General features: G+C 44.7%; 6 protein-coding genes and 2 long non-coding RNA genes across 20 annotated transcripts; 3 read left to right on the top strand and 5 right to left on the bottom strand.

Annotated features, from left to right (window-relative positions):
- Positions 1-52,061: 52,061 nt before the first annotated feature.
- On the top strand, positions 52,062-96,259 carry FAM20A (FAM20A golgi associated secretory pathway pseudokinase). Of its 2 annotated transcripts, none has more exons than XM_081029384.1 (11): positions 52,062-52,986; positions 80,876-81,060; positions 81,786-81,836; positions 83,679-83,757; positions 87,316-87,408; positions 88,166-88,281; positions 88,829-89,009; positions 90,031-90,140; positions 90,870-90,951; positions 91,438-91,497; positions 92,736-96,259. In XM_081029384.1, the coding sequence occupies exons 1-11, from the start codon at positions 52,604-52,606 to the stop codon at positions 92,998-93,000; spliced, it is 1,605 nt and encodes a 534-aa protein (XP_080885510.1). In that variant the 5' UTR covers positions 52,062-52,603; the 3' UTR covers positions 93,001-96,259. The 2 variants fall into 2 exon arrangements, with proteins under 2 accessions (XP_080885510.1, XP_080885511.1); XM_081029385.1 differs by lacking the exon at positions 52,062-52,986 and adding an exon at positions 74,239-75,360.
- Positions 96,260-96,388: 129 nt separating this feature from the next.
- PRKAR1A (protein kinase cAMP-dependent type I regulatory subunit alpha) lies at positions 96,389-115,703 on the bottom strand. Of its 2 annotated transcripts, none has more exons than XM_081029388.1 (11): positions 115,309-115,703; positions 111,977-112,159; positions 106,579-106,749; positions 105,699-105,790; positions 105,434-105,495; positions 104,329-104,375; positions 103,496-103,654; positions 102,191-102,251; positions 100,965-101,086; positions 99,924-100,005; positions 96,389-99,573 (listed from the first exon to the last, which is right to left on the bottom strand). In XM_081029388.1, exons 2-11 carry the CDS (start codon positions 112,151-112,153, stop codon positions 99,401-99,403), a joined length of 1,146 nt encoding a protein of 381 aa, XP_080885514.1. In that variant the 5' UTR covers positions 112,154-112,159; positions 115,309-115,703; the 3' UTR covers positions 96,389-99,400. The 2 variants fall into 2 exon arrangements, with proteins under 2 accessions (XP_080885514.1, XP_080885513.1); XM_081029387.1 differs by having other exon boundaries at positions 114,900-115,648.
- Positions 115,704-136,441: 20,738 nt separating this feature from the next.
- Positions 136,442-148,023, bottom strand: LOC308488961. 2 transcript variants are annotated; one of them, XR_013992029.1, is made up of 4 exons: positions 147,742-148,001; positions 141,260-141,350; positions 139,967-140,040; positions 137,923-139,565 (listed from the first exon to the last, which is right to left on the bottom strand). It is a non-coding gene; the product is annotated as an uncharacterized lncRNA (long non-coding RNA). The 2 variants fall into 2 exon arrangements; XR_013992028.1 differs by lacking the exon at positions 141,260-141,350 and having other exon boundaries at positions 136,442-139,565; positions 147,742-148,023.
- A 264-nt stretch (positions 148,024-148,287) lies between these two features.
- On the top strand, positions 148,288-181,162 carry WIPI1 (WD repeat domain, phosphoinositide interacting 1). The gene is made up of 13 exons (XM_081027524.1): positions 148,288-148,472; positions 152,336-152,418; positions 153,766-153,935; positions 158,657-158,753; positions 169,106-169,203; positions 169,903-169,995; positions 170,670-170,740; positions 171,345-171,452; positions 175,567-175,731; positions 176,463-176,570; positions 177,208-177,323; positions 177,735-177,835; positions 180,629-181,162. Exons 1-13 carry the CDS (start codon positions 148,393-148,395, stop codon positions 180,674-180,676), a joined length of 1,338 nt encoding a protein of 445 aa, XP_080883650.1. The 5' UTR covers positions 148,288-148,392; the 3' UTR covers positions 180,677-181,162.
- Positions 152,614-174,194, bottom strand: LOC308488153. The gene is made up of 4 exons (XR_013991869.1): positions 174,015-174,194; positions 172,049-172,165; positions 156,299-156,432; positions 152,614-153,982 (listed from the first exon to the last, which is right to left on the bottom strand). It is a non-coding gene; the product is annotated as an uncharacterized lncRNA (long non-coding RNA).
- On the bottom strand, positions 181,074-276,967 carry ARSG (arylsulfatase G). 4 transcript variants are annotated; one of them, XM_081027515.1, is made up of 14 exons: positions 276,734-276,967; positions 242,060-242,263; positions 241,715-241,949; positions 241,533-241,620; positions 226,257-226,444; positions 224,462-224,509; positions 223,224-223,335; positions 220,599-220,736; positions 215,835-216,031; positions 214,782-214,862; positions 204,837-204,945; positions 198,400-198,520; positions 194,183-194,273; positions 181,074-182,158 (listed from the first exon to the last, which is right to left on the bottom strand). In XM_081027515.1, the coding sequence occupies exons 4-14, from the start codon at positions 241,613-241,615 to the stop codon at positions 181,848-181,850; spliced, it is 1,479 nt and encodes a 492-aa protein (XP_080883641.1). In that variant the 5' UTR covers positions 241,616-241,620; positions 241,715-241,949; positions 242,060-242,263; positions 276,734-276,967; the 3' UTR covers positions 181,074-181,847. The 4 variants fall into 4 exon arrangements, with proteins under 4 accessions (XP_080883641.1, XP_080883639.1, XP_080883640.1 ...); XM_081027513.1 differs by having other exon boundaries at positions 241,533-242,263; positions 276,734-276,956; XM_081027514.1 differs by lacking the exon at positions 276,734-276,967 and adding an exon at positions 256,511-256,574 and having other exon boundaries at positions 241,533-242,263.
- On the top strand, positions 256,861-270,821 carry SLC16A6 (solute carrier family 16 member 6). Of its 2 annotated transcripts, none has more exons than XM_081027517.1 (6): positions 256,861-256,994; positions 263,822-264,060; positions 265,355-265,498; positions 266,368-266,496; positions 268,528-269,346; positions 270,457-270,821. In XM_081027517.1, exons 2-6 carry the CDS (start codon positions 263,829-263,831, stop codon positions 270,705-270,707), a joined length of 1,575 nt encoding a protein of 524 aa, XP_080883643.1. In that variant the 5' UTR covers positions 256,861-256,994; positions 263,822-263,828; the 3' UTR covers positions 270,708-270,821. The 2 variants fall into 2 exon arrangements, with proteins under 2 accessions (XP_080883643.1, XP_080883644.1); XM_081027518.1 differs by lacking the exon at positions 256,861-256,994 and adding an exon at positions 263,085-263,211.
- A 1,381-nt stretch (positions 276,968-278,348) lies between the features above and the next one.
- Positions 278,349-288,228, bottom strand: AMZ2 (archaelysin family metallopeptidase 2). 6 transcript variants are annotated; one of them, XM_081027510.1, is made up of 9 exons: positions 288,198-288,228; positions 286,692-286,796; positions 286,406-286,575; positions 285,650-285,932; positions 285,137-285,310; positions 284,924-285,052; positions 282,547-282,710; positions 281,070-281,246; positions 278,349-280,127 (listed from the first exon to the last, which is right to left on the bottom strand). In XM_081027510.1, the coding sequence occupies exons 4-9, from the start codon at positions 285,930-285,932 to the stop codon at positions 279,972-279,974; spliced, it is 1,083 nt and encodes a 360-aa protein (XP_080883636.1). In that variant the 5' UTR covers positions 286,406-286,575; positions 286,692-286,796; positions 288,198-288,228; the 3' UTR covers positions 278,349-279,971. The 6 variants fall into 6 exon arrangements, with proteins under 6 accessions (XP_080883636.1, XP_080883633.1, XP_080883638.1 ...); XM_081027507.1 differs by lacking the exon at positions 288,198-288,228 and adding an exon at positions 287,182-287,324; XM_081027512.1 differs by lacking the exon at positions 288,198-288,228 and adding an exon at positions 287,182-287,311 and having other exon boundaries at positions 286,486-286,575.
- Between the last annotated feature and the right edge of the window lie 130 nt (positions 288,229-288,358).

Raw genomic sequence — 288,358 nt, 5'->3', positions numbered from 1 at the left:
AACACTTTGGTTTATGAACGCTGTAAACCCGGAAGTACCTGCTTCGGTTTTTGGACACGACTCAGAAGTCGAACATGTCACACGGCTTCCACTGAGTGCAAGATCCTGAGGCCTAGCTGTAGGCTGTTTTCGAATGTTTCAGGACTCGTGAATTATATTCAAAAACCGAGGTACCACTGTGTTTGTGTTTCCAGCCCCGGCATCTTCATTTCCAAGTGTGTTTGTCTGAGGCCGCAGGTAGATGGAGTTCTGCTGAGGCTTCTTATGGGGCGGGGGATGACGAGGAAACTTGAAGACATTTTTCCCTATCCTGACTCAGTCAGTACCCAGTACTTTTCCACTCCCAACCTTTCCTCTTCGCCCTCCCCTCCAACTTCAGGGTCCATCACCAGTGAGATGCTCCATATCTGCACTTCCCCACCTGACCCTCTTGGTTCCATAGGCGAAAATGGACGGGGGCGAGTCCACATTTTCTCCAGTTCTTGCTTATACTATCACAGTAAGAGATGAAAGGCTTAACTCTTTCATTTAGGGCTTATTACTTGAATCGGATGCTCGGAACACCTGACAGCCCAGCTCTCTTTCTCCAGCTTGCTGAGCTCCTGACAGCTGTGCCCATCACACTTTCTCGTGTGAGAAAGGAGATCATGGCAAGCCTCTCTCACACCAAAGTCACGTGTAGAAAGTGTCTGGCACGTAATGAGTGCTAAATGGCAGCTGTCATTGCTTTTCTCCTACCTTTTCCCAACACTTGTACAGTGCTTTCAAGACACTCAAAGGGGGTCCACGTGGCTGAAGTGTGAGACAGTGAGGAGGGGAAAGTGGACCAGGTGAGGGTAAAAGGGCACCAGCCCCTGGTGCTAGGGGTGGAGGTGTCACAGAAGCCATGACAAAGACTTCCGACCTCACCCTAAGGGCAGCAGAAACCCAGTGAAGGATTTCAAGCCTGGGAGAGTCATGCCATTTTGTCTGTTAAAAGGATGACTCTAGTTGCCATGTGGAGAGAGCAACAGAGTTTCAGACAAGGGACTGATGCCATCATTCAGGCAAGAGACACAATGGCCTAGCCCAAGGTGGAGGCAGAAGAGATGGACAGACAGCGACAGGTGAGAGGTACAGTTTGGGATACACTGGCAACACTTGATGTTTGAGGGAATGTCACAGATGTGGGAGCAAAAGTTTTCCAAAATAGCTTCTAGATTTCTGGCTTGAGCAACTGGGTGAATGATGGTGTCATTTGTTAGAATAGGAGTATATGCCCAAGCTGGCCTAGAGACCCATCTACCACCATCTCTGTGCAAAACTGAACTCCAAGTTCCAAGGCACAGATCTGGCAACAAACTACTGGAACAGGGCTCATATAAAAACTGCAAATATCTTGTACTTTTATCATTCTAGCAATATCAGGTATTTTCAAACAAGGCTTGGTCTTTATAAACGTACCTGGGTCTGAGATTATTCATGTCCTTAAGAAGCAAAACAAATACATACACACACAGAGAAATAATAAACTTAGCTTTATTTTGTTTTGTTCCTATGTCTTGCTGACTAGAACTAAATGTTGCCATATGCTCCTAAAATGTCCAACGTTTGCATGTTTGTCTGTTTTTTTTTAATTTAGTTTTATCTGGTCTAGTCAGAGCCTTCAGCTAAGTAACCCTATAATCTGTACTTCATGAATAACCATGTAATTGAGCAATTGCCGTAATCGTTGAGGGCTGCTGTGTGGACAGTAGGCTTTTGGGGTTTTTTTCCCAAATTTTTTCTGGAATGCCAGGAAAGAGAACACTTGAGTCTCAGGACCCAGTGGCCTTTGGAATCAGCAGCCTTCCTCCAGAATTAATGAAGGTGAAGAAATAGGGCCTTGGTAAACAAAGTCAATCCTACACCAGGCTTGGAAGTGTTTTCCAGAATGATCTTCTGGGTTTTGTTTTTTTTTAATCGAAAACCTGGGGATTAACTAAATCTGCACAGAGCCTACCTGAGCACATAGAATGGGCTTTTAAAAACTCTGAACCATGCTATGTTTAGAGTGTCTCCCATGTCTCTGTGAACTGATATATCAACACTACATTGATACCACTAGCCTCCATTTCTTCCTCTTCTTCCACCGCCCCCACCTCCTGCGGTTCAAGCTGTTGTTTCTCAGTCTAGTTGTGTAGGGCACAGCTCCCTGGCCCACGCAGTATTGTGAGCCTTGCGCTCCCCCTGGCTGAGGCAGTCGGTCGCCGGTCAGTCAGCAGCTCACAGCAGCTCATGGCAGCTCTCACCGGCTGCCGGCTGCTGATGATGGCTGCCGGCCACTCACGGCCACACGCCACACACAGCCACACATGGTAGCCCACCGGCAGCTGAGCTCCAGGGAGAGCTGTTGTTCACAATCTTAGCTGTAGAGGGCGCAGTTCACTGGCCCAAGTAGGAATTGAACTGCAGGAATCAACCTCAGCATTAGGATCACAGCGCTCCAACCACCTGAGCCACCAGGCCAGCCCCTACTGGTCTCTATTTTTCAGATGTGTGAGCAGGCTGGTGGCTACTGAGTAATCTATAAAAGCGCGAGCTGCTCGTAAATTACAGTGACAGAACTTGAACCCACACCTGTCTAATGCTCAAGAAGATAAAGCTCCCCATTTTACCCTGAAGTTGTTGATCTGTGAATAAAATGCACAGAGGTTCGATAGCCCTGAAACAACACCATTTGTGTCTATATCCCTCCGCCCCTGCGTTTTAGACTTGCCTGGGTATCTCTACATTCAATATATCCCAAACCCATAACATCACATTCCCTCCAAAGTGTTTATTCCCTCCCACATCCCCCATCTCATTTAATAAAGCTGCCAAACTGTTGGAACTGGAAATCTTGGGCTCAGTTTTAATGTCTCTCTCTCCTTTCTTCTGTATGTGTTCGTGTGTGTGTGTGGTATCACCCACCCATTGCTCCTACCTTCTAATCATCTTTCATATCAGTTACGTCCCTCATCTCCATCTCCACTCCACTATCTTAGCTTTAATCCTCATCATCTCGTCTCTACACTTACAATAACCCCATAATAACCATTCTCCTTGTCAGAAAGAGTTTTCTGAAACGCAAACGTCATTATGTCTCCCCACTCCTTGAATGGCTCCCACTGCATCTATACAATAAGAGTCAAAATCCTTAGCTTGTCACACAAGGCCCGCTTCATCTGTTCCAGTCTCATCTCCTGCTTCTCCCCACCTACTTTCTTCAAATTCCACAACCACCACCCCCCCACACACACATCCGGGCTCCTCCACTCACACGAAACTTCTCTTCATCTTTGGATAGCCTGGATGCTTGCACTCTTCTGTAGCTTTGCACATAACATTCCCTCTGCCATAAGTGTCCTTCCTCTCCTTGTCTCCTGGGGAACCCCTCAGGAATCAGCTGGAAAGTCACCTTCTCTCACAAGCAGAATTAGCGCCCTCTATTTTGCTCCACTGTCATAATGTGTATCACAATGAATTGTGGTTACCTGGTGTCTGTCTTAAGGCTCTGCATTTCTGAAGAGCAGTCATTATATATTCTTCACCACTGCATTCCCCCACACCCAGTCCAGTGCCTGGTACTCAATGGCTACTCATTAAATGTCTGGCAAAGAATGGGGAAAAAAATGGCAGCCAGGCTTTGAGGGATCAAGCGTGGTTTTGCACTAATGAGACAACTGTGACCAGGAACTAAAGAAGATGCTAAAGAGAACACAAGGTGACTCAAAGGTGAGGGCAAGTGAGATGTTTGAAAGCTCCAAGAACTAAAAATGAATGTCAGCAGACTCCCCTGCAATTGGCAGATATTTTCCTTAAGCAGCACTGTGTGTTCTGTGTAATTGAGCCAGTTCTGCCCGTCTTCTAAATCACAGTCTCAAAATGGCCACATTGCAGCAGCTTGCGGGGGGACGGGAGGGCTTTGCTGGGAGATCTTCCCCTGCCAGGCTGGGCAAGCCATTTCCCAGATCTCATTTTATTTTAACAGGAGTATATTATTCCCCTATTGGGTACCTGCCCTTTTGCTCTATACGCTCACGACATTTTTTGAAGTATTTAAGTATTAGTTCTCTCTCCACTCGGGAAATTGCAGTCTCACTGGAAACACTAATATATGCACATGGAATTATGACAAGTCACAGGACCATACGAGATCAATATCAGAGTGCATAAAATGCAATTTGGGAGTAAAGAAACGCCTAGAGGATAGATGGCTGGATGGAAGGAAGGATGGGATGAACCAACAGACAACTAAAAATTCTCTGGACTTATAATTGCTTCAAGCTAATCATAAGATACGTAAGAAAATTATAGTACATTAAGGTGCCAATCTTTCAATATTCCAAGTGGTATAATGATTTAGCCCAATTTAAAATACTCAGTATTCCTTTAAGGAATGATACTGATGAATGAGTCGTGAAAAGCGAGAATTTTTGGAAGGTTTCAGGTACTGATATTTTTTTTGGTTCCCAAACAGCACCTTCTTTGCCTGCATAAAATGCTAGTCCTGGCAGGAAGTACCAGCAACTCCTTACCACTTAGGAATGAAAATAAGAGGCAAACAGGAAACCATGTTTATTTTTTACCACAGGTCAGCCAAACTCCCACACCTATGCTGTGCATTTCCTGTGTTGGGTGTTATAAAATGCAATGAGAAAATGATGCTCCCTTCCTCCCTTTCTCCCAAGAAGCTATCTTACTGTTGCCTTGCTGGGTATACAGCCTGTGAAAAATTGCTGTGGAGCACAGCTAGGGACAAGTACAGGGGAAAAAACACTCCATCCTCCACCTAGGATTCCTCAAGAGAGTTGTTTTGAATCTCTCCCTCATAGGAAGCCATGTAGCTATTTAGCAATGGCCATACTGGTAGGGACAAGGGAGCTTTTGATGAAAAGCTCTAACAGAACATGACTGAGTCACAGGGTAGCCCAAACTGCTGCTGAAAATTGTTCCGTAATGGAACTACTTGGAAGAAAACAATAGAACCATGAGACATACTCGATGTTTCTCAAGTTCACTCGCCAGGGCTGGTAACATTCACCCTCAAAAGATTATTTGGCCCATGACTCTGTCAGTGAATTTTCTTTATCCTGTAGACACTCCTCAAGAGACGTTGGAACGTGTGTACCTGTTCTAATTTAGACTGCTCTTTTAACTTCATTTAAATTACTATTATCATGCACAGTCTTCCATAATGATGCACCTTGGTAGGCCAAAATGTCTCTGAGGTGCAGGCCCTTAATAATGATCTTAGTCCAAGAGATATAATTTGACCAGTCTGCCATGAGGCATTCACCAGCTCAGCTGGGCATGTCCCCTCTTGCACTGAACTTCCCTCACCCCCTTAGGAAGCACTCTGCTTGGTTCTTTCCCATTTTCTTATGAAACAGGCAACTCACTGTGTCTTTCTTCTTGGATCTGCCTGTCCATTCTTTACATAACAATGACATCATAGTCGAACACTAACAGGCAGCTTGAAGAAATCTCCTTATTCGTATTCACGTGGGTAAAAATACCATCTTAAGCTTGTCCAGTTGAGAACAAAGTTGCTTTACAATGTGGTTGCTCTCCACTTTACATCCCTTGGGATGGCTAATATTTAAAAACAGAAAACAAAAGACAAAAAAAAAAAACAGAAAATACCAAACGTTGGCAAGGATGTAGAGAAAGTTCAACCTTTGTAAATTTCTAGTGGTAATGTAAAATGGTGCAGCCACTGTGGAAAACTGTATGGCAGGTCCTCAAAAAATAAAAATAAAATTACTATATGATCCAGTAATTCCACCGCTGGGTATGTATCCAAAAGGATTGCAAGCAGGGTTTTAAAGAGCTATTTGTACACTCATGTTCAATGCAGCATTATTCACTGTAGGTAAAATGTAGAAGCAACCCAAGTGTCCTTTGGTAAATTAATTGATGAGAAAATGTAGTATGTAAATACAATGGAATATTATTCAGCCATAAAAAGGAAGGAAATTCTGACACATGCTACAACATGGATGAACCTTAAGAATATTATGCTAAGCGAAATAAGCCAGTCACAAAATAACAAATACTTTATGATTTCACTTATATGCGGTACCTAAAGTAGTAAGAATCAGAGAGACAAAAAGTAGATGGTGGTTGCCAGGGGCTCTGGGGAGGGAGAAATGAGGAGTTACTGTTTAATGGAGACAGAGTTTCGGGTTTACAAGATGAAGAGAGTTCTGGAGATGGATGGTGGCGATGGCTGCACAACAGTTTAAATATATTTAATACTACTAAACTGGACACTTGAAATGGTTAACATGATAAATTTTATGTTATATGTATTTTACCACAATAAAGAAATGTTTAATGTAGTTGCCCTGAGGTTTTGCATATATTGAAGACTGGATCATTCTGACCTTTTTATGCATACGATATAGAACTGGAAACTCTTCTAGAAGTTTCAGAAAAGCAAACTGCCATTGTTCTCAATGTAGGAAGAATCTTGACTTGAAATTATGCTGTGTTTCCTTGAGGATACAGGCATGAGTAGGTATCATGAGGGGCCTGATGGGCATATTGAATCATCTAAGGTTGATCAAATAAAAAAGTCTCAATCACTGGGAGACCAGAGGCCATTTTTGGCATTGCACGGTATCTGCCCCTCAGACCAACCCCTCACGGACTTAGGTCCGAGTCCCAGGAAGAAAGGAGCTCTCAGTAATATAATGGAAATAGTATGAGACTGTGGGAATCAAGACCGCACTGGCCTGCAACCAGTGCTGGTAACACAACACAGACACACAGGGGATTTCCCGTTTGGTAGAAAACGTGAGCGACTTTAGTATCTCAAAGCACCACGAATTAGCTGTGCCCAAGTCTGCAGCACTGACAGTCTTAACCCCTGGGACACAGCTGTATTGGGAGCAGGAAGAGGCACTAGCAGCTCTGGGCCAGTCGAAGACAGTGCCTTTCATGGAGATGCCAGCATGTTTGACCAGCAGCCCTTCCTGCAGGCAGTGCCAGGCCAAGGCCCCCTCTATAGCTCAGAAGGTAGAAAATAGCATCAAAATAGTCTAGAGCAGAAGGCAAAATAGACGGCTTAGGCTAGGTGAAGAACAGAGATTTACTTATGAGCACATACAAGGACACTCAGGAGTAAGGGATCGGGATATAGAAGGGAGCTCTCCATCCTTCATCAGTGAGTGGAGCACATCCAAAGCCAAGATCATTTATTACTTTTATTAATGTGAACCCATTCTGACCCCCAGGTAGGTTGGCCTGGAGAGACCATAAGTTGTATTAAGATTCTTAAATATATTTGTCACATGAGTAATTCTCACCAAGCTATGTGTATGGATGGGACATATGGGCTATTAACTACCTGTCCTAGGATGGGTTCCCTGTGAAACAGACTCTGAGATGGGGATTTGTGTGTGGAAGGTTCACTGGTGAGGGCTCTTAGCAGCAACACTTGTAAAGGAGTGAGGAAAGTGGGACAGGGCAGGTGGGGCCTGAGCTGTGACGCAGTTGCCGTGGGGCCTCAGGGCATCCCACGAGCGCTCTGAGTGTAGATGGCCCTTCAAGAAGGCCTTGTGTGTACTTCTGCATCAGCCAGTCACTGGATGTGGGCTGCCCAGGAAGGCACGTGTTCGTGAGTAGGGGACTTGTCTTCAGCGGAGGGGAGGGGCTCCACTGTAAGACACAGACAACACTGGGGAGGGATATCTGTAGGAAGGAGCACCTGGACCTGCAGTGGGGGGGTCTTAGTGGCACATGCCAGCATCCACTACACCCCCTTTCACCTATCTTCTCTTTACTGCGCTGCACACCTAATCCAGGGTTATCCTGGGAAGTAGAACAAAAAGTCTCAGTTGTCAATGGTTGCCCTTTCCACCCAAACTCACTTTAACCAGAAGGGGAAAAAAATTGGGGAGAAGAGGGGATGTTAAGCAGAGACCCCAAGGAGGGAAGGAGACAGCATCAATAAACTTTAAATAACATCATCGCATACGTCATCAGTGCCATCTGACCTTCCCTTCATCCTGCCCCTTTTCTTCCTCTTGGTCAAGAGGAGTGAAATGACGCATTTCTTCATTTATCCTTATCGATTGAAGTCCTAGTCTTTCCCAGGCCTTGTGCTAGAGACACACGGGTGTACAGACAGAGAGGACCCCTGTTTTCATGGAATTTCCTGCCTAGTTGGGAGCACAGGTAAATGCTTACAGTACAGTAATGAGATGCTACAATTCTTGCAGTACAGAGGATACAAGGAAGGGGACTCTAACACCAACACCACGCAAGACTGGAGGGCATGACTTCTAGGGGGACCTGTGAGCACTGAGAAGGGGGTCGGCAGAAAATGGGGTGTAAGTGGGAAGAAGGAGAGAGTGGGAGGGCTGCTCATAAGTAGAGGGAACAGAGGTGCAAAGATGTCAGCTCGTATCATTGATTAGCCCTCTACATGAAAATAAGTTGGCTGTTGTGGGCTGTGATATGATAAAACACTATGATAAGCATGTATTATGGTTGTCCTTGTTTCTCTTGTTGTTTATTACAGTATTGCACTACCCATATTCCCCACCCCCCTACCCAACACACACCCAGGCCTGCCTTCAAACTTCAAAGTTTCTTTCTTCTCAACCAAAACTTCCAGGTGTGCTGCTGCTTGTGAGTAGGCATGGAGTTGGCTGCCAGGTCAGAGCAGTTAATACTAAGATGTAATAAGAGATAAATCGATCGTCCCTGTTAGCATTTTGAACTAGAAGACTCTAAATCCTAATGGCCTTCTACTCTGCAGAATTGAGAGGGAGAGATTTTTGTACCTATGTCTCTTGGCTCTCCCTCTTTTTGGAGCACCTCCCTACCCCCACCCTGTAGCTAGTCTGCAAAGGATAATCAGCAATCGATATTTCCTGAGGATCCACAGCCCCTCCTCACCTTTACAAGAAAGCTCCTCAAGTAGAAAATGTGCACAAAAACATTCCAGGTGTTCTCTGAAAACAGAGGGCCTCCATCCAGCATGTGACCCCAGACCCAGAAAACCAGGGAGGCTGTGCCAGGTTTGGGAAGAAGAAAAGAGAATCCTGAGTTTCAGCCCCAGCTGTGCGACCAATAGTTGTGTCATCTTAGACCAGTCACTTTCCCTCTTTGTTTTTTCTTATGCAAAATGAGAAGGCTGCTTACAACGAATCTCCTTTGGGGTCCTCTCTAGGTCTGGAACTCATTCTTTTAAAAGGTAGTCTGGGATCTCCAGATTCTGGAAATACCTGCCTGGCCTGGAGTGACTGCACAGAGTGGTGCTCAGGGCTTCCAGAGCCAGCAGGCCAGATATCAACCTGCCAGAAGCTGGAAGAGAGAAGCGTCAATAAGCGCATCATTGCATATACCATCACCCAGCTGGTTTGCCTCCAACCTGGATCCATTCTCATGTCTGAATTCTCTTGGCTTCCTTTTAAGGTGGATAATTTAGCATCTGGAAAGTTGAACAGCCACAGCCTTCAAGAAGGTTTGCCAGCTGTTTTTTTTTGTTTTGTTTTGTTTTTTGTGGAATTTTTTTTCATCTTGTAGATTTTTTTTCTATACACTTTTTTTATTTATTATTAGTTTCAGGTTTTTTTAATCGAAACCATACCCCCCTTATCTCCTTCCCTTCTGGCCTGGCTAGTCTCTTTATTTCTTACCTTCCTCCCACCCCGCCCCAAAGTTGCAAACACCATATACTCAGATGCTAAGTAACAGACCAGTATGTTGTGTTGGCTGAATAAGAAATAGAGCAGTTTGCCTGGGAGTGAAAGGAGGTCAGTGCGACATTGGTTTGGTCACATTTAAAAACAAAAGTAGGGAAGGATGAGTGGAGGGAATAGTCTTCCTTCATTTATCCACCTCCCATGCTTACCACTATCCTGTCCAGAGGTTAAAATACACAGTTAAATATTTGGTTCGTCCAGACAATCCAAACAAAATCTCCACTTGTGAGTCGTTGGCTGCTGCCATTTGGTCCCCAAGATGCTGACCTCGCATCTAAAACCAAAGGAAGTACTGGAGGGAAGACAATGACAAGGCAGGACTTGAACATTAACTACTGTTTCCTTAGGCCGGATGGGTCCGTCCTTAATCCTGCTAATTGGTAGGTCACTGCTCTTATGGACGCCCTGGCATTTGGGCCTGGTCTGGTCTTGATTTAAGAGAAGAAAATAAGTCACAGATCCTTATGGGTAAAGATAATTGCAATGGGACATGTTTTTCCCAGACAAAGTCTTTTCCTCATTGCCACTGGATTCAAGAGGACTCCATTTCACCAGTCTCTGCCACAGTTGTCTCCCCAGAGTGGGTGTCTGGGTCCTTGCCCCCTTGGCAATTAATATTGCTGTTGACTAATGTTTGAATTTCTCTTCTTTCACTTTCCACTAGGTATTTCCTGAGGCTTCAAAGAAAAGTTTCCTTTACAGAAATAAATTTAAATTGTCCAGATAAAGGATTTTGTCCTTGTCCACCTGAAGTCTAATTTTTCAATTCATAAGTCAATGAATGAAGTGGTCTCTCATTTGTACATGTACTTGTTTTGTGAATTGGCCCGAGGGTCATGCACAACTCCTGAGTTCTTTTGGGAGATAATGATAGTTGCTAAAAAAGTTTAGAGGGAGAAAGGTTTAGCTATCCTCTCATAACTTTCCTGCCACGTTATAAGGAAAGAAAATCTCAGAGGAAATTCTTCCTATCACATGGACATTTATTCAACAAACATTTATTGGCAAGTAGACACAAAACAGTTTATGCAATCAGTTCTGAAGACTCAAATGAAGTCCCAGTTCTCTATCGTTTGGAAATTATGAATACCACCTTTATTAGAAAGGTTTTAGGGCTGGCCCAGTGGCTCAGGTGGTTGGAGCACCATGCTCCTGACGCCGAAGGACATCGGTTCGATTCCCACATGAGCCAGTGAGCTGTGCCCTCTACAGTTAGGATTGTGAACAACAGCTCTCCCTGGAGCTGGGCTGCCGTGTGTTGCCGTGGGCTTTTGTGTGTCGCCACGAGTGGCCGGCGGCCAGCAGTGAGCTGCTGTGTGCTGCTGTGAGCAGACGACTGTCAACTAGCAACCAACTGCCTCAGCTGGAGGAGCGCAAGGCTCATAACACCAGCATGGGCCAGGGAGCTGTGTCCTACAACTAGACTGAGAACCAACAGCTTGAACTGGAGTGGGGGGTGGGGAGAGAAAGAAAAGCGGGGGTGGAGGGGGGAAGAAAGGTTTTAGTCAAGACAGACACAATGTTCCAGAAGGAGGATTCAGTTACTCTCCGATTCAGACAACCATTCCAAAGTCAGAGGCTGAACACAAGATTATTCACTGACCCAGCCTCAGATGCCCACTCTAAGAATACGGGCTACACTCTGCAAGATTTTCATACCCTGGTCATGAAAGTTAAGGGGTGTCTCCAAAACATTTGAGCCAACACACAAAACCTGAATACTTTCTTCAGTGAGAGCTCTTTTCTTAATACTCCTTGTGCTAGATAAAAGATGTTATTTTCACCAATGAAAGTAATTCTAATAGCACCATATTATCTAGAAATTTCTGCTGTTTTCAACCACCCAGCCTGTAGGCATTTGTTACAGAAGACAGGAAACTAATACGACACTGAAGAGGAGACATTCAGATGTTGGTTGGCTCCATGGATCTGGAGCTCGGAAGACTAGTATACGAACTACAAGTCAACAACAAATGGATGGTAGCTAAAGGAAAAGGATGAGGTCGCCTGGGAAAAGGTATGTAGAGTGAGAAAGACAGTATTGGACAGAGTTAGAAGGAAGACCAATATTCCTGGTCAGAGAAAGAGTGGCCTGCAAAAGACAGGAGTTTGGAAAAGCAAAGAGAGATGAATGAATGTCCTGAAACTTGTCATAGTAGTTCCAGGAAGAGACCTATTTCCAGAAGCTTGCAAGGTGGAAGTGAGAAATTTGTTGCGGATTGGGACGGCTAGATGGTTAGAGCGCAAGCTTTTAATAACCGGGTTGCCAGTTCCATTCCTACATGGGCCAGTGAGCTGCGCCCTCCACAACTAGATTGAAGACAACGAGCTGCCGCTGAGCGGCTGGAGGGGCGGCCGGATGGCTCAGTTGATTAGAGCAAGAGCTCTCAACAACAAGGTTGCTGGTTCAATTCCTCCCTGGGATGGTGGACTGTGCCTCTTGCAATTAGTAAGATTGAAGAATGAAACTGGACTTGGAGCGGAGCTGCGCCCTCCACAATTATATTGAAGGACAATGACTTGGAGCTGATGGGCCCTGGAGAAACACACTGTTCTCCAATATTCCCCAATTTAAAAAAAAAATTTTTAAAAAGAAATTTGATGAGGATGAATGTAAGGAACGTGATGAAATTAAGGTTGGTACGAGATAGAGAAGCTCAAGGGACCGAATGAAGCTCAAGAGACCGAATGAACAGAGTAAGATCAGGAGGGCCTGGGTGCAATGGGAGGAGAGCAACAGAACTGAGGGTTCAGGATGCAGAGATGTGCGTTGGTAAGTATGGCAGGAGTGACACAGTGAGAAGTAGGAGACAGGGCTGACAATGAAACATCATCGTAGCACTCTCTTGGGATGTATGGAATCCTACCACGCCCTGCATTCACAATACAGTCACGAAGAGCAAATCAAAGCAAGTCTGGGGCATCCATATTAGTCTTTTTCTTTCTTTCTTTTTTTCCAATGCAGGCCTTAAACTCAAGGGAGGTGAATGATGCCCTAGAATTATAACTATTTATGGACTTGCCTGGAGGGGCCCCTAACACTGATATCCCTTCACTTCCTTTGAAAATGGAATTCCTTTGAGTTGGCAGGATTTAATTCACTGGAGTCATTTGTATTAAGAAGCCCAAACAGACCTGGGAGTATAGCTTTATTCTATTACAGCCTATAAAATGCTAATAAATGCAGATCTTACAGTCTCCTAGCTACTTTAGAAAAAAATAGAAAAGAAAAATTCCACTACAAACAATCCTCATTGAATTTTGATGATGATCCTAAAGCTTTCCCTCTGGTACCCAAAGGTAATTACACTCCATTGGGGCAAAGAAATCTTGTTTTCTAATTACAGAACAGATGTTTTATAGAAGCAATTACCCCTATGCCACCAGTAAAAAAAAAAAATCATCTAAAAAACTGAAAATCATTTACAAAAACATAAAAAAATCATTTACAAAACAGCTGTGTGATTCTGCCAGCTACAAACACTTATTAGGAAAAAAATAAATGAGTCCTCATTTATAGAGACCAAATGCATTTCAGAGCAGCTTTTCCTGATTTCCCAGAATTCTGAGATTCCAGGAATTGAGAGCAAGTGCCTGTCGCTGCTGGTTCTGTGGAAGCAGATATGGGCAGAGGGCAGGGGTGGGGAGGGAAGGGACAACACACTTGATCTTGGCAGACAGGGAATTTCATGAATACACCTCCCATAATGTCTGGGTACACCTCCCATAATGTCTGCCCTGTAAAGGTACTGATAACTTTCAACAGGATGGTTCTAATCAGTCACTCACTTAATTTTCCACCTCGCTGAGCACTGACAATCTCAGGCATAGTATCACGGACTGCCCTGCTCAAAAAACTTTCAGTCATTTCCCTGTTGCCGAATAAACTAAGCGTCACTACTTCGCCCCAGAATTGGAGACCTTTCATTGGTGCTCCTAAAACCCTCTTGCAGCCTCAGTTCCCTCTCTTCTGTGCTCCCACCAAGTTAGACCACGTCACCATTTCACCAACATTCTCAGCTTTCCTGCCTCTCCTCCTTCCCACCTCCGGAGGACCTTCGCAGCTAGAGGGAGTCCCATTTTACAAAAGGAATGTGTTTCTTCGACTCCTGTATCTTGGGACCAATTATCCTGTAACAACATATAGAAAGTCTGGAGGGTGTGTTCTCTGAACACATAAAGCTAGAAGCAATTTTGTTCTTACAGATGTGTAACCACCGGGTTTTCCATTTTCCCCATGATTGGATCCAATGACAGAATTTGTGTGAACCTAAGTTGTTCCCACTGTAAAGTGCTCTCTGTTTTGTTATTTCTCAGCATTAGCACTCATGTTTTGCAGACAGCAATCTTCTAAATTACCATCACGGCATATCGTACCACGGCTTAGTCTCCTTCAGAGCATTTTACCATATCTAACTTCATTCCGAAGTTATTGATTATTTTCAGGCACATTTTTCTATATCAGGCTTAGCACCAGCAAATAATAACAGTTTAGATAATATCATTGCATAACATATAAATATTTTAAATTTTTAATAATTGTAAAAGTTAAAATAATAGTTTAATAATGGCCTCAATGGTTCATAGAATTTCCAATCAACAGAATGGTTTTTGGAATAATAATAATAACGACATGGAATCATGAGTATTTTGTTTTACCAGTAAAGAGGCATCAATATTTGTTAATAATTTAAACACAGTCTACTATTGTCTCAGCCCACTGGAAATTAATTTTATAACGAATCGGGTTTGTGGTTGGGGGAATAAGAATAATTCCAAATGTTGTGCAGTCAGTGAGATTTTAACATCTCTAGACATCATATCTTCAAATTTTAGATAGGACTTGGGGCTTTCCAGGAAATAAATGAAGGGGTGTGATAAAAAGCAATGCATAAGTGGGAGGGGGTTATATCAGTCACTGTCACCTAGAGAAGCACGACGAGTAGCAGAGATATATTAGGAGATTTATGGCAAGGAATTGGCTTACAGGATTGTGGGGATTGGCAAAGCAAGTACAAAATTCATAGGGCAACCAGTCAGGGAGGGCAGACTGGCGCTCTGGGCTGGGACTTGAAGCTGCTGCTCACAGCTGGGATTTCTTTATTTTTCTTTTCTCTTTTTTTTTTTTTTACTCTTTTAAAATAATTTTTTAGTTTCCAATTACAGTTAACATACAATACATACAATATCATATTATGTCAGGTGTACAACATAGTAGTTAGACATTTATATAACTTACGAGGTCATCACTGATAAGTCTAGTACCCATCTGACACCATACACAGTTGTCACAATATTGTTGACTATATTCCCTATGCTGTACTTTACATCCCCGTGACTATTTTGTAACTACCAATTTGTACTTCTGAATCCCTTCCTCTTTCCCACCTATCCCTCCACCCCCTCCCATCTGGCAAGCATCAAAATGTTCTCTGTCTCTATGTGCTTGTTTCTGTTTTGTTTGTTCATTTATTTTGTTCTTTAGAATCCACATATAAGTGAAATCATGTGGCATTTGTCTGTCTGCCTGACATACTCCACCCAGCACAATGCCCTCTAGGTCCATCCATGTTGTTGCAGATGGCAAGATTTCATTCATTTTTATGTGTCTAGGTACCCCCTAATCTTTAGCCGATCATCCATTGAGAGACACTCAGGTTGCCTCCAGGTTTTGACTATTGTAAGCAACACTGCAGTGAACATATAGAGGCACACCTCCCTTCAGAGTAGTGTTTTGAGTTTCTTTGGATAAATACTCGACAGGTAGGATTCCTTTTCATGAAAGGCTCTCTCAGCTCTGCTTTTAAGCCGTTTCAACTGATTGAATCAGGCACACCCAGATTATTTAGCGTAATCTCCCTGCCTTTAATTCAACTGATTATGAGCTTTAATCACATTTACAAAATACTTTCACAGCAACAGCCCAGCTTAGGGACTGCTTGCAGTAGAGACTAGTCTAGCTAAACTAATACATCAAAAAGACCATCAGAGTGTTCTGGATGAGAAGGCCCCAAAAGAGCGACATTTGAGTGAAAACTTGAAGAGAGAGAGAAGCCAGGCAGAAGGAGAAACAAGTACACACCCCCTAATATTGGAACCATCTCAGCCTGCTTAAATTACTACAGGGAGGCCAATAGGCCTGGTAGGAGGAAGAAAGAGCAAAATTAAATGGGGGTTATCAAACTGCGTGGGCCTCTGAGGTCGTAGAAAAATGTGTGGATTTTATTCTAATTAAAATAGGCAATCACTAAGAGGTTTAAGCAGCAGAGAAACAAATCTACATAATTTTTAAAAAGATAGCCGGTTGCTATGAAGCAAGACCAGTTAGAAGGGGAGCCGGGTGAGAGTGGGTTGTGGAATTAAGGGATGCTGGTGGTGGAAATGGAGAAACAGGTTTGGGAATATTTTGTAGGTATACCAAGGCAGACTTTGCTGCTTAACTACAGGCGTACCTTGGAGACATGGCGGTTCCATTCCAGACCACCGCAATAAAGCGAGTCACACATCTTTTTGGTTTCCCAATGCCCCTGAAAGTTATGTTTACTTTATACAGTAGTCTATTAAGTGAGCAACTGCATTGTGTCTAAAAAAAAACAATATACATACATACCTTAATTAAAAAACACTTTATTGCTAAAAAAAAAAATGCAATAGTTGCGAAGCACAATAAAGTGGAGTGCAATAAAATGAGGCATGCTTGTATCCGTATTCATTCACCCCGGTCACTGATCAACAGAGTCTTCGTTTTGTTGGAGGTAGAAATAAGAGGTCTGACAATCAAGTTCAAGAACTTGTTGCAACAACATTGCTAACCTTTTTTGATATCAGAGGGATTACTCATGAATTTGTACCAACTAGACAAACAGTTAACCAAGTTTACTACTTGGAAGTGCTGAAAAGGCTGCATGAAAGTTAGACGACCTGAACTTTCCTCCAACAATTCATGGCTCTTGCATCACGACAATGCACCAGCTCACATAGCACTGTCTGTGAGGGAGTTTTTAGCCAGTAAACAAATAACTGTATTGGAACACCCTCCCTACTCACCTGATCTGGCCCCTAGTGACTTCTTTCTTTACACAAAGATAAAGGAAATATTGAAAGGAAGACATGTTGATGACATTCAGGACGTCAAGGGTAACACGACAACAGCTCTCGTGGCCATTCCAGAAAAATTGCTTTGAAGGGTGGACTAGGCACTGGCGTCAATGCATAGTTTCCCAAGGGGGAATATTTTGAAGGTGACCATAAATGATATTCAGCAATGAGGTATGTAGCACTTTTTCTAGGATGAGTTCGCGAACTGAATTGTCAGACCAGTATGCCCAATTGTAATGTTTATTATCCCCAGCCGTCCTGCTTCTGGAGTTGACCACTGATGTGTGAGACAAAGTTGCTGGGCAGGATTCCAGGAGAGCTCTTTTTAAGAACAAGCTGGACTGGCTTTATTTTTATCCTTATGCCCTTCACCTTCTTCCTGCCTTGCCTAAGTATGCAGTTTCAGGTACAGCAGCCATCTCTCAACCAGGAAGACAGAAGCTACACACTTATGTGTGAGCATTTGTGTGTCCATCTGTCCTAGGACAGGGTACTCAGATGTATGACACTAGCATTGAGAAATGGAATCCATTATAAATGAACTAATTTGTTGAGTCTGGACTTGAGTTACCAGGAGAAAAAGTTCTAGAAATGTCTTAACAGAGCACACATTTGTCTTTTTTTTTTTTTTTTTTTTTTTTTTTAGCAGGACCCAATTAGGCCTTCATGTAGAGATGGCAGGTTCAACTATTCTGATTCCATCCATCCTGTTCATAATTCCTTTTGTGCATTTGCATCTCTAAGGAACCAGATCAGAATAAACAAACTCCTGGCATCTTCTCAAATTTTGGTGTCTGGCATCTCTCTCTTAATAATTTCCAGAAGAGATGGTGGAAAAAGAAGCAAGCGTTCCTTCTGGGTCAGCTTCCACGGCAACTGACTGATGTTAGCTTTGAAATCTTTCTTCGGATAACATCTTTAGAAGAAAGAGAGAAGTGTGGGTGTGATGCATAATCCCCGTTTATTCTGGAAACATGCAAAAGCCTCAACAGACGTGTTTACAATCTTGTGCTTTGGGATCTTCCTTCCTTCCTTTTTTTGGCTTGGCTGGTTAGTTTTGTTAGGAAGATACCTCCAGCTTGTTTCATTGAAGGTAATGTCACAGTGGCCTTTGGACTAATAGGACTTAAGAGTTTATTTGTAGCATCTCCTGTTATAAAACTAGAAATAGCAACCCTGGAGAAGCATGTGCTGCACCGATGTTCTGGTCTCTCGGTTCTGGTTGCCCTGATTTTCATCTTTCTTACACATGAGAGACTAGCCTGCCAGAAGAGCAAAGGCCTACTTTTTACAAAGTGCAGATTCTAGGGCTAACCTTCAAACCAACAAAGCAGAAACTTTCAGGGTGGGACCTAGGAACTCACATGTGATTCTGAGTACCTAGGATTCCTTCCCACCATTCAGAGTCCAGGCTTTTGTGATGTCTTCTGGAAGCAAACAGGAACAAGGCATAAAGAGTTATCCAAAGGCCATGTCTGTTGAAATCAGCCAAGTTCAGAGCTCCCTACAAAACCTAATGGTGTTGGGAAATATGCAAGAGAAGAGCTACCAGACTTGCAGCCATTTGTTGGGAAAATCCAGTCTATTCACATGGTGAAATGTCTCAGGAGTCACACAGAGCAACATGCAGCAGAAGCAAGAAAATCAGCTATAAATGCTGACAGGATGAGTGGTAAAAGAATAATCAGTGGTTTTTGCAAGAAAAGCAGTTTGATTTCTATATTGGGAAACTGCGTATCTGCATCAGTAATGTTGATTTGGTGACAATTACAGATTAGAATTAATTATTTTCAGCTCAGAAACAGAAGAATGAATATGTAGGCATATCGTGTATGATTTAGTATGCTCAAAGTGGAGGGGGGGGGGGAGATTATTTAATAATTGTGTTGAGGCTTTCCATTTTCAAAGAGGAGTTAAATCCCTTCTCATGCTACATATAATACAAAAACGAATTCCAGGTGGAATAAATATCTAAAGATACAGCACAAAACTACAAAAGCTGTAGAAAACATAGAGAAAAATATAGTTTTAAGGCTAAGAAAGCCGTCCTACGCTGAGAAGGTATAAATGAAAAGATCTGACAGATTTGACAACACAAAAATGGAAGAGCTGCACTACAAAAGACACCATCAACAAAGTTCAAAACAAACCAATAACAGCCTGAAAAGAGAATATTTCCAGCAAGTATAATAGATTAAAAAAATAATGTACAGAATGTAGAGTTACTGCAAGTCAATAAGAAATGGGCAAACTACTCAACAGAAAACAAACAAACAAAACCAGGTAAAGGGTAAGAACAAACTCCGGCAAAAGAAACACAAATCATGAGCAAATACAAAAACATGCTAACCTTCATTGAAACTCAAAAGAGATAAAAATTATTCCAGCACATATTTAACAAACATTGATAATACCCACCGTTAGCAAGAAGGCAAGATCAAAGACCCTCTCAGACACTGATGATACCATTGTAAACCCATAAATATTAATCAATCAATCACCTACTTGCGCCCGTATACCTGGAATCAGAAATTCCATTTCTAAGAATCTATCTTCCAAAATACCAGTGCCAGTATTACAAAGATGTGTGTAGAAAAACAAGTTCACTTCAGAGTTGTTCGTAATGGCAAAAAAATTAGGAACACCTTAAAGGAGAATTCTTTGGTCAAAGGTAGGTAACTTTTTAAGTTCCCTTTCTCTCTGGCCTATTTCAAAACTCTCTGTACATTCTCTACAGAGAGCTTAGGATAAAAGGAATTAAACGACCCTAGAAGTATTCATTCAACAGTATTACAGCTCTATGGCTGCTCTGTAAGCTGCCCGAGACTGTGCCTGACAGTCATTGTGGAATGAACAAAGCTTTCCCAGCCTTGATCAAACACCAAGTTCTGCTGAAATAAATAGCTTCGGCTATTTAGGACAGTGTGAGATTCCAAAAGTGCCCTGCCTTGTTGAATGAACACGACATTAAGCTAGGAATTAGATGACTTCAGTTAAACTGCACCCATAACTCACGTCACCTTGAGTCATTTAACCTCACTGATCTCCAATTAACACATTTGCAAAATGAGGGGAATAACGTCTGCCCTTCTAAAGAACTACTCTGAGGATTAATGAAATAAACCTAGGCAGTCGAGCTTTAGCTCTGTGCAGGCCTGGAGTATTATCAAGAATGAGTAGTTCCTGCAATAAAATGAAAATGGAAAGATCCTCATGGCAGCTAATTGCTTCCTTCAGGAAACGGTCCCTTCAGATTCTTAGAGACACATCATTTTACCCTTTCCCTGGCATAGACATACCCACGGAACCAAGAGTAACCAAAATGAGTAACTCATGCTGAGCTGTCAGGAAACAGGCTTCTGCTTCAGGAAAGGAAACAAATGCTTGTTGTTTTCAGCCTCACACACGGTGCTGGGGTTTTCACATGAAGTTAATCTTCCCATCACCTCCTGAGGATGTTAGACTGCATCACATCCAAAGGCCAGTGCCAGTGCTACGAAGACGTGTGTGGAAAAAGAAGTTCACTTCAGAATTGTTCGTATTGGCAACAAAAATTAGGAACACCTAAAAGTAGAATTCTTCGGTCAAAGGTAGGAAACTTTTTAAGTTCCCTTTCTCTCTGGGCTATTTCAAAATTCTTGTACATTCTCTACATAGAGCTTAGGTTCAAAGGAATTAAACAACCTTATAAGTATTCATTCAACAGTATTACAGCTCTACGGCTGCTCTGTAAGCTGCCAAGGGCAGAGCCCATGGGTACTTTTCAGAGTGCAGGCCCAGCATCCCCTGGCCCTGTCATTGTGCCCCTCTGAAAGCCAATGTGTGTGCTGTGACCTCATCCCCTGGTCACAGATGATTGGTCTAAAAAGGGGCAGCTTGCCTAAGCTGCGCTAATCGGAGTGCCTCTTCTAGGAACTTGGAAAAGTCCAGCCTCTCTAGTGACTAAAGCTGTAAACTTGAACCCTGCATAGGTATAACAACCTTCCTCAGTATAGTCATTAAAGTAAACAACCTTCCTCTGTATAGTCATTAAAGTAAACAACCTTCCTCTGTGTAGTCATTAAAGTGGGATTTTTGCATTCCTGCAAACTTCTATTCTGTCCCAACAGGATAGAATTTATCAGTAGAGGTAAGACTAAAATCAAAACCTGTTACCTGTTTCTGGCTTAGGTCTCTCTCTCTCTCTCTGTCTCTCTCTCTTTCTCTTTCCTTCCATCCCTCCCTTCCTCTCTCTGGTCAATCTTTTGTAATCATGCACATAAACAAAGGGGTAGATAAAGTCACAAAACATTAGGATGTGTCGTGAACAATTTTCCCCCACTGCTGTGCAAATTTAAAAACAACACAAAGCAACAACAACAACAAAAAAACACCAATAGTCGGCTTTCTCATCCACAACCCCCGCGCTCTCCACCAGTTGTTGAAATGTTATAAGCCAACTCAACAGCCTGTGGCTGGACAAACCAGCGCACAGAAGCAGACAAATCACTTCTTCAGCCAGCAGCTCATTTGGACGCTGTGGAGAACGTGGTGTGGCTTGTTCTGTGCACTGGAGGCAGACGTTTCGTAGCCACTAACACACACAGCAGAAGCTACGCTGTGTGATCTTTGGCACTTCCGTTCGATCAATATGAGAACCAACTTTACAAAAGCCCTGTGTCACCAATATGGAAAGTCCCCAAACAAGTATCTGAAAATTATGACTTTCACAGCCAAGTTTACACAGATATCCTCCCTACCCCACCCCACCTACCCTCCCCCATAAGTAGCGGAAGCCAGCTTGGAGGGTGGGGTGGGAGAAGAATGAAGAAATTGGCAAGAGAAAAGCAGACAAGAAAGAAGAAATCATTGTTCCTGGGTTTCTGACAGCTTTCCTCCTCCTGGTCCCTTTCCTTCTAAAGTTACAGGAGGCACTCCAGCAGCCTTAAAATAAATTCTTCAGTGTTTTGCTGAAGTTGGCTTGAGGGAGGTTCTGATATTTGTAACAAAAGAAGTCTAAATAACACTGAGAGACCTTACTGTTCCCCTTTTTTTCAGTGAGGAGACCAGAGGGGCAGTGAAGCTCAGTAACTTGCCCAAGGTCAAGTGGTTCTCCTTCCAGGTTTATTTATCTCTGAGGCCCAAGTTCTTTGCATGGAGCTGATGAGGACAGGATGTGTCAGAGCCGATGGCAATGTGAATTATCAGAGTACACTGTCTTGTTGATTTCCTCCTCGGTTCTCAGTGAGAAGTTATCTAACGAGAGAATCTCATTCATTCAATGCTCTTAGACTCCCTTATGATTCAGTTGTCTTCCCATTTTTCTGGTGAGAACTAGAAACTTGTTCCTAGATACAGCCCTGAAATCTCTAGGTCATGGACGACAGGTCAATAAGAGAGGAATTTGGGAACAAGAGTTTTTGGTACATCTCCTCCTCTCAGACTCAAGGCCGGAAAGGGTGCCTGTTGTTCACCCCTGTATTATTTGATTGTGCACTTAAAGATTAAAAAGACGTGGTGAATATAACTTCTCCCAGCCTGCAAAAGATCAACACACTCAATCTTCCCTCCCACTTTGGCTCACACAGAAGCCATTTCTGAAATGGGGGAAGTGGGCCCTGCCATTTAACAGAATTGACATACTTGAATTTTCTTTATTTTTGTAAAAAAAAATAGAGGAATGAAAGTATATATCATCCCAAATCCTACCATCCTAGCACTGTCAGTTTTAGAAATCTGGTCCTTTTTTTCCATTCTTTTTGTTATGCATGTACCATATAGAGTTGCTTGGAAGGTATCTAACTTTGCTTTTTTTTTTTTTTACTTCACCTCATATCATAAGCATTTTCCCTGTTGCTGCACGTTCTTTACAATTCTAAATGTAAGAATAGGCAAATTTTAAGGGTGTAGCATAATTATAGCGGGCATTTGCAAGGGGTTTTTTGCTACCCTGCATTTAACCTTCTTCTCTCCAAAGGTCAACGGGCTTATTGTTAGGAGCTGAGCCAAATATTCCCTCTTCCCACTTCCCGGAAGCCAAGATATGGAAACAGTCTACGGCGTCAGCTATACAATGCGTTAAGCCTTGTGAGAGAAATGTAAAGAATTAGTGAGGATCTATCGTGTCACCGTTCTGACAGGGCTGTCTTCTCAGGGAGAGGCATACATAGCCTAAAGCCAGCAGAGGTAATACAGGCTTTCTATTCTGGACTAGCGTTTATACATAGTTCAACCATTTGGAACTTCATAAGCACCTTTCCTTAACTACTGACACCCGTCTAAACTTTGCTCAACTTTAACAACAGCAGTGATAATTGGGAAGCAAACTTATTTTCTGTGAAAATTTATTCTAGAATTCCACTAGAAAGCAAGTTCCACGTGAGCAGTGTGTTTTTTGTTTTGTTTTGTTTTGTTTTAACCATGATTCCTCCTGGTATATTTCCATAGCCTCTTTCTCCCGTGGTTTATATTTTCTTAATATTTTTGTTATTGAATTTTTTCTTTTTTAAGTCAGTTTTGTAGAGGCATAATTACATAAAACAAGAAAACAAGACACATTTTAATATACAGTTTCGTGAGTTTTGAAAAACATAAACACCTGTGCAACCACCACTACAATTAAGATATAGAACATTTTCTTCATTCCACCAAATTCTCCCCCTCTATCCCCAGGCCCAGGCAACCACTGAGTTGCTTTCTGGAACTATAGACTAGTTTCGTTTTCTCTGCTATAGAATGCCCTACAAATAGACTCATATGCTATTCACTTTGCCTTCTTTCACGTATCATAACATTTTTGAAATACAGCCATGTTGTTGCATGTATCAGTAGCTTTTTCTTTTTATTGCTGAAGAATGATTCCATTGAATGGATATGTCACAATTTGTCCTTTCACTGTTTGATGAACATGTGGGTTGTTTCCACGTTTTGTTTTGTTTTGTTGTTGTTGTTGTAAGTAAAACTGCACAGCAAAGGTGGAAGATGAGGGGGACACGTAAGAGGTGAAGGAGAGTCTGCAGATGGGAAGACAGGCTTCATGGGGATATCCCAAGAGGATTAGCTGTGTGACATAATAGCAACCAATCCAAGTAGGAACCGAGAGGTTGGTAGATGTTTGTCATTCTTAAGCTTAGGCTCCTGGGTAAAAAGGATCCCAGAAAATTGGAGCAGAGGCCCAGAAATCATGTGAAGGGCAGCAGACCAAGTTTCTTCTCATTTTTGAATGCCCCAATGGTAAAACTCAGTTTAAAGCACTGCACATTTTACCGCTCCCTGCTCATAGGCTTGTGAAAACCTGTCTAGAGCTTTGCAACTTGTGAATATCCAGCCTCAATTCATGTAAATGAGCTGTGCGTTCAGGCTGAAAACATCCTTCTCTTTGCCACCTCCAAACCACATGTCTGGCTTTTGGGCTATGAGTCCAGTTGTGATTGGGCAGGTATAGCCTAACTAATCCTCCCAAAACAAGCATTTGGGAATATTTCACAAGTAGCCGTGCCTCAAGTCTTGTCTGTTAAAACCAGGGTCTTAAGTTTGCTAAATCAACATGCTCAAAATAAAGTATGTTAGAGCCAAAATTTCTCTGGTGAAGGGAATGGCGGCAAACCTACATCAGAGATGTTACCTGCTTTCAGGCCTTAGGTGTAGTTAAATAAAGGTCTTTGTCCCTCTTGGTTTTTTTTCCATCTCCATAAACAAGAATCACACAAAGAACCTCCTTGAAGATAACTAAAAGGAGGAAATTTTCAGACAACCAACCCCGTTTGTGTGATTATTTTTATAAATTAACATTTACTCTGTGCTTGCCAGGGGCCAGGCAGTGCTTGTACCCAGGCTCAGCATGCATTGTAATATCTCATTCAAGCATTTACACAATCCTACCATACACTCCTATTATGTCCATTTGAAAAATTGGTAGGGTTGAGTAGCTTGCCCAAGGTCAACAACATCGGAAATGCCAGAGCCAGGAATCAAACATAGGCTTTCTCCCTCCAAAGCGGATGTTTTCACCACCACCCTCCAGGACACAGTGAAATGAACTTAACACCACTATGATCTCAATAATCAAATGACTTACCGTTAGTTTATCTCATCTCACTAAAAACTTACATAGGATGGGCCATCACTCCCAGCCACATTTTCAAAACCATGACGCAGTGAGGTCCTCAGGTGTGCTCTGTTCCCCTCCTTCCTTCTCCAGCTCCCCTCGTCCCCACCTCCCCTGACTCCACAGTTCTTTGGCAGAGAACAGGTGAACCTGAATAATGAACAACACATATGAGGTATAGCTTCTAGGAGAATAATAGTATCATTAAAATGTATACCGGGTGGGAAAGGGTCTAAGCACACATGGGTCTACACAAATTACATCTGGCAATTCGTCTGGGCATTAGATTTTTGTGGAAGGTGATCAAGTTCAATTATTAACCTATGTTCTCTCCTGTGTCGGCCCTTCCTTCATTTTTAACAGCAAAGCTATTTTATGCTTATTGGTTCAGGGAATGATGTAAAGAAGGGAGCAAAAGGGAAAAAAATAATATTTTCCTGGCTTTCATGTTTTAAAAGCCTGGGATGTTAGGAGCCTGGAAAGGATTCTCAGCTTAGACAAAATATTTCTTGGAAAACATCTTGAATTAGAGGAAGGCCAGGTAGGAACCATACAAACAGGAACAAGGAAGTCTCTATGGTAACATGCTTGGGCCAATGAGGGAGGATCAAACTGGGTGGCAGATGTCCCACCCAACGCCCTCATAACCAGATTACATTAAAGAGTAGATAAACCCATGGGACATCGAGTTCCCCCACAATTTACATATTATCCAAGAGCAGGAAGAAACTCCAAATTAACTGATTAAATGTTTACCACCCTGATGAAATGGGCCTTGAAATGCAAGGGAGACTGAATTTCAAAAATATAAGCAGTTTTTCTTATACACTCAAACTTCTGGGATAAGATTCACACCTGTGACAATTTATACAATTGAATGCAAACCCAGAGAGCATTGCTGGCAGACTCCTGTCTCAAAGAGAATCTTGAGAGCAGATTGAAAGGGTGAGGTTACAGGCCACCGGTTTGGGAGATTTCTGGATAGCAAAAGGGACAGGCCATGCTTTTCTGCCAAGTTCATATAAAAGGACAATGTGGCTTTTTATAGACATCCCAGAGCAGGGCCGTCAAACAATTTCGAAACACTTCTTTTTAGGGAAAGGGCCAAAATGTTACATAAAGTGAAAAAACAGTTTGCAGCCCAAAGCCCAAGATTAATACTGAACCCTCTCCAAACGTATTAGGAACCCTGTTGCCCCGAAAAGGGGGAGGGCTATGGCTTTGTGCTGTGGCCTTGATGCCATTTTCTCTTTGAGAGGAGCTGGGAATGCTCCCTTTTTAGCCAACAGATAAAGAAAGGAAGAAATCCGTAGACATACTGTGTGCTGAATCTGCTTCCATCCAACTGCCTAGCATGCACATGAAACAGATGGACGCCCTGGAGGCAGCCCAAGTGACAAAAGAGCAAGAGAGTTGCCTCCTACAATGAGAGAAGGATCTTGTCTTTCTATTCCAAGTGCCACCCAAGGAGCCACATCATCTGGGGGCTTGTTAGACATGCTGGACCTAGAGCTCCCCCTCACGTGGGGACCGGAAGATTTTTAGAGCAGTGAGAATACTCTGTATGATATTATACTGATGGGTATATGCCATGATACATGGGTCCAAACCCACAGAATGCACAACATCAAGAGTGAACCCTAAGGTGAACCACAGATTTGGGGTGATTGTGACACATCCACGTAGGTTCATCGGTTGTCACACAGGTACCATGCTGGTGAGTGAAGTTGCTAATAGGGGAGTCTAGGCCTGTGTGGAGGCAGTGGGTTATGGGGAATCTTCGTACCTTCTCCTCCATTTTGTTTTAAACCTAAAACTGCTCGAAGAAATAGAAAACCTTGTTTTAAAGAAATGAGGTTCTCCAACTGCTCCAGCAGGGAGGATTCCTTGGATGGGAGGTGTGTAAAATCAGACGATGAGCGTGGAGAGTACAGGCCCTGGAGTGAAAGTGCCTGAGTTCAAATCAGCCCTCTGTATTTCCTAGCTCTGGAACCTTAAGCAAAGTGCTCTCTGGGCCTCAGTTTCCTGATCCACAAAATGGGGACCGTGATGATAATAATGGAATTTAGTTCCCAAGGTGGTTGTATGGATTCGACGACAGGACACACAGAAAGCATTTGAAAGAGTGCCAGGCACAGTGAGCCCGCCATAAATGTTAGCGTTCAGTAATTTTAAGAGCAAGCGTTTTGTGTTTTGCATGCCTTACAAAGATGCTGAAACAACCTTGGAAATTCCTTCCGTGTCCTTTCCTTTCGGTTGCAGAAGACAGTGGATGATTTTAACTGACAGGTCCATGCTAAGAGGAGGGTAGCCAATTCTAAGAGGGAATGGTGTAAATCAGTTTCGCAAACTTTATTCATTCCAGAAACATCTTCACTTTTTTTTTAACCACTTTGATATCCAACTCATATGTTTTATTTTTACTCAAATCAATTTACAAGGAATTTGTTTTTTTAAAGTCACATCCTAAGCAATAAATAATATCTATGAAATCAGTAGTTTGATGAGCTCGTTGTGTGTGTGTGTTTGTTTGTTTGTTTGTTTTTCCTAATCCACATTAAAGTGAAACCCTAACTATGGAAAGAAAAACTCACACACACATAATATGCTACTTGGAAGTCCTGTAAGTCTCTTCATTCCTACATTAGCATTTTATTAGCTCTCAGCTGCAGTTCTAATGTTTTGACATTAAATCTCTTCACCCAATGATTCGAGCAAAACCTTTTTGGCTTTCAACTCATCCAGTTCAGCTGGGGACCAGAGTCATCAAGTGATTTGCCCAAGATAACACAGCCTGTGCAGGACAGAAAGTTTAGGTCACAGCTTTTCTTAAATACAGATGCAAGTCTGTCTCCCTGTTTGGTGACTTTTGTCTTGTTTCTGTCATTATTTAGAGCCCCCTTCCTTTCACATCAATATGATTACTGGGTTCGTACTACAGAGCTAGAAGTAATTATTTTGAAACGTTATGGCTTTCATTTTGCAGTTTACCAACCTCAGAGGGGCGCAATATCTTTCAGAGTTATCAAGGTTTTTCTCATATAACCAAGGCGGCAGCCAATTTTCCTCCCCTCCTACTTGTCACAAAGCGTATTTCAAAGGATGAGCCTCCTGGGTCACATTCCATTTTCCTTAAACATGTGAAGCGACTACAAAAGGAATGCATGAGCGAGCTCCCATGAGAGACAGCCTCCAGCCCAATTATTTCTTACCCATTTTTTTCCTCTGTGAATTATCTAGCAATATTTTAGCGATTCTTAACAACATTAATTAATGCATGAGGAAAGAGAACAAATTAGCTGCAGTGTCTGTCTGCTCTGCTTTATGGCCAGAATGATAATGTTCTTGGACATTGTGTTATCAACATTCAGGTCAATTCAGTAAATATTTTTTCAGGATTCCGGACAAGTCACAAGAGCTAAATGCCGCAAGAGTTACAAGACTTAGATCCGGCATCTTACAGCCCTCATACAAGACGGATGTGTCTCTTCCATCGGGTCAGCCAAAGGAAAAGTTTTTCATTTGTGTTTATCTAAGTCATGCATTCTCAATGGGGGCAATATTGCCCCTGAGGGGACAAAAAAATGGTTCTTGAAAGTGAAAATATCTTAGATACTACCACGCTCAATTCTACCCAACCAAATCTTATTCTAGAGGATTTAATTTTTCTCACCAGAGAGAAATGTATTAATTAATTTAAGTAATTTAATTAATTTAAGTAATTAATGTAATTTAATAATTTAGGTTAATTTTTTTCTTAGTGTGGGGGGGAACAAGGTTGAGCAACACTGATCTACATTAAACTATATTTCAAATGTGCTTCTCCTTTGACCTAGTATCTGTGCTTCTAGTATCTCTCCTAGAGAAACAGGCCCCAAAGGAGCTATGCATACAAAGTTGCTGAGTGTGTCATCTTTTAAAATAGCAGAGCAACCTCAAGGTCCATCAATTGGAAATGGTTAAATAAACTATGATACATCTGTAGTATGAGATACTATGTGTCAGTTAAAAGGAATGGGGTGAGTCTAGATGCAGAAAGAGAAACTGACATGGAGAAGCTTCCATATCTTATCACTGGATGGAGAAGGCAACCTGCAGAATACATATGCATGATCACATTTACATTCAAACAAACACCCACTTTACGTTTACAAAATAAATACCATGTTTTCGTATGTACATGTTATATGCGCAAATGCAAAAGAAAATGAAAGGAAGGATACACACCAAAGTGATAAATCCAGGTTACCTCTGGAGAGAGGAATGGAATGGTAGAGAGGTGGTTGAAGAGGTACATGGATGGCTTTTTATTTATCTCTTTCTATGTGCTTTGTTTTTGCACGTCTCACAAAAATGAGTTGTGAATAACTTGTCTAAGAACAATAAATAAACAAACATTTATAAAAAATAAACCCTGCCTCAACTACCTGACTACTGCCTTGAAGAAAAGATTAGTCCTTTCATTTCTAATAAAACTGGAAATCAAACAGCCTGTGTGCTCCACTTGTATTAAAGGTTTATCTTTTTAATCAAATTATAGAAAAGTGACATACAGGAATACCAAGTCTTTGGGAAAACATAACCTACTAACATTTGAAGTAATAGAAGACATGAAAAAGTAAAGAGAGATCAATTTTACTACGTAAAAATGAACCGTGGGCAATATTTCTAGAGGGTGATTTGGCAATATGTACTCAAATGTAAATGAGCATACCTTTTAATCAGCGGTCACAATTCTAGGAATTACACAAGAATATTTATTGCTGCATGCTTTACAATAGAGAAAAATTAGAAATCACTTAAATATTCATGAATAGAGGATTAGATAAGGAAAATATGGCAGATTCATACAAAGGAACACTTCACATGCATTCCCAATGATGGTCTATTTATTGCCATTGAAAGAGATCCACGGGATGCTATTGTATTAAAAAGCAGGTTATAGAAAAACACAAAGATCTTCTTTACATAAATATTTACAACCACTCTGGCTGTTGGCAAGAGGACTCAGTTTCTCAATCATACCCTCTGCTACCGTCTGCTTGAGTGGCCCCATGACACAGCAGTTGGTTTCCCCCAGAATGAGGGGTCTGAGAGAATAAGATCGATGCAGCAAAGTTGGACCTAGCCTCAGGTGCCAACCCTACCAATCCTGCAATATCCTAATGGCCGCATAAATCGGCCCTGTTTCGCGTGGAAGGAGATTGCATGTGGCATGAAAATCAGGAGGCAGCAATCACTAGGGAACCTCTCCAAGGCTGGCTACCAAGGGTATATATATTTTTAAGTTCTTGTAAATCTTACTGAGGCAAAAATGGGACATAAATAAAGTAACAATGGCGCTGTTACTTTAGAGTTCACATGTATTACTGTTTTTTTTAATCCAATCTAAAATACCAACAACTGAAGGGCATACTGTTGTTCTCTGTACCTCTTAAAAATAAATAAAATGCTGCCAATAAAATTGTGACATGATGCTTTCTTATCACTTTGAATTTTTGTTTACTTACTGAAAGAGCAGCTTTAGACTTACATTTAGTGATAGTTTATCATACATCGCTTGTGTGTCCTCATGAGAAAGAAAATAAAAGAGAAATAAAACGTTCAGAGTCTGAACGTCTTCAATCATTTTTCAAATCAGAGCCATGAATGTCCATATTTTTTCAATACAAAAGCATCCTTCAAGCTAAAGACATTCTGCTCTGACGTTTTTCTTTTAATACTAGCACCTATCCTGCAAGTTTTTAAAAATTTAGTTCTTTATTTTCAATTACAGTTGACATTCAATATTATTTCATATTAGTTTCAGAGGTACAGTGTAGTGGTTAGACACTTATATAATTTACGCAGTGATTCCCCTGAATAGTCTGGTACCCATCTGACCCCATACATAGTTATTACCATATTATTGACTAGATTCCCTAGGCTGTACTTTCTATCCCCCTGACTATTTTGTAACTACCAATTTGTACTTCTTAATCCCTGCTTTCTTGATCTGCTACAATGAATCACAACACCTTGTTGCTTTGAAATTTCTTTCATCTAGTCTGTGGAATTTCACCATTTTTACTGCCCTCAATTGCACTGCTTAGCATGGGATTAAAAAATAAAATCCTCTTACATGTATTGCAGGAAAAATAAACAAACAACACAGCTTTATCTCCTCATGAATATCTTCCTTAGGTTCCATGAAACAGTCATTGTTCTGTGAGGAAAAAAAACACCATGGAATTGTGGTCATTTCTCCAATGATGAATATTTACTTCACAGATACCAAATTTATATCCCATATATCTATATATCTATACGGCAGTAAGTGCAAGAAGTATCCCTGACTTCAGAGATGCTAAAATATAAAAAATATGCATCGTACCATTACCGCAATATAGTGTCCTATTTGAACTTCCCGACAGCCTTTGAAACACTGTTTTTTACAGCTGAGGATGCTGAAATTTAATTAGATATAATAGCTTGTCCAAAGTCACACCATCAGAAAGACAGAACAGATCTTCAACTCTAGGGTCCTCTGACTCTATCACCATGGCACACAACCTCTGCGCTGTACTACACATGTCCATATAGCCATCCCTGCCACCGGCAGCGTCACCGACACTGTCATCGTCATGGTCATTACCCTCACTCTTGTCGTCCTTATAATGATCATAGTCATGTTTCTCATCGTCATTATCACCACCACCACCATCATCACCATCATTATCAAGCTAATATCTACAGAGCTTGACTTACTATGGGCTAACTCTGTGCTAAGGCCTTATTCAGTTTGCTTCATAACTACCCTGTAGGTAGGTTTTATTATTACCTTATTCTACACACATTGGCAGGGAGGCTCAACAAAACTAAGTAACTTGTTCAAAGTTATTCAGTTGAGGCTTGAGTTCAAACCAGGCCATCTGCCCATAGAAACTACCCTGTGACCTACCACCAGAGTAAGGATGGTACTCAGTAAACTGGAAGCACTCAATACTTGTGCCTGTTCCCGTGACTGGGACTCAGAAAACAAACAGTTATTAATAACAACAATAATAACAGTTACTCGGTGCCAGGCATTAAGCTAAACACTTCATATTTATTTCTCTCATGTTAGCCTAACAAGGCAGGCACTATTTTTATCCTCATTTTACAGGTGAGGAAATTGAGAATTGGAGAAATTAAGAACATGCCCAAGGTTATACAACCAGTTAATGACTCAGCAATAATTCAAGTCGAAGAAGTTGGATTGAAAAGCCCATGTTCCTAAGTACGACACAATATTGCCTCCTACAAGGAGTATTATGAGTGAATTTGTTTGTTTTCAGTGACTCACCCCACAAATATTTCCTGAGCACATACTGTATACTGCATATTGTGCCAAGTGCAGTGGATGCAGGAAAGAATAAGACAAAGATGAACCTTGCTTTCATGGGAATTACAATCTGGATGAAACATCAGTAAAAATGAGAACTGTGAAGACCACTTAGACAGAAGGTGATGGAATGTTCACATTTACCTCCTACCCTTCCCAAAACTCTGCTAAGAACATAATAAAACTGTGATGAAAACTAACATTTACACAATGCTCTCATGTGTCAAACATTGATCTGAGCATTTTAGATTTATTATAACATTTAAATCTTATAACAACTGTTTTATAGATGGAAGGGAGGGAGGACAGGAGGAACGGGGAGGAGAAAGAGAAAAGGGGGAAGGAGGGGCAAAGAAAGGAGGAAGGGAAACAGAGAATGCAGGGTATTTTTAAATGTTAAATAACATCTTTGGAGAGATATAAGAAGATAATGTAACCACAAAACAAGAATTTATTAATTCGAGAGCAAAGAGGAGTTCTTAAATAATAAAGAGAGAGCACCAAAATAAAAATTTCCATGGATGAAATTGAAGATAAAGTTCATCCTAGTTTCTTTCCCGGAAAGAAAACAAATAGAGATAAGGAGATGGAAAATATTGGGTGGAGGGGAGAGAGACATGAGGGAAAGAGTCAGTCCAAATGGTCTAGCAGCCAAATAATAAGGACAAGAGGTCTACTTCCAAACAGAAGACAGAGGGCAGAAAAAAATATACGAGTATGTTCAAGAGTGAAAGGAGATTCCTGTTTGAAAGAGCATACAAGGAGCTCAGCACCAGAAGTAAAAAGACTTACTTCAAGTCACAGCATCACACAATTTTACAAATCAGGGGTTAAGAGCCACCAACAACACCTCCCCCAACGCACGAGGTAAATCACGTTTTGAGGTTGAGACACTGAACTTACAAATCCTCACACCTTCAAACCCCTTGATTTTCTGCCACAGCTATTTTGCCAGTTCCTGACTCTGAATAAAGTCAACCATCCATTTCCTCTGTTCCTGCTCCCAGACTGCCAAATTTCGCTGAAGGAAATTCTAAAACCATGCCAACTGGTTCTGCTGCATCCAGGATTCCCAGCCTCAGCTGGGCTCGCTCTGTGGCTCCTGCCCAGTGAACAACCTTTCTCACCCCCACAGGAAGTGAGAAGTAGGAAGATAATTGTATACATACGTATATTCATATATATACTGATACATTTATATAGGTATATATATAGTATATGTGGTTTATACATATATAGGTATCTGCATTATATATAAGCAGATAGTGATAAGTGCTCTAAAATGAAATAAGTTGTTCAAACTCACCACATTTCCTTCCTGAATAAGACTTTCCCACAACGTATTGCTCTGTTTCTAAGGTTGTTACAGGCACCCTGTTGCCTGGGCAATTCCTTCTCATTGTTAATGTCTTGATTCAAATCTCCTTTCATCCCAGAGGCCTTCCTTGACCCCCCAACACCGAAGTATTGAGGTGCCCAAGGGAACCATGGGGAACTCACAGGGGGCACCCTGGGCTCTTTTTCAGTTTCAAGGGAAATGCAAAGATAGTTGACATCTGTTGGACATGGTGAGAATTCCTAGTTCAACGCATTTTTTTTGCAGTTTCAACATTAGGTCACTATACTCCTTTTGATGACACCAAATATGAGCAAAGTTGGGTTTGGGGTATTGGATGTGATAACAAAGGCAATTGCCACCACATGAAAATCAGGGTGGAAAAGGCCGTGAGGTGACCATGTCCTATCTGGTTCCAAGGTTTGAAAAGTTGTACCGTGCTCAATAGGCACACGCATCTTAGCAAGGAATCTTTTATACGAACCAAATTACAATTCCTATTAATATGTATAAATAGAATTAGTAGGACATGAATACTAGGACATAATTGGTAGGACATGAATAGCTATTAAGTGTTTTGGACCTGGCCATGTCATGCGCAGAATGCTTAGGTATTTCTTTTGGCCTAGGTTACGGAGAATGAATTCCTAAGCCACCAAGGGCTCTGTGAACCCAGAAAGGTTGGGAGTCTCTGTCCTTGACTCTTACACCCACTATCATCTGCGTTTGTAGACCTTTTTACCTCCCTTCATACAGCATTCATTATACGTCATTGCAATTACTTGAGTAGGAAAGTATTTTGACCTGCCTGCTGCTAGGATAGAAAACACACACACACACACACCATTTGTCTCCTTTCAAATGCATGAGAGCTTTCTTCATGTGTAGTAGGCTTTTTAATGAGAAGATTTGGGGGGTGAAATAAACGAAGTGAGGAAGAAAGCAGGAAGGTAAACGAAACAATGCGTGTGCCCGGCTCACCTCCCTGGTCTCTTGGAGCTCCGTGTAGAGGGAAGACACTAGAGGCAGAAACCAGGAAAGCGGGTGCAAAACTCCAGATGGAAGAAGGGATCCTTTGTAAGTACAGGAGACAAAGTGGCACACAAATCATGGACAAAGACCCGTCCAGAAGTGTCCTCTTGCATGTAACATTGAGGTTTTCACGAGCACAGGTTTTCTTCAGGCACTGGGAATAGAACAGATAACTGGGAGCTGGAGTAGGAGAGTATAAGCAGAACAAACGCACTTGTGACAACTGCAGGACATCAGCTGGCTTCTGGGCCCATTCGTTTGGAGATTCCCCTAAAGCTCTGGGAAATAGTTTGGATGAGGGTTGAGGGCCTGCCATTCACAGGTGGGACGAGTTTGGGTCAACTGTAATCTGGATGATACAAGGACAAGATTTGGCATCTTTACTGCTGTGTGTCCAGTACCTAAGACAGGGATCACCACATAGTAAATGCTCATTTATTTGTTTTTGTCTATATGTGTTTCTTTGTTTATTTCTAACTCCTTGCTAGAAAACTAGACCTCTTTCCAACTTATCACACTCAACATATCCAGAACGAAACTCACTGTCTTATCTCCATTTATTCCTCCTTTGTCTTGGAAGGTTCTTGAACTACCCCATGTTCTTTCACACCCCATATCTAATCCTCCAGTTTCTTTCTCCGACATTTATCCTAAATACTGCCTCCTACATTGAGCCTCTCCTCCATTCCAGCCCATCCTACACATTGCTTCCTAAGATGCAATTGTTTGCTACTCTGCTCAGAAATTTCCATGGCTTCTTATTTCCTATTGAATACAGACCAAATTCCTTAATAAAGCTTGTGAAGGCCTCTACCTTCTGGCCCCTTTCCACTTTCATTTCTTCCATTTCCCTCCCCTACACTGCATACCAGCTGCCCTACCTTGCATCTCTGTATTTCTATCCATGTGTCAAGCTATTTCTTCTCTCTCATGCTAGATTTTAACTTCCTTGAACGCTGGGACCTGCCTTATTTATCTTTACATCTCCCTGTGCTTAATACAGTGTGCCTTTTTGGGGAGGAATCCTTAATACACAGCCCAGGGGAAGGACATTCATTGGCGTGATACTCAGGACATTCTCTTCATTGTCAATGACACTACCCCAGGGAAGGAGAAGATGACTTACCTGGTTCATGAGTTTGGCAAAAGGATCTGAGTTTGCTCAATTCCCCACCCTACATTTTCTTTTTGAGGAAACATCCACCTGTCGTTAACCTGTATTCTCATCGAACGCTCATTTCTCCTTGGCCACTCAGTAAGTTTATCGGGCAGGATCTTTCCAGCAAAGAAGGAAGGCCTCTGGTTTGAGGGAGGGCTACAAGTTTGATCCAGTAGCGTATAAATAAGCCATGCCCTTCGGTATAGTGCTTTATGAATAAGAAAGGTGATAATTTTTAACACCATTTGTCTGATTCTTCCATCTATTTTTTTCAACTCTTGTTAATTACGGTAGATAAGGGTGGGGGTGTATTGTATTTTAGGTCATCTCAAAACCTCGTGTCTAGTACAGATGATGTGTCCCCTATATGTGTCCTTGATTTAATTGACTCAAATTCCATCCTCGAGATTTATTTTCAGCTTTCTCATGCTGAGTAAGATTGAGCAAACAAAGCCTGACTTTATAAATAGTATAACAGTAATGTGGCATCTTTCAACTGAGGAAATTGAAACATTTGGGGTTTGAGAAACATCATTTGTTATTTCACAAACAGCAGGAGGTTGGGAAAGCCAAAAATGGATTTTCCATGTTAACTTTCTCTTTATCTGTAAACCCTTCCCTTCTCATGCAAATTTATAGGTTTCTGGCTTCTTTTCTTTTTGGTCATCAAATTTAATTTCCCAGGAGGATTCTTTTTAAGTTTGTAGTCTAAACTTGTAAAGTGTTCCCAATTCTTTTTCATATATATATAAATTTTATTGGGAATACTGGGGAACAGTGTTTCTCCAGGGCCCATCAGCTCCAAGTCATTGTCCTTCAATCTAGTTGTGGAGGGCACAGCTCAGTTCCACATCCAGTTGCTGTTTTTTATCTTTAGTTGCAGAGGGCGCAGCCCACAATCCCATGTGGAAAATGAACCAGCAACCTTGTTGCTCGCACTCTAACCAGCTGAGCCATCCAGCCACCCAAATGTTCCCAATTCTTGATGGCCCAGATCTTTTCCTTTCTCTTTAATCAATCACCTCTAGCCTATTCCTTGCCTCTATTTCTACTCTCTACTCTTTTCTTTTGAGATAATTAATTTCCCTTTATTTATTAAATTTAATACGTTTTCATGATAGTGGTGTACAGTTACTGCTCTCTACTTTTATTCCTCAGTCGATTCAGAGATAACCAGAACTCCTGCTTCTCTAAGATCCCTTTTGAGCTTTTGTATTTCTTTTGTTGTCATCTCAAAACATCCACCAACTTTTTTCATCCTTCCTTTCAGCCTCCGATTCTTTGCCTCTCTTCCTCTAAAAAGAGAACTTTTCACTTCTACACTCTATAGACCTGGGAGAACCACATTTCTCCACTTCTGTTACATCCTTACACTCACTCCTTCCCACCCACCTTTAAAATTCTCCAGATCTCCCTGTTTTGGGAAACCTCTCACTTTCCACTTCATTTGTTGACCATCTTCCCCTCTCACCTGCCTTCCAGTAACTATCAAACATCTGAAAACATCATGACACATGTTCTACGTGTACTTTCATATCATTGTCTTGCTCCACAGTTCCCTGACCTTCTGCTTCCAACCCAACCATCCAACTGAAAGAACTGCTCTCCAAGTTGACCAACAGTTTCTTCGTTGTCACATTTTTCACTCTTTTTTCAGTCCTCCTGCGTCTTGACTTTCTTCCTATAGTTGACATGGTGGACCACTTTCTTATCCCTCTTTTTATGTTAAGGGTACTATCTAACCAACACCACCTGCTTAAATATCTGTCTTTTTCCTGTATTAGCCTCAAGGTCTAGCTCTCAAAACTGTGATTCAGTCCTGGGTCTTGATGAACTCTGTGGCAAGCACTTACGGTTGCCATTTTCACTTTCTCTTACTAACAGAACAAGGTGCTCAACCATTATTTGACAGTGATTGGGGTAGAGATGGGCATGTGGCCCAGTTCTGATCAATGATCAGGGAACACCTCCAAGGGACCCAGGGAAATATTTTGCTTCCTATATAAGAGGCACATAAGGAAAAAAACATTTTGTCCTGCCTTTCCCTTCTGTCTTGGAATGTTATCACATAAAATCATGAAGCATTGAGCCATGTCATCTTGCCACCATGAGAAAAGGTCAAGAGAAGAGCATAGTAGCACATGCTGTCCTCTGACATCAATAAACTGCCACTATGATGCCAAATAAATAAGTTAATGATGTCACTATCCACATGTTTGAATAACAACAGGTCTAGATATAAGTAAGCAACTATTGGCTATATTTCTATTACATGCAGCCAAATACATTGAAGCATTCTTCCAAAACTCTACTAATCCATCCATTCTCAAGAGATATATTGTGATGTCAATGCTGATCTCATCAAAATCCCTATCTGCGAAGGTCTTTTTCACCCCAAAACTCCCCAAGCACTGGATATTTCCATTCAGAGTTCATATCATTGGATTAAGGCAACATGTTTAAATCCAAACGTATCATTCTCTCCTTAAAATCAGCTAGTCTTTAGTCATCTTCATAAAGATTAAGAACCCCTTCAAACTTTATTAGAATATAAGTTCCAACTTCATTAGAGCTCCCAGGTGGGGGTTAGGGGGGCCATTGTAGACAGGTAAGACAGAATTTAAGATTTACAACTTAACGTGGCTTATTCCTGTGTGGGTTATGCTAGATATTTCACAATGGCATGTAGGTATAACACAGCATGGATGAGACACAGCAGGAAATAGCCAAAGATAAAGCCAAAATAGGAGCAGTCACCAGACCATCAGAGTGGACTTTCTAAACAGTTTCACATTTATGGTGTGGCTAGTATAAGAGTTCAAGCTATGGAACAAAATGATTAGATTTACATTTTGCAAAAATAGCTTCAGCAGCAGCATGAAGAATGGGTTAGGAGGTGCAAGACTGAGATGAATAAAACAATACAAAAATGCTCTAGCCTGAAAATAATGTGGTCATAAACCAAGCTTCTGGCAGTAGCAATGGGGAAGTAAGGGAATATTTGAAAAATAATTAGGAGAGAATTCACAAGACCGTAAGACAGACTGAATATGGAAAGTGAGAGAAAAAGAAGAATATAAAATGAGAGGTTTTGGTTGCCCAAGTAGTTGGTGGAATAACTGTATAGAAGGAAACATAATAATTACTGTGGGTCAATATAATGGAGTTCATTCAGTTTAGTACATGTTCAAATTGAATTGCCTTTGGGACATCCAGGTGGGAATGTCTGGTAGACAAAGGAATACATGTTTCCAAATCTCAGAAGAAAAGCCTGATCTGGAAAGACAGATTTGGGAATATGAAAGGTACTATGGATATAGATGCTCAACATCCGTTCCAATCCTCTTATTGCATGCTTTCTTTCCTGCAGAAGCTAGAATGTTTACTTAAAAACCTGTATTTCCCAGCTTCCCTTGCAGCTAGGTGTGGCCATATGACTATGTTGTGATCAAAGATTTAAATAAGAATATATATGGGACTTCTAGAAAAACCAGTTAAACTTAGATGACTCAAATGGAAGTAAGTTCTTTCTTCTCTTCCACTCTTCCACTTTTCTTCAACCAAGATGCAAGATGTGATAGCTGGAGCTCCAATAACCATTTTGGCCTGATGTGACCTTGAATATAAAAGCCATACACTAGTATTTTAGAGTATAATGATAAAAGCATCCTGGATTTCTGGTGAACATGGAGCCACCATACCAGCTCTGGACTGAGAACATTCAGATTTACATTTAAACCATCGTTATTTTAGTTTTATGTTCTATGCTCCCAAATTCGATCTTAAATAGTACATCAACTTATTGCCAACTTATAGGTAATTCCTGGCATAGAAGATAATAAGAGGCCACATTAGAGCCATGAAAGTGGAACAAATCTTTCAGAAATAGTCTATAAAATTGGGGAGAGGAATAAGCAGAGATTTCTAGGGAACCTCAATGCAAAGGGTAGAGGAAAACAAGTCAGCTAATGAGACTTGAAAGGAAGACTCAGAAAATTGAAAGAATGTGTCACACCTAGAGATGTGCCACTCAGATCCCCCTTCAAGAAAGGACGTGCTGTCTAGCTGCAAGTAGTGTAGTTGGTTGAAATCCTCCAGCTGTTAGCTCCATCATGGTTCACCTCAGCTTTTAAGGTCATTAACTGAGGAAGGCAATGATAGCCAAGATCAACTTCTTCTTTGGACAGTCCTCTCAATGACTGAATAAAGCATGGTACAAAGTTTCTACCCAAACAGGATTCCTGTAACAGGCACTCTTTGCTCCAGGGCTCTCCATCGGGCTGATAGAGACGATCAGATCTGCATTGCAGTCAGATGGCCCCCTCGGCCCCGCAAATCTTTTGCACTGCTAACTCCATTTCAGCATCTGCTTCTCAGACAACCCACCAGGTGCGGAGGATAGTAAGAGGCTGCATGAGTTAACACATATTATTTGATTTGGTTACCTAAGGACTGAACAAGCATTAAAGTGAAGAGGTAGGAGGTTAGTGCTTACTCAACGAAAAGTACCAAATACAAACCCAAACTACCAAATACAGGTATTCTTATTTAAAGCAATTCACTTTCCAATTAATGGCCTCAGTTCTCTCTGGTTTTTTTCTCTGTTAATCCAGAACATAACCATATTTCATCAACAATCCCTGCAAAATATCATCCATTTATATTGTCTCACTTTCCTCTTAAATTTTACTTTGCAATCAAATATTATGTGGGAAAAATAAACAAGAATGAACTAATAAACCATGAGTAAAGGATTTCACTCAGGCCCCTTTGTGTATGTCATTACTGGTTATTTTCCAGATTCAGCTATATTATAGCATAAACCACAATCATTCAACACATAACTTCATATGGCAAATGCTCTGTATAATAAGATGAACTTGTAAGGCAAGTACTAAACTTGTTCCCAGAACATAATGGCCAGTGGAATTAATTGAAAAGATTCTTGTTTCTGAGAATCTAACCATTTATTTCACAAAGACAGAGATTCATTTTCTCTTACTTCCTTTTCCGCCAATGATTTAGTCCAAACTAATCTTCCAAGAAAAGCACATGTAACTACAAATATGTTGTCATTTCTTTCTTCCAAGAAATACAACAAAGCAGATAGAAATCTGATTTCCCTGATGCTAGAGAGCTAATATTATTGGTATACTATTCCAACTTTCTGATATTTTCTTTCAGGGGTCAGCAAACTACCATCCATGAACTTCATCTGGCCCACCACCTGATTTTGTACATAAAGTTTTATTGGAACACAGCCATGCTGCTAGTTTATCTATTGTTTGTGGCTGCTTTACTACTACAACGGCAGAGTTGAGTCATTGCAACAGAAACCATCTGACCTACAAAGTCTAAAATATTTACTCTCTGGCCCTTAGAAAAAAATTTGCCAACGCTTAGTTTAAAAAGTATGATAGGTTCTTACATTTCTATTTATTCATTCATTATTATTCATAACATTTTAACTGACATCTCAACATGTTAACATCACTGTTAATAAGTGTCAATCTGAAATCAGCAATGATTTTTAAAGAACATAATGAATGTTCTCCTTTTCCTTTAATTAATAGGTAGTATTTATTTCTTTAATAAACCTACTTTTTAAAACAATTATCTCCTACCCAGAAGACAGAATCTTGAGTATAGCACTTGGTATTCACCCATGTTTTAGGCTGGCTTTAAACATCAAGCTTTAAAACAAAACAAAAAAAAAGATTAGTCTTCAAAAGAGACTAGACATAAAACATCTACAGCTTTAAAAGAAATAAAAAGGTAATTATACCCTAACTCCCATGTTTTCCTTTCTTTCCTTTTGGAAAGATTGCCTCTCTAAATAAAAGATGACAGCCTTTTAAAAGGCCTTTCATCCTCAGATCTTGATGTCACAGATTTGCCTGTTTTAGTGGAACAACATCTTCCTAAGAATTCGTCAATGGATCATAGCAAGAGAACAAGAAGAAAAAGGAGGAGAAGAGGTCTGCACTAAAAGACAACAATGCGGGGAGATTCCACACTGGTTTGCGGCTCTAGGTGGTGAGGGCTAACCAGGCCACAGCCTTGCTCAACTCAGATGCCCAGAAGGCTGAGCATGGATTTCCAGTTACCAGCTTCCCTGTGTCCAACTTTTTCTGGGAACTCTTTAGGTTTGCTCTGGAGCATAAGTGAACGTAGGTCTCGTGCAATGAATTGGCCCCTCCGCCTGAGTTGTAGCTTCTCCTACTGTTTCCTTGTCTAAGTAAGTACAGTTATTTGAGATTTTGTGAACGATGGGTTTAACCATATCTTCAAGATGATTAAATCGGTACATCTCAATGTAGTCCCTCATTTCTCATACGCCAAGTATCTTTTGACTGTCTTTTAATTTCAGAAGTAATACAAAGATTTCTGCATAAAAGTCATAAACATACTGGTAGGCAGAACAAAAAGAAAATAAAGCAAGAAAAAAATATTCAGAGTATCTATAAATCCTACCATGCGAGGAAGCCACTGTAAAATGTTGCTATGTGTTTCTTCATACATGTAGTGGGCTGAATGGGGCTCACTCACCCCATCAAAACATATGTGATTACATTAAGGATCTCAAATGAGATCATCCTGGATTGTCTGGTAGGCCATAAATTCAATGACGAAAGTTCTTATAAAGAGAAGAAACCCCATAGAGGAGAAGGCCATGCAAAGACAGAGGCAGAGTTTGGAATGATGTTGCCACAAGCCAAGGAAAGCCTGGAAGCTGAAAAGGGCAAGGAAGGATTCTCCCCCAGACCCTTCAGAGGGAGCGTGGCCCTTGAGTTCAGACTTCTGGTGTTCAGAATTGTGAGAGAATAAATTTCTGTTGTTTTAAGCTACTGTATGGCAATTTGTTACAGCAGCACTAAGAGCTAATACAATACATTTGTTGATTAAATATTTATAAAACAACTATGAGCCAGATATTATACCAAAGAGTTGATGAATAAGACACCAAATCTTTCAAAGTTGTCTTCTATGCATACATAGAAATATACGTATAAATATATTTTAATGAGTCATAATATAAGTTATTAACATAAAATTTTCACCTAATAATATAAATGTCTTTTCATGATAATAAATTAATGTGCCTTCATCTTATAGATGACCATGATATTGCTCAAGCAGTTCTTAACTTTTTGAACATTGAGCTTGTTTCCATTTTTCTCTGTACTGCAAGAACCATTCTTTATCTACACCTTACGCATACCTTTAATTATCTCCTTAAACTTTTAAAAATGAAATTCTGGGAGAGCATCCAAGATGGTGGAGTAGATAAATGCTGTGCTTGCCTCCTCCCATGATCACATTAAAATTACAACTAAATCATAGCACAATCAACCTGGAGAAGCACCGGAAGTCTAGCTGAACAGAAGTTTTATAACTAAGGAAATAAAAAGACACGTGGAGACTGAAGGAAAAAAATGAAATAAAAATGGAATTCTGAATTCAAAGTCTATTCCAGTTATCAATTTATCGTCTCTCAGTTCCAAGTTGACCCTTCTTTCCCCTGCTTGGTGAAAAAGAAGCTGGACCCTGTGAACATTTCTCCTCTATTAGTTGGTACAATCGACTTTGCCAATAGAGGGCGCTGAAGGACCACCACCAAGCCGTAGTGACAGGAAGACACTTCCCTTCTGGACCCCCATTCTGGACCTCCATTTTTTTTCATGTAGCATGGGAGCCCAGCAGCCCTCATATACCAGCTCCAACCACACTTCTCCTTCACTCTGTAGCTATTTCCAGAGTAGCTCTGGCCATGGCCTCAGGCATCTGTCTCCCCTTCCCATGGACACAGCTACAGATTGACATGGCCTGCTATATGGAAAGTTTCTTCACCACCAATGGCTGGGTTTTCCAGTGGTGGACACATAGTCTTCAAAGACATCTAAATTTCAACCTTGGGTTGGGGATGAAGGTAACAGTCCTAGTCCTTGATTCCTTCATTGTCCACTTTTCCTGGTCCTAGATGTCATAGCTTCTTTTCTGCACATGCTACTTCTGGATCCTTTAGAGGTGTCTTACTACTTTTACTAGTTAACAATTGTTTCGATTGTTAACTCTTTAGGTTTGCTCTAGAGCACATAGGTCTCGTGTAATGAATTGGCTCCTCCTCCTGAGTTTTAATTTCTCGCACTGTTTCCTTGTCTAAGTAGGGACAGTTATTTAGGGTTTTGTGAACTATAGGTTCAATCACATCTGCAAGATGATTAAATCAGTACTTCTCAATGTAGTCCCTGATTTCTCATATGCCAAGTACTTTTTTACTTCAAAAGTAATACAAATATTTCTGCATAAAAGTCATAAACATATGGGTAAGCAAAAAAAAAAAAAAGCAAGAAAAAATATTCAGAGTATCTACAAATCCTCCCATGAAGGAAGCCACTGTAAAATGTTGCTGTGTGTTTATTCATACATGTAGTGGGTTGAATGGGGCTCACCCACCCTCTCAAAACATATGTCCAATGTGATTACATTAAGGATCTCAAATGAGATCATCCTGGATTGTCTGGTAAGCCCTAAATCCAATGATGAAAGCTCTTATAAGGAGAAGAAACCCCACAGACAGAGAAGAAGGCCATGTAAAGACAGAGGCAGAGTTTGGAGTGATGCTGTCACAAGCCAAGGAAAGCCTGGAAGCTGAAAGGGGCAAGGAAGGATTCTCCCCCAGAACCTTCAGAGAGAGCATGGCCCTTGAGTTCAGACTTCTGGTGTTCGGAATTGTAGAAGAATTTTGATTAATTTTTTCTTGTAATAACTGGTGCATTTTCAGTCTCCTGACTCATATAAAGTCAAATGTACTTACATTACCAAATGAACTTTCAGAATACTTGCTTTAATTTAAAATTCCTTTCCAAGCCCTAATCAATTTTGGATATTTTCATTCATTTGTGGCGATGACAATATGATAAGAAAGAAATTATCCCCTTGTCAATTGTTTTCATTGGTTTTTCTTTAACTACCAGTAAGAGGGAGAACTATTTCACTATGCACTGTAGTGAAAGGAGGCATATCAAACCAACAGTAATTACCTCCGGAACAGGAAATGAAATGGAGAGAAAGAAGGATGAGGACTTCCACTTATTACTCTAAAATCTTATATAGTATCCAAATATTATGCAAAAAAAAGATACTTGTGTGCTATTCATATAATTAAATATATATGCATCATGAAAATAAGGTGCTGCTGAGCCCTCTGTGACTACACACGATGGCTGCCAGTCAGAGTTGTTGCCTTCCTTAGCAGAGCTGAGCAATCAACTTGGGAAACTACTTATCTAGACCTATAACCACATACTCCAGTCCTGACCACTGACTCATCTTTCTGAGGCTGCATCTACAACACCAAAAGGAAATGAGGACTTGGCATCTGTGCCTGGTCATGGCAGCTGTAGTTCCTGTATTTTCAGGGATAGGAGAATCATGATTTTTTTTCATGCCCTTCCCCATTGCAAGAGCATGTGTAAAACTATGAGTTGGACCCTAAGTTCAGATTTTTAGTTCACAAACTATAGTCATCATACATTTGGGAAGAACTGAGGGAGTGTGTAGAGACCATAGGGTCCATTTGCCTTTTCCTATCAGGTAAATATAGTTGAAGCTTGTGAAATATGGGACTTAGTCTAAAATAGAGAGAAGAGGGCATGACTAGTTCAGCACAGAGATGGGTTATAGTCATGTTTCCAAAATGATCAATCATCTTTTACACCATCCATCCTTGCTTCCAAATTAAAAAATAAAAACAGCATGAAGAGAGTTAAGGCAATGTCATTGTATTTACCACAATTGACTTTATAATTCTTTGTCTGAAATGGCTTAAATATTATAGTACTGTATTACAAATACTTGAAATCCTCCTTTCAGGAAGGCAGGATTCTTTAATGACCTAGCCAGCTAGTGGACCTCTGTCAGGCTGAACTACGTAGGAAATGGAGAAGGCACTGGCAACCAGCAGGAGTGGGGCAGATTGCCTTATATATGGAAGGACTAGGGGTCATGGGATAAAGAGACGAGAAGAGCGTGGTGGGGTGGAGTTGTGGGGGTGGGAGACAGAGGGGAAGAAAGGGAGAAGGTGGAACATGAAGTATGGACTTTGTGAAGAGAGAGAACTGTATTAAGGTTGTTTAGAAAGGTATAGAGTCATCACATACCTCACTAATGCAATTCTCACTTCTCCAGCCCCTCAAAAGTCATGGAGTCAAGACCTATGTTAATTTTCAAAGCTTTCTGGAGTCATTTCTATTTATTTTAGCTGTATTGATATTCTGAGACTGAACTTTGAGCCAGTCCAAAATATTTATTTGTGTAACATTTGTTTAATGTTTGTCTCACCCATTAGCAGTGAATTCATATAATGGATTAGGAGTTGCTAGACAACAGTTAAAAGTTTTTAAGACATGACTTTCTAGAAGCCCCCAAAATCCCAACCTCTCACCTTCTTAAAATAGACATGTTGTCAAGGTAGTAAAAACTGAAACAGAGAAAACACGTCTGTGGTTAGTCTGGTACACAACATGCGCAATAGTCATACAACATGCGCAAAGATGCTTCTTAGAAGAACTACACAGTCTGAAAGCAGCTACACGCAAGGGCGTGGACTTCCTCCAATTCAAACTATAAATAGGGCTAATTTACATTGAGATTATTCTCACACATATCCTTTGCCCTCTATCATGTATCTCCTTTAAAAAGGTGCAAATTTTAAATGGTGCAAATTTCTTGACTGTTGACTTTCACTAACCTGCTTAAACTTAATATCAAAGCTCAACCCTTTAGTTCAACTGTCTCTTTAAGAAGACAAAATAATGCAGGATATGAGGCCACAAGGTAAATCAAGTCAAGTTTTTAATGAAATATAGTAAGTATACAGAAAAGCATGGAGAATAATAAGACCAACATCTATATACTTACCCACCCAACTTTGTCAAATCTTAGCATTTTATAATCTATCCTTCAGATCTTTTTTTCTAAGAAATAATTCATTACAGATACTAATGAAGTCCCATGTCTAATCTTCAGCAGTCCCATTTGTCTCGCTTGACTCTCATAGTCAACCACTATGCGGAATTCAGTGCTCATCATTCTGACACATATCTTTGTAATTTTACTACATATATATTTATCCGTAAATAGTATCAATAATTATTTTGCCAGTTCTGAGGTTTATCTAAAAAGTTTCATACTGCTACACCTACACACACACACACACACACACACACACACACACACACACACACACACCATATATAAATATTCCTACCCTTCATTGTTGGTAATGAATCTTTTAGTTTTCATTCATATTTCATCATTATTCCTGAAGAAAATTCATCCTGGAAGGGAACTGTACAATTGCCTAACTTAAGGTACTCATTTTACATATGAAGAAAATGAAGCCCAGAACTTTTAAATAATTTGCCCCCACGTCCCCGAGCTAGTTGATGACTCAGCCAGGACCACAGTCCACGCTTCCTGACTCCCAGTTCAGTGCTCTTAGGCTTCCTTCATTGCCAACTGCTGCACTCTTCTCAAAAAAAAGCTTGATTATTATGTGCTAGTACAATAAAAAATTATAAAATTATCATTTTTTTTCCGAACTGAAGGGTACCTTAAAGATCATTTATACCTGGGTTTCATGTTTTAGATGAGGAAACTGAGGCCCAGAGAAGGTAATTCAGTTTTCCAAAAGAAATTTACTAATAAGAAGAACCATGGGTTTTTACAGCAAAATCACACCATTTGTAAAGAATGGGTACTGGGGTGGTCTGTTGGTTGGGTTGTTGGTAGATTGCTTGCTTGGTTTTCCCCAGTAACAGTGATGGATTGTGCTGGGCCAAACACATTCTCTCCCTGGCGCCATTATGACCTTATGATACAAGTTAGACAGAACTGGACAGTGGATCCTAGCTAGACAATGTGTAGTCAAATCTACGGCTGTTCTCTTTAGCACTATACTCTCCACCAGTGATTCCCAAACTTCCGTGTATATCACAATTGGACTTGAGGGTGTGCAGAATCTCACAAGCTTATGAGAATCAGCTTACTGAAATTGCACATTCCTGGCCCCACTTCCAAAGATTCTGATTCACTAGATCTAGGATGTGACACTGGAATTTGCATTTTTATGAACATCTCTAGTAATTCAGATCCACCAGCAACACTGAGAAAACTCTGGCCATATTGAGGCATTATGTTTTGGTCATAAATAGGAAAATTCTGGACTTCCTGGCTCAGAATGAGAAAAGAGACTGGGTATAACACCAAATCTGTATCAGGTTTCTTAACCTCACTCTGTTTTGGATCTGTCGTCTAATTGCCCCCCTCCTCCCTCACTGATCGCTGAGACAGCTGGCAGCTAAAGGTAACGTTGCCCTCACACACACCCATACAGTGACAAAAGCCCTTTGAAAGCAAGAAAAGGAAGGAAAAAGCATGGTGATGTTGTACTCATGGAGTTACAGTCCAGTGTAGGAAACCCCACAAATGAAAAACAACTAGTCTTTTAAACAACATGTGAACATATATGTGAGATAAAAATAGAGTACAACCTTCATGGATTGAGGGATTCTTGTGTTTAAATGTGGACTCTGTTGTTTTCATGATTTAATTCCTGAAAGTAGAGAGCTTGATATTTAGCTAGACTGAAAGGAAACACAAGTGCCCTTTGCATTTCTCCTCTGAAAGTGTGCAGTGTGGCACATATTCCCTAATCTTCTCAGTGTCCTGCCTGGTACTTTTTCTGCATTGTCTTATTGGTACAGACAGATTTTGTTTCTCTAATAATCATAAAAGATGCCGGAAGGCAGGAGCCATGTTTCATATTTCTTCTCCTCCAGGGTCCCAAACTATGTTATTTTATGGTAACCAATAAAGCCCTCTGTACAAAGTGTACAAAGCCCTATGTCAGATGCTATGGTTGCTGAGATGCCTTAGACCCCTGTCCTCTATGGTTTCCCTTCATTTACGCAGCTAAAATTTTTTGAGCATTCCCCCAAGTGAGAGTCTCTGTCCTCAGAGCTCCACTTTCCCTCCATGCTGAAGAGGTCATGCGCCAGTGAGGAAGGTCGGCATGCGTACTGTATTAGATCACAAGGGCTGAGGTAACAAAGTACCTACCACAAACTGGATGGCTTAAACAACAGAAATGTACTGTCTCACAGTTCTCAAGGCCGGAATTCTAAGACCAAGGTGTCAGCAGGGTTGTCTCCCGAGGGCTCTGAGGGGCAATCTGTTGTGTGCCTCCTACCCATCTTCTGCTGATTTGCGGGCAATCTTTGGTGTTCCTTGGCTTGTAGAAGCACCAGCCTGGTTTCTGCCTTCATCCTCACACGGGGTTCTCCCTGTGTGCATTTGTCGGTGTCCAAATTCCCCCTTTTTATAAGGACACCAGTCACATTTGATCGAGGACCCACTCTATTCCAAGATGACTATTCTATTCTCATCTTAACTAATTCCATCTGCAATGGCCCTATTTCCAAATAAGGTCACCTTCTGAGGTACTGAGGGCTACGCCTTCAACATATAAATGAATTATGGGGAGACATAAATCAACTCATAATGCATACAAACAACTACACACAACATAGCCAATGTTTTAATAGGAGTACATGCAAACAGCCGTGAGAGCACGTGAGAGCACACAGCGCTGAGGTTAATGGGCATGAGGACAAACATCAGAGAAAATGGGACAAGTGGGGCCAAAGCTTGAGCAGACCATAAATATTCTCCAGGTGGGGAAACAGGACAGAGCTTTTGCTTAAAGGCCTGTCTGTGAGAACATGAAACACTTGGGGAAGAAACTACATAAAGTATTATGGGGTAAAAACTTTATATGCCAGCTGTCTCTCCATATAAAGAAGAGGTGGGAGATGAGGCTGGAAAAGGAGACAGAAGCCAAACCATGAAGAGTCACATCACAAGTCACCTAATCCTGAGGCAATGAGACCTTCTGGAGGCTTTTCAACCATGCGAACATCATGGTTGTATCTGCATGCCACAAAGCTAACTCTGGCAAGAGTTTTGATTAGATCAAAACACAAGGTGGGCCCTGACTTGGGGCCATACTGGAAACAGAGAGACCAGGAAGGAGCCTGTTTGTAAAAGTCTGAGAAAGAAATGATGAGGCCATGGGTACATTCAAGAACAGTAGAAATGGAAAGGGGGTATGGACTTGCAATGAGAGGCTTGAAACAGAACGAAGGGTCCCAGTACACAGCAGTTGGGGACAATTTGGGTGTGAATGGGGGGGATGTTTATGAGGCTGGTAGGAAAGCCAAGGGTTAAGAAATGAAGAGTCAGTGCAGGAGCAGAAAGGAAAGGCCCATTTCTGGGAGGGAAAATAAGAGATTTAGATAAACCTTAAGGATCGTTGCGTCTGACTGCCAATTCTGCCTCTAGGATTGCCACTCTCCCAACCCAACCTCATTCACACTTAATATCTGACTTCCACGTACAGTTTTTCCCTTGACCTTTACAGAGCAGGAAAATGTGTTTAGATCATCTCCAGTAGAGTTAGGAATTTTATTCCCTGAATTGAAGCCAGACAAGAATCCACTCAGGGGGCATGACCCCAGGGATGGCGGAGAATTGAAATTACAAGACTTGTGATGGCTTCACATCCATATCCTTTGCCAGCCCAGAAAAATGCAAACCAGTTTGCCACATAGTCATTGCATATGGAGCACCGTTCAGCGCCTGACTTCTTCACCCACTGCCCATAACATGTCAGAAGCTGCAAAGTTTCTCAGAAACTGGAGACCAGTTAAAATTTAATTCCAGATAAAAAGAAGGAGGTGGTTCAAGAAACCTTACAAATGCCCAACACCAAATGCAGATGAGTGAAGCAGCTGGCAATAGTACCATCTTAGGTTTACATGTGGACTGGTCATTCAGACCACCATGTGTTCCTAAAAACAGTCCCCTTCTGGTGTCTTCCTTTTCCATATTTTTCTATTTTTCTCCCACTCATGAACAGCCTCTAACCTACCCCGGCATACTGCAGGAACCAAGAAGTGATCCTATTTGTAGCAAACACATATTTCACACAGTGCTGGGGGCTGTTCCAAGCAAGTTATATACTTTAACTCATGGAAGCCACACAATAACCCTATGGAGTAGGTTCTATTGTCATCTTCATTTACAGATGAGGGGCTGGCAGAGGGCAGCAGAATCTCCCACTGAACCACAGGTGGGAAGAACTCTGGTCTGCACCCACAAGTCAGAGTGCGTCTGAGGTTCTTGAATCCAGCAAGGGAAGGAGGTGGTTAAAGAGTAAGATTAACATACATGGGAAGGTTTGCTTCCTCGGCAGGCAGCTCAGGCAATAAAAAAAATGCTTTTTCCTGAATGTTCAGGAGGGCAGGGTGCCTCCCCAGTCAGATTTGACCTTCACTGCCCTACCAGGTCATTAAATAGAGGAGCCAGGAGTTCAAGACTGGGCTCTCCCTCCCTCTTCTTCAAAAGGAAAATGGGGTGGGGAGTATAAATTACCTCACAGGGTATCAGGAGAAAGCCTAACATGTGTCCTCCAGGGATTCATTTGGGTGGACTACTTTCACACCACGCTAAATGCAAAAGTTCAGAGGGGGGTCATTAGGAAGCCCCTCCAACCTTGGGTGCAAGAAAAATTTCCTCTTCGTAAAGCACAGGCACAGTTGGAATCAAACGCCATCCAAACAGGAAATCTCCAAGATTCTAGGTAAAACTGGTGCCTTATTTTTAAAGGTCAAACGTTTTCATTCACTAAGTGTTTCCTGAGCCCCTATTACGAGCCAGGCACATGACACATAGTTGTTATGGATCTGGTATGTGCTCTGTGGGAAGAAACTGAAGAGAGAAACGACAACACACACACACACGCGCACACACACACACACACACACACACATCTGGCCAATCTACAGGAGAAAGGCTTTCAGGGAGCTTTTTTCTGAAAAGCAGAAATGAAATTAAACAGGATTATGAAATTAAACAGAAATGAAATTCTCATACACACACACACACACACACACACACACACACACACACACCCCGCTCGAGTCCCCCTAAGTCTGGACTGAACTCTGAGCAGGGAAAGTGGGAGGCCTGGGGACGAGGGGGGATGGGCGCGAGAATCGGCTGGGCGACAAGGTGGAAGGGCAGAGCCCGCAGAGGGATCGGAGTTGGCTGGCGAGCTGCGCCAGAGGCAGGTGCCAGCTGAGAGTGGGCGGAGGTGCGGGCGCCCGGCCAGGCGGGGGAGGCCGGCGCTACCTCTGCCTCTCGGAGTCGGGCGCTCAGACCAGCTCGCCGGAGGAGCCGGGGCACGGGCGTCCCCGCCGCCCGCCGGAGGAGCCGAGGGAACAGTCGCAGCCGCCGCCCAGCGACAGCATCCTCGGGAGAGACGCCCCAGGCCCGGCGGCCGCCTTGCTCCTCCCAGAGCCCAGCTCCGCCGCCCGCGCCTGGCGCTCCCGCCGGGAGTCGTCCCGCGCCCCGCCGCCCGGCCGCCCGCGGGGACAGCCACACCCGAGCCCCCGGCCCTTCACCTGCCGCGGTCTCCCGGGCGGGCGGGCGCGGGCAGCGAACGAGCCAGAAACAGGGGCCCGGGAGACAGCGTTGCCCGGTCTCCACCGCGCGCTGAGAAGGAACGCCCGCCAACACTGCGAGCCCCTGCGAGCCCTGCACCCAGTGCCCAAGTTCAAGGGTGACACCCATCGAGCGCGGAGCGCTCCGGCGCGGGGAGCCTTCCGGCCTCCCGACCCCACCGGCCGGCGGCGCTGCAGGCGGCCCTGTGCGCCCCGCGTCCGCCCGCGCGCGCGGCGGGGCCATGCTCGGGCTGCGCCGGGACCGCCTGCTCACCCTGCTGCTCCTGGGGGCGCTGCTCTCCGCCGACCTCTACTTCCACCTTTGGCCCCAGGTACAGCGGCAGCTGCGGCCCCGGGAGCGCCCGCGGGGCTGCCCGTGCGCCCGCCGCGCCTCCGCCCCGGCCCCGGACCCCCGCGCGGCCGCGCACAACTTTTCCCCCGCCGGGCGGGGCCCCGCGCAGGAGCACAGCGGCCGCCGCGGCCCCGGCTCCAAGCTGCAGGCCCTCTTCGCCCACCCGCTGTACAACGTCCCGGAGGAGCCGCCTCTCCTCGGGCCGGAGGACTCGCTCCTGGCCAGCCAGGAGGCGCTGCGGTATTACCGGAGGAAGGTGGCCCGCTGGAACAGGTGAGGACCCCGCCGGGCAGCGGGAGGCGCGGGCGCCGGCCCCGGGTTCCCGCCCCCCGCCCCCACCCCCACCCTGCCCCCCGCGGCTTCGCCCCGCGCTCCAGCCCCGGCCCCGAGGTCCCAGTGTGTTCCCCACCGAGCCCCCACCAGCTGGTGCGGACCGCGGAGTTCAGCCCCGGGTAGATCTCAGTGCGAGAAAAAGTTTCTTCTGTTCAGCAGCACAGGCAAGACGTGCTTCCAGCCCCTCCTCTCTTGAGCTTCTTGTAGTTCACTCCTTAGCCAGGCTTCTCTCCCCCGGGCCATTTCCGCCCTCCTTCTCCCTGTCCTGGTGTGGAAAGGCACTGCTGGACTTCGGTTTTCCAGAATCAGGTTTCCAAACAGAGCGATTCCAGGGCTGGTTCGCATTCCGCACTGACCCTCGGCTCGTAGGGCAGATCGGAGAGCCTTCCAGGAAGCAAGGCTTCTCCCTGAAAACGCAGCCCTTTCCCCTTCCTTCTTCCTCTGCCCTGTCAGCGATCAGGAGAGGTCAGCGGGGGCAGAAAGTACACCGTCCGCTCCGATAATAATCGCTCCGTTTTATTGAAAACGTGGCTTGTCCCTCTCTGGTGAGTGTGACAACCTGAAGTCAGCTTTACTATCCTGCTGATTTGGCTTGACTTAGATCTGTGGTTTGATGCTTTCGCAGAGGAGACAAATATCTACCTGAGAGTTTTTTAAACCCAAAGCAAAGTGTACCGGCGGAAAAAAAAAAATGCCAAACATATTTAGGATAAAAATAAGAAGGATGTTTTTGTAAAAGAGCAAGGGCGTGGGGGGGGTGGGGGTTGGCGAAGATGGAATCGTCAATACTGAGCTCCCCAGCTAATGGCAGAAATCCCCACCTAACTGTCATATGAGTTAGGACTCTGTCTTGGAGTACACACTGGTCCAAATATCACTCACATCCAGAGTTCACTTTTCTTAATACAAGAGGCTTCCAAATGAGATGTCATCGGGTGGTTTTATAGTCCCTCCAGAGGGTGGGGAGAGCAACAAATCTCTGTGGAAACTCAGTGCTAGCCTTAACTGTTTGCTCATTATTCTGGAGTGCTGAGACGGACTGCCGGGTGCGGGATGGGGGCGGGGAGGGGTGAAGCTTCAGAAAGTAAAAAGAGAGGCTGAGGGTTATGGGATCACTGGTGCATTTCAGTTGCTACTCTGATGATTTTACATTAGGAAAAAAAATGGTTCTCAATTCCATCGCTAATTGTGTGCAATAAAAAGGCAGTTTCTGGTGGCTTCTCAGACACTGTCATTTTCAGTATTTATTGCATCAATAGCAACGGGAGTCCGGATCCGTTAACTTAAGAAATTTTGCCCTTAGAAAATTACCTGCAGATTTAAGAATGAGGGGCTGTGGGCAAAGTCACTTGCTGTTGATCACCATTCACTGAGTCACTTTGCTGTGACCTTAAATTTCCCTATGATACTTCAGTTCTGAAGGAAGTTCCAGAGGAACAGAAAAGCAGAAAAGCAAAAATATTGCTCACCAATCTGTGCTACAATCGATTTGGAGGTTGGTTTGCTACACCGCTGTGTGTCACCCAGACACATTGACTGACCAGAAATGATCTCGGTCATTTAATAGGAGATCAATGCGGGCTGGTGACCTTGCTGTATTCAGAGGGAACTGAGCAGTTTTATGTGGTTAGCTGAATGTGACAGTTGTGATATTTGGTCATCACGTCCTTCTGATAATACATGGGATTGCAAGTGAGCTTTGTGGGCCGTAGCAAGGTGGTCAGCGGCAGGAGGGTCTAGTTGAAACTGGACCTCAGAGGCAGAGAACACCCTACCTGCACCCAAACTGCATTGCAAACGTCAGTGCGATATTAGTAAACACATGTATCACTATATATATCAGGGTTACAAATGGAACATGGAAAGCTCGTGAACCAGTGAGAAGTTGAGTCATGCTCAGAGCTCTATTGTGAGAGATAGCCACTCATTACCTGAGGGGAGAGAGTGCCCTGACAAATAGGAGGACATGTAAAAACACTGATGAAAGCCCATATGCCTGCTGCCACAAGCAGAGCCAGTGAAGGCTCCAGATCTCAGTGCAGACAAAGAATTAGAACAGACAGCAAAGAAAGAAATGAACAGCCTTGCTAATAGCTTATCGCTCGCACAGGTAAACCCTCGTTTGTAGCTACAACACAGGCAACATTTAAAAACCAGGGATTTATAGACAGACGTGGGTGCTAGCATGCCAATCATTGCCTAGCGTTAACTGCTACCCAAAACAATCGTTATCAGCAAACCATCTGGCAGACCAGGAGACGTACAGGTAATAAAAGAAGCCACGTCAGCATTATTCACCACTTGCCCAGAAGAGACCATTAGTCTGAGAGAGTGATTTATTTTTACCATTACACTAATAAGTAATGGTATGAAGCCGGAAATCATCTTTCTATGGCTCGGGCTCATTACCTATAGGAGATAGGTAATGGCCCGTCTTTTTCCTTCTGACATTCCTTTTTGATTTCACACCATGGAACATGGAGCTTATACACTGTTTTGAATGTTTCAGATTCTCAATCAATATTTGTTAACTGGATGTCAATATTTAGTGAAGTTGAAATGCAAAAAACGTGTCATGTGTAGGATGTCCTATCTGCGTGCTGACACACAAGCTTTCTGCAAACCTCCTCAACCTGCTGTTCTGCCCTCCCTTCCTCAGGTTTCCCCCCTCAAAATGTAACTAAATGTGGCACAGTCCAGGTTAAAAATTTAATCAGGGAAAGTGTTTCTGTCAGGTGGTGGGCCACAATCACAGCAAGTGAGCCAGCTCCAGGCTCCATCAGGCACAATGACACATTTGGCACCTGTCTTGAATCGTGAAGAGAAGAGAGCACAGGGAACAAGGGAAATGCAGTCTTCACTGTTTCAGACCATAAACCAATAAGCCATATGAAGTCTCTTCCTTTCAAAGTAATGATGGAAGGCATCACTCCAGGCAACAGTTAGTTACCTGGAGCACAGGTAACTAACTGTTCATGTTATTGCTATCCTTGCATCTTAGAGACTGAGTTTCGGATTTCTTCCCTGCCCACAAGCAGCCCAAGCCAGACAACATGTGTCCTTTGACATGTCAAAACCGGTCAGCTTGGGCTGGCCTTCTGCCACACATATCTTTGGTTGGTTCCTTTGGATCCCTGTGGTCTTGACAGGGAAGGTCAAATAGGGTCATGCCTCCCTCGTGTAGAAACTCCAGCAGCTACAACACAAATACGGGTTTTCTACTGTCTGCTTTTCTTTCTTGACATCTTCCTCAGGTATCCAGAAGGTTATATTTTCCAGCAACTGTAGATCCAGCATTTTTCAGAAGTGTGTGTGTGTCTGTGTGTGTGTGTGTGTGTGTGTGTGTGTGTGTGTGTCCCACCATTGGAAGCTCCTATCTTTCCCTCTACTCCTACCTTCTTGCTGGCATGGAAAGAAAGTCCAGCCCTGAGTCTCTCTTTGAAAATCACAGTGAAGAGACTGGGCAGCTTTTCAAAAATGACAGTTGCTCAAGGGGAATAAATTGGCCCGCGGTTTTCTGGGGGAAGCTTTGAGAAGACCCAGAAGCTGAGGCAGATGAGAGAAGGGCGAGAAAGAGCCAAGAGAAAGGAAAAAGAACTCAGTTGGAAGTGAGAATTGTCTAGTCTAGGAGTTTTTGAAAGAAAAGCTTCTTCCCACCATGGCATCTGTGGAATGAAAAATACAACCTCTTTATTCTCACTCCCACTTTTAAAAATCTCTTTCCTGCTTATCTCATGCTGGCCCAGACAGTTTGGAACATTGATTTATAGGTAGCACGCAGTTCAACCCACAGAGTGGATAAAAGTTCAAATTCTTACTCATGGGTGGTGGCCATCTGCCTTTCCCCAGAGTCACCAGGGCCTGGCCCATTTCTTCCGCCAATGATGCCAGGCTGAGAGAGGAAATGGCCTTCTTTGATTTAAGATAGACCTCAACCACGACCTGTGTGTGGTTAGTGGAGGGAGTGAGAATATCCTGACTTCTATTTCCCACTTCTCCCAATTAGAGCTTTCCTTGGCTGGTTTGGGAAAAGCTATTATTTTGGTGGTTTCTACATCCCTGGATTGTAGCTGGAGGAAGCCTCTTCACTTTTCTGAAAATCAGAAGCTCTGAGCAGATGGGTTCTGAGAGGGCTAATCCAGAGGCCATTTTCAGGCCCCTTCTCCCTCATTCCAAAGCCTCATCCTCACGGCCACTACCACAGCAAAATCAGGGAGGATATCAGTGTTGTTCATCCGAGGAGGGCAGGCTCTTCCTGTTTCTAAATATATAGAAATGAAACTCCTTAGTCAAGAAGTAGAGGATGTTGTTCTTCAGTTGGTCCATTGTTCCCAACCCCGAACACTCTCCTTTCACCCCAACCAAGTTCTCACCCATCCTGGGGACTCGACTGGCTCATTCTTTGCATGCAAATCTCTACCTGAATGAAACATGCTGAATATGTGCCAAGTACTTTACTCTCAAGACAGCCCCCTAGGTTCCTAGCCCTGGCCTACACACACCTTCTCCTGAGCAGTCCATCAAATGCTGCTCCAGGTACTGCCACAAAGGGTCGTCGACGGGTAGGGAGATTGTCCAGGTGTGCTTGACCGAGTCACACGAGCCCTTTAAAAGCAGAGCGTTTTCTCCAGCTGGTTGAAGAAAAGAAAGTCAAAGATTCAAAGTACCACACAGATTTCGAAGATGGAGGGGGCCGTGTGGCAGGCGAGGTGAGCAACCTTTAGGAGCTAAGATTGGCCCCCAGCTGACAGGCAGCGAGGAAACAAGGACCTCAGTCCTACAACCACAAGGAAATGAATTCTGTCAACAACAAGAAGCAGCTTGGGAGCAGATTTTTTTCCCCAAAGCCTCCTGCCAAGAGCTCAACCTCGCCGACAACTTCACTTCCACCGTCAGCCCTGTGCAGAGAAAGGCACACCAAACTTGACTTCTGACCTACAACGCTAGGAGCTCAGAAATGGGTGTTGTTTTAAGCCACTGGTTTGTGGCAAGGTTGTCACACAGCAGTAGAAAAGAAATACAGTACTGCTGCTTACTTCATTTTATAGAGGAAACCGGGGACACAGGGGTTATATAACCCACCTTCGAAAGTCAGGCAGCAAGCAAACCACAGGCCGGCTTTGTACCCAGAGGGTCTGGCTCCAGAATCCATGCGCTAACCAGCAGCTCCATTACCAGGCAGCCTTTGATGTCCACAGGTCCTCACTGTTCTCCTTCTGGGAAGGCTGTTCCAGCTACCTCCACCTACGGTGATCCTTCCCTGACAAGATGCACCCTCTCCATTTAATACCATATTACTTTTTATGACTGTGCACTGTCCAGCTTCGTGGCAGTTGTCTGGAGCCACATGTGAGAAGGAATAACCACTTGCTCCTGGCATGCCCATGGTCACACTAACACCTTTGTTTTGTGGTGTCCCATAGAGCCAGAGAAAATATCTGTGGAGCAAATAATTGGGAGCAGACAACATCAGGATTTAGGTGCTGCGAGTCAATAGCCTGTTATCTCCTATGAAGAAAGCCTTGAACAAAAACAATCCCAACTGTAAAATCAAGTCACCTCACCTCTAACTTGTCTGTTCCTCCCTATAAAAGTCTAAGGCAAAACCACCTTCCTCAAATGTGGATCGGGGGTACTCTCCCTATTGCAGTAGCCTAAACAAAATCAATTTCCAAAAAGGAAAAAAAAAATTCCCTGAAGGAACGTTGAGAAGGGGTCGTTTGCCAAAAAGAGGGAAATTCCTCAGCTACCTGTGCTTCCTGACAAAGAGCAGCCAAGACTTCTTGCATTGAAGAAAAGTGGGAACACAGAGACCCTGACTTAGCCAAAGCAATCTCTGCTCTGCCCGTGGGCAGGTGCTGACCTGTGTTTTTCTTGTGATTATTCATTAAGCTGGAGGCTGATGAGAGCCTGTGGATTCTGCTGAAGTAAGCTTGCAGATGGCTAAAAGCCGAGTGGAAATCCCATTCTAAAGAGCTGCAGTGTTCATGGAGGAGAAGTTACTAGACATTAGAGCATCTGTGTACCTGTTATTATAGGCAGGCACCCACGTATAAGCCACATGAAAACCATAGGATGGAAATTTTAAACAAAAGGGCTTAGTTCTTTTTGTGGCCTGTCACTTGGCAGGATGTCCTCTGGTTGAAATGTGAAATCAGGACAGAACTGAGTTGGAGCGCCTTGGAGAGCTGACATCCAGGACTTTCAGTCCCTGGAGCCTGACCTTGGAGGCCAAGCCCTGGCAACAGCCAACATAATTTGGCTTGAGCAAGAGGCAAAGTTTAAGGGCCTATTTTATTGGATTTACTAGTACCAAGCCAGATACATTTGGGAAGCCACAGGAAATCGAAAATGGTGGAGGATTACAGTTCCTAGGAAGCCAAGAACATGTAATAAAATTCAGCAAACTATGGAGAGTGAAAGAGAAAGTTAAGGAGTGTTGGCACAGGGGCACATGGACTGAAAAGCTGGAGCATAAAAAAAAAAAAAAACAAGGTGGCCTGGGAAGAGATGGGGTTTTAGAAAACTTGGGAGAGGTTGATGGGTTAGAAAAAAGCGGAGCTGGCAGAACAAACTGAAAGCTGTTCAGCCTGGGAAGTCAAGTGCAGCTTCCCCATAGCAAATTTGCCTTCAGTTCTCACACCCTGGGTCAAGCTCTGTAGGTCGTAAGTAAATATTGTTGACCAAAAGGGAGTCTAGATGGAGGGACAAATGGTCTCTCCTGATCAATTCATGTAACCCACAGGGTCTCAATTTCATCCGTTTTAAATGGGATTTTCGTGTTTCTCACTCTTTTTCTTCTGTGGCTGGAGGGAAGGTGTATGTAGCTGCACTCACAGCTCAGCTCATATTTTTTCAGTCTTAATTAAAAATTATGCTCAAGCAGTAGCAGCTTATTTATACATTCTATGCTCCCCTGATCATCCAGAAATACTAGAGAAAGTCAGATTGACCAACCACAATGCCATAATCAAAGCAATCCCTTTGTTGTCCATCCTTTCACTGCTGGGGTGGCTTCTTTTTTTTTTTTTTAGATTTTTATTGGGGAATGGAAACAGGACTTTATTGGGGAACAGTCCTTCCAGGACTTTTCTTCCAAGTCAAGTTGTTGTCCTTTCATTCGTAGTTGTGGAGGTGCCATTTAGCTTCAAGTTGTTGTCCTTTCAGTCTTAGTTGTGGAGGGCGCAGCTCAGCTCCAGGTCCAGTTGCCGTTACTAGTTGCAGGGGGTGCAGCCCACCATCCCTTGCGGGAGTCGAGGAGGAATTGAACGGGCAACCTTATGGTTGAGAGCCCACTGGCCCATGTGGGAATCGAACTGGCAGCCTTCGGAGTTAGGAGCACGGAGCTCTAACCGCCTGCGCTACCTTTAATTGGGGTCCTTAGACCCCATGATGAGGTCTATAGTTCCCTTAAAGTGTATGCAAACTTTGCATCCTATGCATGTGTTTATTTTCTTAGGAAATAGTTCATTATGTTTGCAAAGTATTGTCTACATTCACCAGGATCCTTTGGTTTCAAGCAACAGAAACCCAACTCAAACTAAAGCAAGCAGGAAAAGGAAATGCAGACTCAAGAACCATACCTCAGTAAGGACAGCTGTCTCTACTATCCCTCTCCTTGGTTCTCATACCTCTCTTAATCCCCTCCTGTGGTTTCAAATCCTAACAGCCCTGGGACCACAGCAGTTAGAGGGCTTCTCTGATTTCTAAAAAGAAAGATTCTGGGCAAAGACGCTGATTGGCCAGGTCTGGGAACAGGATGCCCATTTCTCAACCAATCATTGACATCAGGGAGGCGGAGTCATTGGAAACTCTCCATTCAGCTCTCCATTCAGGCCATGTGGCTCAGAGTGGGGAAGGGCAGTTCCCCCAAAACCTGGCTGAGTGCCCAGACTGCAAGGGTTCTAGAAAAAATGTTGTTACCAGAGTGATGCGGGGAAGTTTCTCAGCTTATGCCTGCTACAGTTTCTGACTCCTAAAGCCACTGATCTAGAGTTTTAATAAGATGTTTTAAAAACAAATTTATTCACTACAAATTCCTAACGTGCAGATTTTTTTATACCAACCATCGAAATCCTCCCAAGAAGATAGAAATCTTTATTTATTTGAGCTTTCCCTTAAATCACCCTTACTCTCTTAATGGGAGCCTAAAGAAGAAATTGATGTTGACCCAGCTCATTCATGGGCTCATGTCTCTTTCTCCTGAAAAGAGATTCCACTTGGAGCCAACATACCTGTATTTTAATCCTGAGGAAAGCACTTCTTCAGGACTGTTTCTCCTTTTGAAATTAAGAGGGTGAGCCTGTGGTCCCTGAAGCCTTCTGAAGCTGTTTTCCAAGCGTTGCACACCTTCAACCAGGATTTATTCTGCAAAGTCTGTCACAATGAAAATATGGGACATTTTCCAAGTGTGCTTCACGGGCTTCTAGGGTTCTAGGTGGCACTTCCTGGGTTCTGCAAATGATTGATTAAATTATCACCTTGGAAAAAAATGTACTTTAAGGTCATTTTGGTGTAATAGGAAAAAACTCGCCGTCAGTTGTGTTAATGCACATTGTAGCACGTTAAGCCTGGCATGGGGAACTTATGCAGGCAGATGGCTTCTCCTCCTGTCTGTTTAATTGAGGAGTATCCTGAGATTGCAAGGTGAGCTGTTAAAGTACGTCTCCCATCCCAACTACTTACCAGGATTTGTTAAACTCTGCTACCAAAAACACTATGCAGGAATTAATTGGGTACTGAAATAAGACTATTCCTGTCTTATCAGGAACCACAAGTGCGACCTCGTACTGAAAGCCTCAGAGCCCGGACCGCTCAGAGAACTCTCTGTTCAAATGGACAAAACTCCCTCAGTGCAACTCAAGGGCATCACAGGTCACAGGGAAAAGTTGGTGCTCCTTGTTTATTATAGTCATAATCATAACGTTATTATAATGGCGAGAAAATGAGACATTCGTGTAACTTACTATCGGAAAGTTAAACACACCATCAAGGATGGATTTTATACCACAAACTATTCTGTGTCAGTAGCCTGGACCCCTCACCAGAGAAGCCTTTATGCGCTGCACAGCATTGGCTGGGTGCCTGAGATGTCACACTTCCAGGAAGCTGGAAGTCAGGTGTTTAAGCCATCAGATCTCTTGGCATTTCCTGAGCAGGTTCTGAGAAGGAATTCCGTCACTGTGTTTTTTTCCTAAGGCTACCGTAACAAATTGCCACTGTGTAGGCCACTGTTGGTGGCTTCAAACAACATACATTTATTCTTTCTCAATTCTGGAGACTGAGAGCTGAAATCTAGGTGTCGGGAGGGCAGCACCCCTCCAGAGGCACTATGGGAAAATCCGTTCTTTGCCTCTTCCAACGCTCAGTGGCTGCTAGTGTTCCTTGATTTGTGGGGGCGTCAGTCCAATCTCTGGTCACATCACCTCCTCTTCTATCTGTGAGTGTCTGTGTCTTCTCCTCTTCTGTCTGTGTGTCTCCTATAAGGACACATGTCATTGGATTTAGGGATCACCTGGATAATCCAAGACGATCTCATCTCAAGATCCTTAACTTAGTTACATCTGCACAGACCTTTTTTCCAAATCTGGTCATATTCACAGCTTCCCAGGATGGGGTCATGGAGAGCCCCTTGCAGCCCACTACCGTCACATCCAGTTTGAATACAAAGGTCACGCAGTTACCATTTTCGTTATTTAAAAAAAATATCAATCTTTTACATAAAAGACTATCTGCTAGATAATCTTTTAGATACATCATAAAGATAATGATGATATCTTATTATAAATACATGTACAATGGTTGAGAAAATGGGTCAAAGGGAAAATAAGGACACACAAGGCCGATGGAGCCAAGTGGGAAGAACTTAAAACACTGGCCATGAAAACCTACTCACCTGAGGGTGAGGTCTGCTCAGGGGAACCACCAGCCATATCTGTAGGGTAAACAACCAGCCAGCGGCCCAGGAAGGGCACAGTAATTCCTGGCAATTCTATGCACGACTCCCTCCTCCCTCCTGCACCTCATAAGGCAGTGCGGTGTGAGGACCAGCGTCTCCCACCTTGGAAGAGTTCCCCGTTGATGGCTCTTAGTGCCGTCCTCAGCATAAGCGGGCACCATGTCCCAGAGCAAATCCATAATACCAGGTCCATACAGGCCCCCACACTGGCCAGTCCTGGCACTCAGGTCCACTCTCCTCTAAGGAGAGGATTTAAAGCATTAGGGCTCCAGAGGAATGCGCGGTGGGTACCTCCTGTGGATAGTTCTCCACCAGTCTTGCTTTCCTAGCAGAGCTTCTGATCGGCATTGAGAGGCAGTGCATTTAGGATGAAACTCCAGGCAGCACCTGGAGGGCAGCTTGTCAGGGGTATCATTCAGCACAGAGACACAGACGTGGCAATTAGCTGAACTTGGAGGTGGGAACAAAAGGCTCTTTGTGAAGGTGGTGGACGGGAGAGTGAAATCAAAGCCACCGACCTCTGTCCAGAGGGGAGCCCGAGGTCTGAGGGCGGGCTGGGTTCTCCTCAGACAATACTTTTGAATCTCCTGTGACAGGCGAGCCAATGGTTAATCAGTGATTAATCAATGGTAAGTCAAAGTCGTAAGCCATGGAATGTGGCTGCAAAATGTTGGCTGGAAAAATATTGAAATAGGTTATAACCAAATGCTCACCTTAGGTATGACAAAAACCATCAATAAAACAAGCATTGAATGCCTCATTTGGGCAGTGTAACTTACCAGTGGCCCTTCGGGGTTGAAGTCATTGCAAAATGTACATCCCAGGTAACCAAACGAGGTGGCATTCTGTTCTCTCATTAGCTGTGAATCCATTCAAAGGAAGGGGAGGTCAGCCGAAAACCGTGAGCATGGATGTTAGCAATTGATCGGCAGCCCTTCTTTTTGGCAGGAACAGAGCTAGTGGTCTGTTTAGGCTACTTGGACCTTGTGACATTAAAACCACTTTATCTGCATATATGAAAATGCTTCTTTTTCACTCTCCTGGCAGGGGGTGCTGTGCCCAATTCATCCAAACATATTATTTTCTGATTAAGGTATAAATTAACAAGCGAATAGGCAAGAATGGCTGTACCCCACGGAACATGGTCCGCTGGCTCCGACTCATCCTTCAAGTCTCCTTCCAGAGCTGCCCACTCAGAAAGGGCTCTCCTGTTCCCCCCAACCTAAAGGGATCCCAGACCCTTTTACCAACTCCCGCTTTATTTTAACACGATTTAACTCCTTGTTTATAGATATGCTTAGCGTACAAGCTCACTAGATTGTAAGCTTTATAAGGATTGTACTGAATTGAATGGATATAATCACATCTTAATCCCCAGAACCTATCACCATTGTCTTATTGCGGGAGGGAAGTCTTTGTAGATATAATTAAGTTAAATATTGAGAGAACGAGATCATCCTGGATTAGCTTGGCGGACCCTAAATCTGACAGGTATCCTAAGAAAAAAGCAGAGCGAGATAAGGCACAGACGTAAGAGGGGACAACAATGTGACCAGGAAGACAGAGAAGGGAGCACTGTGGCCACAAACCAGGGCACCCCTACAGCCACCAGAAGCTGGAAGACACAAAGAGTGGATTCTGCCCTGCAGCCCCCAGAAGGAGCGCGGCCCTGCTGACACCTTGATTTCAAACTCTTGGATTCCAGAACTATGAGAGAATATATTTCTGTAGAAAGCCACCCAGATTGTGGCGATTTGTCACAGCACCCACAGGAAACAAAAGGGGGGAGCTTTATTTGCTTCTTTGGCTGTGTAAGCCATGTCTGAAATGCTGCTTGTACATAGTAGGTGCTTAATACATGTGTAGTAAACAAAGAAGTAAAAGAGTACTCAAGAGGCTTTGTTGTTGGGCAGTCCAGGGTTTAAATCCTGGCTCTGTCACACAAGCCCCGGGAGACCTGAGGCTCATTTCCTCCAGCCTCAGGGTCCTGTTCCCCAAGGGGTGTCGGGCGGGCACAGTGAGGTCACGAGTGTGACGCAGAGTGTGGTGCCTGGTTCATGCAGCACTGAGTCACCAGTAGGTGAAGGAGCACCAGGTAGTCATGCTTTTATGTTCCTTATGGGTTATTTGATAGCCATCAACATCCCATATTGATGGCTATGATCCACAGATACTTGGTGCTCAGGCTGATGAGAAAGAAAGAGCTTTCCGGATCTCCCGTTGCCAGGGAAAAGTACCAGCGCTTCCGGCCTGGCCACTGCCCTGGCTTTCTTGGCCACATCTGGGGCTTCCAGAGAGAAAAAAAATACATTTATCGATCTCTCCACGGTCACTTGATGTCAAATACCTAATGCTTGCGGACTGGGAGGAAACACAAACGGAGTCGGTCTGCAGTTTAGTCTGCCTGTCTCAGAAATGACACACACACCCCCAACACACACATTTCTGAGTGAAAACTGGTCAGCTAACATTCCTTAATTACTTGACGTTGAAACGACAGAAATTTTGCAGATTCCAGGAATGACTCCTTTTCTTTTCTCTTTTCTCCTCTTCTCTTTTCACAAAGCATTTAAGTCAGTTAAATAGGCTGATCTCTGCTCACTGGAGACCTTCCCCTTCAAACCCCACTTCACAAATTCTCTCATTTAACCCTCACAGCAGCCCCATAAAAGAGGAACGGTGCTTAGTCCCATCTTCAGCTGAAGGGGAGGCTCAGACAGAACCTGGATTTCAAAGGCAGAAACAAATCTGAGATGAGATTTGAGTGCAGGAGGCTGAGAGGGCAGCGCTCCCAGAGCGCCACCCCTTGTCATCAAGGCCCAGAGGTAGGTGGCAGAATGGCTTCCAGGTCTCTGCTATGCAAGGAGAGATGGCCAGGGGCCTTGCTGGAGGGCAAGTTGCCAAGAAGCATTAAAAGCTTGAAAAGTAGCCCAACTCCATCCATCCTTCTACACCATAGACCTAATTTATTTTCACACTGAAAATATTTGCTTTTATAATCATTGTTGGTAGAAGCTCTTGTCCATGGTGATTTCAGACTTGGGTTTAGTCACAAGCCTGCCACTTCCTAGCAGTGTGATCTTGGGCAAGTCGTCTGCGCTGCCCTTCCCTGGTTCCTAGTATCTGTAAAATGGAGGGAGTGACGGTGACCTTATCAGGAGCTTCTGTGAGGATTCAATGAGTCAGAACTGGCAACTGTAAGATAGTGCCTGGCCCTGTGTTAGGGCTGTGTGTGGGAAAGCTACTTCCCTTGTTATTATTCAGACCTATAGACCCATTTGGGGTTACTGGTTCCTCTTGAATTGATGTTTGCTTGTGAGGACGTGGTTCTCATACATGGGACTGTGTCTGATAGGCCCCTTCTCATTCAGGCCCCCTCTCAGCTGGGTCCATGCCAGCTCAGAAACCCCATCAATTGTCTAAATAAATCTTTGGCAAAGCCTCTCTTTCTCTGCAGCCTCTGTGAAAGAGCAGAGACGGCTCAGATCAGAAAGCCTGGCTGTTGGTTCCTCCTTTCCATGTGCTATGTTGTCACTTCCACATTGTGGACCTTCATTTCTTCCTCTGGCTCAGAGGTATGGTCTGCTCACAGGGCTTGAGGGGACTAGAATAAGATAATACATGAGAAGACCCCAAAAATATAGTTGTCATAAGCTCTATGCAAGCGCAACTTACTAATAGCATGACATAAAAAGACACATTTGACATTAAATAAGTACCACAAGGCTGTGGCAGAGGCACCGAAGTCCGCGTGTCCCCCTGTGTGTCCCAGCCCCATTGCAGCTAGGTGGGGCCATGTGACTAGTTCTAGTTGACGTGAACTCCATCACTTCCTGGCCAAAGCATTTAAGAGCCAGTACTTTACCAGTTCCTTCCTTCACTTGTCCTGATGACTGTGAATGACACACTGGGATATTGGTGTGTCCATCAAGCTGCGTCCCGGAGTCACGCATCAGACTCCCTGCTGACGGTCATTAGACCGGTAGCATGAGTGAGAAAGTAGCCTTAGATGCGTTAAGCTACTGAGATTTCAGGATTAAATTGTTACTCTAGCAGGACGTGATTTCACTCCACAAACTCAAGGGTGAAAGACATGTAACATTGATTTCTTTTCTCAAACTAAATCAAACGGGACTTAGCCCCTTTTCTGTTAGGTTGGTTAGAAATGCAATGTAGGTCATCACTGGAGGGAGCCCCTTTCTCCAAACCCCCTAGTGTTAGGGGAATATCCTTAGGGTCTTAGGTAACAAAACATCTGAGGGGGACCCTCTAGTCCCTGCCCCATCACCTGGTCTCTGCAAGTGGGTGGCACTGTTGTTTCTGTGCCAAACTTGAGCTCAGGATTATTTGCTGAGGTAGGTGTCTGGTGCCCAAAATGCACGTTCCTAGGCACACCGCACAGCCATTTCCCAGCACCTGGGCTCCCCTCCAGGAAACAGGCCAGACATACGACTCCAAAACAACTTTCCTTTCCTAATTTTGGAGCACCTGTGTGCTTCCCCAAACGTCTATGCCCCCCGCCCCCATCTAGCATACTCCTTTACTGAGTTTAGGTTTTCCAGAAATAAAACAATAAAGCTAGAGAGGGAACGGGGTAACCTGTCTAAATATCTGCTTGGTCCTGGATCAGAAACACCCTCTGAGACAAGGAAACGCAAACGCCCAGCTCCCTTCTTAGAACAGGATGCATACAATTCCACAAGAATTTTAAAAACACATTAATATCTCACTAAATTACCCTGCCACCTGGGTGACTGCTCATGCTGTGGAGGAAAATGAGCCCAGCTCTGCAATCATTCAGTTTGTAAATCAGATGGGAAAATGATACCATGCAAATTAGCCCTAACTCACAGGCCATGGACTTGAAAGAATTTAACCTGTGGGTGAGCCACCAGGAAATTTGCCTACAAACCTGAAAATAGGTGCCCCCAGCCCAACCCCCTATTGCAACGCCCTACACTCTGATCCCTCTCTCCGTCAAAGGCCCATGACTGTGTGATAGGCAGTAAGGCAAAGTTCAAAATCTTTTTAAAATAAATGTGTTCTGGTAAACCCTGGATTATTAGAGGACCCAGGGTGTGGTTTTTCTTTTTTTAAAGCGCCTGCGTTTTCTTAGCCCACTCTGAATACTGCCTTTAGATCACATTTTTGTTTGCTGCACTTAGGAAAATGGTAGAGGAAAGAGAGGACATATATCCATCCAATGCCAGTGTCATTTGCAGTGTGTGTGTGTGTGTGTGTGCGCGCGTATGCGTGTAAATATAACAGATATTTGTTTATTTCAGGCCTGCACAGTTGGAGGATGAAAAGAACCAAAATTATGACATTTAAATGGATCAATATTGCATCTTTTGCAAGTAACACGTGTGTTTGTATTTTATCAATATGCTTGTTAGATTGGTCTGACAACTAAATGAGTATGACTCACATGTGATTTTTTAAACAATTAAATAACATTTACACTTTTTGCTGTGCTGGAGATACAGAAGGAGTGTAGGAGGCCCTGAGGAAGGCTTTTCTGTTATCTCTGGAAAATACCAGACTGCGGAGTCCAGAACCCACCTTAGCCATTTTCAGGTCAGCATTCGAGGAGTAAGTGCTTAATTTGCTGGGATTCTAAGGCTCCCACCCAGGGTTTCTCAATCTCAACACTAGTAACAGTTGGGACCAGGTAATCTGTTGTGATAGGCACTCCGGTGTGACAGCAGAATGTTTACCAGCATCTCTTAGCACGCGTGCGCGCGCACACACACACACACACACAAACGACTATGACATGAAAATGTCTCTAAATATTGTGACCCCTGAGGGGTGATGTTGTCCCATTGAGAACCTCTGGTCAACAGCAGGGAGGTGATCGTCCCATGGAGAAACAGTAGTCTGCAGCGCTGGGACCCCTGCTGGATGAATGATCACATCACAGTTAGGCTGAGGGGCTCCTTGGTCCAGGGTTACTATTTCGGGTTTCCCAACATATATTGTGTGTGACACAGAATCCCGTGAATGTCGACAGGTGCCATGTAAAGGAAGAGTTTATGAAATGCTCCCTGAGCAGGAGGCCTGACTGTAGGACTTCTCAGAGCCTTGACTGCCATTATATAACTGCAACTCTCCCAGAGGGGCGACAGTGTGCTGCATCTCTTTCCAAAGGTATTTGTGTGTGTTTGGTAGTCATTCTGGTGCTTAGCTCTGTGCCCAGGACGAGAATCGGAAGCCTGGCCCAGCTAGAGGGTATCTGCTACTTCCCTGCCTTGACTCTGGGGACCCCTTAGACCAGGGCTTATTCTGGCCTTCTTCTCCAGGGTGTCCAAACTACTCACATTGTCAGCGATTGATCTGGAAGTTGTTTTGGAGATAGATAAGGAGATTTCTCACTGAGGCCGTAGTCCCAGCTCCAGGAATGTCCCTTCTAGCTTTCCATAGGCATCTATCTCATGCTGTGAGAGTCTCCAAAATCAACAAAGTCTGCAAAATGGGCAAGTCTAGCCACTTTGATAAGAACATTAAAAAAAAATCACATTTTGGGTCATAAGGACCTAGATTTCCTCATTTCATCTCAGATTTCTCTGTCAAGTAAGCAAGTCACTTTATCCCCAAGTCCCCAACTACACGTAGCTAATGTCTTCTATGATACCTTCCACCAAATGTCTGAAAAATGGCTACGGTGATGCTCTCCCTGCCTGGATTGAGCCTCCTGGTTGCATTTATGGGCCTAGAGAGCCTTCTCCCTGGGCTGGGAGTAGCAGGGTGGAGCCTGGGAAGTCAGCGGGGAGCCTCAGCTGAGAGCTTCAGGGTGAGAGGAGCCAGAGGGTGGTAAATGGACCGTGATGGGAAAGGCATACAGAGTGGTGATGAAGAGCTTGACCTCAAAAGCCAATTAGCCAGATTCAAATCAGCTCTGTGGCTGCCACTCACCAGCCAGGTGACCTTGAGTTAGCTCAAGACAGTGTCCTACTTGTGTCAGTCTCCTCATCTCTAAAAGAGGGCTGACAGGTGCGATTACCTTCAGGGCCCACACAGATAATCCACAATCATCACCCCATCTCCAGATCCCTAACTTAATCACTTCTGCAAGTCCCTTTGGTCATATAAGGAAACCTTCATAGGTTCTAAAATTAGGAAATGCATATCATAGGCGATTACTCAGCCGGCCACAGGGGCCATGCTATAGAATGCAAATTAGAGTTCTTGCTTTTACCCTTATAAGCAGAACTCAGGTAACTGGGAAATTAAAGAGTAGTTGCAAACAACTGTTCACAGTCCTCCTTCCCTACCCACATGAGACATACAGACCACTATAAATATGGAATCCCAGATCATAGTGATAATAACTCACACAAACAACTATTCAATTCACTCAGTCCTCAGCAAAATCCTATCAGGTACATTTATTATCCTTACTTTTCAGATGGAGTGAGGCACAGAGAGGTCAGATAACTTGCCCTAGGTCACACAGCCATGAGTGGCAGCACCAGGATTCAGAATGCGTGGTCTGTGTCTCCCACCCTCCCCTCTCTCTGCATCTGCCAACTCATCACTAAGAGTGACTCTGATCTGTAGATACAGTCGCATTGCTACCTGTCACCTACCCCCAAAAACTGAGTGTTGGTCCATGAGCTAGCTGAAGTAGATATTCCTTTAGGACTGAAAGACAGCCTCCAGAGAGTGAATGCACTTCTATCTTGGGAAGTGAAATGAGGAAACATGAAGCAATTGGGGAGCTCCCTTAGGGGTCTGCCGGATGGCTGCAGCTCTTGCTCACTAATATGGCCTCACAGCTGCCATGGACTTCCCCTTCAACTCGAGGGCACAGAGATAAATGGATGAGGAGGCAGATCACCAGAAAGGGACCACATGGGGATCATGCTCTTTGAGCCCACGGGATGGAGCGGTGGGGAGACATCTGCCTGTTTATAATGAGCCTCGGGATTTTGATGGTGAGTCAATCACCCTGCTGAAGATGTATTTGGGGAAGAGGTGGCCATTCCACAAAATTCTGTCGTGAGCCCATGCAAACAGCAGGAACTCAGTGCTTGGTCTCAGAAATAAAGTCCATTCGAATGGTGAACAGAAAAACCATTTCCAAAAGCCCATGTCCTCCTTGGTCTCAATCACGAGCTCTCAGTGCTGTTGCTCGGATGTTCTCAGGTACTGGCCAGGAGAATTGAGAAGGTCCATTAGATAGGGCCCTGACTTCCCTAAAATAATGTGCCCGAAAGTGACATGCTAAATATTCAGTAGGTCTTTCTGGGTTGTGAATTGCACCGTTGCCTGTCAGAGGCAGGTTTGCCATAACGCTTCAGCCCCGTGGGTACAGAGAGCTGTAGGGTGGGCAGGGAAGTGAGCTGGTCGGGCAGCACCTTGCAATCAAGAGATATTTCTTGAAGTATGAAATCTCAGAAGAAAGAGATCTAAGTCTTCGAGGCACTTGTAATTTTTTGATATCTTTTCTCATTCTAAATTTTTAAAACATCACTCTCATGTCTACTTTTGTATTGATAATTTTGCATTGGCTCGCCAAACTGTGTAAGCACCAGACCTTGCTAAACCTGGGTCCTTCTTGGTCACAGGAGAAATAGGACAGTCCAAAGGAGGATTTTTCCAAGCTCATAACCACCGTAATAAAAACAACTCTGAGAAATGTTCTTTCTAAGACTCATGTCAAGAAAAAGAATATCAAAACAGACATATGGATCAAACAGATGCACAGATTCGATTCAAAAGCCAAGCCCCACAGAACTTCAGTACAAGGCTTTTTCAATTTTCTTTATGACAAAGTGCTTTGGGAAATTCTTAAAATGAGTAAGACCAACCTTATGCGTTCCATCCCAACAGAGAGAGAATTCTAGTGCAATTCCCTTGTGCAAGAAGAGATTTAGTGCCCCCAAGACTTGACACGAGTGTTTCAGAGTCCGGTGGAGCTTTTGGCAAGCAGCAGGAAGCTTCCACGGGCATCTCAGAATAGGTTATTTATAGAGCACTTAGTTACTGTGAGCACTTAGTTACTGTGTGCACAGAACTTCGCCAAACGCTAAGGAAGATGCCAAAGAAATCCAAGGCAGGTCCTTGCCCTCAAGAAACTTAGGGTACGCTTGAGAAGACAGCATGTGGCTCTGAAATCTTTCACTGTCACTCCGTCTCTCTTTCAATGCTATGGCACCGTGGTCACTAACGTGAGTTCCCAACAGAGAGAATTTTGACTGAGTGGGTCACAGACCCACTCCCACCTCCCTCCTGCTCTTCAGAATTCTGAGTACAGATGGCAAGGACTCCATGAACCTCCATAGGTCGTCCGTCCCTCCTAAGCCAGGTGATGGAGCAGGGAGCGCCCCATCATACCTCTCCACCTGGTACATACCACCTAGAATTGCTCAGGCATGAGCAGCTCCAAGAAACGCAATTAGCAAATAATTAATGGACTATCACCAAATTCCTCCCCAGGGGACCCTAGTATGAGCTTTTAAAGCAGATAGTGTCATTTCTCGTAATAGCTTCATAACCAGTGAATTTCACACACTATAAATTCTATGGCGCGCAGTTTAAACAGCTAGGCTTGAGGGGGGTTGGCCTCATTGCTTTTGGAAGGGAACTCGTGTCCAGATACCAACGGGAGACTAGGTATTTCACTGGAAAGGACACAAGTTATTTCTCAACATCAGTTCAGTCCATTCTGACTCAGGAGAACTGGGAAATTTAAAAAGCAACACAGTTCAAAAGAGGGAAGGATGGCAGGTAGGATTTCTGGAGATTTGAATATTACAGCAAACATATGATATGCAAAAAGCATGCACATCAGCTTCTCTTGAGTAAACCTGTGATTCCCATTAGCTGTCTTTCCAGAAGAATACAGAGGTTAGTTCTTATAGAGTTGTGCATCTCCAACGGGTGACAGAGAAGTACATTCATTCAGGAAATATTTAGTGACCACCTGTCACATGCCGAATGCTAAGGAACCATTGTCAAACAGAAACAGGAAAGGACTTTTCCCTTGTAGTGCTTGGGGTGGACTAACAAATGTGAAATTCAGGGTAACATGTATAAAGGAGGATACATGGTGCAATGGAACACAGAAATAGAGACATGGGACCTGTCACTTCCAAGGAGGTGAGGCTTGAGCTAGTGGACAGCTGAGAAGGACTTAGGTAGGCAATGAGGAGATGAAGGAGTGCCCCAGACAAAGTGTCCTGTTCCCAGCCCCTGCAGCAGGATGGATCCATCACGTCCGTGGCTGGAGTGCAGGGACGTGGGTGTAGACTGATGCTGTCCAAAAGAACTTTCTGCAATGACCACGCGGCCAGTGATGAAAGAGCAAAACCACGAGAGTTTCTGAAAAGTCCAAAGACCAGAAAAACATCTTCGCCACTGCTCATGCATTTCTATGTCTGAGGACACTGGAAGTTTTTATTTTCTTCTGGAGGATAGCATTTAAAACCATCTGTCAAAAGAAATGTGCTTGGTCCAGCACTTTCTAAAAGATTTTGCATTCAGTTATTTGGAAGTACGTTTGGCCCAATGCAAATAAAAACGTAAAGAGCTCTCCCTTACACCTATGCCCAGCCTTGGTTCTCAGTGACCTTCAAACTCAGAGAGAGATGTCCAGTCCTTGCCAACCCTTTTGCTATTTACCTCCCTGACTCGCGTGTGTCATTGCCTCATTCCTGTGAAATTCCCTAATGTAGAAATTTTCCTTTGTAGACAACTTGGAGTGAAATACTCAAAGACCAGATTTGTCTTGAATTATCAAGCATCAAATCCTTGAAATATTCTGTAGCCCCTCAGTACCAAAAAAATATACTCAAGCCATAGCATATGTTGGTGCTACTTGAGAGCTTGCAACTTCTTTCAGTAATAAATGTGAGTACCTTCTTTTCAAGGGGCTGGGTTAAGTTTCATCAGGGGTGCAAAGATGAACAAGACATCACCGCTGTTCTTGATTTGGGAGAAGGAATGAGAAATGTGACTAAATCTCCTATTCCTCAGCATATGGCAAGAGCCATAGGAGAAGTGGGAGTTGTATGAAAGTTGGCGGGAGTGGGAGAGAAAGATCACATCCGGGTGTGGGATTGGAAATGCTTCAAAGAGGAAGGAAGTTGCATGGGAGTTTGGCCCTGGAGGCTGGGAAGGGTTTCAGGAGATGAAAATGTGGAAGAAGGCATTCCACGGGAAGAAGCAACGTGAGGCGTGATGAAAGTCTGGGAGCACTGAACACTGAGCTTAGGTAGGAGGGCAATGGGTGGGGGTGGGGAGGTTAAAAGATGAGAAGAGGCCATACCGGGGAATGCTAGAGTTAGGAGTTTGGAAGATTTTGCCGAAGGGAGGCACTTGGAAACTGTGCTTTACAGTTAAATTGGCGTTGCCCAGGGCCCGGAGTGAAGAGAGAAAAACCACTGAATCGTGAATATTAGTTACGAGGATATTCCAGTCTCCAGGTATGAGGTGTCCCAGGTAGCAAAAAGAAAAGGAGAATTTTAGAGGTTGTGGAGGTGAAATTGTAGGATTTAGAAATGATTTGGAGGAGAAAGCAGTCCAAGATGTCTGCCCTTGGGAACGAATGGTTTGCTCCTCAGTTTTGAGGAGAGCAAATGGAGGCCTCGATTTCCCCTTGCAATAGTTTCTTGGCTTCTCCACTTTCGCAGCCAGTGGAGAATATCCTTGTGTGTATATTTGTGTGGTCCAGTGACACAATTGTTCCAAAAGGGCCTGACCCCAACCCACAAGAAACCTGTAAATAAAACAGAGGCATTCATCCTTGAAACCAAGTAGGGAGAGGGAGTCAATCGTATTCTTTCTGTTTCCTCCAGACAAGACAGTGTAGGCACCGAGGAGGTTTTTCAGACCTGAAACCATGTGGTCAGTGACGTGGAGCACAGGGGCCTGCCCAAGCCTCTGAGAACCTTCCAGATCCTTCCTGAGCCATCTGAGTCACAACTCTCCTCCCTCTTTGCTAGGTTTGCTCACAGCACCTGGCTAATTAACACTGCACCCCAGTGGCTCTGCCCTCAGGATCCCAGAAGGGACAGGGGCCCGGGCTGTCAGACTCCACATGCTCTCAGCTCCCCACATCCCAGGAAGAGGATCCACACCCCACTGAGCCCAGTGGGAGCAGCTGAGGTGCCCAGCTCCAGGCTTCCTACCCCTCTCCATGCCAGCAGACGCCCCTTCTAGGTCCCGAGGCCAGACAAGCCTGAACACTCAAAGGATGGAAAACAGCGTTTCTGTCTAAGAGAATTTGGATACTGCTGAGTGTGCACATGGAAAGACCACAGACAAGCTACAGCGGGATTCTGAGGTCCCGTGGATGATCCTGGACCTTGCAGACATGTCAAGCCACGCCAGTGGTTGTGTCTAATGCAACAGTAAGACATGGATGTCATTCCCTTACTTGTGGGAGGTTCCAAGGGGTTTTGCTCTGGCTTGCAAAGCTGGTTGTTTCTAGTTACCCGCTACAACTGTGTTTTTGGAAACATCATCCACCTAGTTTCTAGTCTTTATAATTACTAATAGTAATAATTAGAGATAGCAAGCATTCTTGGATGCCTCTTCTGTGGTTGGATATTACTACACTTAATTCTTATGACACAATGATGTAGGTGCCAGCGTCCCCATTGTCTGCAATAGGTAAAGTGAGGCTTAGAAGCATTAAGCTACTTTTTAAAGGCCATGCCCTGTCCTCAGTCTTCTCATCTGCAAACTGGGGATAAGAATATGTATCTCGTGGGATAGCTGTAGGCTCACAAGACCCCGTGTGCATGGCAATGGTGCCTAATGGTCCTTGTAGGTAAAGACTGCTATCAAAATGGACTAAAGACGTAGAAGCATCCTAAGAAAAACATTTATGGTCATCTAGAAAACAGAAAAAACTAATGATTCTAATTTCAACTGGAAATGAGGCAAAGGTTTAATTAGGTACTGAGTGATGATGAAGATTATTGGAAAAGGTACCTATCATGTTGATTCACATATAAGATGGGATGAGGGAAGTGGTTTGTTTGTTTATGAAAAAAAAGTCCCTAATAATTGAGGACATGGGGAACAAATTTCAAAGCCCTTATTGGAACCCAGGGGCAGGTGAAATGGCCGGGCTCCACCCCACTGTGTTGTGTGTGGGCTGTGTAGCGTGGGAGCTGACACCATCTCCCCAAACCAGGGCATGTGTGTGACACATCAGGAGTGAGAGGCAGGATGGGGTGGGAGGCGACCATGATACCCTCCTGTCCTCCTCCCCACCCGCTCCCCAGGTAGTGACACTGGCTCTGGCAAGGGCAGAATAGCAAACCAGAGCCACCTGTCCCCACCTAAGAGTTAGTGTGAACTCTTAAGAGCAATTTGTCCTCATCCAGAAGTGACACTCAATTTGCCACCTTTTTTTTTTTTTTAATTTAGATGCTGTATTCCAGACTGTCGTAGTAGCTGGAATCCATCAGTTAGCAGCTCCACTTAAAAAAACTCCGCCTCCTAACAACCCCTCTTCCCCAAACCCAAGTCGGTCAGACTAACAGTTTCTCTTTCTCCTAACTTATTTTCTGTGCTGTTTTAGTTCAGGGTGACGAACTTAGCTCAGGACTTTGCAATCTTTCCAGCCAGACTCCCAAGAGAGTTCAGCAGTCCCATCGCTTTAGTGTCTGAGTAGCCTTGGGAACTCGAGCCTGGCCCCACTATTTTTTCCAATAAAAAGAAATGTTAAAAAAAAGTTTCTTTAAAAAGCTGGTGGGTCTTTAACACCCTGGGTCTGAAGCAGTTTAACACATGTCGCTTTCAATCATCATATCAGTAGTTCAAATATTCCCCCATCCCAAGTGGGAAGGCTCGCAGAGGACTTTTGCTCTCTTGGGAGAAGAGTCCCAGCCATCTTTCTCTCTCTCTTGCTCTTGGAGACCAATCTAAAAATAAAAGTGTTCCCTTGTTTTGCCCTGTCTCCTCTGGACACGTGCTTCCCCAGAACTAGGTGGAAGGAAGGTATCTTAACATCACCCTACTCTGGCCCACGTGACATCTGCATTTGCTTTAAAAGCATAGGGCACAGGACACAAACTGGCTGCTGTGTTTGTTGTTGTTTTTTCCAGCTTAATTGAGGTGTAATTGAAAAAAATTATATGTACTTAAAGTATAAAACTTAATATTTTGATATATATGTGAAATCATCACCACAATCAAGCTAACTTATATATCCATTACCAGTTACCAGTTGTGTGTGTGTGTGTGTGTGTGTGTGTGTGTGGTGAGAACACTTACAATCCGCTACCCTTTTAGCAAATTTCAAGAATACAATACAGTATTGTTAACTCTAGTCACATTGCTATGCATAAAAGCTCTGGAAGTATTCGTCCTGAATAATGAAAGCCTGTACCCTTTGACCAACATCTCCCCACGGCTCCTCCCCACAGCTCCTCCCCACAGCTCCTGGCAACCACCATTCTACTCTCTGCTTCTCTGAGCTTGACAATTTTAGGTTCCACAAGCAAGTGAGATCATACTTCTCAGGTTCTTGAACAATTAGGAAAATTACTATCATAAATGGAAAAGATAATGATGGACTCCTGCTTTGTTTCCATGACTTTCCTTTCCAATTTGGGACTTACTTGTACAGGTAGAGAAAGTAGAGATAGGTGCCTCACAGATGACCCCTGGTTTCTTTGTCAACATTTCTTGGCTTTGTTTTCACCCTCCTGGCTAAAGAAGTACTCTGCCACGTCCTTAAAAACAAACAAACAGCAACAACAAAAACCCTAGAAACTCTTTCTTTTAACTGGACAAGAAGAGACGCGCACTGTATACCAAAGTACCTTTTTAGGTAGAAATATCCTCACCTATTTCTGAAATAAGAAAAATCAATTCTGTTTAAGTCATGTTTTGCATCTTAAGTAAGTGTTCGCTACATATGAAAGTAGTAGCGTGTCAGAGTGGAGAAATAAAATCCATATTGTTGGGAACTTAATGATTGTTCCCTCCACCAAATTCACAAGTTAAAGCCCTAACCTCCAATGTGATGGTATATTTGTAGGTGGGGTCTTTGGGAGGTAATAAGAGTTAGACAAGGTCGTGAAGGTGTGTTCCCCATGATGGGATTAGTATCTTTATAAGAAGAGGATGAGACACCAGAGTTTCCTCTCTTTTCATGTAAGGACATAGTAAGAAGGTGGTCATCTGTGAGCCATTAAGAATTGATCTTGGACTTCCAGCCTCCAGAACTGTGAGAAATAAATGTCTGTTGTTTAAGCCCCCAAGCCTGTAGTATTTTACATGGCAGCCAGAGCAGACTAATACACATATCCTGCTGGCAAATACTTATCTTAGCACCCACAGAAGCGGATCCAGGAAAAAGTGAAAGCATGTAGGCCTGTCTGGCTGAGACGAGTCTAACAAAATTGTGTAGATGGGTGGAAATGTGCCCAGAGAGGAAGTTCCAGCTATGTACAGTTTCCTTTCAATCCTACCACCTCCCTCTCCTAACTCCCTGACCTGTTAGAGGAATGTTCTGGGGTGGATCTTACTGGTAATTAGCAGCAGATTGTGGGTGAACAAGTGTTAAGGACTGAATTGTGTTCCCCCCCAAGGGTGATATATTGAAGCCTTAACCCCTAAGTTGACTGCATTTGGAGATAGAGCCTTTAAGGTGGTAATTAAGATTAAATGAGGTGACAGACAGGGTGGGGCCCTAAGCCAATAGGACTGGTGTCCTTACAAGAAGAGGAAGAGGCCCCAGGGACGCACTCACACAGAGAAAAGACCATGTACTGAAACAACTAGAAAGACAGGGGCCATCTACAAGCCAAGGAGAGAAGCCACAGGAGAAACCAAACCTGCCGGCACCTTGATCTTGGACTCCCAGCTTCCAGAACTATGAGAAAATAAATTTCTGTTGTTTAAGCCACTCAGTCCGTGATCTTTTTTTCAGGCAGCCTGAGCGTATTAAGACAGCCGGTCAGGGTCCTTATCCATTAAACTGTGGACACAGTCCCTAGAATATACAGAAGCTTTTAAAACACTCCAAGACTTGAACGAAGACAATGCATTGGCTCAAAAATGAGAATTCCAAAATCAAAAGGAACTAATATAGAATTAAATGTTTACAAAACAATGAGTCAAAGTCGATGCGGTTCTATTACTAGATGCTTTACGCATAACAGAATTCAAAATGATAAAAAATAAACTTTCAAAAATTAGCGCAAAAAAAAAATTGAAGGAAGGGTGGGTTTTAATATGTTTGATGTGAGGTGAAGGTCTCCCAAAGTAGGGGTGCCCTGGAATGGGTACCAAGAAGGCCAGGACCAAAAGCTGCCAGAGAACCGTTCCTGCACATCGGTTTATAAAACTGTGCTTCTTCCTCAAGACAAATGACTTTCACCCAGGACCGCAAACCTCAAAGGACAGCCATGTTATTTTACTTTATTCACACGAGGGTGAGGTGAGTGACAGCTCACTTCCACCTTGGGCCAGAACGCAGAGGCAAGTTGGTATCCAGCGCTTCCCAAACTCTTCCACTAGGGGGAAGTGCAGAATAAAAACAGCCTCTTGGAGGGATATAGTCTGAGGTGACCACGTGAAATTTTCTTTGACAAGTCGGGTTTTGTCTTAAAAAGCGATCATGTATTTTTTGCTTTCTTCCCCATAACGTGCCTGTACTTACTTTACTATAAAGGCAAATTGAAAACCTACCAATAAGAAAATTTGACCCTCAAAGCAGACTGGCCATGTTTGTTTTGTTATTCACTCCATCACAGACCTCAGAGGTGAGGTATCACAGTTTGGATGAAATAGGAATGCATAGAAACACCCAAATCCTGACCCCACAGTTCCACCCACTCCCCACAAGCAGCTTTACCTAGCCAGATGACCTCGTGCTTATTTCCCTTGCTTTCCGATCAGAAGGCCTCCATCTTTTTCTTCCACCGTCCATGGATTCAACCTTCCTCTCTAATCCTCAGATATACCTGTCCCTCACCTGCCTCTCACATACTCATATTGTCCCAAATCCAGGAGCGCCCTCCACATCTCTCCTTCAATCCAAACACCACCCTCTTGAATCCAGCCGAACTCCACTTTCTTCTACTGGGGTCTTCCTCTGATGGCCTCACCATCTAATCATCTCTCCCTTCTCCCAAATGTTAACGGGTTTTAGTCCAAACCACACGTCTGGCGGTTGATTTACAACTGCCTTCTCTTTCGCTCTGATAATTTCGTGGACACGCAACTTGTCTCCCAAACGAGACTCCACACCTCTGAATGACAGTGGCATTGCTTTTTACTTTCTTTCTTTTTATCCTGGCAGAAAAGAGTCCTGAGCAGAACAAACAGTAAATGGCTCATTAATTCTTCTTTTCCTATACAATGGGTTGATTAATCTAACTCAGCTTCCAGCTCTACTTACAGACCCGCACCCTCCATTCTTTTCATTCTCACCGATTACCTTCTCTGCCCTATCTCCTGACTCCTTAGGTCAGAAAATATTGAGAAACACAAGATATATAGACTTTTTAATGGGAAAGTGCCCACACAGGCTCAGGATCACTCCCTGGGATCCCAGATTATCTGAGGTCCCTGATTTTACTCTTAACTAGGTATTTGCCCTTTTCCTTCACAGGATGTGTCACAGTTTGTATTAGGTATTTGTGTCTTGTGTGTGCTATTGTGTTACCTGCCTGTTTCGCTCACTGGATTAAAGCTCTCTGAGGGCACGGGAGGGCCATGCGGCTGTTTTGCCCTCATGGTATGCTAGTACAACATAAAGCCTGGTACATATTAGGTGCTCAATGTCCTTGTAAAATGACGGAAAGACTGGAGGATAGAGAATCCAGACAAGGTGTTTCCGCAAATCTTGGCATTCTTGTTCCTCCGATTAAAAACCATAATGAAACCCTTCGGCTCTTTCAGACGACACAAGATATACAAAGAGCAACTGAACCTCACTTCCCTGGACGCCCCACTGCAGCTCCAACTGGAGGCCAGCTGGGTCCAGTTCCACCTGGGCATCAACCGTCATGGGCTGTACCCTCGGTCCAGTCCTGTCGTCAGCAAACTCCTCCACGACATGAGGCACTTTCCCACCATCAGTGCTGGTGAGCGCCATGCAGGATGGACTGACTGTCTCCCAGAGAGGCTGAGTAAACCATCTCTGGCGGGCTCCAGGATGCAAAATTAAAGGGTTGACTCAGACTCCTGATACAGAGAAAAACAAGAAGAAAAACAACCCGTAGATACTCACCTTTTCCCTGTAAAAGAGATCTGACAGCCACAATTTTATCACGACCCCCTGAGGGGGCTAAAGAGCTGTTCTGTCCATGTAAAGAAAGGTGGTCACGACTATTGAGCGAGTGCTTCTTTTCAACCTGGCAACTCTCTCCTATGCAATGATCTTAGGACGTGGGCATGGTCATTGCCATTTTACTGACGGGAACACTGAGACTTAGAGAGGTTCAGTCCCCTGGCCAAGGAACGAGGTGGGGCTGGGATTCAAACATGGGCTGCTATCTCCAGGTCTGTGCTGTCAAGCACTACGACAGTCTAAGTGACATAGCAGGTTCTTAGCAGAGACCAAACCAGCATCGGTTTCCCAGCCAGGTGCTGCTAGGGAGTCCATGGAAGGGCTAGAAAGATGGGGCCTGGGAGAGAGCAGGGTGGGAGACTACAGCCCACCCGGCTCTGGGACATCCCCTATTGAATGGCTAAGAGCCACAGGCTGCCTCAGTCTCCCCCTCCAGTGTCAGAACCCGAGTCACAGCCCCCAGGTCAATGGCTCTCCCAGAAGCACGGCTGACGTTCTCACTGCCCTTCTCCTTCACAGATTACAGCCAGGACGAGAAAGCCTTGCTTGGGGCATGTGACTGCACCCAGAGTAAGTGACCTGGTCCTGCCCCCGTCCAGCCCTCCACTGTCACACCTTTGTCAACCCCAGAACCTGGCAACAACATGAAGGGCCCCCTGGCCACTCCATGGGGGTCCTGGTTGGGAGTGGAAGGGGCATGACTCTCTGCCCAACTGACCTCTGAGAACTCAACACATCTCCCCAGCCACCCACACAACAGGAAAGGCCCTGAAGAGGAGCTCTCACCTCGTGCAGGACCCTGCTGGTCAGCGTGTGGTCCAAGGACCAGCATCATCGCAGCATCGAGGAGCTTGTTAGAAATGCAGAATCTCAGTCCCCCTCTGAGTTTCTGAACCAGAATCTGGATTTTACCACAATCCTCAAGGGATTGGAATACATTCTCAGATTTAAGAAGCAATTGCACAGGACAGTGGTTCTCTACCCAGCAACGTAGCAGAGTCACCTGGGGAGTTTTACAAAGTGCTAAGGCGTGGCCCCCGACCCCAGGAGGTTTAAATGCAGGTGCATAGGATGAGACCCGAGCATGAGCATTTAAAAAGTAATTCTAATGCAGCCCAGGTGGAGACCCACTAGGGTCAATGATTAATAGAACCAAAAACCACAGGCGTGAGATACAGCACAGTTCCCTCTCAAGGGGATCATGAATTGGATACAGTTGGGCCTGGACACTGCACAGCTCTCGAGGGGCCAAGTCAGACCTGGACCCCAAAGCCCCCAAGCCAGTCACCTCAGCCATGCGTAGTCTCGTCCATTTACCTCCCTATACCAAATACACATCAGAAATTTCTATGTGCGTCGTAACGTGTTAAAGGTTTGAAAAACAGAGGTTTGTAGGGCCCGGGGCTTCCCTTTTCTTTAACACCTGCCGTTTGCCATTTTGTAGAACATAAATGCAAGTGAGACATTGTCCCAACCCTCAGAGGGCTGGGCAGGGACAGGGTGTGGCAAGTGAAGTGCCCAGGACACAGCAGGTCAGGAGGCAGCACTCACTGTCAGGGTCGTTCGAATACCTCTTAGGTGCCTTGTTCCCCAGCCCTGCCCAGCCCAGGTGTACAGTCTTAAATAGGAAGAGATAGAGATAAACTAGTCTAATAACGCAAACTAACAGATGGCTTAATCGAAATCTCTAAGGGTGCCAATGAAGCACCACGAGGAAGAGGTCAGTTCTTAGGGGAACATTCTTTGGCATTTTCAGTGAGTGTCTACCTGGGAGAACCTGTATTGTTTGCTGTGGGGACAGAGCCCCAGAAAGCACTTTCCAGGCTCTCGGCCTCATGTGGAGAGGTGCTGGCTCAGATAGTGGATGGCCATCAGCTGTGGCTGGTTGGCCATCAGCTGTAGCCATTAAGCCATTGGCCACTGATATAACTGCCGCAGCTATGGAGGGGACCCGAGGAGAGTAAAGGAGACTGAAGGAGAGTAAGGAGAGTTGAGGAGAGTTGGTCGATTGGCAGCAAAGCGGACAGCAGGTCGCACGTCGTGTAAACCCAGCCTCCAGTGAGACCATAGTGGTATGACTTCCCTACCTATGGCTACGTGGGTGTTCCTTTTTGGCCTCACCATGTCCTGTGTTCTTATGTGGGGAGCGGGAGCAGAGACCCCGCAGGCCGCCCTGCCAGACGCTCCGCACATCATTTGCCCTCGTCCCCTAACAGCAGGAAAGATATTGTCTTGAGCTCCTAGATACACTCTCCATGGCCTGACACGATGGAATTTACCCTGCGAGCTTTGAAGAGCAAACCCTAGTCTGTAGGGTCTTGTTACGTAAGAGACAAGAGAAGAAATTGGCTGGGTTTATTGAGGGTCTTGTCCCTGAGTTTCATGGTTAAGTCACCTTTCTCCTCCTCGCAGTTGTGAAACCCAGTGGGGTCCACCTCAAGCTGGTTCTGAGGTTCTCGGACTTCGGCAAGGCCATGTTCAAACCCATGAGGTAAGTGACCACCTTCCTCACCTCCATGCCCAGCTGTGGCAGCCCTGGGGGAGTTTGGACCCCAAATTAGTAAAAGTGGTCTAAAATCTTCAAGCCAGTCATTTGTAGACTCTCTTTAAGGCAATCTGCCCCAGCCTGTAACTGTTTTTGGTGATAATAATTAAAAATAGTAAGAGCTAGTCCTTATCAAGTCTTTGATAATATCTATGCTACGTACTTTATAGGATTGTGTCTTTGGGTCATCAAAGAGGTGCTATTAAAATGGCCACTTTGCAGATGACAACACTGAGGCTTGGAGAAGCCAGTTTACCCCAACCCCTGAGCTGCAGGCAATGGAGCCAGGATTCAAACCCAGGCAGCTGGGTTGCTAAATTCACACTCTATAATTGGTTCTCACGTTTTTCCAGGACTAGGACCCTCAAAAAGTTTATAGAAATTGACCTAATCATAATACTTTTATGGTTGAAAAAGTAGACGATGAAAAGGGCTACTATGAAGGCAATTGTACTTTTAAATTAATTTCTATTTGTTTCATAACAACAGCAAATACCTGCCTTTCAAATTTTGTGGTACGTGGGTGAAATAATAGGTATTCAGTTCACAGACAGAGCCTGGTGTGCGTATGGATTCCTGGCCCCCAAAGTGTCCACAGCCCACGGGGTGGGGACTCCTAAAGTAGGAATGCTTCCCCTGGAGGTGACATGCACAAGAGAAAATGGCCCAAATTGGGGTTCCCATTACCCCCATCATGTCTCCCCCCTAGAATGCACTGCATTCCGATGCAACCCAATGAGATTGACTCAGGTCCAAAGCAGCAGTCATTTGAGAGGCCTATGGAATGGCTCAGTGGATGGTCCAAAGGCAAGGCCCAGGAATGAGCTGGATAAAGACTTCTAGTCCCTGCACAAGCACTCGCTAAGGGGGTGCTTTGCAGTAGATCAACGGCTTGTTGAAACCACTTAGCGAGCCTTGGAAAATCCTGCTACCCAGACCCCACCCTTGGGGAGTCCAATGGGCTCAGTCTGGAGGCGCCGCCTGTGGTCACAGACAACCTTGAGAACTGCTGCTCTATGAAGCCATCCCCCATTTTTCCTAGGTGAAAATCCAAAATTTAAATTTGGTAAAGTTTAGATATGTAACTTTTCAGAGATGTACATGAAACCACTGAATGTCTGATTATATTTAAGTTATTGATTTTTTAAAAAAATATCCTATCATATAAAACTATCGATGTAGAATTGTCGCCTCCCACCCCCCGTTTCACATTTCACTTGTCACGAGAGTCACGTTTCGGATCAATGTCAAATCAGTGTTGAATTCTTTCCCCATCACCACCACCAGTCTGTTCTAACCAGTTTTGTCAGGTCATAAAACCAGCACAGACTGAAGTCAACTCAGGTTAATGAATTTGTCCCAAACAAACTAAAAGAAAAACTGAGAGGGGGCCCCGACATTTGAGAGGCTATGCAGGACTTGAATATAGAAAGATTCCTTTTCTGTGGGACAGTTTTGGGAGGGGATCTGATCTTATATTCAGGAACATATAAATGTATTAAAACGAAAAACCGAAACACACTAACAAAAAAAACCCGTGTTCCTTTTAAAAGAGCGCTACAGCAGTGAGCCCACATGGCCGAGGTTCCACAAGCAGGCATGTGACATTTTGGGGTGCCACACAGCAGAACACAAGGGCCACCATCGAGCTCAGGTCACTATACTGTTTTAAGTTATTGTTATGGTTAGTCGTGCACATTTAATGTTTACTTATAAGAAAGCCCCAGTTAAGAGAGGAGGCATAAGAATGCTGGTATAGAAGCATGAGACGTTAAAGAGAAGCACAAAAATCACGATAAATCTACAAATTTACCACACATCATCAGATACATCAATTGCGTTCTCTGAGAAAAATTCTTATGTGGCACTTGATGACATCTCTAATTGTTACGAACTGGAAGCTAACATAGAGTTGATGAGTTCCACTTTCCCTTTTGGGAGGAAAAACTACTCAGCTTGCTGTGTTTTATTTGCAGGAAAGCACGTGAAGTACCAGCCTAAAACCTTGTCTCTGCCTTGTCAATGACAAACAAAATACAAAGTGTACAAATTAACCAGTTTCCTGATATAATGCAAAACTTTCCAGTATTGGGTCATAAAAGCCATTTTCGCTATTCTTGTGCTGTACACAAAATTTATTCTGTATTTCTATAAAATTTAGCTCAAAGAGAAACATAGCATCTTTTAAAAATGTATTTCTTGAAAAAGCATGCATTTTTTCCTATAAGGAACTTAAACATCACTTGTCCCTTGTTAAAAGGGAAAGTGAACATTTATCTTTGGATAATATAAATCATGACCACAATCAAAGGTTATATTTTGAAGGTAGTATATATAACATGTACCATGAGGGCATACTTTTGAGAAGCACTGACGTAAAGTTAAAATGATTTTCAAATTTAAAATCACTTCTGTCATATGCCATATAAAAATGAGGAAATGATGGTTTAGAAAATTCTAAAGGGCATCAGAGAGATTGTATGTTCTACGGATGGAATTCAGGACTTAAAACGAGATTAGGACGCATGGAGAAGCTGGTCAGGCCTGGCCTGTACTTTAAATGTGGCTGCACTTGTTAAAACGGAAGCCTTGCCTTGGGCAGCCCCTCATTTCGGTCTCCAGGTCTCATTAGTGTTTTTTGGCAAAGTGCACGTCACTGTTTCTATGGCTGGTGCTGTTTATTTATTTACAGCTTTCCACAACATTATGTTTATTTACATGTAAACTGCTTTTGCAGCCATCGTGCATTCCAAGATCGTCAATCCTCCCTGTTTATTAGCGTCGAGGCCAGAAGCCACGATGTCATTAATGACTAGAAGGGACCTTTCTGAACATACACAGCTAGCTGTCCACCACTCAGGCAGGCTGAAGCTTTTCAGGAAGCCATCAGAGATTTTTAAAGTACATAAATCAATATCCTCTACACCACCCTTCCTGAGCCTCTGGCTGGGCCCACTCTCATGACCCAGCAGAGGTGCACTTATTTCTCCCTATCACAACCAAGATCCAGAACTTTCTGTCCTTCAAACATCAGTCATGTACACGGCATCCCTAGGACACTCTTCCTTTTATAAAGGCCTGTCTCACACCCCACCTCTCTTAATCTTTGGTATCTGTGTCTTTGCTACTCTGGTTCTGCTAGCCAGTCCCCGCGCTTCTGTTTATGTCTGCCTTTCTTTCCTCTCAACTACTGGGTTTTTGTTTTGTTTTTCAAAGACTCAGCCAAGTCACCAAAGCTGCCTAAGTAGGAGACTTCGCACTGAGGGGTCCCCACAAGACAATGGCTTGCAAGAAGCTTGGCTCCCCTTACCGTGCAAGTCTTCTCCGAGCCAAGGAAGCCACGGACCATTCTTGATTTGTCATTCCATCAACTATCGTACATTAAAAGCCTAACGACGCGTTTTCCTTTCCCTCTGGTCATGCTTCTCAGCTGTCTTCTCAGCCGTCTTCTCAGGCTCCCAGCTGAAGTCTGAGTCCAGGGCCTGATTCCTTCCTTCTTTCCAGACAGCAGCGAGATGAAGAGACGCCCGTGGACTTTTTCTACTTCATTGACTTTCAGAGACACAACGCTGAGATTGCAGCTTTCCATCTGGACAGGTAGGATGTGGCCCCACAGATGTAGCATTGACTGCAAGGGCCAATCCCGAGAGGGGGTGCTGGGCAGAAGCTCAGGTGGGGGCTCCTTGGAATGTCTTTTCTGGCTCTTTATCTCCATGAACCTCAGCATCCCACCCACCCTCATGGATTGGAAAACACGCAGACTTTTAAGGTAATGAAAAGAGTACCGTAGAAAGGACACAACCCTGCCAGGCGGCTCACACTGCCATCTTGGGCATGACACTGCCCTTTGCTCTAGTGTCCAGATCTAGAAAATGGGGAGAATGCACGCACTCCCCCTGATGCAAGGAGTCTTAAGGTTATGACATTATAAGGTGAAAGCACATTCCTAAACTTTCTAGCTCCTCCTACTTGCCCAGTCATTGCCACTCAAGGTGTGCTCTATGGTCTGGCAGCCTGGACACCACCTGGGAGCTTTTCACAAATAAACTGAATCACAGCCTGCATTTGAATGAGATCCCAGGCAACTCACAGGCATCTAGAAGTATGAGAAGCTCTGACCTAGAACACAGCTTGGATGGTGGAAGTTTTGCCCAGGAGGCTTGAGGGAATAAGGATTCCTATTCCACCCCTCCTCCCGTCCCTTTCAATGTAGCTTTGCCCTGGGCACTGTCAGCTCAGCACTGCAGAGATCTCTGCAGATGGGTATGGTCAGAAACACCAGTCCATTTCTAGAGGGCGACCATCGAACTCCCTGACCATCCCTCAGATCTGAACAGAGCTCCCTCTCTTTCAGGATTCTGGACTTCCGACGGGTGCCACCAACAGTGGGGAGGCTAGTCAATGTCACCAAGGAGATCCTAGAGGTCACCAAGAACGAAATCCTGCAGAGCGTTTTCTTTGTCTCTCCAGGTAGAGTACAGGCCAAAGCAATATTCTGGGTCTAAGAACGTGGTAGGCCAACACGGCCACCTACGTTCAGCGGTGGTCTGTCCTCCTGCCGGTAGCACCTTTCATTCCTGGGATGGGTGTGTGCTGCCATCAGACACTCCCAGCTGGTTCACCTGAACATCACACAAGGTGAACGGGGGATGAAAAAGGGTCATACATGAGATGCTAACTAGCCTGGGTGGGCACGTAACTACCGCCAGCCTCCCTGGAAATCTTCAGTTATCCATTCAAAGAAAGGACACTCTCATCAAATGGATAGGATGCAGGGAGGCTGGGTCCCACACTTTCTCTGCTCTGAGACATTTGAAAATTGGTACCCGGGATGCTCAGTTCGGTAGCATCCACGAGCCCCTACATCTGGAAAAGGCAATGTTTTCTTCTGCTTCTGTCTTTCCCCAAGCTGTGAGTCCAGGGTTTCCCTTCCTTCCTAGTGGATTTCTTGGGGCAGGAAGATGGTCCACCTCTGAGCCCTTCTCTCACCCCCCCTTTTCTCTCCCCGTCCCTCCAGCCAGCAACGTGTGCTTTTTTGCCAAGTGCCCGTACATGTGCAAGACTGAGTACGCGGTCTGCGGCAACCCACACCTGCTGGAGGGCTCCTTGTCTGCATTCCTGCCGTCTCTCAACCTGGCCCCCAGGCTGTCCGTGCCCAACCCCTGGATCCGCTCCTACTCGCTGGCAGGAAAAGAGGAGTGAGTTGCCCCCCCCCCAGCCCCAAGGCCATGGCCACGGTCCCATGGTCCAGCCCAAGAGGGGCCACATGCCTATGCCCAGGACTTGTGGCTAGCCTGGCTTTTGGACCCCCACATCTGCCTCCGTCCTCCTTTGCCTCATCTCATGTTGATCCTGGGCCCAGCGGGCCTGTGCCTGTTCTCTCCCTTAGTTCATTTAGTCAGTTATAAAGAGCCTGCTGTGGGCCCAACACTAGGTACTAAGGGATACAGAAATGAGACACACGCTCCCCCCTCAAGAAGCTCCATGGTCTAGCTGCGTGGGTCAGAGAAGTAGCCAGATTATGGAAACGCAGTGCAACAGCTGCTGATACAGAGAAGCCCACGAGGAGCCCGCAGGAGGGACACCTGGTTCCCCTGAGTAAGCCAGTGATGGCAAGGCCCCCGCTGTTGTACCCCAGGGCTTAGCATGCTCCCTGGCGTTTAGTACTCAGTTCATGAATACACAGGTTCACAATCCAGCCACGCCAATTGTGGTGGGAAGAGAAATAAACCCGGGCAGAATTTCTGGAGGATGTGACAGATCCTAAGGGACTTATGAAGACTAAGAACCCACCAGATAAAAAGGGACACGTGGGCATTCTAGGCAGAGGAGTATGTGTGAGTGAGAAGTGACAGAATGGCTTGTCGGGGACTACGAATGGCTCAGGAGAACGGCAGGGCCTGAGAGACTCGGTGAGAGGAGCTGCAGAGAAGCAGGTGAGGGACACTAGCCAGCCTTTCCCGTTGCCTGGTCACCTCCTCGGGCAGGTGGTATCCCAGCTATCGGGACAGCGCCCAGCAGAGCAGATGCTCAGAAAAGGTGTGGAAGGACCCAGAACCTTCTCACCCTGTGCAACCTCCGGCCTCCCCAGGTCCTCCTGCATGCCGAGGAGCTGCGAGCAGCCCAGGGCAGGATTTGGGGGTGGGGGGAGGCGTGAGGGGGCCCCCAACACCTTGCCATGTTGGCTTTTCCGGCCCCAGGACGTCTTCCCCCCCTCAGGTGGGAGGTCAATCCACTTTACTGTGACACAGTGAGGCAGGTCTACCCGTACAACAGCAGCAACCGGCTGCTCAACATCATCGACATGGCCGTCTTCGATTTCCTCATTGGTAAGTCCCCATGCTCAGGGCTCCTGGCGGAAGGGGCTCTGCTGCTGGGATGGCACCCCCGTGACGTCGGGCACCAGGTGTAGGCTGGGCCAGGAGGACTGAATAACGCTGCCCTGCCCACAGCAGCGGTGGCGGGGGTCCCAGAGGACAGAAGTTAACATGCTCCCCCACTCCCGGGACGACATCACTCAGTAGGCAGGCATACGACCCTGCCGCCAGGCCTGAGCGGGCCTCAGTTTGCAAGCGATTGGTTCCCTTGACCGAATAAGTGGAAAGCAGGGAGGAAATGGGTAGCAGTGGGAAGGCCTCCAGAAGGGGCTGGTCCTCCGCCAAGTCCCTTGGGGACCCAGGAAGCCTCGGGCAATGGTTATGAAGATGGCCAACACACACATGCTCAGATCTAAGTCCTACAGCACCTGCCCTGCCCCAGCTCACTCTCAGGCCCTCTGGGAAGTTAAGCTGCGTCTGCTCACCGTAACGGGCCTCAGTTGAGGAGCACGGGTGGTGAAACCTTAGATTTGAACACAGTCCACAGTAGACTCTGCTTGTCTAGCTTCCTTCTCCCTTGGCAACTTCCCTAATATCCCTGGGGAGATGACTTGTGGCCCAGGGTTCAGACACGTGGCTGAAGGCTAACAGGTCTCCATGCCCTGGACAGAACACCGAGGTCAGGAGCACCTGCCCCTTTGGCCTCGGGCCCCAGATCCAATGTCTCCCCGTCCTTTACAGGAAATATGGACCGTCACCATTATGAGATGTTCACCAAATTTGGGGATGATGGGTTCCTGATTCATCTGGACAATGCCAGAGGGTAAGTGTGCCAACACACCCCTAGCCCAGCTGGACCCCCTTGTGCAGCTGCTCAGGGGAAAACAGAGCCCGAGAATGAGGGACTCTGCTGTCATGTTCCCAGTCTCCTCACCCTGCTTGATCTTTGCTAAGCCACCCCTTGATTCTCCTCTACCACACAGCACTAGTAAAATACACTGGAGTTTTCCACAACTGTTTTACTGGAGGGTTCACTCCTGGGGGCAGGACACACATGGCTCATCCTGTGTCTGGCCCCCTGCAGTTGAACAAATGAATGGATGAATGATTGCTTGGTTTTAACATCTTTGGACAGAGGCTTTTTGTGACCCAGTGCTGCAGGTGGAGGGGCTGGAGAGGCAGCTGCCATGATCCCTGGTATTTCACCCCAAGCTGTCTTTTGAAAAAGGGCTGAGGTACAGGAGAGAGAGGAACAACACTGGGGAGGCAACGCTGCTTGCCACCGGTGAAAGCATGCTTCTCCTCCTAGGTTTGGACGACACTCCCATGACGAAATGTCCATCCTCTCGCCACTCTCCCAGTGCTGCAGGTAAGCTTTCAGTTCAAGGGCAGGTCACAATTGTGACACGTCATCCTGCTTGCAACCAAGCTCTGACAGACTGAATCAGTTTTCATTGGTCTTAAGACATGGGTGGACAGAATGAGAGGAAGTACCAACAACAGAATTTTCCCCCAAAGACTTCTCAGATTCTTTCATCTTTCAGCATGGGATGAATTAGGATCTACTTTTTTTTTTTTTTAAACCTTTCAATCACCAACTTTAATCTTTAGCCCGCTCGGATAATAACCACCCCCTTTGGCAGAGCCTGTCTTTGATGTGCCTCATCAGACCTCTGCTTCGCCCAGAGCTCATATAAGCTTATAAATATTACTACGTGCTCACCATCTACGAGTTTTAAGTCAAATCCTGTTTAAAGTTCCATAAACCCATGTCAGATTGAAAGAAGTACTGAGACCTTTGCCTGGCTACCATTTCTCTAGAATTTCAAATCTACTTCCGTACCTCCTGGGTCTCAGCCAAGCTTGCGAAATTGCCCAGCTGCCCAGCGACAATATCCAGAGCTGGTTAGGAGTATATGTCACACCTAACCAAACCATCGCATTCGTTTTCAGCTGGAACACTCAGAACGGAGCCTGAATTTTCTTTACCCACCTCTTGCGTTCACACAAGCTTCCCTCGTTGCCACCCTTTCCTCTCCTCTTGGGTAGGGTAGGCAGTAGTTGTCTAACAAAAGTCAGAAAATGAAACTGCTTACATCTGAGTCCAATTTCTGCACCAAAAGTAATCAAAATCTTCAAAGTCAAGATGGGTCCCACCCCAATTTCTTCCCTCTGATTTGGGAATCTGACACACTTGGAGAATAGCAGTACCTAGGGCTTTTCGGATGGCAAACTTCATCGTTTCACCTACAAGAAACTTCTCTTGTAGCTTTAACTCTCCTTGAAAAGTTATTACTTCCGTTTTGATTCCCTAGGCCAAGTAAGATGCGTATGGTCCAGCATCACTGTGTGACATTACAATTATCAACACTATCGATGACTTGGGAGGCCTTTGACCCAAAGGCAACTGGGGAAGGACTGCTGAATACTGGGTCATCTTTTAATCATTCCTTTTTTACCTGGTTTTCATTCAAATGTGGTTGGGAAGACACTGGGGAAAGAGGCTCTCAGAACAACAGCTGTAACAGCTTCTCGTGGGGAAAGAAGTTCAGGCAAGTTATTTTCTTTACACTTACTTACTGGGTTCCTATGACTTTGTCCTTCCAGGATAAAAAAGAAAACACTTTTGCACCTGCAGCTGCTGGCCCACGCTGACTACAGACTCAGTGACATGATGAGGGAGTCGCTGCTAGAGGACCAGCTCACCCCCATCCTCACAGAGCCCCACCTCCTTGCCCTGGATCGGAGACTCCAAATCATCCTAAGGACAGTAGAGGGGTGCATAGAGGCCCACGGGGAGCAGAGTGTCGTAGCCAATGGCCCAGCAGGACAGTCAGCCCCCGACTCTGGCCAGGCTAACTGGACAAGTTAGGGGCAGGACGAGGCCAACTTCAGAAACTACACCTGGAGCCGGCAGTGTGGACACTTGAGTGCAGCCCACTGCTTCCGGACATGCCTGTCACTGCTGGTGGTCCTGGGTTGTGAGCTCAGGAAGCAGGGAGGGCATTGGGATAACACTGAAAGAGCCAAAGTGGGATTCACAAACTTTCTTCCTTGGTGCACTGCTTCTCCAGTGAGCTGCCATGGCTCCCTCTTGCCCAGAAAGTACTGCTTCACCAAGGGCACAGACCATCTCCTGAGCCCACTGGGAAATCGGGATACCGGTCAGGCTTGAAAGGTTTGGAAGCCTTGTTCCTGAGAATATTAACTGTTACAAATAAAAGGACATCAAGTGGACACGTACCTGACCTCCAGGTCCTTATTGTATCTACAAGGATAATTCCCAATCCAGATAAAACATCTGACGTATCACAAACAGACAAGAAAGTTGAAAACCGGTAATTCTCCAAGTTGGGCAAAGCAGACTTCACACTTTGTACTCATACTGCAGGCCCTGCGGCCCAACCTGAAGACAATAATCACTACAGACCAGTCCCCTAAAGTTACTTTCTACGAGACGTTATTAAGGGAGGTAAAAATAACTTAGGGATTTGCTCAGAATATCCAGAAAAGGGCTGTTCCAATCTGATCTAAATACCAACTGAAATAACATGAAATATGTCAAAATTAGCACCAGGAACAACACGGAGTTTTAATGAAGGGAAACAAGGGTGGGCTTGAAGGTGGGACAGGACAGGAATGGGCCTCGCAGGAATGGGCCTGGACTAAGGGAGGGGAAAAGCCAGGGCCTCGCACAGCTCACCAAGCACAATCCTTTCCCGTGGGTCCAGGCGCTGTCCCCCACCTGCCCCCCACGAGGAGCAGGGGGCCACCTGGAAGTCCAGCACGCTAGATGCCCCTCCCCCCAGCTGCTTGCTCAAAAAGAACCACATCAAGTTTCCTTTCCCTCACTAGTGAACGTATCGGGGACTCCCTGTCTCCCCGACCTTCTCCCTACTGACCTGCTGACACCGAAAACTCAGTAGGAGGCTGTTTCTTATTCCACAACTCATGACTAAAAACACAAATGACAGGAAAGGGTTCATTCTATAATCAGTCAACAAGTAAAAATTCCTGATTTTATTCGATCAACTTTTCTGATACAGGCCAGAGGCTCAAGTGTGAGGGGGTAGAAAAAAGCTGTCACTAGACGGTACAAGGTCGAGAACTACATCTGTCACCCGACTTCCGCTGTGTGTCCGAAGGCAGCCCCAACAAGACAAACGGGTGTTTCTGACCCATCCTGGCACCCCACATCACTGGTACACTGCCCATGAACCCTATGTCTCCATGACAACATCACTACCTTTCACTGAGCTCTCACCACATGTGAGAACCAACACACAGCTTTCCAACCCTCCCAGACACAGCCAGAATCCCCTACTCCGATGTACACAGAAGAGAAATAATGCTGATGAACGAAAAGCACCCAACTTAATGACTAAAACCTATTCCAAAGTGTTCTTTCCGCTGTAATACTGACACCCAACAGTACATTTGAAGTTATCTTTGTTTGCTTAAAAAAGAAGTGTGACCCTTTAATAGAGAAACCTTAATCGCAGAGACACCCAGTCCTGAGGTGACGCTACGGCAGCTCAGGATTCCCCGTCGTGAACTGTTTCTGCTACTTCCAGCCAGTATTTCCCTTTGCCGGAGGGACCGGGGAATTACACACAGAAGAGAGAAAAGCAGTCAGCCAAAGACATTCAAAGACTAGCACAGCGTCTGCGACTTCCAAGTCACAGAGCATCAGAAACGTAAGCGACAGCTCCATCTCAGACGGAGCCTTTTCAATGACAACAGACTGGCTTTCAAATGGCCTATAATCCAAGTTTTGGTGTACTTTACAAACTAAGAGAAATAGAATTGAGTCTGACCATAATATGTAGAGTACCTAGATACCTAATTATTCACTTACCTTAAGCATTCCATTATTTTTTTCACTAATAACAAAATTAAGACTATTGTCGAAAACAGCAGAAAACAAGGCTCTAAGAATTATCAAGTTCATTTTGAACCATTGTTCAACTTTCCTTGACATAAAGACTTTCCTGTCTCTATGTAAAAAATGTTCGTGTTACTACTGACAGCAAACTAAAAACTGGAAAGGAATTCTACAGCACGTGACCTGGTGGAGACAGGTGTTCGAAGGAATTCATCAGAGCCTTTCCGAAAGTCAGGAGTTTGAAGACTATAAAAAATAGTTGATTCTCTTTTCCATGGTAGTTTTATGGTCTATCAAATCACCACAGACACTCAATTAATGGACACTGAACTATTTGCTCCTAGAGGAAATACAGGGTTTAGGTCCCTGGGAGCCGCTGCTTACATTCTGTCAACCAACCAATATATAATCTTGTCTTATGTGTGTTAAGGTGTGTTGAAGGCACCTTGTTTAACATATGCTGCTGATTCATTGACACTGAACTCGTGGCCAACAGCACCATAAGTCTTGCCTGAAAGAAGCTTGTTTAATACACATATTTTCTCCAAAAGGCGCATCACAGGCTTCTTGCCCTTAGGAATGCTGGCCAGCACTTCAGCATTATACTAGGGGGCCGTTTCAAACAGCGAAACCACCAACAGAACGCACACACCTCTGAAACAGTGGCCCTAAATAGATGGTGAAAAGGACGTCTGATTACAGTGTAAGCTGAAACAAAAGGCAGAGCGCCGCCTTGTCTGACCTGAGCTGGCACATGCAGGTCCCGAGACCCAAATCCGTCACCATTCCTCTCACGTCCGGGAATGACTGTGAAAGGCCTGCGAGTATTGACGTTGGGGTTACAAATAAATTTTAGCAAGTGGGCAAATTCGCAAATACAGTATCCGTGAACAATGAGACTCAACTGTAATTCATTTTCAGATCAACAAAGATGAGAAAAAAGCTCTCCATCTAGTGGTGACTTTTAATATCACAAAGCTACTCAAGGTACATTGGCAGAACTTACACAAAATGAAAAGACTACACTCGTTAGTGGTTTTGGTTGACTCACAGCAGAATACAAGAGGAATCAGGATGAAGTCATAGCTCTGAACTTAGGTCAATAGACAAGTTCTAGCTTTTTGTATGTACACAAATACTGATTTCTATGTGAAAGTCCCCTAGGGTAAGAAGAGAGATTCAAGATTCCCCTTTTCAATTCCCCTATCTCCTATTGTGATAGCTATCTTGGGGGAACGTATCAAATGCTTCACAAGGTTGTTTTACCTATCTAGAAAGAAATACACTGCCAGGGCCTCATGAAAATAAAAAAGGGTTCAGTTATTAATTTGTAGTTGGAGATAACACAGGATTAAGAAAACTGACATCATGCTACTTCAATTTTGAACCGTCAATATTTACTTGTAAGTCATTAAAAAACAATTCTATATGAGCCAATGTATTAGAGGGAGGATTAAACTGTAACCAGTACAATCAACCTAGGAAAATTTTCTTTAGTTATATTCTGTTGTAACTCTAATGGTTCCCACTCCAGTGAGTTGAGGGAATGGATTACTAAATCATTAACAGGGTGCATGTGTTACAAAGCAGTACAAATTAAAGGATGTTCTAGAATATAACGTTATCTCCAGTTTCACTGGATGTCAAGAAATTAATACCAATATATTAATGAGTACAACTTAATCATCTCACTTCTCTGAAATCTGAGGAATAGATATCAGAAATAACATTTTATACATGCAAAATATATAGGCACACCTAAATATCTAAGTGAATATATTAAATTTAAACCAAAAAGTTTACTGATTCCGAAATGTTTCCCCATTAAGTCTGGGAAAGTTCCAAGGCCAGAGAACCAATCTGTCTTCAATAAAAAGGAAATCTTCAGCTTCTGATTTAACCTTTTCCTTTTATAACTCAGTAAACACATCTGTTGTATCTCCATTATCCTTTTAAGCAAGATGCATTCTTTGACAAACTGACTTGGAAACCATTGAAAACAAACATATGACTCTTTTCAAAACACCAATCCCATAACTGGCTTGATTTTCATTCTTGCCCACCAGATTAGGAGATTCTGGGGGAGGGGGAGAAGAGAAGGAGAAAGAGAAGAAAAACTGATTCATTTAAGAATTTAAATTATTTCATCTTTTTTATTACTTGACCTACTATTAAGACAACCTATAACAAAAAGAATAGAGTATATTAGCACACACGGTATAATCAGACTAGTAACCAGGACATAATACAAACAAAATGGTCCTTTGGCCATCTCTACTTTCTAGAGCAGTAGACCGCAGAGAATCACTTACCACACCCAGAAATCACGACTTCTAAAGCCCTGAATATTAACTAAGACAAATTACGCCAATCATGATTTCTCACATATATTCAGATTGCACAAAGATAAAGCTTTAGATGTGATAATTTTTAAATTTAGACTTTAAATTTCTTAGATTAAAAACTACAAAGGGGAGTAAACAGCAAGCCAAATTATTTAAGAGCAAAACTCATTTCAGAAGCATTATATGTATCTAAATATACATGAACATGATTATACTATACATATATGAAACTGTGCAAATTTATGGCATTCTAGATAATTCACTGAAGTACAGTTTTGGCATTTAAACAAAGATCAAATCAAGCTAATAACAGAAGTTTTATTTTTAATTTTTTAAATATAAAAAGGTAGCTAAACACAAAGTATAGATCAGAAAACCCTCATTTAATATAATTTGGGAAAATAAAAAATTTGTAATAGGGTAGCTTTCTATCCCACACTAAAATGTAAAACTCCAAACTTAGTAACAACCTAAAAATTGTTCAAATCTATGAAAAAAAAATCTACCATGATCAATTCAAATTACCTGGGAAAGGTTAGAAAAAGAGATTAATAATCAGAGTCAGTTGCATACAGATGGAAAAATGCTTGCAATCACTCCCAAACATAACCCTACATTATATATAAATCACAATGAAAACAAAAGTGCCTACGTTATGGAACTGTGAGACTTTGTTTTAAAAAACAATAAAAATGAACCGTTAGGTACCATTGGTGCACATGGAAAAATGTAACATAAAGTTGATAAGGCTGGAAAATACTGAAATACAGTTAAGACTCAAAACACAAGTTTTCTTAAAAAAAAAAATTTGTCAGAGAAATAAATGCTAAATAGGAAAGCAGAACTGTTCAGCAGGATGGCCTTTTAGACCAATTTGAAACAACACAGACACATCCACCCCACCCCAACCCCCCCCCATAAATTCTAGCGGATGTAAAAAGGAGGGAAAAGGTCAAACCAAAGTAAAAAACATCTCCCCAAATCTCTTGCCCCAGTGAAGTGAGTGGGGCAAAGTTCCCAACACTGAACCCTGTCCACCCTGCCTTTATTTATCCCTTTTGTAACATCACCTCCACAGGACATTTGTTCCATCTATTCTATCTATTCTCATCAAATCCAGTCTTCTGGAATCAGCATTTAACGAGCACAGAAGATTATCCTGGAGTCAACTGAAAGATGTGAATCAACCAAAAGCTCTAAGTTAAGAATCGAGAGTGGAGACCTCAAATTCTCACTCTCAATTCAGCATCTGATGATCATTTGGCACGAGCTGAGCTGGATAAAGGTCTAATCAGGATCTGTGAGCTGAGGCAGATGTAGTTAAATCATACCCAATATATGCAGCCTATGATTTAGTTTCAAACTCAAAAGGCAGGTGTAGATAGCCACACCTAAATGTATTTCAGAACTAGAGAAAAAAAACATCAAACGATACTAGGCAAATTAGCCTGACAAACAAAAATTCTGGTTAAAAAGAAAAAAAAAATGGAACAGATCATATCTATCTGATAATTAGCAAAAATGGGCATTTTCCCACCCTTAATCTAGTTTAAATACAGGCAGATATCTTTCTAAGACTCTTTTATATCCATTTTTCCTAATTCTTAGAACTTAATGAGAAATCACTTATTCTAAAGAAACACAGCATATGTGGCCAGTCTAAAATATGCTTATAACTAGAAAATTACATCACTTAAAAAACAATCTTGCACTGTTACATCGTTACTCTGGTAATTCATCTGGTGCAGGGGTCTGCCCTCCCCAGAAGGCGTGGCAGGACTGCCCACGCTGAGTACTAACTGCACAAAGAGAAGCATAACAGCAAAGTCTCCGTAAAACTCCTTCTATTTATTTCACTGTGTATGAGCATTCAGTTAATGCTCCAAATTAAAAACGGTGCAATAAAAGCAACTTTTAATATAAACAGACAAGAAGCGGCGATGCCAGTGGCCACGTGGCGCTGCCAATAGGGGAAATAAAGCATCTGCGAGAGTGAAGCATGGACTGGGGGGAGAAGAAAAGGGAGGCACAGGAGGCAGACTTCAGACAGACAGTGACACAAAACTGTTGTACTGCTGGATGTTTCGTTTGAGGATATCTGAGCATGGGCCGAGGACACGTTCAAATCTAGGTCGGTCCAGCTTAACGCACTTCAAAGGGCCACGAGCCACCACGGTGGCAGCACGAGGACGATTCATCAGCAGTGCTATTTCACCTGGAGGAGGAAAACAAGAAGGATAAGAGGCGGCTAACTTCTATGGGGAACATTTTCTTCAAGGCGCACTTCTGAGAAAGTGAGGAAACAACTATGTTTCTCCCAATAACTTAGTACAGGTCACACACCACATCTGCACTTACAAAGAAAACCTGATAGGTATGAGACAATCGATAACTTAATTATTAACTGAGTTAAGGTCAAAATCTCACACCACTTCTCTGAGAGGCAAAAAAGACCACAATTAAAAAATTACATTCAGGAGAAGAAAAGACAAATTATGAAAGACGGTATCACACTGAAAGGTGACTTAAAGAAACTATGTATGTATTGTGAGGAAATCTACATACCAAAATAATCAGAAGGCCCCAATCTTCCCACTTCAACAAACTCTTCGTTTTCTGACCTACGTTGCAGCACAGCAGCTGAGCCCTATAATAAAATCACCAAAAAGCAAAACAAATACTTTCAAATCCAGGGTGTCATTTTAAATATCCTACGCAATTTTAATAGCTTTGCCAAAAACAAAAAAGGATTCTGTGGTTATTTCAAATTCTGTGTTCATCTAAAAGCTGGCTTAAGAGTCACTGCATGAGCTTTGATTCCTATTTACCCAGCAGCCCCTGCGAGGGACCATCTCATCAGGCAAAGGTACTTGAAGAGTTCAGACTCAGGTTAGTAGTGACTGCAGCTGGGAGCACAGAGCCCAAGCTTGGCATCTGACACCTGCTTTTAAACGTAAATTTTACAGGCCCACCACTCCCAATCATTCACATAGTGTCTACAGCTGCTTCTGCACTATGACACAGAGGTGAGTCTTCACAACAGAAACCTCAGGCTCGCAAAGCCTAAAATACGTCCCATTGGGCCCTTTACAGACAGTCCCTCAACCTCAGGTTAAAATAAAACACATTACCACCTACTGAGCCACATTCATAGAAAATCGTTTTGGATTTACTTGGCAGTCAAAAGCATCTGCTGTATATTTCCATGGATTGTGAAAATATGAAACATAGTAACTTTTAGAATTTGAATACTTGCCTTTGATCCTCGGGTGCCAAATGGCCCAAACAAGATTTTAAGAAAGATGATGCAGAATTATCAGTTTGCTATGCTAAATGGTTTGCTTAGCTTACATGAGGATTAATTTTGAGTGGGTCAGAATCTGGCTATTACTTTATGAAAAACCAACCCATCCACAATTCTGATTCCAACTCATTTAAAATGTGGTGGTCTGAAGGGAAACCAAATAACAGCATTTCAAAGTGAAACGCAATTTTTAAATAAAACTGTCAGCCATTCTTTAAATCTAAGGTGTGAATCAGAGGTAACCCCTTTTTTCTCTCATAGAGCGTACAACTTCTTAACGTATTAAATGTAGAGTTCTTCACCTCTAAAATAATGAAGAACTCGTCCCCTGGCTCTCCTTGCACCACAATCTTCTGCCCATCCTCAAACTGGACCGGTTCCAAGGCATCAGCTACTGTCAGACGTTCCCACTTGTCCAGAGATTCTGAAAAGCAAGAATCAAAAGAATTCCTCTGCATTATTTGGTATTGCTAAAAATTTCCAAGCAAAAAGTAGAAAGAGACTCAACCAAATAGCTATGCCTATTCAATACTCTAGTCGTGTCTCAAGTTAAACATGGCACCTGTCTTCAATGACCTCTAGTCTCAGCAAGATCCCCCTATTCCTTACAGATAACCCTGAGATCTTTACTTCAGCATCCCCAGTGACCAGGTTAATTTACACTAACTGCACCCAATGGTAAAGAAATTTAAAAATGTAATCGTTAAGTATTCCTAAAGACTGCCATCAATGCAAATCAAACCTGTAATTACAGGAGCCAAAAGTAAAAGTGTCATCATCCATATTATTCCAGAGGTTCACAGAAAATATCTATTTAAATCCTCAGTTGAATTAATTTATGAAACCAACAAGAACTAGAAAATAACTTTAGTTCTCAAAGGCCAAACTAAACCCAATACACTAAGAAAATGTAACCATTTCAAAGAAAGGACAAAAAAAGGGGGGGCGGAGAATCAATTCACTGTAACAAAACAATGGCAGAAGACATTTTACCTTACAAAAATCACCTTCTCTCATCTCAATGAAGAACAGGTTGTAAAAATACATTTATCTCCAAAATCTCCACAAAACTTCTAGCAGTTTTTCAGAGAAAGCCAATATACGACACCTAGTCTTTCTACAGAGGAAATGCATTCTTGGAAATACTTTCCTTAGCCAATAAACTCACTGATGGAGCAACAGAGACAGAAGCCCCAGGAGGAATGAATAACTGTGGAAGTCCACTGTCCTAAGAGGAACACTTTTAGCCTTTTTGTCTCTCCAGGAGAAATGAGGAGCATGAAATTCCAGAAGGCTTTTCCCTGGTCCAATCATTTCTAATTAAGAGGTTAGTGACATACTAGCAAATTAAACACACTTCAAAATTACTTCTTAGTCCAACTTCAACTCTGTATTCCATGTGTTTGCATTACTATCAGCAAAAACAGAATTGATAACTAGAGCAGTTTTTATGAAATACAACAGGTTCTGCTTAAATATCGCTAACACTTCAATTTAATAATTTTCCATGCAATCTTCCAAAACTCACCTAAAATGGAAACTTTACTAAGGAACTCCTCATACATCTTCCGCTTTCTCAGAGTGCTTCCCTATAAATAAAAGTTTAACAAACGTCATGTGAAAATGTGTAATTATCATATAATGCTGTGAAATAATAAAGTTTCAAGTAAATTAAAAAAAGTCACAGTTTGCTGCTGCTGCTGCTGCTTAATACATGAGTATTTTTCTTCATGTTGAAGAGGGGAAGGCCCTCTGTTTAGCTCAATAGAAAGCTCTTAATCACTTGCTCCTAAAAGGAACGTCAGATGTATGACCAAAGATAGTTCTCAGTACCACCAATTAGTGAAATGCCAAAAAAACAAATGATAAGTTCTCCAAAAAAACAACCAAGTAATATACTTGTATGTCACTATAGCTAAATATATTTCCAGCCCAGGCTCCTTCCTCACAGCCCCAATCCTCCATGGAAGTACAGAAATAAAACTGTTACCACTTAGAGCCCACGCCCCACCCCCCAAAAAACTGCCACATCCCCAAACTTAACCAAGTTGTCTTATCTGCAAAGTTTGTTAAATATATCTGGGAGGAAAAGGGAGAAACACAGCCCTCTACAATAAACATTCTTTACACAGTAAATTGCCTTGGCAATTCATGTACTTATATACTTATAAGTATGTATATATGTACGTATGTATCTCCATTCATCCCCCAAATACAGAAAATTTTCAAAGTGCGTCCAACTGCATATTGTCAAATAGCCAAACAAGCAGTGTACAAATTTAGAAAACCATTCTTCAAGATGACAAATGCCATTAGCTGGGATTTAAACACCCAAAGCTGCTCTATAAATTTGTCACAGAGTTCTCAAAATGTCTGACTATCTCAGCAGAAAGTTCCAGTGGTTTTATTATTTTATTTATTTGTTTGGAGACAGGGGCTGTAACATTTGCATTACTGATAACGCACTTTCTGTTAGGGAAGCTGGTAACTCATGAATGGCCTTACGTAACTGTATGCACTTAGCAGCAGCATCTATCAGACTATCTGTGACGCGTAAAGATTCCGTAAGTGAAGACGCATCTACCGGCCAATGGACAGTCCCAAACGTGAGCTGACCATTCCGTACACACCACATTTGTTTCCCATGTTATTTCTGGCCCAACTTTTGTTCTAAAAGATCAATGTTTCAAATGGTACAATAAAGGATGCTAAATTGGGCTCAATGCAACGCATTCATTTTCATTTGGTGTTACTATTCAATTATTCACTGTAAACATTAGTTATAACCTTAGACGGCATTCTACATCACACCCCCGAAACCCTGGTGTCTTACCATAAGGATTCTTCTATAGCTGTCTCGGTCAATGCCCCACAACTTCACATTTGTCTTGGCTTTGACAGTGGCCGCTCTAGGTGTTCCATAAATCAAAGCAAGTTCTCCAAAACTCCCTCCTTCCCCAACACTGGTCGCCCATTCATTGTTGACATAGACCTAAAGTGCAAATGACAAAGAACTGTTTTGTCTACATATACAAACACCTCAGTATTAAAACCTCCTTCAGAAGTGAAAAACCTGAACTTTGTTTTAAAATAGAACATATTGTGCTTTCAGTACACAGCAGAGCAAAATAGTTGACTTCTGACAATGAGTTCAGTAAGTTCAGAGTGTCTGTGATTGCCCTGGTTTAATTACCTGGTAAGACAAAGGTACTGCGTGGGGACGATCACAGCAAGACGGTGAGCTAAGCACGGATGACAAACATACAGGTAAGAGTGCCGGGCTGAACACTCCTGCGCTAATAAGCAGTTTACTTGCATGAGGCACTGACCCGTCTAATAATCCGGGGAGCAACACTATCACTATCCCCATTTCATGTTAACCAAACCTATAGAATCAAGAAACTGGTACCAAGTCTCATAGCTGACGACTGGCTCCAGACTCCCCCTTACATCCATCTTACTCCACAGCACGCATGCCGAAGTCCTGAACTGCATGTCAAGCTAAAGAAATTACCTTTAAAGACTTTGTCATTAAAATATTTTTCACAGCGTACTGACAGAATTTGACATAAAAGGGCTGTAATAGCCCTTCAGAAACTCTTAGAAGTAAATATCAATACATGAACTTAAAATTGTCAACATATTTTTGCTCCTGTTAAAACTTACATCCATCTCTCCTTGATCAATCACATAGAAGTTATCCCCTTCGTCACCTAAAGGACAGTAAAAAAGTTAAAAGCATTTTACAAATTAAAGAAATACAAATAGAAACTATCAAGTTAATGTAAAATAACACTTATTTTATAGTGGCGCTGTAAGAGAAAAGTGTGTTATAAATTTACACAATCTTTCAGGGAAAAAAGTTCAGCAATATATTTCAAGTCATAAAATTGATCAAATTTTCGGTCATCTCACAAAGAGTATCTCTGAAAAATAACTAAAAAGGACTATATATGTGTACAAAAATATTAACTGCCTATGATTTATAACAACAAAATAAAACCCAAATAAGTAACAAAAATCTCACATTGTCACAAATAGGAAAATAAATATATGGATTATCAAGACCCATGAAAATATAAGATTAAGGAGTAAGGAAAAAAGGCAGGGAATACCAAAAAGATTAGATCCATGTTAGTACCATGTTTCCTCGAAAATGAAAGCTAACCGGAAAATAAGCCCTAGCTTGATTTTTCAGGATGACATCCCCTGAACATAAGCCCCAATACATCTTTTGGAAAACTGAATATAAGACCCGGTCTTACTTTCAGGGGAAACACAGTATATGTGGGCAAAAAGGTAAGAATCATTAGAAGGCATAAAACCTCACAAACGGATGAGCTACATGATGAAGAATGCAAGTGTTTTGCTTATTTCCTACTTTATTGTATGAGTAGGTAACAATCAATATAAAGGGTATATGAGATATATACAGTTCTGAAACGCCACACAACATTCAATATAAAAATGTAGGAATTTCCTTTAACAGTTACTATCAACAAAATTGTATCAGATACTAGGGAAATACTAGTCCCTTAGGGAAAGTGTGCATTTTAGCTCAGTGTTAATTTAAAAAACAAATAGTATAAAATCCAGTAGTATGAAAGAAGTATAAAAGTATAAAAGAAGCATAAAAGAAGTATAAAAGAAGTGGTATAAAAGAAAGAAAAGGGTAGACTAAAAAAGGAAAACAAACTTCAATTTTGAAAAATCCTAGTTTCATCACGTCTCCTAGAATAATACTGCAGGTCATGAAGGCAACAGCTCTTACCTTGCTGAATAACAGTTTCTCCAGCAATAAAGGAAACTGGAAACATGGCATCAAAAATATCACTGCAAGGAATAAAAGGCCTCGTGTTAAATTCCATGTGCCTCTTCTATGGATTTCAAACATTAACCTTAAAATTAAAGCTCCCAGATATTCAGCCCATATTGCCATCAAGTGAACAGTAAGCCTTGAAACCTGCAACACTGATGAGACTAGTTTGGGACCACAGCCAAACTGGGAAATGGTGTATCAAAGAACCTGTACCTACCTTCTCTCATTATCATCAAGATGTGAAAACAGCACATTCTTTTCAATGGCCTTGGCTAAAGCAGCCATTGTCTTATAATCTTTTGGTATAACCTAGAAAAGAATAGAAGGTCAAATGACAATTCCATAAACCAAAAACATTTCATGCTTGTAACCTGCATTTCACTTAAATGTCAAGCTACATTATGGCATTTAAACAAGACTGCTTTGAGTTAAATATTTTCAACATAACGCACTTGTACTACCTTTGATCCAGAAAGTACAAAACAAATATTGATTAATTAATCACCTTTCCTAGAGCCAGACTGGTAGGTATTTAAAGGCTGGTATTTGTTCCCAGATAAAAACCGAAAAAACAAACCAAAAACACCTTGACCAAGGTCATTATTCTGAGGCAAAAGTAAACATTTTATGGTAATTAGTCATTTTTTAAACTGTAATCATATACTAATTAGCTTCACAAGCCTGTTGCCAAGACAATTCTCTTCCCCCTTCAGGTTAACAGCACAACTGGAAATAACAAGCAGGTTCTAAGGATGAGCCGATTAAGATGAATGAAATTTCTAAGATAAAAGGGTTAAATAAGCCACAACATGAATTACAGGATGTCAAAAAATTGACACCATGATTCAAGAGAAAAAGGAGTACTGCCTGCTTCTACAGCAAAACAATGACACGGAAAAGAAAGTCCCTAAATACAATCAGTCACTGCTTTATAATCACTGTCCGTACTGTTCCCCAGTACCCAAGACCCGTGCAGGATGGCGCACGGTCCATCCTGTTTGTGTTTTACTATTCAGAACCTGGCGTGCATTCGTCCCAAGCACCGAGGACGTCCAGTGGGCCCCGAGAGCACTGGCCCGTGTGTACACATCAGTTACCTTTCGAACATAGGATGCAGCATCTTCCTCCGTGTAGACTTCGGCGCTGATGGCTCCGCGGCGCCTCCGGCCTTTCACCACCGGGTTGGGGGGAGGAGGAGAGATTTCATCCTCCCTCGAATCTCCACGAGTGCTTACTTTCTGCAGGTTCTGAATCTGTTTTGCCTCTTCCTGAAAATAATTATAAGTTTATAAAATGAGATCTTTCCGAATGTAAAGTTGGTATTCTCATATTCCAATGAGAGTCCATCCACCTCAATAATTTCAAATCTCTTCCTCTATTACCAATGTGAAAGTTAAGGGGAAAGGCCAATTTTAATTGGGAAAAAATGGACTCGAGTTTGATAAGAAACTGACATAGACTGTTATACTGTTTCTCAAATGATAAGAGATGCTATACTTATTAATGAACAAAAGGCTTTAATTATTACAAGGACATGTAACAATCAAGTAAAAAATTGGATACTCATTATAGTAATACATTGATAACAACGATTTGTAATACACACAAGAGCAATTAACGGCTAAACAAAATCTTGAGGAATGAGGGTTTTTGTGTGCTGCTGCGGATAACATGAAACCCCCTCCCCCAAAAAGGAATGGTATCTAAGCACAGCAGTGATCCAAGGACGTCTACATTACTGGGTTATTTCATTAATTCAATAACAATCCCTTGACATGCATGTCAAATCTACGTTAGGCAAGGAAAATATAAAAACCAGTAAGAGGATTCCTGAGCCCATGGAATTCATTTCTAGCTGGAGTCAGAAACAAACAATGACATGATGTGTTGGTAACCAAGAATTTTTAGTAAGATCAGATTTAACAAGAACCATTCTTTATTATCAGCATTTACACTTGATGTTGAGCCAAAAAAAAAGTTTACCTTCTTTTAAAAACTTCTTGTTAAACCAATTCATATAAAAACTGAGATGAACTATTTAACATTATTATTTTTCAAATCTAGAGCCTTTAAAAAGAAATTCTTCTCAGCTCTGCAGTAAAGAACGAGTTATGCCTGACGTAAAATAATAATAAAAAAACAAGAATGTGTTATTCACTACTTTCTTGACTCATTCTCCATTATTTTTCTAAAGCATCTTTGAAATTCAAAATTAACTTATCAGCATTTATTTCAGAAAATTTTTTGATAAAAATGAAACTAAGGACATGCCTTCTTTTTTTCTCTCTCGTATGGTACTCAACACTGCTTCTGGCATCAAGACAAATAAAAGAACTACATACATGCAGCAAAAAAGGTCCAGAACAATTACCATCATGGTAGTAATAGTGTTAATTTCTATTAGTAGAATCATGCTTGACTTTTATTTTATTTTATTTTATTTTATTGTGGAGGGAGGGGTTTGCTTTTTCTCACTTCTCTGGATTTTCTAATTTTCAATTAGAAAAATGGGAAAAACGTAATAAAAATAGCTTTAGAATATTTGTATGTTTGATTACAGATGCATTTACTTCTTAACCAAATAATCCAGTAATTCCACGTCTAGAAATTTATTCTAAGATATGCATATAAGATACATATACAAAGTTAGTCATTGTACCATAGAACACTGGAAACAACCAAATTGGTCATCAATGAAGTATTTAATTAATTATACTATACCCACACAATGGAATGCCAAACACGTGTTGGAAAAGACTAGAAAGCTATTTTATATATGAATTTGTCTGTAAATGCCCATATACTACTACCTATGGAATGCTGGATGCATTCAAGGAACACAACCAACCGAGTGGGACGGAGATGTTTTACTGTTACACTCATTTGTACCTGCAAAATTCTGAACGTATGTGAATATGCAACAAATTTTTTAGAAAACTCCATTTTCATTCTGGTAATCGCAATAACCAGTAAGGTTTTCCCAATTCCCTATTAACACAGAACTATAAAACTCAAGTCTCTAAACCAAAAACAAAAAAGAACAAGACAAACAAATGAGAAACAAGAACTCATAGACACAGACAATAGTTTAGTGGTTACCAGAAGGTAAGGGGGTGAGGGTGAGAGATGAGGGTAAGGGGGATCAAATATATGGTGATGGAAGGAGAACTGACTCTGGGTGGTGAACACACAATGGGATTTACAGATGATGTAATACAGAATTGTACACCTGAAATCTATGTAATTTCACTAACCATTGTCACCCCAATAAATTAAAAAAAAACAACTCCAGTCTCCTCCAAAGTTTCAAGTTTAAGAGTACACATGAAAACACAAATTCTACCCCCAAAATGTGTCATTGGAATTTCAAAAAAGGCATTAAAAATTTCACAAGTAACATCTCATTTGGAACTGTATTCTAACTGAATTTTTAAGATAATTTTGGAGTACCAAAAGCATTTTGATTTTAAGAATGTTTCATGGATTCTTTAACAGCAATCAGATTATCACTTCACCTTAATGACTCAGAGCCATTGAGATTGATTTCTAATATGTATTGATATATTTTTATATCCTTTTTCTTAGTCTTATCATTCTATCAGTCTCATCCCTCTTCACTTCTTTCATATATTAAAACAATCCCCCCCACAAAAAATAAACCTTCCCAAGCTACCTACTGGTGAGTAACATTATGTTCTAATTTGTGTTTTTTTTTTAACTGGGGTGACTTTGGTTAATAAAATTACATGGGTTTCAAGTGTACAATTCTCTAACACCTCATCTGTACATTTGTTGCATTATGTGTTCACCACCCAAATCCTATCTCCTTCCATCACTATCATGTATTTGAATGTTCTAATGTTTTCAGGTCCGATTCGGTCCCCACCACTAAATATACTTTAACAATGATCTGTTCCCTCCCAGCCCTTCCCATTCCATCCTTCCCTGTGGGTGAAGTACACTTCCCACCGACTGACGTGGGGCTTGGCCGTGGAATGTAAGTGAAGGTCCACACCACATGTGGTTTGTATGGTTTGGCGCTGCCCTCTGGGGCTTCTGTCCCCTCTCTGCCTTGACAACAGCATGCTCTCTATAGTGGCTGCTCCTTCTACTCAGCCCAGAACTCGACACTGTGCAGTGAAGAAAACAAGATGGGCTGAGCCCAGAAGAGCTGCATATGACTAGGAACTAAGGAAGGTCTTTTGTAGTAAGTCACTGAAGTGTGAGGGCTGTATGCTGCCGCAACAAAAGCTAACTATTACACTGCACGACCATGGACAGCCAAGTTACTTAATTTCTTAGTTGTAGCTGCTACCTCTGTAAAATAATCAGTGACCTCACATGTCTGAAATAACGAGTATGTATGTACGTAAAGTGCTTCACACAGTACCTGGCACAAAGGAGACACTCAATGGTTGTAGCTATTAAAATTCCTCTCCTCTATCCGACAGGCAAGGTTCTAATAAATATACACATAAAAGAGGACTCAAATTCCAGATGATGGCCTGAAGTAAAAGAGTTCAACAGACCAACTGCGAGAATTTCTGAAGCACTGAGAAGCTGAGGAGGCCAGAAACATGACCCCTGGTTAACACAAGGAAGGAAAAGACAAGAATGTGACTGTATTTTGAAACATATAAACCTACCCTAACCAACAGACTAAAGACCTGTCTAAAAGCTGAAAATCTAGCTACTTCAAAGTTCCCATATCTATATTCAACCCTGGCTAAAGGAATGCATGCAAGTGAACAAAGACCCTTGTACTATAGGAAAAGCTGTGACTTTTATTAAAAGAAGCCAACACATATTAAATCTGACAATTCCATCTGCAAAGAAACTAATGATTTCTTGCTTTCCCCCTTGGGGCGTGCTTAAACAATGCAATGGCAAGCACAGGCCTTGAAATTAGCACCACACATTCAACATTCCCTATAAAAAGACACTCTTAGGGGCGGCTGGACGGCTCAGTTGTTTAGAGCGCGAGCTCTGAACAACAGGGTTGCCAGTTCGATTCCCACGTAAGACAGTGAGCTGTGCCCGCCACAACTAAATTGAAGACAACGAGCTGCTGCTGAGCTTCCACAACAAGACTGAAAGACAACTACTTGGAGCTGATGAGCCCTAGAGAAACACATATTCCCCAATAAAATAAAAAAATTAAAAAAAAGACACACACTTAATGTCTCACCAACTTCATCTCCTCATTTAATGGTTTCTATTGCCGTCCAAACAGAAGAGGGATCACCTTACAATGACCCATTTCAGAACTAGATCTCCAGGAACATACTTTATCTCAAAACAAAAATGTCCCTAGCATCCTGGCTCTAACGTATTTCACTATTTGGAAATTGCTTAAAAAAGAGAAAACCAGACTTCCTACTACAATTCCGAGACAGCACGGCTACATTCATAGAGCTGGTTGTTGTTATTGTTAAGATGCCTGACCACCGAGCTACCCAAATATTTTAAAATCTTAGTATAAACAGATGATTTTACTAATAAGCTGTGCTGATTAAGAAACTGTCCAAACCAATGGGATATATTACAAATATTTCCTTTATGCAATTAGATAATGATCATATACCTAAGGAATGCTTAATTGGTTCATAATCATTATAAACCACATCAAAACTTCAATATGCATAAGAAAACCTCTGAATTTATTTCACTGATTTACAAAAGCAAATCAAACTACTCACAACATTTAGCAATCCAGACTTTCTCATTCATCATTTGTTGAGGGAATAGAATTAAAGCATTGTCCTTGATGCAAAATTATCCTTTGGCTTAGAAAAACGTATACCACATGTCACACTGACATACTCACAATAAGGATGAACAAAAGAATAAAAACTGAAAAAACAAAGACTAAAAACTGGATTAACTTTCTTCAAAAAGAAACAAATCCTGACCAAAACTGTAAATCCAATTTTGACAACCATCAACCTTGATCTCTGCTCTATAGTCAATTCATCTGAGATATTCTCTACAATAAAATGGACTTCACTCATTCGGTTTCTGATACATCAGTCACAAGCTAGACTAAAACGTTTCACTACCTTGGTTTCAAAAGGCTGGGGTAAGTTAAGTGTTAAGTTTAGTTGCTTTGCTGAAGAGAAAAGCATTACCTGCTTTCAAGTACTACAGAATTTTTCATTTTACACAAATGCTGTTACTACTACTGCTCAACTGTATCTGATCACTTGTAATCAGTTTATTTTAGCCAGTTTTATGTATCAATCAAAACAGTTACAGGTTTCAAAACCTTTTGTTGGTCAAGTAAACTTTGCACACAGGTTTATTTTCTGATAAACTGTGATTACAAAGTTAAAAATCACTACAAATGCCTTAACTGTATTTCTTTTTTCAAATTCTATTTTAGACTTATTTGGTCAGAATTCCTTTTCTTCCAAAAGCTACAAATTAGTGACATTTTACAGCATTACACTGAACAGTTGTCAGGGTCATCTCGTCATCTCCCACACTTATTTTTACCTTCTCCAGCCTCTCAAAGTATTCCCTGAGGAATGCCATGGGTCTCTCGGGCCGGGCGGTGCACAACTGCACAATAGAATCTTTCAGCAGGGCCTGAATGTTGTGCTTCTGCACGTACAGCTCACATTCCCGGAGGCTGCGCTCCTCCTCGCTGGCGGCAGTGCTGCCAGACGCCATGGTTCTCTACGAGGAAAAAACATATGCTAATGTAAACTATTTACAAAGAGCAAATGCCAATTCGGCCTTTGACTTAACAAATTCATTAGGACTGATTCACAAGGATTTTTTTTCCTAAGTAGATGTTTTTTTAAAGGGAGGTGGGGGCTAGGGACTAAGCCGTACAGAACTAGCATTCTTCCAAGGAAGTGTTTCATTCAGTTGCAGAGGCAGGATCTAGTCTCTGTAGGCAGCAACAATAAGAAGCCAACAACCTCAGCTCCAGGGAGGAAGTATGAGCTACTATCCCTGCCGAGCGAGGCTGCAGAGGGAGGCTGCCGAGGGGTCAGGCCCTTAGGGAATTTCATTCTGTTCTCCCTCTGTAAAAGAAACCATGATGACGTGGGAAGTGTGTAAATGGTAAACAGGACAGAGAATTACACCGGCACAGGAGTAGGCCCTAAGTGAAAGCAAGTAAGCACAAAGAAGAACCTCTAACATTCCCTACACGGAACTCCTGTCCCAGGGGCTGTCCTAATGTCACCCAGCAAACCAGTGGAGCAAGGGATCTGATTAGCCAACTACTAGCATAATTAAGCATTTTTAAAGCACAAAAGGAACCTCAGATGAATCTTAAAAGCAACCTTTTATTCCAGACTCTTTTAGCAGATTCCAGCCCTTAATTATAACACTTACTCATTGGTAAGAGGGAAAACCCTTAATAGAAGAAAAAAAAAAAGGTTACCAAGTAAACTATAAAAGAATTGGACAGGAAAATGTCAAAACATTTTTTTCATCTGGATAGGAAAGTATTAAAATATGTTAAGTTTTAAGCTTACATGAAGATTCAATAACAAATTACATTTAATGAATTTTAAAGGGTTCAAACTACCTTGATGTGAAGTAAAATAGAGAACAATGTGCAGCTAACCTTACACTGGAATAAAACCTTAGTAATTTAACAATAGTCATAAACTGTTTTCCTTCTAACTCCTAATTACTAAACAATTAAGATTAAAAGTAAAAAAGGAGGTCCCCTTCACTCTGCAACTGAAATTAATACTAATCAGGCTTTTCTAAATATAATGCACACAAACCACTGAAATGAAACTGTAAAAGAAACGCTACAATAAAGAGTTAAAGTGCTGCCCTGTTACTCGGTATGTCGTTTCGACAACTTTCCTAAGGGTCAATAAAGACTGGATTAACAGATCACGAGAAAGTGCGCAGCTACCTGACGACATACATTAGAGGACACGGGAAAAGAACCGTGCTGCTACTTCGGAAATACACACTAAAGAAAGTCATTCACTTGAGAACGGATTTATACCAGCCACTTTTCCATGTCGATCATAAGAACGAAGACTCTCCTTCAGTAAAACTTTCTACATTTCAGATGACACTGAAGACTGCCAAGAACAATGATAAACCACATCCTGCATGCTTCACAACACGCAGGTATATTTCAGGAACATCAACACACATATTCAATTGACCAGAGAAATCATTCCAAGGTCAGCCCCTGGTGGGTAGAAATGAGAGCACTGGGTCTGAGAGGTGAAACTGTTTCTTTTTGTTGGAAACAAAGTAACGTATTACACAAGACCCCCCAAGACGCCCCCAAGATTACGCAGTCACCATGCAGAAGCCCTGACTGTCCGGATTTCAGGGCCGTAAGATTCTCCAGTCGAATATATACCCCGATGGACTCTGTACTTAGTCTTAAGAGCCCAACACTTGGGCTGCTCCTCCTCAAAGTCATTTAACACTTGAACGTTTTCAAAGAACTGTCTCTACCCTGTAGAAATCACACAGATTCTTTCTTTTGGGAATTCGGGTGGCGATAAAATTCAGTGTCAAATGGCTGACACGCCAGGCAACACGGAAAACCCCGGAGAGTCTGGCGGACGCAGACTGCCCCCAGGAAGCCAGGACCCCCCCCCCCCGGGGGCACGTGGAGCGAGTGCGGGCTCCCTTGCCTCGGCCAAGCCCGAGCCTGGGGGCCGTCTCCGGGACATCCCACCGGCGCCGAGCCGAGCCGGCGGGGCTACCAGTCACCGTCTCCTTTCGCGAGGACGGACGCGCGGTGCCGTCCACGCGGGCCAGAGTGACGGCCCCGCCACGCGCGGGGAGGCAGACCCGCACCCCGCCGCAGCCGGAAGGCCACAGGGGCGGCGAGGCGGCCTCAGCGGAAAGAACTCGGGAACGGCCGGGCGGTGACCAGGGACAAAGGGAAACGGAGGAGTCAGGCTGAACTCCTCCGGGGTGGGGTCACGCCGGGAAGGAGGCAACGCGAGTGCGGGACCCGGCGAGGAGACGGAGCGCGGAAAACCGGGGCCGCCGGGTCTCGAGCCCGGCCGCAAACGCCGACGGCCACGGCGGCCGACTCCGGGCACAGCGAGCTGCTGCCCCGCGGAGGACGCGAGCGAGCGAGCCGGCCGCGGGGCGCGGGGGCCGGGGGCGGCGGGGCGCGGGGGCCGCGGGGGGAGCGCGCGGGCGTGGGGGGCGGGGCGGCCGGGGACCCCGCACTGGCGCGGACGCTCCCGCGGCCCGGGGGCCTCGGAGGTGCAGGAGAGGGGTCGGGGGCGCGGCCCGAGGCGCGAGGCCTGCGGAGAGGGGCCTGCGGGCGCCGGGGAGGGGTAGGGGGTGCGGCCGTCCCCCTGCAGGTCGCTCCCCGTGACGCCATCTTGGATCGGTCCAGCTCCCCCAAACGGGCGGCGAGGCGGCGAAGCTCGCCGCGCCGGGGCCCCTCGTCGACCCCACTTACCTGGGGACGGGCGGCCAAGGGCGCGGGACTGCGAGTGCGAGTCTGCGGCTTGCTGAGCTCCCTCAGCACTTCCCTCCCAGCCCTGCTCCACTCTGCGATAGCGGCTCCGCGGCGGCTCCACCGGAAACAACCCGGCCGCAGCCAATCAGCGCTCGGCTGCTGACGTCAATGTGCCTCGCTCTGGCCAGAGCCGTTGCCTAAGCAACCTTAAAGGCGCGGCGGCCCCGGGTTCTCCCTGGCCCCTCCTTGAAGGACCCCCAGTCCTCCTCACTCTCGAATCTTTCTCCTTCAGCTCTACGTTCATCTTACCTCCGTCCTCACCCGCAGGCCCTTCCTCGCTCCTGCCTCTTCTCCTTTCTTCGCTCTCTCTAGCTCAGCACTTGCCTTCTGTTTACCTGTCCCTTCTTACCTGTTCCTCTCTGGATGCCTTGGATCCACTTTATTCTTCCTTCGACTCTTCGCTCCCTCTGTGCGCAGCTTGCGAAAGCTGCCTTCTTGCCTCCTCCCCTTTCCTCCCTTCCTCTCTCCTCCCCACTCTCGCTCTGCCTCCCTCGCCGCCTCTGCCTTTTCTCTCCCCTTCCACCCCCGCCCCCCACCCCAGCTGGCCCACGTGGGGCGTCTCGGATGACAGGTGGGCGACTCCGCCCCGCGGCCCCTGCAGGGGGAGGACTTGAGGCCCGGACCGGGATTCCTGCCGTTTCCAGGCACCCGGGAGGCGGCGGCCCGGGCGGATCTGCGGCAGCTGCGCCGGGGGCCGAGCGCGGGCGGATGCCCGGGATGCGCGCGCCGGACCGCGCATCCTGTGCCCGCCAGAGCTGCGCGGGCCTCCGGGCGAGGGCCCGCCATCCGGTCCAGGAAATCTGAGCCCTGCCAAGTGTCTGCTTGGCCGTTCGAGCTACTCTCCTCTCCGGGGGTGCAGTCGTCCGTCCGTGGAGGCCACACCGTCGCCACGGGCACAAGACACTGGAAGGGACTTTGTCAGGGTCCGAAAGAGGCCTGAATCCTTCTGGAACCTGAAATGCCCCCCATCATCACGCCTGACCCCTCACGATGAGAAGCATAAATCTTGCAGATTGGCACAAACACCCCGTGACCATACAAGAAATCCCAACTGCCCGCAAAAACTGCACTAATCGAGGATGATTGGTGAGGGAGCGACTTGACTCCTTCAGCCATTTTTTTCCATCAGAGTATCTGCCTGTGGAGGAAGAAAGGGGGAGCAGGGGACAATTTTAGACATATGTGTCGCTAAATGAATACAGAAGGCCCTTGGACGACATGTCTCGTTGTGTCTGACTGGTGGTACCCGTCGTACTCACATGGTACAACAGGGTCGTATGTGTAAACCATAGATTTAAAACTTAATGCAAAAAATACATTACAATATCTCATTAATAATTTTTATATTCATTCCATGTTGCAATGGTAATATTTTGGATATATTAGGTTAAATATTGATAAGATTAATTTCACCTTTTAAAATTTTTTAAAATATATAATAGCCATTAGAAAAATTTGAATTATATTTATGGCTGGTGTTATATTTCTGTTGCATAGCACTGCCCTAGGAGGCCAACTGCTCCCCTAAATCCATCGGGCTATAATAAGTGTCCTGCCCATCAGAACATTTTATTTAGTTAGGGTTATCCCGTTTTCTGATAGAGGAAGGGTAGGAACTGTCAGAAAAACCATTATGCCTGGTGAGGGTGGAAATGTAGGAGGGAAATTTCTCCTCTCATGACCCCTCACCCCCATATGTTGACCATTGGTCTTTTGCCAGGGATGGATGGAATGGGGGATTAAAGTCAGAGGTTCAGTCATATAGGATTTCACCCTCGTCAGTACAAAGAAGAGCTAACAAACTAAACCCTAAGCTGGCAAGCAGGAGAGGGAATTCGATAGCATTGAGCAGGCCCGGTCCTGTACTGAGAAGAAAACAGTGCAGTCAAATAAATCTGAGTTTGGTGTCAGGCTCTGCCATCTCCGGTAATTGACTTAATCTCCGTGAGCCTCAGTTTCCTCAATCATAAAAGAATGAGCAGGGCTGTGTTAAAATTAACTAGTAAAGATGACAACAGCAAACATGTACATAGCACTTACTATGCCTGGTACTGTTCTAAGTGCTTTACACAATACTTAATTTAATCCTCATAATAACTCTGGCATAGGAATTATTATCACTGTTATTGTTACAGAAGAGAAATGAGGCATGGAGCAGTTAAGTGACATGCCCAAGGCCACAAAGGCAGTGGTCTTAATTGCTCTCCTTTGCAGTATGTATGTAAATACAACGCCCAGCACAGTGTGGGATACAGTAAATGTTAGTCTGCCTCCCACTTCTCCTCCCCCTTTCTAAAGAACTACCCAAACTATAAGGTTAAAAATGAGTTGTACTGTGTCCCACCATTAGTGTTACCTTTCTAAGACACTTAGAATATGGAAACAAGCAAGCTGCTGACATTGAACTGAGTGCTTTGAGTGACAACTGTTTCCTAGCTAAGGCCTGGGTGTATGTGTTCCTACCGCCCCCCCCCCTCCCCATTCAGTAGCATTCAGGCGCCAGTCCAGCAAAGGGCCATTTCCTGTGTCAGTTGTGCTCAAGCTTGTTCTAGCTGCCAAACCCTCATCTGCTGGGTTTAAAAGACAAAAAGGGAATTGGGCAGTAGATAGTTGAGCGTGGGGAGAGTTCACAGCCTGGACAGCTGTTCCGAAAAACAGTCCCAGTGGTTTCCAAATGGTGTGAATGCTCTTTAAGTGCCCCTGTGCTATTGCAAGAATAACACCTTGTAAATTACATTTCAGAAATGACAATGGTTCCACCAGTTACCATGGTTTCCTCTTCTCCAGAGGCCTCTGCCCTTGATTTGAAAGGCTGTGGGCCTTTCCTTTGGCCCATGTCATTGGGAAATTCAACAAAGTAAATTTCTAAGAGTAGTGGGGTTGTAAGTAAAATTTTCTCTTTATAACAGAATTCCTAATTGCCATTACAATGTTTGTGAAACAATAGCAAGCAACTTTAAAAACAAAATAAGTATCAGCAGTGCATTTAGTAAGCAGAACTAAGAACCAAAACATAAAAGGAAGGAATACTTTGGTGGCCCGTTGCTTAGTGTTTCCTGTGTTCAAAGCTTCTGTTGGCTAAGGATGGAGCCACATATTTCAGATTTCCAAGGAGAACTTTTCAGACTCCCACCACCAATTGGTGGGTGTGCAGTGGAGCTGAGCATTTTTGCTTCCTGTGTAACTCAAGTTGTGGTTTCAAACTCAAACTTAACCCAATTCCAGCGAGTATTCAAATGCCAGACGTCTTCCTACTTTTTTCACAGGCAAATGCTTATCTAAACTGAGAAGGGGTGTTTATCTTGAGCATTAATTGAAATTATCAACCACGAAACCAGAAGAGTGTCAAACTTGGGTCTAATACTAAAGAGAATTTCAAGTAAAAATATCTTCATCCAAAACATGTCTTCATCCAATATCGCATATTTAAATCCACAATGTTCAGCAAGAGAGACAGAGTACTATTAGTCAGGTTCTCCAGAGACACATAACCAATAGAATGTGGAGAGAGGGAGAGCAAGATTTTAAGGAATTGGTTTATGCGATTGGGATGCTGGCAAGGCTGAAATCCGAAGGGCATGCACGTAGACTAGAATCCCAGGGGAGAGTGGATGTTGCCACCTTGAGTCTGAATGCAGTTTGGAGGCTGAATACCTTCCTCTGGGAAACCTCAATCTTTTTTCTTAAGGCCTTCAGCTGATTGGGTGAGGCCCACACACATTATGGCAGGTAATCTGGTTTACTCAAAGTCTACCGATTGAAGGTGAGTCACATCTAAAAAATGCCTTATCAACAACATCGAGAGTAGTGTTTGACCAAAAACTGGGTACCATGGCACAGTCACGTTGACACATAAAATTATTTGTCATGACCATGAATCAAGATATTTGTATGAATCTCTTCTAAATATTCTTCCTCCGGATCGATTTCCTATGCCTGTACTACTTCTAACTAATACTAATCCTATATCAGTAGGGCATGGATTTGAGGCTTTAAAAAATAGTGATGGGTCTGTCCCCCACCCAGACCTTTCAGGTGTGTTGACTAGGCTCAGGAACCTTCTTTGATTCTGTCAAACTGACAAAGTCAACAAATCTTACTAAAGTATGCCTGTTAGCATTTTACTGACCATGTAGCTAGCTGTACCTCTTCCAGGAAATACATGTATGTTGTATGTATGTTATGGTCCCCTTTGAGAAGCTCATAAAAACAAGGAGCTTTCTCCCCAGAAAATATGCACAAACATACATATGACATTTGTCATGCTATTTGGGTGTGCTCACAGATTCTGAAGCCCATCCACACGTGATCACCAGGTTCAGAAGCCTTTAAAAACATTTCCTGAGTATCTATACAGCAGACACTGGGTGCCAGGGTTACAGAGACGAAGAGCCAAGGCCCCACCCTGAAAAGCTCACAGTCTTAATGGACCGGCAAGAACGTGGTGCTTTCCCTATAAAGGCCAAACTATGAAGGTGAGGGGTTGAGGAACACTGACAGGACACCTAACTTCGACTTAGGAGACCAGAGATGGCCCCCCAAAGGAGTAGCTCAGACACAGTGGAAACCAGTGAGTCCTGGTTGGTCTTTCCTGCACAGGAAACTGATGGCAGGAAACAGCATGGATTTTGAGAGAGAATAGCTCAGGATTGCGGAAGGATAAGATGTGAGATGGCAGGGTGAGGATGGATGAGGCAGAACGCAGGCAATGGGCCTAGTGCAGAAGGACTGGATATGCCTTAAACCAGGGGTCTGTATGTTCTTTTCTGCGAAGGGCCAGATAAATGTTTTTAGGCTTTTCTGGTCATCTGGTCACTGTGGCAACTTCTCAACTCCACCATTCCAGCGTAACAGCAGCCACAGATAATACGTGGTACATCCAGACAATGGTATATTATTCAACACTAAAAAGAAATGAGCTATTTCTTCTTAGAAAGGTGTGATGTGTTCCAATAAAACTGTAGGCACACTGACATTTGAAATTGTCATAATTTTTAAATTCATAGACTTTATTTTGGGGGGAGCCGTTTTAATTCCACAGAGCAACTGAGCAGAAAGTACAGAGTTTCCAGACACCACCCCACCCCCATCTTCCACACAGTTTCCCTATTATTAAAATCTTGCATAGTGTGGTACATTTGTTACAGTTGATGAGCAATATTGATGCATTATTATTAACTAATGTCCATAGTTTATATCAGACTTCACTCTTGGTGCTGTACATTCTATGGGTTTTAACAAATGTATTATATAACGACAGGTATTACTATTACTGTATCACATAGAATACTTTCATATAGAAGTTTCACTGCCTTAAAAATCCACCATCTTCTACCTATTTATGCCTCCCTTCCTTCCACCAGGCTGCTCGCACTGATCTTTTTACTGTCTCCGCAGTTTTGCCTTTTCCAGAATGTCATATAGTTGGAATCATACCCTCTGTAGCCCTTTCAGACTGGCTTCTTTCACTTGGTATTATGCATTTGAGGTTTCTTCCATATCTTTTTTGTGACTTAATAGCTCATTTCTTTTTAGTGTTGAATAATATACCATTGATTGGAGGTACCACGTTTTATTTACCCATTGACATATCAAGGGACATCTTGGTTACTTCAAAGTTGGGGCAATTATGAATAAAGCTGCCATATGTGAACCTAAGTTTTCAGCTCACTTGGGTAAATACCACAGAGCACAACGGCTGAATCATATGCTAAACCTGCCAAACTGTCTTCCAAAGTGGCTGCATCATTTTGCACTCCCACCGGCAATGAATGAGAGTTCTAGTTGCTCCATATCCTCAGTAGCACTTGGTGTGGTCCGTGTTTTGGATTTTAGATATTCCATTAGGTGTGTAGTGGTATCTCGTTGCTATTTTAATTTGCAATTCCTTAATAGCATATGATGTTGAGCATCTTTTTATAAGTTTATTTGCCATCTGTATGTCTGCTTTGGTGAGGTGTTTGTTCAGCTCTTTTGCCCAGTTTTTCCATTGGGTTGTTTTCTTGTTGTTGAGTTTTAAGAGTTCTTTGTATATTTTGGATAAAGCCCCTATAATTTTCACACTGCGTTCTTTTTATTTTGTTTTCAACAATTTAAAATAGTTAACAATTATTCTTGGCTTGTGGGCTGTACAAAAAGAGGTGGTGGGCCAAATTCAACCCACAGGCCATCGTTGCCCACCCCTGCCTTAGAAGTTGGGATTTTCTTTGAGAGCCATTGGGCTTTCATCGAGTGGTTGCATACAGGGAAGAGATGTGGCCACGTACACACTTTATCACTCTGCCTGTAATGAAGCAAGGACAGGAGTCGGGAGTATGAGGGAGCCTGGAGCAAGGATACTTGTTAGGAGTTTGTTGCAATGATCCAGGTGAGAGGTGGTGGCTTAAAAAAAAAAAAAAAAAAAAAGTTCTGATGCAGGTGAATAGAGCTGGGAAAATTCCAGAGATATTAAATAACAGGAGTGACAAAACCTAGAGATTGATACATTGATAAGGGGGACACAGAAGAGACGATACCTAGGGCTCACACAATGAATTAATAGTGCTCCAATTCACTTATTCAGAGAACACAGGAGGGGCAGAGAGGGTCGATAAGGTGATGTCAGGTTCAGTTTGGAATATTTGGAGTTTGGGACATCCATGAGGGGCTGTCAAGTTGCTTGCTGGTTGACAGTTCAGGAGAGAGCTAAGGGTTTTGAAATCATCCACTTATTAATCACAAAGCCATGGGAATAAATGAAATCCCTCCTGACAAAGGGTGTTGAGAGAGAAGAAAGGGGAAGAAGTAGGTGGCATGAGAAGGGCCAAGAATGAGAAGATAAAGGGAAGACGTGGAACCAGAAGGAACATTTAGAAAGCAGGCAGCAAACCAGGAGAAAATGGGGCTTGCAAAAGCCAAGGGAAGCGAGTGTTTCGAGAAGGAGACAGATGCTGCAAAGAGATGGAGTGAGAAAAGAAGAGTCAGGGCAATTCCAGGATCCCCACAAGTGGGATCCTGGAAACCAAGATGACACTTCTGATCTGCCATTAAGGGGCACATCTGCTCAGGGCTGTTTCTCCACAACTGCATGGACCCACCAGCAAAAGACTAGAGAATAAATAATCACGAAGCTGTCATTCTGCTTCATGTTCACTTGAAACTTGTATCAAAAGGCACAGGGAAAATACACGAAATGTCAAGTCCACATTGTTTTCACTAACTGCTTTTCTACTCCTATTGAATGGTGCAAATTCTAAACAGCGAGTGTCCTTACCCAACCACTTCAGCAATATGATTTTGAGTGTTGTCCCCAATTGCCACATTCCCCAAGCCTGGTTCTCACACCTTCCTAGAGGTTCTGTAAATTGCCCAATATACGGTCAATACATCCCTTTTCTACTTAGGTCATCTAGGGTTTGTTTCTTTGCTTACATATAAAGGACTGATGTTAGTCCCTTCAGTGGTCCTGGAAAATAACAGTTTAAAAGTTTCTAGGGTCTTGTTTAGATAATTAGGGACTGACCTATCCGTTAATGTGCAGTCTCCATGTCACCCAAGAAGGGAAGTCCATGAGAGGGCGACCATGATCAGGACGACCGTGAGAGCCCAGTCTGGCTCACCACACTTTGACCATCCCTGACCCATGCACACCTGAAGGGGGCAGCCCAGAGCAGCATGGTCTGATCACTGGCCGTCTCGTTTTGTGCAGTGGACCAACACACAAAAAATTCTCCTCTGTAACGTGAAGAAAAGTGTAGAAACATTTCCAACACCTACACTGAGAAACCCTGTATGCCTTTTCCACTTTGAAAGAAACAGTCTATAGGGAATGGTCTTATTGATGGTGATTGGTGAGCCTTCCTGAGCACCTCTTTTGGCTGGTCCTTCTGGACAGAAACCAGGCTTGCTGCCCCAGCTCAGTTTGCTCCTAGATTTGCATGCCAGGACGGAGTTCGGTGCCCCAGTTCTGAATGTTTTCTCACCCCTGGTCGCTGAATTGGTCTTATCTACTTATTTCCCCCTCCGTTCTCCCTCTCCTGCCTCCATGACACGCCTGCCCTCTGAACTGAGTTTGGCATTCTGGGTTTTCAGCTAGCCTTCTGCCTATGACCCCACGTTCTAACAGAAACTTCTTATCTTTGAATCCCCCATCCTTTTTTTTCAAATCCCCTGTCCCAGCATTCTTCTGCTTTTCCCCTTCTTCCTACCACCCATCAATTCTCCAGCCATAGTCAGGTATATAAGGTGTTAGCATTTTGTGCCAAGCGCAAATTTCAGAAGTACCCCCATAATTTAAGACTGATTCTGAGGAAGGCTGCTGGGTATTGTTGGTTCCCAGCTAAAGTGGCGCCACCAAGTGGCAACAGTATAAAGTTTAGTATTCACTGGCTTTGAAATGATGCGGCTGCAACTTTGTCATCTTATTTCAGATTCGCATCATTCTAACGCATATATTTTTTGTCTACAGTGTGCCTTGAGTTCACCAGGGCAGTCATCCATTCATTCACTAATAGTTTAATGTGCACCTAGTCTACCAGGAACTGCGACAGTTCCTACAAGGGTGAGCCACACATACTCCCTGGTCTCTAGGGGGAGGGAGACAGAAAAATATACATGGGGGAGGGAGGGTGGAGAGTAATCACGGATGGCTTCCCAGAAGAGGTGACATCTCTGCTGAAATAAGAATGAGGCAGCATTGGTGAAGAGGTGGTGGAGAGGAACACTTTCCAGACAGAGGAAACTTGGGCAAAACCCCCAGAGTTAAGAAGGAACAGGCTGGAGGGTATTTAGGAAACTGCAAGAAATTCAGGACACATGGAAGGAACCAGAAACTTTGTAAGGGGAACTGGCAAAACAGTAATCTGAAGAGTTCATAACAATCAGGCTAACAATCACATAACATAACACACACACATAACATAACAATCACCCGCGGGGTGCTTACTTTGTGCCGGGAACCGTTCTCATGTTTTACATATGTATGTTCACTCACCTGATCCTCACCAGAACCTTCTGCAGTAGGTACTATTTTACAGATGAGGAGCCGGAGGCGTAGAGAAGTTTAATAACTTGCCCAAGCTACATAGCTAGGAAGAGCTAGATCTGGGGTGTGAACCAGGACCTTGAGCCAAGCTAATGAACTTGGGCTTTTCTCTGAGAACAAGTGAAACTCTTCAAGGAGGGGTACGACGCTTTAGAAAGATTATAGGATGTCAGCGTGTTCTCTTATGCCAAGAACAAGATTGAAACCAAGGACATTCGGGAGTTAACATTCAGAGAAGACGCCGACAGCCATCAGAGCCAGTCCAAGAAGCAAGGGGCAGCAGCACGGGATGAAATTAGGGCCAACTGCTAAGTTTCCAAGAACTGAGTGGGGAGCGGCCAGGATTCCAGCCACGGCTGCAGGAGAAAGGCGTCTAGAGGCACATCTGCCTGGGTCAGGGCTATTTCCTCACGGCAGAAAGAGCCACCAGCCTGCTTAGTCTCCCTGCGCAGCGCCTGACACCGACTTATCTTTTCAGACTGACCTCTTTTCAGACTTATCTTCTGGAAATCACCCTAGATCCTCACCCAACTTGAACCTATTTTGTTATTTATACCCAGACACATTCACAAAAGAACTGAAGGAGCACAACAATAAATAAGCATATAATAAAACTATATTAAAATGTGAAGAATATTAAGATCAGAGAAAACATAAATAAGAGCAGAAGTCAAGCTTGGATGGTGGGGGTGGGGAGAGTGGAGAACACTGAAACACCAATGATCAGGCCGGAAGCTTCTCCTTCTGATGCTCTAGCCAAGCTCAGGTTTGACGCTGAGCTTCCAGGCAGAGCAGAAAGGAGAGACAAGGCCATTTACATAGTCGTTGTTCAGAGAAAAGAGGAAGTGCACGCCATCTGTCGAGAAAATGTTGTGGCCCTTGACTAGTGAGGTTCTCACACGGGTTTTCAAACCAGACCGCTCTCCAACGCCGTCACACGCCCTCCACTTTCCTGTCACTTTTGTCTGGGACACTACGTCCTCCACGCATATAAGCACATAGCGATCCATCAAAATCCTGCCCAATATCATAGCCCAGCTTAAGGTGTTTGGCACCCATGAACATGTCTCTTTTCTCCCTGGTCAGACGTTCTTCTCTCATTTATTTCCTGGCCCTGTTTTCCCTTCTTTCACAGCACTCGTCACATTCTTTTCTAAGTTATCATTCAATGTGTGTATATCTTATCTTACCGAGGCAGGAGAGCCCTGTGGTTGGGGTGACACCCGGGAGGCAGTCTACCTGGGTTCCACTTTTGCCACTTGCTGCGCTGCATGACCTTAGGCGAGTCACTTCATCACTCTAAGCTTCCATTTTCTCATCTGTAAAACAGGAATTATAAGAGCATCATCCTTGCTCTCTCAGCACACGGTTCCTGGCATTTGGTGAAATCATATCACTGTGAGCACCTTCAGAGTCATCATCTCTTCTCCAAGCACGGAGCTGGCCCATGCAGTCACCACTAGTCACATAATGAACGCAGGCCCGGCCCCCCCCCCCGAGGTTTGGCTCTTTAAATTGAAATCTATTATAATTACATAAAGTGGAAGTCAACCCTCAGTGGCACTAGCCTCACTTCAAGTGCCCCATGTGGTAGTGGCTGCCATGTCGGACAGCGTAGGTAGAGAGCATTTCTGTTATCAAGAAAGTTCTACTGGACATGGCAAGTCCAGAGCAAGGATCAGCAGTTCTTTTTTGTAAAGGGCTAAAGCATAATTACTGTAGACCTTGCAGCCATGTGGACTCCATTGCAACTATGCAACTACCAATGTAGCATGAGAGCAGCTCTAGACTCTGCCGAAATGAATGGGCATGGCTGTGTTCCAATAAAACTTTGCTTAGGACACTTAAAGCTGAATCTCCTGTGATTTTCACACGTCACAAAATATGATGCTTTTGAGTTTTTCCCAACCACTTAAAAACATAAAAATCATTCCTAGCTTGTGAGCGGTACAAAAACAGTTGGTGGCCCACGGTTTGCTGACCCCGGCTCTAGAGTAAAAGCCCCTTCTGGACAAATCTCCCATTTTATTCATAGCTCTACATCTTGGAATACCTATGATTAAGTGCCTACTACGTAACAGACTTCTGTTGTATGTTGGATGTTGTGCATAATTCACAGCCTCTGTGTTGTAAGAGCTCACAGACTATACTTAGCAGAATAATGACTCCCCAAATATCCCCATCCTACTCCCCAGAACCTGTGAGCTGTTATATTCCATGGCAGAGAGGAATTAAGTTTGCTGATCAGATGACCTTGGGATGAAGAGATGATCCTGGATTATTGGGGTGGTCCCAATGTAATCACAAGGGTCCTTAAATGTGAAAGAGGGAGGCAGAAGAGCCAGTGTCAGAGTGATGCCATGTGAGAAAGACTTGAGCAGCCACGGCTGGCTTTAAAGATGAAAGGGAGCCACAAGTCAAGGGACGTAGGAAGCTTCTACACAATGTAAAAAGCAAGACAGCAAAGGCTTCTGGAACTTCCAGAAAGGAATGCAGCCTTGCCAACACCTGGGTTTTAGCCTAGCAAGGCCCATTTCGGACCTCCAGAACTCCACACAATAAATTTGTGTTCTTTTCAGGCACTATGGCAATTTGTTACAGCAGCAAGAGGAAACAAATACACAGTTGTCTGTTGCCACCTAACACATTAACCCAACACTTAAAGCACCCGTCATTGTATCTCATGGTTTTGTGGATCAGGAGCTTCGGCAGAACTCACCCGGGTGATTCTTTTGCACCAGATGGCATTGACTGAGGTCCCTGCATGGTAGACAACTGACAGATGGGCTGGTCTGAAGGATTCCAATGGCTTCCCTCACATGTCTTCTGCTGTGGTGGGTAGGACTGAAAGACCCCAGACCTCTCTGGGGCTGTTGACCCAGAGCACTAAGACCCGGAGCACTAAGAGTTTGGAAGTCCCAAGATGCCCGACTACTTCCATGATGGCCCAGAGCTCCCAGCGAGAGTGTCCTCGGGGACCCAGAAAGCTGCATAGCTTTTCATGACCTAACCTGGAAGTCCCAGAACATCATTCCTGCCACATTCTCTTGGTCAAACAAACTACTTCGGCCAGCCCAGATCCAAAGGACAGGCCACTGAACCTGATCTCTCATTGGAAAGAGGGTCAAAGCTCCTTGGCCATCTTTAATCTGCTATGAGGATGAGGGAGGCAGTAAAGGGCTTTTTTTTTTTTTTTGACTGTGTAGGGTTGTTTACAACTTTTTAATATGGAAAAAGAAAATTAAAATCACCCACAATCCCACCACTCAGAAACTATCACATAACACTGCAAAATTTTCCTTTCAATACTTTTGATGTTCCCTCTTTTCAGACTCACTGTGTATTTTTGTCCCTTTCCACTGACGGGCTTTAAATAGGAAATAGACATTATTAAATTTGCATGTTGAAACATTGCTTTGGCATCAGTGTGGAGGCTTGTTTAGCAGGGAGACCAAATGGACAGCTATTGCTATAATGGAGGCAGGGGCCCCTCCAAGGTTTGGCTGAAAAAGAGCAGGGAGTCGGGAGGGGAGGGTTCAGCTATTGAACCCTCCCCTTGAGGGTTCAAGAGCTCCCCTCAATCTCACTTAGTTTTTTTGATATGGACGGTTTAACTTTTAAACATATTATACAAAGTGCTTTGCAAATACGACTTTAGACAAGCCCAATCCAGAAACAGGCTGGAAAAAGAGCCATTTGAACGTTTATTTCTCACTGACACATACTATGTACCCACCAGGTGACCTGAAATTTTGTTCTACATTGTCTTCACAGCAGACCTCCAGTTTAAAAGTGACATCTTTTTAGCACATTGTGGGAGAAGGAAAGAAATGTTGGAGAAACATGCTGTCTCTTCAACATGTCAGTTCCTCTCGCATTTCAGTGGTCAAAGCAGATCACAGGCCAAGAGGTTATATATGGGCAAAGCAGACCGGCAGTGGCCTACAAGCCCCTAAGATCTGGCTGCCGCCACCTCTGATCTCAGGGCTCTGCTCTCCGGCTCACACATTCCTCCAGCCACACAGCTCTCCTGCTGTTCAAGCAAGCCCCGGGCCACCTCCGCTCAGGGCTGCTGTTCCCCGCACGTGAAACCTCCCCAGACAGTCTCAGGGTCTGCTGGCTCCCCTCTGTCAGGTCTGAGCCTAGCTGCCACCTGTCTTATTTCAAATTGTAACCTTCTGCCCACCTCCACAGTACCTACCATGTTCCCACTTACGCCACATTTATCACCATCAGCATATATGTATTTTACTAGTTTATTCTTTCTCTCTCTCTCTCTCTCTCTCTCTCTCTCTCTCTCTCTCTCTCTCTCACACACACACACACACACACACACACACACACACGTAAACTTTATGAGTACAAGGTTTTCGTTTTGTTCACTGTTGTGCCTCTAATACCTACAATAGTGCCTGGTGTATAAAAAGTGTCAGCGATGAATGAGGGAATATTAGAAAGATTACTAGCCAGAAGGAAGTCATAAAATGTTGGCTTAGACTACAACTACACAGCATGGTGTCAGCCTAAATAAATATGGAATAACTAATTTAGTAAGCCTGAATTTGAAAACTCCAGAATGTACAAGCGTACCTGGAGGTACAGTTTATTTCCCAGCAGTTGAATTATAGGGAGTTCGAGTTGTCTATGTGTTTCTGATTTTTATTACTAAAACAGTATTTTGAGCTCTCACTATGTGCCTGGCACATACAGCGTGTGCAGAATGTCTTATGAAACCTACACAACATTAGCTCCGGGGGGTGACCACCATTACCACTCGGGGGTGACTGAGGTGTGTTAGATGAGTGATTTCTGCCAGGTAACCCAGCTCATCAGCAATGGAACCCAATTTCAAACTCGAGTTTGGTTCTAAAGCAAGAGTACAGCTCCCACGACCCTACTTTCTAGAATGTGCGTAGTTTATTTTTATAACATGAAGAGGAAGGGCGAAAGCTTATTTAAAAGAAGAAGAAAGAAAAGGAGAAGTGGAAGAAAAGGAGGAGAAGGTAGGGGAGAAGGAGAGAAGGAAAGAGGAAGAAAAATAGGAATCTTCTAATCAAGAGCTGGTGCCTCCTGACCCTCTAGCAGACTTCAGCCCAGTGAGTTTCACAGAACAATCCCCTGGAAAGCCACTTACGCTTTCAAGACTTCATAATCACACAGGCATTAAAAAATCTCCTGGTATTCTCCCTGCCTAGTCCAGACATCAGTCTGATTAACGTGAAATTGATTGCAAAGTTGGGTCGTTCCTGAGAGAATCCTTTCTTTCATTTTGATCAAACCTCACTGAAATACTACGTAAACCTGGTATGGACCCGAGGACTTCATCACAGAGTTTAAAGTATGTTTCTTTAGAACCAATGGAATGAACACATTTTTTTTTTTTTTTCTAAATGAAGAATACGTAGCTCTTCAGCCTTTGCAAGAATGTTTGGAATGTCTCTTCCCCTATTTACCACAACCCCTCCTCTCTAAAAGCTGTGGCTGCAAAAAAAAAAAAAAAAAAAAAAAAGTCTCTACCTCTGTGGTGCAGGCATTATCACCATTTTGCAAACACAGGGAGTTTAGAAGGTCCTATTTCCAGAGTAAAAGAACAAAGGGTCAAAATAACAAGTGGGCACTAAAAGAGAAATATTTTTAGAGGCTTAACTCACTAGAAGTAACAGATGCCTTCTCCTTTTTACTTTGCCCTCTCTCTTTTACAAAGCAAACCTACTGCTGTGTTATCACAATACAATCCAAGGATTTGGAGTAAATCTGAGGTCTAAGATAATATCCTTGTACAGCAACAGCTGGTTTTAGAGGTCACTCGACATTCAACCCTTTGTGGAAGTGAAGTCAATTTCAGTTTCCCAGGCTCCATCTCTGCTGAGCTTAATTCTAGACGAATAGGACTGTGCACAAACTAATGCTCTTTTCAGGATTTTTCCAAGATGTTTGGTGGGTAAAACCATCTAATTAGCAGAATGGCAGCCTACAGTCTGCCCTTGAATTCAGCAAATCTTAGAAGTTCAGGTTGTTCTTTGAGTCTTGGGTGAAACAGATACATCTGTGAGGTCTTTATATGTTCTTAGGTATTACACTAGACTGCTCATTTGTTAGTGCTTTACTATTATGGTAGAAAATAAATTTATTTTAAAGGGAAGGGAGCAAATAGACCTTGGCCTTGAACAAGGAAATTGAACAACGTGCAGTGAATTGTCGCATTGATTTCCATGGCGAACACAGGGGCATTGTCTCACTTTGGGGGGCCCCCAGGTCTGAAACTTCACCTAGGATCTGCTTGCTTTCTGCATCATGGCAGAGGACACTATTGTTGTATCAGTCCTTTCTGGCTAAGCTGGATGATCTTTCAAAACTGACCCAAAGAGCGCTTCCTCAATCTGATAAAGGGCATCTGTGAAAAACCTACAGCTGGCACATGGTAAGTGCTCAATAAATACCAACCATTATTATTTTTCTACAGAAGCTTTAAACTGTATATAATAAAAACAGTCCGCCTCTTTCTTTATGGCTGCTCCTGCTAACTGCCACTCATCTTTCACAATTAGGCCTAGACGCCTCCTCCATGAAGCCATCTCTATTCCCCCAGCAGCCTGTGCCTCACCCATTGCAGCAAACACAGGACTTGCTACTCTGCCATGAACCATTTCCTAGTCTCTGGCTCTCCCCATTCAATCATACACTGTTTGAAGGTAGAGGATTTTTTTTCCATTTTGTACCTCAGCACCCAGAGCATTGCCTAGCATGTGCTTAGCACCCAATACACCTCAATTTCCTTTCTTTTCATCTTCATGGCTCAGCTTAAGTTCCACCCCATCTAAGATGTTTCCTTGTGGACTCAACTTTCCACTGGTACCCCACCCCCACACTGGCTTTATTGAGATACGATTGACAAATAAAATACTGCATATATTTAAGGTGTACAATATGATATTCTGATATAAGTACATCTTATGTAATGGTTATCACAGTCAAGCTAATTAACATATCCATGCCTACACATAGTTACCATTTGTGTGCACGCAAGTGCTGCGTGTGTGTGCGCGTGTGTGTATGTGTGTGTGCGTGTGTATGTGTGTGTGTGCGTGTGTGTGCGTGCGCACACGTGTGTGTGTGTGTGTGGGGTGCCATTGGGTTTTATATATCCCAATTGCCTTTGTATCACCAGTACCTAGCGCATAGGAGGTGCCTAAGTAATAGCACATGAATAAATGAATGGATGGATAGATGAGTAACTATCAAGATGGGAGACTATGATAAAGAGGAAAATTTCTGGCTATCATCATCTAGAAAATTTGGGTTAAATATAATAATGTTTTTAATGCATAACTAAGCTTTCAAGGAGGAAAGGGAAACCTCAGGAGCCAAAAACATGGCACAGGCAGACCTCGCAGATAAAAAGCACAAACGAAAAGCGCGGGGAAAACCAGACTTGCAGGAGAGTGTAACCGGGTAGGAAGAGACATGTCTATTAGACATGGTAAATGACAGGCTTAGATTTTACTGCCTACACAGACATAGGACATGAAGCCTTGGAACCTACATGAGGCAGGGAGCTGAAACTAAGACCCTGCATAAAACCGAGTCTTTGACGCTCTACCACCACAAATGGGTGGAAAACATCCAACAGCTCAAAACAAAGAAGCTTTTCTTGTTCTTCTGAGTCCTGGGCAAAATAGAAACTCTCTCCAAAGAAACTGAAACCTTTAGCCTGTATTGCAATATGCAAATGGGTTTCGGCTTCAAATGTATAGTAACTGGGTTGTTGGGAAACTTTGAACTTTTAACATTAAAAAAAGTCTCAGGACAATGATATCTCTGGGATAAATTGGTGCAGCAACTGTGGAAAAGAGAATGGAGATTCCTCAAAAACTTGAAAATAGAACTATCATATGATCCAGCAATTCCACTTCTGGATATATATCTGAAGAAAATGAAATCACTAACTCAAAAGGATACCTGCATCTCTGTGTTCACTGCAACATTCTTTACAATAGGCAAGATATGGAAGCAACCTAAGTGTCCATCCATGGATAAATGGATAAAGAAAATGTGATAGATATATATATATATATATATATATATATATATATATATATATATATATATATATATATATGAAATTATTCTGCCAGAAAAAAGAGAAGGAAATCCTGCCATTTGTGACAACACATGTGAAACTTTAGGCTATTATGCTAAGTGAAATAAGTCAGACAGAGAAAGACAAAAACCACAAATACCACATGATCTCACTTATACGTGGAATCCTGAAAGAAAGGAAGGAAGGAAGGAAAGAAGGAAGGAAGGAAAGGAGGAAGGAGGAAGGAAGGAAGGAAGGAAGGAAGGAAGGAAGGAAGGAAGGAAGGAAAGAGAAAGAAAGAAAGAAAGAAAGAAAGGAAGGAAGGAAGGAAGGAAGGAAGGAAGGAAGGAAGGAAGGAAGGAAGGAAGGAAGGAAGGAAGAAAGAAAGAAAGAAAGATTAACTCATAAATACAGAGAACATATTGGTGGTTGCCAAGACAGAGGATGGGGGTTGGGCAAAATGAGTGAAGGGGGTCAAAAGTTATAAAATAATAAGTCCTAGGGATGCAATATATAGCACGGCAACTATAATTAATAATACTGCACTGCATATTTGAAAGTTGCTAAGAAAGGAGATCTTAAAAGTTCACATCACACAGACACACACACACACACACACACACAAATGTAACTACGTGTAGTGTTATATCTTAACTAAACTTATTGTGGTGATCATTTTGCAATATAAACAAATAACACATCATTATGTTGTATACCTGACACTAATATAACATTATATATCAATTATATCTCAGAAAAAAAAGAGGTATACCTAAAATAACATTGAAAAGTTGAAAGCGAAAAAATGGGGAAATAATATATTAGGAAAATAGTTGCCAAAAGAAAAGTATAGCTATATTAATATAGGAAATAAAATCAGTATTTAAGATAACATAGTATTAGGAATAAAGAGAGATATTACATAATGATAAAAGAGCAATCTCCTGGGAAGATGTAAAAATTCTGTACTTGTATATATCTACCCACATAGCCTGAAAATATTTGGAGAAGTGTAACAAAGATATGAATAAAAAAACATAACAAGAGGCATGGCAGACCCACAAGGGGAAAGTAGAAACACCACTGAAGGACCCAAAAGATGTGAATAAATGGAAAGACATATCATTTTGGGGGGATATCACAGCAGCACTGATCTCCCTTACATACATTTAATTAATACATTTAATTAATAAAAAATACAGAGTTTTATATTTTGTTTTATGCTTCATCTGATTTGTTTTGCAAAAGCAAACAAACTAATTCTAGGGCTCATGTGGAAAAATGTATAATTGAGAATAGTCTAGGAAATAACGAGGGGGGACTGCCCCTCCGGGTATTAACCTATTACAAAGCATGGCACATGAATACAAACACAAACCAGGGGTTCAGCGTAGAGAATGCTGACACAGACTCAAACACATGATAGAAGTTTTACTTATGATGCAGATGGCATTGCAAATCGATATGGGAAAATGAATTATTCAGTAAATGATACTGAGACAATTGGCTCGTCATCCAGAAAAAATAAGATGCTCCTACCTTTGACCTATCATAGAAATTTTTTCTTCAGATACACTCAAGAATAACATAGGTGTAAAAATATTCATTAGAAACACTACAAATACCCATTAACACGGAATGATTAAATAATATGTATAATATATAGTTATATAATAATATATGACATATAACGATATAGAATATATAAAGACATAGTCTATATATATATATTTTTTTCTCACAATGGAAAATTCAGCCATTCAAAAGATGAGCCAACCCTAAATGTTCTAATATGGTGAGATTTTTTTTCATTGAACATCTCCAAAGGATTAAAAACAAGGTAGGGAACTGAGAACAGTCTACATGGTTGTGGTAATATCTGTGTTAAAAAAGAAGAAAAGGAGAGAGGCAGACAGATAGACAGCCAATTTCTGGAAAGACTCACAAGATACTGGTAAGAGTGGCTGCCCCCCGGAGAGGGAGACTGGGTGGCCTGAGACCAGAGGAGGGGTAAAAATTTACTTTCCTATATGCCTTCCGGTACTTTTAAATTTTGAACTCGTACATAGACTATCTATTCCAAAAAATATATCTTATAATTAATAAAGTGAAAAATGGAGACTTCTGCTTCCCCCAACATGACAGACTAGATATCCTGAAATCCTTCTGGCTACAGATACCTGGTAATGCTAATAGAATGTGACAACAACAATTCACAACCATAGGGAGTGATTTTTAACCTACTATCCCCTAGTATTTGTTCAAGAAAACAACCCAAAACATTAGCAAGAAAATACAAGGTTTGAACAGTGTAATTTAGAAACTTGATGTAATAGCTGTATGAAGAGAACTCTGCCCCCAACAATTAGTGTACCCACATTATTTATAAACACTATAGGACACTTACCAGCACTGACCAGGCCACATACACACACACATGCTCTAGGCTACAAGGTTGGCATCAAAATCAAGCAACTCAAAAAATTCAATGTCACATCAGCACATTCTCTGCAAAATATGAAATCAACTTTAAAATTAGCAACAATAACACCACCAAACTTGACATGTTTATAAATTTTAAACATTCCTTTAGAAAAAAAATTATATATGTATTCATATATAGATATATAGAGATATATAGATACATATATATAGATATATAGAGATATAGGGATAGATATAGATATATAGATATAGATAGATTTTTGGGTCCAAGATGGCGGATTAGATTATAACATGAAAAAAATATATATCCATTTATCCATAAATCCATAATGGAAATTAGAAAATACTTAGACCTTAGTAGCAATGAAGACAATATGTATCCAACACTCTGGGCTGAAGCTAAAGAAGGACTTAGAGGAAATGTTTCATTCCATGCACATCCTTCTGTTGCCTGCCGTATTTACTCAATGTTATGTTTCTTGAGAGTTTATTAACAGACAAAGATTTCATTCATCTATTTAACTGCTACATAGAGACATAGCGCACACAGACCTGACTTGGAGGAAATTCTTGCCACGTTTCTACAATAAGCATGTTGTTTGGTAGAAGTTTTGGGTAGACACTTTCTATCAGGTTAACAAAGTTGTTTTCTGTGCCCAAATGGCTGAGGATTTTTATCGTGAATGAATTTGAAATTTGTCAACCCCCACTATGAGCTCTATTGAGAGGATTATGTTTTCCCCCTCTATAGTGTTAAAATTGCATAAAATATATTAATTTTTAAATGTTAAACCATCCTTTGATCATAGAAATAAATCCAACTTAGATTCTATCATTTTTAAAGATACTCGCAAATGTTTTATTTAAGCAAATAGGAAAACGCCTCTGTTTTGATTTTAACTGTGGGTGTTCTTTGGTTTTCCTTTGATAAGCTGATTGAGAAACCTCGCTGGGGAGCCGGGAGAGGCAGCACCTGACATTTTGCTCTGCTGACCATTCATCATGGGACCGGAGGCAGCCCTGCCTGCCTGCTGCCAGCCTTCTCACTATGTGTGATATCAGGCAGCTGGAGATCAGGCAGGCCTCTGGGGCACTGCTGTCCAAGTCACCCAGCCCTCAACTCCTGCACACAGCGAGTCCAACACAGGAAATAACCTTCTGTCAGCATCTGCTTCATTTGTTAGGAAGCACACCTCATCCCTTTAAAAACAACCACAAAAATGACAGCTGACTCCCTACCTTTCCAAAAACTGAGCCCAGTAAAAAAAAAAAAAAAAAGAGTTGATCTGACTTAATGCTCCAAATTTGGAAATTTTCCAGGCTTACCATGTTTCAGCTGAATTGAAGATGTTAAACTGTATATAACTATGTATAATATTAACATAAAAATATATTTCATGGTTTTAGAAAGATTAGCAACAATCAAAACATTACCATGGAGCAACTGAAAACTGAGATTGTAAGGCAACATGCATTTCTTTCCTGAAGAGTTCCTTTTCTTGTTAACAAGTTTTTAAATTGAACGACTTATACATGCTCATGCTCAAAAGGCCAGATAGTGGGCAAATTATACAAATAAAGAGGAAGCTCCCCCACACCCTATCCCCCCTAATCTCTACGCCTTTGGAAATGAGAAGAAACCTGGAAATCACGGCTTCCAATTTCTCTCCATCTTTCCAGAAATGAACAATGCATACCCAAGGGAGACAGGGCAATTGATTGGTAGATTAACAGCTCAGCAGCCAGATCAATAGTTCTACCTCTTCATACCAATCAGTTCTGTGTAAATCTGAATTTAAGTTTAAAGGCTAATTTGTACAGTGACATTTTTGTGTCCTCTGACGTCTCCTGTAACTTGTTTCATACAAGAAACTAAAACTTGTATCCTCAGAATAATCCTCAAAATTAAAAATTATTTACAATCTGACATTCACCAAGAGCAGCTGACACTTTTAATTACACATTAAAAACAAAGTTACTAAAAGTATAAAATTTAAGGATCTCATAAATGAATTTGCTGAAAAGTGAACCAGAAAAACCTAATGCTCAATCATCACATTCACAAATTATTGTGTTATATAAATTATGACCCCCAACCCACAAAATGTTTTTTGCAGTTTGTGAGTTTATGCTGATACCCATGTATCTCTCTTTTCCCATTGTGTTTTATAGGAATAAAGTATGCTTTAAAGAAGAAAGCTTTACGTTTCAGTGCCTTTAACAGCACTTTTTCCAGCTTTTTGAACAAGGGGCCCCGTGTTTCTATTTTTACCTGCAAATTATGTCGCTGGCCCTGGTTGGTAGCTTTGTTGTGCTGTAAAGACTCATAGGCTCAGCCCAGTGTGCCTGAGCAGAGAAAGCAGAAAAGTTCTTGGGTGTTCTGCCTGTGTCCCCAAAAATGTGGGAGGGAAAGATGTGAACATGGAGTCTACTGCCTGCTTCTTACCAACAGGGTGAGGGGAGAGGGTAGCAGAGGGGAAGTCTCTACTCAAGCCATGGCAAGGTGAGGTGAGCTCCCTGAGGTGTAATGGAGGTTGGACGAGTTATCAAGACTGGAGCCATCTTGAAAGCCCCACGGGCCACCTGCCAAAGCAACAGAAGAAAGAGGCACTGGCTGGGCACTGGGGGATGAAGCTGAAGACATGAGCCAAAGGAGGTCACCCAAATCAGGAACGAGGCTGTGCGGAAGGTCCCATGAGAGGCATCTGAAGAACCACAAATGGGACCCGGGAGAACAACAGCGTTTTGGAGACATTTGGAGAGCTGCCCTAATGGGAGGGAGTAACTTACAAAGTTAAGAGAGAGAGTAACTTACAAGCAAGAGAGAACTTGCAAGGGTGTCACTGAAGACTCTTCCCTCTCTCCTGCTAATCCCCTCTCCTGGCCCCAACTCAGGAGAAGGAGATAGACCGGGAAGGAGGAGATAGGGAAAGAGGGAAAAACGGAAAGAAAGAGGTGCTCGGTGGTTTGGAATTGGCTTTGAGAGGAATATATTCTACTCTCTGGAAGGACTAGAAAACTTAGGGGATTTATCCATACCATAATTTCTGTAATTATAATTACAGAAAAATAAGCACTCTCCTGTTTGTCCCTCCACTGAGTTCATGTAATAAAACAGTTAACACGTGTACATTCATACACGTTTTTACTAGAAATAAACCTTATTTTTTCATATAACAACATATCTCAGAGATGGTCCTATGTGAGTACCAATAGAGCTGTCTTATTCTTTTCATGCCTGTGGTACATCTACAAATGTACCACAATTAATGTAACCTGTCTTCTATTGATGGATATTTTGCTATCCTTCAATCTTTTGCTGTAGGTGTATTACTTTTCAAATCAGAAAAAAAAATGCATTGACTCTTTTTTTGGTACATATCACTGAAAGGAAAAAAATACTGCATTTCTTTTTTGATTCCCTGATTTATTTGTGCAAAGCAACAAGGTTACTTTGTACAGTGGGCTCTTCATTGTTTCTAGTTTCCTAGCCCCCCATCATGTTGTGAGTCTCTAGCATTTGATGGTAAAAGACACGTCTTGGGAGTAACAGAGACTTCAGCCAGGCAGTCACCACCCTATCACAGATTAACTTGGTGACCTTGGATATATTGTTTAAGTTTTCTGAGCTTCAATTTCTTTGTCTATCACATGAGGCTAATACTTCTTGCCCGAGAATGCTGTTAGAAAAAGTAGAGATAATCTTTGGAGAATGCATGGCATACAACATGTGCTCAGGAAAGGCGCGTGCTTTTATTGTTGATGTTTTTGTTTGTGTGGGGATGTGACTGAGTGCAACAAATTATACCCTTTTGGTTTGCTTTTCCGTCACTCAACACTCACTATGCACCTTGGCCACCACCTTTGGCAGTGATATTGTCTTGAGGAATAAAAAAGTAGTTTAATATTGAGTGAAGCAAAGGATGTTAAAGAAGAAGACAGTGTTTAAAGGTGATGCAGTTCAAAGGCAAAGGAAAGTATTTCTCTCCATGAATATCGATCGTCTGTCCTCCAAGTGTGCTTCAAGGAGGCCTGGGGCTACCCAAGAATCTCTTGGGGCATCTGTGAAGACAAAACTATTTTCAAAATAAAACTAAGATGTTATTTGCCTTTTTCACTCCTCTTCTCTCACAGGTGCACAGTGGGGTTTTCTAGAGGCTGCATGATGTAAGATGTCACCACAGGCTGAATGTGGAAGCAGCTATGAGAATCCAGCTGTCTTCTATTAAGCTAGACGTTAAAGAGATTTGAAAAAATGTAAAACAGTGCCTCTCCTTGAGACTCACTAATACCGTATAGTTAATTGACATTTGGTGATAATACCAATCAAATTTGGACATCACTTTTCAAGAGAGGCAAAAAAAAAAAAAATGACACTTGTGATTAATTAATGGAAAGCTAATTTTTGTATGATTTTTGAATGCCTGATTCTGTAAGTCAGATAGTTGGCAGACATTTCATGAGCCCCTATTATGTGGTCAAGCATTGCTTTAGATGCTAGGAGAAGCATTTAGACTCATGAGACCCTACCCTTATGGAGCTTACCTTCTAGATAGAGGAAACACATAAACAAATTAACAAATGAGGTAGTTTCAGGTTATGATAATTGCTTTGAAGGAAGTATATATTTGTCGGCTATTGTAGTAAAAATCCTTGGGGGTGGAAGAAATTGGGCTCTGTGGTCATGGGAAATTATACACCCAGGTCAAGAGGACCTAAGAATCTATACTATGTTCATGGATTGGAAGAAAAGAAGAATGGAAAATAACAGCCTGCCACGCAAACAACCAACACATAAAATAGTGCAAAATAAGTGATTCCTGTCCTTGGTGTGAGATAAATCTCTTCTTAAAAAACAACTCTCCCACAATTCCCCGGGAATTGCTGAAACAGAATTCTTTCAAGAGCTCAGGAGAAAGAAATCCCATCAGGAATGCGGGCTGAAGTGTTGATGTGTTCTGGGATGAAAGTCAGAGGCAGAGCATTCCAGAGAGTGAGGTCAGACATAGGTCATCTGTAGATAGAGGCTGACTTAAATGCCCACTTGTGGAACAGATCCCTGGGGAGAAAGCAGACAGAGAAGAACTGAGGGCCTAGGAAATAGCCACTTTTAATGTTTTAAGATAGGCTTTGTCCACTTGATATCTTTCCAAAAGTCTCTTACAGAGCCTCTGGAACCAAACGTCCATAAAAAATTAAAAACCTACCAAAGGACATTTCTGACCTCAGAGAAATAATGAAAAGTCTCCATCACGCCCACCCCAGCTATGCAGCAGTGAACACACTCGCGTGGTTTTTTTTTGAAAACATGCTGGCTTTTTATTCTTCACACATATTTGCAATCAATAAGAAAAGCAGGAGATCATGTAGATAATAGGAATCAAACTGGTACATTCAGGTTTAGCCAATGAGAGTGTTTGCCACTTCGCATTTCCATTTATAACAGAGATTCTCACTCACCAGCAATGTGTGACTGACTTAGAGCTGCGGCAGCAGGCTCAGCGCACAAGCCGGCCTCCATTCTGATAGTGGTCCTAAAATTAAAGGAATACTCAGAACATCAAACCCGGACATTTCATTCCAGTTCTTCACCAACTGACACATTTTCCATTACCTCTGACCTCCTCTCGTGGTGTCAACTATTACCTCCTCACCAAGGATTCTGGATCTTTCTCTCTCATCCCACATACCTACCCTAGGCCGGAACACGGGTATCAATGCCACATTAACGTAAGATTGGAGAAAACAAAAAACGATCATTTCAATAAGAGTTGAAAAAGTATTGGGAAAAGAAAGGAAGGAAGGAAGGAAGGAAGGAAAGAAGGAAGGAAGGAAGGAAGAAAGAACTTTGCTGTTGTCACAATGGACACTGCAGTCCTGGCAGTAACAAGGTACCATCTTCAAGGGCCTTTAGCGGCAGGAGCAAACGTGCATGTGGTGATACCCAATGAGGCGGGTCCCTGCACATGTGAGGCGTTTCCAGGGACTTCCAGTAATTACTGGGGAAGGCTTTGAAGGGAGCTGAATGTCCTAGAGAAGTTAGAGGCAAGAGCTAGTGCAATGTGGGTAGCCAAGGACACAACCTCATTTCCACTAGGAAGCCACTGAGACGTGAGGAAACCCAAGTTACATTGGCAGCCGCTCTCCACGCTGACCTGTCTCTCCTCACTTCCATGTCTAGTTGGTCAGTGAGTCCTATAGCTCCTACGTCCATCCCCCAGCGGCTCCCTAGGTCAGGTCTAATCATCTCTAACCTGGACTGAGGCACCTGCTGCCCCCCTGGTCTCATTCTCCCCTTCCCCACCCCTCCTCTACAGCCTCTATGTCTGGTACCACGTGAGCTTTCTGAGATGCAAGTCAGTATCTGTGGTTCACCACTGCGCACACACTCACACAACTCAGGTGTGCTGAGGAAGTGGACACTGTCGAGCCTAGAACCGATCTGGTCTTTCTCTGGACATCTGCGTGTTGCCTGAGAAAGCCCAGGGAGGCCGGGGGCAGGAGGGACGGGTATGTATGAAGCCCGCATCAAGCCAAGAGGGCCCACAGCACAAATGTTAACCAAAAAGGTTAATGTAAATGTTAGCCAAAAATGTTAACATCAGGAGGGCCCTGACAGAGAAGAGGCAGCTTATAAAAAGAACACATACTTCCAACTTTTAAAATATTTGATAATGCAGTCCTCCCCCCTTTCGTGCATCACACACTGTGTTCCAATTAGTACACATGTTCAGCAGGGGGGCCGTGGCTTACCTGTAAGCTCAGAGACTTTTACAGTAGGAGGTAATCATTTCGTCCAGCTTGTCTTCAACTTTGTTCTATGAAACGCTGCGGGCGGTAACACCTGCAGGTGAAGACCACCAGGTCACCTAGTCAGTGTTAGTTTTCACTCACTGCGGCAAGGGAGTGTGTGTATTTAATGAACGATGGTAAGAGGCTGTGGGCGGGCGCTTTTTGTAGGGTGTGGGTTTGTGTAAGTGATTCTAAGGTGGGAAAGGTAGGAGAAACAAGAATCAAGTCAGGGTTGGATCTGGTCATGCAGTGGTCAGTTTAACAATTGGGCAGCTCAGAAGTCTCAGTTTGGGAGGTAAGAGGAATGGATGGAGTCTGGGCAAGGCACTGATAAGAAAGAATTAGTCACGCAGTGTTAGTCATTTTGAAGCTGCAATGTGGCCTTGGGAACAACACTGTTTTCTGTGGGCCTTCCACTGGCCTTGTTTACAACTGACTGTCGGGAACATAACAGTTCTGCTGATCAGGCTGATTTTCCCTTTCTCACGCCCCATGAGAAGTTAGTGGGTGTTCCTGGAAGAAAGACATCTACATAAGCCTGGAAAGGACTTGCTAAACAGTGTTAAGTAAACGCAATGCTGGGCTTTCTGGAGCTTTTAACATGCTCAAGTGAACGGTGAATCTCCCAAGACACATTCAATTCATTTTCAACACAGCTGCCTGAGTGATTCTGTTCAAAGACAAGTGACAATGTCACTCCACCCCCAGGGTTACCACTGCGACCTCTTTTCCTGTTTATCTGGCCCCCTCTTCTCTCTACTCCAGCCAGCCTGGCTTCCTCCATGTTGCATGAGGTTTGTGTTCCTTCTGCCCAGAACGCTTTTCCCCCTTGTGACTGCATAACCTGTTCCCTTCTTTCCTTTAGGTCTTTGTTCAGATGAAACCTTCCAGCGAGGCCTTCTCTGCACACTCTATATAAAAATATAATCTACCCCCTCCACAATATTTCCGAACGCTTGTTTACCACTTTATTTTTCTTCTTAGCACTCCTTGCCCTCTAAGACACTTTACGTTTTATTTTTGATTATGGTCTCTCTGCCCATGTGGGCAGGAGTTTTTATTTGTTTTGTCCCATGGTGCATTCCTAGTACCTGGAAACATGGCTGGCACGTAACAGGCACCTGATAGAAAATTGTCAAATGAATAAATATGTAAATCCCTCCCCAACTTCTCCTCCAGCAGAGGAAGCAGTGAGGAGGGCTTCTAGGTTTTCCGTGTATAGGCAGTAAAAAGGTTTGGCGGGAAACACTTGCGGAGCCTCGGGGGCTCTTCGTCCAGGGTTTAAAATCAGCTCTACCTTCTCACTCAAGCTAGTCTTTCCTTCTGGGTCCATCCCCCAGCCTAGACCTATATACCGTGGGTCACTAGATGGCACTATTCACCAGGAATCCTGGGATTCTCCGCCCTCTCCTGGGCAGCCTAAGGCCTTTGCAATCACCTTCTTCCCAGAGGTGAAGGATTCTGAAGAACGGATACCACTCCCAACATCATTTCTCCAGACTAAGAAGAAACTGAGTTGTACAGCACCACTTACCCACTAGCCACCCCCGCCCATAAGCGTCGGTTAACCCTTTGCTTGGGAGCAAAAGATGTTTTCAAATACTTCAAGTAATACCTCTGACAGACGTAAGCAAAGCCTTAGTCCCCTTTGAAAAACTGCAGGACTCCATACCCTCCCCCTTGCACTTGGCCTGTGGCCCTCTTGGCACAATGCTGCCTCTTTCTCCCCACCCCTTGCCTCTCTGTTCCTGTATAGGATGAAATACAGGTTAAGAGGCCAATTCTATTTCTAGACACGAACCACAGAAGTCTGTGAGACAGCGAGGAATGATGACCTGGGAGCCTGGGGGAGGGGACTGAGTGCAAACTACATCTCTCCATAACAACTGCCCTACAACCTCCAGCAACTTACCTGATTTGGTTTACACAGCTGCGTGACGGGGATAAAAATCTGCCACACAGGACAGATGTAGGGAGCATTACATGAGCAGATGTATGAAGCTTCAAGCCAAGCTTTCCGTAAAACTTTGTTTTCAGGTATCACCTATAGTTTTACTCTAAAACTTGTCAGGCTGATGGGCTGACCCACTGAACCCGTCTGTAATCTCAGCTGGTCTGAAGATGTTCCAGAGAACAAAAACTCCATGATTGAACCTCTCTACATGGTCTTAAATAACAGACCCTTAGCTCAAGGTATGTCTGCAAATACACACATCAAAAGCTACTGCTTCACAGATATCAGCCTGACCAGCAAGTGTTTATGGAGAACTTGTGATTTGCCTTGGGGTTTTAGGAATTATTATTCTGAAAGCAAAAATAAGAAAGATGGGGGGAGAGAATGAAGACAAAGACACCAGTTCATGCTTCAGTGAAATATCATTGCTTCTTACTTTTGACAGGAAATGTACAAGTCAAGGGATATTGGAATGATCGTTGATCTTTGCTTTCTGCCCTCCCTCCCTTTTAAATCAATAAAACCCAGAAATAATGGTTCCATTTGGGGATGAAAGGCACGTAACAGAGACCGTTCCTTTACTGCAGCCATGCTCTCCCCACACAGAGTGTACTTATGCTGAAACACAAAAAAGCTCCAATGGGCCTGCCTGCTCAGCCATACCACTGATGGGGACTTACTGTTTGCCAATCCTTGGGGATCACCCCCTTTCCCAACCCCTCCCCTCCTACTCTAACACTGTGGGGCTGACTCTTTGAGCTTTCTTCCCTCTCCCTGACCCCCAAGGCTTATCTAGTCTGTATTGTCCCCAGGCCCTTCCTCCCAAAGTACCACCACACACTTGCCTAGGTTCTGAGTTGTTGAAACACATCAGGAAAGAAACAGGAGATTATTTCCTGTGACCTGATTTTATAAAAATAGAACAGATTTTATAAAAAGAAGAGAGGAACAGGAGTGGCATGGGCTCACCTAGTAGTTACTCTAATTATAGACAGTTGGATGTTATGGGCAACCATATTGGGTGACAGGATGGTTGCCTCAGACAGGATGTCTCATTTCCAACTTCCCCTGTGAATGTCCTGTGCGTGCCCTAATCAACATTTTAAAATTACAACCTGATTGTCACACAAATAGGAAGTCTCCCCATTAGCTGAACTGTGGCCTGCAATTTTGTATTACCGAGGATGTTTGACTCCCAGAGCCAAGACGTTGCTGACTGTTTCCCTAGGAAGAATGGACATTTTGTCGGGGAAAACATACACACTTAGGAATTTCAATTAGAAGAAGAAGAAAAAGCCAAAATCTTGTTCCCACTGTGGTAAAGTGTTTGTCCCCTCCCCCCCACCCCCGCCCAATATCTTTTGCTTCTGTTATTTGGCAGTGAAATGTCTGTTCCAAGAATGTGGAAAGATTAGGATGCCATAAGCCCAACATTCAAATTAGGTCTCGACTCCCACGGAACCTAGAACTAAAACTAGGACTTAAAAAAGAAAATCAGCCTGACATTAAATGAATTCAGCACCTCTGAATTTATTTATAAGCTTTTCCTTGGCTTTTTATAGGAATGGACATCTGGGATTTTTTTTTTTTTTGAGGGTGGAACATTTCAAAGAGGCTGCTTACACCTCTAAAAGCCGTCACAAACTGGCCCTCCACAAACCAAATCCAGCCAGCTGATGTATTTAGTTTGGCCCACATGGTGTTTTTTTAAAATAAGAATTAGTTGTCAACATTTAAAATTTTTACAGAGAAATATCGGTTTATAAAAAATATAAATGTATATACATATACATTTATTTTATATGTACAGACACATATATTTCTGTATTGTCTTGGGGAAAAAATAAAACCAGAAGAGGCAGCCCTGAGATGTTATTTCCACATAGGTGGTGGTGGAGGGTGGGCCACGAACCCAGTAGGAAACATACAAGGGGGATCATTCACAGGAAGGGTGGAGCTGGGAGGATGACCGGTTTTCTTCCATATATCTACATCTCTAGGCCTGAAACTTAAATCCAATGAGCATTCAGTTGTGCTACCACAACATGTCCAAAACTAAACGCGTCTTCCTAAATAGCTGCCAGATGTCTGTTTTCTGAAAACAACACAATGAGCTGCCCCTTTCCTAACCATGGAATCTGCTTTAACTCTTCCCTCTTCTTCCCGGCCACACCCCCTTCCCCATCAGTCACCATCCCCTGTGGTCTATGCTCTTGAAACATCACTGAGCACTAACATAAGTAACCAGTCACAGGAGCACTTAAAATATGACTAGTGTGAATTGAGATATGCTGTAAGTGAGTAAGACACACGGGATTTTAAATACTTAGGCACCACATAATAAACTAACTGATTAATAATTTTACATTGATTACCCATTAAAATGATATTTTGACAGATTGGGTTAAATTTTTAAATATGAAAATTAACTTGCCCATTTCTTTTTACCCTTTTAAACGTGACTTTTGGAAAATTTAAAATTGCATACGGGGTTTTTATCAGTGGCTCACATTATCTTTCTATTAAACGCACTGCCTCAAAATATCTCTTGAAATATCTCTTGGTGTAATGTGGTAGAGATGCTGATTATGGCTACCATGGCAATCATATCACAGTATATAAATGTATCAAATCAACATGTTGTACACTTTAAATTTACACAATGTTATATTGCAAATGTGTTTCAATTTAAGAAAATCTCTTGAGTTTGTCCTAACCTATATGGCACTGCTGTCATCCAATAGGCTGGTCTCTTACACCCCTTCACTCCTAGAATTTCACATTGGTCTAGGCTTTTCCCTGCTTTTAATCTGCTCCGCACACACCCTGGCTGAGTTTATCTGCCTGAAACATTGCTTTTATCATGAAATAGTCCGGCTCAAAAACTAACACCAGCTCTTTAATCCATAAAGTCCAAACTCTTGGTAATAACAGCTTCCATTTTAAAAACCTCTTGGGTACTTTATGTAATTCTCCCAGCAACCTAGCACCTAGCATGCCAGACTCCTGGTTTTCTAAATAGAATAGAAAGGACTGAAGCATTTGCCTTCGCTGGGAGTGGGGAGGGGAAGCAGCTTTGATCTGAGAAGTTACAAAGAAGATGCAGTTAAGGGGTTGCTGGTTGGTTAGAGGTTAGAGCGGGAGTTCAATTCCCACATGAGATGGTGGGCTGTGCCCACTGCAACTAAGATTGAAAACGGTGGCTGGACTTGGAGCTGAGCTGTACCCTCCACAACTAGATTGAAGGACAATGACTTGGAGCTAATGAGCCCTGGAGAAACACACTGCTCCCCAATATTCCCCAATAAATCTTTTTTAAAAAAGAAAGATTTCCTTTAAAAAAAAAAAGTAGAGGGCTATAGTATTAAAAAAAAAAAAAGAAGATGCAGTTAAAGCATCCAAACAGCAGCTCTTTTCATTTATGATGGTTCATACAACACTTCACAATTGACTAAAGAGCAATCAACATCTGTGGATCTATGAGATGAACTATTCTTATATTAGTTGAGAGAAAGAATGACAGTGTTGAGAGAAGAAACTGTTATGTTTGCATTTTAGAAAACCAAAGCCAGAAATCCAACCATAAAAGCTTAAGTGAAATAGGGTTCTTCTCGCGTCCACTCTATATCCAAGTTGTATATTTATACAGAGGGTGTCAAAAAAATTTTTTTAAGAAAGGAAAACTATATTAAATTTTTAATACTGAATATGTACAGATAACAAAAGATGAATACAAGTCACGTTTGACTTCTGCAATGACAAGAGGTGCTCAAAGTGGTTACCATCAGTGTCCAGACACTTCTGATTATGGCGAACTACTGCTTGAGCATAGATAACATCTCTTAAATGTGTATCCATTTTTTTGGCACCTTTGATATATATATACATATATATATATATAGCTATTACAAAATAGGTAAATTTGAACTATGCCAATTTGAAGTGCTGTAATATAACAATAATTAACATACCATTCATCTCAAAATTTGAAAAGCATAAATTAAAAATTCATCAGGAATTAAATACAAAACGAATATAGCTAATGAATCATAAACTGAGCTGGTAACTCTGCATGGCAACATGTGCTTAGCTTGGGGAGAGAGGCCCTTTGTCATCTCTAATTATGTGAGTTTTGAATTGTGCTGTACTCAGGACTTTATCCCTTTCATAATATACACCATTTTTTTCCTTTTTTCTTTCCTTTTTTTTTTTTTTTAAGCTACAGATCAGATAGGTGTTTTCCAATACTGTCTGGCGGAGTCGTTTGGTTCATGGATCTTGACACCAGGCAAGCCCACATCCTACCGTCTGTGCTACTTTGGAGACTGTTGAGCAGTTCCGTGCTTCAGTGCCACCTCTTTAAATTGGATGTAATTATACCTTTCCTCACAAAGTTTTATAAGAATTCAACTAGATATATGTACATAGTTAATACAGTACTTGGCATGTGGTAATTCTCAACGGCAGTGCAATGGGTCAGACAACTTACCTGTGTGGCCTGACTTAGCACCCTGGTTTTAGAAACGTTTCTCAAAGCAGCTTGAAGACTACAAACGGGTGGGTGGGGCTCTGGCGTCTAAAGCTGTCCACTAAACTCCGTAAGTTTAATACACGAAGTTGCACATGACGAGGGGTTGGGAGTGGTCGGAACCAGCTGACCCCTTTGCTGCGTCGGCCGCGACGCAGAGGCCGGACTAGAGCCCGCAGGTCCGGCCCCAGCTGCACCAGCTCTTCCTTTCCCCCGGCTCGCCAGCGGCTCTGGCAAAGAAAACACCACCACGTGGCCTGCAGCCTCTTTATCACGCGCCTTCGCCCAATGGCGAGCCGCGTCACGGAGTTGGGGGCGGGTCGTCAGCAGGACGGTTCCGCCCACAGCCATCGCCAATTGGCCAAGGATGAGCCGCGGCGTGGGCTCATGGCCAATGGTGGCCGGAAGTGGGGACCCCGCCCTCTCAGTTGCTGTGTTCCGCGGGATTGGCAGGAGGGGAGGGGCGAGACGCGGAGGGGCGGGGCGAAGCGGGAACGGGGCGGGGCTAAAGCGGAGGGGGGCTGGCGACCCGGCCCGCAGAGCCGGTGCCAGCGGGCTGCTGAGGTGGCTGTCGCCGGCTCGGAGCTGCGGCTTCCCCGGATCGAGCCCCCGATGGAGGCCGAGGCCGCGGACGGCCCCCCGGCCGGGGTCGAGGCGGCGCTCAGCTGCTTCTCTTTCAACCAGGACTGCACGTAAGCCGTGGCGCCTGCCTTGCCGGGAGGTGGGGGACAGAAAGTCTCAACCAAGGGTGTTGTCCTGTCGGCAACTTGTAGCAGGAGAGGCGCGAGCCTACACCCCCGGAGGGCCTCGGCGGGGCGGCCGGCGGTGGCTCAGACTGGTTCGGGTCTTGGTAGCCCCCTCCTCCTCCTCCCTCCTCTACCAGCAGGGGGCTTGGGCGCCCCCAGCCCGCGCTGCGGGCCGACAGCCAGGAAAGGCTGGCTGACGGTGAACGGAGAGTCACCCAGGGGAGTGGGGCTGAAGAGAGCTAAGGGATCGGGAGGGGGATAGTGACCGGAGTGGAGGTCTGGGTTGGGAGGGGCAGAGGCCAAAACAAAAGAGATGGCAGGGGAGGGGCAGGTTGCAAGTTGACCCCAGGCGTTGTAGTTGGGGCCCAGGAAGATGGAAATACAGGAAAAACTTTCCCATTTGTCCTTGAGCATCTCAACGTGGCATCTGGGCAGGGCCTCGGACAAAGAGGCAGCCTATCCCTGCGGCCAGGCCAGGCCCTGTCCCAGCCCCAGCGCGGGGCATCTGGCCTCCCCACTCTGGATGTCAGAAACCTTTCCATTCCTCTCACTGTTTCCACACAGCCACTCAGCGAGGCCCGGCTGCCTTCTCCGAGTCCACAAGCCCTTTCCCCACCCCAGGCTGCCTTCTGCGAGGAGCATGAGCTCCACCCTGTTGCTTTTTCGAGTCGATGTTTAATGTTTCACCTTGATGGTCACATTTGGACTCGGGCCAGAGAGCTGGGAGTTAATAGACATCTGGAGGTTTCCGTCCCTTCGAGGCAAACACTTTTTTCCTACCCTCTTTTTCGTGGAATTGTTAGAAGCCAGCTCTGGGGACCACATAGAATAATCTCTTTGGAATGTGCACCCAGTGCATCAGGCAGGGATGACTCTTCCCAAGTTCCCACTTCCTGCTGTACCAGCTTCTGTTGTGTTCCTTGTTTGGCGTCAGCTTCAGGCTTGTGCTTTGGCCACCTGCGATTGGGCTATGCTAATATTGAACATTCAGTGGTGTGATCAGCACCATCATGTACCATAAGCAACTCTGGCTTCCATTCCCTTTGTGTTTCCGTTTAAAACCACCCAATACCAAACAGTATGTCTTTGTTCAAAAAAAAACTGCCTATGTAATCGGGTAACCTGGTTGCTGGGCAGCTTGGTTAGATATGTGACTTTCACGATTTCCTTGACCACAACCCACAATAAGAAATACATATTACAACATCACTCAGTACCCATATACATATAATATCACTAAAAAGTGATTCACACAGTGGTGCTTAACCTTATTATGTGTGGTATCCTCTGGTATTTTCTATTTCTTTCTTTTTTTGAGCCATTTGTGACTCACTGCATTGTTTTTAAGATTTACTCCCATTTCAGACCCGCACTTTACAAAAATGATAGTCTAGATAAAATTCTGTTTTGTAAGAAACATTTTGTAAGAGGGGATGGCTGTTGAAATGCATGGGTGTTTTCCTTCCCAACTGAACACAGGATAAGGAGGGGAGTCAGTTTGCTTACTAGTAGTCAATGTTCTGAATTCTGCATTGTAGCATTGTTTATCAGACTATTTTAAAGTGACGTTAATCTTCATTCTAGTTAAGTCCTGGCTTTCATAGCAACTGGATAAGAATGTTATTTTCAAAACTGTAGGGTACTGGGAAAGTTAATTTCCTTAGTTCTTACTGTCAGTTCAGTTGTCTTGGATGAAGGCTCTGCCGGGCAGCTCTGTCTTACCTATAAATAAGTTTTTGTCACAGTCAGTTGTTTGGAGCCACAGAGGGTATGACATTGGGTTTTAAAATAAGTCAAGCCCCTTACCGAATACATTGAGGAGTATCAGGGTGTCTTTTTCTAGTAAGTGTAGTCTGAATTTGAAACCCAGTATTTCCGGAGAAGGTGGGTGAAGACAGCTAACCTTCACCAGTCTCCTTGACTTGCAGTTAATGCTTGGCTGTGTGCTAGACACTTTGGATACAGTCTTTCATTTGATTGGTGATATATATTTGTCCCAAACCCTGGTCCTATGAGAGGTGAGGCTAATTTTTTTTGTTCCTACAGAAGGCCTTATGGATAAAATAAGGTTTTAGTCTGAATTCTTTGATTCAGAGGTGTTTATAGCCATTGATCAATCATTTAAAACATAATAGTGATCACACTGCCATTTTCTCACATATAAAATTCTTCTGTTCCAAAAGCAGGGCTTATGTTTGAAAATTATTTTACATTGCCAGATCTTTTAGTTAATATTATAAGACCCTAGTTACAACATTTCCCCCCTGACTTGCAAGCTGTAGAAACCTCGGTTTACCACTAAATGTGTCTATATTTATGTGGAAAAAGTTTAAAAGCAGTAAACACTACAGAGTATATTTTGAAGTTTTAAGATGCCTTTCCAGTTGCTCTTTGTCATCAGTAGGGCTCTAGTTCTGGGTGCCAAACCCACTGCTGCTCTCATGCAAATATCTAATACACCAGTTAAGCCACTGGGCAAATTGGAGGGCTAAGAACAGAAGCAGCTACCTCACTCATTAAAAGTTGACCATAGTCACCTGTGTTCCACGGAAGAACAAATGTTGGGTAGAAAAAAATATTCTAGAGAACATCATGTGACCTTTTTTTTTTTCTTTAGGCAAGTGAAACAAGAGCTGGGGCCATAACAGTAAGCTGCTTATTTTAGTATATGCTTCCCTGTGAAGAGCAAATCTCACCTGTTTGTATATTTGTTTTAAATGAGGAAGTTGGACTGATTTTTTTAGGTCCCCTTAGGACCCTTGCAGCTCGGACATCCCGTTTTCCCAGAGTGGAAGAGCTCAGGGTCAGACTGCTTACTCTGAGTGTGCGCTGTGTCACATTCTGTGGCTCACGCAGGTCTGGAGGGCAAAGCAGGAGAGAACTAGATGTAGATGGGGATTCCCAGCTGCTCAACGAAAGGGACTCATTTGCTTTCATCCTGAGGCCAGGTAAACCGGGGCTCACACTGTCTTTACCTATGGGTTGAAAAGTGAAAAATTAAGAAAACAAGGTGTTTTTTAGCACACATTGTCCCAGATAAGTGCTCAGTTTTTGTTTTGTTTGTTGGTTGTGAGGCTAGCTTTGTGGAACACAGTATAACACAGAGTTCTCAACCCTGGCTGTGCATTAATATACTTGAACTCAAACAAAACAAAAATCCAATTAAGTAAAAAGCTTAAGGGTAGGGGAGCAAGGCAGTCATCAATATTTTTCTTTTTTTTGGCAACTTCCCAGTGAGTGTAATGTCTATCCTGGGATGAGAGCTACTGGTATAAACTGTCCAGGATGTTTTCATGGAAAGTGATGAAAGGAAGTGTCTATTAAATTTTGCCTACTAATGACCTACTACGCCTACTATGAACATGTATTTCCTTTTTAAATAAAAAATGATTTACATCTTGGTAAAGTCCCTCTCAAACAACGAGGAGGCCCCTAATTGTCTTGGGGGTAGCGCTGTGATGAATATTCTTAAACATTCCATTTTTCCTATTTCTCCCCCTTTAGGAAAGCATGGACGGCCTCTAGTAGGTTTGACATTTCATTTGATAAAACCCATGACGTTTTAGGTCTCTTAACCATTTCACATTTTTGTGTGTAGATGTCTTTGACCTTGTCCCTTTTATTGTACCTGCCCACCTGACAAGGTGTGCCTCACCAATTAGACAGGTATCAAATATCGAAGCTCCTAAAAATGTACGTTTATCTGTCCCCTATGAGGTTAGAGGGAAAATGGGTGTCTATCTTCGGGCAGGTCTGTGGTTGGAGTACAGTACCTGCTGTCATTCCCGGGCTGTCATTATCTTCCGCAGATCCCTAGCAATTGGAACCAAAACCGGTTATAAGCTGTTTTCTTTGAGCTCTGTGGAGCAACTGGACCAAGTCCACGGAAGTGGTAAGTGTGTGTGTGGGAAGGATCTCAGGGGCACCAAATCCTCCCTCTAGACTTTAATCCCTGGTGCTTCTGAGCTTTCTGCATTTCTCTCCCGTACCGTCAAACTTGAGTCAATATTTTTCAGATTTAAATATAAATCGTTGTCTCCACTTGCTTTAAAAAACCAACATGAAACACTTAGTGAGACGCTGCAGTAGCTTCGTAACATTTTCTTTTTATATTAAGAAATCCTTTGTTTGAAACCATATTGTTGACAACCTTTGTATACACATAGATATGCACAGTCCTTAATTTTTATAGTTGTCATACCAAAAGATCACTTAGGATTTGTTTTTCTTTGCCATTATATTGGCACTGTAGGATATTGGTAACACGCATTCAGTCCTGGAAGTATTTTCTTTGTTTGCACAAAGCAACACTATCCCATTGACACAGTCCGTATCAAAGATGCTGGAATGCTTCTAGTGAACACTAAAAAGAATTCCGCTTAGAAATGTGACTCTCATTTTCCCAGGGTAAGTAATCATTCGTGCCATCGTAATAGTGAAGAATATATACTCTTTGGATTTCCTGGAAAGAAAGCGGTTTGGTAAATAATATGTGGGGTTCCTAATTTATTTGTAAGATATAATTTTTATTATGCCATTTTCATGGATATTTTGCTCTGTATCTGTTCTGTGTCGTTCCCTAAGGGACGTGCCCAAGTACAAGAAAGGCACGCATCTGAAAAGAATGTTCTCAGAAAGGCTCCACCCATGGGCGCTCAGCAGGCTTCCCAATTTACCTTCTTTCTGAGTGCAGTACTTCCCTGGTCATGACACAGATGTCCAGGCTGTTTTCAACAGGAAAGGGACTCCAGAGAGGAGACACAAGATAGGGAGATTTAACTATGTCACTGCCCCCCAAGGTAGCACTCCTCAGAGCAACAGGGACAGGCAGCATTCTGAAGAGGCTCCTGACAAGGGTAGTCACTTCTTTGAAACCTCTCATGGAGATAAGGTAGATAGAAATTGTCCAAACCTCCCAAATATGTTTTACAGGGCAAACAGTGGCACTCGAGGGCTCTGGAGGTAATTCTGCCACACTGACAGCACAAGGGGAAGTTCTGGAAATCCCAACTTTGTGTCTAGTCACTAGCATTTTCTTTACTTGAAGGGGCTTTGGAACTGTTAACATTTGGAAACAGTGAAAGCTTCACTGTGGGGGGAAATAATCATTGCAGATGCGTGCTAATTAACGGAGGGCATCCAGGGAGTAAGACCTAGAGATTGGTGGCTAGACGCATAAGTTGTGCTCGGTTCAGGGGAGGCCGACATCCGTGTGACCTCGGGCTGCCTTCCCTCCCAGATGAAATCCCGGATGTCTACATTGTGGAGCGCCTCTTCTCCAGCAGCCTGGTGGTGGTGGTCAGTCACACGAAGCCACGCCAAATGAACGTCTATCATTTCAAGAAAGGCACAGAGATCTGTAATTACAGCTACTCCAGCAACATCTTGTCCATAAGGCTGAACCGGCAGGTAAGTGGCGGAGATCCCGCGAGAGTGCAGGCTTCTGCTGATTGGAACTAAAGAAAAAGATGGATACATGTTCAAGATGAATGTCTCTAAAACAAGCATCAAATCCTAAGGGGGATTTTTATACTCAGGCCAAGTATTATGGGGCTGCTGTAAAGAGAATCTACTTTACGTGGTCTTTCGGTGCTAGGTCCTCCCTGGTCCTTCTGCCTCGTGTTTTTTTAAATGTTGGCCATTGGCTAGGTGAACCCTCCCCTGGGTTCAGGCTGTGTAGAACTCTGGCTCTGAAACTGTCCCCTGAGCAACTGCAGGGACGCCTCAAACCACAGGAACGCCTCTCTGGTTTGAGTCCTAGGTGGTGGCATTTGTCACAGACTGGCGGGAATTCCTCTCAGAATGAAAGCTCCTGAGGATAGCATGGTCCTCATGGGTTCGTTCTGAAGCCAGTCCGTAAAACAGCCCCTTCTCCCGGGTTCGTTCTGAAGCCAGTCTGTAAAACAACCCCTCCTCTTGTTTTCCCATAAGGCCAGGTACTCAGTCTCATGCTTCCACTTTTCTTTCACCCAGCTAACCCTTGAAGATTTTTCTTGTAGTGTTTTCTTTGTTGAAGGAAGGATTATTCTTATCTCAACTATGCAATACACTCTCTTGAAAAATGTCAGTTCTTGTTAAGTAAGTATTTGAGATATTAGCAGAGTTTCCCGTGAATTATTAGATTTTTTTTTAAATCCTATGAGGGCAGAGACTAGATCCATTTTGTTCTCCATAATAAGACCTGGTAGAAAAGACAGTGCCTGGTAGAAAAATGCTCCATAAATATCTGTTTCCTGACTGCCTAGTAAATAAACAAACAGGTAGATTCTTTATGTGACCATGCAGCTCTGCCTTTTCAAGTAAATATTCCCAGGATAGTGGTTATTGCATTCATTGAGACAATGTTTTCTTCTATCTTTGTACCTAAACTGTTGAGTGCTAACTCATTTTTTTTTAAAGACAAATGAGACAAATACAGTGCTTTCTGAAGTTTATGGGAAGAGATTGTTTCTTTGAGTTATTCCACTATTTTGATTGACTATGCACTTAAGCCCGTGTAAAGAAAGCAGTGTGGTAGAGAATAGCCTGAAAAATAGAATATGGGGATTTTTAAGCAAAGAGGAGCAGGAGTAAAGAAGCAAATAAACCCGGGTTCTTGGCAAGGGAGGGGAAGGAAGTTTGAGAGTTTTCAACTTGAAGGCTTTTAAGCACAATTCTTGGCTTGAGTGCTGTCTCTGAAAAATGTTGGGAGCACATCAAATTTCACTGCAAGACTTTTTAATCTTTGCATGTAGAAGCCAGTATATAAAAATTAAATATCCTTTTTTGGGGGGGCACCTGATTGTCTTTTTAAGATTGTTTAGGCACATGTCCCACAAAAATTGGAACCCTCAAAATAGTATCTATGGTATTTATTTGTATAACATCTCTCTTACTTGCTCTATGATATTTCCAATGGGACAAGGAAGGATTATTCAAGTGTCTGCGTCTGTTAACGTTTAGATGCCACCCCTTCCATGTAACACTCGTCAACTTTCAGATGGTCCTCCCCCATCGTCCAAAGGACATTAATGCACCATGAACTACTCAGCTACCAATGGCCAAGCTATTCTGAACCCAGATCACACAGGTCTCTTTGCCGTTAACATTTCTTCTGCTAAGATGATTTGAAACAGCTCTTGAAAGTGTCTGGGGTTTGCTTTTCGTAAAACCTTCCAATTTGGGCCTTACCAACTTTTGGTTTAGCCACCTGCTGCCGCCAGGTGGGGGGAACCGCGCTGTCCCAGGACCTGCGCCCCCTGGAGGCAATGAGCAGCTCATGCTGTTCCTACCTCACCAGGTGTGTCCAGGTGCAGTTCCTTTTTTAAAAAACGGGAAAAAAAATTAAAGATTCGCACAAGGAGTTATGAGGAAAGAACATCCCTATTTTCCTCTCAGTACATAGGAGGGAAGAATAGTAATTGCGATATTCTTCATTTTTAGTTGATATTATTGCCCTTGTGCTTAATCGAGGAAGTGTATTTAATGGAATAAAGGCAGTAAACCAGATGCGTTTTGATAGGTGAGCTTTTACAGTTCTTTCTGTTCTCAACCCCATCGGGAGGACAGGGGCCCCTCAGAACAGATGTAGCATCTAGACCCAGCCTCTGACGCTAAATCTAAATCTGTGGTGCTCGAGGGCAGACGCTGTATTTGTTTCATTGATAAAAGGAGTTATTTCTTCTAAGACCTAGCAAAGGCGATGAGCGCCAAAGTGACAGGGAATGAGCTGAGCGGAAGGCCAGCCTGGGGTTTTGCCGAGACCGAACACTCATTGTAAGGAAGCACATTACCTGGTCGTGTGCTCATCCCAGAAGCGCACTGTCACGTGAACCGAAGACGGAGGATCTTTTTCCCTCTGAATGTTTTGTTTTCCTCCCATTGAATTCTTGTCTGCAGCCAACACAGAGGGTAACCTGAAATTCGGCTAAGTGGGCCACAGAGGTGGTGCTGTTAGAGGTGGTGGGAGAAGACGCAGATGAGGTCAGACAACATAGATGTAGATGCTATTTCTGCAAGAGGCATGTCCTGTTCCCCCCTGTGCTGGGACTCGGCCATGGGGCTGGAAGGGGACACCAGCGGCTCTTACAAAGCTAAGAGCATAAGCAAGCACAGAGTAATACAGCCCAAACCATAGTAAGTGCTGGCAAAAGGCCAACGGATCAGGCAAATCAGAAAATGCGCATTTTATGGAGAAACACTAATATTTGTCATCAGTTTTGAGACTCTGTTAGAATGTTGTTACCTCTCAACACCCAGTCTCAGACCTATGGCCACAGAGCCTTAATTAAAATTGAGACAGATACAAGGTCAGACGATTACATTCGTATACTCATCCTAGAAAAAGTGCTACAGACCTCACTGCTGAACACATCACTACCAGCACCTTCCAAGTACTCCCTTGGGAAGCTATGCACCGAGGCCAGAGCCTAGTCCACCCTTCAAAGCGATTTTGGAACTCTTTCTGGAATGACCATCAGAGCTGTCATCATATTACCCTTGATGTCCTGAATATCATCAAAATGTTTTCCTTTCAATATTTCCTTTATCTTCGGATAAAGAAAGAAGTCATTGGGGGCCAGATCAGGTGAGTAGGGAGGGTGTTCCAATACAGTTATTTGTTTACTGGCTAAAAACTCCCTCACAGACAGTGCCGTGTGAGCTGGTGCATTGTCGTGATGCAAGAGCCATGAATTGTTGGCGAAAAGCTCAGGTCGTCTTCGTCTTTTTTACGCAGCCTTTTCAGCACTTCCAAATAGTAAACTTGGTTAACTGTTTGTCCAATTGGTACAAATCCATAATGAATAATTCCTCTGATATTAAAAAAGGTTAGCAACATCGGTGCAACAAGTTGTTTAACTTAGTTGTCAGACCTCGTATTTTTCTGCTTAGTTATTTTCTCCTTGGTTAAAGTGTCAGTCTCCATTTTACTGAGCTGCGAGGAGTCTTACTGGGAAAACAGTCAGGCGGGCTTTTTCCAGGAGGAGAGCCTGATGCTTTTTTGTGGATTTTTTAGGTACCTTTTTTTTCAAGTGTTTTTCCATGGGGTAAAAAGATCTGGCCTGAGAGCAATGGTCTCAAATTTAGGTGTCAGAGTCCCCTGGGGTACTTGATGAATGACTTCCTGAAGCAGAATCTCTGGGGAGAGCCCAGGCCTTGCCCTTTGGGTGCTCGATGCTCATCTTTGTCAGAACCACTGGCCCTAGGGGAAGCTGAGTCAGGCATGTGCAGGGGTAGGAGGTCGCTGCTCAGAGTGAGGAAAGAGCTACTGACCCCAAATTCCTCCCAAAAGCTCCTCACCAGCACCTGACATCTGCTCACCGGCACAGATCTACGCGTCCTGTTCCTTACACACAGCACATTAAACCCATAGCCTGTTTCCACGTGGCAGAGAGCATGGCCATTGGGAAGAGGCTCCAAACCTGACAAGTCTCATTTAAAGAGAAAGAGCAGGGTCTCACCAAAATAGGGAAAGGGACTCCCAGGGAGAGGAGCCAAGCGGAGTGAGTGTGTGTGTGTGTGGGGGGGGGGAGCTGCAAGGGACATGGAGCAGTGAGACGGGTATCACATGAGGGCTGAAGGGCTTCTCCATTCCCTGTACCAGGGTTGGAGAGAGCGCATGAAGGTCGGTCTGCAGGGGACTTCAGTGGAACGAAGTTAAAAGTGGCAATTCACTGGAGAAACAGAAGATTGGGTGATACAGAGGAGGCAAAGAAACCCACCTCTGTACAAGAGGGAGACTTGTCATGCATATCGAGAGGGAGGCTGTCTGATGGGAATAGGAATCCAAAATCTTACCTGAAATTGTCCTAAATGGCAAAGGCTGTCCGATCAGAAAGTATTCAGAAATCCCCATTCTAAGGAGAGGGGAAAGCACCAAAAAGAATTGAAAAACAGGAAGGGAGACCTCGATTTCTATGTGAAGTTTCTAAAGGTCTTGTATATTCCGCACCTGTTCACGTGGATGAGGACATATGCATGCCCACATGCATGTGTGCAGACATAAACATACCCTGCACATGTATCGTCCGAATTCCCCCTTCTCTAGGCTTAGAATCAAGGTAGGACTCACAGGAAACATGAGTGATTTCGATTTGGTCCGTCCTTTCGAGGAACCAGTCTGGTAGACTGATGAGTGTGTGTGATTCCAGAGGCTGCTGGTGTGTCTGGAGGAGTCCATTTACATTCACAACATTAAAGACATGAAGCTGTTGAAGACCATCCTGGATATTCCTGCAAACCCAACAGGTGAGCTCCCAAAACGAGATCGGTGACCCCCCCTAATCTCATGTCCAGCTGCTCCTTTCACAAGCTGTATTTCCACCTGAATTGAAAACTTGAAGCACTGTCCATGCTTTATAAGTCTTAGTAGTGTTTACCTTGCAGTTGTGTTTTAACAGTGGCAAGTTCAAATACATTAGGCTGTGCGGCCATCACTGCCGCCCAAGAGAAATTCCTTTCATCTGGGTCCCATTCCTAGCAAATGCGTCACAGCATTTACGGTAGACACGTGGGAGATGTCGCGCATCTGATATGGAAAGGTGTTTACCCCTAATTATTTTTCATGGTTGTTCGGTACAAAGTAGGTGTAATCATTAGAAGCAGGTTTTGACTTGCTGTGTCTACATGACTAGGACAAACAAAAGCTGAATCGTGAAGAATGTGTTTTATTACTTGGCAAAGAAATCTCCCCTTGGCTATAATCTCCAAGCTATAATACTGGACTTGAAAAAATTCTCAGGATGGAAGCCTGTTGGGTAAGCTACCCATTTCAGAAGGGGAATAGTTTGGATTTGTTAGACTGAAATAGCAGATGATGATGTTTTATGAATTCATTGAGGCAGAAGTAAACGAGAGAGATCCTTCATCGGGTGGCAGGGGGGGCAGTCATCACACTGGAACGGTTTGTGCATCTCATGATTCAGGTGAATATTTGTAAATTGGACTCCACTTTAGTATCCTTACATGACAGATGCAGCTCACTGTAGTTCCCCAGTTCTTTGATTGTCACTGCATTTTAAGATCTGTGTGGCCCCACCCAAGTCACCTAGACTCTTTGAGCCTCGGTTTCCTTGTCTGTAAAATGGGATAATAACACCCATCTCACAGCGTCGGCTGAGAAGTAAGCGAGGCAGTATTTGTGAAAGCCAGCAGCTCGCGGCCTGCCGTGCAGTAAATGTCTCCTATGCTTCGCTTCCCCCTCTTCATCTCCATTGTATAGATGGCCCTTTACTGCCGACTTCAGTGCTTAGCCATGACAAAGTGATACTGTAAAAGAACAAAGCCTTTGAGGCCATTATAAAGTTCTGAGACTTTTTAAGCTTATTTCACAAAAGGGAGGATGGTAAGTGAAGAAGCTAAGGGGGAGGGTAAGTTTTTTGTTTTAGGAATGAAAGATTGAAGTAACCTAGAAAAGTGCTGAAGACATACTGTGTGCCCAGTACCACAGTCGGCACTGTCAGGTACAGATATGCAATCACACACCAGGAACCCCAAATCTAGCTGCAGTATGCCCTAGACCATCTGCTCCATGTGACACAGTGTGAGACAAGTGTTCTGGCAGCCTTTGTAGGGGTAGAACCCAATATGGGACGGTAATAACAGTAGAAAGAGAGATGTGCTCTCTGGTAGGGTGGGGTAGGGGCTGTGGGATCTGAGCAGAACTGGGAGGGGTGGGTGTGCGCTGGACCTTGACAGATTTGGGCAGGGAACATTCTAGGCCTCTCCTACCACCACACACTCAGGCCACTCAGATCACGTGTTAGTGCTGCCCTCAGGACAGGGCCTATTCCTGCCATGAAAAGCAAAGTTTCTTCCCATCTGCTCTTAATTGTTAGCAAATACAGCTGTTTCTTAGCTCAGAAAACTCACCTTTTGCAGTTTAAACAGAGAGAAAAAGAAGTTTTGAAAGTGTGGGGCTATTTGTGCTTTATATTAGAGAGAGAATGTATTATATATAAAGGGAATAATTTGTTTCAAGAAAAATTTTAAAACAACTGGGAAGTGTCTTCCCTGTCTCAGAGAAACAAACAGCATTTTGTTTTTAGCATTTCCTTCTGAAAGACCACAGGCAGGCAGAAAGACCAAAATGTTTCTTATTACACCTTTGCTGTTCTTTGGAGAGATAGCCCATGACTTTTTCAAACCCTGAAATTTATAATTATCATCTCAATTGCCACTGAGCTCCCTTTCTACAACTGTAAAATGGAAATGATGAGTTTTACCCCCCAGAGTTATTATGGGGAGGACTAACTGAGGGAATGGAGTGCGTGAGAGCCAAGGCATGTTTGCTCCCCACACAGGAGTCCAGCTAAGCTAACTCACTAGCCCAGCCCCAGCCTGGACGGCAACCTCACACCAGCTAAAGTTGCCCGGTAGTGACATGAGTTCCTCACTCAAGAACCATCAGTGGACTCAGAACTGTCAAATCCATGAACATAAAATTCTGAGGCCCCAGGGTCTCCTTTATTTGTTCTCATTCTCTGTTTTCTGAACAAAAAATATAAGATGGACACTCTGGCTTTGATTTTATAAATCCTTCATGAGTACACAAGAGAAACAGACTCACTTGTCTAATTGGCTGGAGCACACAAATTCTGTGTGCATTTTGCCCTAGTGAACTACAAATAAATGATATATGCAGAGTTCTCCCATTCCTTTGCACTCAGTATCTAATGTGGCTGTAAATTTCCTTTTTCTTTGTCTGTGTTTGTGTCATGCACATTCCTGTTGTGTCAAAGATTGCTGGCTGTTTGGCCAGACTGGGCTTGAAGCTAATTTCCTGCTAGCACAGCAGTCAGTGCACTGAGCAGTGGAGGCTGGAAATCTCCACACAGGTTCTGCCGACTGCAGGACGCGAGCGTGCTATAGATCTTACAGCCACCTTGTAGGAAGTATTGAGGAGGCCGTCTGCACCACACAGCAGTGTGTGTAACAGAACAAAATAGTGGTTTATTGCCCAGTGAGAGCTCTTTCTGAAAATGGTGGTACAGGTGGGGAAAAGTTCTCGTTTGCAGTAGCATAGCACGTTCGCAAATACAGAGATTTTTTTCCTTTCTATTTTTTGAAATTGGAAAGCATAGTCTGAGATATTAATCACCCCAGAGGGAATTAATTGCATTTATAAATCACCGTTAAGGGAGGAGACCCGAGATGGTGGAGTAGATAAACACTGTACCTGTGTCCTTCTGTGAACACATTAAAAGTACAACTAAATTATATAACTAACAATCAACCTGGAGAACCATCTGAAGTCTAGTTGAACATAAGTCCCATAACTAAAAATATAAAGAATCCACATCAAGACTGGTTTGAGGGGCAGAGACGCGGAACGGGCCCCAAACCTCCGTGTGGCAGTTGAGAATCTGGAGGGATACCTCTGCCATGGAGGTTACCCATGGAGGAGCAGCCCCCCACACCAGGATCCCCAGCCCAGAGTACTGGCGTTGGGAAGGGGAGCCCCTTTGACATCTGGCTGTGAAAGACAGTGGGGATACTGACCAATAAGGTGGGACGGAAGGCTGGGGGAAACCCAAACATCTTTTTAAACAGCCCACACATGGACTCATTCACTCGCTCACAGTCACTCACCTTGGGCTCCAGCAGAGATGCAGTGACTCAGGGGAATCAGAAGCATGTGAGGGGCAGACTAAGGTATATGGCTGTAGAGCGAGGGCTGGAGGACAATGGCCATTTTCCCTGTGTGGGGTCCTGTTCCCATGTAACTGGCAGGTGGGTGCCATCTTTCCTATGATGAGCCCTCCTCCTATACTTATGGCCAAATCTGAATCAGATTGGCCTGGTTGGCTCCGCTGCTCCACCCTGCTGACTCACTGGGACCTCGTGCCACCCAATTCCCACAACACCAGAAGCACTTTCTCCATGAGTAGCCAGTCCCACCCACATTGCACTCTTTCTTGGAAAATTATCAGAGTCCATGGGCCCCAGGTGGGCAGTGACTGGCCTCAGTGTGCTCTGAGACTTTTGCTGAGTAGTTCCAGGCTCAGCAATGGCACCAAACCAGAATTTACATTAACCTGGTGACCAGAACTCTTCCCACTCTGGTGACTTCCTGATACCATGCCTCACCCAACTCACGTAATGCATGAGGCTTTATCAGTGGCTGAAACTTAAGGGAGCTGCCAGGTGGCAGCAGGCCTTGGGGTGTCCTGGCTTTCTGTGGCACTACCCCATGCCAGGTATTGGTGGCAGCCATCCTCAGTTCACAGCATGGCCTCTCCCACATGCCTCCAGGTTTAGCACAGGCAGGGAAAATCCATGGATCTCTTTGTATTAAGCTCCTACCAGGTAGTCCCCAGCCGGTCACAGGCAGTGGGTGACCTGAGCCTGCACTGGAGCCCATCCTAAGAGGCCCCAGAACCAACATACTTGGAGGTAGGCTTCAGACTACAGCAGAGCACCACCCAATTAGCCCTACAAGCAGCATACACAAAGGGTGGTTTCAACAGGCACCAGAACCTGCTGGGATGAACCCCACTTACTGGTGTAAGCCCCCCATAAGCCATGGAAGTGGCCAGGTCCCACAGCCAATGGGATGGTCAATCCCATCCATGGATGTGCCAACAACAATCAAGACTCAACTATAACAGGAGGGCACACACAACCCACAAAAGGGACACTCCTGGAGCACCGGGAACAGGTGATGAGGGAGACTGCCAGGGCCCCCCAACTACATAATGCCATCTGCCCTAGACTGGGAGAGATAGCAGATCTACCTAATACATACAAACAAACACAGGGAGGCCGCCAAAATGAGGAAACAAAGAAATGCATCCCAAATGAAAGAACAGGAGAAAAATCCAGAAAAAGCAACCTACCAGCAACAGAATTTAAAACAATGGTTGTAAAGAAGCTCAAGGAAATTAGTGAGAACTTCAACAAAGAGAGAGCAAGCATTAAGAAGGACATAGAAACCATAAAAAAGAACCAGTCAGAAGTGAAGAATACAATAACTGAAATGAAGAACGCACTAGAAGGGAATCACCAGCAGACTAAAGGAAGCAGAGGATCGAATCAGCAATTTGGAAAATAAGGTAGCAGAAAACACCCAATCGGAACATCAAAAAGAAAACAGAATCAAAAAAAATGAGGATGTTGAAGAGACCTCTGGGACAACAAGCATAACAACATTCGCATCACAGGGGTACCAGAAGGAGAAGAGAGAAAGCAAGGGATTGAGAACCTATTTGAAGAAATAATGACTGAAAACTTTCCTAATCTGGTGAAGAAAATAGACATATAAGCCCAGGAAGCGCAGAGAGACCCAAATAAGATGAACCCAAACAGGCCAACACCAAGACACATTGTAATTAAAATGGCAAAGGTTAAAGATAAAGAGAGAATCCTAAAAGCAGCAAGAGAAAGGCAACTAGTAACTTACAAGGGAGCTCCCACAAGATTGTCAAGTGATTTCTCACAGAAAATTTGCAGGCCTGAAGGGGTTGGCAGGAAATATTCGATGTGATGAAAAGCAAGGACCTACAACCAACATTACTCTACCCAGCAAAGCTATGATTTAGAATCGAAGTACAGATAAAGAGCTTCCCAGATACAAAAAAGCTTAAGGAGTTCATCACCACCAAGTCAGTATTACAAGGAATGTTAGAGGGACTTCTTTAAGATGGAAAACAAATCAAGATTATGAATAATAAAATGGAAATAGCTACATATCTATTGACAATTACTTTTAATGTAAATGGATTAAATGCTCCAATCAAAAGACATAGGAGGGCTGAATGGATAAGAAAACAAAACCCTTACATATGCTGCCTACAGGAGACTCAGTTCAGATTGAAAGACACAGACAGACAGTAAAGGGATGGAAAAATATATTTCATGAAAATGAAAAAAGCAAAAAAATCTGGGGGAGCAACACTTATACCAGACAAAATAGACTTTAAAACAAAGGCTATAAGAAGGGACAAAGAAGGACCCAGTAATCCCACTTCAGGGTATTTCTCCAAAGGAACCCAAAATGCTACTTCAAGAGGATGTGAGCATGCATATATTCAATGCAGCATTGTTTACAATGGCCAAGATATGGAGGCAACCTGGGTGTCCATCAATGGATGAATGTATAAAAGTAGGTGGTACATATATACAATGAAATAGTGCTTAGCCATGAAAGAGAATAGGTCCTTGCCATGTGCAGCAGCATGGATGGACCTGGAGGGTATTGTGCTGAATGGAGTATGTCAGACAGAGAAAGACAGATGCCATGTGATTTCATTTACATGTGGAATCTAAAGAACAAAACAAACAAAACAGAAAAACAAACCAAAAAATCACCATTAACTTGCTTTAAGTTTCACATGTCACACTATAAATATTATACCAAGGTGAGAATGGCTTAGAATCACAGGACTTCCTCATCCAGCTGATGCCACTGATTCTTGAATTGATAGCAGGCCCTTCTTTTCTAGCTGTGGAAGAATTACAGCCAAACAATTTCAGTGAAATTATAGCTGACAGTGAGTTGTGAAAATGTTTGTCAAGTCTAAAACAAGTCCAAACGCCACATCAAAACTGAATTTCTACATAGATAAAAGACTGGAAGGAATTATACTCAAATATTGAGAACAGTGAAAAGCCTCTGGACTTTAGAATGATGGATGAATTTTTTTTCTCTTTATTCACACTTTCTGGGTCCTGCAAAGTTTTTTACACTATCACTTTACTATTATAAAGTTATATCAAAGAAAAAGCTCATTTTTACCTAAATAAAGCTGTGCGTGACACCTGTGACAGAAACAGAATGGTAATATCTAAGCCTGAAGCAAACTCTTTCATGCTTTCCTTGGGGGATTTCACAAGAAATAAAGATATATTCTTGTAGCCAGTTGGATGGGTCTGAGAACTGGACCTTAAGAAATCGAAGGAACTTGCGTTAAGCATTTCTGGGGACCTTCATTAAATCTGCGAGGGTCGGTGTGCAGGATCCCTTGGCTATATTCAGATGGGCTGGCCGAGGTGTGAGCCCAGAGGGAAAGCTGTCAAGTAAGTGGTTATGTCAGTATGCCTGCCCCAGCCATTATCTTTTGTCCCTTTCTTATTAGAATCTAGGGTCATCTCATTCTCCATTAGGTCTTACAGAAAGTTCCACGTTAGCTGAAGAAGTTGAAGTCTTTCTGGGATATTTACATTTTAACACAAAACTCTGAAGGGTACCACATACCTTTTAGAATGGCTATTATAAAAAAGACAAGAAATAACAAGTGTTGGTGAGGATGTGGCAAAAAGGTGGCCCTCATGCGCTGTTGCTGGGAATGTAAATTGGTCCAGCCACTATGGAAAAGAGTATGGGGGTTCCTAAAAAAAGACTAACACTAGAACTACCATATGATCCAGCAATTCTACTTCTGGGTATATATCTGAAGAAAACAAAATCACCCTCCCAAAGAGATAGCTGCACCCTCATATTCATTGCAGCATTATTTACAACAGCCAAGACATGGAAACAACCTAAGTATCTAATGATGGATGAATGGATAAAGAAAATGCAATATATGTGTACAATGGACTATTATTCAGCCATAAAAAAGAAGGAAATCTTGTCATTTGCGACAGCATGGATGGACCTTGAGACCATTATGTTACATGAAATAAGTCAGACAGAGGACAAATATCACAAATACCATGTGAACTCATTTATATGTGGCATTTTTTTAAAATGGAGCTCATAGATACTCAGAACAGGTCGGTGGTTGCCAGAGGTGGGGAGTGGGGGTGGACACAATGGGTGAAAGGGATCAAAAAGTACAAACTTCCAGTTATAAAATAAATATGTCATGTGAATGTAATAATGTGTAGCATGATGACTATAGTTAGTAATACTGTACTGCATATCTGAAAGTTGCTAAGAGATTAGATCTTAAAAGTTCTGATCATGAGAAATTGTAACTGCATGGTGATGGATCACTAGATACTTCGTAATGTTCATTTTGCCATATATACAAATATTGAATCATTATGTGGTACACACGAAACTAACACGTCATATGTCAATTATACTTCCAAAGAAAAATTCTGAAGGGCGGTGGAAGTATTTGTCCAAGACCTCCTAGCATTCCCTGACACAAAGATGGGCCCTGTCAATAGTTTTAGATAGAAGAAATAAGTGAAGACTTAGCATCTTGGAATGTTAAAGGTGAAAGAACCCTGTATCAATCACCAGAGCCCCTCATTTCACAGACAGGAAAGGGGCCTGGATAGGCCACAGATAACTCAGCCAGGGTTATACTCATACAATAGATGGTAGGCCTGGGTATTGAACCCATGTCTTCAGCCTGCCTCCACCAGATATGAATAGATATTTTTAAAACATGGCCTTTTTTTTAAATAGCTTTGTTGAAATATAATTCACTTGCTATATGATTCACCCATTTAAAGTGCACAATTCAATAGCTTTTAGTACATTCAGAGATGTGTAACCATCACCATAATCAATTTTAGAACATTTCATCACCCCTCCCCGCAAAACACCCCATTACCTTGTAGCCATCACCTCCTGTGCCCGCACCTTAGGCAACCCTAATCTACTTTCTGTCTCTATAGATTTATCTATTCTGGGCATTTCATACCCAGAATAGATGATTGTATGATTCCACTGGAATCATACAATAAGTGGTCTTTGGTAATGGGCTTCTTTCACTTAACATATTTTCAAGGTTCATCCATGTAGTGTGTGTCAGTACTTCATTTCTCTTTATTGTCTAATATGCCATTATAAGGATATGCCACATTTTATCTATCCATCAATTGATAGACATTTGGGTTGTTTCTAGTTTTTCACTGTTACAAATAATGTTTTATGACTATTTATACACAAGTGCCTGTGTGGCTATATGTTTTCATTTCTCTTGGGTATATACCTACGAGTGGAATTTTTGGCTTATATGATAACTCTCTGTTTAACCTTTTGAGGAGCTGCCAGGCTGTTTTCCAAAGCACTGCCCCGTGTTACATTCCCAGCAGCAGTGCATGAGGGTTCCAATTATCTGTCTTTTTGATAATAGCCATCCTAGTGGGTGTGAAGTGGTATCTCTGTGGTTTTGATTAACTCTGCTTTTTTTAAACATGTGCTCAGAAACCTTCAGTACTTACCCACTGCATTTATAAGATCTTAACTCTCTGGTTTGGTACTCAAATCTTTCTACAGTCGCCACATTCAATCTTAACCTCTTTTCTGCTCACCACCCCTATGGGAACCCCCACCCCCCCATGCAAGCCAACTTGATCTCCCAACTGTCTACCCTCCCCAGTGTCACAAGACCAGAATGCCTTCTGCCTGCTTAGCTGTTCTTGAAATTGCCATTTGGATGGCAAAGAACCTAGATGAGATGGGGAATTGTGGTTCCCAGAGCAAAACTGGGAAAGTATGAGTGGTCTCTTCTAAGGCCGGGACCAAGAGTGACCTTGTGCAGGCAAAAGGGTTGCAGGGTGCCGGAACATGCAGGCAAGGGCACCAGTCAGTCCCTTTCTTCCCATAGTTCTGTGTGGCAAGTGATAAGAGCACAGCCCTGGCTGTGTGCTCGGCAAAGCCAGAGCAGGAAGTAGGACCTTGGTTCCAATGCTCAGCGTTTGACTTTTTTTTCCCTCTGCTCTTTCCCACAGCAGATTAGGTAGGGTACATTTTAGACTGATCTAAAGTTTTTCTTACACATTTACAAGAAACCCACTGAACATGCTAACTTATAACAAAGAGGTCACCTTTTTTATTTCAAAAGATGTCTCTCTTGCCTAATCTCGAAGTTCCTATTCTGGTCGTGCTTTTGGTTCTGGTAATTCCTTACACTCACTTCTATCACATGCACCTCTGTTAATCTGAACAATTTTTGTGAAAATCCTTTCCTTAAATGCTATTAGGATTCTCCCCCTGCCCTTGAACCTCCTTGTAAATAAGAATGGTTTATGTTGGTTCAGTGGTTTGATTGGCTGTTTACTCTTCCAGAATATTGTCAAAGCATCTTAAGTCCAAAATGTCCTCTTTCTTTAGTTGTTTCAATGGCAGACATCTTAACTGCAGGTGCCACCTTCAAATGAACTTCCTCCTCTGGAGAGGCCCATTTTCCTTATCAAGGCAGGGCACTCGGCTCAGAAAGGAGCCATCTCTCAACAGGCCCCTTCCCTCACCACCTCCCGTCTCCAATTTGAAATGATTGGCCAACTATATTTAATCACCTGCAGAAGGGCTGGCACATACTGCCCTTTCACAGTTGGAAGACTCATTTCGGTTACAAGTACACTCTCTTGTAGGCCTAGAGGTTAATGCAATTGGAAGAGAAGTCCATGTGGTTTCAGAGCCTTGGGGTCAAACGTGAAGAAGAGCATTTTCAATGTTCTAAGCTCTAGTTGCTTAGCTGGGGAGAGGACATGGGCAGTGTCAAATCGGGAGGTCTTCCACTGTGAATTTCCTTTGTTGGAGTCCTTTGATTTGAAGAATAAGCAACTGAAAGTTGTCTGCAAAGCCTTCCTCCCCTCACCAGAAGGTGGCGCTGTAGTTGCACTGTTTTCAGGTGCCCTTTCCAGGCACTTTCTCTCCCTGGACACTGGCTTTTCATCTGCTGTTTATTCTCCACCAGGTCTGTGTGCCCTCTCTATCAACCATTCCAATTCTTATGTGGCCTATCCCGGAAGCCAGACTACAGGCGAAATCGTGCTTTATGATGGACACTCCCTGGTAAGTTGACAGTGACCCCGGCTGACCCAGCCCACCTGCTAGGCTCTGCTGTCAGTGGCAGGTGATAAGCAGGCAGGCTCTGTCACAGCGAGGTGAGGTGCAGGGGCAGAAGCAACACTGGGGGGCTTTGTTCTGGCCGCAGCAGTTGGGTGTGGAGGAGTAGGTACTGATATTTGCCCTCATACCATCAGTCAACAGCCAGGAGGCAGCGTGCCAGGCCAAGGCAAACATCTGCAGTGTCATAGAAACCACTTGCCAGCTGGTGGCCCATTGTCGGGTTGAAGGTGTCACAGGCTGTGACAGTGTGCAGCTCTTTCACAGAGCGGGGCAGGATTACTGCAGGAATCCCCTAAAGAAGCAAAGAGGGCCCGTGACAATGACATCACTCCTCTCTGGGCACAGTTGGTTGTCCATCTCTCTGAGGGCAAGAAAAGGGACAGAAGTGGAGTGGCCCTTGAAGCGGAATTTAGATACACCAGAAAACTATGTACAGCTTATATGTAAACGGTCTGCTGGAAATGCTGGAGAGAGAGACAGAGAGACAGAGACAGAGACAGAGAGAGACAGAGACACAGAGACAGAGAGAGGCACCTGGCAAATGAGGGCGAGTGTCTTAGAAGAAAAGAGGAAGGAGAAAGAGATGAAATCCATCATCCCTCTTCCCCAGCGTCAGTGTCTATTTTTCCTTTTCACAAACAGAAAACAGTCTGCACTATTGCTGCTCACGAGGGGACACTGGCTGCCATCACCTTCAACGCCGCGGGCTCCAAACTAGCGAGCGCTTCAGAAAAAGTGAGTGTGCTCTGCGTCCTCATGGGCTCTCCTCCTGCCCGGGGTTTGCTGGATGGCTCCCGCGGTGCCAAAGAGCTGATGGAGCGAGTCTGGTGACTCAGGACTGCATGGTCTCTGGGCCCACTCAGAATTCATTTCAGAGGGACAATTTCTGCCTCCCTACCCCATGTTGTGGTATATTGATGCATTGTGGCTTGTGCTATGCAAGATGCAAGACACTTTGCACCACAGCTTGCAGTCTTATTAAGAAGTGGGCATGCACATCACACCATCACAGATACAGATCGATGCCGCCTTTCATAAACATAGTGTAAACAAAATGCTTTGCCATTAGCAAGTAAGATTGACCTCTTCCGACTAGACTAATCAGGAACATGATCAAGGTGAATTTCAAATGCCATGAAAAACAGGCAGAGTGACTACTCTAGGAAGCCAGAGCGGTATGAGTGAACACACACACAGCCTTGGGCTAGCGTGGGAGGGAGGAGGAAGACAGATGCATTCTGAGCAATGCTTATATGGCACATGTGCCAACAGAAAAGCCTCTGTGCTCAACACTTTGTGCTTCCTCTTCAGAGACAGATGTTCAAAGCCAAGACAACAAGCTCCTCTCTAAAGGGACATGTCTGTGCAGCCAGTAATGGTATTTAATGTCCACTTGCTTTCTTTTCCAGGGCACGGTCATCCGGGTGTTCTCTGTACCTGAAGGGCAAAAGCTCTATGAGTTTCGGAGAGGAATGAAAAGGTCTGTGTTCACTGTAAAACCCATTTTAAAGTACCAGAGAGGTTCTGCAGTGGATGGCTGGCAGCCATCTAGGGAGAGGCCGCAGGAGGGCTCTGTGCCCTCCCTGTGCCGTGGAGGAGGTAGAACTGTACTTTCTCAGGTACCTGACTTAGAGGCCCGCTCAGTACTTAGTACACCTGAGAGGATAGACTGTGTAACATGGATGTTCAGCCACGGGAGTCCTTTTTAAATACGTGGCTGGGTGCCCAGCAAAGGAGAAATGAGAGAGCAAGGGAGTCACAGTCCAAAAGTAATTTCTGATTCCCTTCCATTGAAATAAAGGGTGTAGGGTGGTTGGGGACCCTACTGGCTGTAGGATTTGCAGCTGGACCAGTGCACAGAGCAGCTGGAAAACTCCCAAGATGATGGGAAGGAACAATGCCTTGTTTCTTCTTGCCCAAGTCCGTTTACAAATCTTTTCAACATTAATTTCTAAGTATGAATGGCACAAGGTTGAAGGGATTTGAGAATACCTAAACTCTTCAGGATGCCTACAGTCTCAGAAAACTGATTTTTGAACTCATTTTTTCCGGCTCCCAAGTCCATCCGTCACGCTGTTTTCTAGGTACGTGACCATCAGCTCCCTGGTGTTCAGCACGGACTCCCAGTTCCTCTGCGCCTCCAGCAACACCGAGACGGTGCACATCTTCAAGCTGGAACACCTCACCAACAGGTAAGTACAGCGCCGCATGTAAAACACTCATTAGACTAAAGGAGCCCAGCCCGAGTATTCTGCAGCACTGACCACTGCCAGCCTAAGCGATTTCTTCCATTTGAATGCCGTAACCTTGGCTTTGCTTGGTATGTCTTCACCAAAGTGGGGAGTGTATGTGAGCAAAGCCCTGGTGATGTAACATGTGGGAGCACAAAGTTGGGGGCCACCCAACCGTGGGCAAGTAATTTAATCTTTCTGTACTTGGGTATAAAATAATCTTCTACACGTCTTAGGTTTGTTGTGAGGATTACGTGAGTTCCTTGACCTAAAGCATTTAGTGTAATGCCTGGCATACAGTAAACACTAATAAGAATATGCCAGTGTAGCTATAAATTTGGTAATCTACTCATCATTGCCATCACCCCACCCCTGAGTGTTAGTGCGTGGCTAACACTCAGTGCCCGTGAGTGTAACTGTGGCAGGAAGGAGGTGAGGGTTGGCGGTATGAAGCGTGTGGTAGGTTGCAGCCAGTGCTGTGTGTGAGTGTCCTATTGCTGCTGTAACAAATTACCACACACATAATGGCTTAAAACATCCAACATGCATTATCTCACAGTGGTCAGTGGTCTGGAGCAGCTGAGTTCTCCGCTCAGGGTCTCACGAGGCAAAAATCCCAGTGTCAGCCACCCGCCGGCCCATCTGCAGCTCAGAGTCCTCCTCCAAACTCATTCCTGTTATGGGCAAGAATTCACGTCCTTGCCGTTGTAGCAGTGAGGTCCCCACTGCCTTGCTGGCTCTCCGCTCCGAGGCCACCCGCCTCCCTTCTCACTGAGCCTTCCCACCAGCACCATCACGTTGAATCCTTCTTGGGCTTTGGATTTTTCTGACTGTTCCTTCTGCCTTTTCTGTCAGCAGTCAGAGAAAGTTCTCTGCTGTTAAGGACTCCCGTGATTAGAGCAAGCCTGCCTGGATAATCTCCCTACCGAGTCACCGGCCTTATAGCGACACTCTCACTGCTACCTCATGACGGTCACATGTTCCAGGGACCAGGCCATGGAATCTTGGGGCCGTTGCTAGAAATTCTGCCTGCCGGCATGTGCGAGCATTAGTTTACAGTGCTGAGTACGTTACGTGTGTGCCCATGCCCTTTAGATATTTCACACTGAAAAGCAGTAAAGCTATGACAAATTCTCCTCCCACCCAGCCATCAGTCACAGCAGTGTCTCTTTACCCAGCCCTCCTCCCAGGGTCAGGGTCCCATTTCTAGGAGCACAGTAGGTGGCTCACAGCTTCCTCGGGGTACTTCAAGCACCTCACGTCTCCTGACACTGCTCTTCAGTGTCATGACAGGAAATTGAAATGCGAAGGTTTGGTGATTAGTGCAGTCACACTCAGAAAGCAGGGGGCATAGTCAGTGATGACGACACTTGTACATCGAGGGAACACTTCATAAAGTATTCTCACACACTTCCTCCCTTGATCCCCACAATATTCCTAGAAGGCAGCCAGGGAAACAAGCTCAGAGAAGTTCAATGTCCTGCTCAAAGCTGGCCTCTGTCTCCAAATCCAGGGTTCACATATAAGTGTCCCATTTTACACCCCTGCCAGGCTTCTAGAGCTGCTCCAGACTGGAAACTCCCCGAAACATCGTGAATAAATGTCCTAAGTACAGAGTCCTGTGCTGGGTTTCACAATTGTACCAAGAGAGTCCCGTCTTCTATGACTGAAATAAATTCTTCTCATAATGTGGTAGAACTTTCACACACACACACACACAATTTCCACCTACTTGATATGATACAGTACCTGGCCTCTGTTATGGATCTATTAGTAGGCGTCTGTGTCACTCCATCCAAGGGCACCACCTACCAAGTAACCGTGCTGTGGATATTTCAGTCCTGGTTCTAACTTCACTCTACAGGCTGGGATAACACCCCTTCTCTAGAAACCTTGTCCCCCATTGGCATTTGAAACACTAGGGGTTGCTCCCTTCTCGCCCCTCAGTCTTCTCGGAGCCTGCGAACGTCCACCCACTTATGTGGACCTCAAAGCCCATGGTTTGCCCTGCAGTTCTGACTGTTCGTTTTTCATGAAGATTACATCTATGTTCTAGACTTCTCTGTCACTTCTCGAACAGCTTCTAAAACTTAAGCTCTGATCTCCTCTGGAAGTTTAATTCGTCATCTGTTGTAGCAGGTTGGAGCACTGGAACTGAACAGTTAAGATGCCCCTCAAAATTCTAAGGGCCGGTGGTCGAGTGACCCCCAGCTGCTGCTCTAGTCTTGTCTTCATCTGAGGTCACTCGTGATGCTTAAGGCAGCAAATGGCCACTTGAATTCACTGCTTTCTCCAGCCTCTCCCGTTTCTGCCAGGGACCTCAGATAACCAGGAACGGCAGCTTCCAGTCGTTCCTGACTCCCCCCCCCCCCCGGCCTTCCATGCAGCACTCACACAGCCTGTGCGGCATGGCTCACCTGTGCCTCCTCGGTCCCCTTTCTTTGGCCACTATCTTTAATATCTCTTGTCTGGTCCACTTCACGACTCTCCCATTTAGTCTCTCCCCTTCTAGTCTCTTCTTACCAATCTATCCAATGTCTTCTTAGTGGACTCATCTTCTGCAAATGCTCCTTTGACGTGACACCCTCCTCAGACACCTTTGTCCTTGGGGACAGATTCCCAGCTCCTCCAGCTTGGCGCTCAAGGCTTTGCTCGGTCCCCCTTATCTGCTGCTGCAGCCTTCCTGCCTCCTCCCTCTCGGCCAGACCAGCTTGGCTGTGACTCCCGGATGCATTCCTCTGGGTCCACATCTGAAGGGCTCCCCCCACCCCCCGTGGAGCTCTGAGTCAGACCTGACTGCAGGGCACAGCCCAGAGGCCACCCCCCCCCCACAGCCTCTTCCGTCACGCCAGCCGCAGAGACACCATCTTATAAAACAGTATTTGCCATGTGCCAAGCGCTGGCTGTTAGTTGTCACAGCTAGGTGACTGTGATTATCCCTGTTTTCCAAGTAAGGGGAACTGAGAGGTGATGGAACTTGATCCACCTCTCCCTCCTCCATGGTCCTGGAGTAGCTACAGTCTGTGGCCTCTATGTGGCAGAGGACATGAACTGCTCATGTTTTCTCTTTTGTATTTTTCTGGGCTACGTCTCCACCTTGAATGCAGGACCTGGATATTATACCTTTGTAAACCCCAACCCTTTTTAGCATGGAGCTGTAGGAACAGCAGGACAGCCATGCTTCATGGTGTGTAAGAGCATAGGATGGCAGCAGCATGCCCAGGAGGGCCCGTCACTTTCAGATGAGAACATGGAGGCCCAGAGGCTTGTCCCAGACCATCCAGCTAGTTGGCGACAGAGTGAAAAATAAACTCCAGGGCTTCTGAGCTGTGGTGTGTGTTCCTTGCCAGGCTGGGTCCTGTAGACAAGTGGCTTCTCAGCAGGTGCCCCTGGAGCATGTGGCCATGCTGGCATTGAGGTACTGCACTCTGTGCAGAGCGGAGGTGGGGGGCACCCTGTCCATCCTCACATCTCCCACCAACACAACCGGCACTGCTTTGCTTGGCGGACGCCCTGGCATGAAGCTGGACGACTGCCGGGGGCGGACCCAGTCCCTCTGAATCGTCCCCACCACTGTGAATCGCGCGGTACCTGGGCGATCCAGGGTGTAATCAGACACCGCCCAGGCGTCTCGCCTGGAGGTTTGCTTCCCACTCCGTCTAGCTTAGAGGCCTGCACACTGAGATCAGTCTGTTCTTCCCCGCAAGCAGGACAGGCTCGAGCTTATTTCGGACTCCAGATATCAATTCCATCTTATTCTCTAGCCTAGCCCCCTTTTAGAAATCAAACTAATCATCAGGTACAACTTTTCTAATGTAGGAAAGCGGTCACATTGGGAACCTCTTAAGAGCTTTTCCATGGCTCATCTGAAGGACGAACAAGCCCTCGCTGCCCTGTGGGCACGGCCAGAATACTCTGTCCCGAGTCACTCTGAGTGGGCAGGACATTAAGCTAAGGCGCTGTCCCTTGCCCTTGCCCTGAGTGCGGCTCATGGCAGTGGGGTGTGGAGGTTACAGGATCGCCGGGGCCTGCACTGCAGCTCGGTCTCATCCTGGCCCGTGCGTTGCTCCCCCAGTCGGCCAGAGGAGCCTTCGACCTGGAGTGGCTACGTGGGAATGATGTTCATGGCCGCTTCCAACTACCTCCCCGCCCAGGTGTCGGACATGATGCATCAGGACAGGGCCTTCGCCACTGGCCGTTTGAATTTCTCTGGACAGAGGAACATCTGCACCCTCTCAACGTACGTACGTCCACCACCCACTCTCACAAACTTATTTTCCCCGAAGCACAACCCCACCCCACCCCCCAGACACCTGCAAAGGAAAAAAGAAAGAGAAGGTGGCCAAGAGGAAGGATGGGCAACATTGAAACTCTCCAGTCTCCTGTCAGCTGCCTCTCCTGTCATCTCAGGGAGCAGCTGAAAGCTGGCATGGGAATTTTCACCTTCGGGTATAATAACACTGTCTTGAAAACAATTCCTGTTTTTATGTAATTATGTAAAAAAGCTCTAGTTCCAGTGTCTACATTCAGACACCTATGGGGTCAACAGATGTTTTATCTAAGGAGTTTAAAGGAGTTAAACACTTAAAACATTTCATAAAGCTAGCCAGCAAAGATGGTGAGCCAGTTTTCCCCTTTTTTCCTTTTTGTCATGTGAAAGGCACAGACACACATAAGATAGAGATGACATCCCCTTCAGGTAAGCTAATGTTTTGTTGGCAATAGCTTTTCATGGAGTAATAGAGTGTACACACATCGTTTTGTCTCCCACACCGTTATTTTCAAAGACCAGAATTAATCCTCCAGGTGGATCACTAGGTCGGAACGCAAAGAACTAGCCAGAAACCCAGACTCTGGGGTCCGTGGGCTGAGACTTGTTGATGGCAGGAGGAGTTGGTGACAGGCAGGGTGCGTCGGGCTTTGTCATGTGAAGCTGTTGTAATCCCAGCACATGTTTCGCTTGGCTCTTAGGATCCAGAAGTTGCCAAGGCTCTTAGTTGCATCATCCGATGGACACCTTTATATCTACAATTTGGATCCTCAGGACGGAGGGGAGTGTGTCTTAATCAAAACCCACAGGTAAAGATACCAGGTTTCAAAAAGACAGCTTTTCAAGAATCGGCTGGTAGAGTTGTCCCGTGGCCAAGAACCATGACAAGCTTCAGTGCTCTTGCTTGGCTTTGTTCTTTACCGGCAATCTCAGTGGCAGACGTCTAGTGGGCACCTGCTTTATGTTGGGCTCAGTGTCAGGTGCCCTCACTGTGCTGCACCTTCTGGGAAAGTGCCAGGATAAATAAAATGCAAAATAGAGAGTCTTCTTCCTTGTACAGAACATGTGCTCAAAAACAATTACTGAACTGAATGAAAAGTTCTCTCGGCTTCCATGACCAACTGCAGGATGAGCTCTTCCTGCTGTGGACAGGACACGAGCTGCCACTGCTCCCTCTAGTATGTCTCCAAGTCCTTGCCTGAGTGTACCAGGAAGCACAAAGGGCCAATCTCCGTTCATGACATGCAAGAGAAAGGGGTCATTGTGCAGTTGCGTCATTGACCCTGGCAATTAAAGGTCACTTCAGTTCATGCAGACCCAGCTGGGCACTGATACGTCTATACTTTACACACAAGCGGCCAAGCATGAGCTTCCTAGTGCTTTTCCTTTCAGAGGTGTCCTGGGTATGTGATGATCTCTCTTTCCCCTCTTAATTGCTGCAATTAGGTTGCTTGGCTCAGGATCAGACGAGAATAAAGAAAATGACCTCAGACCTTCATTACCTCAGTCGTATGCAGCAACTGTAGCCAGACCCAGCACGTCTTCCGCCTCCACGGTGCCAGGTGAGTGGACGTGGGGGACGTGTCTAACAGCGACCCTCTTGTCCCTCCACTGTTCCCTGTGGATGGAGCGCTCTCCCGGAACCACTCATTTCCTCTCTGGTGAGGCTGAGGCCATGGGAATAGCTTCTGAACTCGGGTCCCTAAACCTGGCAGGCACAGCACCACAGGCTTGTTTCCCCCACACGTGGCCTGAACTGTTTGCCACTTTGAGAATGTGCCAACAGGTGGAAAGTTTTAGGAACCTGGAGGGGAAGGTGGGGATGTGGATTCATCTGAAGCGCAGTCTCTTCAGGCAAAAGGCAGAGGCGGCCTCCGTGGCTTCTTTGAATTCTCCTTTTCCTGAGGTCCTGCCCCGGGTCCTGGCACAAGAACTGTCCGTGTGGCTTCTCATGCCTCCTTCTTGGTTTCCAGGTTATTCTGAGGACGGCGGGGCGCTCCGAGGAGAGGTTATTCCTGAACATGAGTTTGCGACGGGACCAGTGTGTCTTGATGATGAGAATGAATTTCCCCCTGTGAGCATTAGGAACCCTTAAGAGAGTGGCTCGGTCTATATGCTTAGAAGGAAGCCTTCGCCTCGTGCCCATTACCTAGTGTCTAACAACTAATCTTCCTCTCTAATACTCAGAAAGCCACAGATTGTTCATGTTTACAGACTAGCCATCAGGTGTCCCGCTCAACCCGACAGCGTTAGAATAACCGAGCACTAATCCGGCAAGGTGGGGCGGCCCCAAACCCTCGACTTTGCTTCTGGAGCACTATCTTTGCTGCTCACAAGGCAGGACCTTCTCCCTGTGTCAACTCTTATTTCCGTGAGGCTCCTGAAGGTGCTTTTGCAGAATGCTGCTGTCCTGGGGCTGAAGGGATGTGCTAACGGGGCTGGGCTGCTGTGCGCCATGGCGAGAGGGACCCTCACTCCCTGGAGCATTGACGGGGGCAGACTCAGCCCCCGCAGCACAGGCAGGCCATGTGCAGAGCCCTGGGGCGCCCCCAGCTGGGCTTCCCAGCGTCCCGCTTCAGCCGTTCCAGCAGCGAGAGCCCTGGGGTTGGCTGGGCGCTGCGCTTGGCTTCTCCCAGCATCACTGTTCCCGGCGGGGACTACCAGCGCCTCCTTAGCTTCTGAGTCTTCAGGCTTCTATTCTATATTCCAACACATAGACCCCTGTCGTGAGCATCACTTAGAGGACAGCCCAGATACTCACCCTGAAAACATTTATAGACGGAAGTGGTGTTTGGGCCGAGACAGAGAGAGTCAAGTCAGCGTCACCCTCCTAGAAGCAGAGACAGCAGCCTTTGGGGCATTGCTTCCGTGCCCGTTAGGTCTTGGTATGGAACGTCTTCTCCTGGTTGTGATTTTGTGGCAGTTGAGATTCCATGTGCAAAAGGATGGAGTGCAGTTCTGGCTTCTTTCTTGCATAAATGCACAGAACAATCTAGTGAGCATAGTCAGCCAAACAAAAAACAAAGACTGGGTCTTGTGGGCCCTCCGTGCCTGACGGGAGGGCTGTTTGTATTCCCACGAAGGCTCTATGAACTTGAGGTTCATCTACATTCTGGCTTTTAGTGGGCATACTGCCAAAGACATTGCCAGGAAGTCAAGTTTCTGTTTTAGGGGTGGAAAGCAGTGGCCCTTAAAAATACTAATTATAAATTTAAAAATATCTGTTGGCTTGCAGCGTCCTGATAAACCAGTCGTTTTGCCTTTAGCGTGTCATGCCCCAGCTAGCCGTGAAGGGAGGTTTTTTTTGTCCCCCAAACACTGGTGATCATTCACCTGAAGCTGCGTCTTCCAGGAACCAGAGCAAGTCAGATGCAGCTGGGGATAAGAGTGACGGTCCTGCTCCCTCAAGGTTTAGCGCATTCACTCATTGGGTTCCATTTCCGTAATTTGGGTAAAAGTCTGTGGCTGCTATAAAAAATTATTAGATTCTTAGCTGTGAGCAGAGTAGACCTTACACCTTTTGATATTTGCAGAATCTGGGTACTTCCGATATTGGCATTCAGGAGGTGGTCCCTTGCCAAAGAAGATGTATATACATGATAGGCACACTGTGTAGAGCATTTGTTTGGAGTAAAAAAGAAAAGGGGGGGAGGGGATGCTTAAGAACTAGTGCTAGAACCCGTCACGAGGCCTGTTCGCCTACACACTGCCGGGAAGCCAGTTGTCCTATCGCCTTCTGTAAGGGCCAAATGAGTGCAGGTTCGTTTAAGTTACATCAGGGACTTTTATTTATACACGAGGAAGGCTTCTTGTCAGTGAGTGTCAATCACTGAGCGAGTTTCCCTAGAACGGTTGTTCGACCCTAGAAGGTATCGGGCAGCCTGTGTGCAGAGCCGGTGGCAGGTGTCACAGAGGCCATCAGACCCCAGCCCTGTCCTCGAGCCTGCAGGTAGACAGTGAGGCGAGGCCGTGCTCCTGTGAGATACTGACACAGTAGCAGGTAGATTTCTCCATCTCCCCACACAAGGACCAGAGGCGTGAGTGCTACTGAGATGTTTTCTCAACATGGACCAACCATCTCAGTCACACCCTCACGGGCAATAATATTCACCAGGAGATGCCAGACAACTCCCTCTCTCTGCCTGTACTCTTCTATGCCTATTTGAAATATCTGTCCAGAGTTCCCTTCTCTCCCCACATTCCTTAAAAACTTCCGGAATTCTGAAAGGAGCTTGGCATCTCTGCTTGGTTCAAATCACTGCTGTAGACATGAATGTATGCTTGCCTAGACAATCTCACGAGGAGCTCCTGGGCCTTTGCCTTAAGAATATGGGTCATCACCAGTGGTCTTTTAAAATATATATATACTGACACTTCTCTGGATATGGTCACTCTTATCCCCTTGGGATTTACTTTGCTCTCAGGACCATGAAAGAAAGAGACTTGATCCTTTCTGGTACCTTAGAACGATGCAGCATTCGGAGGTGGGGGGGGCAGCATTTGTTTCAGTAACAAGCCAACCTTTACAAGTCTGCATGTTTTCTGACACTAGTCTCTTCCTCTTGTGAGCAAGAGTAAGGGGACTGGGACCAAGGGTATGTCCCAACTTTTAATATAATAGTGATTTAGCAGTCTGTGTTTACAAGATGAGCCTTTTTTAAAAATACACATACACATATTTTATAGTCAGTATCTTCTGAAACTGTGCCATCCTCCTCCACACCTGCATAAGATGGGTGAATTTCCATAGCCGTGTACGCCCGGCCTCCCCCTGCCAGCCCTCAAGGGCACAGATCTGTCAATCCCGCAGCCTGCCTGACAGCCTCTTCCTGGAGAGAGTAAGGCCATTCTGTTTTGATTTCGGTAGATAATGTTGTGCCGTGGAAGTCAGAAGGGCAAAACGAAGCAGTCATGATGAGCCGCGCACCTCAGAAATCAGGACACCCCCTGTCAGGTGTTTTTGGAGAAACAAGGAAGAATGGAGTGCGATTGTGGGCACAGAATGGGGGGCTGGAATCCCAGGTGCCTCCTGCTTAAGCCACAGGACGTGGTTCACTGCTCACCGAGCCCTCCTCAGCCCTGGCCGCCAGTGGGTGTGGGGGACACTGCACACGTCCCGCTATTTAAAATATATTACAGCCATGGCATCAATGCGAACTAACCATATTGGTCTGTAACCGGAATTTTATATTAAAAAGGGCATCCTTTTCAAATGTATGCTGTGTAAAAATGTACTTATAGGGAAATGTCTTCGAATTGTATTTCTTGTACATTTCATCTAGAGAGAGACTATTTTCGCCAGGCAAAGTATTGTTGCAGTGTTTGGAATGAATCATTTATTAACTTTGAGTCCCCTTTAGGACACTAATAATAAAATCATGGCAATGCATTTTGAGGCTCTAAAAATGTATTTCTTCATGGTTTTAGGAAGCAGGAAGAATGCCTTAACTCTAAAATACAGCTGTTTGACCTTCAAAGGGGGGTGGGTCGGGCCGTGACTTATCTGAGGGCTCTTCCGCCTGGAGACATCTGACTTGGTCTAGTCTCTAGCCATGCTACTCAAGCCAGACCCCCAGGAGTGTCCCAGAGGTGCACGATTTCAGCCCCACCCCAGACCTTCCGAGCCACAACCTGCCCTTTCACAAGATCCCAGCCGATCTATGTACACAGTGAAAGTGGAGAAGCCCTGCTCTACATACCAGCTGGGATGAATCTCTGCTAAAACATCCAGTGAAACTGGGTGCACTGAAAACAAACAAAAAACCTAAAATGGACTGAGCGCCTGCCTCAAGTGTCAGGTAACGCGCAAGGCACTTTCGTGTACTGCCTTACTGAATTCTCAAAATCAGCTTGCGCGTTAGGTGACGTAGTGGCCTAAGTTCCAAAGCTGGGGCTTGAACCTGGTCTGACTCCGAAGCAGGTGCGCTTCCCATCACAGCTCAGCACAGCTGTCCTCTCATGCCAGCATGCAGAACGGACAGTGGGGGACGCAAGGTGGGCTTCAAAACAACATTCTGAGACGTATTTGTAACACAAACATAACTAAAGAAGGTAAGACTGAAGTTGGGGTGTGCACTTGCCCCGTCTCATTTCCCGATGTTTCTGCTTGTTGAAATGTCGGTCTGGGAGGCGGTCTGGCAGCGGCAGGCAATTCGGTGGGGATTACAGCAGGGAGTTACCGAAGGGTCCCGAGTGTAGTCCGCTTGGGAGATGTTGTCGTGAGCAATGTCTTGAAGGACATCTGCGAGAGCCTCTCTGACCTTGGGCAGTACGCTCCGGTACTCGGCACTGCCTTGTTCTAGAGGCACAGCTTCTGCAGCGCCTTCTAGGTTAAATATAAGGGGAGGTTCGTGATGCTGCTCAGGGCCCACACTCCCATCACAGGCTTTGGCTCCACCTAGAGAGAGGGTGACAACACACACGCCATCAAACCCAGCTCTGCCCTGTGTTGGAAAGGAGAACTGCAGTGGATGGTAAATGATTCAAGCACACCGGGCCCTGACTATTCAGATGATGGCTCTTCCTGACAGAGAAAGTACCTGGAGAATCTATGTGCTATCCCAGGATATTCCTGTTGTCCAGAATGATCTCCTTGAAATTGACTTCAGAGCCAGTAGAACATTCAAATAGTTCTCCTCTCTGCCCCTTTGGGAGTAAATTTGATCTTTTTTTGAAAATTGATTTGAATAGCAAATATATTCAATCCAGTGAAATAGGTAGGAAGGCAAGGTGAGTCATTTCACTTTGAATTGAAGTTGACATTCTTGTATGAATTAAAGCCTGGCTATTAAGGCAGTCCCCAGAAAGGAGTGACAAATGTTTAGAGTGATGGCAGCATCCTCGGTTGGTAATGATTCAGATGGCTTTGTTGTTTGGCTTTGCATACAAAACAGTAGTCAAAGTATCTGACAGAAATGAATATAATATAAACAAAAGGAATTATGGCAGAGGACAGCCCTCCTTCCGAGTTCCTAAAGACCTTTGCCTCTGAGTCTCTCAGGAACCAAACATTAAGCCAGGAAGCAGAGCGTTTCTGGCACGGAGGTGTGAGAGAATTTTTTCCAGTGGCTCCTCATACCTTCTTATTAAAAAAACAGCTGTACGATCAAGATGGTCCGGCTGATGACTTCCTATCACACCCTTCACTACAAGAGGAGGGCATGATGCCAAAGTGCAATTCCATAAAAGCAGGTCTACAGGGGCTGAAGCCATGCGACCTGAGGATACAGCTTTCACTCTGGCCCCATCTGGACAGAAGTAAAATCTCAACTGCTGAGTGACAGAAAGGGTAAATCGCACAGCCTTGGGGCAGCCATCCTTAAGGGGTTTCCTCCTGGGATGGAGACTCAGGCTGTCCAGCAGAGTAAGAGTTAGTGCCTTGGCTGAGAGTTTGGGGTTCAGTTGAGCTCTTCTTCACAAGAAAGAGTGGTGACGCAAGCTTTGGCAGTCAACCAGTCCAGTGAAGGTTGGGACTGACACCTCTTGTAAAAATTAAAGACTTCCCCGTCAGGGAATAGTGGGGTAGCTCGCATAGAACTAACCCTCCTGTACATGACACTATACATTCTAGTCAACATATTTCAAAACACAGCAAATTGAAGGCACTGGAAAATAACCAACGCAGGCAGAAGCTGAAAGGGACTTGATCCTTGAAAGAAGAAAGCCACACTGGGTTGGATCTATGTTTAAAAGTGTTTTCCCCTGGGGAGATCCCCACCCCGCCACCCCCCGGTCTGTGCAGCACACAGAGCAGGACCGAAGGAGAAGGCTGTGGGCTCTTTGGCTTGAGGTGTCAAGGGACAGAGTTCAGGGCTGCAACAGATGAAAACTGGTGGGTGAAATCCTGGGAAGGAGGGGGCCAGAGAGGGGAAGCCTCAAAACTGCAAATAAACGCCCTTCAAATCCTCGACTGACCCTGTGCTGTGCATGTACAGGGGAGACAGGTTCTGCCGACAGCTCGAAGTCTGAATAGCTCAGCAGACATTTCTGTGCTACCCAGTGCAGGGAAGGTAGTGTTTAGAGTGTGAATACTATTGTTAGAAAGGCTTGATAAACACTTCCTATTTTCCACTGAAGTCCCAAAAGATTCCTGCTAGCGTGTTTCCCCAAAAATAAGGCCCAGCCGGACAATCAGCTCTAATGTGTCTTTTGGAGCAAAGATTAATATAAGACCTGGTCTTATTTTACTATAAGACCTGGTCTTATTTTACTATAAGACCGGGTATAACATAACATAACATAACATAACATAACATAACATAACATAACATAACATAACAAGTTAATACCAGGTCTTAGTTTACTATAAGTCCGGGGATATGATATGATATGATATGATATGATATGATATGATATGATATATGATATGATATGATATGATATGATTGATATGATATGATATGTTATGATATACCAGGTCTTGTATTAATTTTTGCTCCAAAAGATGCATTAGAGTTGATTGTCCAGCTAGGTCTTATTTTTGGGGAAACACGGTTGGAGTAAAGACCATGTCTCGGGACTAAGGCATTTACCTAAGATTAAGGACCAAATCTGAAAGAGCCAGTTCTAACAAAGTGCAAAAACCAATCTTCCACAAGTTTAAGGGAATTTGCTAATAATTAACTGCCTGCGAGAACAGAAAAATCAATACTCCTTGCATAACAGAAGTCAGAATCTCCACAATGTCCAATCTTTAAAAACTACTAAGTAGGAAAGTTCCAGTTTCTGGTTCAGCTGTAAGGAGCTTGGAAGTTGTCACTTCATGCTGACAAGTAAAAATCTGAACAAATTGAAAAAGCAACTCCTCTTCTTAGAGCTGTCAGAGAAGTGAGGTTACAGGACAAACCACTGCCCCCAAAACTTAAGACACAGACAGACAAATAGACCCACAATATTCTGGAGCATCGATACCCCTGAAAACCAGCAACGAGGAAGGGAAACTTCGACTGTAATTGATGAATTGCTGGAGGCTCAGTGCACACAAATCTGAGACTTAAAAACTCCATGGGGCCCAGTTATTTCTTAGATGGAAGTTCTAAGAAAGAATAAAAAAGAAATGCTACTGATCAAAAACAGAAATAAGATAAGAATGCCTTTGATGGCTCATTAGATTGGACATGGCTGAGGAAAAAGTCTCTGAGCTTGGGGATATTTCAAAAGAAGCTTCCAAAATTGAAAAAAAAGCAAAGAAAAAAAAAGACTCAAAAAAACAGAACAGAATATCCAACAATTGTGGGACAAATACAAAAAGTGTAACAAATGCATAATGGGAATACAAGAAGGAGAAGAAAGGAGCAAAAAAGAACGATACAAAATAAAAATATATGACTGAGATTTTCCCCAAACTAATGTCAGACACCAAACCACAGATCACAGAAGGTCAAAGAGAACATGACGCAGGATAAATGCCTGTGAAAGACAATGTCTAGTGAATGAAAAGACAAGCCATAGATTGGGAAAAAAATATTTGCAAAAGACATACCTGGTAAAGGACCATTATTCTAAATATACAAAGAACTCTTAAAATCAACAATAAGAATATGAACAACTCAATTACAAAGTCAGCAAAAGACCTGTACAGACATCTCACCAAAGCGGTTAGTTATACAGTTAGTAAAGAAGGCTATGAAATGGTGCTCAACATCACATGCCATTAGCTAACTACAAATTCAAACAACAGCGAGATACCACTACACACCGAGGAGAATGGCCAAAATTGAAAACACAAATAACATCAAATGCTGGCAAAGATATGGAGCAATAGGAACTGTCACTCACTGATAGTGGGACCCAAATGGCCCAGCCAATTTGGAAGACAGTTTGTGGTTTCCTACAAAACTAAACATACTCTTAACCTATGATCTAGCAATTGTACTCCTTGGTATTTACCCAAGTGAGTTAAAAATGTATGTCCACACAAAGACCTGCACGTGGATATTTATAGCGTAATTGTTAAAACAATTAACTCATAATTGTGAAAACTTGGAAGCAACCAAGATGTATGTCAGTGTGAATGGATAAATAAACTGTGGTACATCCACACAATGGAATATTATTTAGCACAAAAAACAATGTTATCAAGCCATGAAAAGACATTGAGAAACCATAAATGCTGCATTCATCAGGCTTTCATTAACAAAATACCATAGAAAACTACAGAACAATATCCCTTATGGATATAGATAGAAAAAACTTTAACAAATGCTAACGAACTGAATCCAGTAGAATATAAAAAAAATTATACACCATACCAAGTGGGATTTATCCCAGGGATGCAAGGTTGGTTCAACATACGAAAATCATTATAAAACGATGTATATTAATGGACCCTAAAAATGATCATCTCAACAGATGCAGAAAAAAAAACCATTTAACAAAACCCAACATCCCGTTATAAATACTCAACAAACTAGGAACAGAAAGGAACTTCCTCAACCTGACGTAATGTGCCTATGAAACCCCAAAGCTACCATCATACTTAGTGATGAAGACAGATCAGGAACTGACCCCGCTAAGATCAAGAACAAGATAAGAACGTCCACTCTCACCACTTCTATTCAACATTGCGCTGGAGGTTCTAACCAGAGAAATTAGACAAGAAGAAATAAAAGGCATCCAGATTGGGGAGGAAAAAAATAAAACTACCTCTACTTGTAGATAAAATGATTTTATACGTAGAAAAGCAAATGGACAAAACTTTCCAATTAAAAAGCAGAGATTGTCAAACTGGATGAAATAGCAAGAGTCTATGCTGTCTACTGTAGACTCATTCTAAATATAAAAGCAAATGAGTTCAAAGTACAAAGAAGAAAGCAGATATATCGTGCAAACAGTAGGCATAAGAAACTGGCGTAGCTACATTAATATCAAGCAAAATATATGAAGACATGTACTACCAAGATAAAGAGGGAATTTCATCAAGATGAAGAGTCCATTTTGAAGGAAGACAAAACTAAAGGGAAATAGAGACAAATCCACATCCTAAATGGATATTTTAACACTCCTCTCTCAATAATTGATAGAACAACTAGGCAAAAATTAGAAAGAACATAGATGATTTGAACAACTATCTACCACCTGCATCTAATTGACATTTATGGAACATTAATCACAAGAACTACAGAATAAACATTTGCTTCTCTTCCACATGGTATGGTCACCCAGACAGACCATATGGAAGGTCAGATAATGCCTCAGTAAATTTCAAAAGAGTGAACCTTCCAGAATAACTTTCTGACCACAATAAAATTAAGTTAAAAATTACAAAGATAACTAGAAAGGTCCCCAGATTTGGAAATGAAGCAATAGATTTCCAAATAACCTTGTCATTAAGGAAGAAATCAAAAGGGAAATTAGAAAATATTTCCAACTAAGTGATAATGAAGATAAAACACATCAGTATTTGTGAGATGCAGGAAAAAGTGCTTAAAGGGAAAGATGTAGCTATAAATGCTTACATTTGAATATAAGTTTAAAATTAATTATCTGTATGTCCACTTTAGGAAACTAGAATAAAGAGTAAGTTAAAACTCAAAATAAGTAAAAAAAGAAATAATAGAAATAAAAGTAGAAATCATGACAAACAAAACAATAAAGGAAATTAATTAGGCCAAAAGTTGGTTTGTTAAAAAGGTTCACTGAAAGGATAATGATGGAATATTATGAACAATTTTATGCCAATAAATGTGACAATTCAGATGAAATGGACAAATTACTTGAAAAACACAACTTATCAGAGCTGATACAAGAAGAAACACAAAATCTGAATAGCCTTATATCTATTAAAGAAATTAAATTTATAACCAAGAACTTTTCCATCACAAAACTTCCAGGTCAAACTGTTTCACAGGTGACTTCAATCAAATACAAAAGAAATACCGTGTTTCCCCGAAAATAAGACTGGGTCTTATATTAAGTTTTACTCCAAAAGACGCATTAGGGCTTATGTTCAGGGGCTGTCATCCTGAAAAATCATGCGAGGGCTTATTTTCTGGTTAGGTCTTACTTTCAGGAAAACACAGTAATACCAGTCTGATGCAGGCCTTTCCAGAAAATAGAGAAGGGAACACACCCCAACTTATTTTATGAAGTCAGTAAAACCGTGATACAGACATTACAAGAAAGGAAAATTAAGACCAAATCTTAGCAAATCGAATCCAACAATATATATTTTTGAAAGTCGCAATTAAGTGGAGTTTATCCAGGAAGGCAAAGTTGATTTAATATTTGAAAATCAGTGTAACTCACAGCATTAAGACGGTAGTTACACAGGTATATACAGTAATAAAAACTCATCAAATTGTACAGTTTAGATCTGTGCCTTTCACTGTGCATAAAGTTTGCCTTAATTACTTTAAAAGAATGAGGACAAACTGTAAGATACCTTAATCCTAGGCCACACACCAAAACAGACTGGTTGCCTTTTAAGGCCACTCCTAGTTCACAACCATGAAATCACATCCTCCGCATAGAAGAACACACATCTTTCTCTAATCTAATGTAGTAGATGTGTCAATTCAACTAGCTTATCCAAAACGAGTTTTAAGTAATTAGGATGCCAATCTTCAGGGAATACGGGGGGGGCGGGGGGGAATCACAGCGTGTCCCTGTTTCATCCTATTCAGCTTTCATCCCTTCCGTTGAAACTTCAGTCCTCCCTACCCTGACTCTCCTGGGAGTTTGGTGACTCCTCAGAACAGATGTCCCCTGGGTATTATAATTCCTGTCTGATTGGGATCATTTTAAACAGTTCTGTTACTTCACAGTAACATTTATGATTCCAATACTGCGGTGCCGAGCGCTTTCTGGCACGGTTATTACTTCTGAAATTAACTCAGCCTGGGGACACCATGCCTCTTAGATAATGTAATGTAAGGACTGTAATCTAGAAACTTTCCATCTGAAAGCGTAACAATTATCTAACTGGTTTGCGTTTTAGGGTTTGGAGAATCAAAGATGGTTGTGGCATTTTTAATATCCTCCAAGTTATGAACTCATAGAACTTGTTTTGTTTTTATGCCACATTTTGTTCAGGATCACTTATTTACACTCAGGGAAAATAATTTTTGTTGTGTATTATATAATTCTTTGGAAAGCTCTAACGTTAAGTAACTGAATCAAATTGGAATCCGCATCAGGTCCCAGATTTTGGTGGGTTTTGGGGGAGGTGTTTTTGTTTCTTTTTCACTAGTTAAAAAAAAAAAAAGTCAGAGTTTCTATTGGGTGCAAAATGCTGTGCCAAGCACTTCAAGACAACAAAGATTAAAGAGCTTACAGAACTGAGTTCAGAGCTTAAAACTAGTAGAGAAAAATAAAACATGTAGTTAAATGACGCATATATGGAAGGTGCCAAAAAAATGTATACACATTTTAAGAAAGGAAAAAACTGTATGAGAATTACACTGATGGTAACCACTTTGAGCACCATCTTGTTAATTGCAGAAATCAAACGTGACTTGTATTCACGGTATACAGTATTATAATTTTAATAGTTTTTTCCTTTATTAAAATGTGTATGCATTTTTTGGCACGCTCTGTCTGTGAGAAAATAGTGAGGATAGGGAATTTATAAAATGGATTCACTTTAACGAAGCTGCTAAAATTATTAACATTATGAAGGCTGAGACATGAAGAAACAATTTTATTCTTGTTCTAACTACCCTGGGAACTTAAACATTTTGAAATGTCCAGTATCTGCCTCAATATCTGGCCATACAACTGGACATATACCACACCTTCAGATAAACCTCTGATTACCCCTGCAAGGACTCACGTATATATCCACTGGACATCTAACTGACAACTCTCTTGGATGAATCCTAGGGCTAAGAATGCAGGGCTGATAATTCTGAAGAATGTACTTTCTACTATAAGAACTCTTTAACTTTTCTTTCTTCTCTGGAACACTTCTGTGTTTTTGCCTAGCTGTATTCCCAGTTTGCAAACTCTAAAACCCTTAAATAAATCTTTATCATTTATTCCTAACAAAATATTTTGAGTTCACTTGACATATGGCAGAATGCAATAAATATCAGACTTCTCCAAATCCTACACAGCTGGGAAGATGAGAGGGAGTTCTATGATCGAGGCTTTGATTTTAAGCCTTAAAAGCTGAAAGAGATTTTAATATGGAGGCTAAGGAAGAGGGCCCTTTTTGTTGGTGAAGAATAGAAAGGTAGAGGGACCCAGGCTGGAGGGAGTCTGAATTCATTTGGCAGCAAGAAGCCACTAGAAGATTTTGAGAACCATCCTGGTCCAGTATCACATTTCTAAAACACACATTTAAGAGTCACCAAGTGAACCCAGAAGCAGACTTCTGTCGGTTTGGTAAATAGACCTCTAAAGTTTATTTTCTGAAACAGTCTATTGTCAAGTAAATTATATTTTCAAATATCTCTAAGCTTCCATTTAATGTTCGGCCAAACTGGCATCTAAAGCACAACAATGAAATGTGGAGGAAAAAACAAAAACAACAACAACAACAAAAATAGGGCTTCTGGTCAAGATGGCAGAGTAGGTAAATGCTGTGCTTGCCTCCTCTCACCACCACATCAAAATTACAACTAAACTACAGAACAACCATCAATGAAAATCACCTAAAGTCTAGCTCAAACAAAGTCCTATAACTAAGGACATACAGAAGAAACCACATTGAGATGGGTAGGAGAGGCAAAGACATGAACAGGCCGGTCTCACACCCACATGTGGTGGTTAAAAATCAGGAAGGATATCTTGGTTGTGGAGGTCCCCCCAGAGGAGTGCGGGGTCCCAGCCCCACACCAAACTCCCCAGCTCAGTGTTCCAGTGCCGGGAACTTCTGGCTGTGAAAACTAGCAGAGATTCTGGTTGAGTGAGACAGAGGGTAGCTGGAAACCCAGGTTCTCCGCTTGAAAGGACCTGAGCATGGACTTACTCACTGATTGACTCACTCGCTCTGAGCTCCAGCACTGGGGCAGCAACACAAAAGGTGCCAGCGATGTACAGGGAGGAATTGAATTGTCTTGACTTGTCTGGCCTCAGGGCGAGGGTTGGAGGAGCAGATTTCTCCCAGATAGACGAGCAGGTACAAGCCATTGTTCTTTTGTTGAGCCTTCTCCCTCCCAGCAAGCAGATACAGGTGGGCGCCATATTGAGTCTCCATCAACCCAGCTAACACTCTTCACCCCGCCCTGGTGATTCTAACACGCCACTCCACCCAACTTGCAGGCCATTTCCAGTGGCTTTCCCATACAAATGACTTTCTTGGCTCAGCAGACTTTCCTAAAACCTCTCAAAGGTTCACGAACCCCAAATAAGCTGCATCTGACCTCGGTGTGCTCCATACCTCTAGCTAAGCAGCACTAAGCCCAGCGTTAGCACCAGCTGACCTCAGTTCGAAGCTTAACCTCTCCTAGGTACCTCCAAGCCCAGCACAAGTGGTAACCATCTGCAGATCATTTTGCAGCTCATACCAAGTGGCCCCAGGCAGGGCACAGGCAGCAGCTGACTTTGTAACTGCAACACAGCCCCTCTCAAGAAGTCCAAGAACAGGGTCCAGCTTCACGTCACTCCAGAGTACAACCTAACCACCTCAACAAAAGATACACCCAAAGAGCAGACTTGTTAAGCACCAGAGCCCTGCTAAAGCGAATCCTGCTCCATAGGGTCAGCCCCTGCACAACAGCTCCTCTGCTGTAGTCACAGCCAGTCCTTGAAACCAATCACCCTGAGGGTCAATCCCTTCCATTGATGTGCAAACATTAACCAAGGCTCAACTACAACAGAAGGGCACACAGAACCCATGCAAGGGACACCTCTGGAGCACCTGGCTCAGGTGACCAGGGAGACTGTGCCACAGGACACCTACTACATAAGGCCACTCTACTAAGACCAGGAAACACAGCAGCTCTAATACATAGAAACAAACACAGGGAGGCAGCCAAAATGGGGATACAAAGAAACAGGTCCCAAATGAACAAACATAACAAAGCTCCAGAGAAAGAACAAAATGGAGACAAGAAATCTACCAGATGCAGAGTTCAAAACACTGGTTATAAGGATGCTCAATGATCTCAGAGAGAATGTCAACAAAGAGACAGGAAACATAAACATGGAGATAGAAAACAAAAAAGAACCAGTCAGAAATCAATAATGCAATAACTGAAATAAAGGAATATTAGAAGGAATTAACAATAGATTAGAAGCAGAGGATTGAATCAGCGATTTAGAAGATCAGGTAGCAGAAAACACCCAATCAGCACAGCCAAAAGAAAAAAGAATCCAAAAAACTGAGGAGAGTTTAAGGGGCTTCGGGGTCAACCTCAAGCGTACCAACATTCGCATCACAGGGGTACCAGAAGAAGAAGAGAGTGAGCAAGGAATTGAAAACCTATTTGAAGAAATAATGATGGAAAACTTTCCTAACCTGGGGAAGGAAACAGAGCCCAGGAGGCACAGAGTCCCAAACAAGATGAACCCAAAGAGGCCCAGGCCAAGACTCATCATAATTAAAATGCCAAAGGTTAAGGACAGAGAATCTTAAAAGCAGGAAGAGAAAGCAGTTCGTTACCTATAAAGGAGCTCCCATAAGACTGAGCTGATTTCTCAACAGAAATTTTATAGGCCAGAGGGATTGGCACAAAATGTTCAAAGTGAAGAAAAGCAAAGTGATGACCTACAACCTCAATTACTCTACCCAACGAAGCTATCATTTAGAATCAAAGAACAGATAAAGAGCTTCCCAGACATAAAAAGCTAAAGGAATTCAATACCACCAAACCAGTATTACAAGAAATATTAAAGGGGCTTCTTTATGAGAAAAAAAAGATGAACAAATATGAATAATAAAACGGCAATAATTACATATCTGTCAACAATTACTTTAAATGTAAATGAATTAAATGCTCCAATCAAAAGACATAGAGTAACTGAATGGATAAGAAAACAAGACCCTTACATATGCTGCATACAAGAGATGCACTTCAGAACGAAAATACACACAGATTGAAAGTAGAAGGATAAAAAAAATATTTCATGAAAATGGAAACAAACAAACAAAAAAACCATCTGTGGTAGCAATACTTATACCAGATAAAACAGACTTTAAAACAAAGGCTATAACAAGAGACAAAAAAGGATCCAGTAACCCACTTCTGGATATTTATCCGAAGAAACCCAAAACACTGCTTCAAAGGGACATGCGCATCCATATGTTAACTGCAGTATTATTTACAATAGTCAAGGTATAGAGGCAACGTGGGTGCTCATCAATTGAAGAATGAATAAAGAAAAGGTGGCATATACGTAATGGAATATTCCTCAACCATAAAAAAGAATGAAATCGTGCTATCTGCCACAACATGGATGGACCTAGAGGGTATTGTGCTGAGTAGAATAAGTCAGACAGAGAAAGACAAATGCTGTATGATTCTACTTATATGTGGAACCTAAGAACAAAATAAACAAAACAGAAATGAACTCATAGATACTGAGAACATTCTGAGCATTGCCAGATGGGACGGGCGGTGGGGCAATGGGTGGAAAAGGGAAAGGGATTAAGAATTACAAATTGGCAATTACAAAATAGTCACAGGGAGATGAAGTACAGCACAAGGAATATAGTCAATAATATTGTAATAACTATGTATGGCGTCAGCTGGGTACTAGATTTATCAGGGTGATCTTTTCATAAGTTATATAAATGTCTAATCACTGTTGTACACCTGAAATTAACATTGTTATGTCAACTGTAATTTTTTGTTTAAAAAGGCCAAAATGGAGTCACTTTTGCTAAGCTATGTCTCCAATCCAAAACTCACTAACCTAACTGCAGTTTCAGCCTGTCCCAGGAGTGGAGTTTTAAACCAATCAGTCTGGAATTTCCTGATCAGTACTAGTAAGGTAATCTGAAGGATGAACACTCTCCCCAGCCATTCCTTTCCCCCAAAAGATGACTGCCTTAAAAAAAAAAATCCTTTCTTTTCTTTTGCTAATAACTTCCCTGCCATGCCCTTCTACCTGTAAAAACCTTCCATTTTGTACAACACCCACCTAGAGCCCTTCTAATTCCTGGATGGGATGCTGCCTGGTACGTGAATAAATTAATAAAGCCAATTAAATCTTCAAATTTACTCGGTTGAATTTTTTTTCTTTTAACAAATGAAACGCTTTTCAAGTGAAAACAAACTGTATAAATGTGCTGAACTAGCTCTAAGCTTGCTGGAAATTTAGGTGAACAGTAGGAAGACCTGTTTGCATATTGTGGGTGCAGAGGGCCTGTGCTGGGCCCTTGGGTGCTGGGAACTTCTTCTGGGCCCAGGGTTTGGGTGGGGCACTGTCAGGGATGCTGAGAGCTCCCAAAGGAGCGCTTCAGTGAGAGTCTAGGTGGGGCAGGGGCAGGGGCCATCCTCCAGGTGGGTGGGCCACACCCCACTCACTCACTCACCTGTGACATAGAAGGCCTTGTAATGCTCCAGACGGACAGTCTGTAGGGCTCCGTACTCTCCAGCTGCTCCACTGTTGGGGTGAAACAGCACCTGACAAAAAGGGTGGCAGGGCTTACTAATAAGAAAATCACACTAGATGCTCCCTGGAAAGCATTGCTTTCTCAGGGTTCCTCCTCTCCACCGTCCTCGCTATCCTCACTCCCCATCCCTACCCCTGCCCCCCACGCTGACAGACACAGGCCTGTGTTCCACACCAGCCCACTCCTGGGAACCTCTGTGAATTGGAGTGGGTTACAGCTCTGGTCAATACCAAGTATGTAATTTGGAGGGTCCAGTGCAACACAAGAATGAGAGAAAGCTTGCCCCCAAAGTGCAGAATTTCAAGACGGCCACAGCATGTGCAGTATAAACCATGCACAGGGTCCTTCTAAGTGTGGGGCCCTGAGTGACTGCACAGGTCACACGCCCAGGAGGCCGGCCCTGCCTGGGCCCCACCCCCTCAGGTTCAAGATGGCGCCTGGGAACCTGCATGTTTCAGATGCCAGGGGATTCTGACACTGGAGATCCTCGGCTGTCTTTGCAAAACGGCTTCTTCAGCACCCAGTCGATTTTATAAGTCTCACTTGAGCAAGGATGGCATAAGAAGGCATCCTGAGAGGACAGCTAGCTCAGTGTGATTTCTCCAGAACTGGGCACAGCCTAACCTCTGAATGGAGATGTCCTCATCTGACTCAATCCTACACCACTCAGACTGAGGGAATCCTTCCTCATCAGGTCACACACAGATAAAAGAATCGCCCTACAGAATGGAAACTCCTAATTCAGGGCTCCCAAAGGGCAGGATTTGGTAGAAAATAAGTGACCAGTGTCCTTGGTAGCGTGGTGGGTTTGGGCTGGAAGCGGGAGACCGCCCTGGTATGAATCATGACCAATATATATCACTGGAAAGGCGCTTTTGTGATTCAAAGTTTCCATGGGGCTAAAAAAAAAAAAAAATGAGAAACATCTGTTGTAGCTGTAAACAGCTGTTCCCCCCCACACACGTTTCCCAGCTCTGAGAGGATACTGCCGAGGGTGGGGCTCCTCCCACACCTGCCTCTTCCGTGCTCTCGTGACAACCTCTGCAGTTCCCCAGCCAGCGTGATGACAGCAGGCTCCTTCCAAACAGGAAAAAAAGTAGTAACTCAAAACCCTCACTTCTTCCAACCCTGCAGGAAGCCAAGCCTCTCACCGCAGGAGGCTGTTTTGTTTCCTTCTGGAGAAGGCAGGAAGTGGGAGACTTGGAAAACCTATTGTCAATTGATCTATGATGCACTCGGACATCCAGAGATGGGAGTCAAGGTCTGCTGGTTCAAATCATGGACATTATTTGAGTCTCGGTAACAGAACTTCCACAGTGTGGGCTGGGATATTTATTCAAGGTTACCAGAGGCAACTTCCACAATCCAAGAGGAAGCTAATTTGGGGATGGCTCACTCTCAGAAACGTGGATGGATTTTGGAGAACTTTTATACGCCTTTTTTTTTCACCCTTTGAGCAGCTCAGTGTGATGCTGGTGTTCTTATTTATATCAACATAGGAAGGAGCTTGGCAACGTTACCCATGAATCACAGCTGAAGACATTTCCTCTGCAGAGGGCGCCCAGTCCAAATTTCAGAGATAAAACTATCTTCAGAAAACATGTTGCACCTTCTTGGTTGCCTTGCTTACCTGTTCGTTTTGCTTTATTTTTTGTGTATTTAAGCATGACAGCATCACCTTACCTTAGGTCCCAGAAAGCATCCCCAGGAGGAGGCCCTACCACCCCATCAGGTGGGGTGCACCTGAAGTAGTCAGCCCTTCACCAGCCACTCTGGGTGGTGTCTTTCACCACTAGGGGCCTCCCTAAGAAAAGGGACTGGCGTTCCAGAGACTAAAATCCAGCTTCTGTTTGCTCAATGTAAGGCCTCCAGGGATGTGCCAAACATTTTATGACCCCCAGCAGCCCCAGACTGGCTTGCCCTGAGTAGTGGCGGAGCCATTAAGCAAGCCTTCCCTTTGCTGACCATTTTTGGAGTTGGTCACGGCCATCTGGGACTGAGATAGGACCTGACCAGTGGGGACACTATGACCTCCCACTTCCATCTGGGAGCCAGGCAAATACAATGTGGACATTTGGTGCCAGGCTGTTCATCCCCCCTCCCCAGCTCCCCTCTCCCTGCTGTGCTTGCCCTATTTGTCTGGACCTACCAAGGTCAGAAGCAAGACTCAGCAGATGCAAGAATATGCAGCATGGCATCAGCTACGACTGGCTTTGAACATCCCAGATACGACGTCCCTAGCTGTCGATGGAGTGGGTAGTGAGAAAACCATTCAGTACAAAAACCAATAGCCCACTAGTCTGCCTTTAATTAATCCACAAAGGGCCTGGGATGGTTGCCAAAATGTAAGTGCCTCTCGGTTTTGCTTCTGCTCTTCAACTTTCAGTTACTTCATTTGCAAAATAGGAAGAACCCAATTGCTGAGACATATTTGCATATTGTGTTGAGATGACTAGGAGTTACTTTCGGCTTCCTGAAACTGGAATGGTTTTCTTCCAAACCAACCCATATTAGAATCCTTGTAAGTCCAAGACATATCTAAGGGTGAACACAATTAAATTTTGTTGATTTAAAAAATACACGTGTATACATGTATGTATGTGTGTATGCACATATGTAGATGTATGTATATCTATCTAATCATGCATATTTTTACCTCCTGGCCTTCCTAAATTTGAGATGATTTCCTCTCATCTTGTCAGTGGCTGACCAGAAAAAGACCAAGGCCAAATTCAGAGCCAACCACTACCAACGTTGCCCTCAAACTCCGAATAAGCTTATAGCAAGCGTCTTCAGTAACACTGCAGGCATCTAGTGCTCCAGGTGGCAGGTGTGGCCCATAGGGGCCTGCACCCTGTGCCTTTACTCTTGAAGATCAGCAGCAGCAGCTTCCTGCAAGCAGTAAATTGTGGCCGTTTCCATCTGGGCTGTGGGGTGTACTTAGGGAGAAAATACGCCCAACTCCAGCTGCATTATAAGTCACCACGAAAACCCCCAATGGTGCTGTGGCTTGTATCTGGTCCTCCTACCTGATTCCTGGGCCCCATCTCAATGGGCACTAGACCCATAACTGTCAGGCCCCACGGATGGGGCCTCTGTGAATCTGCAGACTTAAGAAAGCGAGGGCTCTCCTCTCTGAGAACGGAAGTTAGTGCAAAGGCACTGGCTTGCACAGGCCACCGACAACGCCAAGGAGACCACAGTCCTTGAAGCACTTCCTGATGACCCCAATTATTCTGTCAGTAGCCATGGTGATAAACACTCAGGAGCACCTCTCCACTGACGTCCTCAGTAGCCCCCAGGGTCACATACTGCAAACTTCCAGCCTGAAGGCGGAAACCATCTTCCTGCTTTGCTGCTGCTCAGGCATAGGGCTCAGCCTGGCACAGCTCTAGAGGGTCAGCTATTCCGGGGATACTCCACGCACCATCTGACAACCCCCAGAAACTAAAGCATGTCCACAGAAGCAGCGATGGCCCCCTCAGGTGCAGTGTGCCGGCTCGCTGGGGCCGGCTGCGTGGGGAGGACAGTTTCAGGAACCACCACAGTCCGTGGGAGCAGCATGTGAGTCACTCCCATGTAACCATCAGTAAGGACATAAATAGACTTTTTGATGTGTGGGTCCCTCACACATCAGGGCCGCCTTACAAAGTAGCCTCCTTCCCTCCTCCCACTTCCTCCTTTTGGTGAAAGGAAGACACACGGAAATGACAGGGAAAGGCCACGAGGCCTAACATTTCCTGGCTGTGCTTCAGAGCACCTGAAGAGGGGACACTGGGGTTCTGGGAAGCAAAGTCCAAAGCTAGTGGGGGGCTACAGAACCTCCGGGTGGGCCCTCCAGGCGTCGGGGGGCTGTCCCTGCTGTCCAAGGGTCTGCACCCACCTTCAGCCAAACTGTTTACACATAAATCTGGATGGACACACTGGGTTGATTATACGGGAAGAGGAGAAAGGGAGTGGAAAGAGGTTCATCTCCGAGGAGTCACCCTCGGAGTTTCTTCAACCAGATCTGACGTGGCCACTTGCATGCATCTTCTGAGCGTGGCTCTGTTTGCACAAAGATGGCCAGGCCAGGTGAGAGGTGGCAGGCCAACCTCCTCGAGAGCCCAGCTGGGGCACATACCTCCTCTACTTACCCTGTGTCCAGTCTGCGATCCACCAAATAGCACCTCAGAGGCATCCAGACCATCAAAGTGTCGGCCTGGGGGCAGGCTGGCCCCGGCCAGGGCTACCACAGTGGGGAAGATGTCCAGCACGCTGCAGGAAGAGTAAGACAGCCTTGGCTCCAACTAGTCCCGGACTCTCTCCTGGCCATGCTGTGGTCAAGACCCCACCCAGCCAGTCCAAACCCAGCACCGACAGCCTCCCGCATGGCCCGCCCCCTCCACCTGCCTGTCCTTCCTTCAGTTTCCACCTGGATTTCCACTCCTACAATGGGCAGAATGGCCTGGCGGTTGCGCCCAGGCTCTGCAGCCAGGTGTTGCTTGGGTGAAAATCCCAGTGCTGCCACCCTATCTAGTTCCGAGTGCTTCAGTTTTCTGCTCTTTAAAGGGGGCGTAGTAATAAGTGTCCAGCTCGTAAGCTGGCAGTGTGGATGGGGCACACAGGTAAGGCATAGAGAAGAAGCTGGCACTCGGAAAATGTTCATTGCATGTGTATGTTACAATTATGGTCAGGGACACCCCTGAGGACCTGAGATCTCAGCGGTTCTACCTGTCACCGGCAACTAGGCCACTCGCTGAGAGGGAACAGTGTGCGGCAGGTATCTGCGAGAGAACACGTACTTCATTTCTCCTTCCCTGGGTCTCTGTGTCCCAAATATCTAGTCTTTGTTTAGAATGTCATAACGTGGGAAACATTCACCCCCTTTACTTTAGCTCTGTTTCTCCCCTATCACAGAATAGTAAATGTTTACGACAGAAAAAAAAAACAGCACATCCAGAAATATAAAGGAGAAAACAAGGCACAAACAGTGCACCACCCAAAGGCAGCCACTGTTAACATTTTGGTGGGTTTTGTTCATGTGATTTTTTTTTTTTTTAAGTCACGCGGTACCATTTTACTGTACATCTCCCTCCAGCCTGCTGTGCTCCATCGGAAACAACTCTGCTGCAAGAACCAACCAGATGCCTTTTCAACAGAGCTGTTTATCTGAGGGCCAGGCCAACGGAGAGTCGGTGGGACTTGACAGAACTAGGAGAGCAGGGCCATTGTGAGGTTGGACTTCCCCAGGAAAGAGGCCCCGGTGCGCCTGAAGCTAGGCACAGCAGCAAACTTCAGACTCACTCATGTGGGCCTGAAGGGCCAGACCTTCCCCCCTGGGGGTCTGGGGAGGAGTGCTCTGCCCTCCAAGAGGCGTTGCAGGTGAGACCTTCCATGCAAGTCCCCCCTGTGCTAGCCCCCTTCTCCTCTCCAGGGCTCTGCCTACAACCCCAGGCAGAATCTCTCCTTTGACTCTGGTACAGAGTGTTTCTGGGTTGCCTTCAGCTTTCACAGTCCACGTAGCTGGTGGCTTATCTCTTGAGATACATGCTCGAGGAGCTGGCACCCCACGCTAATGCCACACCAAGGAGAGCAGAGTAAGCACTTGCAGAAACCTGTCTGGAGTCCAAGGTTTCCGCCACAAATTGGCCAGCACAGAGGACTGCAATGTAGCGGGAAAAGGCCATGGGGATGGGAGGCTGTTTGTCTGAGCTTTCCCTCATTTGCGCCCCTACGAGAGTTCTGTGTCACAGATGGGTCAAATCAGTGAGTAAGAAAAACAGATCTGCGTTAGATCTTGGAATGCATGGTACACTGTCTTTTTTTTCCATCTTACTCCCCCCCCCCCCGCCATGATGACGCTTAACATCCTAATTATATAGCACTAAGTCTAAAGTTCTCGGAACCCTAGTGCCTCAGAATTTACTGGGAACCTCAGAGGAACCTAATCCACCCAGCGCACAAAGAAAACCTCTGGCCCACGAGAAAAGCGTCAGTGTCTCCAGTGACTTGCCAATCCCAGCTGACTGGCAAGCTCAGGCTGTCAAAAATATTTCCTCATGTAATAGAGGAAGCCAAGCCCCTGAGGTTCCCCTGGGAAGGGGGAGATCCTCCAGGCACACAGTCCCAAGGCCACCCCAGGGCTGGCCCCCAGCCTAGGCGTGAACTTGGAGAAACCATCAGCTCTATGAAAGCTACCAAAGGGATCCCAGCTGCTCCAAACCTCAAATCTCACCTAAGAAATTGGTCCTGGAAGTCTCAAGACCTTGGAGGAAGAGACGGGGGGGGGGGGGGGGGGGGCGGGGAAGGCCCCAAAGCTACCATTTTAAGTTTCTGGATTTCGTTGTGATACTTGAAATGGGGCTTTGGGCAAGGCTACCTTCTGACTTTCCTGGGGCCACGGGTCCCTTCCTCTATACAAAATATCAAAAATTACATTTCACAACTATGTGGACATCAAGATGAATACATAAAGAGTCTACCTCAAACCATTTCGCTCAGCCTGACAGTTCTTTCTTTCCTTTTCTTCTGGTTTAAAAAAAGAATAAAAATGTCATGTGCTCCTCCGTCCCCTGGGCCCTGGCACTGCAAGTGTGTCCTAGGCCTGACGAAGACGTTGGCCGTGACATTAGAAGGGAAGAACCCCCAATTTCATGGCCTCTTGGGGATGAGCAGGGCAGCCCCGACCCTGCCCCCGGAAGGAGAGGCGGAGGGTGTTCTCTGCGCCACCACATAAACAGCTGCTGTCAGAGAGGTAAGGGAACACCTTTGCTGCTACCCGTGTAAAAATACAGTATTCCTTTTTTCTTACGATGGCTTCGGCCAGCCCAAGGCACTGAAGGTTACCCAGAGGCAGTGTGCCGCTTAGTGTTCTTATCCAAGGAGCTGCCCAGGAACGTGGGTGTGCAAACGGGGTGAAGGCCACAGGGACGGGGGAGGCCCTGCCCCCAGCAGGCAGGCAGGGATCTGAAGGGCTGCAGCAGGCGGGCTCCAAGCAGAACCACCTGGACCTCAGGCCCCGTGCCTGTGCTGATGGGAACCGAGGTGCAGTCCTGGGCTGTCCTGGGGCAGAGTGCGTCCTAGGGCAAAGGGGGCGGGCGTGAAGGGAGGGGCTTTCCTAGAAGCTGGACACATTATATCTGGGAACAAAGGCGGATGTGATCTGAAAACGGGAAGTGAGAAGGGCAAGGGGGTTCCATGGGGAAGGACTGGGGGTGCATGGGACTGGACATGGCGGGGAAGGGGGAGAGTTCTGTCCTCAGTCTGGAGGGAGGACGGGGAGAGCAGAACTTCCTCCAGACCATGGAAGAGTGGGAAGTGTCCCCAGGATAGGGGAGCATTTCTTTTTTGGTGTTTAGTTGTATGTTTCTTCCTGCGTGCCCACCCCTCCTGGCCCAAGACCTGCTGGGAGGCTTGAGGGGCTGCAGTTTCCCCCAAAGCATCAGCAGAGCCCAACAGCACAGCGTGCACGTCCCTTACAGAGCCCAGCGTGGGGCTGAGACCACCTTCCCATCTCCCCCTGCTGCTGCCCACTGCCAGATACAGGAAATGTGTGTGTGTGGGAGGGGGGGACTTGGAAAGGGGACCTGTGACTAGACCCTGCCCAGGGTGACACCTAAACCACAGGACACTGATGTGAATAGCTTCTCCTTGTAGCTACTTCTGGGACACGTTTCTGTGGCTCAAGACAGTACTGAACCAGTCGAATCCTCTTCCACATATGACTGCCTTTCGGATATGGAAAGAGAGCCAAGAGGTTCCCCAGGGGACCACCCACTCTCCTGGCTACACAGCAGCGTTAGCTCTTTCTCAGATGAGATTGTTTCAAGTCCGTCATACCATTCTGGTCACCTTGGACTTGCTCCCGTCATCTCTGAAAGAGATGAACAGAGAGGGGGCTCCCAGCTCGGATACACAGCAGAACCTTCATCTTTTTATTCATGGCTAAGAGAAACCACATGAAGGTCTGGTTCCCAACCAGCATGGGCTGGTCGTCCAGGGCACACGAGGAGCTGCCTGGAGACATTTTGGTTGTCACAACTGGGGGTGGGGGGTGCAGTGGGCATCCAGTGGGGAGAGTCCAGGGACGCTGCCAAACATCCTGCAGTGCATAGGGCAGCCCCTCACAACAGAGAACAATCCAGCCCCAAATGTCAACAGTGCTGAGGTTGAAACACCCTGCTTTCGAGTTTTAGGTTTAAACCACCACCAGGCCCTTTCACAGGTGCTGCCCCAGCCCTGCCCTCCCGCAGGGAAGTCAGCTCCCAAGATTTAGGAGCCTCTGTCTGACTGGCTCATTACTGAACGTCCAGGCCCTAGAGCAACTCCGACCCATGGCTGGACACAACCATTTGTCGAATAACTTCTGTAAGTTATTCTGTAGTTATGGCACGGGGCTTTGGGGACAGGGCATGCGCAAGAGCTTTCTTTGATCTCATTACCTCAAATGGGCACAGCCCCAAACGTGAATACTGGTTATCTCTAAAAGGGAACCGATGGGATTAGTGTGGACGACCCCCACCCCCCACTTTTTAATGTTCTGCCATTCATGTAAGTACTTATATCCACCCATCTTTTCTTGGATGCCCACAGTTCCTCAGGGACTCTGGCCTTAGCTCTGGGTGGCTTAAGGGAGTTATCGCTGATCTGGAAAAAAGACCTACAACCTCTGAGGAATGAAGTTCTAGAATAGTGATAAGCACTCTGGGAGGAAGTGCTGGGCTCCCACACGCCTGAAGTGCCAGCATCAGTTTCCGGAAAATAGACCCTGAGGCTATTATTCTCCATGGGGCTGACCCAGAGGGACTCATGGAAAAGCCAGCAGATACACGGTGGCCTGTCCTGGCAGTAAGGATCTTCCACCCAAGTTTGCTTTCCACGGATTCACATGGGGGAAGAGCAACAGGGTGAATTCCATGGAGACAAACCATCCTGCTAAATTCGAGACTAATTTAACACCAAAAAAATATGAGTGCTGGTTTGGTGCATTGTTCTTGTCCTGGTAAAAATTCCAAGGGCCCTCCATCAAATGCTTCTTTACACCAAGACTCACTTCCTTCGGTCTCCAAACTACCCCCTAAGTCAGTCGTCACCTCTGAGGCCCTAGATGATCAACAAGGGGATGCAATTTTATCACGGGGCCCTAGTGGACTGTAGGTGCAAACACTGGTATCAAATGAGAACTGCATGCTTGCTTTTCGGTGATGTAACTTGAGAGATGGCCGGGCTATTCGTGCACGCACAGCCCAGCCCGTGAACTTGGCCTGACTGCACCGAGTCAGCCCCATAAAAAGCAACCCGCCTGGCCCTCTTCCCGGCCAACCTGACATCATGAAACTCCAGCCCGAGCTGCTGTTGTCACACCTGCTGGCACCCCATGACAGCACGCTGCCTCCCCTGACTGTACAGGGCTGACCCACAGTCCTGGGGGCCCACAGGCTGCAGGGGGGGGCAGTGCCTCCCCACCCCCGACTTTGGCCATCAGTGCTGTTTATCTTTCCTTTTCCCTGGGCTTTAGTCTCTCCCCTCTAACTAGATCTGGGGATGCTGGAGAGAGCCTGTGAAGCTTCCTTTCTTCTACTTATATTAATTTTGGCTCCAAAAGACGCATTAGGGCTTATGTTCAGGGGATGGCATCCTGAAAAATCATGTTAGGGCTTATTTTCTGGTTAGGTCTTATTTTGGGGGAAACGGTAGATTATTCTCTAAACAGACCAAAATTTCCAAGCACGTGAGCAGGCATTGGCTTTTCTGAGGGTCCCCCTTGCCCCCCTTGAAGGTGAATGAAGGTGCCCACGCCTGAATGAGTGAGAAGTCCCCATTATAAGTCATGGTTACACAGCTGCACGGCATTGCTTTCAGAATGGCACACCACAGCCAAGTTCCATGCCAAGGAGATGGACTCCTATACCTGCCTTAATGAGGAGTTGAGGGTGATGGTGAGAGATCACATTTACACTCATCCTTCTAACAGGAAATACCCAGTGACTCACCTCAGTGTAGACAGAAGCTTCATTGCCAGAGGTCGGAAGACGGTCTTCGCCTAAGGAGTCAGTCTTTCTGCCTCCCTTCTCCCCACCCTCCGGGGCAAGTGGACATCTACGTTCCTTTCTCGGAGCCATGGGATTGCCAGTGAAATGCTGGCTGCACATCGCCACCCACACCGCCACCCCAGAATACCTGCCCTACCCTCAAGGATGGAATAATTACAGCTCAAATGATGTATTTCCTCCCATCAGCTTGGCCCCAGGCAGAAGGGAGATGCCGCTGCCTCCCTCTCTGCTGTTGCTTTCTCTTCAGCAGGCATTGTCCGAGTCCGCTCCGGAATGCCAAAAAGACCATGCCCTCTTCACTCAGACATTAACCCAGAGGGTGGATTGGAAAGACTCCCACTGTGCTAAATCTTGCTCTTGGGTGGCACTGCCTACAGGCAGACCCATGCTGCTACCATCAAAGCTGTGGAGCTACCTGAGAACACCTGGGAAAGGTAGGTAGTAGACAAGGTCTCTCTTCCTGAGGTCTCTAACCACTCAAGTCTCCATGACTTTCTTGACCTGAACCCCAACATCTCAAGATAGTTTGGGTCTCATACCTTAACAAGGCAGTGCTGGTGACATTGATGGGAACTGTGCCAGGCCAGTAAGCCACTGCCGGGACCCGGTGCCCTCCTTCCCAGGTGGTCTGCTTGGCTGGACTGCCCCCTGTGAAAGGAGGGGAGGCAGTTGGTTCTCTGACAATGGTAACTCGGGTCTTCTCTCCATCTCAGAGCTCGTCTCTGAGAACTTCTGATACTTACAACAAAGGGGTGACTTCTTTTAGTAACCAGCTATTTTTATTCAACTAGTTTTATTCAACAATACGTGCTTTTATTTTACTGGACTCAACCCAGGTAAGTAGTCAGTTGCCTCAGTCTTTCTTTCTTGAATCAAGTCACTTATTTCCTTCATGACACGTCTCACACTTCAGATTGTCTGGCTTCCTGACTTGCTCATCGTGTATCTCCACCCCATGAGACTTCATCGGTCTTTGGCACCCAAGACACAGGCGCTTCACAAATACTGATTAAATAAGTGAATTTATCTTCCTACCGATCCTAATGTGATTGTCTGTTGAGGATGAAAAAATATAATTATTTGAAAAGAGAGAAAGGCTAAAACTTCCCCAGCTATGTGAGCTGCCCAACGCCCAACAACTGACCTGGCATGGATTTTGTTGCTGTATTTTGTTTTGCTTTGCTGTGCTTTGTTTTCCCTTGAATTAATGAATTGTTCTGATGTTGTGGAGACAGTGTTAGTAATAGCTCCAGCCTCTTAACTCTCCGGGGGGAGGTAAGGACAATCTATGTGCAATCTATGAATTTCCACTTTGGTAACAAAAGGAATTCTTTTTGTAACCACTAAGTCAAAAGTGACCACCAGCATAATGATGACCAGCGGGCTGGAAGAGATGAGGTCATGTTTTATGGAAACATCCTGAATACATGTTGCGTTGAATTAACCATGACCATCCCCACCACTCCCACACACACCCCACCCTCATCCTAGTTGAGCCAAGGATTCCACAAAGTTAGCGTGTAGAAAGCCCTGCCAAAGCAAACGTGTGTGTGCCTCACACATACCGTAGTCGTGCGACTTTGCGGCTTGGCCGGCGTGAATGTGACAGTAATGGTGAGGTGGGTGAGGGGTGGGGGGCGACCAGACCCAGGCTCTGTCCTCTGCACTCACACTGAACCTTTGATGTCCCTGGCCCAGCACACCACACCGGAAATGCTCGGCATTCTTGGGATTTTCTCATAACCAGCTTTGGAGTCCCCCAAGTGTTGAAGTAACAAAACACAAAACAACTCCCCACATAGGCACTGTTTGGGTTTAGGGGTGTGGGGTTCTCAACACCAAGTGGACTTGTGCAGGCTGCATGGGAAGCTCTGTGTGACCTGGCCCAAGAGTGCTCAAACACACTCTTCCCACTGAAAGCTACATACAGAACACGCTCCCAATTACTGACCCATGTGGAGCAGACTCCAGAGCTGCGGAGAGCAATGCATTCCCACGCGGCTCTGGAGTGCATGACTTAGGCAGCAGCTTGAGGCCAAAGAGCAGGGAAGAAGAGAGCACCCAGCACTGCGCGCCAGGGCTCTACACGTAATCCCACCCCAAGACGGGCATTCTTGTAGAAGCTTAGGGGGATAGGTGGGTGCAAATATGGAGCCCGCTTATCTGCATGTCCACAGTGCACAAAATTCAGCCAACTCCTTAGCCTTTGAGGCCAGATGTTAAGGAAAGGTAAAGGCTTCAGTCCCAGGAAATAAACCAATAGTTCTGAAGGTCCACCAGAAGGCAAAAAATCACAGCTGCCCTGCAGCAGGTGAGGGGCACCGGTGCTGGCACACAGGGTTTGGTCTCTGCCTCCAGGATGTTTCCAGAATGGTACACTAACCCCTAATTAATAAATCTTCACCACTAGGTCTTCTAGTGGTCTTCACCACTAGGGGTTCTGATTGTTTGCCACAAACTTTTGTGTTGCTCTTTTTCAGGCAATTGATTTTCCTAAGTCGTTTTTCAGAGCAAAATAGTTCAGTATATTTGCCTGATTTCAGCAGAGGGCTGAACACTGGAGGGGTTGGATGGAATCGAGCCAATTCTAAAACGTGTATGTGTCAACCAAGTGAACCGTCCACAGGCAAAGGGTCAGGAATTAAGAGAAAGAGAGAAAAAGGGTGGCTGAGCTAAGCCCCTCCATGTGTCCACTTGAGGGGCCATCCCCTCTGTGTCGTCAAGACCGGCCAGTTAGTGCTGGCTGCACCTGGGGCTCTGGCTTTCACAGAGAGACACAATTATATATCCCCGCCACGGCCAGAAGACCTCCTACTCTAAAGCAATTTATCTTAAAAGTATCTAGGGTGTGGGTAAGCAATGACAAAAATAGATATCCCTTACTGCATGGATACTGTCTTATTCTAAATCCCTGTATCTCAGTGGCACTGCTGGGGGTGGGGTGGGGGGTGGACGAACTTCAAAGATCCGACCAGCATTCTCTGTGGGTCCCCAGGGGTGTGGAATCTGATTAGCAGAATACCAGTGCTTATTGTGGTTTATCTGCACCAACAAAGGCCGAGTCCCAGGACAGCTGCCCTTCGTCCCCCAGTGCTCTTCAGGGATACATGTTCCTACAAATGGAAACTCATTCCCAGTGAAACACAATAATAACAGTAACAATATTATCTCCTGTTTATTCAGCTCGTCCTAAGCACCAAGTTAAGTACTCCTAAGGCTAATGTAAATACTTCTATGTATTATCTCCATTCATTTTTATGATTACCTTGCGAGCTAGGCACGATCACATCCGTTTTTCCAATGAAGGAACTGCAGCTCAGAGAGGTTAAGCAATTTGCCCAAGGTCACACAGGCAGCAAAAGCGAGAGCCAGGATTCGAATCCAGGCCTAACTACACATGGGTATTCTGTCAGTACCTCAGTACCCTCACCCATTAAAACTTGTAAGGCAGTGGTCCCTCCCCATCCCTGAATGGATATTAGAATCACTAGGGGAGCATAAAAAATACCAATGCTAAGGTTCCTTTCCCAGAAATCATGACTTAATTAGCCTGGGATGAGGCCTGGGCCTCAGTCAGTATCTTCTAACACTCTCCTGGTGATTTCAGGGAGAAGAATGCCCATTCTAGGAGGGCAGGGCAAGATCAGGAAGTGGACACAACGCATTTCAAAGTTAAATGTAGCCTAATCACAGGTTTTTATATTGCCTACACCTTAATGCTTTTAAGACACAGGATCATAAGTGTGAACCTATAAGTTATAGTAAGAACAACAGATAAGTCCATAGATGAAGCTTCTAAGCACTTTTGGATTCTAAAAGCTTTTTTTCAGTTTAGATAAACCTTAATACTTTGATCAGTGGCCCTGGCACATTAAAAGGGTTGGTTGGCTATGGCTTTCTGTTGAGAAAAGCATGTCTTACGGTCATGAGATCGCATTTCAATGCACTTGTGGTTAGTTATGACTCTAATTAAGACAGAACCTCTTACTTAAAGCAATAAATATTTAGCCTCAGCAACCAACATATAAACAGAACCATGATTCATGACCTTGCTTCCGTGTTTTCCCCTGGCTACAGAAGTAAAGTGGCATTCCCTGATGCATGGAGACAGGGCAGGTCGAGGAAGACTCACTCGGCCCATGCTTAACAATAGCAATCTCTCCCGGAAAGGAAAGTGTCACGTTGCACTGAGTCAGAAAGGCCATGTAGCTCCTACGAGGTTCATAAACTTCTCAGTACAGTGGGAGCACCAGGAAAACCCCAGAGATTCTGATTTCGTAAGTCCAGGGTGGGAGGAACTCTGATGCCAGTGATCTGAGGACCACCGTTGGAGAAATATTAGTAAGACAAGTAGGAGCCGCCTTTAGAACTAGGCAGAGCTCAGGTCTCACTCTCGGGCCACCCCTTCTCACCGCGTGGCCGTGGGAAGCATGTTAAACCTCCCTCAGCTCAATCTCAGCCGTGAAGGGGGAAAATGACGACTCCGCTTATGGAGTCGTGGGGAAAGTTACATAAGATGATGGACAGAAAGTTTGAAGCAAGGTCCTTTGGCAAATGCCTGCCATGGAAGTGCCCAACAAATGCCATCCAAAAACAAAAAACAAAAACAAACACCAAAAACCAAACCAAAAGATTACCTACAGAGAATAGAAGTTGCAGCCTGGCGGCTCACACGCTGAACTCGACCCTCTGACATTTGGTTTGGCATGGATATTTTGGTGTTTTTGGACTAATCGTGAATGTCATTAGACCAGACGCTGTCTCCAGTTTCCTGAACCCGACACTGCCCACACTGACGAAAACAAACATGTGTTCATTTCTATCACCTGCCTGGCCCATAGAGGCATTTTGTGTTTCTGACTCAGGGAGAAGAATACGCCTGTTCTGAGGAGTGCACATTCTATAACCTTCTAAAGCAGCAGGCTTCGCTTCTAAATATAAATATGTGCCCTTGCCAAGGGTGTCCGTAGCATACTAGTCTTCTAGAAACTCAGGGCAGCCAGGCCTCTGTTGGAACCAAGAACTCTGCTGGCCTGGGGTGGCCTTGAGTGTGATTATGGGGACATTTGAAGCCTGGTGGCCAGAGGCCCGGAAGGACATACAATTCGACTTCCACTGGGTCCCCACCAGCTGGCCCTGCCCCCAGCCAGGGCCAACAGCCAACATCTCTTGTTCCTTGCTCCCTCACCCACCCCACTCCTGACCTTTCTCTACCCCACCCCCTACCCACAACTGGATAGAAGCGCAGGACGCAGCGCACGGTTCCCAGTGGGAAAGTTATGCAACAACCTGATAGTATCAAATTACAAACAACCAAGGTCTCCTAGAAGTCCAGGATGCCAAGTTCAACAGAATGTTTCCTCATCACCAAGGGGGAGGAAGGAACAGTTCTGCTCTTCAAATAAAACACGCGTTTCCAGACAGAGGAGCAGTCAGTTAGGGGACAAACAAGGTGTTGGTTCTGTACTGGGTAGGAAATAGGTCTGGAGTGGGACAGGGAGGGTGGCTACTCTGTGTCAGGCCTGCGCTGGGGTCCGCAGGGGGCAGGCCCCTCATGTCCTCTGTTTGGGAGAAGGCAGGGCCGGTCTGGCCCGTGCTGCCCACTGTCCCTCAGTGCGGCTTCTCTTCACCCCTGCAGGGTGCAGGCTGAGCCCAGGGGAGCATCCTCACTCCTGCACGGGGTGAAAAGATAACTCCAGGAGACGCTGCCTCATCCCATCAGCTGAGCAAGCCGGCTTGGCCAGGAAAGGAGAGGGAGGACAAAGAGGGGGGTCTGGGGGCCAGGGAATAGGGGGAGGCAGCGCATGGCCTGACGTAGCAGGCTGGCTGCGGGGAAGAAGAGGCCTGTGGGTACTGCTTGTCCTACTCCATTGTGAAAATACTGACTGTCCTCTCTTTCATCTGCTCTGGAGACTGGCCCCCTTACAGCAAGATGTGCAGGCATCCCACTGACGAGGAACCTGGTGAGGAAGAGCAGGGGTCCAGAAGCACCCCTCGTGCCCCTCTTGACCTGGGTCGCTGGCCACACCCCTTCCACACAGGGCTCTGCCTGGCTTCCCAGAGCCCCCAGTAGCTGGTCTGGAGAATGAGGAAAAGAAAGTGTTTACCCCTAGACAAGGTTTATCTTCAGGATCTCCTGAGAAAAGAAGAAAATGGATCCAACCTCAGCCCCACCACAAATTCATGAGCTGTGCCACTCAGTATCTCCTCAAGCCACATTGGTGCAAGGCCTTACCCCAAAACAGGGTGTTATCTAAAGATAACTGAAATCCAGCTTCAGAGTCATTTCCCAAGACAGAGGCCCAGAACACTTGGAAAGTCATGCATGTTATTCACATGGCCCATGTCCTTTAGTAGATAAATCTCTTTCGGGGCCCTTTTTGGATCACTTTCCAATTCCTCTCTTTGTGGGGTACCCCCACTTCGTTTCGGCTATGAGTAAAGAAAAGGAGTCTTGTGGGGGTTAGTGGAGGCCAAGTGAAAGAAGTGAAAGGCTGAGTGTTTTCCAGCCAGTATCCTGGTTGGTCCTCTCAGTTGTCCAGCGAAGTGGGTCTACCAGCCCATATCACAGAGGAAAAAGGCTGAAAGGGAGCAGGGTGCCACAAACACCGGTTCCTAAGCGGAGTCGAAATGCAAACCACACCTGAGCCTCCAAAGCCATTCTCTCTGTGCACCTCTGCACTCGGCCTCCCATGGATTTAGAAAGATTCAGACTGTCACGGGGGCTAAAGACATTTTCCTTGACCGCCAGGGGTCCAGAGAACACAGGCTTTCCCAGACATCCGAGCGGTCAGTTGGGCAGAACAAGGCATGAGCAGTGACCATCATGTACATGAAGAATGAGCCAGTGGGGGCCAGTGGGACCTCCTTGATGGATGGCTAGCCCTGGGAAAGCCCTTCACCCTGCTCGGCCCCAGTTTCCTCATTTGGCCAACAGGGAGGCTGGAATAAAGATCGCTGAAGTCTCCCCCAACCCTGGCGTTCTTTGAAGGCGGGGATATTCCTGGAGATTCTGTCACTTGCTTCTGTCATGTGTCATCTTGGTCTCAGTGGAAGCAAGTCTGTCTTTGCTCCTCTCCCTCACGGACATCACAGGGTCTTGAAAAATTGAACAATGTGCCAGGAGGAGCAGGAAATGGGGAGCAAGTGTTTAAAGTGTATGGGGTTTTCTTCTGGGGCAATGAGAACATTAGGATGTTGGACGGAGATGACAGTTGCACAGCCCCGTGAACGAGCTTCATGCCACATGGGACGTCCATGTCACAATGGCTAATTTTACGTTACACGAATGTCATCTCCACTTTCAAAACTGAATCATATCCCTCTCACTCTTCAAATCCTTCCAGGAATCCATTTTTCTTTAGAATTAAGGCCAAAAGTGTTTGCCTGAAAGAAAAGATGGTCGAATGCTAGCCCCAGCTTTCCGTTCAGCCTAGTACGTCTATTCACACCTGTTCCTCACAAGCTCCAGATACAGACAGCTGAACAGCTCCTTGTCCCCAGTCTTCACACACCTGCCAAGGTGGCCCAAAGCCCTCTGCCCCACAAATCCCTGGCTGTCTCCTGCTCATCCTTCAAAACTGTAACCACTCCGGGAAGCCTTCCTGTTCCCCCTCCCAGTGGTGAGCAGCCCCTGTGCCCCCATCATGGAGTTCCTACCTTGTACTAATTATAAGGACCTGCCTACGTGTTTGTTCCCAGCACTGACAGAACTTTCTGCTGTGGTGGAAATGTTTTATATTTACACTATCCAATATGGTAGCCACCACCATGTGGCTTCTGAGCCTTTAAAGTGTGGCTAGGCTGACTGAAGAACTGCATTTTCATTTAATTTTCAACAGTCATGTGTGGCCAGTGCCTGGCCTTTCAGGCAGTGAACCTAGACTGGTGGTTTTCAAATTTTCACCCACATTGAAATCAGCTGGAAGACTTGTTAAAACACTGATTTCTGGGCCCCATCCCCCGAGTTTCTGACTCAGGAGGTCTGGGGTGAGGCCCTAGAATCTGCATTGGTAACAAATTCTCAGGTGGCACTAATGCTGCTGGTCCAGGGACCATGCCTTCATAACCACTGGTCCTTATCTGGAAGTTCTAGACTCAGGTGACTCTGGAATCAATATGGTCTAGATATGCTGTTCTAGATGGGCGGTTGTCAAAGTGTGGACTAGCCACATCAGCACCTAGGAGCTTCTTGGAAATGCAACGTCTCCACCGCCATTCCAGAACCACTAGGTCAGAGCTGCATTTTACCAGGATCCCCACGGGGACTGACTGCACGTTAAAGACTGAGAAATACTACTCTAAACTGTCATTCCTTTGAGCTAAGGGCTTTGTGGATCTTCATGTCCCCGGCACTGAGAAGTTCCTGGCACACAGTAGGTGCTCAAGAAATGGAAGGAAAAGAGAGATGAAGTTGTCCAGCTAGTAAATGTGTTTCGCATAGGGTAAGGTTCTTCCCTCAAAGAATGGGCCCCAGTCTGTATCCTTAAACCGGATTCACTATTTCAAAGCTGCCTCATAAAGGGGGAGGAGACAAGGCAAATCTTTGGGGGACAGAGAGCTCCACACAGAAGAGCCAGTTATTGATAGGCCCTTATCCCCTCATCCTTGGTCTCTAGGCCTTCTGGATTTTTACCCTTGAGAGCTCCGATTCCAGGCTTTCCAACTGAACATTAAAGACGGCAGCCTGGCCCGAGGCTGTCCCAGGTATGGACAGGAGGAATTGTAATCGGGTAACACAGAAAACCACTCCCAGCTTACACTGTGTTTCTCTAGGCTGCTGCAGGTATCAAAGACATCGGCACCCATCTCCAGTCCTGGCATCTTTTCCTGGTCCAGCTCTCCAGGAACCAGAACTAACTTACGGCATTCTTGAACTGGAGAGCCAAAGAAATACAGAGAGAGGGAAACACCAAGCCTGAAGCTCACTGTGCAGGAGAGGGGAGGGGGCACCCAGCTCCCTGCCTCCCAGCTCGACTCTCCCAACACAGGACGCGGCCAGAGTCCCGGCAGCCACTCACTTGTAAAGTTCTCCAGGGAGCTGATCCAAGGGACACCAGGTTAAAGGTGACAAATGAAAAGGAATGATCAGCACGTCCATCTCTCCCCCCACCATGACGGGCACGTGCATGTGAGCCAGGCCCACACAGAGCTGTTCCAGTTCTAAGGAACTACAAATATTCTGCCAGACTAATGTGAAAGGAACTCTGTGTCCTCTGACCTGGACAACAGGGAAACCCAGCCCCAGGGGATAAACTTGCCACGTCCACCTCCAAACCCCTTGGATATAAGTAACTCTTAAAAAACCTATTTTAATTTTGTAGGATACAAATAATACCAGTGCGTTGTAGGGAAAATCACACTTAAACCCTCCCTCCCCTACCCTGAGGTAATCGCTGCTACTCTTCTGTTAGCTACTGTTGTCTGTCTTAATATTTTTCTGAGAATACGTAGGCTTATTTTTATATAATTAGACTTTATGTATTGTTTGTAACCTGCTATATTCACTGAAAAGTAGTAAATGTGAACGTTTCCAGATCAATAATATGCAGCATTTCGGTGGTTCCTTAGTATCTCTTTAAATGGATGTGTTGTAATTTCTGTAACATGCCTCTGTTGCTGGACACATAGGTTACGTCCAACTACTTTTTTTTAAAAGACCCACTGCGATGAGTATCCTTTCATACACGTCATTGTGCACTTGGCTAGTTATTTCTTCAGGACAAATTCTTAAAGGAGGAACCGAAGCATCAACAGGTATGTGCTTTTTTTCAGGCCTCTGGTCCATACTGCTAAACTGTCCCCAGCATGGCTGCTCCTTGTGAGGAAAATTTCCCAGAGCAGATGGGTGCTGAGCTGGGAGCTGAAGGATATTTAAGTAGAGAAGGGCAGTGTCGTGTAGTGGGGAGATACCAACTCTGGTAGCAAGCCTGGCTTCCTCCTCACAGACTGTGTGACCTTGGGCAGATTACTTAGCCTCTCTGAGCCTCTCTTTCTTCTTCTGTAAATGGAAATAAACCTACCCTGCGTGACTGTAAGGTTTAGAGATAAAGGATATAGAAACCTTCAGTAATTGGGCACTAAATATTTCTTAAATGAATGAAATGAATTAATGGTTGGATGGATGGGGGGATGACTTTTTTAAAAAGGAAAGAAAGGAAAAGGAGCAAGGACAACAGGATGAAAGTAAAGGGAAAGCACAGACGTTGGAAGACCCGTGGACTGGCTTATCTAGAGACACCTGGTCCCCTGAGGGAGTCATAGGAGAAAAGGTGACATAAGGGTGCCCTGGGCTGAACAGAAATTCTCTCCGTCCCAATGAGTTTCTTCTCTGGAATGTGGTGGCTGGTGAGCAGCTTGCCCCTGTTTCACAATGAAGCCCTAAGCCCTGGATAGAAGGTGGTCCTCCCAGAGGCAGAATCCCATGTCCCAGCCTGGGCTCAGCACCAGCAGTGGGACTCAGTCACCCCAGCTGAGCCCCCTACCTTGCTGAGCTTGCCACAATCCAGTGAAGGGACCCACGCTGCCTGCCAGCTCACATTTCTGAGCCCACGGGCCGTTGTCTCCTAGAAACCAAACGAAGCAACATGTTAATGGTCCACAGACTGGTGGACAATTTCACTGACTTTCTCTCTGGCCCCACATCCCTGGACACAGCAGCAGGAGATAGAAGAGGATCTTGTCAAAACAATGGCCCCCCCTGTGAAGAGCTACCCTTCCGATGAGGCTTTGCTGGGCTTATAGGGGTGGGCCTCCCCTCCCCCAAAACAGCCCTACCTGAGGCTCTTGCCTCCCAGACGTTTGCCCTTTATAGCGTTAGCAATCTCACCACCATTATCCTCAGCCCTGCAACTGTTAATTATTGAGCACCTATGATGCGCCCAGCCCTTCATCTACATTATCTCACGATCCTCTGACCTGCTAGGGACTAAGATTCTATGTCAGGTTAATTTTGCAAATGAAGAAACAGAGGCTTGGAGAGATTAACCTTCCCAACAGTAGCGTGTAGGTACAAATCTAGGTCTCTACGTGACCCAAAGGCAGGGCTTTTAACCACTGGCCTCGTCCAGACAGGGCCCTGAGACCCACAGTGTCTGTGTGAGCCCTCTAAATGGCTCACTAGTTCAGATCCACTCGGCTAAAAGACGTGGCCTGGTGAGTGGCGGCAGATAACCGGAGTCTTTGGTACAGGGATGGTGGTGAAGAGGGGGTCTCAGAATCGCGTGAGGACTACACAGGTCCACAATGTCAAAGTCATTTATTACCAATTAAGAGCAATATCCACATGGCCCTCATCAACACATAAGGAGCCAGCAGGATACCCGCTCTCGCTGTGCAAAGCTTTCCAGAGGCCCAGCTTTGGAGGCCCCAATGAACAGGTGCTCAGCATTCAAGTCAACAAACAGGAGTGGGGCCCCACGTTCAAAGTAAGGCCTCTACCCCATTAAAGAGGATCACTCGACCAGACTGCTCCTCGGAGGGCGTGTGCAGGGTTATCCATTGATCTCAGTTAGGCTGGCTGCGTTTTACTACTTTACCTGTAAACCAGAGGAATGTGTTTTCTTTTGCTACGCGGTCAACTTTGTCTTTGATCTGGCCCACCAGGCTGTCCATCTCCCGGAGGTTTGACGCATATGGTGTACGGCCCTGTGGGTCTGCGGACAGCTGCGTCCTGGTTAAGGGCACGTGCATGTGAGCCAGGCCCACGTACAGCAGGAAAGGTCTTCTGCTGGCGCTGGAACGGGAGAGCCGAGAGGTCACTCTCCAGGTCACTTTCTGCTTTGTCCAGTGGGTCCCTTGTCTCAGAGAAAACCTGTACAATACCTTCTGCCCCCTGGGCCCCGGGAGTACACATCTGTTTAGAACCTTCCTAGGATATGTGAAGATAATCTGTCAGCCAATGAAAACCTGAGAGTAATTGTAATAATTGTTACTGTTCTTTAACATTTACTGAGAGATACCAAGTGGGACTCACGTTGTCTGAATTCATTCTCATAACTCCCATGTTCCCTTTTTCAGATAAAGCGTCAGAGGCTTAGGGAGACTGAAGCATTTGTCTGAGGCTGTGCATGAGTAAGTGAGCGAGTCTGGATTCCAGGTGACATCTGTCTGAGAGCACAGCCCTTGCTTTTAACTGCTGCACTCTAAAGTCCAAAGCACACACAGAAGTTTTATCTGCTTTCTGTAGCATCCCTCCATCATGTCCACTTCCAAACTCGGCCCTTTCTCAGAGATGAATGGAAGGAGTCACGTCGACCACAGGAAATGCCAAGCACAAACATGACCGCCGGGAATATCTAGATCAAGGCTCTCTTAGAGCCCCAGGTGCCAAGCCACCACTACTCTATCCCTGAAGGTTCCTATGGAACCAGGGTGGACTCTGCTTCTTGTCTGTCTCCACTGCCACCCCCAGGCAAGGAGCAGGATCAAGGCAAGCTGCAGAACCACAGCTTTTTCCCTCCTGCAGCAGCAGGGACCCTCATGAAGCCCCTTCCCACAGACCACACCTGTGGTGCCATCTTTCAGAGGACACAGTAAGGGTGAGGGGAGAGCTCAGTCAAGTTCGTGCTGAGTGCTGATACCGGCTTGCTCTTTTTAGCCCAGTTCACTTACAGATTCGACTTTCAAACTGGCCCCACTATTCTCCACTGACCCTGATTTACACCACCCCACATCGAGTTCTCGGAGCCCCCCAGCCTCCGCCCTGCTTCATTCCAAGCTCTGGAGCGCCCCCTGCACCCGACTCCCAGGGTCCCTGCCTCGGGACTGTGCCCGCACTCAGCTCTCTCTGGCAGCCATGAAAATCAGGACACAAGTCCCAAATAGGGGCTTCTCCTTCACCATCGTAACCAACGGTTTCTCGGCAGCACTCCTACTAGAGCTGTGTCGTCCAGTGCAGCAGCCACGAGTCATGTGTGGCTCTTTAGGTTTTAATTAATGAAAATTAAATGAGATGAAGAGTTCAGTGTCTCACATGCTGTAACACAGATGACGTCTCACAGGAGACATCATGCCAACTGACAAAAGCTAGTCACCAAAGGACGAATGTCACATGGTATCACTCGCAGGAGGAGGTCCCCAGAGTGGTCAACTTCAGAGAGACAGAGAGTAGAATGGTGCGTGGCCAGGGACTGGGGGAGAAGGGAAAATGGGGAGCAGGGGTTCAATGGGGACAGAGTTTCAGTTTGGAATAATGAACAAGTTCTGGAGGTGGGTGGTGGTGATGGGTGGGAATGTTCTTAAAGCTGCAGACCTATATATGCACTTAAAGAGGTAAATTTTGTGTTACGTGTATTTTGCCATTGTTTATCTATCAATTCAGTGTCTCTGTTGCCCTACCCACATTTCAAATGCTCGGCAGACTCAGATGGATTGATGAAGAGCACAGGCTTTGGAGACCTGCATCCAATAGGAAACAGGAGAGAAAGAAATGCAACCGAAAAATTAATCAGATAGTTATTGACAAATAAGAGGTGTGACGGAGGTGAAATACAGCATGCTGGGTAAGGGCATAACAGGGGAAGATGAGGAGGGGTGGTACCACGAGGGGACACCGTGCAGGGGGAGGGTCCGGAGTCAGGCAGAGAGGGAATCAAGACCATGACGTGGGTCCTGGGCTCCAGCCCCAGAGGAAGGGACTGGGCACCTCTAGGACCTAATTCTGACTGGTGAACGCCCTGGAGCATTGACCATAGGCTCTGATTTCAAATATCCTGAGCTACCGCCACACCTGCGGCCAACACCCTCCTCCTTGCCAAACCCTTACGTCCTGCTCAGCTTCGATGCACAGCCCGCCACACTGTAAGGAGCACAGGCCAGGCTAGCTGTGGCCCAGAAAGCCATCTGCTGTCTTCCTTTCTTGGCCAATTCAGAACTCTGCCTGCCACTTAAAAAACCCAAATCAAGGATTAGCTTTCAGCATCCTTGGTATGTGAAAGATCTAAATTCAAGTAACAATCCAAGTAAAACTTTCAATGAAGCCCTTGGGTGGGCCCCTTACTAAGGACAGCAGCACACCTCACTCTAGGGACCCTGGGAGCTTTGACACAGAGGCCCAGGTGGGGAGGGGGTCACAGTGGAGAATGGAGTCTTTTCTGCTGACGTTTGGAAAATCTCAGATAAATTAGCAGGTCAAATCCTAAATAAATCAGCATCCCTGAGGATTATCTTCTGTTACACTAAAAGCCAACAGGGTGCATGTGACTTTTCACCAAATAACTAATTAGTAAATGAGCAAACTCTTCACCTTTTTCACATGATAGGGAGAGTGAGTGTCTGTTGATTTGTTGGTCTTTGAACCGATGAATGAACTGGTGGATAAACAGCGCCATACTTCCTTCAGAGCAAGCGGGAAGCAGTCCCCAGACCCCAGCTGGCGGCCACCCACCCCTTCGAGAAAGCTGTGCTGTTCGAGGTTCCATGAAAGCAGGAGAGGCCAGTCCCCACCCACCAGCCATGAAGCATCTACCTGTCATGGGCCACAGGGCCCGAAACCATCTCAGAGTTCCAGGGAAAATTCCAGAGAAATGCTCAGCCCTCCATATGGAACAAGGGTCTCACCCCTTTTCCTATCGGCCATCTGAACAGAAGCCGGTGTTTCTCAGGAAGCTCTGAGAAGCCGGTCAGATGTGATCTCTGAAGCCCCAAGGGGCTGCCCTGGAGATTTAGGCCTTAAGTAGGTTTTATTGTCTAGAAAACATCAGTGTATCTACTGCACTGCTGCCTCCACCCTCCCGGCTGCCCTTCTCTCTAGAAAAGTCTAGCGTGGTTGAGCCAGGCACTGGGGATGGGGGTGGAGGGAGGCGGTCCGTGCACATGCAAGAAGCTGGTGTGATCACGTATCTGCAGGTGATTTTTCACGTATTTTCAATTCCGCACAAGCAGACAGGCATGCAGCACATTTTTTTTCTTGCCCACTTAGGCTACGGCTGTGGGGAATACCAGAGGACCTATTGGGAACTGTTCCTCTGTTCTTTGAGGGGTTTGCAATCTTGGGAGGAAGACAAGAGAAGCACATCCACAGGGTCATTCGAGGGCAGCACAAGGACAGCCGCGAAGGGTCAGGACAAGGCCTGGGGCGGTGGGGACGGGCTGTGTGCACATGCGGGCATGTGCGCTTTGAGGAGTTGTCCGTGGTTTCACAATAGCCCCTCTCCAACCTGACGGACGTTGCAAAGCAGCAGCCCTCACACACATACGACTCGTTAGGGACACAGAGTGGTATGGCTCTGCTTTTTGCTGTTTCGTTATTTTTAGTGAGTCGCTCCTAACATTTAAAGATCAGGAGGTTTCACACAGGGGCCGGGTCTCCTGTCTCTCTTCTGAAATGGAAAATCCAGGCTCCCATTCCACAAAGAAGCAACAGGAAGCTGGAGCAAGGTCGCAGCTGCCCCCTTAGACGGGGTATGTGCTTTCAAGGTCAGCACAGGCTCGGCCATTCCCTAATGCCTTGCACTCGGCCTGCTTCCCTCTTGAAGGCTACCGACCTGGGCGGCCCTGTACATGCTGGAATTTGTAAGTCCTGGGAGTTACACTGAATCATGGCTCCCAAAGATATCCAGGTCTAACCCCTGGAATATGAGTGTTGGTGGCCTTACATGGCAAAAGGGACTCTGAAGAAGCAATTAAGGATCTTGAAATAGGGAGATTATCCTAGATTATTCTGGATGTAATCACACGTGTCCTTGTAAGAGGGAGACAGAGGGAGATCTGACTACAGAGAAAGAGAAGGTCAGGGGACAACAGAAGTGGCGACCAGAGCCAAGGCAGCCAGCAGCCACCAGCAGCTGTAAGAGGCAAGGAACGATTCTGCCCTGGAGCCTCCAAAAGAAAACAGTCCTGCCATCACCTTGATTTTAGCCTCCATTAGGGTCTCTGGCCTCCAGATCTGTAGGAGAATAAATGACTGTTGTCTTAGCCAACAAGTTGGTGGTCAGTTTGTTACAGAAGCAGTAAGAAACGAATACCTCCTGCCACCTACTGAACGGAATGAGTGCCTTGAGTGCCCAGAAGACAATGGACAGACCCTGCCTGGCAGGGGAGGATGCGGGAGCACGATAGACAGTGGAGCATGACCTCAGCAGGGATGTAGGTAAGCCCAGGACCTCTGGGAACACACCTGAGGGACTTCAAACCAGGGCCTGAAGATGCCAAGCAGGACTGCCTTCCAGCTTTGTTCATAGGAGGCAGGCATGCATCACCTGTGTTAGACAACAGGAGTCCGCCAAAGCTTTGCGGAGTGCTCCGGCCAGGGGATGTGGTGGGCGGAGGGGAGGGGCAGCTGGCGCCGGGGGACTCCTCACCTTGCACGCTGGATGAACTGGGTAGCTTTCTCCGTGTACTTCTGCGCAAGGCTGCTCAGGTTCACGGGCTGCTCCACGATGTTCAGGTTTTCATACAGAGGAAGGGCCACGTCAGTGTAACAGTCCCTCTCAGGGCTCCTGTGTGGAAACCACAGATGGTATTCAGCTCCGTGAATACCAGTAGTTACGGCGCAGAACAAAATGCTTTAATGCAGCGACGCACATAAATACAAAACACTTAATTGCCTGGTGCCAAAAGGTTTTTCCAGTTGGCCATTTCCTCCAAGTGTAAAACCAATATAATACAGTCTTCTCTTCTTTTTGAATATATATTGTGTGCTCCTCAGACAAGCCTGGCCACTCTGTAAGGCTCACAAAATTTGTGAGCTAGAAACATTATTACTCCCATTTTGCTGGGAGGGAAACTGAGGTCTAAACAGACTAAATTATTCAAACAGTCCCACGGCCAATCAGTAGCCCCCTCCCTGGCTTTTTCCACTGTCCCCCCTAAATGAAGACTTCTTTGTATGGGTATAACAATTGTTACACGCTGTGATACGATGTCTGACAATAGGACAAATGGCCGGGGACAATTTTAACATTTCAAATCATGTTTAGAGAATTTGGAGAAACTTTAGCAACTGGGAAAAGTCAGGGTCAAAGCAAGACTATCTCCCAGAAAAACAATCTCAGCCCTTGGTCTTACAGATCGAAATGAACCTGACACAGAAATGCTTCCTCAGAGTGGCTGAGAAGAAACTCTGGCCATGATATTTGGCAAGTTACCGAAGTTCTCAGAGCTTGACTTTCCTTATCTGAAATGTGAGCTGCCCTTGCCGCCTTACAGACATATTGGGGGTACTAAGTGAAATAACGAATGGTTAGTGCTTTGTCCACTGATCAGTATCCTAGGAACGCAATCAAAACTCAAGCCCTCTGTCCTGGTTGCCACAGAGAACTAAGAGAGAAACTGACAACCCTGGAGAGAGACAGGGTAATGGGAGGCTGGCCGGTCTGGTAGAGAAATGGTCCTCATGGTACAGGGAAGGACTTAGGGAACAATGGTAACTCGCCATTACACCTCTCTGTGCACACACCCATCATGGAAGCTTAAGAGACAAAGTCAGACTGGCGTAGGTAACTGCCAAGGACCACAATTTTTAAAAAAGATAAAGTTATCACTGTACTGGGCATACAATGCTAATCTCGTCATTTGTGGCAAATTTTTCACCTTTTTATGATCTTGTTGCAACTCCACCATCATTTAAATTCTCTCCCTTTTCTCTCCCAAGCCAATCCTGTTTTTCTACTTGGTTTAACCTGGATTGATAAGGGATTGGCGGACATATGTCATACCTTGATACGGCCAGGTGTGACACAGGTGTGACCCCCGGGCCACAGTGATTAAGGACAGCGAGACATTCTACAGCCTCACTTCTCACACTGCAACGTGTGCATGAATCATGTGGCCTCTTATTAAAATGCAGGCCTCAGGGTAGGGTCTGAACTTCTGTATCTCTAATAGACGCCCCAGTGATACCCACGCTGCTGGTTGGGCAACCACACTTTGAATAGCAGGAATAGAGAGGACATGCGCTCTGGACTCAAGAGACACCCAGACTGAGTCTCCATCTCGGCCTCTTACAGCTCCAGGGTGACCTGGGCAACAAGGTATGCTTCCTTACCTGCAAAAACTGGGCGGACACCTACCTCCCACAGTGGATGGCAGCTAAGTACACAGAGTGCCTAGAACGTAACAATTTCTCAATAAATGGCCATTATTAGACTAACTATTGTGTCATTAATGAGCCAGCTGAGACGCCCTTTCCCCAAGCAGCTGAAACACCTGTGACCTTATAAATAACCACAGCGCACAGTCTGAACTCGCGGAGCACGTGGTTTGTGTTGCTTTATTATCTGAATAAGGTTTGTCACCTTGTCCGGATAATAAATGTATTGTATGCTCATTACAGAATTTTGGAAAACACAATGAGAAAGGAAAAAAAAATGAAAACCCTTAATCCCACTACCAGAGTGAACGACCCATTGTCACCATCTTGGCATTATTTCCTTTGAGTCACTCTTGGTAGGGATATAAAGGCATAAATACCGAGACAGTTATGGCCACGCTGCTGATGATTTGTTTCCTGCTTTTTTCACTTATTATTATCTCGTGAGCATTTCCCCATTTCACTGACTATGTTTTTAAAACATCCTGTTTAGTGCCTGCCTGGCATACCCGTGTCAGAATGCAGGCTTCTTTGTAACGGTGAGTGGTGAGGTGAAGCTTCTTAAGGAGCCCTGTGCACTTTTTCTCTCTTTCTGTCCCTCTACGCCCCGGGTCTGGGCCAGGTGAGTGGCCCAGGAGTAAAGCCAGCAGGCAGAGGAGGAGGGAAGCCCCACCTGTGTGAGACCATGGCCATGCAGGGCTCTCCCCGGCTGAGATAAACAGTCCAAGGAACTTAGAAAAGTCCAATAAAAAGATTCTGTTGACCTGGCGTTTGCTAAAAGTTTTCTTGCACTCTGTTTTGCTGTCCCAACTGTCCCCTGGGGGCCTCTCTCATTTCCTCCTGATGGGCCACACCCTTAGGATTTCACCTGGCTCTGGAGCCCACGGCCAAGTACCTTGATGCTCTAACACCCCGTGGACATGTTGGACAAGGAGGGTGGTTGTAGCCTGGGGTGTCCGTGCAGCCCATATCATGGCTGTATGGGATTCCAAAGTAGTAATCAAAACCTGGAAGAAAAGCAACGGATTAGCACCACACTCGGCTTCTGTGAGGATCCTGCATGCGTACACCCAAGACAAAAATTTAATTTTCCATGATTTAATACTGCAGTGCTACGGAGGATGTAATTAAAAGAGGATTTGATTAATATCCCTTTGTAGTATGTAAAGGAAACATTTTGCTGGGTTCTGGCTGTAAGATTGGATTTGCAAAACATCTTGTGATTAGTTCACCCAGAGTGGGAGGAAGTAGAGAGAATTAACACATACTTACCATTCCCAGTGTAATTACTGACCCATTTAAGAAGTCGTTGGAGAAAATCTACATGCATGATACTTTAAAGGATAAAAGAATAAATTCTGCCCTCAAAAGACTTCCCATCTAAAGAGAAAATAAGATACGCAGAGTAAGATCTAAGAGGCGAATAATCAGTAAGACAAAGAGAGAGATCAGAGGGAGAAGTTGCCCCCAGGTGCTAAAAGTGGGGAGGGGTTAGGGCAGGAATCTCAAAATGCTTCTCAAAAGAGATGGCACTTTAGCTAAGATTCAGAAGGCTGGCAGGACTGGGCCTGCGTGATGGGGTGAGGGGGAAGGAAGGATGTTAGAGTGTTAACTAATGTTAGAGTGACATTGAGACTTGGATACTTTTGTTGACTTTTTTTTCTGAGATCCTCGCTCACCCAGTCTCTTCTCCAACCCAAGATTTGGTGTGAAGTTTTCCACAGAATGTCCCTATACTGTCCCAAGTCCCACATGGCCAGGGTCCCTGCTTCGGGGAACCCATCGAACAATTTTTAATCGTTACCACACTAGACGTGTGTGGACCTCACCAGATGTCCCCTGAGACAGGAGGAAGTAGGTTGGGAAGAACACTGATGGAATCATGATGGGGAGCCAGAGGACAGTCAGGTACCAAGGAGCGGGGACAGGAACAGTGCCAGGAGAGAGAGACATGAGAGTAAAGGCAGCCCGGAGCACCCCAAGGGTATTCAAGTGACAATGTCAACGAAAACGTCCTAACTTAGGAGAAATATCCACAGCAGCAGGACAGCTTAAACATTAAATGGGGCCCCTTTTATACAAAGGTCTTCATTTTCTGTGTCCCAGATAACAACTCCCCCAAAAAATTCTTACCACGGAAGTTGGGGTGATAAGAGCTGTGGTGTCCAAGATGCCATTTGCCTGTAGGAAAATGAGAGAGAGACTTTCAGAGGAATCCCCCATGGGGGCTCCCAGCCCCTCCGGGGAGCTGAAGTGTTGCCCTTTACTGAAGACAAGCAAAGAAGAGGCCGCAAACACGGTGGGAAAGCCGAGCCTTGCTCTCTGGGACTGAGTGGGAGTCCATAGGGAGACAGAAAGCAAGCAAGGATGACTCAGAACCCACACAGGAGAACGCACAGTGAAAGGGGGATAAGCCATTAGCAGCAGCCCGGAGAAGCCTGAGCTCGTTCCCCTCAAAGAGGTTTCAGAGCACACAGCAACCCCACACAGCCGACTGCCGCCTCCATGCTGCCCTCCTGGGCTGGGGCACTGCAAAGGTATAGCCCGGGGTGCAGGTGGATGCCCCACAGTGTCTCAGAGACGCCTACTTCCCACCTGGTTTCATCATCTTCCTCTGGCCAACAGCAGCAGCCTGCCTCCCCAGTGCAGTTCAAGTACAGAGACACCCCCCGCCCAGGACCAGCAAATGAGGAAACGGGCACACTGCTGCTCCTTGCTCTGTAAATGCTTAAGGTCCAGGCGGAGTCACCGGCGATGTCTGCCAATAGCTCTGATAATGCTGGAAGTCTCTGACCTGCTAATTCTGCTCTAAGCAAAGACCCCAGGGAAATCACCCACAAGGCAAAGGGGCGCAGAAATGAATGTGGTACCAAGATCTAAACAGTGGGACCCTCGCGGCAGTGCTGTTTGTCAGCACACCCTCCCTGGTCACTTCACGCGTGGTGGGAGGAGGCAGGAATCCCCCTGGACCCAGCTCGTGGGACGCCGGAATAACAAGCACAGGCAGCTGGAGGCTGGGTGGTCTCAGCCCCTGGAGGGGAGACCGGCAGGGAAGCAAAACAGAAGAACAAGGCTGGGCCTGACACCCCTGCCTCCCTCCATCGCTCCAGGCCGGGCGACACGGAACGAGTCTCTTCATCTGCCTGAAACTCAGTTTTCTCACCTAGACAATGGCGGCACCGCCATACCCTGATGCAAATAAACACTTAGCCCAGAGCCTGGCACAACATGTACGCTACGTATGAGATGCTTAGGAAACTGTAAAAGAAAAGGAAACTGTTGGACAGAGTGGCAGGTGCTGCTGGCTGCCTGGCCTATATACCCATGTCCGTGCTTATCTTGCTCAGAGAACTTTGGTTTTGTTCAGGGGGCCGGAGACCGGTGCCTGAATCCAAGTCAATCATTATAATCCTGACCTCAGTTTCCCAGCCTTCCTTGCAGCCGGGTGACCTAGCTCCCGCCAATAAGATTTAAGTGCACTTCTGGGACAGAAAAGATTTGCTTTCCGGATAAAAGTCAACAAATGGGACTGGCACCACCTCCCCTCTCTTTCCTGCCTTGAAGCCAAATTATGGAGAATGGTACTGAAGCCGCAATGATTGCAGCGGTGAGGCATAAAGCATGAGGACAAAAGCCAACACAGTGTGGATAGTGCGGCAGAAAGACAGAAACGGTTTTTCTGAGCAGCTGAGCCAATGAAAGCAATCGCTTACCTCTAAGCTTGTTATGACGGGAGGAAAACAGCTCCTCTGTGGTTTATTCCACGGTGAGGCCTTTTCAATTACTTATAACCAAAAGCATTTCTAACATATACAGCAAGAAATAAATAAAAAAAGCAGGCATGAGCAGACGAGGCAAACACAAAGCAGCCAACTGAGTCAGTGCAGTGGGAAATAGGGGTATACAGGCTGCGGGGGGTCACTGTTACCTATCATCCCCGTGACGTAGCCAGCCTCCTGCAGCACCTCAGCCAAGGTGGTCTCGTTGAGTGGGAGGCCCCCCACCGAGGTGACTGCAAAGTTGTGTGTGACACCATTGCGAAGGCCGAGCCGGCCAGTGAGCAGGGAGGCCCGGGAGGGTGAGCAGGTGGAGGCGGCTGCGTGGAAATCCACAAACCTGCACGGGAGGAAAAGTGATTGAGAGCTCTCTGGCCACAGGGAGCCCAACCAAGAGGAAATTCAAATCCCACTCACTTTCTGGAATTCCTGTGCTGGGGAAAAGCTCAAAGATCACTGGGGTAGCAGAACAGGTAAGGAAAATGAAGCCCAGGAGGTAATGGGACTAAGCCAAGGTCACACAGGTAGTTCAAATTGATTTTTATCCAACATATGTAGTTGACCCTCTTTATCCAAAGATTCCAAATTTCAAATTTACCCACTAAGTTTATTTGTCACCCCCAAATCAATCAACTTGTGACCCGTTAGGTGGTTATACACAGACATAACGCAGACCTGAGAAAAATTTGAGTCACCCAGTGAGCACATTCCCAGCTGAGGTGGAGCAAGGTGACCCTGAGTTTGACCTTCTTGTTTCGGCTCTCATACTGTAAGCAAGTGTCCTCCTTTTCACAGTCTATTTAGTGCCGTGGTTTTTGCATTTTTTTTCTTTGCATTGATGATTTCACTGTTTAAACCAGGCCCTGAGCATAGCGCTGAGATGTTGGCCAGCATGGCTAAACTAAGGAAGGCTGTGATGTGTCTTGTGGAGAAAATACGTGTGTTAGACAAGCTTCATTCAGGCGTGCTTATAGTGCTGTTGGCTGTCAGTTCAGTGTTAACGAATCAAAAATGTATATTTAATAAGGTGTCTTTAAACAGAAACACACATAAAACAAGGTTCGGGACTGATAAGTGGACGAAATGGTGTGGCCAGAGGCACACAAGAAACTACGCCTGTATTTCCCCTGGAAGCGATGGGTCAGGATTCCCAAATTCAGGGTTCACGCTCACTTTATAGAACATTTCTGCCAATAACAAGAACTGACTGTATCCCGGCTCTTTTTCAGACACTACGGAGGAATATTAAAAGAGTCTAGCCATTTTCCTACCCTCAAGGAACATGATTAAAGTTACCGTCACTAATAATGGGGAAACCTAACCTGTGTGTCTCCTGATGGGGACGCAATAGGAAGCTCATAACATCAAGGATTCTTGCCAAAAACGTTTAACCTGAATCTAATCAGACCCCTGGACCTAATTTCCAGGTTACAGGAAATACAGCTAATAGAAGAACAAATTAAATGACGCCACAAGCAAATCATTTCACAAACCAGTCTCTAGCCAATCTACAAGACACTGGTCCGCTCGCCTCAAAAAGTCAACATCTGAGGGGAAAATGGGACGAAGCCGGGGATATTGTACATGAAAAGGGACTACAGAGACGGAACCAAATGTAATACACGACCTCGATTGGATCCCAGTTCAAACAAGCTAACACCACATTTGAGGGCTGATTAGGGAAATTTAATATTGACTGGATATAAGAAGGTATAAAGAAATTATTGTTCATTTTCTTGATTCTGGCCATGTGGAAGAATGTTTTTATTCTTGTTTTCAAGTTTTATTGAGATATAATCGCTATAACATTGCATTAGTTTAAGGCGTACAACCTATTTGATATATGTGTATATATATATGTGTGTGTGTGTGTATATGTGTATAATATGTATATATATATGATATGTGTATATATATGATATATGTATATATCATATATATATAGCGAAGTGATCACCAGAATAAGTTAATATCTATCACCTCACATACAAAATGTTTTCTTGTGATGAGAACTTTTAAGATCTACTCTTAGCAACTTTCAAATATACAGTGTTAACTATGGTCACCATCCCCTTCGTTCTTGCTCACTCCTCACGTCAAACTGGTCACCAAGTTCTATTGATGCTGCCTCCTAAGTGGCTCCCAGATCTGTCCCCTCTCTGCCGCCCACTGTCACTGCCTCTATAGAGGCCCTTAGGAGTTTAGAGTCAAAATGATTACTAGCGGTTGGTCTTCCTACCACCCCACCCCATCCTCCACACTCATGCAAAGGTCTTTCTACCATGCAAATCTGATCACACCAATCCTTAGTGGAAAACATGGTCTCTCTCTCTGCCTGCTTCCTCGGGCTCATCTGCTTCCCCATTCTTCCGCACCCCATGCTCCCAACACACCATATTACCCCATTCCTGTGTGCCTAGGCACCTGCTGTTCCCAGCACTGGGAAGGCCTCCCTCCCACCACCCTCCCCTATCTTGATTGACAAGTCCCAGCTGTCTTCATGAGTAGCTCAAATGTTCATACGTTACCATGTCTACATCTCCCCTGACCCTCCTCTCCCCCAAGCTATCCCTACTCCCTGCACCCCTCACGCCTGCACAGCCCCGGCGCCCCTCTTGTCCATGTAATTATAGAGCCTTTGGCGTATCCTTTACAACACTGAACTATAATTCTTTGTGATCACATTCAGGACAGCTTACAGACGGCCACACATTCTTTGACACGCCTCCCATTGGGAGGTGGAGTCTGAGTCCCCTCCCCTTGACTCTGTGACTGCTTTGACCACGAGAATAATGTGGAAGTGATGACACCGTGTCAGTTTCTGGGCTCTGGCCCTACAAGACTGGCAGCGTCCACCTCCTCCCTTGAAATACGCTGTGAGCTGCCATGTAAGAAACTGGACAACCCTGAGACCACCATGCTGGAGAGGCCGTCTGCAGGGGCTCCAGCCAATGGCCCCAGCTGAGGCCATCCCCATCTAGATGTCAGACAGGTGAGGGAGGCCATCTAGGACCTCTACCACGTGCTTGGGGGATTTCAGGGAGTGACCTTAGTCAACACAATGTGGAAAAGCATTGCCCAACCAAGAAACGCTGAGTTCCTCACCCACAAAATGGTGAGATGTAATAAAACAATTGTTGTTTTAAGCTACTAACTTGGGGTTAGTTTGTTACTCAGCAATACACACCCAGAACAATGTCTGTCTCTCTCAGTAGACAGTATGTGGCTCACCATGAAGTCCTCAGACCAGCAAGAAGTAAGCACTGCCCAGCGTGTGCTGAGTGGCTAATGCCACCATCCTCTGTGCTTGTGTAGAACATAACGCGTCTTGCCAAACAGACCTGGGCCTCAGTCCTAGAACAAGGGTAACTCCCTCACACCATTTTCAAGGTGACAAATGGCAAAGAAGGGACAGCGCTGGGAGCAGTGACATTACACTGTGAGATCTCAGCACTGCCCGTCTTATCACACCGGCCCAGAAGCCACACTCTTGGAAGCAGGCTGTGTGATGTCTCCATCTGACAGAATGACGACAGGGAAGGTATGCTCCAGTGTGCACTGTTGGGCTCACACATACTGGGCCAAGCCCCTCCCGGGCTTCAGGGACTCCGGGGCTCACAGCTCTGGCTTCCCACCTCTGCCAGCACTTCCCTCTGTCCCTCAGTCCCCTGGGACTGAAAAAGAACTTCCTCCCCTCGATCGCTGAGCACCGGGGGTAACTTCCCACACACAGGCTTCTGTCAAAGCATCCCCACCTGCCAGACATACGGGGCCACATGGGGGTGGGGGTCGCCAAACTCCAGGGCCCAGGATGTTGCAGGTAACTGGCCACTGCTACCCTCAGGATTCCAAACCGAGTTCCACCTCGGCGCTCACACTTTTGCTCCCAAGAAAACATTCATCTCTATCCAGCCTCTTCTGTTCTCTTCCTCCTGAAATTGAAGCACAAGAACCTCCTTGCTCACACTCCGAACTCTTCCTCGTAATAATTCTTATGACTCTCACAGCCAATGCTTATAAAGCACTTCTATAATCCAGGCAGTTCTCCAAGCACCTTACATAAATTGAGTCACAAGCATCTACTGCCCCAGATTATTCCGGTGGTAGTTCTGTATGGGCTGACCCAAGCTTGTTAGAGCAAGCGCACAATTTGAGGAGCCCAGAGCAAAATGAAAACATGAGGCCCCTTGTTCAAAAATTACCAAACATTTCAAGATGGCAAAAGTAGAGCATTGAACTACCATTCACACTGTGATCTGGAGTGTACAGTCTGCCCAGCTGTATGTGGCAACCCTGTTCCCCACTTCCAATTCCAGCTCCCAAATCCTCCTACCCCCATTTCCATGGGGCATCCAAAGTAATCTTAAAACTGGTAACAGCTAGCATGAATTCCTGGCTGGACACCTTCTAATGGGTTCTCACTGCCATCTAAATAAACCCAAAGTCCTTATCATAGTCTCCAGGCTCTCCATCAGAGCTTCCCAGCCCAGGAGCTGGAGCACACGATAGGGCCAAATGGGTCATAGGTTTACCGAGATCAGGTTCTTCCCAGCCCCAGGGGCAGCCAGGTGGGGCCCCACACAAGTGGACACTCCAGGACCATCCTACCCTGGCTCTGTCTGTGTCCTGCACAGTCCCAAGGAAAGACGTCCCTTAGAGCATAATATGGGCAGGGCCCTTGGGGTGGGGCAACAGGCATCCTGGTTGAAAGCCCTAGGCTGGCCACCTCCAACCACCAGTAGCTTTGGTGGGGTTCCTTGGAAGTGGGGCACAAATATCAGTAGTTTCCTTGTGTGACACCACACGGGAAAGGTGGGAACTCACTGACCCAGGTGATTGGACCCCATACGACATCTTTTCTCCACTCTTCCCTCCTCTCCTCCCAGTACATTGTCCAGAGTTACTCTTCCTAGAACACCACAAGCTTGTTCCGGCCTGGGGCCCTTTTTATTCGTATGTCCCCTGTCTGGAAAGCTCTAGTCTCCACATGGCTGGCCCTTTCTTGTCCGCTGTGTCTCAGCTTTTATTTCACCTCCCCAAGAAGGCCTTTCCTGACCTGACCACTTTCTACCACATCCTGGTTCTGATTCGTCCGTAGCCCTTACTATCTCGGACCTCGTCTTGTTCATGGATTGTCTCCTTGCTGGCTGACTGGCTCCCTCATCTAGAATGGAGCTCCACGAGAGCATGAGTGTGTCTGCCCATTCCCACCAATGCCCGTGGGGTCCCAGGCCCCTGGAAGGCTGTTTCTCCATGGTCAGTAGCTGCGGTCCTGCACGCTAGTGGTGATACAGTTCTTCCCCTCTGGTGGGACAAGCCTAGCCTTCAGAGATGCTGGCTTGCTCAGCTGGGTTCTTTCTCGACAGGCACCAAGACGCCACCTTTCCAGCAGCTGGTTATGCAGACGCTGAAATGCAATTGGAGATTCCTCCCATCACACCTCTTTCTGCCTCCCAGCAGATACACACGCATACCACCTTTCACCTCAAACCCTTCATCTATGAGCTAAGGTTTAGTTCAACCAACCAGAGCAGATGGGGCTACAGGCAGGAAGCCACAGCCCTGTCCATCTGGAGGCTTACACTTGGGCAGAAGTGTCAAGACAAACGTGAATAATAAGACAAAATAAGATGAGCCCCACCCAAGAAATACAAAGAAAGTGCTATGGGAGGCAGGGGGATGGAAAGCATAAGAGCATGGACAAACAAGCTTGGGTTCACATCTGGCCCCAACTCCCTCTAGTGTGAGACTAGACAGCTAAGTCTCAGTATCTTCATCTGCAAAATGGGCTTAATCATTTCTACTGCACCAGGTTATGCCAGGGATTCAATGGGAGGTATAAGAGGCGCTGAGCAGAGCTCCAGGTACAGAGTAGGTTTTTAAAAATGCATGGTGATTACTATCATCACTAGCTAAGTGGGGAGAAAGAGACCATCCCAGGTATGTAGGGGAGCAGTGAGCAGGGCAGGAATAGATGGAATCCCAGGGGTGAGTGGCACTGGGCTGCGGTGGGTACCACACGGGCATCATATTCACTGCCACCTGTATGTCGGTCACCTTGGCCTCAACATGCATGGAACCAAGCTCAGCATCCTCCCTCCAGGAGCTTGTGTCCACCGCCTTCCTGGTCAGCTTGGCTAGAGTATCTTTTTGAGTATCTCTGCCAGTTCCTGTCTCTCTCCTTTAGCTCCTCCCTTTCCCAGTGCTGCCAGCAGGACCAAGGTGGCCATGGCCCCTCACCTGAATCACTTCAGTGACCTTCCGTGGAGACGCCAGGCTCACTCTCTCCAACCCATGCCAGCACACTGATGGGTCACGCCATCCCGAGCCCAGGTTTTCAGTGACTTCCTTCTTTTTGGCCACCATGACCCGCCATGCTCTGGCTCCTCCTCCCTCTTCAGCCTTCTGAGCCACTGCTGCCTGCTATGCGTTAAATTGGGTCCCCCAAAAGGATATGTTGAAGTTCCAAACCCCATACCTCAGAATGTGACCTTATTTAGAAATGGAGTCATTGCAGATGTAATTAGTTAAGATACAGTGATACTGGCATAGGGTGAATCCTTAAAGCAATATGGCCAGTGTCCTTATAAGAAAAGCCAGAGAGGAGAATGTCTTATGCAGACACAGAGACACAGAGAAAGTGGGCATGTGACATGAGGCAAGGATTGGAGTTATACTGTCGCAGGCTAAGGAAGGCCTGGGGCTACCAGAAGTGGAAGAGGCAAGGAAGGAACTACCCCTAGAGCTTCAGAGGGAGCGTGGCTCTGCCAACACCTTGATTTCTTTTAACTTTTGCCTCCAGAACTGTGGGAGAATACGTTTCTGTTGTTTTAAGCCACTCAGTTTGTGATCCTTTGTTACAGCAGTGCCAGGAAACTAACACATCGCCCTACAGAGCCCCAAAGTTCAGCCCAGAGCCCCAAAGTTCAGCCCAGAGCCCCAAAGTTCAGCCCAGAGCCCCAAAGTTCAGCCCAGAGCCCCAAAGTTCAGCCCAGCAGGACTCTTGTTGCTGGAACAGCTCACATCCCTCCTTCCCTCACATCCCCACACAACTCTCCAGCTCAAGACCTCAGCTCTGCCGTTCCTCAGCCGGGCCGCAGTGCTTTACCCCTCTCCTTGCCCTTCCAAATTCCTACCTACGCTTCAAAACCTCACCAAGTCTTTCCTTATCCCGCAGAAGGATGAATCTTGACTTTGACTTATGGAGCCTGTGAAACTTCCTCGCAGCCTTTTCATTTCTGAATGTGGACATGCATCTGACAACATGAGAGCGCTTGCCAGAGCCGTCCTCTATTGTTTTGCTGGAGTGCCTCCACTCCTTCTCCACCTGCCCTCCCGCATGACTCTGGTGGGGCTGCTGATGCCTGGTCCCTGCCCACGCTCACTGGCCTTGGGCTGAGGAGGTCACTCTTGGTGGTGTCAGTCCCCAAGCCTGACTCCCTTCCACGCAACCACGTGAGCCCAAGAGACAGCAGAATGCCCATTTCCCAGCTGACTTCCAGGGACCAGGGTGTCGGTGTGGTCAACCTGCTTCCTTCCTTCTTACAAGTTACACAGGAAATCAGCACCTGAAGCTTGCCCTGCTGAGCGTGGAGTTCATCCATGCTAAGGGCATTCAAATGGATCACAGAGAAAGCCCTTCAGTAAGCTGAAGACTTTTGTCCACTGGGGATGGAGCTTCGCCAGTGGGTCTGGGACGCTCAAAGGCTGTGGACCACCATTTCTTCTCCCCTGGTGCTATGGGCTAAATGTTTGTATCCCCCAAAATACATAAATTGAAACCCTCACTTCCAAAGGTGGGGCCTTTGGGGTGATTAGGGTTAGATGAAGTCATGTGGGTAGAGCGCCCATGATGGGCTTAGCAGCCTCCTAAGAAGAGGAGACCAGAGCTCTCTCTCTGGTGAGGACACAGAGAGGTCAGACATCTGCCAGCCAGAAAGAGGACCATCAGCTGAGCCTGACCCTGCCTTCACCCTGACCTTGGACTTCCCAGCCTCCAAAACTGTGAGACACAAATGTATACTGCTTAAGCCACCACTCTATTCTATTTGTTATAGCCTCCCAAGCTCATACACCTGGGCAGTGCCCAAAGTACAAACACTGCCTGAATGCTAACCCTGCTGGCCTGCTTTTCACGACTGTCCTGAGTGTGGTCTCTTCTTGGCCACGCTAACGCCACCACCTTGGGAACAGCTATAGTAGCTTTCTACAGCAAGATGTGGCTTCCAGTTCTTTTCCAGACTGTAGGTTCTATGAGGACGAGGCTTAGACTTGCAAGGCAAGCCCCACGCAGGGCGCCTTGCTGGGATGGAGCTGCTCCAGCAAAATCTGGTGGATGAACAGTACTGGACGAGAGAGACCCGTGTCGTTTGATTGGAAAAAACACGTTAGTCCGCTTTCCACATAATCACTTAAGCTGATGTTTTCACGGCTCCATTCCTTCCCTGCTGTGTGATAAAGTTCAGAGTTTAGCTCTCAGAAACAATCTTACTTCCTTTATTTCCAAGTCTTTGGAGAACCCCGACTGTACGCCCCTCAAAAAATTAAAAGAACTAACACCACCCCACGCAGCCCAATGACTGACCTGCATGTCACCTTTTCCCCTCCCACCTCTGTCTCCATTTGGCAGGGACTAATTAATAAGTAATAAAATGTTCTTGCTATTTGGAAAGCTTCTTTTGTTTTTCTCCAAATCTATCTGGGCAGGCTCAGGCCAGTTCACCAACAGGGGTCCTAATTAAAGTCTGAAAATACATTGTAAAGCAAAGCTGGAAACACAGAGCCAGACATTACAGCAGCCTGTTAACGGGAAAATCAACTCAAATTAAGACACAGCCAGACGGAAACCAAAGCCACTTGCCATTGCATAAATTACATGTATTAGAATCAGGGGACGTTAGCACTGGAAACGCTGCCACGAGAGTCCTGGAAAGACGTTAACATTGCAATGTGCAGCGTGTCTCTCCTTCATTTATAAGGAATTTAAAATATATGATGTCTTCCATGGCAACTCTCTAAATTGCTATGTGACCGGAGTAAAAACTACCTTTGCTCCATTCATAATTTAAAGCCTTGGAGGTGGAAATAGGTTTTAAAAGTCATTTGCTGTGGCCTTTGTGGGTAGAGGGACAGGGGTGGGAGGTGAGAACTGGAAAAATGCTGAAGCAAGACTTAGACAAAGCAGCTCAGGGCAGCCTCCATGCTGCCTTCTGCTAAACCGTCTGTTAGACAGCCGAGTTATCGTTGAGAAGGTTGTGAAGTGGGATCACTGAGACAGCTAACACACAGGCCCTTTTTAAACGACAAGCGAGTGTGACAGCAAATAGTGACGTTGGTGTGTTTTGTTTACTCGTTCATTAATTCATCCACACGTCTACTCACACTCTTGATCTTTTTTTAAAAAAAGCAGATTCCTGGCAGCTGAACTTGGTGTGATCCTTGGCAATTTCCCTTTTCTGCTTCACATTCTCGTTGTGGATATGTGCACATTCACGTGCAAGGAAGGACCGCACATAATGAGATGCACACAGAGGCATCTCGGGGCCTCCTGGACGGGACTCTTCTCCCCGTTGCCACAACCCTGAGCCATGCCACCCTGAGGTGCCTGGCATATGCCTGTCCCCTGCCCTCCAGCCACCAGTATGGGCCACCCCCAGTAAGCGGGAGCAATTCATCTCCAACGCCAGTCGGTGACTTCAGAAGTGCCCTGCCTTCAGGATCGAGTCCAAACACTTGAGCACGCACACCATGCCCTTCACCAGCTGCTCATCCATCAGTCAGGTCTCACGCTCCCTGTCCCAGCCATGCTCAAGCACTAGAATGCAAGCCAGCCCCAGGACAGCGAAGGCTGTTCATTGTTTGCCTCACAGATACATTCCCAGCACCTAGGACAGTACCTGGGAGAGCCTCTGTGACTATTTGTTGAGTGAATGGGTACCTTTACACTCTGGCTCTTTGCTTGTGCTTTTACCTCTGCCGACAACGCTCTTTCCTCCCCCTTCATCTGTCTTTCACTCCTACTCATCTTTAAAGTCTCAGTACTCGGGTCCTAACAGATACGCTTTATTGAGTAGCTCCTGGTTTCCCTCTGAAGAAATGGCCTTTCTTTTCCGACAGTCCCACAGCACGATCTTTAACATGATTTTCACACGGCGGGTGCTTTATCGCCCACAAGGTCTGTGGGAAGCCCAGCACGGACCTTTCTCACTCTTGACTACAACCAATGTATATGGAATGCATGCTAACTCCACCCCGTAGGATGTCAAGTCTCAGGTTACGAACGATGGGACAGACGCTAGGAGTTCCTGCTCTGACAGCATGTCACCTTTCTGCATTCTAAATGCTGGTTTTCTGGTCTTTATTCACCACCAGGCTATAAGGCCCTGAGGGCAGAGCTGGCTGGGGTCTCCCAGCGTTTGTCTCGTGACCTGCTCTTAGTAGAGATTCATTGCTGAATGACAGTCACTGGGAGGCTTACAAGGGGAAAGAATGACAGCCACTGGACAGGCTATTTTGAACTTGCAGTTGTGAAGCAAGCTGGCACCAAGGCCTCACTGGTTAATATTTCAGTTCCTTTTCTCTAAGATTAGCTGCCATCTAGATCATCATGTTCTTGCATGGCCCCATCTATTAAACAGGGCCATGAGGTTAAAACCCGCGCTACCGTTTAAGGCTTCACCTTGCTCCAGTTAGCAGGTGGGCGTCACATGATTTTTATGTCTGTTTGACCTTCTTATCCAGGGACAAAGATGTAAAACTGCCTGTCCCATGACGCTGAGAGCTACAAGAAGACAGGATGGGACCTCCCAAAGTAAACATCGCCGAGTTAATGATGAAGGTTATAAGAGAAGAGGCTATCTCCCTGGTGAGGTCTCCTCAACTCTGAATCTGAACTCCTCTGGGGTGGGATGGATAAAAATGGAAGGGAATTGCGCAGTGAGGAAGACACTTTCCCTTGCTAATAGAAGTCTCCTTCAGAAAGTTCTTTCTGCCCTAGCTCGGTGGTGGCTACCCGACCTCAGACCTCATGATGATCCCCTGTAGTTCTAAGTACCAGCCTGGTTCTCATCTTCCTTTACGTTATAGGAAAACCCCAAAGGCGGCAGGATGGCTGAGACAGTCCTGAAAAGGTAACAGGATGGATGAATTCTGACAAAAGCCAACGCTGAGAACAGAAATGAAACTAGGTGTCTCAACTGACAGCTCAATTCATTCCTCAGTGAGGCCGTTTTTAGAAACAGGAGCAAGCCCGAGAGCCTCTGACCTTCCAGTGGTGAATATTGATTCATGTTTGATTTCTAGCTAAGCCACTGCCTATAACTCTCGGCAAGACCATTCACTTGACTCAGAATTAAATTGCTGGCAGAGAAGGGGAGAAGCAGGAAGGGAGAATTCAGGGTGCAAAGTTAACATACTACAAGTCAATTCAACTACGTAAATGTATTCACGATGTAGTCAACTTACTTCTGAGCCAGCCTGGCAGATAATTTAAGTGAGTGATCTGAGCTTTGCTGCCAGGACCCCTCCTCTCTTACTCTCCTGGGTCCTCCTTCTCTCGCCAGGACACCTGTAGGTCATGACTGCTCAGGTGCTCAAACCCTAGTTTGGACATCCTGAATGCACTCACCCAGCCAGGAGACTGATGCAAGTAACTTCTTAAGCTGAGACTTTTCAAGAAATGTAGGTGTTCATCACAGGTGCCACAGCATTGGCCTTCCCTAAATGTGCCGCCGACAAGAACCAAACTACTGTTGCATTAGCAAGATTATTCACTGGGTTCTAGTAATGATTTAAAGATGTAATTATGTTTCAGACTGCTTGAAGAGCTGGAAGAGATGCCAACAAAATGCATCTGTCCTTCTCCTTAAAGTGTGAGCAATTCATTCCTCTAGCCTATCTCGTCATGCCAGTTGTCTAATTGCTTGCAATGTACTTGATTACTAAGTCCCTGGCATTTTCATTTATCCCAATGTTTCAATTTTCTGCTGATTAGCATATCATTTTTAAACCTACCAATGTAAGCCAAGTTCTACGGACCAGCTTGAAGAAGGATGGGGGTCAGGGCCCAGACACACAAGGTGCTGCTGGAACATAAGCTAAGGAAATAAGCATGACCCTCCAGCCAGGGGAGAGGGCGACAGCAGGGCAGCAGAGCCAACATTATAGGGGACAGTAAGAGCTAACACCTACCAAGCACCAATATGTGCCAGGGACTCTTCTATTGCCCTACATGACTTAACTTATTTCCTCTACGAAATGACCCTATGAGGCAGGTGCCATTATTGTTCCATTTTAGAGATGAGCAAACTGAGGCCCAGCAAAGTTTGGCATATGAGCCCAGTGTCACAGAGCTAGTAAGTGACAGACATGGGGAGCCTGGTTCCAGACCCCATGCTGTGGTTAACTCACCTATGCCCGCTCAGGTTCTATCCAGGAATCTGAATACATGAACAAATATTTTTTGAGGACCTACCATGTGGTCGGCATTGTTTTAACCACCAGACGCCATCTTTACCTCTGCTCTCAAAAGTCTGTAAAGCAGCAGGGGCCCCATAAATGTTTGCTGCTTTGAAGACTGAATTATATGTAGTACAGCTAATTGGACTGGGTTGAGTAGTGTCCCTCTCCCACCCCTACCCCCCCCCACCAATTTCACATCAATCTAGAACCTGTGAGTGTGACCTTACCTGGAAATAAGGTCTTCGCAGAGATCATCAAGTTGAAATGAGGTCATACGGGATTAGGATGGGTCTTCAATCCAGTGACTGGGTCCTTATAGAGAGAAGTTTAGACACACGCCGGGAAAATTTCATAACAACAGAGGGAGAGACTTGACTCATGTGTCTACAAACCAAGGAGGCCAAGGATTGTCTACAACCACCAGAAGCTAGGGGAGATGTAGGGAACAGATTCTCCCTCAGAGCTTCCCGAAGGAACCAACCCTGCCGACACCTTGATTTAGGACTTGTATTCTTTGGAACTGTGAGAGAATAAATTTGTGTTGCGTTAAGCTGTCCAGTTTGCTGTAGTTTGTTGTGTCAACCCTAGGAAACTAATACACTAATTTTAAAGAAGGCAATAGAAAAGATACTTTCTCAAGTCACCCTTAGACCCTGTTTGGCAATAAGAGTTCTTGTCTGAAAGTCATGGTTCCCCACTGGCCATGAGGAGGCAGGGGGAGAAGCCAGGGATGAATTAATCCATGGCCTCACAGGAAGCCCGCCTTCCTGTCAACAAAGCACAAAGTGCAAAACTGTGGACCTCAGGCCAGACGGCTGTCTGCCTGGCCCCGTCACAAGGCTCAGATGGAGAAAATATTTTCCCCAATGGTACAAAAAAAATAAGAGAGCCCACCAAAGTGTGTTTGCACATGACCCTGAGAGGCCCCTCCAGCTCAGGACGAGAGCAGGCAGGTGGGGACAGCTCGTAAGAAGAATGTCCAGCCAGGCCTCCCAAATGTCAGTTTAAATAGTGGGCCAGTTATTTCCCCACTAACCCACGCCACACTAAAAGTAGAAGTTCTTAAGCATTTAGCAACCCATTTCCCTTTGAAGATCTGGTAAATGGTACAGATTAACTCTTACCTCAGAAAAAATTCCTACATGCAGAATTTGGGGTTACATTTTCGGGGCACCTTGAACTCCTAAAGAGCATTTATTGATGAACAAATATTTATGAACTGCCTACTATGTAAAAATCACTGTGTGCTACAGGCTAGTAATACAAAGTAGAATAGATAAGTCATTTCTCTTCCTCAAGCCCTAGAGCTAGAATCGAGGTGTATGAACTTCCTGTGGCCTTCACAGCAAATTATCACAAATTGGGTGACTTAAAAAGACACAAATTTATTCTCTCAGAGTCCAGGAGGCAAAACGTCTGAAATCCAGATGTCTATAGGACTGGTTCCTTCTGGAAGCTCAGAGGGAGAATCTGTTCACTGCCATTCTCCCAGCTTCCTGTGGCCACCAGCAATTCTTGGAGTTCTTGGCTTGTAGACGCCTCCCTCCAATCTCTGCCTCCATCTTCCCATCGGTTCTCTGTGTGTGTCTCTGCGTCCTCTCCCCTTCTTATAAGGACACTAGTCATTGGATTTAGGACCCACCTTAAATCAAACGATGTCGTCAAAATCTTGAACTCATTACTTTTGCTAATACCCTGTTGTCAAATAAGGTCACGTTCTGAGGTTCCAGGTGGACATGAATTTGGGGAAGACAGCATTCAACCCGACACACACGGGTGGTCACGTGATTCAACAAGCACTGTGGTGAGCAACAAGGGTAATGGCAGAGTACACCTGAGGCATCCAAGCACTTTCCCGAAGACCTCATGTGGAATTGGAACCCAAATGTTGAGTAGACACTAATTCAACAGAGGAAGAGGAAAGTGCACTAGGAAGAACTAGTCACATAGGTCTGGCCCCCAAAAAGGAAGGTGACACTGAGGCCAGCTGCAAGCCAGAAGGGGCCGTGCAGAGGCCAGTGTGGCGCACGGGCTGGTCTTGTGAGCTGCTGCTCCGAGTTTGGATTTTAGCCTTAGGGCCACAAAGTGCCTCTGCAGGACTAGAAACACAGGAGTATTTCTAGAAAGTTCACCTTGGGTGAGGCGAGGAGGAGGACTGGAATAGGTGAGACCACATGCAGGGGCCCCAGGGGTCCGCATCTCAGGGGACAGCTCCCGGCTCCAGGATGCACGTGGCTGAAGCGCTGTGGAGGGGCCCTGGTGTCATCCTACGCGGCGAGCTGGAGGGACCCCACTCAGTGGATGGAGAAATCAACCCAGAGCAGACAGCATCAAGGTCAGCCCGAGAAGAAAACCCACGGGCTGAAAGCTGACACTTGTTCTCTACCTAAGTGGGCAGGAGGACTAGGCATTTGAACACACACATGTATGAACACTTCCAGCCATTCAGACGCACTCGCCCTCCCCTTTGCTGTCCCGGTGGGGTAAGTGTGCCGAAATGCACCTGTAAGTCTGATCTGCTCTCAAATAAGCCCTCTTCCTTCTGTGCCTCTCACTTACTCAAAGGTCACCTTCTCCCTTCAACCCCCAGTGTGGGTTCAACACCCGCCCCAGGAACTCCATAAATTCCTCACGCAGGTTCACATACTAGATCGTAATCCTTACTTTCCATTTAACATGTCTCCACTACCAGACAGTAAGTCCCTCGAGGGCAAGGACTTTTATCTTGGTCACCTCTGTATTCCCATTCCTAAGACACACAGACTCTAACCGTTATCAGATGGAGAGATGGATGGATGGATGGATTTCTCCATGAGGCCGTACTGGCTTCAAACCAAATGAATCGATCACATAATTAAATCAACATGGACCCATCGACTGCTCTTGAAATGCTTTATGCTGCCCCCTCCCCCCGAAGGGGCAGGGTAACACTTCCAAAGAGAAGTTGGTTGGGCATCCTCAAGACTCACCTCATTCCTTCAGCAGCCATCTTGTCAAGGTTGGCAGTGTCCTTTGTTTCTGCCCAATTTGCTCCCAGGTCACCCCACCCCATGTCATCTGCCAAAATGATCACAAAATTCGGTTTCTGGCCTCTTGTTTCCCCACTGAAGCAAAAATCCACAAGAGGATAAAGACATCCCAAGAAACTCACCCCCACCAGTAACACTTTTAGATAAAGCAAGGCCATGGTGGTAAGAGGGGGAGTCCAACTGTCTGGAATGACGGTGGGCCACCACCAGAGACGTCTCTACGAGCTCCCTTTTGTTCCTTTCAATGCAGGGGATTCCTGGAGACCGCAGGGTTGCAGGAAGACACTGGTGTTGCAGGAGGTGGCAGTGGTACCAAGAGGAGGTGGGAGCTGCAGAAATGAGGCCCCATCTGGAATCCTAATTCAAGAGAGTCAGGAAACTTGCAACCCCAAAGTTGGCTTTCCCCACTGCAGCTCCGTAAGATGGCGGGCTGTGCACAGAATCAGACGTCAGTGTCAACAACTGACCTTTGGCCACTTAGAGAGTGACTCTTCTGTGTTCAGGGATGTTAGAGCCCAAGCCTCACATCTGTTTGGGACTCCAGCTGGTGAGTGAGTGCAGGATAAAAGCTCACATCTGCAGAACACCTGGGCGTTCTAGAAGCCACAGTCAGTCCCCAGTGAGTTTCTGAGTTCCAGGTGGCTGAGGGCTTCATGTTTCTCAAAGGTTTCCTAAAAGAACAAAAATTGACAAGGAAACAGTGAAAATTGCCAGTGCAGCTGTGTTTTACTCAGTAGCTTAGGAAACAATCACTTTTCCATGACAACAGATGTTTTTCTTCTTATTCGAATATTTAACGGGTTCATCAGTTTCTCCACCTGAGAAACAGTGAGGATGATAATATTTGCAACGGACCTGTAATCATGGAGCAACATCAGAGATGACCTCTGTCAACCCACTCACCGTATGCCTGAGAATGCTGAGGCCTAGTGGCTGGATGGGTGCAAGGCCCAGCACCCAACTCTGCCAGATCCCAGGGCTCCCCAACTCCCAGCCACCAGGCTTCTCTGATTCACAGTTCCCGAACTAATTGTGACCTTATCAAACCTACTGAGGACTAGGAGAAAGGGTGAGACCCTGATTACCAAGAAATGCCTCTTTCTAACAGTCATGCTGCAAACTAGCATTTCTATATAAAACTCTTGACAGAAATTAATTTGGGAAAAAAGAAAATGTAAAAAAAAATAAATTCATGGTAGAATCCAGGTGGAGATGCCATGGGAGTTCTTTCAATTTTGCTGTATCTTTGAAATATAAAATATCAGAAAAAAATTTTTTTTTTAATTTTCATGGAAACGGGTCCCTTTACAATGTAATTACAATATAATTTTTAATTAAAAAAAACTCTAAAGACATGCTCAACCAGTGCTTCTCACACTCGGATGTGCATATAAATCATCCGGGGATTTTATCAGATTGTAGGTTCGGTAGGTAAGGCTGGGGCCCAGGATCTGTATTTCTAACAAGCTCCCAGGTGAGGACTACACTGCTATTCTTTAGATCGCACTTTCGTCTTAACAAGATGCTTAGAAAAGAAAAACTTCTTGATTCTGGTCCTAGAAGAAAACTAAGGTAACTGGAGATGATTCAACTTCGGTGGACAAACACAAATCAGGTTTAGTTTTGAAGGACAGGAGCTGAAGGTTATGCTTTCAACTCCAAGATGCAAATGGGAACCACAAAATAAAACCATATGACCCCTTGTTCACTTAAAAGCCCTAAATTTACACGGTTAGTAAGGAAAGCCTTGGAATTCTGGACCGAATAAAAACTTCAGTTGAACACCCAACCTCTGGAGGAGATTAAAGGAGAACCAAATTGTAATACACCGGGGCAGTGCCAAAAAAATGCGCACACATGACTTGTATTCATCTTTTGTGATCGATGTATAGTGAGTATTACAGTTTTAATACCGTTTTTTTCTTTCTTAAAATGTGTATACATTTTGTTGGCACTCTCTGTATAAAGATGCTACTAGGGCTGGGCTATGACAGATACTATTTCCAGTTGTGTTCCCTGCCTTGGAAAGAATGCACAGCTGACAATGCCAACCCAGTGGCCAGCCCCAAAGGCTGGGGGTGGTTGGAGGTATGTAAACTCTGGGAGACCCAGATAAACTCAGAAGGATGGGCAGACACATACTTAAACAAAAAAAGGAAGTGCAAGTAAACATTCATGCATCTGGAGGCCCGTGAATCAATTGATCAGACATGTACATTTTTCCGTTTTGCAAAAGGAAAATTACCTCAAACTCAATTAGATGCAAGTGGTATTTGTTGACCTTGAGGCCGCAAAGACTTCCTTTCTAGAAGAAATAGCCCTTGCACTAGGAGGCCGCCTAACACTTGTGGGCCCGCTGGTTGATTCCTAGCCTCATTTCACTGGCTTCTGACCATGAGCAACAACCACAGGAGGCTTTTCTTCCTAAAGCTGCTCAGCTTGGAACACTAGAGTGGCCTCATTCTTGGTCAGTAACCCATTTCAGAATGACCCACCATGAAAGACATGGGAAGGGGGTGGGGGGGGGAATCACCTAAGAAAGAAGCTACAATCGAGGTAGAAACATGGATTGCTTTGCTTAAGAGTTCCACGATAAAACATTCCTTTGAGGGTTTTCACAGAGAATCATTCAACACTTAACATTTTCATAGAATGGAAATAAGCTAATTTAGCCAGTGCACGCGTTGCCTTATCTTTTATGTCCACACTTCTAAGGAGGCATTTAATCCTTTCCCCATTTATTTATTTATTTATTTACCTACAAGGAAAAGGCAAACCAGGCAGTCTAAGAATGGACTCCAAGCCACAAACTTGGATTACAATCTAAGCTGACATTATGGAAAACAGTATGGAGGTTCCTCAAAAAATTAAAAATAGAATGACTATATGATCCAGGAATCCCACTTCCGCGTACATATCCAAAGGAAATGAAATCAATATCTTGCAGATATATCCACATCCCCATATTTACTTGCAGCATCTTTCACAGTAACCAAGATATGAAAACCATCGAAGTGTCCATCAATGGACATCGAAGTGTCCATTGACGGATGATGTGTTATATATCTAATATATGTAAACAATGGAATATTATTCAGCCTTAAAAAAAGAAGGAGATCCTTTAATTTGCAACAACTGGATGAACCTAGAGGACATTATGCTAAGTGAAATAAGGCAGGCACAGAAATACAAGTACTGCATGATTGCACTTATGCATGGAATCTAAGAGTCGAACTCACAGAGAGTAGAGGGGTGCTTGCTGGTCAGGGGCTGGGGGTTGGGGGAAATGGGGAGATGCTGGTCAAAAGGTACAAGCTTGCAGTTATGGAGGATGAATAACTTCTGGAGAGCTAATGTGCAGATGGAATGGTGACTACAATTCATAGTGCTGTATTGCATACTTGAAATTTGCTGAGAGTAGATCTTAAATGTTTCCACCACAAAAAAATATAAACAGTAGAACCTGAGGTGATGGATGTGTTAATTAGCTTCACTGTAGTAATTATGTCATACTCAAAACATCACATTGTACAGCATAAATAAATACAATTTTTATTTATTTGATGATTATACCTCAGTAAAACTGGGGTGGGAGGATATTTAAAAGATCCTGTGACCAGTCCAGAATCCGTGTGTCCCATGATTTGAAATATCGAAACTCAAAAAGTCAAAAGTTTGGAGTAAGGAAACGTTTATGGCTCAGGAAGGCACCAACTGAGAAGATGGGAATCCTAGTAGTAGTTCCTCAAATCCACCTTAAGAAAGTACAGACTTCAGGCTTCTTTTCTGATAAGGGATGGGCTGTTCTATAAAAACTCAAGCACGGAACAATGTCTCTGATTAGCAATTTCTCTGATTTCTCTGACAGCTCCTGTCTAAAGCAGGAGCTATCAGGCCTTGGGAACAGATTTGCACAAGATGAAGAGATGAAGTCAGAGAGACCATTTCATTGTTGAGAAGCATTTCATTGTTGAGAATGACCACACCATCCAGGAGTCCCACTTCTGGGTATTTACCCAAGCTGAGCTCAGTTCCTTATCTAAGGTTACTTTCCAATCTTTTCTTTATCCATCTTTACCACCACCACCACCACCACCACCCCCATCAGAAGAGAAAGTGGACACAGGCAAGGAGCACTCCTGTGGGCTGAGGAAGAAAGGGAAAGTCTTTGGCAAATAAAACATTCATCCCTCTTTCCCCTGGGCCAGACTCAGTAAACTTCACAAGGAAGGCCCATCTGTTCCATCCCAGCAGAAGGGACGGGGACACATCCTTGCTGAACACAAGTAAGAACAACTACTCTTGTCTCTGGGCTCCTCAGCCAGCAGTAGAGTGAACCTGAGCTGCTGATCAGCTTTGCAATGATTCGTGTCCTTTGCTACGACCCCCTTTTAAAGCAGGACTGCCTCCCCTCAGGTTCCCAGCTGGCTTATGGATAATGGTGCTCCTAAGACGTGACATGACCAACAGGCAGGCTGTCGGCCGGAAGGGCTGAGAAGCGAATGAGATGAGACCACCTGAAGATGTGATTTGCAGCGCCTGAATACCAGAGCGGGAAGTCCGTCACCTGACCACGGCTCCCCAGGGACCTCCCTGCGGCCAAGCAGCCTGTGAGAGCCTGCGAGAGAGCCTTGAAAACAGCTGAAATAACAAGAAGGTCCAGCCGACCTTTCTGGCAGAGGGCTCTTGTTGGTTTTCCAGAGACAAAGCTTCTGATGAGCTGAGGCCAAAAAAGACAAAGGCGCTGGAGGAGTGTGGTCTCTGGGTACACAGCACTGTTGTTTTACGCACATATCAGGACCTGGTTGGTGCGCCTGCTGGGCCAGGCATCACGGGGCGGGGTAGGGTGGCCAGAAGGGGCCTGGGGCACCTTGCCTGCACACTGCCCGTGTGCAGTCTGAAGTGAGTCTCCCATGCTTTGTCATCCATCCAGCAAATGTCGACTAAGTAACAAGTCTTGACCTAGGTGCTGTGCATACAACAGGGAATGAAACACAAAGTCCTCACAAGTGCCCTCATGCCACTTAACTTTCCTGTAGGAGGAGGAAATGAAACGAGTAAAATGAATGTGCCAGAGAGAAAATCAAAGTAGGAAGGGGGTCAGGAGCATGGAGGCGAGCAGGTGCAAAGTGCAAGAGGGAGGTCAGGGACAACCTCACTGAGGTGATCTTTTCTAGAAGGATCTGTAGGAAAGGAGAAAGCTATGAGGCTATGGGAAGTTATGTCAGATATGTATGCCAGGCAGAGAAGCCAGCAAGCGCAAAGGGCTGGCACCTGTGAGCGACAACAAAGAAAAAGCCCCTGTGGAAACAGTGGCATGAGGAAGGGCAAGGAGTAGAGGGAGTCAGGAGGAAGACAGACTCACTGAGCGGGAGGGGAGGTGGGCGGAGGATTTCAGCCAGAGCAGCAAGTTCTGACTGCATCCTAACAGACCCACTGGCACTCTGCTGGGAAGCAGCAAATGTGTTGCAACAGGACATGTGAGAAAAGATGAGGAGAAGTAAGGAGTCCACGGCCTCATCCAGGTGAGAGACAGCGCCAGGGTGAGGCAGGCCCAGTGCCCTCATTGAAGGATGTGGCACTCCCTGCCCTCCAATGACCCTGACAGTGAGCTCCTGCTTAAATTTTGCCTCACCCTAATCCAGGCCCAAGTGGAGAGGAAAAGGCACTCACCATGGCAGCCAGGACAAACAGTTATTGAGGTGATTTAATACTTATGTATAATCAGTGGCCTCTAGACCCTAACATGTCAGTTTGGGGCTGGCCCAACTCTGCAAGATTGCTTTCTTAAGTGTATCTGGAGAGGACTCAGTCTTAGGTCAACAGAACATGCAAAGAAAATCTTTGTTTCCTGTTACGTATATTTTTTCTTTCAGTTTTACTGACATATAATGGACACACAGCACTAAACGAGATGAAGGGCACAGATAATGACTTACATATATATGAAATGATTACCACAGTAAGTTTAGTTAACATCCATCATTTCATAAAGACACAATGTTTCTAAAAAGGGAAAAACTGTTTTTGACATTGTGATGAGAACTTTCAGCATCTACTCTCTTAGAAACTTTCAAATTTACCGCACAGCCGTGTTAACTAGTCATCATGCTCTACCTTACATCCCCAGTACTTACTGATCTTATCACTGGAGCAAAGAAAATTGTTGATAGGATGCCTCCATCCAGGCTGGGAGAGCAATTCCACGTAGATAATTAGAATGCTGTTGTTTTGTTTTGTTGTGTTTTTTAGGCTGAAAGACCTCAAGCCAAACCCTGTTGTTGGGAATATCACTTCAGAGAACCCAAAGATGCCAGGAAACTCTTCCACAGGCAGCATATGACATCCTGCCTGGCTTTATGCTGGAACCACCTGTTGGGACTGTCACAGAAGGAAGCCATGTGGCAGGAGCCAATTTAGGAGAGCAGAGGTGGCATCATGCCATGCATCTAAAAACCCAGTTGCCCTGCAGAAATTATATCTGGGTCCTTGAAATCAGGTCAGAAAAACAGAGAGAGTAGATGGGGTCTGAATCACATCCTTTCTCTAAAATTCTATCCTCCACTTGAGAAGAACACTCATGAGGGGTTGGTCAAGAGGAAAGGGCTCAAGGTCAATTACCTGAAATCCACTTCCTAAAAGCCTGTTTGCCAAATTTTTAAGAGCTTTTTACAAAGCAATGTTCACTTACTATTTGTGAAACATTTTATCATGGAAGTTGTCAACCATACGAAAGTTGAAACTCATACGTATCTACCCAACATCTAGATTCAACAATTATCAGCAAACACACGGCCAGCCTAGTTGTTTTGTCTGTCTGCTCTCCTACTTCTCTCTCCCTTATCCTCCACATACATTGGATTATTTTGAAGCAAACCTCAGATAGCATGTAATTTCATCCATAAACAATTCTATATGGTTCTCCAAAAAATAAGGATTCTTTTACTACATTCTGCTAAAAACCAATCAAAAGCATTGTCTACTATGCTTCCTGATGTTCTTTGTATGACAATCTGAGTAATTAATAACCTTGGAAAGTAAAAAAAACACAATAAAATAAAATAGTGACAACTCTATTAATAGCCCCTTTTCAATATTAATTTTTAATATCTTCAAAAATCCAATCAGTGTCTAATTGTCCTCCATCATCTCATCAATGGTTGCTGTACAGTTGGTTTGTTCTGATCAGGATCCAAAGTCTACCACACATTGCATTTGGTTCATGTGTCTCATCTCTTTGCATTTATAAATTCCTCTTCTCTCTTCCCTATGATACATTAGTAAATAAATACAATTGTTTGTCCTATAAAATTTCTCAAATTTTGGACCTGGCTGATTGTACCCCATTTAAATATTTTAAATATCATTTAAAATATTCACCAGGCCTCTATTCTCCCTGTAAACTAAGTTGTAGATCTACAGGTAAGATCAGACTCAGGTTTGGTTTTTTTGGGGGGCAGGCCCACCTCATACATCATATCCTTCTCTGTCATATGAACACTGATTAGTGGGTTCACATGGCAAAGTTTACACTTTCATGAGCATAGGGAACTTTCTCTCAAATACTACATACTGTCTTTTCTAGTTTTGCAGGTTTATCCTTTCCCCAGATCTGTTCCACTTCTACAATGGAATATGTTAAATTCTGTTATGACTGAATGACTGTGCGCTCCCCAAATTCATAAATTAATCCCTAACACCCAAAGTGATGGTATTTGAGATGGGGCCCTTGCAAGGTAATTAGGGTGGGATGAGGTCATGAGGGTTGGGCCCTCATGATGCAATTGGTGCCCTTACATGAAGATAGGACAGAGTTTGCTCTCTCTTTCCAACGCCGGAGGACACAGTGAAAATCTGCAAGCCAGGAAGAGGGCTCTCACGAGGACTCCAATCAGCCAGCACTTTGATTTACACTTTGCAGCCTCCAGAAGTATGAGAAATAAACATCTGTTGTTTCAGACAGTCTATGGCATTTTATTATGGCAGCCCAAGCTGACTAAGACAGATTCCAGCTAAGGTTTCATCTGAGAACCTCTGAGGCTGAGGCAAAGGCCAAAGCCCTTGGTCTTACCAAGGGTAAGATCAAAAGTTGGGGGGGAAAATGCTCAATTACTTGGAAAATTTGCCTTTTGGAGAACTGATTTTTGGGATGTGTTGGCCTGCTTCCAGAAGAATGTGTGTCCAGGATTCACAGTTGTTCGCTAGGTGTATGACCTTGGATAAGTTACTAAATTGCTCTATGCCTCAGTTTCCCCACTCACCCGAAAAACAAAGCCAAAGTAAACTTCCTCCACCCCAAACACAACATGAGAATGATATAATTCAACACAAGTGTCTGCTCTCAGTAAGCGCTCAGAAATGTTGGCTACTATTACCCCAACTCTCGATTGTTTTCAGGGTGAAATGATAGCAAATATGAGAGCATTTTCACAAAGTACTGTGCAAGCCCAAAGCATTACTAAATATGAAGCAAAACGATTGGTGAAATCCAGACTCCCTGCAGCTACGGGCTGAGTCCTTGTCAGCGTGCTCTGCTGTTGGGTTCTGGTAGAAGCTACAAACACCATGGTCACCACGCCTAAAGGAAAGTGAAGGGTCATTCTGGCTTGCATTTCCTAAGCTCCAAACTATAGCTCCCTCTGACACAATCCCATGGCTGTCTGTGACATTTGGGGAAAACCTGAGCCAGGTCCCTCTACCTGGGCAGACTCTGGTGACAGCTGGCATGATCCTTGGAGTACACTTCCTACCAGCAAATCTGGTTTCGGACAATATAATATGATGTCAAGTCGAGATGTGGAGTGGGTGTGAAGGAAATCTGTATCTCTCGAGATGCAGAGTGGATGTGAAGGAAATCTCTTGCTGATGTAAACTGAAAGTAGAAAATACGTTTTCATATCAGAAACATCCAAAAAAACTACGTGTCCATGACACACGGCGAGGTGCTCCAGCAAGAAAAGTCCATAACCCTAAGATGTAAATTCCTTAAGAGCAAGGATGTCTGTCTGTTTTATGCACTGAAGAATCCTGGTAGCTAGCACAGAGGGTGTTCAATCAATACTTGCTGAATGAGTGCATCTAACATGAACAAGTATGGCCAAGGCTGCCCCACCCCACCCTGAAAGCCCAGCTTCCTCTCATCACTTCCCAAACCTCAGATGACCTTCAAAGTTCCCCATTTTCTGAGATTCTCAACTTGCAAAAGTGCACTTGTTGAAAGGCCGCTTTGGGTAAGAATCACACATGTGTCCTGTCTTCTGAACTAGACAGTCAACACTTTGAGAGGTGGGACCACATCCTCTGGGGTGTGGTTTTGTGGCCTGGGAGATGACTACGTCCTCATGAGTGGGCTGCAATGAGCAGACTCTGCGCGGATAGAGGAGCAAGGAGTGTGGGGAGGAAGGATGAACGCTTCCTGTACCCAGTCCTACCATGTCCCCTTACTAAGCATTCAGACTCATCTAAGGCGACCACAGCTCTCCACCGACCCTGACGGGCAGGGTCCCTTCTGGCCTCCCATCCATTAACACAGTCCTGAAGCTCTCTCCTAACTTCTCTGCATCACCTCCCTAGCCATCTGGAAATTCGAAAGTATACTGCGCCAAAAGGGTTAACAGAGATGCTTCACACTGTGTACTGTTCCAGGGAACAGCAGGGCAGGCTGTGCGTGTTTAGACAAGATGAGGAAAGCCAGCATCTCCCTTCAGGCAAGAAACATAGCAGGAGAGCAGGTTTTTATTCCTGGGGCCTTGAGGAACATGCCGGGTGGGGCAACACCAACAATTTTCCAAAGAAAGCCTGATCTCACTGGGTCAAAACCCAGTGGTCCCATAACACAGCACTTTCCAATATTTCCAGTTAGGTTTCATGACCCACAACTGTGTCATAAAAGTTTAATACGACATGCATTTATTCTAAGAGCAATGTGATTTAAATCACTTGTTCTGAGAATTTTGATTTTGTTTTGTTTTGTTTTTAGGACTTCTGCAACAGGCTTGGGATAGCTTATAGGTGCCTCCTCCAGGCAATGTTTTTTTTTCTTCTTCTTCTTTTTAAGTAGTGAGAGGATGCCAAAACTATAGGAGCAGCAAACTCTGAAGACTGAGAAGTCTGGAAACAAACATCACTGTTGAAATCAAAGAAAACTTACTCCAGAGTGAGTGAGACCCACCTAGTGATACGTTACCAGCACTGTGCCGAATGGTAGCCAGGCGTGATGGACATCACCTCTCCATGTCCCCTACTGCCATCTCCTCCCGTCCCCAAGTCCAGCGTGCTCTCTCTCACCTCCCGCCTTCCTCTCATGCTTTCACCCCTTACTCTGACCCCCTTGCCAGTCCTTGCAAGGTCTTTCCTGCCTGTCCTAGGCTTCACTTATCTCCATCTTCCTCAATCTCCCAGCCAACAGTCCTCACGGAGAGGCAAGCACAGTGCAAAGCTGCTAAACCCCTACACACATTAATTCAACCAGCCACCCAGCACTAAGCACCCCCGCAACAATCCTATGCAGAAAGTATTCTCATCATCCCCCTTTCAGGAATGAGCAGACTGAGCTAAAGAGAGGTTAACTCATCTGCCCAAGGTGACAGAGCTGCTGACGGCAGAACTGGGATTCGAGGTCAGGCTCCAGAGCCTGTCCTCACGTGTACCTTGCATTCATAGCATCCCGCATCGTACGTCTCAATTATGTACCCAGCCTTGCACGGTCCACTATAGTGACTCTTGGGCTTCTTTCCCCAGGGAGAAGTTATCCATCAGGGCAGGGAGCACATCTTTCTTACCCTCTTAGTAACGTGGGTAACTAAGTGGCCTGCAAAGTTTTTTGCTTGGATATCCTCCAACAGAATTTGGGAATACAATAAACGCCCTCTGTATTAGTCAGCTCAAGCTGCCATAACAAAATACCATAGACTGGGTGGCTTAAATAACAGAAATGTATCATCTCACAGCTCTGGAGACTGGATGGCTGAAATCAGGGTGCCAGCATGGTCACGTTTTCTGGCCTCTCCTCCTGGCTTGCAGATGGCTGCCTATTCGCTATATCCTCACATGGCAGTTCCTCCTGCGTTCTCAGAGAGAGTTTTCTCTTCCTCATCTTATGAAGACATCAATCTCATCATAAGAACCCCCAAACTCTTGACCTAGTCTTACCCAAACTCCTCCCAGAGGCCTCATTTCCAAATACTATCGTATTGGGGGTGGGGCTTCAACCTATGAACTTGGGAGGTGGTGGGAGGGGCACAAACATTCAGTCTACACCGCCCTCAGTTCTTAGTTATCTTCAACGTTTCATCCTAACTTTAAATAGCTGCAAAAGGTATCATTTCGACCGTATTTATAAATACTACTTTTATAATAAAAGTATTAAACCACTCTTTTAAATGTGCACAGTGTAAAATATAAACACCAGAGCAATTAGAAAACCACCATCATTCACTTAGAAATTACGTGAGCATATTTCCCATTACTTTGGAAATTTTATCATTTTTTTTCAAAACTGTATTTCCATCGTATCTCAACATAATATACTTTTATATTTGAAAGCATCGAATTACCTTATCCTATTTCTCTGAAATACACAGCGATTGTGTACAAATTGAAATTTAATATTTTATACTTTACTCCAAGTATTAACCCTTCTGAACTGTTACTATCACATTACTGAGTGATAACTTATAATAAAACAACACGTATTATAAATTTTGACAAATTATTAGTAAGCATTATTTTACTGGAAATTCATCTTTAACAAGATGGATGGAGGGATGATTTGCATTGACTTGAAGAGACAATTTCCCTGACATAATATTTCAATATTCCCCCAGAGACATTTACAGCTGGAGCAGAGTACCCTAGTGCATTTCTGGCTCTGGTTAAGAGGGAGGCCAACTAGGCAATACTAATGGAGAATGAGGCCTGCACCACAGTGGGTCCTCAGGCAATCAGGTTTAGGAGAGAAATGATGTTCTGGAAAATCAAGGCCTCTCACAGGGGCCCCCGCAAATCCTCCTCCAAGTCACTGGCTGCTCTCAAGACCCAGCCTTGAAAAGCAGGCTTGCTCCTCTAGGAGCTCCGGACAAAATTCCTTTCCATCTACTTACCCCAAGTTGAAGTTCTCACAGGCTGGTAAATGCAGGGAGCTTATTTGCAAGCCAGGGTCATATCTGCCTAGCAACCCAACATGAAGACAAGAAGGACTATAAATGTTGACAGAGAACAGGCAGGCCAACTTTGCACAAAGGAATCTGTTCTCATGCAAATTACTCTAAAGAAGATGGCTGGAAAAGAGAGCAGTGGGGATGGCTCTCAGAGCCAATTTACTTCCCCAGAAGATGCTGAGGGACTTTTGAAGGGCATCATGACAGCCTTGTCCACTGTAAGTGGAAGGGGCTCTATACCACTTGGGTTGTGACAGACACAACAGAAGAGGCTAAGAGGGGAGGTGAACCCTTCACTTAATCTCATGATTTTTCTGGTTCCTATACTCCAGACTCCAAAGGTTCTTTTGTTCAAATTTAGTACTCAACAGAGTTCATGTAGCTTTTTTTGTTTTGGGGTGGTTTTTTTTGTTTTGTTTTGTTGGTTTTTCTTTTTTGGGGGGTTGATTACCATGGTAATGCAGTGCTTTTTTCCTCTTTGCTTTCCCTAGACGAGTGAAAAAAAAGCAGGGGTTTTCATGCCTGGTCTCACTAGGATTGAGGGAATAAGATGAAGGCAGTCTCTCTAATCAAGGTAGGCAAAAATCACTGGTTTGTGCCTGGCCAGGCTGGGCTGATGTGGGTTTCCAGCTATCTCTCTGTTACCCAAACACAGGAGGCAAATGTCATCTATGGATGAGCTCTACCTGCAAAGTGGGCCAGTGTGTGCCTGTAAGTGTTGTGAAACTTGGGGCAATTCCCTCCAGTTCTGTGCCTCAACTGTTCTCACCTATAAAACGAGAATTAGTGCCAGCTGCCTAAGTCTGATGATGGGGTTAAAATGAGGTCACATGCAAGGCACTTAACGAAGTGTTGGGAACAAAGCAAACATGTAAAAATTAAGTAAAATTAATGTTAGTAAAAATAATAGTAACAATGCCATTTGTTTCACTTGATCAAATACTCAGAAGTGACCTTCCTGTCATTTGTTCATCACTGAAGCTTCTGGCTATTATTTCAATAATTTTTAAAATCCTGAAGCTAAAGCACCAAGACCTCTTGCGACTTGCTTAGAGTCACCCAGTTGTAAATGCTGGGCTGCACCCCGAGGTTGCTAAGCAAAAGTGAATACAGTGAATGCTGTGTCATGTTAAATATGACATGTCCATAGTGAGTGCACTGACAGGTCCCAATGCTCTGTAAGATCCTAAATAGCAAAGTAACACCTACAGGATGTCCCGTTTTAGTAGTTTTCATTTCAGTGATTACAATCAGTTTCCAAATACCTGTGGATTCTTCGAAGAACAACTTGGAAATAGGATCGTTTGCTGGGTGTGTGTAGGAGTCAGTCATCGGACTTGTTCAGCCATAAATGACAACAATAAGAACTAATGGGCACTGAGGGCTTGCCATACGCCAGTCACTTTGATCTGAACTTGACAGGCATCCTAAATGAAACCTTTCAGTTCTGGGAGTGCCACCGTTGTCCCATTTTACAGATTTGGAAGTTGGTGCTCCAAGAAGCTACTCCCACAAGGCTGCAAAGCTCATCAGTGGCCGCAGGCTGTGCAGTACTGGCCCTAACAGAGCACTTTACACCAGCACCCCTGCCCCCACCTAACCCCCTCGGAGCTCGGTAACAGCTCAGACAGGCATTTAACCCAAATCATGAGGGAAACCAGGCAGCACCGTGGGATTTTTATCAAACTTCAGATCGCCCACTCCTCCTGGTGGTGACCCTCTGTGCGCGCACTCCCAGATTAGGCTCTCTGGAGTTTGGCATCAGAACCCCACTGAAGGGAGCAGCTGGTGCCAAAGTCAGCAGGGGGATGCTGACAATAAGGCCTTTGCCTCCGTGTAGGTCCCAAACGAGTCCTAAGGATGTGAGGTGGAGACCAGGAAGCCCAGTCTGCACCCCCGCGGGCTTCGAAACGCCTAGGAGCCGACACACTGCCCTGTCCCCAGGACGGTTCCTAACTGAGGCTGCCCGTGCATCATCTGCTGAGTTCAGTGACTTCGGGGCACAGGACTTTGGGAGGAGGGTCATGTACTCCCTAAACGATCGGATCCCTGTGCTATCCGGGGCTCCCCGCGGGACAGGAACGGTGCACCTGTGTGGACCTCGCGGCCCGCGGCGCCTAGGAGGACGGTGCGCGCGCGCCCCCGGCCGGGGATGCTGACTCAGCCCGGCTGCTCACATCCCTTCGCTCAACGCGACGCTGCCGCAGCAAAGGGGGGAAAGGAGGACACCAGTAGCAACCGGGCCGCCTGTTCCCTGGGGCCACTGCGGCACACTCACCCCCCTCCCGGAAGGGGAACTGTGGGGGCGCGTGAGTTAACGAAAATGGGGGAAGTGGGCGCTGGAGGAGGAACTCGGGGACCGCGGCGCCGCGCGCGCCGCTCACACCCAAACTGGAAGGAACCTGTTCTGCCAGAGGAGCCGCTGCAGCCGTGAGCGCTACGTGGGACCATCCCGGGCGTCCCTCACCCAACAGCCCCAAATCCTCAGGGCACCGGCGGCAATGGGCACGGAGCGGTTCTGCGCAAAGGGACAGCGCCGGGGAACCCCGAGCGCCCAACCTGGAGTGCTCCGAGGCAGGGCTCAGACGCCCCCGAACACGCCCGCGCTCCCCACTTGCAGTGCAGCAAACTGCCGGGCCCCGGTCCAGCCGGCGCGGAGCCGCGCACGGGTGCGAGGTGGGGGAGGGGGCACAGGCCGCGCGCCCAGGACCCCGGCGGCGTCGGCGGGGGCGGCCCAGGGCCGGAGGGCGACGCCGTTACCTTCGGTGACCCGCAGGCTGCCTCAGGACGGGCGCGCGCCCGGTGCGGACCCGGTCCACGTGGGCCGGCGCGCGCGCTCTGGGCCGGCCCCCTCCTCCGCTCCGCTCGCAGCACATGGTCGGCGGCGGCGCGCCCCCGAGGCCGGCGGAGACCGGCTGCAGCCGGTATAGGATCAGAGAGAGGCACGACGCGGGGCCGGGGCGCGGGCAGCAGAACGCACTGCCCCAGCGCAGAAGGCAGGGGTGGGGGGTGGGGGGAGGGTGCGGCCGGGGTGCCCCAGGCGCGGGAGTAGGTGGGGGGCCGGGGCGGGGCGCTGCGGGCGGGCGCCCGGTGACACCCGCCTGAACCAACTTGCGATAGGCTCGGGCCCACGCCCTAAGGAGTTAAACCTTTCTCATGTTACCGAGCGGCTTATAAGGAGGGGAGGCCAAGCCTCCGCCTTATTGGGAGCCTTTTGGGGTTTATTCTCTGCCCTTCTAACTTGGTGAGTTGGTTTTATTATTTTACATGTTTAAAAGTTTGATTGTGGGGTGTGGGGTGTTATATTAATCTGTGTTAGGGGCTTTTTTTTTTTTTGCCGGGTGGAGGGTGGGAGGCTGAGGAGAGCACTTAACATCTTAACATTTGGAGAGGTTCTTCTGAAAAATATTCTCTGACAGTTGGGAATGCTCAGGGCCACCCGGGTGACGCGCTGTCGCCAGTGTGGGCAGCTGGGGCGAATCATCCCGGCCCTGGTCCACTTGGGTCCGGAAAATGCCTAAAGGCAGGCTTGGTCTTTGAGTGCCTCCGGACTCGGGTTAGGGGTTCCTGGCCAAAGGCCGAGTCGGGGGCACAGGGCATGGATTTTCCGCTTGAAGTTGCCTGCGTGTCACGCGAGCGAAATGTCAGAGGTACCTGACCCAGGCTCGCGCGCACGCAGGGCGGCCACTGAGGCAGCACGAGAGAAAGTGGGGTTCCGTGTCTCCCCCACCAAACACACACAACCTGCGCGCCAGTGTGACCCCCCGGGAGCAAGGCAAGCATTTCCCCGCAGAGCACAAGTCCTACACCTTGCCGGTCACAACTGTCAGTCGCTGAAGCCTGGCCCCGCTCAACTTCCAAGGTTCCCTGAGCTGCCAAGCACAGGAAAGCGCCCCTCTAGCTGAACTGAGCACTTCTGCAGCGAGGGAGGATGATTTTGCAGAGGAAATGGGTTATTTCCTTCTCGTTTTTTTTTTTCTTTCTGTTTTTTAAACTAAATCTCCACCCACCCCAAAGACAGGTGATAGAAGTGTGTTAGGTGGATATAGAATGTCACCAAACGTGGGGTGGGGTGCCGGGGTGGGCGCCTTAGTCTTGGCAAAAGCTCCCCAGAGACAACTGGGGAACAGCAATTACAACTTGTCAACCTGGAAACTAGTTTTATTTGCACTGTTAGACGCTCCGCACCAGCTCTTTCTCCAAAGACACGGTTTCTCCCCTGGGAATGAGATTTCTCAGTGACCATACTGTTTTGCAAATCACAGTAGGATGAGTGTCGTGTTTGCAAAAAATACCAAATACTTATGTTGAAGTGATGCATCTCCCCATGACCCAAGCACCATTACGTGGCATTTGGGGGGGTCAATAATACTTCCTGCCTGGGACACAGAAATACCTCTTCTCATAATTAAGGGAAGGGTGGCCAAGGGAGGGAGGTACAGTATGTAAATAAACAATGCAGCCAAGTGGAAAAGCTCTTTCTATCTTAATGAGTACCACTAACCCTGAGCTTTCCTTCTCTGGTTTCCAAAAAAGGGCCTTTCTCAGTGGAACTCCTGAAGAGGACACTTAGGCGCTCAGGTCTCAACATTATGATCTTATAAAAGGGTGAAGCAATTGTATCCAGTGATTCAGAGCTGCTGAGGCAGCCTTCCAGGTCAGGCTGGGGATTTTTTTTTTTTTAATACAGAATTCAAATGAACTTCACCTACATACAGAATGATTTTGACAACTGGGGCCGGAAACAACTTGTCCAAAGCTGTTATCCAGGCTACACCTTTAAGAAGAATGGCGACTGGCAATGCATTGCCTAGGCTTTGCCTGTGTAGCCACCAGCAGCCACCACCATTTCCATCCAAAGTCTGCATTTTGAACTTGGCTCTGAACAGACCCTGGATTAACACTTTGATGATCTATAATAACCTAATCCATCCTTCATGCCTCAGGTCAAATTTTTTCTCAACAAATCAAATCAGTGGAATTCCCAGGTATAGTAGCTTCACAAACCTTGGCAGAATACTTATTTATGTAAAGTTAGGACAACCAAATGCTCATAGGACACACTCCAAACTGCCCAGTGTATTTTATTACCCTTCCTTTGGAAGAACATTTGCTGAAGACAAGATGGCTGCCAGGAATCAGTACTCAGAATCGCAGTTATATGGTTGAAAGAACCTTCAGACTGCCATGTTTAACCCCTGCTTTCACAGATGATGGAATTTAGAGATTAAGTGATTTCCCCAGGATTGTGCCGCCAGTCAGTGGTAAACGAATTCACAAGTAATACCCAAAGGCCTGAGGAAGACAAACCCCTGCATGGGCTTTGCCTTACAGGACTCATCATGGGTTGAGAAAGTTTAAAGGGTGGCTCAGAGCAAGTCAGGGTCAAAGGCTATCATAGAATTACAGGTTCTCAGGGGTGGAATCTAGCTCAGCTCCCTTGTTTGCCTGTGGAGGACACCGACCATCCAGGAGTACAGTGACTGACCCAAGGCCACAGGGTCAGTCAGCTTGCCTCACCAGCCAGACCCCCACACCGTAGTAAACTCCTATCCCTTCTCATCACCGAAAATCACAGGACCATAAAACCCAAACCAGCAGACATTTCCCTATTCTGGAATCTGTAGAGGCTTCTAAGTAACTGAGTTTAGAATTCAGAATTAAGCCAGCTGACCTGCTGGATCAGTGGAAGAAAGGAAAGGAGTCCAATCCAGGAAAGCACTGATTCTGCAACCAGGAACCTCCTCACTTGATACCTCGGTTCTCTAAGGACAGAGCAGGGCACTGCTTCAGGAGCACCCCGACGCTTGCTTTATTTAGTAAACTATTGAGCACCTACTGTGTGCCAAATGAGCTACCAGGCACTTGGTCTAGAAAGAGCTGATAACTACCCTGTAGGTTGCTGCCCTGTGTGATCCTATGCAAAATGCAGAAGTCATCATCCAGCACATTTTAGAAACCAGTTTATTCTATTCTTCTATAGTGTGGTCTTATCTTCAAAGTCGAATTTAATAGAACAGAAGAGGCTTTAGGATGATAAAGGCATAAACTTTAAAGCAAGAGTGGGTTCTGGGGAGGTCATGTTTATGGTATTCCCAGTAATACGGTTCTGTCCTCCAAAAACCCAAGAATGCAGGTGAAAGTTATATTTGGATCTAGCTGCAAGAGGGTACCACAGAGGTAAACAAAGTTGTAAAAAACACAAAGGGATCAAACACCCAGAAGGGGCTCAGAAAGTAAACAGTAGAGCATCAAAAGGCTGCCCTCCTCTCCAGCTGTCATACATCAGATCTCACCAATGTGCCACCTCTTTTCAGCCGCCTTACCAAGTACCATCTTGCACGTTCACTTCTTCCTAGCTCCCTGGTTTCACTGGGCCAACAGCTTTGACCTGAGGAATCAGGTGAGTAAGAAAAATCAGTGCTGAATACAAAAGTATCAACTGCTAAAGCTGGATGGAGACTTTAAAGATTCTCCAGAAAATCTCTGACTAACGATTTGACTAAATGAGGAGCTCAGGCCCAGAGAGGTGCAGTGACTTTTACTAGGTCACACAGTTAAGTGGTGAAACAGCTCACAGCCTCTTTATTACATGGGGGTCAAAAAAGCTTTTATCAATGAAAAACATTGTTTCCTCACAAACTCTATATAAAATATCCCTCTCCCTGGCCTTTAAAATGCTGTCCTGGGGGCTGACACAGCAGGGCTCAGTACACGGGAGATTTGACTCTGGACCATTTTGGTCAAGTCCCTTTCCCTCGGGGGCTCAGTTTTCCCATTTTGCAAAACAAGTAGAGTTTTACAAAGGAGGTGGACAAGATGAGCTCCAAATTCCCTTTCAGCTTTATCATTTTGTAATTCCAACTCCATTCTGGGGCTCCAGGTTGATCCTAACCCTGCCCATTATGCATGTGCAAACCACTGATCATAACAGGCAAAGGAAGAGTGAGATGGGCACCCATCACCGCAACTGAAATGTTGGCCTGACATGGAGCCTTCTGAGGATGGGCTGGTAAACTCATACAAAAACTCCAATCTAGTCCTGCTCGTCTAAATGCAAGCCAACAAACAGATTCTGTGTCTCGATCCTGCAGGGAGTTGAGGCTAGAGTCTCCAAGAGATTCAGTTGGTCTCATTGGGGCCTTCATCAATTTCACCCCAGTGTTTTCATTCAGGTTGGTCCTGAGCCCTCAATGCGACTCCAGGATCTTATGGGCACCCTTCTGGGTTAGAACCATTGCCTTGGACTGAGCCACTTAGGCCCACTTGTCAGAAGTGTGCTAAGCTCTGGAAGGACTTGGCTGAATGATTTTAAATATGATGGGTTTCAGTCTCAGGTCCCTTATCATTATCATCAACAAATATTTAAGTCCATGGAGGCAGTGACCATCTCTGTCTTTTCACTATTGTATTCCCAGGGCCTAGCATTGGGCCTGGCACCTAGGAGTACACTGTTGAAAAAATAGAATAAAAGCTGTGTGCAAGGTATTGGGGGGAGGGGTGGACATACCCCAGAGATATAGGCCCCAGTTTTTGTTGTCCATGAGCTTATAATTTGATTATCAGATAGACATATAAAAGTAAACAATAACCCATTATTAAATGATACCAGTCACATGAAGAAAGCCCCTGACATTGAGTCAGTCAGAGAAAGCATCATGAAAAATGGATTTTGATGGTACCAGGCCTTAAAGGTGCCAGCTGTAGAGGTAGCATCCACCTGGGCAAAGGGCAAGGCCACAGGCAAGGAAGGTGGTTAGAACCTTGAGGGCAAGGGGAAGTGTCCATTTTGGCCATGGCAGGCTAGTTGAGTCTTAGAACAGCAAGAAATAAGGCTACAAAGAAGTGGTTGGGGTTCAATTCTGAGGGAAATTGAAAGTCAGACTAATCAGTGGATTTTATCCTTCAGAAAGAGGAAAGCCATTGCAAAACTGAGCAAAAAAAAAAAAAAATGCCATGACAACGCAGCACTTCAGAGAGATTAAACGTCCAGGACACAGGAGCCAATTAAGAGACCAGTAAAGGAGTCATGGGCTTCATAAGGAAAAGCTGAAACCACTGGCCTGGGAGAGGGAGGAAGTGGAAGGGGAGAGGCTGAAGTGTGCTTTACGCTGCCCACCACCACTTCCCCTTCTTCCCTCCTGCAACCCTGACAAGTATTCATTCATTCATTTACTCATTCATTTGTTTTTTCTAAATCGTAAGTCTAGTACTGTGCTCACTCCTGAGTGAATTCTGAAAGTCTAATGAGGAAGGGGTGCTGTGATAACCTCATTTGCTCGAGGGCTCCGGGATCTCATCTTAAATCAATTGCTTTCTGGGCTGGGAAACACTAATGACAACTATTCTGTAGCTGCTCAGCTTATATCTGTTTAACTGCCCTTCCCACCTTCCCATTTGCTCTCAGGAGCCAATGACCCATTGACACACAATGAAACACAAAGGCCTTTGCTGCAGAGCGCTTAAGCTTAAAGCATCTTATGCCCTGTTTTATTCAACTAAATACTTAACAGCAATAGGGTAAAAAATAAGTATATAGTCCTTTCAAAGTACTAGGCTACTGTGGTGCAATCAATAGGATGAACGAGATGAAGTTGGTCAGATATGCTGCTTTTTAAGAGTTATAAATTCAGAATATTAGATCCTGATACCAGAAATTGGCAAGTCTAGTGGATAAATGAGGTTGTGTCCTGTTGTTTTTCAATTGCCCTTATTATCAATGAAATCTGCTTTAGTACTTGAAACACAACTTACAGCTAAGAAAAGGATATGCATGCGTCCTGAAAACTCACCTGTATATAACTGTAATTGTAGAGCATTCTTAAATTCATGGTGGATTGCCATTAAGACCTTAAGCCCATGGACTCATTTACTATTTTAGATACGAATTTGTAGTTGGGCTAAAACCACTGTTTCAAAGTAGAGGTGAGTTCAGGGTCTTTGAACTTGACAGTGTTTGTGTGCTAGAGCCCAAAGCAGGAGACTTAAACTACCTTCTGTCCAGTGTTCAGTCCAGTGTTTCCTCTTACTTAGTGGTGGTACGGTACAGGGCAGCTTGTACTGATGGTTGCCGTTTGAATGGAAAGCCTGCTGAGGTCAGGGTGTAGGGTAACTGACTGTCAAGTTCATGTCGGTAGTGCCTGATTCGGTCACTGTATTCTAGTAGTAGTACTCGTGTGCATGGAAATGTCATTGCTAATGCACCAATGGGTGATCAGCTTTGAGAACTTGCTCGTGTCACACAAACCTCCAGAAGACAGAATTCCCATGTTTGGATTTATAGTCACCTTCTGTCCCGGTAGGTACATCCACAAGGGACACCAGGTCATAATCAGAATGCTGCTGAGTGGGAAGTGAGATCAAGGAGAGCTAAGTCGATGATCTGAATGGCAGAGGCACAAGAGCCATAGGGCGTCTGAAGCACTTCTCCGGGGGAAGGTGGTAGATGTACTTCCTTAACGGTCAGTGTTTGCCTCCCAGCCTGCCTTTTTCTAGGTTTCATTTCCGATCGACATTCCTTTTGGTCACTTCAGTCTTCCTTAACCTAACTTTTCTTCAAGTTCAAGGTTACCACTGATGCTTCGTTTGTTGCCACTCTGTGTCCTTCAAACTGCCTCTAAATGTCCTGATGCCTTATGTTATTGGTTTTTCCCATTTAACTGGCAGTTTGTAAGTCTTACTTCCAACTTCTTTGGGGGAATCCATATACAAAGATTATATATATATATATATATATATATATATATATATATATACACACACATACACACACAAGTAGTAATCTGTACACTGGAGGTGCCAAAAAAGTACATATAGACATTTTAAGATGTTATCTTAAGAGGTGTTTCTTAAGATGTTATCTTAAAATGTGTATACATTTTTTGTCACCTTCTGCATGTACATACATATTAAATACTTTATCCAAAGACTTTATTCTAACTGTATATAATTTATACATTCATCAACCTAAGAAATGTCAGTACTTATCTGTCATGTTTGCTAAAGAGTATTAGAATCATAAACCCTCATGCTATGGCTGATCTGAACTTTTTTTTTAACTTTTTATTTCAGATTAAGAATGACCGAGAAGAAATCACAGCTTTGTTGCAGAGCCAACGTTTATACTCAAGTGCCTGATGGAGGATGGGGCTGGGCAGTAGCTGTGTCTTTTTTCTTCATTGAAGTCTTTACCTATGGGGTCATCAAGTCCTTTGGTGTCTTCTTTAATGACTTAATGGACAGTTTTGATGAATCTAATAGCAGGATCTCATGGATAATATCAATATGTGTGTTTATCTTAACATTTACAGGTTAGTACATCTTTCAGCTTAAACACTATATAAGCATATGCCTCTTTTTAAGTTGCCTAACTACATAATGGTACTCACTGTGTTTGTGACGGATTTCCTGTAGGTATGACCTCTGGGCAGTTTCTAGCCTCAAGTAATACAGTTTTCAGAGGGTTGAGGATGGCAAGAGAGAGAGGAGCTGAAGGGAAAAAAAGCCTTATTTGCCAGCCCTGACTGCCTTCAATTTAACACACATGTATTAAACACCTACTGTGTGCACAATCTTAGGATGCTGTAGATTATGTGGAGGACAGCAGTAAAACCCAGTTCTGGGTGGGGGATGTAGTCATTTTCTAAGGAAGCAACGTCGCAAGTATGTTTTCTTCGCTTACTCTAGGCCCTGGTCTCACAAAAACACGCTTAGGTTGGAAACATGAAAATGTAGCTACATGCAGATGACAGATATAAGCTACACAGATTATAATTCATCAGCCACTTTGAATTTTCTATCACATCACTGTCCTCCATTTGGTGTGCATAACTGAGAAGTCACCATACTTTATATCATTTTTGTTAAAGTGAAATGCAACCAAGCTAGAATTTGAACCTAAATGGTACCTTTTTAAAAAAACAGACCAAAGTAGTGAGTATACAAAATCTTTCAAGAAATCCTGGGAAAGCCCATTTTTATTACACAATAACATAAATTTAATGCATATCTAATTTTATAGGCTCTCATGGTGAGTCAAAATCTTTTAAAAATATAGATATGAGTTTTACACTATTACACTATTACCCTGGCTTATTTTTAAGGAGCCTGAAGAATATATTTAAATACAGTTGACCACTAAACAATGCAGGGATTAAAGATGCCAACCCTCCACGTAGTCAAAAATCCGTGTATAACTTTTGACCCCCAAACCTTAACTATAGTCATCCCTTGGCATTCGCAGGGGATTGGTTCCAGGACACCCACGGATATAAAATCCATAGATGTTCAAGTCCCTTATATAAAATGGCATAAATCAGCCCGCCACATCTATGGAGTTCCAATCGCAGATTGAAAATACTGTTTCGATCCATGGTTGCCTGAATCTGCACATGCATAACCCGGGGATAAGGAGGACCAACTGTACATTTATTTTTAAATTTTTGAGTATAAGTGGACCCGCCCAGTTCAAACCCAGGTTATTCAAGACTTAACTATAATTCCTGAACTGACTTAACCAACCATTGTATAAAATGTATTACAGAGTATTCACTGTCCCTCCACTTCAAGGTTTAAGGAATCTTACGTTATGCTCTTTTAATGCAGCTCCCCTGTCCACTGTCCTGAGCAATCGTTTTGGACACCGCCTGGTGGTGATGGCGGGAGGACTGCTTGTTAGCATAGGAATGGTGGTGGCCTCCTTTTCTCGTGAGGTTTACCACATGTACATTGCAATTGGCGTCATCTCTGGTAAGTGTTTCTCCAGGGCTCAAATTCTCCAGATACTTAGTTTGAAGGACAAGGAAGGGGAAGGAGGGACTCAAACCCAAAGTGTATTTCTTTCTCTCTTTCCTTTTCTTCTTTAAAATTAATAGTGTCCCGGGTCAGGGGTTTAGAACTGGGCTGTAGGGACCCCAGGAGATATTGGAACCTATTCTCGATGCCCAAACTTTTATGTCTGATTTGTAACGTCTGCCAATGAGAAAGATAACTTCTCTTTTGTGATAGTTTCCTGCCAAAAGACATCATTTTCACAAAGTAAGATTTGAATTTCTTAAGCCGATATTCCCCAAATTGAGGTCTTAGCATCCTGAGCTATAAAGAGAGGGTGCAGTGTGCTGGGCTTTTTCTTAGGGGACTGAGAAAATTTTCTTCCCTTTAAAAGGAGTTCATACATTACTGACAGATTGTGTGTGTGTGATTGTGTATGACTGTGTGTGTGTATTCAGTTAATTTTGCACACTGAAATTTTTCATATATTTCTGCACATATCAAAAGTTGTTTATTTCCAAATACAAGTCTTATTATATATGAAAACTATACTTGATACTAGTTCTGACCACTGTGAATTATACGTATTTGAAAAAAATGCAAAAAAGCAGAAAAAGTAGAAAACAGTTTTTATACCCCTAGCATCCCGAAACACCTGTCGCAGCTTCTCCAGATCTCTCATGAAACCCATTTTTCTTTACTACAGCACCTTTTTCCAGAATGAATTACTGGGCTCCCAGAACTTACGACTTAAAAAACAAACACACAAATCCCAGATCTCTGAATATACCTTTCCGATATCAACTCAATTGGTGTGTGATTCTCACTGTTCTTTTTGACTTTCACAGGTTTGGGATACTGCTTTAGTTTTCTCCCAACGGTCACCATTCTATCACAGTACTTTGACAAAAGACGCTCTGTGGTCACTGCAGTTGCTTCTACGGGAGAATGTTTTGCTATGTTTGCTTTTGCACCAGGTGGGTACATCACAATAGTTTACGTATTAATGTGAAATAGGGGAAGCCTCTCAGATATTTTTGTTACACTGACTTGCCCACAGTCGGCTACTGAACGACTGTAACTGTATGCATAAAGAAAGGGTATTTCCTTCTGTTCTCCAGCACACTTTTATGATCTGTCCTCCTTAACTCCCATGTTAGAAATGCAAACATTTTAATCCTAGTCCAAGTTGACACAAACATGAAGATACATGGCGTATATCCAGTGTAAGGCCTGAAACATCCATTCCAAAATAAATAATTTAACAATTTGGGATTGTGCATACGATTATTTCCCTCCTTTGTCACAAGAGCCATATTCAGTGTGCATTTAGATTGTGCTCATAAAGTTGGTTTTATTATCTGTATGTGGCTCATCACACAGTGACATTTTTATCCCTGGTTCAATTCCCTAGCTTAAGGTTAACTTGTGAATTATACTAACAAGTAGTAGACAGATAATCTCGGAGACCCAGCTTCATTTCTTACTCTGCCGTTTTTGGTGACTGTGTCAGTGGATTGCACTTCGTTCAAAAGAGATTCACGTAGAAGTTTTTAGGGGTGATATGTCAGAATGTCTGAAGCTTTTCACATAGTTCAAAAAAATGAATGTATAAGTGCACATGGAGAGATACAGGTTGAGAGACAGGAAAAAAATGTTAGTTGTTGAATTTAGGTGAAGTACAGGCAGGCCTTTGGTGGTGTACTTTTCACTATTCTGTCAGTTTCCAATTTTTCTAAATCAAATGTTAAGGGGAGAATCAGTGCCGAGTGCCCAAGGGTTAGACACTACACGTTGGGATCAGCTTTGTTCCCTAACACTGGGCATATCGCTGGCATCTGATGGCATTCAAGAAATATTAGAGAAAGAAAAATTAGACCCGTTATTGACAGATGAGTGTAAAGCACCTGAAATAACCAAGCCTAAAATATTTTGCAATTCTAGCTTTTTCCATATTCATAGGGGAACAAGAGGTGTGAGCAAAACATATGCTACAAAAGCAAGTCCAGCCCCCCAGGAATGTGGGGCTGTCTTGCAAAGCCTATCTTCTGGGTAAACAAGTTACTACTGGTATGTCTGTCATACCTGACTGTCAGCTTCCAAGGAATTAGAATGTAGTAAGATGAAATTCTAATGACCATCATTCCACCTTTGAGGATGACTGTGAAGATACTTTAAGATCTTGTGGGGCCTGCATTATCCTCTTGTCACTGGGGAGCTTTATGCTCCCTTTGGCCATCCCCCCAACCTCACACTCTGGTGTCCAGCCCACCCCTCCGGGCTGCCTCTGGTCAGCAGCCTAGGACCCAACTGACTGGCATGAAGGAGGATGACTCAGGGAGATAAGGACATTCCGCAACGTAGAAACTGGAAAACTGTCATTTCATTCTGGGATAATCATTGAGCTTTTAGATTCTTAGTTTATTTTGTAGTTAATCCATTGCTACTAAGGATTGAATGTATAATGCTCTAGCTCAGGTTGGAAATTCTATTTATCAAAGGCCAGGTAGTAAATATTTTAGGCTTCGTGGACTGTAAGTCTCTGTCAGAACTACTCAACTCTGCAGTTACAGCACAAAAACAGTCGTAGACCATGTAAATGAATGAATATGTCGCCTATGTTCCAGTGAAGCTTGATTATCAAACACAGACTGTGGACTGGATTTATCCTGCAGGCCGCTGTTTGCCGTACCCTGAACTAGGTCAAAAACTAATTTAATTTCTTGTGCCTCTACCTGGAAAATACACTCTCCAAAGCTCTTTTGGAGACCAGGGCTGAAAATTTTTGTTTTATATATAATAATCATTACATACATTTTCTCCTTGATTCCTAAAAACACCAAAACCTAGAATGAAGGATAGTACAGGGTGACTGCATTCACCTTGCTGAGTAAATTTTTTAAGACACAAGTTTTAAATCTAATCCATATTTCTACTCGATGTCTTCTGGGCCTTGTGTCCATTTCTGACCATACATGTTATTTCTTCTTCCCTCCTGCCCATCCAAGCATTCACAGCTCTGAAGGAGAACATTGGCTGGAGATACAGCCTCTTCCTCATGGGCCTACTGCAGTTAAACATTGTCGCCTGTGGGGCACTGCTAAGACCAATTATAATCAGAGGACCAGGGTCACCGAAAATAACTGGCCACGAAAATCCAAAAGAAGTACAATATATGCTTGAAAATGAGAAAACGCGCACCTCAATAGATTCCATTGACTCAGGAGTAGAACTAACTACCTCACCTAAAAATGTGCCTAGTCATGCCAACATGGAACTGGAGCCGAAGGCTGACGTGCAACAACAAATCCTGGAGAGGACCCCCTCCGAGCAAAAGGATAAGAAAGTCCCATTACTGGACTTCTCCATCTTGAAAGACAAAAGTTTCATTTGTTACGCATTATTTGGTCTCTTTGCAACATTGGGATTCTTTGCACCTTCCTTGTACCTCATTCCTTTGGGCATCAGTCTGGGCATTGAAAAGGACCGCGCTGCTTTTCTATTATCTACACTGGCAATTGCTGAAGTTTTTGGAAGAATTGGAGCTGGTATGGTCCTCAACAGACAGCCCATTCGTAAGATCTACATTGAGCTCATCTGCGTCATCTTATTGACTGTGTCTCTGTTTGCCTTTCCTTTTGCTACCGAATTCTGGGGTTTAATGTCCTGTAGCATATTTTTTGGTGTTATGGTTGGAACAGTAGGAGGCACCCACATACCGCTGCTCTCCGATGATGATGTCGTGGGAATTGAGAAGATGCCTTCTGCTGCTGGAGTCTACGTCTTCATTCAGAGCATAGCAGCACTGGGGGGACCACCCCTTGCAGGTAACTTAAATACACGAAATCCAAACCCTTATCTACTGTCCCCTACTGCTTCTTTTTTAAATTTAAAGTTGGACAGGTGGAACATCTGTAGTATTTCTGGACCTGAATCATATTCGTTTAAGATGACAGTTTTGGGAAGAATATTATTAAGGAAGACAGGAGGTTCCTTCACAGAATACAAATGGAAATCACATTGTATTATAAAGCAGGCAATGTGATATACATTATATAATCTATAATGTTTACTATTCCATTATTAACACTGCTAGCTTCCTGTTCGAGTCTAATAAAAAAAAAAAACTACTGATTTTTATACTTCCATAAAATTACAAAGCTGGCAGAATGAGAGATTACCTGAGTAACTCTCTTGATTTAAATAAGAGGAAACTGAAGATCAAAGAATGTCAGCCGAAGGTCATATAGTCAATCAGTGACCAAGTCAGGATTAGAACCGGTGTCTGCAGCCCAAGCTGCCCAGGCCTTGCCAATGCTACAAGGGGCACCATAGACTTAAGACTTCATGAACCTCTGGCCTTTGGATACCAGCACTAAGGGACTTTTGTACGTCACCTTTCCTGCTTAGGAAGGTCCTCGGGAATTGAGCAAGAGCAACACTCTGCATTTACTCAGGTGGTTACTACAGAGTATTTCCTTGTAGGAAGGATTTGGGTATGTTTCGTACCTTAGACCTGAAATAGGCCCTTCAAGTTATTGTGACTAGAAATCTTACCCCATGTTAAAAGATACCTGAAATGAACTCAAGTGAGATTAACAGAGCGCTTGCCTCTCTGAAGAATATATCACCTTGGCAAAGAAGCAGGCCTATCTAACTGTCCCGCGACTTAGATTCTCTACCAGGACAGATTATTAGCCCAAGGAGGCATTTTAGCGCCAGTTCCCTCAGGTGCTAATCAGTATGTTGAATGTTTGTCTTATTTCGTTCTTCTCCCCGGTCTAGAAAAGATTCCTTTCCTACCTTGAACACTCTTTTTTCTTTAGAGAAACAAGGTAAAACAAAGAAGGCGGTTTCTGGTGTGGGGCGGGGGGCGGGGCGCCGGGTGAGAAGGGTTTGTGTCCATGCAGCTAACAGATGCGAATGCTTTCTCCCAGGCCTGCTCGTGGACCAAAGCAAGATCTACAGCAGAGCCTTCTACTCCTGTGCAGCTGGCATGTGCGTGGCTGCTGTGTGCCTCGCACTCGTGAGACCCTGCAAAAAGGGACTATGCCAGAGTCATCATGCGGGTGAAGCAAAGGCAGAGAGTTACCGTGGGAGAGCTTTACAAGACATACCTGAAGACTTTCTGGAAATGGATCTTGGGAAAAATGAGCATAGAGTTCCTATGAAAACGGAGCCAGTATGACAGGCATCTGTCCGTTCCTGTCACATCAGCCACCCTGCTGGCTGGTTGGGAGGGTTGGGGCCTGGGGGACACAGTGGTACAGAGGAGCTGAACCGCTCCACCCACTTTCAAAAGGACGTTTGGAAGGGAACGAGTAAGTGACCATGACTACCAACATCCTTTTCTTTCGTCTTAAGTTCTCCTTTTTGCTTGTTTTCTCAGCCAAAACAAAAACAACCCAGCACTCTTCCATATATAAATCTGGCTGTATTCAGTCTGAAAACAAAGATACACAGGACTATGGTTCACATTCCAATTTTAAAATAGTGCAGTGAATTGGCAAGGTGATTTTAAGAGCTCTCACATGTGATAAACTGCTATCTTGTAAAACAACATCTACCCCAGGTCACTGACATGTAACTGGCCATTCAAAAAAATCTTAAATCATTTCTAAGTTTTTCAGAAATATGACCAAATTGTATGAAATCCTTTGAAAAATGCTGAGGTTTACATTAAAAAATTATAGCCTCTTAATTTCCAAATATTGAATGGAAATGAAGTATACTTTAAGACCAAACACTTGGCTAATAAATGGATATATATATATATATATATATATATATATATATATATATATATATATATGTATACATACATATATATATATATATATGTATACATATAGTCTTGAACTTCATGAATGTGAAGATTCCCAGTTTTTTTATGGCCTGTCATTACCAGAAATATTTCATACAGAATATACAGAATGGCATTCAAAAATAGGTTTCCTATTGCTTTTAATTATTCAGAAATATGTGATTGTAGTGTCTTTAATTTAAACCACTATTTATTATTAAGTTATTCTAGGATGATTAAAGTAATCAAAAGAAATATAATCTGGGACATAGCAGCATTTTTACATTCTTTCTGCAATCCTTTATATGCCTCAAAGAATACTTCTTTTAAAGTTCTTCTCATAAAAGGCCAAGATGTAATGATTCTTCAGTTGGATTAAAGGCAACATGTGCTATTTACAGGGGACAAAATAATGAATAGCAAATTGCCTTAGCATTTTAAAATAATCTGTTCTATCATCTAAGAATACTTGAGGATCTTCTTTGATCGGAATTATATTTCATTGAACTGTTGAAGCATTTCTGTATTTTACACAGGGACATTTATTTTACCATCACAAGTTACAAGCTACGATTTACATCTTAGATAAACCTTGATTGCTCTACATTGCCAGAGTTTTCAGGTCAACTGGTCATTGTTTCTTTGGACTTACCCTACATGTATAGTATTTCTCATTTTAGCAATTTTCTGTAAAGAGGGCAAATGTGAGGAGAGCAGGTGGGTTACTTCTATGTACTGATACTCACTCTACAGGTGATGGTCAATGCTCCCAGCTCCATCCTTATTCCTCTTTACTGTTAATTTATGACAACTCAGGGGGAAACAATATTAACAAGCCTAGTTTGGTTAGAGGTACACAAAGCTTGAATATTTCTCTGCACTGAAATCAAAGTGGCATAGTTCATTACCACCTGCTCCATTCTGTACAGCATCTCATCAGCCAGAGAAATAGGACAATCTGTAAACCTTTGGGGAAGGTGGAACAGGAAATGACAACGTGTCCATCCAAACAAAGACATGCCTAAAACAAGGCGGATGTAGCAGACTTCTGTCACTGCTTGAGAAGGACTTTGAGCTTGTGGCAGTTTTGCAGACTTATATGACTTCAGCACTTTACAACATTTTTTACTATGAATGTTCAATACAGTTTAATATTTATAACTGATTTCTGAGCAATCTGCTTGATGTCCATTCTGTTAACTGCATGAAAAAATGTATGCCAATTTCAGTATGTCCATAATCAAGGTTTTAAAAGTTTGGAAGAAAATTAAAAAAGAATTGCTGATTTGTTCTATACTAGGAACATTCTGGTACTTCTAGATTTGCAATAAATGTATAGCTTTTTTATTTAAAGAGACTGATTAGTTTTTTTACTGACTCATCAGCATTCACTGTTTGATCCAAATAAAGTTACAAATACAGCTTCTTTTCTACAAAATCTTTTAAGTCTACCATATACATATAAACATTTCCAAGAAGCGTTTGTTGAACTTAATTATTTCTTCAATGAAAAATACATTAATGAAATGATATCACGGTAGCCACAGACTAATAAATAGCTAAGCCTATCAAAAGTAGCAAGTGAAAATAGTTAACACTATCTATATTCAGCTACAGAATAACCCTAAAACTTGTTCTACCTCTAAGTAAATAGCAGACTCCATGCCAGGGATCGACAAACCTTTTCTGTAAACATCCAGATAGCAAATATTTAAGACTGTAGGCCACGTGGGCTGTCCCAACTATTCAACTTTGCTGCCGTAGTGTGAAAGCAGCCCTAGACAATACGCAAATGAATGATCATGTCTGGTTCAATAAATGTTTATTTATGGATACTGAAATTTGAATTTCATAAAATCTTCACACATCATGAAAATTTTTTTTTTCCTACCACATAAAAATGTAAAAACTAGCTAGCTCACAGGCTGTAAAGAAACATAGGCAGAGGATTGGATTTGGCCTGTGGGCTGTAGTTTCTGAGCCCAGCGCTGTGCATCTGTGAGACTGGAATGAATCGGCACCAGCAACGGCACAGCTCTATAAACTAATAGTCCTGAGTGATAGGAAAGGCTCGCTGTGGTCAAAGTGATTCTTAGAGCATAAGTGCCTAAGATAGGAAAGATCAAACAGCTGAGAGCACATTAATTATCAATTTTCATTTCCTGTGACTAAAGAGATTCTGCTTTAAACTTAATGACTTAATAATGTTTGAGTATAAATGTAGATGGTTTCCCTCCCGAAACATACAATTCCTCTGTTCCAGTAATAAAGATCATGTGCTCTTTTAAACACAAATGCATCCTTCAGATAGTGTTTCCAAAACTTCTAACAAAGTTATCAATTATATACTCCACTAGTGTGTAATGTAGCCTTTGCACATTCACTTGCCTTTCCTTTAGCTTAACACATGATGACAAAATAGAAAATGGATTCTAAGGGTTCCCCTGGCCCAGTTGACCACTGAAGTCACTGGAAGGTATTTATTACTTTTAGATTTATATACTCCTCAACTGTTCTAAGATTCATGAAGAAACTATCATGAATCCTTTTGAAAAGCTCCCAGATATAAGGCTCACTAACAGGGATCTAGAGTTTAGAAGCTATTGCCTTTAAATTTTTAAATGGTTATGAGCATTACTTTAAATGGCCACTTTAAAGACAAATCAGGCATGTTACATGCTTAAAGGTCACTCCTGTAAGTATACATCGCATTGAGAAAAGAGACTCTGTGTTTGTCTTCATATTTGTCTTGGATAATAGATGTTTATATAAGGCAGGGCTATGAGCTCCAACAGGTGGGTTATCTTATAAGGAAGGAACCTTGCGCCCCCTGGTGTTCTGCTTCTGTAATGACTCCATCAGAGTGCAGAACAAGAAAAGCGACAAGTTCAGGAACTTGCAACTTCGCTTTTCATGTAAAAAAATATCTCATATCCAAATCAAAATTACTTCAGTGACTATGGATTTCCTGTAAGGTAAATTAGACAGAAAAATTGATATCCCAGAACTCTTTATCTATAGAGGCTTTTACAATAGAGCTCACCAGAGATTATTTTTACTTTTTCAACAAAGATTATTGAGAGAAAATACAAACTGTGCCCATGTAGTTATAGTATGTACATACCTTTCCAGCAACTCAAGAAAAGAACAAGCACACTAACTATCCTAGCAACGGACTCCCCCAGAATTCGACCAAATTCTTAAGTACCTTCTCTACACTGATGACTCTGGTTCTAAATCCAGACTTTTCCACTGGGCTCTGGACTTACTAAACAGGCCCCTGTGACAGCAGATGAATGCCAACTAGGCATTTCCAACTTAGCCAGTCCTCAGCAGAACTCTTGATGCTCCTCTCCAAACCTGCTTCTCCACAAATCCTATTGGCTCTACTTCCTAAATATATTCAGAACCTGACTGCTTTTGTCAAACTACCAAGTACCCCTGATCCAAGCGAGTACCATCTTAGCTGGATTACTGTAATAGTCTGTTTTGCCTGCTTCCAACCACCACACCCTGACCTTCATTTCCACATAGAAGCCTTACAATAATCATTTTAAAGCACAAGTCAGACATGATCACATGTAAAATCTAACACTTAACAATGGGCTCTTCATATAAGGCCTGATGCTATCAATTCCGCCCTTGTTCTTACTACTCTAGCTGCGTTGGTCTTATTGTTCCTTGAAATCACAAGCCTCAGGCCTTAGCATCTCTGGTTCCCTTTGCCTGGTACACACTTCCCTAAACGTGTACAGGATCTGACAGTACAATTTCGTCTCCTCCAGTGTCATCCGAGGAGGCATTCCTGACTATCCTACCCCAGACAGCACGTGTTTCCATCCCTTTACTCTGACACTGTGTTGTAAAAGTATCTGTTCGCTCCTCTATTATCTGTCTCTTCCACTAGTACATTAGGGTAGCAGTTTTTTGTTCACTGCTACGTTCCCAAGGTTTGGAGCAGGGCCTGGAATATAGTAGGTGATGCTCCAAAAAATATTCTTCAATGAATGAATGAATGAGTTCTTCATTTTTCATTGCCTTTTTCAGAGAAAATGTTGGCATCTATTCCCGATTACGGCTCAAGAGGGTCTGGTGCTGCTATGAAGCATTTGGGCTGCCATAGTGGACCGTGACAGCGTTGTGCTCAAAGCCTAATGTTCCAACATCGGAGGTGGGTCTCCAAGTGCCCAGTGATAATGTCCTACATACATGGTCAGTGTAGGGAAGAAAACAGGTCCATCAGAGATTAAACAGTGGATGGAAATGAGTACTGGGGTAGATATGCAAATGAGCGCTCTGCATTTTAACATATTGCTGGAGCAGATTTTGTTTTAAACTATGCCTAGTAGACATTTTTTCATGATGCTTTCTTTTGAAACATCTGAACTGGTAGCAAGTGCTTTTCTGAACAATGAACCTCTTTTTCGGTGCTAAAGCAAAGTACTCTGATTTCTGACTTCAAACAACCCCAGATAGCCCCACTTGAACAGAAAAGAGGTTAAAGGAAAAGTTTAACCTTATAATCCCTTCCATAAACCATCTCAAAAAAATTGGTTAGGTTTGTGCTATTCTACTTCTTCTGAGGTCAGGCAGCACAGTGAAAACAAAGCAGAACTGGAAATCAGGGAAAGGGGATCTGGTCCCGTTTCTGCCATTGGTGTCACTACGCACAGTTTACGTAGCCTCTATGGGCTTGTTTCCTTATCTGTGAATGAACTCGGCAATATTCACATTATTAACACTTTACAATTCTGCTTTCCAAAACTGAAAACTTATTTAAAGGAAGTACCAGGCTCTTGGCAATAGGAGGCGGGGTGAAAAACAACCAGTCATAGAGAACAAGATCCAAATGCCAATCAATACGGACTCGAGACCCACACGCGCCCTTTCGGCTTGAATGTCAACACTCACTGTACTGCCAGGAGACATGCATGACCTTTTCCTTAAAAAAAGTTTTTCTCTCCTATCAATTCCACTTCCTAAGTACATCCTTCCATGCAGACTAGAGATTGGCACCGATGTGGAGCTGGGGTTGCCCCGTACAGTAACCATGGCCACATGAAGCTGTGCCCAGTCGGAACTGAGTTATGCTATGCTGTACGTGTAAAATACACGGCAGAATTTGAAGACTTAGTACCAAACTAGAAAATAATCTCGGTAATTTTTATATTAACGACATGTTGAAATATTTTGGATGTATTGGATTAAATAAAATACATGATTGAAATTAATTACAACTGCTTCCTTTTAAATTTGCTAATGTGGCTGCTAGTAAAATTTAAATCACTATGTGGCTCATCTATATTTGTATGGGACAGTGCTGCTCTCAATCAGAACAGAGGAAGTGCCTGAGATTCACACTCTTAGAAAGCACTTTTTAAATGCTCTACCCAAGAACTGATTCTACTTACTGCTCTGCTGAAGTCCAGACTGATTCTCCAAGGCCTAGCCTTGGGCGCAGCCTACAGGAGCGCGGGCTCGCGAGTGCGGCCCGGTGCTCGCCTCCGCGGTCCTGTGGTTCCAGCGCCCCGGGAGGCGGAGTCGCAGGCCTGTGCTCTGGGCGCACGGAGGAGACGTCTCCTGAGCAGCAGCAGGGACTCACTGGGGCGCTGGCTCACAGCTGCCGGTCCAGGCGCCTGCTCCCTGCTCAGGCGCAGCTCAGGACACCTATGCAGCTGCCTGCGGGGGAAGGGCCAGCGCGCGGGGCCGCCCGAGGACCCGCAGCTGCCTGCTTGGGTTTTAGGATCCTTGCTCCTCGGAGGGAACAGCCTAGCCTGCTGGCCCTAAAGGGTTAGCAATTTAAAAGTATTCATGTCAGGGGAATTTGTGCTTTACAGAACAAGCTGGACAAGAACCTTCTGTTTAACCTTGCCCATTAAATACCTAATCTTTCCCTTGACTATAGAAATACTACTAATTCCATAGGCGCCAATGTGAACAGCATTTTCATACTCCCTTCTAGAATAGTGTTTGGGCAATGGACTGAACAATTATTATCTTCATTCTTAAATACCTTGTTCATTCAGCATTTAAATAGGAAAATCTGCACAGACTTCAGTTTGTTACTAAATGAAAATCATTTTTAAAACTACACCGATTTACCTATGGGACATAAAATTTAGTTGCAGTAAACTATCTTTAAACTTAACTCTTAAGAAATTGTCCAAAAGTACATACAACCCAATAATTACTTACACAACACATAAGTGATAATTGCTGAATAAATGCCTGTTAAAAAACTTATGTTTGTCCAATTTTTAACAAGACTAAATGATTCTTTAATACACGATCTTTTTCCTGGTCTCACAGTGCAGAGTAGGTACAAATGGGCATTACATCTTATCAAAATAACTGTGTGGGGACAGAGCCAGGAGTGCGGTTTCCAGGCTCTCGGCCTCACGTGGAAAGGTGCTGGCTCAGGTAGTAAATGGCCATCAACTGTGATCAGATGACCATCAGCTGTGGCTATTTGGCCGTCAGCTGTAACCAGTGAGCCATTGGTCACTAATATAATTGCCGTGGCTACGCTAGCAGCAGATGGTGGCTGAGCTAGCAAGAGCGAATTGCAGTTAGCAAGTGGGGTTGGTTGGTTGGCAGAGAAGTGGACAGCAGGTTGCAGATCATGTGGATCCTGTTTCCTGTGTCTCCAACCCAGCCGCCAGCCAGACTATAGTGGTATGACTCCCTTATCTATAGCTCCGTGGGTGTTGCTTTTTGGCCTCACCATATCCTGTGTTCTTATGTGGGGAGTGGGAGCAGAGACCCCGCATGACATCCTACATGACAACTGTAACCCCTAATTTACACACCTTGCCAAATCTGAGTTCTTTTAGGTTTGTAGCTACAGGCATACCTCGGAAATACTGGGGGTTTGTTTCCAGACCACAGTAATAAAAGGAATATCGCAATAAAGCCAGTGACACAACTTTTTGATTTCCCACTGCATATAAAAGCTATGTTTACATTAAACCGTAGTCTATTATAAAGTATGCAATAGTATTAAATATTAAAAAAAACAATGTACATACCTTAATTTAAAAATATTTTATTGCTAAAATTGCTAACCATCACCTTAGCCTGCTGGAAAATAGTGCCAATACACTTGCTTGACCCAGGTTGTCACAACAGTTCAAGTCATAAAAAAACAAAATACCTGGGAAGCACAAAAAAATGAATCACAGTAACAATGACCTACAGGACTAAAACTGCACTTACCTTACAGGAAAATGAAAAAAAAAAAAAAACTGAGCGGAATGGACAATAGTCAAAAGTACATTATTTGGGGAAAATACATCATTTGGGAAAATAAACCCATACCAGAATGTATATAAAGTCCATGCTCCATGAGTTCATTTCTCAGTATTAAATGATAAAGTATTCACTCTCCAATCGCTTTTAATCGCAAACCAACATTTTCTATTTTTCTAAATGACTCAGGTTACTCAACTAGAGGAGTAGAATGTAAGAGAATCCATTCATTCAGTTATAAACTATGGTTTAAGTCATACTGCATAAATAATAACAGCGAAAGAATTTAGGTTTCAAAGTTCGTGATAAAAACTACCTTAAAGTTTCGCCCTCGAGGTTAAGATGGAAAAGTGGGAAATGATCTCTGCTCACCGTATTCAGTCCAGTGATCTGCTCTAATGTCTCCATTTCTGGGACATACTGATCTAGAGATGGTTTGTCACATTCGAGGTTATCACCCTGAGCCCCACCGTGGAAATGCAGCTGATGTTCACAGCCTGACAGGTATCCTGGCTATTCTTGGCACACCGACAGGAAACCCCATCACACTCTCTCCCCCACTCAAGTAAACTTACTGCAAAGAAGTGAGAAAGATATTATTGTGGGAATGGACCCAACAGCTGCTCTAATCCCATAGAAAAACTGCAACAAGGACTATTGTAACAAATTATTTGCAAGAACCCTCACAAATGACTGTCAGGTAAAGCTGACAATTGCAATGTACCTGTTGTACAAAGGTTGGTGTAGTACAAGTACCACTCTTATTTTCATTTGTAAATATTCTAGAGAGGTCACATTTTAAGCTGCGAAAAGCCAGTACAAGCTGTTGTTTTTCTTTCTTTTTTTTATTTTATTTTATTAAATTAAGCTGTTGTTTCTTTCAGGGCGAAGCTGACACTAAGCAAAGAAAAACAGGAGGTAAGGCAGCCCAGAAAGTACAGAAAGTTCATCAAAAAGGAAAACGGACACGAGTGGAGAAGGCCACCTGGCTGGATCTAACAGGGGACACTTCTTTCTAAAAACTTAAGCAGAAATCATCCCCTGGAAATTAGGTTCCTTGAAAATCCTTTCTTGGGACATATACAGCAACGTTTACAGTATTCATTTACTTACTAGTTTCTGCTAGTCCTAGCTCTCTCAGGAGACTTGAAATACCTTTGAAGAATGGAAATGATGTGCTGGCTGCCATAGACCAGGCCACTAAGGCAGAAGAGAAAGAGTTTAGAGCTTTTATTATTCAAAATGAGCCTCAGTTCAAGTTCAGGTGCTTTAGAGGTGCTTCTATTCTGTTTTACTTCGTTACAGGGCAGTGTCAGTGAACAGTTTATTCCAATGAAGTACTCTACCCAGAGGAAAGCACAATGTGTAAGTCTTTATTTTAATTACTCCTATTTGAAGTGCCTAGTTCTGGATAACAGCAAGGCATTTTATTATCCACTCTTTCCATTCCTTAAAGGCTTCCACAGGTTTGGGCAAATTCACATTATCTTCACGACTATGTTTCGGAGTAACTCCAGGGGTGCCAGCAGATTCCTCATCAATCCACCTCACCAGCGCCTTGAAAAACAGAACACAGACTCCTGTTAACAAAGCACAGCAAAATAGTTTTAGGCGAGAGAAAACACTGGCTTCTAAATCAGGTTATCTCAATCACTGACTTACATTACCCCATGAAGATGTTCCATTTGATAAACATGCCTATAAATATGCGCTGACATACTGAGTGAAACAGCATGTACCAAAAATACACAAACTATAATTAAATGACAGTCACAAGTATGCAGAGGAGTTAAAAAGAAATACACTAATCCTCGCAGTTTTTTAGGGTGTGAGGACAAGTGTTTTCTTTTCTCAACTTGCTAAATGTTCCATATTATACTGTGCTTTTTATCTGACGTGAATGTGCACACATACATAAGTGTACACACAGATAAGGGTAGACACATGCACATGAAGACACGTGTACAAGCATGTACTGCAGTCACTTGAATGAGGGGCTGTGCCCATGAGCAGTTACCTGATGTATACTGACATGTTTGTGGGAAGATGCGGACACATACATTCACACACACACCAAGATCATGTACTTTCCCTCTTCCTTCTCAAAATCTTTTCCTTCTAATGAATATCAAACCTGTCTCTCATATTTGGAATGATAAATCAACTCCACATATTTAGATAGTTTTTCAAAATGAACTTTACCACATGTAGCAATATTTATTACCTTCTGCAAAGTCAAGTTCTCTTGCCCTAAAGAAATGGCAAATACAGAAAACCTTTTCCCCCATTTCTCATTGAACAAGTGTGAGGCACTCCCAGGCAAGTCAAAGTTCTTAAGGAGGCTATTTCTTTGCATGTTTTTTTTGAAGCGGCAACTTCCTGCTTACCTATGTACTAATTTCCTCTAATAAATGACAGCTCAGAGACCAGCCCTATAAAAAAATCGTAGTTTGCTACTTGTATAACCACTTCCCCTTTTCTGACAACCCCAGGATTTACTTTGTATCTCTCTCTAATGTTGAAGCCAATAGCACACTGCAACTTGCGTAAACAGATGGGGCACAGATTTAGGGGGCGCCGGTCGGCTTCTTCCAAGTGGTTGGAGCCTTGCATTAGGCATGCGAGCCACTGGCAGTGTCGAACTCCAAATGTGTGTCCAATCTCATGGGTTAGAGTCTGCAAGACATTCACATTGAGGCTTTATACGCCACCATCAGCAGCAATCAGTTACACACCCCTTCTTTTTCTTGCTTTTCCAATAAACAGACAGGAATCTGCCCAAAGACTTAATCTGTCATTTCTTTAAATGTTTTACTGCCTTCCTCACTATACTTTACTTAATTACCCCTGGACCAGGGTTTCTCAACTTCAAGACCACGATCCGCTTGGTGAGATTATTCTTTGGGGAAAGGAGGCCGTCCTGTGCCCTGGATGATGCTGAGCAGCATCCCTAGATAGACCTACTACCCTGTTTCCCCGAAAATAAGACCTGGCCAGACCATCAGCTCTCATGCATCTTTTGGAGCAAAAATTAATATAAGACCTGGTCTTATTTTACTGTAAGACTGGATATAATATAATACCGGGTCTTATATTAACTTTTGCTCCAAAAGACGCATGAGAGCTGATGGTTCGGCTAGGTCTTATTTTCAGGGAAACAGGGTAGATGCCAGGAGCATCCCCTCCCCAACTGTGACAACCAGAAACGTCTCCCGACATTGCCCAATGATCCCTGGGTGGTGAAACTGCCAGATTGAGAGCCGTTGCTCCAGACCAGCGAGGTCCGTGTTACTGTTTAGATCCTGGGGCCTTTTCCCCAGAGATGCTGCGACAGGAGGTCTAGGAGGAGGGGCTTGACCTGCATGTCAATGAGCACACCAGGTGATGCTGACGCAGGGGACATATACTGAAAACACTGTTCTGTGAGGTGGAGTTCTCCAACCCTAAAAGGGTACTGGAGAAAACAGAAAAGCCTATGCCCCTGGCTTTGGGAAACGAAAACACGAGACAAGCTTGTGCAGCAGTGGGGGAGACTTCTGCAACTGTCACTAGAACTAACTGCAGCAGAAGGGAGCCGGGAGCCCAACAGGAAGGCCATTCTCCTTCTGAAGCCAGAGAGCAGAGGTCTTCCAGGCCCCAGCAAGGCAGCTTTACCTGATGACCATAGCAGCCTGAAAGAGTAGGTCACCTACTCATACCAGAATTCTGGAATTAAACTAATGGTGAGGATGTGGGTACAGCCAAAGCTGCATGTAACTAACAGGACACAAATCTAGCACAGCTACTGTAAATTTCCATATGAAGGTATACATTTAAATTCTGGTTTTATTGATCATTTCAGTCAAGCAATAGCCACGAAAAATATACAAGTGATACAGACTCATTGATAATATTACCTTCAGGACTGTTGTTATACAACGTAGGAAATTAAGTTCCCTTTAAAAACTACCCCTGTTGGGTTTTTCAAACAACTCACCTTACAGGACCGAAGCAGTAGAACACTAGTCACTTCAGGAATGGAATAGTTATCAAAAACGGAATAGTCATGTGAAGATTTTTCCTGCAGTGTCTTCACTTTGCCTTTGTAGCGTGAGCTGTAGAAATCACTGCCATATCTGGCAAAGCTGAATATCCCCACACCTACAAAAAGAGGACAAGCCACACAGAATCAGAGTAAGATTCCTGAAGGAAAGACCAAAGGAGAGCCTGCTGGGGCATCTGGTCAATGAATGAATATGTCCTCCTGGTCCATGCAATCCAGTATGCTCGAGACTTGCCAAGACAAAGGAGGACTTTTGTCCCAGATGTCCCTATCAAAACCTTCTTGTACTATCCAATTTGCCCTGCCCTAGAACACTCAATGATCCTGAGGTCAAATCCTTGAGAAACTGGAAGTTCCAGTGGGTTTTGTTTTCCCACAAAAGTTTCCCCCCCGCCCGCAAGGAATAGTCCAAATCAAGTACACCAAAGAAGAAATGATCACATGAACAACACATGCTCGTGATTTTTCCCTTTAAACACACAATGAACAGATCCCCATGTCCTATGTGTCAGTGAGTGTGCCTATACTGCCCTCATGTGTTGCTGCTGAGAAAACCCCTTGCCACTCACTGCCCCTGATGTTTGGAGACCACATTTTGGACCAGGCCTTTAGACAGAACACAGAACCTTTGCCCCTCCTCCCCACTTTTAAGCACAGCACAACTCTTATTATGTGCCTGATGTTGGGTGGTGACCAGAATAAACACTCTTGTAACTGACTTCCTGTGTTAGGTCTTAGGCTCATATCCAACCATCTTTACCCACATGAGGAAGAATGTTTGATTTACAAGTCATTCTACAGGCCACTGTTTTATAATGTGACTTGTTTATGTTCTCACTTTTATTTATACCTCTCTTTCAGTTGTTATTTGAAAGTAATATGAATGTTTTGTTATGGAAATGATTTCATAATAAGTTTGCCCAATGCAACTTGGTTTGTCCAGTTCTCTTGGTTCAAAGCTCACCTCACTCTTGGAAAGGAGAGAATAAAGTCACTGCATGGCAGATCAATCTTGCTACCTTACTATTTTGTATGTCATGCAATATCTAAGAAACTTAATTTTAAAAAAGAAATAAAGTGGAAATAGTTTCGAAGAAATGTTTCCTGACCTCCTCAAATGTATAAGATACAACAGGCAGCAATATCTAGATATAGTTTTCAAATTTTTTTAATGCTTTCATTTCTATAAGATTAACGATAAAAGAGAAAACATTTAGCTCATACAAATTTAATTCTGATAGTTAATTCAAACAAAACTCAGGAACACAGCAGTGACCCAAGTCTCCAAGAGAGTGTGCTGACAGGGTCTTGGGGGTGGGCTGGGCTATAAAAATGTAATGGAGAATTCAGGATAAAGTTGGTGGGAAGATGAGACTCTTTATTGCCCCGGGCCCCCACTTCGTATGCATAAGAGAGAAAGATATCTAACCTGGACCCCCACTTCTGATGAACGGGTAAGAGAGAAAGATATCTAATCAAAAGAAACATTTGTCATAGAGAGGCTAATGTAACATGCAGACAGTCCATAAACTTGGTACTCATACAGTCCAGTCCCTGGTACTTACTCCCCAATCACTCCCCTTAGTTCACTGGACTTTTTCCCGTCAAACCTGTTTTAGATCCTGGGGAATAAGGGTAGAGAAATAAGAGCAAAATGGAGGTGTGGGGAGAAGTGGACAGAGGCAAAAAGAAAAAATATAGGCAAAAATATGATTTGCTTCCAGATGCTTTCCCACATGCAATATTACCATGCGATGTTCCTAATGAGTCAAAGTTTATTATATATCTCAAAGATTGAAGTTCACTTTTTTCAAAAAAAAAAAAAGCAAAATGTTGAAAGACACAGGATAAGAGGCATACACTTATAAAGCCGTCTGTGGTACTCTATGCAAGATGACTACAAAAATAGTTGAAAAACAATTAGCAAGATTTTCACTTATGTTAATGACAGTTCAAATATCCTTAATTTAATTCATCTTGCTACTGAATTACTTACATTTCCCATCTGTTGTGAATGTCTGCCTGTATATGTACCAGGCATACATACACTTTATATATATCAGCACTTCTATGTAAATTATCTCAAAATGACTCTTGAATTAGGTATTATTAGCTGCATGGGCGACCTGGGAGGAACCCGTATCATCCAAATCTATCAACAACACACTTCTCACTGCAGTATGATGATGCACTAGAAATATCATACAGTTTTAAGTATCAAAATTATAATTGGTTGGAATATCTTCCCTCATTCTACACCTTCAAATATTCTCAACTTGAACTTTCTACCACCATGTCAAAAAAAGAATACCATCTGTCAAAGAGGCCTGTCCGAAGACAAAATTCCAGGAGTCTCTTGGGTAAAGATCAATCATTGTTATTCCCACAACACAGAAGGCATCTTCAGGTTTCTTCTTTTTTAAGAACTTCAGGATGTGCCCTATTTTCAAAAGGAATGTACATGAGTTTTACATGTATCTCCATATCCCTTACTCAACTCAAATTGTTAAAGCATTTAATTCACCTGCATGTATTTGTAGGTTTTGTGTGTTCTCGTTGACTCTAAAAGAGCACTTTGTTGCAGAGACAGGAACCTGTGGCAGGAGTTTTACGGTCAAGCCATAGAAAAATGCTTCACAGTAGCCCTTCAGCCATTTAACATACTCTTCACTGATAATTTGAGTATTTCCTAGAGGTCCTATAACATGGAAGAAAATTTAAACATAGATTTTAAGGTGGTTAAAATATTGTCTTTACCTGGGTCTACAATTAGAAATTTGGGGTTAAAAACAAACCATCTCCAAGTGTTCAGAAAAAAGACAAATTAAAACACCTTTATCACTCACTTATGTAAATATGAGCTAGGAACAAAATGTCCTCTTTTAAGGCAGTTTGGTTACAAAACTTCTACCACTGGAATGAATGTCAGAAATGACCATATAAACTGTCCCCTGGAATAAGGTCAAAAGCCCAAAGTCTCCCTGGCAACACCACCATTGCAAAGCCAAACCAAATCCAGCAACATTACAATATGTACCAATGCACTGTATATAAATACAGCATTTCTCTGGAGAGGGTGTCTTTCTGTAAGGATCACTGAAAAACTCTTCAAAGTCTTGGGGAGGCTCAGGATGGGAGGTGATCCAATCTGATTGAGAATGCAGGGTAATAGGTCCAAAGAGATCACTGGCTGGCTGGAAGGCTTCGTTCATCAAACGCCGTTCTCCAGCCTCTAACTTCTCATACTGGGATACGAGCTCTGGGTTCTTTGAGATGAGAGCTGTTCTTAGTGTGTGTTCCGAGTGCCGTACTGTTTGCATCTACCGAGAAAACACATATAGTCAAATACAAAATGCATACCCATGCGGGTGACTTTAACCTCCCTTTCCTCCACGTGCCTCTCTAATTTCTCCCTAGAATGGAACGACTGACTGCTAATGCCTTAGAGGGGCCACACCAAACTACCGTTTGCTTTCACTATTCCCAATCGATTTCTTGGGGGAGGGTATCCGAACACGTGAAAAGAAAAATCATGAAATTCGTTCTTCCATCTCTTACGGTCCTTGATCTCATGACAAACACTAGTGGTAACCACAAGCGCATGACCTGATTTCCCATTTCCTTTTGTCCGCGGGGTAATAACAATATCGTGAATTGACTCACGAAGGCCACGTGAGAAACACTCATCCTTCCCACCGTGACTCGAAGAGACGTCCCAGACCAAACAGAGAAGAACTAACGTTAAGGCTTCCCGATTCCAAAACGTCCCTGCAGGCTGACATTATTAATATACCTCAGCCACTGAAGTTTACGGTCTCAAAGTCATGGCATCCTGGGGAAGACACCAGGCGACTACTCGAAAGCCGGACTCACAGTGGCAGGTCTCGTCCCGTCACTCTGCGCTCTTCGGTGGAGCTTTCATCCTGCCAGACGCGCGGGTCAAACAGCTGTGCCACCTCCAGGCTTTCCGAGTCCGAAAAGGAAAAAAACACTGGAGCTCCGTCTGGAACCTGTCGTACTTTCACGTTATCTACATGTCTTTTCCAGGGTCATGCTAGGCTGTGGACGGGAAAATGTACCTGAACGGCTGTTCAGGTTAGGACATCGGAAGGGACGGGCGTGTCGGGGCCTGGTCGGAAAGCTGTCGCCCGGGGTGCCTCCGCCCTAATATTTACAGAGGAGTGCTAAAAAAAAAAAAAAAAAGAAAAAAGGCAAATTAACAAGCCCCCCAGGTCCCCTCCCGGAGGGAGCGTACAAAACAGGTCACTTCAGGGGGTGGCTGGCCCGCAATGCTGTCACTGCTAAAACCAGCGCCAGGGTCCATCAGGACACGTTAGTCACCAGGCCGGTCGCCTGGAGCAACGCGCAGCTGGCGCTGGGCCGCACGCCGCCGCCACCGGGTCCCCGGTTGGGGGTGGAGCAGGGGATTCCCCCAGCGGCTCGGGCTCCATCTTTGCTCCCTGAGGAGCTTCCTGCGGGCTGGGCCTCGCTTCTAGGACACACCGCCGCCCCCGCCGTCCTCCCCGCTTCCGCCGCGGCTGCCCCTCCCACATGCTCCTCCCACCCCACCGATGGCGACCGGCCCCATCCTCTAAAAGGGGCAGCGCAGCCCCGGCAGCTCCCGGCAGCTCCTGACGTTTCCGCCGCACGACCTGCGCCACTCTAGGCCTCGACGTCGCCAGACAGCCGGCCTACCGCGGCGGCCCCTGCGCGCGTGCGCACCACGCCCTTCGCCTTGCCACGCCCCTTGGCGCCCCGCCACGCCCCACCCCTCCGTGCCCCGCCCCTTTGGGCCCGCCACGCCCTTGCCACGCCCCGTAGCGTCAGGCCGTCTCCCCTGCGCAGTGTCCAGGGCTTAGCGGCGTTAGCGGCCTTTGTCTCCCCGAGGAGAGGAGGCCCGCCAGGGGGCGACGAGGCGCCGGCGTGGGCTCCCGCGGCCGCCTTTCCCAAGTTGGCCCTCGCGGTGGCGTCTCCGCTACTCTCTCAAAGTCAGGCTCGGGGCGGTGCTGGGCCTGGGGGAAGCTGGGGCGAGGCGCCCGGCGCCCGAGGCCGTGTGGTCGGCGGCGGTTCCCCTGGGGCCGCGCCCGCGTCGCCGGGTTTGCATGTTTGTGCACGTGCTCGGTGGGCCGTGGGTTTGAGAAGTGACGAATTTACCAGCCGGGTCGAAAATAGCGCAGCCGTGGCCGGAGGGTGACGCAGAGCCCGGCGCGCGTTCCCGGCGCCGTCAGCCGCTGTACTTTCCCTGCTTTATCTGCTGGTGGCAGGTGCAGCGTGTGCGGCAGCGAGCGAGACACAGGCGGTGTCCGGCCCCGGGACGCCGACAGGGGTCCTCTGCATCTGGGGGCTGAGTCTCGGTGTCGCTCTACGGCTGGAAGGACCCCAGCTGCGTCTGCCAGAAGCGAGGCCGTGCAGTAGCAGCAGCCCCGCGTTCACGTGGGGGCGCAAGTAGCTCTGTGGCCTTGGCCAGGCCGCTGAACCTCTCTGAGCCTCGCTGTTCTCCTGTGAAGGATGGGGGAGCTCGATCCCTCGGGCCCACGTCCGTCCTGGGAAGTTGAGTGTGTCGAAGCAGAGGATCCCGGACCCACCTTTGTACTGCTCCCTCGTGCATCGCACTGCCCGCCAGACGTTAGGACGTGGGCGGTGCTCAAGCTGGCTAAAGCCACGGAGTGCGGCCAAGGACAAATCACGGCCTAATGGACATCCCCTCCCTTCCAGGGCACGGCCCCAGCAGGCCTCCACACAAGCC

This window comes from Rhinolophus hipposideros, assembly GCF_964194185.1.
Source record: "Rhinolophus hipposideros genome assembly, chromosome: 20".
NCBI lineage: Eukaryota > Metazoa > Chordata > Mammalia > Chiroptera > Rhinolophidae > Rhinolophus > Rhinolophus hipposideros.
The sequence above is the reverse complement of the archived record's forward strand: the minus strand, read 5'-3'. Positions and strand labels throughout refer to the sequence as shown.

Coding starts and splice junctions, on each gene's coding strand:
- FAM20A (XM_081029384.1), top strand. CDS start 52,604: ATGCTCGGGCTGCGCCGGGACCGCCTGCTCACCCTGCTGCTCCTGGGG. Junction 89,010..90,030: donor TCGCTGGCAGGAAAAGAGGA/GTGAGTTGCCCC, acceptor TCCCCCCCTCAG/GTGGGAGGTCAATCCACTTT. Junction 90,952..91,437: donor CATCTGGACAATGCCAGAGG/GTAAGTGTGCCA, acceptor TTCTCCTCCTAG/GTTTGGACGACACTCCCATG.
- PRKAR1A (XM_081029388.1), bottom strand. CDS start 112,153: ATGGCGTCTGGCAGCACTGCCGCCAGCGAGGAGGAGCGCAGCCTCCGG. Junction 105,791..106,578: donor CTGCATCCTATGTTCGAAAG/GTAACTGATGTG, acceptor ATTCTTTTCTAG/GTTATACCAAAAGATTATAA. Junction 102,252..103,495: donor GCTATAGAAGAATCCTTATG/GTAAGACACCAG, acceptor TTTTATTTATAG/GGAAGCACTCTGAGAAAGCG.
- WIPI1 (XM_081027524.1), top strand. CDS start 148,393: ATGGAGGCCGAGGCCGCGGACGGCCCCCCGGCCGGGGTCGAGGCGGCG. Junction 171,453..175,566: donor CTGGAACACCTCACCAACAG/GTAAGTACAGCG, acceptor TTGCTCCCCCAG/TCGGCCAGAGGAGCCTTCGA. Junction 177,836..180,628: donor ATGAGAATGAATTTCCCCCT/GTGAGCATTAGG, acceptor TGATTTCGGTAG/ATAATGTTGTGCCGTGGAAG.
- ARSG (XM_081027513.1), bottom strand. CDS start 241,750: ATGGCCTTGCTTTATCTAAAAGTGTTACTGGTGGGGGTGAGTTTCTTG. Junction 194,274..198,399: donor GATCGCAGACTGGACACAGG/GTAAGTAGAGGA, acceptor CCTTTTTGTCAG/GTGCTGTTTCACCCCAACAG. Junction 182,159..194,182: donor CAAGGCCTTCTATGTCACAG/GTGAGTGAGTGA, acceptor CCCTCTCTCTAG/GTGGAGCCAAAGCCTGTGAT.
- SLC16A6 (XM_081027517.1), top strand. CDS start 263,829: ATGACCGAGAAGAAATCACAGCTTTGTTGCAGAGCCAACGTTTATACT. Junction 264,061..265,354: donor GTTTATCTTAACATTTACAG/GTTAGTACATCT, acceptor CTTTTAATGCAG/CTCCCCTGTCCACTGTCCTG. Junction 266,497..268,527: donor TATGTTTGCTTTTGCACCAG/GTGGGTACATCA, acceptor TGCCCATCCAAG/CATTCACAGCTCTGAAGGAG.
- AMZ2 (XM_081027510.1), bottom strand. CDS start 285,932: ATGCAAACAGTACGGCACTCGGAACACACACTAAGAACAGCTCTCATC. Junction 285,311..285,649: donor TATTTATATACAGTGCATTG/GTACATATTGTA, acceptor TCCATGTTATAG/GACCTCTAGGAAATACTCAA. Junction 280,128..281,069: donor ACATTAGAGAGAGATACAAA/GTAAATCCTGGG, acceptor CTGTTTTTCAAG/GCGCTGGTGAGGTGGATTGA.